The sequence below is a fragment of the Bacillus rossius genome, chromosome 7 (assembly GCF_032445375.1).
Source record: "Bacillus rossius redtenbacheri isolate Brsri chromosome 7, Brsri_v3, whole genome shotgun sequence".
Taxonomy (NCBI): Eukaryota; Metazoa; Arthropoda; class Insecta; order Phasmatodea; family Bacillidae; genus Bacillus; species Bacillus rossius.
Genome location: NC_086335.1, coordinates 30,184,542 through 30,472,899, shown reverse-complemented (window position 1 = coordinate 30,472,899; position 288,358 = coordinate 30,184,542). Strand labels below are relative to the sequence as shown.

Sequence of the window (288,358 nt, the reverse complement as noted above, 5' to 3'; positions counted from 1 at the left end):
CAAAAATTTGAAATGTATTATCTAACACCATTCAATTATTATAATTAGCATTACAATCAAGTGGTCCAAAACCAAGGTTTAGTATTTTTTCAAGTCTTCCATCAGAGCCGTGATGGTGGCAAGCAATTTTTACGATTCAGGCAGAGAATTATAGCGGCGGTCGCAGAAACTAAGTATGTTATTGGCATCTAGAAATTTTAAACTTAGAAGCGAATATTTTATTTGTCAGTGTATTCATCACGCTCGGCACTATTTTAAATCGTGTAGTTTTTTTAGGCTCGTGAGAGAAAAATGGAGAACTAGACTTGTGGACAAATAAGTCTCTTAGAAAAACCAAAATTTAGGCGCGGGAAAGAGATATCAGACCTATCTACGTCGAAGAATTGCATTAAAACGAAAGTACGAAGAAGAAGGTTCTTTAGTAAAAAAAAATACCTTTTGGCACAGTTTACACGCGTAGATAGATTTCTGAGTATCTATTTCTTCTGGAAACATTCCGGAAACTTCTATAAACTTCTGGAACAATTTAAGAACTAAAGTACTTGACTTCCCGTATGTCATCTAATATGCCAAAATTATTGATAAAACATTTTCTCGTATTCGATGCAGCGAACATGTTATCAATGTTTTTAACTTAATATATCCAGCATTAAATAGCTTAGAACGAATTTCATATTATGCCTACTAGTTATGTATTTTTTTTACCTTTAAACACTATTTTTTATCTTTGCACTAATATGCAGTCGTATGAATATGCTTTGGACTAAGGTTTAAATAATATTAAGATGGTTTAAACCATATTGAAACCAATTTTATAGTAAGGAATAATTTGTTTTTTTATTAGTTTAACATTTGTTTTTACTGTAATAGTTCGTTTGATCAAAAATTATTTCAGCAACATGTTTTGGATAATGTTTAGAATTTTACTGTATATTTTAACGGATTTGATAGTATACCCACTAAACTATTTATGATTTTATTTTTGTCTTTCAAAGAAGTTTTAAAATAAATAAGAACGGTATAGATAGTGTACACGGTACGGAAGTTTTATTAATTTTATTATTTCAGCCCTCGTTTATTCAACATCTTGTATAAATCATTTGTCGTATCAAAAATTGTATCATACCAAAGTTTTAAAATAATTATTGGAATATTCGCAATTAATAATTATATATATTTTAGAGGTTACTTAATAAGGGAGTTAGGTTTGCTTTTTACCTTTACACCTAATTATTTCACCCTTAGCAGCAATCGCTGCTTGTAAAAAATTTGTTTCGGACAAAATTTTAGATAATATTTATAAGTTTTGCAAACGTTCTGAAAGGATTTGATAGTGTACTTACTTACTAAGGACGCAATAATTTTTTTGTCTTTCAACACCGGTTTTTTTCCAACCCCTTGAAGCAATGGTTTGTCTTACTAAAAATTGTTTCTGACAAAATTTTTAGATAAAAATTATAAAATTTAAAAACAATCTAAATGGTTTCGATTGTGTCCGTTCTAAGGAAGTTATGATTTTTTTTGTCCTCCCACCGTTGTTTTTTTTCCACCCCTTGCAGTTATTGTTGGTCGTATCAAAAATAGTTTCAGACAAAATTTTGAGATAGTATATAAACGATTTGAAAACAATTTGAATGGATTTAATAGTGTTATTACTAAGGGAGTTATTATTTTTTTTTGTCTTTCAACCCCTGTTATTTTCCACCCTTTGCAGTAATAGTTAGGTAATATAAAAACAATTTCAGATGAAAGTTGTAGTTAATATGTTTAGGTTTTACAATAAAAATGAATAGATTTAATAATGTACAAGGTACGGGTTTCATGAATTTTTTCTACCCATTTTTTTCCACCTCTTGCATCAGATGTTCGTCTTATCAAAATTGTTTCAGACAAAAGTTTTAGATAAAAATTATAAGATTTACAAACAATCTGAATGGATTCGATTGTGTCCGTACTAAGCAAGTTATGACTGCAAAAGGTGAAAAAAACAAGGTTTGGGAACGAAACAAAGTGTTTATAAATCTTATAATTTTTATCTAAAACTTTTGTTTTGAACAATTTTTGATATACACACACATATATATACACACACCTATATATATGCCTATATAAATAAAACTTTTGAGGTGACGATGGTTTTTGAGTCTATTGACGATGAAACGATAAACTACATAAACATTTTTCGGAAGTAGCACCATCGTAACGTCTACAATAGGTAATATTTCTTCGAAATTTAACTAAAATATTTTACGTTTTCTGTTCCATTATCCTACGTTACTACGTAGTAACACACAAAAACCATTATCCATTAACCATTATAACCATTATCCTACGTTACTACGTTGTAACACACAAACAACATTGAAGACTAAATATTAATCTAGTTCAATGGATTCCCCCAACAATCTGAATAATCTGAACCATCTGCGATAAAATTAGCTTTGCTGAATATACCATATTGGCCCTACAACCTGTCGTGTGGTTAATTTGCAATGTCTATCAAACTTTTATTACAGAAACAAAATGTTATTTTGATGGTAATAACTGAAAACCTTATAAGGCCGTTATCAAAACTTCGATTGACCCTAAACATTCTTTTAAAGATTGTTGCAATAAAGGTAAATAAATGGTTGAAGCCGGGATATGCAGACTATACAGATTGACCCTGAATTTGATCGACCAACCGACTGCAGGCACACCATGACAAATAAGTTGAAAACATAATACGACGTATGGTTTAAAGTGTTTCCCAAGGCTGGTATGTGTCTACGGAGAATGAGCTGAACAAAATTTTTACTGTAAATAATAGAGAAAGTTTATAAAAAATTAACACTGAGCGTCTGACAAATAAGTTGAAAACATAATACGACGTATGGTTTAAAGTGTTTCCCAAGGCTGGTATGTGTCTACGGAGAATGAACTGAACAAAATTTTTACTGTAAATAATAGAGAAAGTTTATAAAAAATTAACACTGAGCGTCTGACAAATAAGTTGAAAACATAATACGACGTATGGTTTAAAGTGTTTCCCAAGGCTGGTATGTGTCTACGGAGAATGAACTGAACAAAATTTTTACTGTAAATAATAGAGAAAGTTTATAAAAAATTAACACTGAGCGTCTGACAAATAAGTTGAAAACATAATACGACGTATGGTTTAAAGTGTTTCCCAAGGCTGGTATGTGTCTACGGAGAATGAGCTGAACAAAATTTTTACTGTAAATAATAGAGAAAGTTTATAAAAAATTAACACTGAGCGTCTGGATTGTGTTTAATTGAATGAAATTTTTCCAGCAACCAATTTTTTTTTTTGCTGTAGCAAAGTTAAATCATTGAAGTTATCCAGGGTAGCAATGCGTCACTAAAGTGTGTGAAAAATTAAGGTGTTATTCCTAATTATTTCAATGAAATAATTTTGCGACGGAGACAAAATTCGTGGTTGTTGAAGAAATTAATTAATTTAACCATAACCTAGATGCTTAGTGGTCAATTTTAAATACATTTTTCTATTGTTAAAAATAACATTTTTCGTTTCGATCCAACTTTAAAAGCGTACCCCAGTCTTGAGAAGCTCCTTAGACCATAAGTTTACTTTGAACCTACAGTCAAAGTTTGTCAGCCGAATTAAGACTCAACCTATATATACTGTGTTTGCATATGTCGTTTGGGTTTTTTCGTCCTCATTTGTGTTCATATTGAGATTTTTACGCTTCTGTCTTCGTCTAGGTTCTCACCGTTGTGTCGTACATATCTGTTTGCTTGTAACTCGTAAATAAGTAGTTATTTAGTCCTTCTTAATTATTTCTAGTTTTTTTCTGTTTTGGACTGTCTTATGATTCATTGTTGTAAATTATTTGTGTTTTATTTTGACCTTTTTTTCTGTGTTCTGTATATATTTACCCTTTCTTACACCTAGTTTTTTTTTTGCGCCATATAAATGATCTGCAATGCAGTGTGTCCACAATTTCTCACCAAATGAATTCAAGTACAAAAAAAATAATAGATATTCAAAAAGAATAACATTTCTGACTAACATCGACACTCATTAATGAACTTGGATCATTATTTTTTTCAACTTCAAAGCAATAATGTGGACTTTCAGTTCTTTTGAGCGCAGGTTTTGGCTGGAGGATGAAATTTAAGACAACTCATACTTCGTTATTCTTAAAATTGTTAAGCATCTCTCGATTTCAACCCGAAGTCTCCTTCCTAATGAAGGTTCGAACGATCAGAAAACCCCAACGCTTGGATTGAATTTCAATCGCCTGGCTTTCCCCAAAAAAATTTCTTTGCTGTCGTCAGAAAAAGCAGTGTAAATAAGTTATGTACAGTAAACAGAATTTTATTAGATCCATGTCTTAGCTATTAAAACTGGTCTTGAAGTAAAATGGTATATAATTTGCTGTTGTTATTTGGTAGATAGTAGTTAAAATAGCTTTAACGATTAAATTAAAAAAATAAAGGTATTCCGTAGTATTTTTTTGCATTACTTGTGCCGCTGAAGATGCAATAAGGATGCTTTATCCAAGCAAGCAAATACAAACACCCATGTAAACCATTAGCATTCAGAAACTGGATACATTTTTGCTGTTTCTTAAAAGTATATCGATGCAGTTTTAACCAACTGATTACCTTGATTTCAAGGTTGCGTTGTTTGAGGAACTAACCGTGATAGGGTACTAGAAGTATTTCGAGACCAACACAACCTGATGGTGAATTAACAAAGATATTATTTTAATTTTCGGCGGTCATATTAGAGTTTAAATAATTTTTGGACTCAATTTTGGATTTTTGCATGTTTGAGTTAATAATTTAACAGAAATAGATCAACAGGGGTGTAAACAGCAGTTGACTGGCAAAGCATTTAACTATAGTTAGATTTTTACTGAAAGAGAACAGCAAAAACCTCTTGAAGGCCACAAGGATCATGGAGGATATGGTCTACGGAGTGGTGTCTATTCTGAAGTTGAAATCAACTGGTTAGAATTTGTATAGCAAAACAAATAGTAGCTGTATAAATACTGTTAAATTGCTATAAATTGGTTTGATAGCTTGAAAACAACACGCTAGAAAGAATCTTAAAGATGCCATCAAGTAGTGAATTTTGCTAAATAAACTTAATATTAATACATCTGCAAGATATTAGCGTTAAACTTCATTGGAACAAATAAGTTGTTTGCTACGCAGATAGGAAAGAGGGTGGGGGATGTACTCATTTTGATTTAAAGTAGTGGCATGACAAAGATTGTACACCAACTCCCTTACTTCTTATTTCTATAACAAGGATGCATATAAAAAGATGCGGGTGACTCGTCATTTTCACAAAAGGCTGCGTGGGCTATTCTGTATTGGCCCTGTCATACTGTCAAACATTCACTTCCAACACTTTACAGTATGTTGTGTCTAAGACAGTTGGAGGATTATGACGTCACCGATAACGTCACTAGCACAGCCACATTTGTTTGACAAGATGAATTGAGTTTCCGTCAAATATTTTGCATATAGGACGGACTATAAAATATGCTGATATTGGATGAAATCAGCCAATAATATTCATGCATATTGAAAACGAAAATGACTTTCGTTTCCATTACAATGAATCTTTAAAATGGCGAAAACCACGTGGGTTTTTAAAAAGGTTATTCAACTGAAATAAATAAAATAATGTTGATATGAATGTCGTCTGCATAATTATAAGTGTAAAAAGAAAATTATGTTACTATAACTTTAAAAATTACTTAACGTTCATTTTTATCATGTAACGATTATTATTTTGGGTCAAAAATTAAAAAATGTACAAATACTAGAACAAGTTGAAAAATTCCATTTAGTACTGTGAAGCATTATTTATTTAAAAATGAGATTAAAATTGAAAAGTTTGGGACACTCCAGAACAAAAATAAATTTGAGAGTGTGACATGATTTAAAACATATTTGAGGTTTTCTGACAACATTTATTTAATGGGGAATATTAGAAGCTATTTTCCGTTCAATACTAGTCCTCCAACTCTATTGTCAAATATATTGGAAAAAAATATTTGACAGTTTGACGGGGCATTAAGGAGATTCATGCAACTATTTGGAATACCAACAAATATGGCTGAAATTATTTGAGATGCACTTTTAAGGATCCCTTAAGCTTAAATGTAGGTACTTTACGGAAGTATTCGGAAACAGAAAAATTTCTTGATTGGAATACGTCTTATAAATCGAGATTACAGTTTGAAAAGTGAAATGTAACGAACATAGGATCTATTTGGAAACGTTATAAAATATAAAGTGTTTTTTATGTTCAAGCTGCGCATATATGTAGGTAGGGCCATTGTAAACAATTAAAAAATATATATATATTTACAGGTCACTTTGAGTTATAAGCGAATTTCTCTAACATTATATTCTGGTTGACTCATCTACTTTGAGAGAAAATATTGTACACATGCGGTACAAATGTAAATAAAATAAAATTCACTTTATGCATAAAATATTGAAATATTTAAACCAATTAATAAAAAAACATTAAAAAAATTTTTTACGATATGACTGTGAAACTAAATTACGAAGATTAGAGGCGAAAAAAATTGCAATGTCGAGGCATGTGACGTATTTATACATTCGGAATCGCAAGAAACGACGATTATAAGAAATAACAGCTCGTGAATATTCCAAAAAGGTGTCACCCACCGGTGTCGGATGGACTGGAATCTGCAGGGAGAAGAAGAAATACAAGATGGCGGACGTCACTCGGCCTAGTATACGAGTGCAGGCATCAGCGATAGAGTTCAGTGATATGAGTTCCAGTGACAGGCCCTTATATAAATAGTTTATTGTTACTACCGTCTTTAATTGGACGTTTCACGTTAAAAATTTGCGATCGTGTCCCGACACGGCCCAACTAGATGTTTTTTTTTTCTCAGCGGAAATATGGTAATAGTTTCATTGGTACTGGCTGGCCTTCATATTGTTCTACTTGCATAGTTACAAATGAAAGTATTGGACTAATTCTAACTTCCTAAACGAATATGTATAGGTATTTATAATTTTGTAAACCATGCACATTCCCTCCTGCCTCATGTATAGAAAAGTTTCGGGAAAAAAAACAAAGAAAGAGAGTGATATGACTGTGGCCCTGCAAGAAGCAGCGAACAGCCAACAGCCAACAGCGCTCTCTCCGTAACAAGTGAGAGCTTGCGGGCGCTGCCGCCAGAGAGCAGGCGAGACACACCACTCTCCGCGCGAGCGCCTGTGCACACTTAGTGGTAATGGCAGGCCTGCGCCCGGGACCGAAATGTTTTAATGCTGGATTTTAGATTGAAACATCCCGTAAGGGCACGACATGGAGCGGTCTTCCGGCCGGCGAGTGAGGGAGGGAGAAGGGGGGAAGGGGTCAGAGGTGGGCGGGGAAGAAAATGGATGAAAGATTGTGGTGCTGTGCTGCTGGAGGTCCTCGAAAAGAGCCCGCAACTTCCTCAAGTCTCAGTGCATTAAAAAAAATAAAAAAAAATAAAGTGGTGTAACAAGGGTAGGTTTCGAAGGGAAGGGGAAAGTTCAGCTCTTGGGAAGTTCCACATTTTCTAACCCTCCAGTTCGGCCGTGAGACAGCGTGTTGGCATCTGTTGGCAAATCTCTGGAAAACATCGGTGGCAAATCCAAAACACTCGCAAGTCCACTGACCTTCTGACCTTTTGAGGCAGTGACATTTTGTTCACAATCCGTTCATTTCAATTAGAGTTTTCTGTGTTTCAGTACGTGTTTCCTCCTTGGCTGAGCTACTTTCGCCCATAAGAGCCAGTAAGAAAAAACAAAATGTTGCCAAAGATGGACAAAGCGTTTTGAAGTACACCAGACAGCCAAACGTTCCCGCGGGTAAACCACCGTCTGTAACCACGCTGCAAACGTGTTAACATTTGAAAGCACTGACGGGCGAACAAGTCTCAAATGCCGAGTTGACGTTGGTTCGCGGGGGTCGCACGGACGGCGCAGGAAACAATGAAACAACGTAAGGATAGAGTCGCAATTCGCGGCAGCGAGCCAGGACCGCAGTGGGACGGAGCGAGCCTTTTGACCGCACGGATCGGCAAATGCCACGCGCCGCCCTTTTAGGGTCGCTGTTCACGATCCTCACTCGCGGCCTCTAACTGCCTGGGCGGTTCGTCGGGTGCGCGAACTGCTGTGAGTGTGGACCAGGTGTGTCCAGCGGCAAGTATATTTTACTGAGAAAAAAAATTTCTATTTATACTGTTTAAGACAGATTTCGAAGAAAGACTTCCTATTGTAGCCGTTACCATGATGCGACTTCCCGGAAAATCTTTACGTAGTTCTTCGTTTCATGGTCCATAGGCCCCAAAACCATCGTCATCTCAAAAGTTTACATATATATCACACTTTTATGGACACCATAACAGCCGTGATTTTTTACAAATTACTTCCAAACTGATAAATATAATATATATGTGGATAATCTCGGTCGAGTTAATTAATGCGCGATAACCGACCAACGGGATAGAAATGAGGAAGGTTTATTGAAACAAAGGAAAAATTAACTCTAACTCCCATAATGTCATGAATATCACATAAGTTTTAACTCGTGGGAGTAATACCAAACCATTTCGTCTAAACAAATTTTCGATACGACCAACCATAACTGCAAGGGTTGGAGAAAGCAAGGGGTTAAGAACAAAAAAAAATCATAACACACTTCGCAGACACACTATCATATCAGTCTAAAGTGTTTATTAATCTTTGAAATTCTATCTAAAACTTTTACAGAAACCATTTTTGGTAAGACGAACCTTTGCTGCTAGGGGTTGAAAAAAGAGAGTTATAATTAAACAAAAATTTATAACTTCTTTAGTAGGCATACTAGCAAATTCGTATCAAATTGTTTTTAAACAATTTAAATCCTACTAATATTATAAACGCGAAAGTTTGTAAGTATGGATGGATTGATGTTTGTTACTCTTTGACGTAAAAACTACTGAATGGATTTGAATGAAATTTGGCCTACAGCTAGTCTATAACCTGGATTAACACATAGACCCCATATTAATATGAAATTCCATCCCTAAGGGAGTGAAAAAGTGATAATTTCATTTTATAACAGAAAATATCATAGGTCATAGACATACAAATAGTGAGTGAGTGTCATTTTTCTATGTCTGACACACGATCATACACATAGTAAGGTCTGGAAAGTTAATATTTTTCTCCTTGGTGAGACCAGTCCGCTTAGTGGAACTCGCAGCGGCTAGCAAAATAAAGGCGCTAATAACAGTTTTGTTCTTAACTTCGTCAATAATAGATAGAGTTGCCTTGAATTTTAATAGCACCATCATTTGATGCGTTTGTCATGTCTTTAATTTTCGTTTGTTTGTGCCATATGCGTTCCTATACCATTCATCCGATTGCGATGAAATTTTGGTGATTTGTTATGCGCATGCCCATGAAGGTTACTGAGACGGTATAACAATGTTTCAATAGTTGGAGCACGAATCGTGTCAAAAAATGTGTTTATTTCATTTTATATAGCGGAACTTCGTCTGTTTTTTTGTATTAGTGCGCACGCATGACACAATTAATTTAAATATAAATGAGACAGAGATAGAGTGATATATATATATATATAGAGTGAGATAGAGACGGAGAGATAAGTTGAGACAGAGCGAAGTATAGAGAATGAAATGGGTTAGATAAATATATATACCTATAGATGTATAGAGCTATATAGAGACTTATATATAGAAGATATAGATATAGTGGGAAGTATATATGTAGTATAAAGAGATAAATAGAGATAGAGAGATACATAGATGTATATAGATGTAGATAGAGATAAATATATATAGAGAGATGGATAGATGATTTGTATATGTGTAACTACTTCAAACATATTACAAAACAAAACTGAATGAGGCATTGCAATACAGGCCGCATTAGCTAGATAATGGAATCTTTTCAATATTAGTAATCTCTGATTCCTCATTTTTTTTCTATATTGCTTTATAAAGTAGTCTAAATTACATATAAACCAGGTAAATAACTATAAACTGGCAGAACAACGTCTGTCGGGATCTGAAAGTGATATAAATTAATTTTCACACTTGACATTCAAATTAAGAAGACAATTACTAACTACACCCTGTGTTCAGCCCGGGCAACGCCGGATATTGCAGCTAGTGTTATATAAAACTTGTGTCTGCAGTGACGTGTTCTGATTCGGTGATAATCCGGCGTGTATTCCACGAAAACACATTCTTCATTGAGATATACATTTATTGTACTTTCAAACAGCGTACGCTCCATAGAAACGGAGTCATTTTTCAACTTCAAGTGTCAAATAGGCCTTCGCGCTTTACCAGGAATTAAACGCAATAACACGGAAAGCTATCTATAGTCACTGTACACAATGTAATAATTTTTGACAGAAATATTCATGTAAATTTACAGATATTTGTAAATTTGTACATTTAAATAAAACAAATATATCACTACAAATTATTCTTCGCAGTAATACTGGGTTCGGATTCTTACCTGGGCATTTATGATTTGTGTTGTCCCAGTACCACCATTAGTTAAAAGTTATTTGTAAACCGTTCACTGAATAGCTTTTCAGTAATAACTGCGCACATTTATGAACGTAATATAACAAAATAAAGTCCCATTATCGAATATTCGATTATATTTTCCATGGTTTAAATATTATGCCTGAATGAAACATCATTTAAAATATAAAATATTCTTAATAAATGCTCAGTTTTATCTCGAAAAACGTATTTCATTCATTCAAAAGTAGCCACGGCTATTTGTTGTACAAAGTTACAATATATATCTTGTAGTATTACAAACTTTCTTGGAAACTGGTTTCTTAAGGATTCTTTGGTAAAAGTAAAAAAATATATTTTTTCCTGCGTACAGCAATGAATATTTTTTTTTGTTTTTCCCACGCGTGGCACTTTTGCGTGTCCATTGTGGGTTTCGGGTCATTTATTTTCAAAAATGAGTGCGTAATAAGTTAGATCTGTGTTTCATAACATCACTTACAAGGGAGAACTTACGAGAGGCGTTTTTCGTGACGAAGAATACGCTCACCAAGTTCTGAAACGAACAACATACTTTTTTTTACCTGCATTGACAGCTGCAAGGTAGTCTAACTCGAGTTAAAAAAAAATTACTCCCAACCAATAAAAGAGATACCACTTAAAAATTCTTGTCGGTGAACTCAAATTTGGCCTTTCCAAGATCGTCTCCTCAGGTAGGCTGCAGGCGTCGAGATATACAAATGGCCGGTGGGAACGAAAAACTAGCGGATCAAATTGGTAATGGCTATCGTGTCACTCCCTAATCGTAAAGAGGGGATATCCTCACTTACCGTTTGACTGGAAATAATGTTTTGAGACTGTCACATCCATAAAAAAAATCACTTTTTTTTAGTTTGTTCTAAGTAGCGGAAGTGTGAGGTATTTCTTGAAGCACGAACTAAGAACTTTATTTTGCAGTAAATGGGCGAAACACAAATTGGTTTGTGCAAGTAAGTTTCGGTTTTCAATTGAAAAACCAAAATCCAAGGACGCTTTAATAAATAGTAATTTATGATTTCTAAGGAAACATAGGTACCTTCAGTTTAAATAATTTGAGGTACACAGTAAATAAAAATTGAACAACTATGTGTATATGTAAATATATACATCCGAAAGATCTGAGGCTAAATAGAATATTGTGCCATATACTCTTTACAAATGATTTCTTCAGTTTGACTTTATCGAAGCTCAGTAGGGGAGGACGGGGCAAGTTGGCGATGTTAAGAGTTCACCATTTTTTATAATTTTAATTTTGGAAATACGATTTCCTTCTTTCCAGACACTATTAGAATAGTCTTTTGTCGTGGTGTAACTACATGAAAAAAATCTATATTTCTATATTATCTCAAAAATTCTGCCCTTTTAAAAATATAATGCAAATGTGCCATCTTGCCCCGTTACCGGGGCAAGATGACTTTGACTACGGGGTAAGATGACATTTTTGACACAAGTTTAAACATATTTATTCTTAGAATGCAAACTACTGTAAACTAACTAATTTAACATTGTTACATGCGTTTTTACATATAAGGCATGTTATTAAAGGCTTGGTTTGTTGAAAATTACAATTAATAGTTAACTTACATAACTAATTCAGAGTTGGTGTTTTATAAACAATAATCGCACACAAATTTTCCTCCTTCAAAGTTCGAGCAGTCCTCGTGCCACCATGTGTGGCATTTGCAACACTCGATCCAGTCTTCTGATGGAGGATTGACATAAATCTCATCACACACTGGACACTGCACTTCGGATATTTGAGCTGAAGTCATGCCTTTCGAAAGTTGGAGCTTCTTGGATTTTTCTCGAGAATCGAGCTTCAGTTTCTTAGTAACAGTTCCTTTTTTGGCTTCTCTAGACTCTTGACTTTGTTGCTTCAAACGTTCTTGTTCTATCCTCTGAGCTCTCCTCTGAACCAGAATCGCTTTCATGGGTGAGCTTGTGATGACACTTGCATTTTGCTTATGAGATTATAAAGCTCAGAAAATCAAACAAAAGTTATAAAAGAGTTGTATGTGGATACCACAAAAACCGTATAAAGCACTTGGGGCAAGATGACGAGTCGTCATCTTGCCCCAGTCAACTTGCCCCGATCAGCAATGTTATTAGTATTGGATTTTTTCGCTAGGAAAAAGAATAAAAGGTTAACAATATATAGTGGTTAAGAAAAGTATATAGTCTAAGGTAATAATGTGTAGCATTGAGTATCCAAATATCTTACCTGTTTGTCCATGAGATATTACTTCGACGTTCTTGAAAATTACAATACGTCAGACCAAATGTACGAACATCATCTAACAAACAACTAAATGGTGGCAGCGGCTTCACTGTGCGATTCTTTAGTGCCCACCAGTGTGGAGCGCTAGTAGTGTCTGTTAAGTGGTGCTATCTAGTGCCATGACGTGGAAATAAGTCATTCGTCATCTTGCCCCGCTCGTCAACTTGCCCCGTCCTCCCCTACATCAGGTGGAAAATATTCACTGTGAACACACATCGATTTTTCACTATACCAAGTAGTCAGTATTTCACAGTAAATATACAACCATCTCTACGTATGGGTAGAGTCAGGAAATAATTCGTGGATTCATTTCACGGTAGGCTAGAATCCAAACTCGTCCATCTTCACGCTGCGTCAGTGATTGGACCACAGTTTACCAATGAGCAAGTGTAATTTGTCTAGGTACCTATATGATCGTACTTATACCTCTATCCTAGAGGTAATGGAAACCGCAAATTCTTCCAGTCCCTACGCATAGCGGCTTAAACTGAGGGAACATCCATCCCCCAAGGGGTCAACATTTTACAGGATTTATACCCCGCTGATATTTAGCAATGATGGATGCAAGTTTCGTTTCTTCATGGTTTCATCTTTGACATATATTTATTTCACAGGGGAAAAAAAGCAGCCTAAAACGGGGGTGTGTTCAAGGACGTTTTAAGGTAATGGCAAATTCTAAGCCTAGTACTGTTAAGTGGTAAAATAGATGTCCAGGGACCATTTAGCTTGAGTATTCCTGCAAAAAAAAATAGAGTCCCACAGAGGTGCGTTACCGAAGAGAAGACTGCACGCAAATCGGCGCCTGGCGCACAGAGGCGAAGAGCCGTGCGTTACGCGAGCCAGCGTCGACCTTACCGTCCCACGCGTTCTCAGAGCTCATGCGCCCGGCCAGGTATCGCTGGGAAACCGACTCAGATTACACGAGTCACGTACGGTAATTCTTGTTGCTGTGACGCGAGACATCCTGTTCGCCCTTCACGCGCGCAGGAACCTACTTCCTCGTCGCGCGACTGCAGCTGAAGACGCGAGATGCGTCGACGGGGGTGATGCGAGACGGGCATCACCACCTGGAATAGCGCGTGATGCGCCGGGAGATGACTGGGAGGAGGCGGAAGGTCTCGGCGAACCAGCAACATTGCGAACATGCTCGGAAGAGTAGGTACGTACCTCCGGCGCGGGCCGGCAGAGTCTGTGGTCGACCTTCGCTGTGCTGGACGTTCACTAACTCACACACGCTCTCACCTCCCGGATAATCCATTATCCATCATCCATCGTGGTGAATGGTTTTGACCCCCGCCCACCCGGGCACACAGACTGTGTCCAGAGCTTCAGGAAAAACAACGCGATTTGAAAAAAAAAGCTCAAGTTACCCGAATGGGCTCTGTTTACGAAAAAGCATTTAACAGTTCGCAGAGGGCCGATAAGTAGTTTGGTTTCCGGATTAAGTTTTTAAACTGTATTTTTATAATAAATAAAATGGCATGTTGCCAGAGTAATTTTTTTAGGCTTAAAACAACCGGTACAGATTCTTGAAAGCATTTACCGGACTTTCATTACAAATTTATCTTCATTTCTCCGCCATGTAATGTTACGGTCACCGCTCAGATTTCATAGTTGTCCTATGCACGACGAGAAGACTGCTAGCTAGTTCACAGCCTTGCTGTTAGAGGCGACACCACGCTAGAAGCACCTGCGAGCGTCGCATCATCCCGTCTCACTAACACACATACACCCTTGAAAACACGGGCTCCTTAAGAATACAACCTGCATCTCATTCACTTTAGATGTTAAACATTTAAAACTGCTCTCATAACATTTGAATTTGAATGAAAATGAAAGCACACATAAATGTGTACATTTTTACAGTTTGGTTCAGTGACTGATTTATCAGTGGCACCTGCAAATTATGCAAGAATTCATTTAACTTTATCAAAGATTCAAAGTGAACTACAAGAATTTGCTAACGCAAATAGAATTTTCTATCTTATCGCTGCAAATACGTTTTACTGCTTCATAGCTGAGTATTCCCATAGTTATTTATTAGATAACGGCTTTTGAAATAGGTGATTCGCTAGTTCTTACACATAAGCACACTTGCAGATTAACTACCACTTACTATTTATATTTTAAATAAATTAACAGAAGGAAGACGGAGAGTTGAGAATGAAATTGGTAATTTGCTAGAAATCAATTGTTTGGAATTTTATATGTTAAAAAATAATAGTTAGAGAGTATAAAATCAAACAAAAAATATCTTTTTTTACTACTCTAACATTTAGTATAGGCATACACATGCTGCAGTTAAATACATTTGGAGCAAAACAGCACATGTTTCTAAACTAAAAAAAAAGTACTTAACATCAATATCAGTCACGCACGGATTCGTGCAGTAGGCAAGCAAACCAGTGATCATTAGAGACCTGTAAAATTCGCGATTTCAAATCCCTAAAGGATAGACTCCGTGATCGTCTATTCACTCGTGCAAATTACATCTGCTGATTGGTTACCGACTCGTAACATCCGTTGACTGGAATGATCGTGATCCGCTAAATCTTCTGTTAAAGATTTTCATTGGCCCAGAGTCCTTCAGATAAACTGTGGCCCAATCACTGAAGAAAAATAATGTCAAAAGTATTTGGACTCTATCCTATCGCGAAATGAATCCACGAATTTTACAGGTCTCTAGTGATCATTAGAGTCCCGGAAATTTCGCGGATTCTTCTGGCCTCAGGATAGAATTCAAAGTTATAGGTGTGCTCGACCCATGTTTACTTTCCCATTGGTTAATTTCTTAGCGAGAACATTTTATCCTTGTTATTTGGCACTACCTGATTCGCTTACTTCTCTCCTAGCTGGGCGTCGTTGGCTCACGGTCGTATAGGGGCGTGTCCAAACAACTGCGGTCCAATCATGATCACAGTGCGAGAGTGTGAAGATTTGCTTTCTAGCTTGCGACTAAATGAATGCGCGAAAATTCCGTCACTCTAGTGATCATTCATCAAAGTTAAATGTTGAAGCGATGAATAACAGAGTGCTGAGTGTGTTTCGCGACCTCGTTCTAACACCCGGACATCCATGCACACGCCTCGCGCGCACAATCGCCCCGTCCAGCGTCGCGGGGAAACAGGCGCTCACCGGCTCCCACGAACCAGCCCCGTCACCCTGACTCAGGCACGTGAGTGTTGTTCCACGACTTGCCCCGTGGCTAGCGTCCGCCTTGTCTCGAGCTGCCAGTTCGGACCTGCTGGGCGGAGTCGAACACTCGGAACTGCCGCGTGTCAGTCGGAACCGATGGACGAATCGGACCACGGGCTCGAGAAATCTCAGTCAACAACCAACGGTTGTCACCCAAACACGATGAAAAAAATATTGAGGAATAAATGCTGTTCATTAATCGAATTTTTTAGATAGAAAATACCATCTAACCAGGAAAATTTCCATATACTGCATTCCAGCTGAAGTTGACAATTTTAATTAAGTCTCAATTTCTTCCAACATGTTGCATTTTTAATTTTTTAAATTTTCTATATATTAATGAAGAAATTTTGAAAATTATATTATATAGAAGTAATTTTTACGTTTCGTGACTTCTTTTCCATTTCAAATATTATTAAGACAGTAAATCACATATGTTCTGTATTTAATTTACATTAAAAATAACATACAATTTCGCAGTTTTTCAGTCTGTTTGATATTAAATGAGGCACTATCATAGGAGATAGCTCAAGTAAAGGTTAAACGGACACGCCACTTGGTATAACTCTTGGCTAAGTTTGCCTTGTCAGAGCAGTGTTGAATCTCAGTGTTCGATCCATCTGGGAATGCACTATGAACCGTATGATTCCAGATGTGCTTTGAATTCAAAATGGTTTTTGAAGTTTAACGTACATAAAACACAAATTGATACAATTATTTTAAAAGTCAATCAACCATCTAACCAGGAAAATTTCCATATACTGCATTCCAGCTGAAGTTGACAATTTTAATTAAGACTCAATTTCTTTCAACATGTTGCATTGTTTAATTTTCTATATTATTGAAGAAATTTTTAATATTATATTATATAGAAGTAATTTTTACGTTTCGTGACTTCTTTTGCATTTCAAATATTATTAAGACAGTAAATCACATATGTCTGTATTTAAGCTGAAAAAATATATAGCCAGGATTTTAAAGTGTGTTTAGATTACGATAGCTGGAATAACACTAATGCCCTTGTGCATGATTGTATACATTACTTCTAGTAAAGCTTAAGAGGAAAATGCAACGCCATGCAGTAATTTATGCTCAATGCTATATGCTCCACCCTCAGATCAAAGCTCTCTTCACCGTGCATGGTCGAAGAGGTGTGGTATAGTAGTGATTGACAAGTGACCCTCAACTCACCGTGTTTCCCAGCTGCGGAGATATCGGGTTCGAAAAGCAGACGTCACCTCGTCACGCGCTGTCTCACCTGCATGCATCAGCCGGAAAGACGTTTCGCGGGTTCGTGCAACGTGGCTTTCACGCAGCGAACGGCACGCGCTCCGGGGTTGCATGTCGATCGCGCTGCCTGTCCGAGTTCCTCATCCCGAGTGTACACTTTCACGCGCCTGTCACTGGAAGTGGCATCACATCGAAGTGGTGGGAGTTATTGTGTGCAGGTATGCCAGTGAACAAAATCTGTGTACTTCTCTTAGAGTTAAAGAAGCGTCGTCATGTTGAACACCGTTAATTTTGGGGTATACGACGAAACACTTTATGAATTAAAAAAAAAACTCGTAAAATATCTTTGAGCTTACATTCCGCTTGGAATTATATAGTAAATTAATGAAATCATTTTAAAAAGGTCAATAAAAAAAGGTTACAATAAATAAATAAACGTAACCAATCTTAACTTACAAAAATAAGGTAAAAATTTAAAATAATTTATTTTCAGATATATTTTTTGCTGAGATTGATTATGTTTAGTGTGAAAAAAAAATTAAGAATCTGTGTATCACCCTAATAGCATTTGTAGAAGTCTATGTTACATGACCAGGGCAGTTGGAGCACGCAGGGGTCGCAAGTATAAAGCTGCGCACTTAAATTCGGTTGCGGCCTACACACTGTTTGCTTACAGGCCTACTGCCGTCCATCAGGTGACTTGTTGCTGGCACAACGAGGCTCGCGGGCCGCAGAAGCAAGTGTGGACAGCGCGCTCTCTCGCCACGTGACGCAACGCAACGCCAAAGCCACATCACATGACTGGGCGAATCAGGAGGAAGAGACATGGCCGGGGTGATAGGAGGAGGAGGAGGGAAGAGGACTATACTCGCCTCGTGAGTAGTGGGAGTAAAGCGTTCCTGGGACACGGGAGAAGCCACGGGAGTGACCTTGCCGGGAGGCACGGGGCCGCAGCAATCACCCGATGCCCCTCTCCTCAACCACCCCTCACCACCATCACACATGACTGCTGCCCCCTCCCATCTCCCCGGCAGACCACGACACAATACCGGCCCTCTCAACACACACACACACATCATCCTTTTAACATCCCGTCCCGGATGCGTTGCTCGTGAGAGTCGTGACGTGGGGGCGAAAGGCAAACTGAAGACGTGGGCTGGGTGGAGGTGTCCCTTAAGGCGCCCGCCTGGTCAAGGGCGTATCTGCGTTTCAGAGGGGCGGGACGCTAAGTGCGACTCTCGCTGGTGCTTCCAGCCTCTCTGGACTGGTGCGCAGTCTAATGGTCGCGCACAGGCCGAGAGAAGGCAACTATATAACATTATGTGGCGGAGAAGTGAAGATAAAAGGCAGAATGCAAGTCCCTTAAAGTGCTTTCAACAATCTCTGCCAGGTATTTCGTGCCTACAATATTAGTTTTTTTTCGAATTGCTTATGTGAGCAGCTACCACTCGGATATCTTGAGTAGTTTTGTAATAGCGTGGTTTCTCCTGAAGCTCTGCGCACCGTGTGTGTGCCCGGGTGGGCGGGGTCCCGAAACATCTTTTCACAACCTACACGTGACGTTCTTACGTATGCATAATCAATCAGCGTCTTTGTAACTCGGCTCGGGTCTGACAGTTCTCGAAACTAGTACCACAGGCACTCGCAAAGCAAATACTTGTTTTACGAAACCTGACAACCACACGGAGTTTAGTTGTTTACGAACACTTTTGAAAAATAAAACAGGGGCAAAATGATACTTATAACAGTGGTTCTACTTTATGAGATCAGTCAAATTTGAGACAAGTTACTTGACACGGAATATTGGCTAGTAGCTAAACTCTCAACATTCTAGCGTGTAACATATGGCATGTACTTCATCTCTTCCAATGATTGAGCAAGAAAATTCAGAGTACATTTTTACACGAATCTTCAACCTTTTGCCCGATTTACAAATCTAAATCTGGAGTTTTTGATTGATATTCATTCTAGCTTCAGAATACTATTAGAGTTTTTTTTTAGAGAAGTCCCAGCTTTATTAATCAATTTTAAATTTACATTTTTGTAGATTTGAAAGTTATCGCTTAAGTATAATTTATAAGTTAAACCATATTTTATTATATGATGTTTTGGCAATATCTTAGTATCTTAAATTTCCATTGACGTGTAAAATATTTCCTGGTGTTTTAATTAAAATGATTTAACTAATTTAAAAAAACTATTTATTTTCCGAGCTTATTTTTAATATTGTTCAGGTTAAGTTACGCGTTTTCTTAAGGTTGTCCCAAAATAAATTTGCGTTCGCACGCGTAATGGAGGTTGTGAATCCACTGCGGCTGGCTCGACGACAAACCTTCGCTTGGTCCGGAGGGATAGGGGGGGGGGGGGGGCGATAATTTTATCCCCTTGGAAAGGGTACCTTTCATACTTTTGGTGGTGGTAGTTAGCTGGGTAGAAACTGGAAAGGTACCCTGTCCGATTTCTTAACATGTTTCGGTTTTAATGCAAATATGCACTGCAAAGGTATCCCCTTGTAAAGGGTACCTTTCAGGATTTTCTGTACAATGACACAGCAGAAAAAAATCTGGTTAGGTACCCTTTCAAAATTTTCTCTTTCATAGTCCAATCAAAGCCATAACTTAAAAATTAAGAAAGTGTTTTTTTTACATTTCATTTGAAGTAGTTTTGAAACATGTCGTAAGTAACGATTCACAGGTTAATATCATAAGCAATATAAAAAAAATACTTAAAAATATTGCGGATGGTTGGTTGGGTTAGTATAGCCACATTGAAAATACTATGAAATCATAAGATAACTTTCCAGTGCATATTTGCATTAAAACCGAAACATGTTAAGAAAGCGGAAAGGGTAGGTGTACCTTTCCAGTTTATACCCAGCTACACCACCGCCACCGAAAGTCTGAAAGGTACCCTTCCCGAGGGGATACAATTATTGTATCGTCCCGGCGAGGGCAGCGCACGGACCATAGTCGTGTCTCCCGGCGTGGGACAGGCCTTGGGTCAGGAGGCTTGTTGGAAGGGGGGGGGGACGCACGTGGCACTCCGTGAACAGGCGGGAACGCCACGGCGGGCGTGTCTTCGCGCGGATCTGGTCACGAAGTCCTGGGCTCGTCGGAGCGGCCGCGCTTTAAGGCCCGTCCTCAACCGCCGGGCCGCTGGGATCTGGCTCCATAGTGACCTCTATGACAACCCCCCCACGATCCCCCTGAGCATTCGGGAGACGAACTACCTGCACCCTGCTCGTCGGCTGCCGAGTCGCGACACCTTGTTGACTGGGTAGCTTTCTATCCGCGCGTTACTCTGGAGTTGATTCGGCTTCTGGGTTGTCGAAGGCGAAGACGTCACACCGAAGTTTCGGTCGACGATGCAGTCACCATCATCAGGGAGCAGTCACGTGATGGCGACCTACCTCGCGGCTACAACCCTGACATTGGCCAAGAAAGCCTGAGATCTCGATACTATATTTGCGAAAAGTTTTTCAAGTCCTTCAGATAATATTTGACCCAATCACAAAGCAGCAAAAAGGTTTTTTTTTTTTTATTCTAGTCCATCGCGAAATGAATCCTCAAAATTTTCCGGCCTCTAGATATAATTATTTATGAGTATAGTTAAAACATTTTTTTTGACACATTCCAAAGCTATTTTACACTATGTGTCAGAGAAAACCCGAAGCCGACGTCAAATGTTAAATGCAATCAGGGTGTGCACATTCTGGAAAGTCAGGGAATTTACTTTGAAACACGGAAAATTCATGGAAATTCCTCAGTGATAGTATTTTGAGGAAGAAATATGCCCTGGCAAACCATCACCCAGGATTTGAACCCATTTTATTTCCAAATTGTGTTTTAGTGCATTGTCATAAACACTGTCAAATAGGGTTAGCAAGGTTCTGTTTGAAGGTTGGATTGTCTTTATTTTATTTTTTTTAATTCGTCAGGGAAATATGTAGTTTTGGCCATGAAAAGTAATGGAATAGCCAGGGAAATGTTTCTTCAGCACAGAGAATAAGACAGAACTATGTCACAGCATACGGGCTCAGTGGGCTCACAACGACGAGATAGTTGTGACAAGAACAAAGAACAGTAAATACAGACAAGCATAAACCTTGGACGACACAGCCACAAACACAGGCACCCAAAATGGATTCCAAAATTTTAACATGGACAACATACCGACAAACAGTGACACTGATTAAGGCTTGATTTTTTTCCTGTGGTTTTGTATATTCATCTTTTGTTCGTCCGTTATCCAGTTTTTCTCTGTGACATACAGGGTATGTTCACATGGTGTATGTCAAAAATATTTTTTTTTATCAATCTTTCTAGTTGCGATAATCATTCAAAGAACGTTTTATTAGTAGCTGTTTAAAAATTTGAATATAGAAGCGATTTTATATATTAAGTTACTCTTCTTTTGTGCTCCAGAGAAATGAACTTCTTGTAATTGATCACGATGGAACTACAGTAGGGCAAAACCTTTAGTTAAGAATATTTTCCAGTTTTTTTTTTAAATATTTGTGGACAAATTTTTGCCACAAAACACGTAATCAAATTCCCATACAGAATATATAATTTCTTTATTTTAACAAACTCTCGAAATCAATTACATTTTAAAAGAAACAAAAAAAATTTTATTCTTTTCAAAAAAATCCTTCATTCAGTAGATATTTCAATTTTTCTCTCTCAGAATTTCCTCTACTTTATCTTTAAAAATACGCTGGTAGTTAAGAAATACATAGCTACTGACACTCTGTTCATAAAAATCTTGTTTTCAATTTGCAGAGTCACTTTAAACTGATGCTGGCCAAACAATGAACATGAGGATTTAAAATTAATTTAATTGGCTGGAAAACTAAAGCTCTTAAAAATTCTAGAATAGAGTTTGTGGAAGCTCAAGTACATATTAAATAATTAGTGTTTTTATACGGTAAGTTAGCGAATTTTACGGAGTTTGGTCATAAGGAAATGAGGGACTCTGTGTAGTATAACTTATGTAAAAATTATCCTGGATAAAAATAAAATCCAATTAGATCGGCCTACTAATAGTTGGTATTACCAAGGAAAAAAAACTTTGAAACTAAATATTTCAATATGAACTGCTCTAAGAAGGTAAAAAAAAAAAAAAACTCTAAAGTTATTAAACATTTGAATACTAAGGAAGTTACAGAAATTACTTTTTTTTTTTGTTTTTCAAAAATCTTCCCAACTTTTACCCCTCTATCCCGATTTCGTCCATTTACGAACTCGACTGCGATATTTTCTATTTAAATATTTATTTTATGTATCAGTCTGGAATTGAAATAAAATCACTTATATGTATATACCTTTAGTTTACGATAGTTTTGGGGTCTAGGAATCATGGAACGAAATACTTAGCATAAATTGACTGGCAATCAGACTACGGCAACGACTGCAGTAGGTAGACGTTTTTCGAAATGTACCTGATACATTTATTTAGTAAGCTTAATTCATGTGGCGAACCACAGCTTAAAAAAATACAAAACTGATTAAATAAACAAACCGATTACTAACAAGTAGCGAGTGTGAGATTAATATAAAATTTGTAATACTAGGCATTATATGACATTTATAAAAAATATACACTATTTGATGCGTAATAAAATGACTGAATCCAAGGGAACATCTAAACTAATATTATAAAGCTAAAGAGTTTGTTTGTTTGAACGCGCTAATCTCAGGAACCACTGGTCCGATTTAAAAAATTCTTTCAGTGTTGGATAGTACATTTATCGAGGAAGGCTATAGGCTATATTATATTATCAATAACATTAGGGATCCTTAATAAAAGTCCAATTTAGAATCAAATGCGTTGGAGGGGGTTCGATACAACATGCAGTACACGTACGAAGTGTATTTTGACAATGCCGCAGGCGCTAGAAGTTTATTAAGCGAAATACCACTCACTGACTCACTCATCACGAGATCTCTAAAACTATACACCCGATTGACTTAAAATTTAGCAAAGTTACTCATTTTGTGATGTAGACGCTCATTAAGAACACATTCTGCGGAAATCCGATCCCAAGGGGAGTTTCGGGGGCGTAATATATAAAAATTTCCAGTTTTTAGTAGGAAATCACCATGGCAACGGCTGTTGCTTTGTTGATGCTTCATTCGTCTCTATGGCAACGACTTTTTCATTGTTAGTGCAGTCCTCATCACCGTTGAAATTTTTCGGGTACTTTAAATTTCAAAAATTGCCCTTTTTTTCAAATATATATATTTTACAGACTTGAAACTTCACAGTAATGTTCCTTATGTTACGCAGGATGACATTTTCCGAAAATTAGATCCCATGGGTGGTTAAAACCAGGCAACAGTGGGTACTTTGTCTGCATGAGAACAGGATTTTGCATTGTTCATGCCTTCTGCGTCTCCATGGCAACGGGAATCGCGCGGCAGTGGCGTACCCACAAGGAGGGGCATGTATAATGAGCGGTGCAAGAGTGATCTGCCTGTAGACTGCCGTAGCGAAGTACGGGTACATCAGTTTTACGTTGCGTGCACGAGTCGGGAAACCATAGGTGCTATTCATTTTATCTCCGGTACATTATACAGCATTGTAATAAATTTTCACTGATTTTTTTTTATTTACCATTACTGTAAATGGGAGATGTGGCTTAATTTTTTTCCATTAGTATAGCCGTGCGAAGCCGGGTCGGGCAGCTAGTAATAATATAAAATAGACTTACACTGGGGAATGGTAAAAAATAAATAAGGATCTAGATACACATACCAGACACAAAATAAACTAATGTAAACTACACTAGGAAGTAAAAAAATCAAAACTAAAACTGCAATAATGAAAATTGTATATCTACAACAAACTCACACGCATACACACCCACAAAGAGTTGCCTGAAATTAGGATAACATCCAATACCAATTTTTATTAAATATATTTTTTTTTATGTTAAAATATTTTACAAAGTGATTTTTTTTTTTTTTTAAGTGAAGGCCTTACAAGCGCACTCCAAGCGCGCGTCGCAGCTGCAGGGAGAATGCGATACGCGCGGACGGCGGGTGGAGACGAGCCTTAACGCCTCGTATCGCCTCGACGTGATCGACTCGAAAGGCAGTGGCAGTCGAGTAGATACAATCGAGTAGGTGGCGGCGGCGATGTCGGGTTGTAGTTCGAACCGGCGAACAGGAACCCACCGAGCGTTTGTTCATTTTCGTGTGTCAGCTCGTCGCGAGAGATAAGTCAATCTGTTTCGGCTGTCGTTAGCGTGAGCTTTTGACCGTCCTGTCCCAGCATGCCTTTGCCCGGGGCGTGGTCTCAGGTACTAGAGCCATTTGTAGATTTTTTTTTCATCACCGGCAATATATCATGTTATGCAATTTTAAACCATGAACCACATACGATACAAATACTGACATTGTATGTTAGGTGTAAAAATCTGTTCCAAGTAGAGAGTGTGTTATCCAAACAAATATTAACATTTGGCATAAAAATATTTGAGAATATAACAGTTCATTTTCGGAAAAAAAAAATTAATTACCGCAATACATCTTAGTTTTTTTTTTTCTGAATCATATAAACTTCTCATTTGCATATGAAATAATGTTATTATATGTTAAGACAAAAACTTAAATATGCAATGAATTTAAATATGTCAAGTAGTTCATGTCTTTGCAGAACCTAAGCAAAAAAAAAATGTTTATAACTAATCTCTGATAAATAAAAGATATGTCTCTTTTTTTTTTAAGTTTGGTGGTAATCGAGCAGCTAAATTAATATAAAATTTCAAACAATAATCAATTTCTTCGCTGCCAAGGTATACTATGAATTAAAAACTAATGACCACATAAGAAAGTTCGAATTTTAGTTTTAAAAATGACGCAACATGCCCAAATAAAGATCAAAAATTAAATATGCAAGGAGAATATATTTTAACATGCATAACCATGAAAGAAAAAAGTCATTTTGACACATGTCCATCATGTTCAACAAACATAGTTTGCACATGAGAGACAACTTTGTGGAAACATTTGTACAAATGATCTGTTTTTTTTTGTTTTTTTTTTGGCATTTAATAATAATTTGAGTCAGTAGTTGGGCGTGCATTCGTTACTGCATGGATACTGCGAGAAGCCACTTTTTGTCCATCTGATCGTGTACGTCATGTTTGCGAAACATTTTAAAAAGTGACAATTTTGAACGACATTAATTATAATTCATACTTATTATCATCAGGCGTGGTCAAACATCTTTTTTTCTCAATGATTTAGGTGTTGTAATATGGTAATGGTGAAGTACAAAGTGACTTCAACTACGTCACCACATGGCATGGCATCTCTGACAAGTTCTAATTCCATGATTTAAGGTCTGGCTCATAAAAGGTACCAAAGTGTTCTATGCACAAAACGAGCACAAACATTATTGCTACTGTCACTCACATTGTTAACTATATTTAAAAAAACCAGCAAGTTGACACCTAAAGCTGAACGCCCAGTTCATTACGTTCTGGACTGTAACAATCGTGGAAATATCTTAGTAAGAGGCGAATCACGTGCTAACCTTGGTCAAGTGTTACTATTCAGATGGCCTGTGGTGGTGAAAGCCAATACGTCACTCTCGTAGAGATTTAGTTTTCTGGAAAAAGTAATTGTGGAAAAATTTCCTCCAGAACAGGAAACATTTTTAACGAGTTATACTTTCACAGAAAAATTTAACTTAATCAACCTTTTATGCAAACATAAACAAATAACAAAATAAGTGAACCATTATGTATTGACAATTCAAACGCAACATTGCACATGCAATTTTAGAATGTGTATGACTAGCACTAAAACAACATATGAAAGTAAAAAAAAAGTTTTCACAGTCTGAGTGATGGCAGATTCGAGTATGATATTTTACCCGTAAATTACTATCATTGGGGAGTTTCCTTGACATTTACAGAATTTCAAGTAATTTCCCTGACTATCCATGACCAATTATAACTTACAAGTTTTTGCCCTTACTTTTCCTGACTTTACAGAAAGTGGACATCCTGTAAATTCATCATACCAATAAATATAAGTTGATAACAATAAGTTTTTTTAAGATGATGCAAATGAAACATGAATTAACGTCCATACTAACTGTGTCTGCCTCGCACAATAATTGACAGTGTAAACATACTCGGTACTGAAATCACTCAAACGTTATTTTAAAAGTTAAAACTTCAATCTGAGAAACTTAAAAATTACAATTTTTTTAAAATAAAATACAATATTATAATCATGTGTGCCATAAACCGGCATTTTTAACATTTAAGATCGGTGACGATAAGTGTGCTCGCGAATGTGATAGCGACGCCATGTTACTGAACACTCTCCGTGAGTATAGAACCAGAGACACTGTAAGAAGACAATTCCTACCGAAGTATGTAAATTATTTTGTTTTCATATGCTGTGTCAAAGCTTTGTTTAATTTATAAGAGTCCCAGAAGTAAGATGTTTTGCTCTTTGTCGGGCTATTCAGAATTGTGTAACTACGGACAACAATTTAAGAGAGTGTTGGCTTTTTCCTGAGCTATGTTGTAAAAATAAGAAAGCTTAGAAGAAAATGTTTTTAATTTTAACATATTTCTGCATAGCAAGAGTACATATCTAGCTAGTAATTTGTTAGTAAAGAGTCTGGGAAAAGGCATCAGTTTCATCTGATGGTAATAAAGACGGGCCCTTTTTTTTAAATAAGATAAGAATCCACTATTTATTTTACGCATGAACTAAAACATTGGTTCACGAGGAATCTCATACAACTGATAACCTTGATGTTTAGACTGAGAATCATCAAATAATCTTGCCTGTGATATATGTTGGTGTAAATTTTACCAATACACATTTCATTGAAGGGATAATTAGATATACGTTTATCGAGAATCAGCAACAAACTATAAATAACCAGTGGTGAATATTTATGTTTCTGAAGACTGAGCAAAGCTAGGGGTCCAGCTATTTATTCGTGATATCGTCGGTGTCTATAGTGGAAGCATAATGTGCACCTGTATTGGGATTTTTGTTATGTAACTCATGCGTTGTTACCCGTAAATGGTAATACTGGTGCATGAAAATTATATGTAACCGTTATGTTCCAAAATCACAACAAGAATACATTATTAGTAACTTGTTACTTCTTATCATACTAACCTGATTTGATGTGTCAATATATCGAATGTGCTTATAGCAGTTTATGTAAATTATATTAACTAAACATACATGTTTCGTGAGGCTGAAATAATCTATGTATTTTAATCTACACTTAGCCATGATCATCGATTATTAAAAATAACAAAAGTACACTAATATAGGGTGGATACATAGAGTAATATATAATCTTACATATGTAAGATAGAAACAAATTTTGAAAATACGCTGGTTTGTTGACCAGAATAATCTTAGAGGCCACTCACCTGAAGCAGATGTGCTTAGCCGTAGTCTGTGATGACCGTACATGCATGTTTATAAAGAATCACATGCCGGAAAAACTCGATTTTAAAGCATAAGCCAATATTTTATATAACACTTTAAGCTATAGATTTAAATTATTATTTTAGTTTTTGCAAAGTCTACAAAGCATTGTCACTTTGTGGCTTACCGGATACACGAACTTGAGTGTGACTGGTATAAATATGTACTATGCCATTTTCATTATATTTTTCTAGGATTGGTAATTTGTGATGTTTTGACTTCAATTTAATCGTAGCAGGTGTATGCCAATATGCTTTTTAATTTATAATAATGTGTAAGTTATTTTCTGTTTGATTTCTGGAATTTTTATCACTATTTTTGGAAAATATCACCTTCTCACTTTCTTTTCCTGCACGTTAGGCTAAATATTTTTATCGACAACTATAACTTTGTTAGGTAAAATTTTTTATTTTATTTTCAAAAGCTAATGGAATGGTAGTTAATTCACAAATGTGGTTATGTGAAAGAGAAGGTGTATAGCCTTAACTAACCCACCTACAAAGATGTTTAACGTTCCACACGGTTGAACTTGTAGTTTTCTTGGGTGACCAAACTTCAAGAAAATGAAAACTAATATACAGTGTATACTTTTTTGAATGATTAGCAGTCAAAGATGAATTTTTTAACATTTTTGTGCATTGTGGATAAGGAAAACCAAAAGGAATAAATAAATGATTTTTTTTTTGTTTTAAGGCAATACTGGTGACTACTTCGAAGCAGGGTTTTAATTTCTTTTAGAAAATATTATTTATTTTATTTACCCTTATAATATCAATACATTTTAAAAGGCTGTATAAAATTAATTTTTTTCGTTATGCCATATTAAATAGAAACCAGTAAAATTGAATTTAAACATAAAAAAATCCAGTTTTATACTCCATTTCATTTTCCTTATGCATACTGCACCAAAACGTTAAAAATGCAACTTTACCAGCTAATTAAGGGAAACGTATGCGATATATTTTTATATTTTGTGAAGTTCAGCCACTCAAAAAGCCGGCAGTTCTAACCGTGCGGATCGTAGATTTAAAATAATGGCCTGGAACGGGACATACACCCTTAAGGCGACGGGAATTCTAAAGACTGTAGTGTGCTCCAAACTATTTTTACCGACTCAGTGCTCATCAAAGTAGGTCATGCTGTGGTGCAAGGATCGAACCTACGACCCTCGCCTCAGCGAAAACGGCCACCGACGACATTATGACTTGTGAGAAAATATAGAATACTTACCACATGCCGTTCAAAAAATAAATACTTCGTGTTTTATCAGTGCTGTTAAGAATTTGGAACACTTATGTATTTTAAGGAGTAAAATATTTTGTACAATTCGCCATGAGATACTAGGAAGGAAAGTAGGTTGGTATCAATGAACTACTAACTGCAGGAAATCAGCAGTACCAACCTATGATTTTTTTATGTTACGTTGAAATAAAGTTTAATATCTCGTGCTTGTGTTTCTCTTGCTTTATTTTTTTTTACTTCTGAGGGAAACTTCTTTTTGATCAAATATCTCACAGAAATGCAAAGTTATACTAACTTTGTACATATATATATCTCCTCCCCACTCCGCTTAATTTCCCCAAAACATACCATCGCGTCGCTTCAACACGCGAATGTACCTGGGATTTACGGACAGAAGTTTGAAAACTAACTCACGGTATTCTACATGTCACATCATGGCGAGCCATGCACGTCCTCCAGGGAATACAAATGAACGAATGCCGTCCTTAATGGAGGTCTTTGCGTGATTCAGGCTCAACTTTTAATTACGCATCTTGGATTCCACTTTGTTCAAGAACTGGTACGGTAGATTTTTATGTGGTCATTAATGTCGTTGTGGGGTAAATGTTAGGGCAAGTTTCAAATAGGATTCCAAAAGTAAATCTGAATGGTTTTATGAAGCTGTATAAACCTTAAAGTAGCTTACTCCATTATTGGCATGAACCAACCGAGAGAATTTATAGTATATGCCATAAACATGAAAAAAAAAATTGCATGAATTGCGCTGAGCAGATTTGTGTCTTCAAGGGAAAGCATCTATAAATTATTGTTGTGTACTCAAAACGCAATGATAAGAAACCAATTTTATTTACATTTCATATTCATCACTACGGCATTTAAAAACTCTTTAATTATACGGGACTGATTCATTAAAATTATTTATTCGTGATCATAATATTTTTAAAGGATTTTTCTACGCAGAAAAAAATTTGTAAGAAATTTTTTCTCACGAAGCCAGTAGTGAAAAAGCAGGCCTACCAAAATTTTGCAGAAAAAAATATACTTTCCAAATATTGTTGGTTTTCCGTGACAACGAATGGGACCGTACTTCAAAATCTGCCAGTAGGTCACTATGTATATCAGGGTTTTTGCACTTGGTACAACTGGATCTCAAACTGATACCAACAACGTCACAGCGACCTTTGTCAGCAAATGCTTGATATGCCTATCTCTTCGTGTTGCCGTCAGTACTTTAGCGTCGCTATAAATTAATGCGATCAATGTGGCACCAATAAAAGTTTTGTGATACCTCAGTACGAACATGCAATAAATAATATTCTACCAAATACACCAGAAACTAGTACCCGGCATCTTCATGATTTTTTATGCGAGTTATCTGCCGCAGATGTCACGACATTACAATGGAGGCAGAATATATGTGTGTGCTGTAATAACATTGTATTTGTTTTTAAAATTTACGATATCAAGTCTGCGAAGGTTAAAACAAGAATTTTCTGTTAGCAATATATTCTTTATCGTTTTATAAATTTATTGTAAAAAATAGTATCATCAGTGCTTCAAATTTCCTAATATGAGTGACTTAGCTGTGTTGTAATAAAAGTTATTCTTTAACATTTAACTAATAAAAAAAATATTTTAGTGTCACTCCATTCTACTAGGTTATTTGTCGTACGCTCGCTTGTGTTGATAGCATAGAGTTGTATGGTATTGATTTATAGGGTAGGTACCTACTTGGTTTAACTAGCCAACGCCCATACACGTATTTAAAATATCTACTATACGGGCATGAAAATAGTATTTCCTAGCTCGTAGCTGTAGGAACATGCTTTTTTTCCCCTGGTTTTTACATGCAACGGTGATTTAAAATTCAAACGACGGCGCACAAAATAAAATTATCCCGATTTTTTATTTTTCATTTGGTTATGCATACAATGGCTACGATATCTTCAAAAGGTAATTGTGTTCAAAACAACTCACGCCTATACAAAATTGTTACTTTATGGACGTAAGATTTTGAGTAATCCCTAATCATTCCGTGAATACAAGTTAGACACAAATGGATGTAGACTAGATATAATAAAGGATTTTGACTTTTCTGACCAAAACTGACTTTCGAGACTCAACATCAAAAAATAATATACCTTCCTTACACCCGGCTTGTTGTGTTATTGCAATTTAATGTTACTAGCGACCCAACCCGGCTTCACACGGATGCGTTCTGCTCATTTGGAGTCATTTAGATTTAAAAAGTAAGAACTTATAAGTATCATATGATATTGTATTAAGGTCAATGTTTATCTAAATTAAATGTCTACGGTAATAGCATAGATGAATGGATAAGGATTAATACTATAGCGGTCAAAATACCTCCGCAAATAACTCATAATTTTTCAACGAATTTTGAAAGATAAATTTGGACATCCCCATAAATAGGTATATTATATCGTGGACTTAGAGACCTTTTAAGAACATCAATACTGTAGTACATTAGTAAGATTTATTACACTGTAAAAAACGTGTTTGTGCTTTTACAAGGATAGAACTTGGAACTCAGTTGCCAACGACATCACTTGTATCATATCTAGGCAGAGATTTGTATCATTTTCAATTTTACAAAACTCTACTTTGCAGTTTTACAAGAAGAATCGCTGGCAACTGCGTTTCCATGGAATTTCCTTGTAAAAGTATAAAAACCATTTACAGTGTAGTCAGCATAAGCCACGTAAGTGCCCTAAAAACATCTTTTTTAATAAAAGAATTACAAAACTTCGAGATTTCACTAATATACTTAAATATAATATGAATGTAGTATACATATATATACAAATAAACCTTCTGGAATAAATTATCTATATGATGGTAAAAAAACGCATCGAAATCTATTGTGAAGATTAAAAGTAAGCGAACGAACTGACAGACACGGTTAGTGATTTTTTATGCTCTTTAAACATTTATCATCCAGGGCAATTTCTTCCGATGTTCCACTGTATGAGAATTGATTTTATTTCTATAAATGTATCACGTGATTTCTGATAGTTGTACAAATACAAGCGAATATCCGTAATCAATGTTCTGGCAGAACTTATTATCATCATCATCAACCTCATTAATTTGAAGTTATTCTTTTTGGGGTAGGGGGTGGGAGTGGGTGTTACTACTTAACGTATAAAAGATCCTCTTCTATGATGTCATGAAAAAAATTCTTTATAAAATTTTAACCAGAAATTTCTTTTATGGTTGGTGAAGCTGATTTATAATAGGACTTTGAAGTTGGCATCACTGCCCTGTGTCTCACGCGGGCACACAGGCTAGAACAAAAGAAAGCCATTTTTACCAAAAAAAAGTTTTCAAAATCTCTGTTGCAAAAAGGTACGCGGTAGAAAATGCTTAATCGAAAATGTACTGAAAATCCACAGAAACGTACTTACGTCAAAAATGTTTTTGAATTCTTTGATCCTAAAGTATAAAACATTATTATCTTTTCGTTACTTCGAGGGTCTATGATGAGTATTCCAAATTTTGCAATAAAACGTTCGTCCTGATGGTAAATTAAAAAATAAGTTTTCTCTATGGCACTTTTTAAGCCATTTGTTAAATTTACTAAAACATATAAAGAAGACCAACCAAATAAAATAGACGAAAATATTTCAAGTAGCTCGTTACACACACACACACACACCTACACACACATATATATATATATATATATTTATATATATATATACATTTATATATATATATAAGTTCATTCTCAAACGCCGACTAGGTCTATTTTTTATCTTATTTTGTTTCACATACAAGGTTTCTGAAAAGTTGTTTGCTTTCTTCCGTATATATACGAAATATTTTTTTTCTAATATTTTTTTTTATTTTCGTGATAATGCTGTAACATCCTTACTAATATTATAAATGCGAAAGTAACTCTGTCTGTCTGTCTGTCTGTTTGGCTGTTTGTTTGTTACATTTTCCCGACTGAACGGCTGGACGGATCGTAATGAAATTTGGCAAGGAGATAGATTATATCATGGGGATCATAGATATACAAACTGTTAGTGTCATTCCTCTATGTATGCCGAGCAATAGCTTTCAAGCCATTACGTTACGTTTTGCTATTGTAAGGAACTAAGTAGAGAGTAAGAAAAAAATAAAGATCTTGACAGTTTGTAGTGTCGCCATATTTGTTTCAATTTTCAATACCGTTTTTGTATATTACAATTTAAATTTCAGAAAAAAATCATGTTTCATAGACACATAAATAGTGAGTGTGTGTCATTTCTCTATGTCCACGAGGTCTCGCCGCATCAATTTTCTCCTTGGGGCGAACCCGTCCGCTTGATTAAATAAACAGCTTTTATCGTTGAATGATTTAATGATTTATTTCATGAAAATCTGCTCTCATAAAAAAGTTAGTTTTATAGACATTCAATAGGTATCTCTCTCTCTCTCTGAAGATCAATCTATGAATCTTTACAAATTTATTTCCTTTATTTTTTTTAGTTTGATTTGATACAATATGATTTCACTAAAAATCAATTTCTACCCCTTCCTATTTTCATTTCTACATTACGAAGTTTCACTTCTTCCACGTGGAGGGACTCCACGCAATATTTTTGCATGCAATTAAAAACTATTTTTTAATGATGCCAAAGAAGTATAACTTCTCATGCGCGTACCTAAGTACACGCACCCATTTTTTAAATTTAATTTCTTCTTATATATTTTCTCCCTACCTAGGGCACTCATAATTCTTTTAAATTTCAAGTGTCTGTTTTCAATGTCATTCGAGTTGTACAATTTTTTTTTTTTGTCAAATTGGTCACTATTTATACTTTGTTTCATTTTGGAAACATACGTATTTTAAGTATTATGACAAATAAAAAAAATTAGTTTCACTAACATTCTTAGGTTTTTATTGTGTGAATAGTTTCAAGTTTAATATTATGTAGGTACATAAGTTCTTAAACTTATGAATTTCTTCGAAATTTATTCATAGGTTGGTAGGGCCTACTAATATTTTCTATTTGTCAATATTAAATTTTTTTACAGTACCTACTTATTTGCAAGGAGTTTGGTTTAGTGTTTATAATTTATCTGCTGAGCGTCAAGAGTCTTAGGGCTGCCGAGACCGAAGACCAGAAATATTTATCAGTTATGTAATATATTGTTGAAAAATTTGAATTTTACTATTTCAGGAAAGTTGATTTTTTTTTATTAATTAGAATAGTTACGTGTAATTGCCATCTTTCATTATTTCATATTAAACATTATGTTTGGTTGAGTGTGAGATAATTTTATTTATGTATGTTTTAATTTCATTTAATTTCTTATATATATATTCTTACCTACCTACTTCTATTAAATTTCAGGCGGATGTTAACATTGTCATTCCAGTTGTATAATTTTTTTTTGTCAAATTAGTTGTTATTTATACTTTTTTTTTTCATTTTGGACTATGTTTTTTATACTTAATTCAAATATTTGTGGTGTGTACAGGGAGTGATATCTCTTTTAATTTCTATACTCCTTTGGATAAGCGGAATATTGCCCCCACAGTTTTACATACAAACAAATCCTACAAATGTTTTTAACATTATTACAAATAAAAAATAGCTTCAAAAACATTCTTAGTTTTTTTTGTAGTGTATAGTTTGAAGTTTAATATTATGTATGTACGTAAATTCGTAAACATACAGTTATTTATTAATTTATTTAGATAATTATTCATAGGTAGGTAATAAGCTTTCTATTTGTCAATATTGTTATTATGGTAGATAGGAGTACAGTAAAGGCCTAAATTCTTATATTCCTTTATATTTCTTTCGATTTGGAATGTTTCCGAGCCTTTCGGGGTCCTCAACATCACCCCCCCCCCCCCCCAGGTGGTTAAAGCCCCAAAATTTCGAAAGTTTAAAAAATTTTAAAAATCTTTCTCTTTCGATTTTAAGTGTTTTCGAGCCATTCAGGGTCCTCGAACCCCCCGCCCCCCTCTGGGAACAAAGCCCCAAAATTTCGACAATTTCAGGAATTTCAAATATCTATTCTTTCGAGATGGAGTGTTCTAAATCATTCGAGGTCCTGAACATCCACTTTTCGCAAAAGTGAAAGCCCCAAAATTTCGAAATATAAGAATATATATAATTGGATGTTGGCATGTATGACGTCGATAAACTCTTACACCGTTTGACCGATCGCCATGAAAGTTGGCACATCGAAGTGTTTTTATCATAGAGAAGGATTTTATGCTTAAAATTTTATTTTAACTCGCCGCTAGATGGCGCTGAAGCGCATCAAATTCTAAACCTTTCAACCGATCGCCATGGGTAAACAGAAAACCATAGGCCACAGATACACAAACAGTAATTACGTGTCATTACTTAATGTCCACCACACTGGACATATCGCTATCCATTTTGCTGTAACTCGCGGACAATATATCACCCGGTGTTCAGCCCGGGCAAAGCCGGGTACTGCAGCTATTAAATAATACTGAGCAAATGGCAGCGTCCTCATAGCAAAGCGGAAAATAAGATTTCTTTGAGACACAGCGTGATATTTTTTCTTAAAATTTAATGTTAATTAATTGTAAGTAGTTTCTGACCGCATAAGATTACCGTGTAGTTCTAAAATTAAAAAAAATATATATATATAGTTGATAAACATCAGGCTTTTAAAACATTTTAAAAGAAAGCTAAGAAAAAAATATATCACACAGGTTTGAAAGGTTTCTTAGAAGTGCTTTTTTTTTATCACGAGGAGTACTGAAATTATGCTGTTTCTTTCAAAAACTGAATTGTCTAAAAGACATAGACATAATTTTCTTAACATCCCACGTATTGCTTTGGATGTGAACAGAGTCTGAGGAGGGTTACGTCGTTTGTCATTAAAGCGTTTTTCATAAAGATTTGGTCCAAAAGTCATTTATCGTAAAAAAATTAGGACAAACGTTTTTAGAACATGCTTATTAAGGAGCAAGGTTTTGGTACGAACGACGTAAAGACTAACGTTTTTAGGGCAAACGTCATTAGCAACTCGTTGGCGATCTGTGCCTCCGCTGATTTTCGACAAGGCCTGGCCTTTAAACGTTTTCTCAAAATTTGGCGTTTTGCTTTAAACTGCGATGAATTTCTTCCGTTTAAATATTTTCCATTATAATCCTCAACCCAATCCAAATTCTCACATTGGTATAAATTTTTTCTTCTTCTCTTCAGTTACGTCGCATTGTAACGAAAGAGCAGACAGCCAAGTGGCCGATGGAACACGGGTTTCTCGCTGCGGCGGTGCCTTTAATGGACGGATGATCAGCTGGTAATTGAACTTGCGTATTTTCTGCACTCTGATTCCGAGAGGCGTGCCCAGTCGTGCGAGCAACGAGCCTGACTTCGCATCCCGGAGGTCACGGTTTGGATGTCGACCGGGCAGCTTTCACGGATAATTTTTTTTTTTCCCCTCCAAGATGCTTTCCCAGCCCTGTTCCAGTCGAATGACAGGGCAGCCAACTATCGCGCGCCGAATTACTTCCTCTTCCTTTGCCCAGATCCTGAACTACCAAAGACTCGTGATAACCATCAGTTGGCATTTGCAGACCAAATTATTTGCGCTAAGTTAGCTTTGTTGAGTTCGCGGTAATGCTGGTATCATAATGGCGCAGTGGACCAGACGCAAAAAAAAACTCTTCTAACCAATGACGTTTGACACATCTGTGACGTCAGTTACTTAACGTTAACTTACGTTACTTAACAGAGAGACAGTTTTGTTTTAGAACGACGGATTAACTGTTATAATTGATGTACGTATATTTAAAGGTTTTATTTTCTATATTTATCTGTTATAGCTTTGAATGTGCTCATGCTCATTCCCAGTTTTTTGTTTTCGAATAAATGTTAAATATGAATGAATTTTTTATATGTCAAACATATATATATATATATAAAATCCCAAAAAACGTGCTTTAAAGCATATAAAATGGTAGAAAAATTATATATGAGTAGTGTGTAATAGCCGGTCCGAGATCAGGATGCAGGATGTGGTGCCGGTGCCGGTGTCCGCCATCTTGGATTCTGACGTCACGGTGGCCATCTTGGATTGTGACGTCACGGCGGCCATCTTGGATAAGCGTAACGTGACACTTTTTCGTGCGTGCAGCCGCCGTAACGGGACAAAGCGTAACAGGACACATCGTAACGGGACACAGCGTAACGGGACATAACGTAACGGGACAAGTAGATCACGGCGTCCATCTTGAATCCGCCATTTTGTATGACGTCAATGTGTGTTCTCGAAAATTCCGGTGATGTGTTTTCCGCCATTTTGAATTATGACGTCACCGTTGCAATTTTCGTTACGGCCGCCATCTTTAAATTTATTATTCGATTTTAACGAATTTTTTTTTTTAAATTTATAAAAAAATTCACTTAATATAAATTTAATAAATTATTTATAAAAAAATTACATAAACGACACGGAGTTCGGAGTCCTCGGTTCGAACCCGACAGAGGCAAAAAAAAATAAAAATGGCGACCGATCCAACCCTCACAGTGGACGCAGGCAGACTGACCCCCACCACTTATGTCAATGCACATATACCATCAGGTAGTATGACATCATGTCCGCCATCTTAAAATTCGGACGCCATCTTGAAAATCTTTATTTATTATCCGATTTTAATGAAAAAAATTCCAAAATTCATCAAAAAATTAACGTATTTGAATTCTGTTTGATTATATCGATGCACGTCCTTGGTTCGATTCCCGACGAGAGTAAACAGTCGATCCTTCCTCCATGAAAGCTACCTAGACTGATCTACCACCACCAATACCAAAGTATATACCGTCAACTGGTATGACATCATGTCCGCCATCTTGTCTTCATCCGCTGGAGACCACCATCTTGTTTTCGTATGCTAGAGTGTGCCGATACCATGTAGTATAATTATCTGGTCACCACACCTTTGACCTTGACCTTGAAATTTGACCTTGACCTTGAACTTGAAATTTGACCTTGACCTTGAAATTTGACCTTGACCTTGAAATTTGACCTTGACCTTGAAATTAGACCTTGACCTTAAAATTTGACCTTGACCTTGAATTTTGACCTTGACCTTGAAATTTGACCTTGACTTTGAAATTTGACCTTGACCTTGAAATTTGACCTTGACTTTGAAATTTGACCTTGACCTTGAAATTTGACCTTCACCTTGAAATTTGACCTTGACCTTGAAATTTGACCTTCACCTTGAAATTTGACCTTGACCTTTAAATTTGACTTTGACCTTGAAATTTTACTTTGTCCTTGTCGACCATCATGGACCCGACATTTAATGTTCAGTACATGCTACCAGGAGCGACCAACTGCTGGAGTACGTCATATTGTGTGTGTACTCATATTATAGAGTACATTTACATCTGGTTAATTTTATTTTAACCTGCTACAGTGCAGTAATCATTTATTACCGAGGTGCCCCCCGCCATCTTGAAATTCGGACGCCATCTTGAAATCATGTAATAATGTAGCTAGAAAAGCGGGAAAAAATCCAAAATTCATCAAAAAAATCACTCATTAACTTACAAATCGAATCGATGGATCCCTGTTCACGGTTCGATTCTTGACCAGAGACAGTTGTAACTAATTATTAAATAAATGTTAGGTTCTGTTTTACATTACCTTTCGCGGAGTTTATTAATCATTCACTCTACGAAAATCAACTCAAGTCAATATACCGGACCAACGAATTAAATCAGTGCCGATTAGCCTATTATGAAAGTCTAATTTTTCAATAATCTGAATAACATATAAGCTGTTCATGTACAAAGCCACACATATAGATCAATTGCCTTCAGTCCATGAGACCGAGTCATGTCATTATCAGACGTATAGGCTAGTCATTTCAGGACCACATGACCTTCGTAATCCATCGTGACATTTTTATACATTCTAAAGGACCAAGTAACCTTGTAAAATATTTTAGTAACACCAAGAGGTGATAAACTAGTAAATATTCAATCACTACATTTTGTACTACGCGCAATCAACAAAAAAGGAAGCACCAACAACGAAAAGACAGCACCACCAACGAAAAGGCAGCACATTTGGAAGCACCGACAACGAAAAGGCAGCACATTTGGAAGCACCGTCATCGAAAAGGCAGCACATTTGGAAGCACTGACAACGTAAAGGCAGCACATTTGGAAGCACCGACAACGAAAAGGCAGCACATTTGGAAGCACCGACAACGAAAAGGCAGCACATTTGGAAGCACCGACAACGAAAAGGCAGCACATTTGGAAGCACCGACAACAAAAAGGCAGCACATTTGGAAGCACCGACAACGAAAAGGCAGCACATTTGGAAAGCACCGACAACGAAAAAGCAGCACATTTGGAAGCACCGACAACGAAAAGGCAGCACATTTGGAAGCACCGACAACGAAAAGGCAGCACATTTGGAAGCACCGACTACGAAAAGGCAGCACATTTGGAAGCACCGTCATCGAAAAGGCAGCACATTTGGAAGCACCGGCAACGAAAAGGCAGCACATTTGGAAGCACCGACAACGAAAAGGCAGCACATTTGGAAGCACCGTCATCGAAAAGGCAGCACATTTGGAAGCACCGACAACGAAAAGGCAGCACATTTGGAAGCACCGCCAACGAAAAGGCAGCACATTTGGAAGCACCGTCATCGAAAAGGCAGCACATTTGGAAGCACCGACAACGAAAAGGCAGCACATTTGGAAGCACCGACAACGAAAAGGCAGCACATTTGGAAGCACCGACAACGAAAAGGCAGCACATTTGGAAGCACCGACAACGAAAAGGCAGCACATTTGGAAGCACCGACAACGAAAAGGCAGCACATTTGGAAGCACCGACTACGAAAAGGCAGCACATTTGGAAGCACCGTCATCGAAAAGGCAGCACATTTGGAAGCACCGACAACGAAACGGCAGCACATTTGGAAGCACCGACAACGAAAAGACAGCACATTTGGAAGCACCGACAACGAAAAGGCAGCACATTTGGAAGCACCGAAAACGAAACGGCAGCACATTTGGAAGCACCGACAACGAAAAAATTCTGGCTTGTACTAGAACTCTATCTTTGCTCAGCAATGATAAGTTTACAAGCTAGCAGAATCTATTTATGTATTTTTTGTTTTTATTTTAAATTTTTTTATTAATTTTTTTTATTTCTAAATATTTTTTTTCTGTAATTTTATGATATCAAAGAAAACATGTGTCGTTTTTCTCCGTGTGCTCCTGTTTATTCTTGCCAATATTATGATGGTTTTCTCCGTGTGCTCCTGATAATTCTTATATATATTTTGATGGTTAATCTGTGTGCTTGCGATCATTCCTGCGGTTTCGGTCAAAGGTCAAAGTCACACCCATCTAAGATGGCAGCCGTGACGTCACAATCCAAGATGGCGGACCGTGAGAAATCTGAGAAGCACTAGCAGGAAGGACGAACTTCCTTCTCCTTGAAGACTATCGATGCCATTCTTCTTATGCGATCGATAGTGAACAACCCGCATCCCGCATAAAATAAATAAATATTATTTTACCTGCAAGCAAAACGTGACGTCATCTGATGTTGAAAAGTGGAACTGCTTGCAGCAAGTACCTTTGCATGAAATAAATTAACTCTCACCACTGAATAGTGCTATTGTAGTCAGTTAGAGACATAAAGTTTCGTAGCCATGCGGCCAATTAGTCATGCATTCTCGTAACCATGCGTTCTGGAAGCTTCGTAGTCCTATAGCCTCGCGATGACGTAACCTTGAAGACTTGCAATCGCATAGTCTCGTAACCTCATGGCTCGTAGTCTCGTAGTCATGATGTATTGGAGCCTCGTAGACTTGAAGCTACGTAAGCAAGTAGCTTTGTAATCTTATAAAATAATGCTGATGGTGTAGATGTAGCAAAAGAGAAAATTCCATCGAAGACAGATGTGTCAATTGGAGCCTTGTAGACGAGTAGCTTCGTAGTCAAGAACTCATGCAGACTTGTATTCCTGTATCCACGCAGTCACGTAAACTCGTTTTCTAGAGGCTTCGTAGCTCTGTAGCCTCGCAGTCTCGTAAACATGAAGATTCGTAGTCACGTAATCTCGTAACCTTATGGCTCGAAGTCGCGTAGTCCTGTATCCTCGCAGTCACGTAAACCTGTGTACTAGAGGCTTCGTAGCTCTGTAGCCTCGCAGTCTCGTAAACTTGAAGATTCGTAGTCACGTAGTCTCGTAACCTCATGGCTCGTAGTCGCGTAGCCTGGATGTCTTGGGACCTCGTAGAATTGTAGCCTCGCAGTCTCGTAACCATGCGTTCTAGAAGCTTCGTAGTCCTATAGCCTCGCGATCATGTAACCTAGAAGACTCGCAATCGCGTAGACTCGTAACCTCATTGATCGTAGTCTCGCAGTCATGATGCATTGGAGGCTTGTAGACTTGAAGCTACGTAAGCAAGAGGCCTTGTAATCTTATAACATAATGCTGATGGAGCAGTTGAGCAAAAGAGAAAATTCCGTCGAAGACAGATGCGGTAACTGGAGTCATGTAGACGAGTACCTTCGTAGTCAAGTACTCTTGCAGACTTGTAGTCCTGTATCCTCGCAGTCATGTAAACCTGTGTACTAGAAACTTCGTAGCTCTGTAGCCTCGCAAGCCATGTATAACTCGTAACCAGCTAGATCATTTTAGACTCGTAGCCATGTGGTCTCATAGTCTCTTAGACTCGTAGAATTCTAGCCAAATATATATATTTGGAGTTGGTGAGACAAAAGACAGTTGTTGGAGCCAATGACTGTAGGAGCCAATGACTGTAGGAGCCAATGACAGATGGAGTCACTAGACTGATGGAATCAATAGACTGATGGAATCAATGAATAATGGAGCCATCGAATATTGGAGCCAATGAATATTGGAGCCAATGACAAATGTGCGGCATTTTTGATGATGGTGCTGCCTTTTCGTTGTCGGTGCTTCCAAATGTGCTGTCTTTTCGTTGCCGGTGCTTCCAAATGTGCTGCCGTTTCGTTGTCGGTGCTTCCAAATGTGCTGCCTTTTCTTTGTCAGTGCTTCCAAATGTGCTGCCTTTTCGTTGTCGGTGCTTCCAAATGTGCTGCCTTTTCGTTGTCGGTGCTTCCAAATGTGCTGCCGTTTCGTTGTCGGTGCTTCCAAATGTGCTGCCGTTTCGTTGTCGGTGCTTCCAAATGTGCTGCCGTTTCGTTGTCGGTGCTTCCAAATGTGCTGCCGTTTCGTTGTCGGTGCTTCCAAATGTGCTGCCTTTTCGTTGTCGGTGCTTCCAAATGTGCTGCCTTTTCTTTGTCAGTGCTTCCAAATGTGCTGCCTTTTCGTTGTCGGTGCTTCCAAATGTGCTGCCTTTTCGTTGTCGGTGCTTCCAAATGTGCTGCCGTTTCGTTGTCGGTGCTTCCAAATGTGCTGCCGTTTCGTTGTCGGTGCTTCCAAATGTGCTGCCGTTTCGTTGTCGGTGCTTCCAAATGTGCTGCCGTTTCGTTGTCGGTGCTTCCAAATGTGCTGCCGTTTCGTTGTCGGTGCTTCCAAATGTGCTGCCGTTTCGTTTTCGGTGCTTCCAAATGTGCTGCATTTTCGTTGTCGGTGCTTCCAAATGTGCTGCCGTTTCGTTGTCGGTGCTTCCAAATGTGCTGCCTTTTCGTTGTCGGTGCTTCCAAATGTGCTGCCATTTCGTTGTCGGTGCTTTCAAATGTGCTGCCTTTTCGTTGTCGGTGCTTCCAAATGTGCTGCCTTTTCGTTGTCGGTGCTTCCAAATGTGCTGCCTTTTCGTTGTCGGTGCTTCCAAATGTGCTGCCGTTTCGTTTTCGGTGCTTCCAAATGTGCTGCCTTTTCGTTGTCGGTGCTTCCAAATGTGCTGTCTTTTCGTTGTCGGTGCTTCCAAATGTGCTGCCGTTTCGTTGTCGGTGCTTCCAAATGTGCTGCCTTTTCGATGACGGTGCTTCCAAATGTGCTGCCTTTTCGTAGTCGGTGCTTCCAAATGTGCTGCCTTTTCGTTGTCGGTGCTTCCAAATGTGCTGCCTTTTCGTTGTCGGTGCTTCCAAATGTGCTGCCTTTTCGTTGTCGGTGCTTCCAAATGTGCTGCCTTTTCGTTGTCGGTGCTTCCAAATGTGCTGCCTTTTCGTTGTCGGTGCTTCCAAATGTGCTGCCTTTTCGATGACGGTGCTTCCAAATGTGCTGCCTTTTCGTTGGCGGTGCTTCCAAATGTGCTGCCTTTTCGTTGTCGGTGCTTCCAAATGTGCTGCCTTTTCGATGACGGTGCTTCCAAATGTGCTGCCTTTTCGTTGTCGGTGCTTCCAAATGTGCTGCCTTTTCGTTGCCGGTGCTTCCAAATGTGCTGCCTTTTCGATGACGGTGCTTCCAAATGTGCTGCCTTTTCGTAGTCGGTGCTTCCAAATGTGCTGCCTTTTCGTTGTCGGTGCTTCCAAATGTGCTGCCTTTTCGTTGTCGGTGCTTCCAAATGTGCTGCTTTTTCGTTGTCGGTGCTTTCCAAATGTGCTGCCTTTTCGTTGTCAGTGCTTCCAAATGTGCTGCCTTTTTGTTGTCGGTGCTTCCAAATGTGCTGCCTTTTCGTTGTCGGTGCTTCCAAATGTGCTGCCTTTTCGTTGTCGGTGCTTCCAAATGTGCTGCCTTTTCGTTGTCGGTGCTTCCAAATGTGCTGCCTTTACGTTGTCAGTGCTTCCAAATGTGCTGCCTTTTCGATGACGGTGCTTCCAAATGTGCTGCCTTTTCGTTGTCGGTGCTTCCAAATGTGCTGCCTTTTCGTTGGTGGTGCTGTCTTTTCGTTGTTGGTGCTTCCTTTTTTGTTGATTGCGCGTAGTACAAAATGTAGTGATTGAATATTTACTAGTTTATCACCTCTTGGTGTTACTAAAATATTTTACAAGGTTACTTGGTCCTTTAGAATGTATAAAAATGTCACGATGGATTACGAAGGTCATGTGGTCCTGAAATGACTAGCCTATACGTCTGATAATGACATGACTCGGTCTCATGGACTGAAGGCAATTGATCTATATGTGTGGCTTTGTACATGAACGGCTTATATGTTATTCAGATTATTGAAAAATTAGACTTTCATAATAGGCTAATCGGCACTGATTTAATTCGTTGGTCCGGTATATTGACTTGAGTTGATTTTCGTAGAGTGAATGATTAATAAACTCCGCGAAAGGTAATGGAAAACAGAACCTAACATTTATTTAATAATTAGTTACAACTGTCTCTGGTCAAGAATCGAACCGTGAACAGGGATCCATCGATTCGATTTGTAAGTTAATGAGTAATTTTTTTGATGAATTTTGGATTTTTTCCCGCTTTTCTAGCTACATTATTACATGATTTCAAGATGGCGTCCGAATTTCAAGATGGCGGGGGGCACCTCGGTAATAAATGATTACTGCACTGTAGCAGGTTAAAATAAAATTAACCAGATGTAAATGTACTCTATAATATGAGTACACACACAAGATGACGTACTCCAGCAGTTGGTCGCTCCTGGTAGCATGTACTGAACATTAAATGTCGGGTCCATGATGGTCGACAAGGACAAAGTAAAATTTCAAGGTCAAAGTCAAATTTAAAGGTCAAGGTCAAATTTCAAGGTGAAGGTCAAATTTCAAGGTCAAGGTCAAATTTCAAGGTGAAGGTCAAATTTCAAGGTCAAGGTCAAATTTCAAAGTCAAGGTCAAATTTCAAGGTCAAGGTCAAATTTCAAGGTCAAGGTCAAATTTCAAGGTCAAGGTCAAATTTCAAGGTCAAGGTCAAATTTCAAGGTCAAGGTCAAATTTCAAGGTCAAGGTCAAATTTCAAGGTCAAGGTCAAATTTCAAGGTCAAGGTCAAATTTCAAGTTCAAGGTCAAGGTCAAATTTCAAGGTCAAGGTCAAAGGTGTGGTGACCAGATAATTATACTACATGGTATCGGCACACTCTAGCATACGAAAACAAGATGGTGGTCTCCAGCGGATGAAGACAAGATGGCGGACATGATGTCATACCAGTTGACGGTATATACTTTGGTATTGGTGGTGGTAGATCAGTCTAGGTAGCTTTCATGGAGGAAGGATCGACTGTTTACTCTCGTCGGGAATCGAACCAAGGACGTGCATCGATATAATCAAACAGAATTCAAATACGTTAATTTTTTGATGAATTTTGGAATTTTTTTCATTAAAATCGGATAATAAATAAAGATTTTCAAGATGGCGTCCGAATTTTAAGATGGCGGACATGATGTCATACTACCTGATGGTATATGTGCATTGACATAAGTGGTGGGGGTCAGTCTGCCTGCGTCCACTGTGAGGGTTGGATCGGTCGCCATTTTTATTTTTTTTGCCTCTGTCGGGTTCGAACCGAGGACTCCGAACTCCGTGTCGTTTATGTAATTTTTTTATAAATAATTTATTAAATTTATATTAAGTGAATTTTTTTATAAATTTAAAAAAAAAATTCGTTAAAATCGAATAATAAATTTAAAGATGGCGGCCGTAACGAAAATTGCAACGGTGACGTCATAATTCAAAATGGCGGAAAACACATCACCGGAATTTTCGAGAACACACATTGACGTCATACAAAATGGCGGATTCAAGATGGACGCCGTGATCTACTTGTCCCGTTACGTTATGTCCCGTTACGCTGTGTCCCGTTACGCTTTGTCCCGTTACGGCGGCTGCACGCACGAAAAAGTGTCACGTTACGCTTATCCAAGATGGCCGCCGTGACGTCACAATCCAAGATGGCCACCGTGACGTCAGAATCCAAGATGGCGGACACCGGCACCGGCACCACATCCTGCATCCTGATCTCGGACCGGCTATTACACACTACTTATATGTATTATTAATTTTTGTCTATAGTGCTGTTAAAACCTGCCAATTAAAAATAACGCGATGTTTTGTTATCGCAATGCATCATTTTTTTCGAACCCCTTATGCTATGTGTTTCCTGCAAAAAAAAATCTGGGCTATGTTCCTAAACATAAAATAAAAAATATTTACTCATACAATTTTATGGGAAATTTTGCAGACAAATGTGATACATTTCCTACTTTTCCATACCAAATTTAAGAGTGCTGCCATAGGCGTATGTATACATGGTAACTGTTCCATACAACTGTTTACTTTAACGATGTCCATTACACTTTTATAAACGTTACCGATTGTTTTACTTAAGATTTCTTTAACCTTATCTTGCTAACCGGATGTTCATAATTCGATGAAATTTCGTTGAAATTTTCAGGGTAAACATGTAATATGGCAACTGCCTTATCGTCGGAGCAGTGAAAGAAATTGACGAGCTTCTTTAGCCGATCGAAGAAATAATCAATAAATAATGTTGCAGCATGTATACGCCCTCCGGCATTCAAAGCGATAAATGACGTGTGGGTTTTCCTTATAATGTTCTCTGAGCATTTCTCATTGGACTTTGCATGTGTTTATCTTACATCATTATAAATTACAGTTAATAAACGGATTTATCGAAGAAATTTTTAAGCCTTACGCCATTTCTGTTTTGCTCTGCTTGTTAATGAAAAAAATATATTGTTGAATGAAAAATAAGAAATAAAAATGAAAAAATAAACCCACAGAGAACAAGCTTTAATCAGCTGATGTCGAACAGATGGACCCAACGTTCAAACTGAACAGATATTATGGACAATACAGCGATGAACACACAGTCGAACACATTCAAACTTAAAATATCAGACATCACAAGAATTCCGTGGAAGGAATTTAGTTATGAAAAAAATAACGGCAAAGACGAACACAGTGTGCTAGCAACGACGAGACAGTTTCAACAAGAACACTGAATGTAGACAGACCACAATCCCGGACAACGAATCAAACAAACACAGTGATGAAAATAACATGTTTGTAGACAACAAAACGACAACATAAATGACGACCACAGTAGCTATCCTACAACAAATTTTTTTTTGAATCATTTTGAAATAACTGTATTAAATCACAATTCCCCATTTCAGGAATCATGTAAAGAAATTTAAAAAAAAAATACTTAATTTTCAACGAAGAATCCACTTAAAATAAACAAAGAGTTCTTTGTGATTCTGGATATCTTGCTTGTCGTGGAAACTTCGCTGTATTCTGACCTCTGGAGATTTATGTGTTAAGTTGAAAAGAAAGTGAACACCTACAAGAATAAAGATTGCTATTGTTGTGGATTTAACATATTTTATTTTATTGTTCCTCACTCCAAGATGGTATTTGTCAGTTCGTCTTTAAAATAGGTAAAATTTGTCACCCGTAAATTTCCGAAGCTATCCGTATACTCACGAAGATTCCTGGACGTTCTTTGTAAATTTAAAGTGAACATTTTTAGAGACCGGAAAAATTAGCGTATTCGTTTTGCGATAAGCTGAAATTCAAATACGTATAACTTAAAGCAGCTTTTTCTATTGGATCACTGTTCGTGTGGATGACTCTGGGCCAGTAAGAAAATCTCAACCAAAGATTTATCGAATCATAGGCAAACCAGTTAGTTTGACGACTCACAAGTCAGCAGCCAATGAACTGGTTCTATTTGCCCAAGTATACAGTGGCCTGTTTATTCTATCCTGAAGGTCATCTAAACCGACAATGTTTCCAGCCCCAGTCAATAGTAAAAATAGCTTAGAAGTATACATATTTGAATTCGATCATATAGCAAAATGAATCGCGAATTTTCCCGATATCTACACTATATTTTTTTACAAATTGAACTGTTGTATCCATATAAACTTAAGATATTTGTAAAGGCCATAGCCGGCTCAGTAGGGGTGAGCGGCCCCCACGCGCATACGTTCCAAATTTTGGCCAAAAGTTTCGTCTGATGGGTTACAAACTCACCCCAAATTTAAACCTTGTAGCTGCACTAGTAACTAAGATAAAAATACCACTAGTTTTTTTGGTGAATTATTTTCTCAAGATATACCTACTGGACCGATTTTTATGAAAAAAATACATATATGTTGTAATTGTATTCAAGGAGATTCACAGAAAAAAAATCAAGAACCTAATCCCACAAACGTAACTACCGTAAAAAATTTATTTTAGTTTTCATGATATTTTTTTCGGTCACTCGCTCACGAGATACAATTACCAGTTTTTTCTATTACACAATCGGACCTTTTTTCTACATCATATAATTTTTCCAAGTCAATCGAAGAGATGGAACGAATGCGCGTGGGGCCCGCTCACCCCTACGTAGCCGGCTTTGGCCTTTGTACATTTACATGAAAACAACTGCAACAATAAAAAATACTGTTTTGCAGTAATACTGGGTTCATGTTCTTGCCCGGGAAATTATTCTTTCTGTTGTCCCAGTACCTAGAATAGTTAGAGTTTTTTGTAGACCGTTCCCTGAATACCATTCAATTAGAAACATCATAAATGTTAAGCATGATGCAAAAAAAAAGCATAATTCCTGAATATTTTAAAATCCTGTCTATGGATTACAAAAAAAATATGTTTGAATGTAACATCAATAAAAATATATAAAAAAACAATATTTGACAATATTCGTAAGACACTCTCAGTATTATCTCGAAAAACATATGCAAAAGTAACCAGAGCCATGTGTTGTGCAAAATTAAAATATCTTTCTTGTGGTTTTACAAACTGTTTCTTGTCAACTTTTTCCAAAGTTGTAAAAGTACAAAAAAATTTTTTTCTGTGCTTGGACTATGGCCGTTTTTTTTTTTACTTATTTTCATTCGGTGTTGAACGCGCCTGTTGGGTTCCGTCACATATATTGCAGAAACATGCCTGCAAGCTCTGGCGGCGCGTTCCTGCGGAGTCCTTCGTCCTTAGTCCTTCGTCCTTCATCCTTCGTCCATCCCCCGCCCGCACGAGACCTGACTGGACGAGCGCCGGGCGCGGAACGCGGACAACTGACAGTGACGCTGACAAATACTGCGCCCGTGGGAAGCAATACATTGTTTTAATTTAAAAACGTATTTTTTTTTGGACATACGCCATTGCTGGTTTACACCGTGTGTCGTAGAGAAACCTCAAGGACGGACGAAGAGATTAACACACAAAACACAACAGTAAAAACAAGTCAAAATAGGGCGCTGTCAAAAGTTAAAAGTTTACAAAAGATTCCTTTGGAAACCAGTTGCCAAGAAATAGTTTGTAACACTACCAGAAATATATTGTAACTTTGTACAACACATGGCTATGATTGTTTTTGCAACTGCTAAATACAATTTTTGCGATAATACTGACTATTTTGTACGAAAATTGACGCATAATTTTATATATTAATGTGTAATTCATGCATAATTATATATTTTCAAACAATTGAAAAGGTAAAAGAATATTCAATAATTATGCCTAATGTGTTTTAATTATGTTTATTTATGTGGGCAATTAATACTATAAATCTATTCAGAGAACTGTTTACAATTAATAAACTATTAGAGATATTGAGACTACACAAAGCTTAAATACCCGGGTAAAAATCTGAACCCAGTATTACCCCGAACAATATTTTTTAGTGAAACAGTTTTTTTAAATTTAAATCTACATATTTACAAATATCTATAATTTTACATCAATAATTCTCTTTAATTTACAAAAACAAAAAAAAGACCTTGCGTAGAGAATTCCGTGACAGTGAACAACACGGCGACAAACAAACGAACGCAACGATGATACTAAATAGATTTTCTGAACAACATAACGACAGCACAGATGACCCCAGCAGGCATCCTAAGACAAAACAGTTGCGATATTACGTTTTAAATCAATCTTCCTCATTGCAAGCATCATGGAAAAAATTTGGTTTTCTGTAAAGTCGGTCTACGGACGATAGTTTAACATGACGTCATAACAAAACATTGATGAAATGATTGCATACTTTTAAGAATAAAATTGAATCATTGTTATTGAATTATCACTATTTTGTATGGATACAAAGGAGTGAAATGAAATCTAAAATTTAATTGATAAATTTACTTTTATTTGTACTCATTAATTCAAATATGTTTATTACTTTAACGAAGAGATTATTTTAACTGTAAATTTTATACATGTTTGCTATTTAAATTCTTCCAATCTGTGTTATTCTGTTAAGGATAGGACGATGATAGGAAAAGTAGGAAACGAATGGGAGTGTTTCAAGTTTAAAGTGCCTCGAAAAAGTAAAATCGAGGGTTGTTCCAATCGAGTGGAAGAGAGATAGATGCGGCGTAAGTGTACAATGAGCTTAACGGGACACAGCGTAACGGGAAAATGTGCGTAATGGGATACTTTTTCGTGCGTGCAGCCGGCGTTTATTGATTTATTAGACGTCACGTCAAAAACTTTTATTAATTTGTACTGCGACTTGCGAATTCCAGCTTTGATACCCTTAAAAAAATAATCTCTTTCGGGACAGCCTACAGGCGTGGGTAGAATTCAAAGTACCTATTTATTCTGGAAATAATTGGGAAACTACTATAAATTTCTGGAACATTTTAAGAACTTACAATACGTACGTATTTATGTTCTCCAATATTACAAAATGATCGATTAAATATTTGCCCTTTTTCCATGCAGCAAAAATATTACGAATATGTTTACCTCGTATCCAGAATTGATTAGCTTAGAACAAATATATGCCAAATGAGGTAACTATTTATTTAGTAAAGATATTGAAAAAAATTAACTTTTTGTTATGAATTCAACTGAAATCCTGAGCAAAAAACCGAAATAACAGAAACAAAATAATTTCAGACAACACACCCTTAAGTTAGGGTTTCACACGCCATGATGAATTTTTTATTCATTTTATCTTCATTTCTATAGGTTATGGGCTATTTCTCTCAATTTAACAATACACCTCTCTCGCATATATTGTTCCGTCACAATTTTTTTTAAAGAAAGTAAGTATATTTATACCTTAATGTGTGGAAACATCCGTGCAAGTGTTTGCAGTTCTTATCAGTTAGAAGAATTCGCGGGTGCGCGGGAAAAAGGGGATATGTCAAAATTACTTAAATTAAGATATTAAACATTTAAAGTTCTTCCAAGTATGCAAGATCAGTAATTAATCATTCCAAACGTCCAGTGCCATAGAATAATAACACACAAGGGTGCTAGACTTAACCCATTTGGACCAATTCGTAGAGCTTGTTCTCCTTTATTCATACCGGTACCATAAAAAAAACATTTTTGCCAATATTTGACTTATCCCCTTATTCCCGCGCACCCGCGAATTTTTACAGCAGTTATATTCCACTTTGTAAATATCTCTTGGAAATATAGGTGACACAACAACAATTGCAAATTAGGTGGAGTGTTAAATTTGCAGAACCAGCCCTCAACAATAGTAGTGACGAGGGAAAAATAAATAAATAAAAAATAACATGGTATGTGACACCTCACCTTAACAAAAAATTCACACACATTTCAGAATGTATGGTTTGTGAATAGCATACGAGTTACGTTTAACAGTTCGATTTTTAACGCGATTTTTTTTATGGTCAGAGGGAAAGATAAAGACGGGAGTATTAAGGGACAACTTCAGTTATGAAAATTTCAGTATTCGATATTGTTAAGTGGAATAGGGACGCAGTGAGTATTTATCTCTATTACTTATACATATAATCATGAAGTCGCTGCTTAATGTCCCACTGAGGAGTGTTATCTACGTGAATGCCAGTTCAGTGCCTAGCGTGCAGAATCGGAGAGGCGTGTGATGCACAGGCTTCGTATGAAGAGATATTTCCAAGTTTTGACTACCAATATTTGGAAACCCCATATATGAACTTGTAGTGAGTGAACACGACTCGACCAGTCAAAATGTTCTGCACTTTTACAAAAGAATTCTCTGGAAACCAATTACCAAGAAATTGTTTGTAATACTACACGAAAAATATTGTAAATTTGTACAACACATGGAAATGGTTACTTGTGCATAACTATAGGAAATACTTTTATCGAGATAATACTGAGTAATTCTTACGAAAATTATAACATTTTATATTTTAGTTGTTGTTTTATCAAAGAATAATGATTTTAAAACATAAAAAATATTATCAAATAATCAATAATTGTAATTTATTTTGTTTTATTATGCTTAGTAATGTGCGCAGCTAATCCTGGAAAGCTATTCAGGGAAGAGTACACAAATAACTTTTAACATAAAGCATAAATTCCCGGGTTATAATCTGAACCCAGTATTATTGCGAACACTGCTTTTACAGTTGCTTTCATGTAAATGCAATAAATTTAGAATCATCTGTAATTTTGCATGAATATCCATTTACGAAAAAAGTACAGTGTACTTTTTACAAAATTGCACATGAAAATCAGCGTTTTCCTGGTGACAAAATTAGCTACCAAACAAAACACGTGATGCTTATGTAATAGAACTTCGGTTAAAATCTTTTTGTACTTATGTACGGGCATTATAAGTTATTATTACTTGGCGTGATAAAAAACCAACTTTAATTCTGAAAGCAAATAATTTATAGAAATAAAATAAATAAAATGACTGGAGTGATATTAAATTTACTGTTGGGAAAGTATAAATTCAATCAAATTATAAAATTTAAGTTAATGCTCATTATTTATATATTGATATAAACATGTGAAAAAAATCATTTAATTTAGTAAAATAGTCGAGATGAATTTAATTGATAATAAACATAAATAATTATGCTAAATGTATATTATAATTTTTTCATTTAAATTATTTATTAAATACTGTTATAATTTGTCATTTATTACGCTAATAAATTATATCTATGGAAACATAACCTCACTTATATAAACACACATTAAAATAAACTTTAAAAAGTTTATAGAGACAAGTTTCCTAACTAACACTATCAACAAATACATGTTTAAAATTACATGTACCAGTGCTCAAAATTGATCACTAAAGTATATGTTTTAAAAGCACATGTGTAATATTAATTTGTATGTAGTCTTCTTTCTTCTGCCAATTTTTGTTGCATGTGGCGCGCGCAACGTAAACATTCTTCTCACCATTTTTTCATAACGCGCTTATATAAATACACTTGAAAACGTTTATAAATACAATTTATAAACCTAAAATTCACAATAAATAAATGTTTTTCATGTTATGAACTAGTATCCAATATTAATCACTAAATTTTAAAATTTAAAAGCACATAAATAATTTTGATTTGTATGTAGCCTTTTTTATTCATCGTGTGAAAATTTCGTTTCATGGTAAAAATTGCCTTCGTAAAAATTACCTATTATCATCAAAAATGGCATGAAAATTCGATAATAAAAAAACAGGGAGGCGCAGCCTATCCTTTACAGCGTCTGTTGATGGATACAGCAAGGGTTACCGAAACGTCTGGCGCATCAATGTTTTCCGAGACGTGGCCTTCGCCCACGAGCCAGGAAGTAGTCAGTGTCTCTGCTTACGAAAGTCTACGATCTAAATCTAAAACAGTTTTAATCTCTGTGCCTTTTAAAGCAAGAACAGACAGATATGGTAATTTTTTTTTGTTTTTGTTTTCTGTGGTTGTATCGCTTGAGTCACGCGTCGAAACTTTTACCTCGACAGTGACAAGGTCCAGCGGAAACACATCGACCAGAGTCCCGACACCGACAATTATTTCCACAAGGTTAAAGAATGTGTCTTTTTCTTCCAGCCTCCATCGGTACCGAGTGACACTGCGTATTGATGGTTTTTGCACAATATTACATTACAAATACATTGCAATTGGCCATGTTCGCGATTAATTTCACGTATCAAACAATTATAACAATCTTCGCAACTGTGAGAAATTTTGACAAGAAATCTCATCAAACACGCGTGAAAGAAAATTGCGCATAGCCGATGAAAGTGCGTTATAACAGTTAAGCATGAAAAGCTTTAGTATTGAGGCAAAGAAGAAACTCAATAACTAATGTTCACATACCCAAAAGTTTTCTCTGTTAAATGACTCTCCACTCAGGCAAGGTGTTAATTTTACACCAATATTTCCCATTGAAAATAAATACAAGATGTATTTTTTATCAATACCACTGTTGTAATAAAAATGTTGAAATATGAGTGAAAAGTACTTTACTTACCTATGTCTCATTAAATCTAAGCAGGTATATGAATTCAGTTAAATGAATTATAAGTGATAGGCCTACTCGTTAGAGTGTGTTACATGTATTACAATTTTAGTCCAAATAAAGTTTAAAAAATGTATGTTTAGTTTTTATTAAGTCTATGATATAACTAAATCTTAAGAATCTGGAAATCTGGATGATGGAATAATCCACATTAAAAATAAATATGTGCGTAGTTTAGGTACTTTATATTTTTGAAATTCGATCCTTAACGAAGTAGGAAAAAAAAGAGTGTTATTTTATGATATTATATATATATATATATATATATATATATATATATACTCGAATAGGCTACACTTGAACGGGAAAAAATAAAGTGTCACACGTAGTTTAGTAACATAAAAACAATAACCTTTATATACATTACGTTTATCGAAATTCCAACCCAGAATGGTTTTGTAAAAATTTAAAATCTATAGTGTCTTGAAATGTTGCGTACGTTGCTTTGATAAAGGATATTTTGATGTTATCACATATTTTTCTTGCAATGTTGAATATTTGCGCGAGAAATTCTGCGGTTAGCAAGTTTGTTCTAAGACAAATAGCAAAAAAATAGTTCTTTATTAAACACTGCATAAATTTTAAATGTTTGGGTGTATACCATCAGGTACTTACATTATTTGAATTTCAAACTTATTTGGCAGCAAAATATTCTTATCTCATCACGAAATTGGTTAGCATCAGCAGGCAGTTAACAATGAAATGTTCTGAAGAAACGTCTGGTTACAAAGGGACGTTGATGAACACGGTAGTCCCGTTTTTGGTTGTAAAGAAAAATATTTTCTCTACTTTAGCAAAAGATGCCTTTGGAAACCAGTAACCAAAAAATAGTTTGTACAACTACAATAAACATGTTGTAATTTTGTAAAATCCATGGCTGTGGTTATTTTTACGTACATGAAAAACCTTTTTTCGAAATAATACTGAGTATTTCTTACGAAAATTGGCGCATAATTTTATATTTTAATTGATGTTTTATTCAAGCATAATTTTTGAACCATGGAAACATAATCGAATACTAAAAAAATTAATTTATTTTGTTTTCTTGCGCTTATTAATGTGCACAGTTAATACTGAAAAGCTATTTGGAGAACGATTTACAAATAATTTTAACTATTAAAGATTCTGTTATATCACAAAGCATAAATGCCGGGGTAATAATATGAGCTCAGTATGACTGGGATCATTATTTTATATTTATTCGGTTGATTTCATTTAAAAATGTACAAATTTACAATTATATCTAATTTTACATTAATATTTAAGCTAAATTTACAAAAAAAAATGTTACCACTGTAAAAAAAACTCCAGGCATTCTTAGCGTATTAGGTTCCGAACAGACGATGGATTGCTAAAGCATGGCCAACACCCGAAAGTCTAGACACAAGTGTTTCAAATAGGTTTTTATATAAATTCATTTTTTAAAGAAAGGTTTATGGAAATCCAATTAAATAAGTATTTTTACGGTAAGGAACTTGTGTTAGAAGGAAAATAATTTATTAAGATGCATATTTTTGCGTAGTTAGCATTCAACGTCACGTTTTTATTTCTCGATTTTCGGTGTGGTTAATAAAATAAAAGATAATTTTAAAAAATCTGAATTATGTAATTAAAAATGTAATGTTATTTGCTGTTTTCGTTTCTCTTGGCAATATTTTTAATTTTTCTATAGGTTTGGATCATATTTTTTTTTGAGAAAAATTAAATTCCACATATAGGGTTGGAGAGCGAAATATTTTATATTTTATATTAAAATTCATTGAGTTAACTCTCCATCATTGCCGTTTTTATACAGCTATAACTTTAGTTTGTTCCATTTTTGCGCCAAAATAAAAGGTAAACTGCAAATATTATTGGTGATCATAAATAAACTATTGAACACAAATTGTTTTAAGTAAACGAAGTTGCTGTACAAAATTAGAGAAACGTTTTATTGTAATATAAATAAGCCGGATGACATGTATATCGTTCAATGTTCTTTGTTCTTATATAATACTCAGAACTTGGAAACACACATGTAAAATTAGCCTTCGCGCAATGATGGTTTCTCCATTAACACAACCTTACAGCTTCCGGACACATGGCTTTGTTATGAATTCCATGTTTTATTGCGTGTTTCCAGACAATAAGGGGAAAGTGTTATACAGCCTGGAAACTCGAAATTTCTTCCAATATTATTCCCTCGAATAACAATTTTAAAATACCGCAATTAGGTACCTTGTTACAAACACACAGAATATGTGCGCATATTTTAAAATTATAATTACAATTTGACAATTCACACGCAACGCCTATTCATACAAACATCACATTTATTGTATATAATTGCTGTGGTATGGACATAAATTGCCTTTATAATTTATTGAGCAAGTTCAATGCTAAACGTGATGGTATAAATGCAACAAGATCTGAAATTTCTGAATACATACATGTTGACATTTCACTAGATAATATTGACAAAAAAAAGAAACTTTTGTAGAGACTAAAGGGGATTTTCGAAGGTTTTACTGCACGTTTATAAAAAAAAAATTCTTAAATGTATTTTCGTGTGAAGCAAAAATAATAGAAGTTTTGAAGTTGACATTTTAGGAACCTATTACAGTGTAGCCAAAAACATTATCTCTTGGAATTCAAACTGTAATTATTTATCGTAATACAAATAAAAGTAATTTTTCATTTGACGAAAAAATTAAATTGTGCCAAATATAAGCAATGCATGCCTTCCGAGTTGAGAGTTAAAAAATACTTCTATCAGTACATAACTACAATCTTAAAATTTTGTTTGAAAATAATTAAAATCTATAAAACCAAGACAGTTTTTTGAAAATAAATAATACATTTCTTAAAAAGTTATGAGCGTTATGCAAGCACAATTTAATGAAGGTTTTTGATTGTAATACACAAATCAATTAAATCAAGCGCTAATAATCCTGAATCGAATACTAATTTACCACTTTAAGTGTCAGAGTATGTGAGCCAGTATAGACGTTAATTACAATGCTGTGAGTATCAGATTTTTGAAACCGTTCCACTTAAACTAAATTACTAAGAACTATATAGGCCTTTAAATATTAACCATTGCTTTTTATATTAAGAAACTTAAATACATTTGATTATTAAAATTTCTTGCTAAACATTTTTCAGTTTTCCATTATCTTTATATATATATATAAAAGTAAACAATAATTTTCTGGTGATATACAATAGAAACAACTTGTTTTAGTAAAAAGAAATCACTCTCTGAAGCAAAATTATTCTTTTTAATGAGTGAAATTAGTTTTTTTTTGAGAACATTTTGGCCGTTTTTGTAAAATTTATCAATATATGTATTAAAACTTATGTTTTATAGAACAAAATAGTTTTTGGTTAATCCTGAAACTTGTTTTGAATAATATAAAGTCTCAACATAAAAATAGTTTGTGTTCTTCAGGTGCAACCAGGATTGAAACCAAGTAGGTATCTTAAGATTAAAATTTAAATTATTTATCTGGCTTGGCTTAAGTAGTAACAAGAAAATACCAAATATATTTAGACTTGTATACTGTAGTCATAAAAATGCGGCGTATTTTAACACATTCAAATCAGAAAAAAATTTGAAATCAATAATTTCAACGAACTTTTAACCTCATATCAAAACGATAAAACATTATGTATATAATTTTTTACTTCAAACATTTTTCTCGCAAACTTTATCATCTCAATAAACATAATTTTTGTTATATTTTGATGCGTTGAGCATGCTGTTGGCCATATTTTAAACTTATTTAAAAAACGCTGCGAAAACAATATTTATTAATATTTTTGCAAGATGAGTACGTAAATATATTATTTAACAAAAAAATATTTAATGGAAACAATATTGTGCAAATACAGAAAATAAACAAGAGGGCACACAATGCCTGCTTTGTGTTTCATAAATTTTAGCATCGCTCTCATTCATAGTATATGAAATGTAATAAAAAATTCTTATTTTTTAAATATTTTCTAGATGTGAGTTTATTTTTCATTTATTACGTGACTTACATAAATGTATATAAGCGAAGTGAAGGCAAACCGTTTTAGCGATTTTTCACTAGCAGTAAAACCTTTACCTAAATGATATTGTTTCAAATAAAAGTTAATGGACTGCTGAAAAACTTAAGAAAAGTAATCTATGATGAATAATATTACTTACACGCTAATAATAAGGTTAAAAATTGTCAGACTCCTAAAATAGGGATTCATTTCTCACTATTGGTATATAAAGTTCCTTTGAATCTCATGAATACAAACCATTTCGCTTGATTTCCCTTTCCTTAAAACGTATTTATGTGGCGATTTAAACAACTAATTACTACCTTTGTGTAAAAACATCCAAATTTATTTACATGTCATTTAATACATGTAAAATATGGCAAAAATTTCAGCAGAGTTAAAGATTTTTGCCACAACATTTTAAAATTAACTCTTCTTTTAAGAAGCGACATTAAAATGAAATAAAATGAAAAATTCGCCGGAGAAAATGTTTTCAACGCAAACGAGTTATTTGACATGGTCAGTTTTTACAGAATATTTTAATACTTACATGGTTCAAATGTTGACATATTAACGTAGCTTAAACACATAAACAATTAAAATTATTTCATAAAATTTAATTAAGTTAGTAATATTTCAGTTTACAACTCACGTTTTTCCAAAGAACTCCTGACTGCCAATTATAAGTTCAAACCAGCCCTCTACCATGTTTTCTTTCCATTTTAGGTACTTGCTGCTAAAACCATTTTACATGTTTAATGATGCTGAGAAAATATAAATTAAATTCCAAACCCAAACAAACTTATAAGTGTTCAAAACTTTGTATGTAAAAATAAGATACTTTCCTACGCCATGCATGCAGATATGTTCATTACTTAAATATTACTTATTTTCTCTTTCTTGCGTATAATATACCTCCTGAAATTTATATTTTATTACTTTTTACAAACACTTGTTCCAATAATTTCATGTTTTAACATACTTAAAAAATGATTTTTTTGTGAGTTCATTACATTCCGTAAATATTTAATTCATGTGAAAATTTTTATTTTGGTTAGTATTTCATGTACTACAAATATTGTACATTTCTGATACATTTCATTTATTTGAATTAAACTTTTATCAAAACTATCTGAATATCTCAAATAAACAAAAAAATATATACCTTCATGTTCCATTTAAGTATTGAAATAATTACAGGTTTTGAATCAATTCCTAATTGTACTACAACTTCCTCTTCCATTTAACATACCTACAAGTATAATATCAAATTATTTTCAAATGTGTAATATTCAAATTACAAGAAACGGAAGAAAGCTCTAAATTTCTATTGGAATATTGACCTTAATTATTTTGCAAACTTCATGCGCCCCCAATTGGAGCTAAATAAATAATTAAAATCCCTGAATAGAGTTCTTTACAGAATACAACTTCCTAGTTTTCTTATCTGATAGCTTGGAAGCTGAAAATTTCAAGGTATCTTCGGTATTTTTGAATATAATTAGATTTTTTTTTGAGTATTTGGCAATGAAAGTAATTTTCAGATATTTGAATAACAATAAACTTGTTAGTATTTTACTTACATGTCGGCTAATATAATTTTCTATTAAAAAGCTTTCTTCAGAAAATTTTAGTAATCCTCACTATAAGAACTAAAAAATAATTGTAAAATTCCTCACTATTTAAATTTTTTACTGTATGTTGATACAAAAAAAACTTTCGTTGCAGATTTGCGTGTTATCAATGCGGCTAGTTCAACTATCATTCATGTGTAAAATAAATATATATTATTCAAAGATAGTGTTGTAACATGGACTCTAAAGATTTTAACAAAAGCTATTTCAGTTTTAAAAATTCGCAAAAAATGATGGCTTGAAAATAAATATTTTTACCTTAGTTCTTTATAATTTTGCAGAAAATATAAAGTAATACTAAAATATAATTAAATTTATTGAGTATGTAATAAAATCAAACAAGCTTCTAAATAAGACTTTTGTAATAAATGATTTTTATATATGTTATTATTCACACAAATATTTATAGTATATGCCTACTATCTTGAAAATGAGTTATTATTTATCATAAAAGACAACAAAAATCAAATTTGTAATACTGGTTTTTCTAGTGGTGCTGTTTGTGTGAGATAAATAAAAAAAGGAATGTTCTTGGATTTTTGGAGAGGTTCAGAAGGCACATTAAATTACTCCATTAAACTAAAAGATTGGGTATTATTTGCTAGACAGTATCAACACAACCATAAGATTGAAATACTTGATTTTGTCGATAACAATGTGCTTTCTTTTCAGAAAATGAAAACTAAAATATCCTTGAACAGGAATTTAGTGAACATAGTTTGTGATTCAATGAATTGCTAGCTAAGAAAATCCATCCAAAATTAATTTTGAACAAATATTTATTAAAAATGAGTTTATATTTCAAATGTTCCTAGTTGCATTAATCATACTTACACCAGAATAGTGTTTATACATCATAACATAACTTTCTTGCATAACAAATCTGCATGGTTTACTGTGTTTACAAAATAAGACAATTTTTTACATCTATTTGTTTTAGACCTAGATCAAATTTTTAAGCATTAATGAGAATAAAGTACTCTTTATCATTATATGCCTTAAAAATTTAACAATTTTTGTTACCGGTTGAGGGTTTTAGAAAACAGAAGTTCATATATAATTACTGAATTATGTTGATTGTATCCCACTTACATTTCAAGGTCGCTTCATTTCAGCAATGCAATCTCGTTGCTTTGTGTATCTTCTCTATAATACCATCAAGACCTTCTGTAAAGTTTAGATAGCTGCAAATTGAACTTTACAGATATACACTACTTTGTCCGATAAAAACAAAGTAAAGAAGTTCCGTAATGGATCACAAATTTAATATAGCAAATTGTGACTGCGGAGAGAAGATTATTGTTTTTATGTCTTAAATAAGCGAAAGGGGAAATGTCCGTTATTTTAACTTCTCACGAGGAAAGAATTCCTGTAAAAGTAAATGGGCGTGGTCAGCCAAGAAAGGAGGCGAAAAAAAAAAATTTGTAGCGGTGAGTTATCTTGGAAAGTAAATAGTAAGAATAATTAGGGCAGAAGGCCTTTAGCTAAATTGCTTCTTAATGCTCCGCGGGCCTTTGATACGTGCAAAGTGAAAGAAACGGGACCAGTACGCATCGCTAATGTCGGTGCCTTATTTGAATCGCTCCGCCTTGTTTTCGTGTGTCTCAGGATTTTAAGGAAAAGGGGGGAAAAAAGAGGAGGGGGGGGGGGGTAGCGGGCGAGTTTTTATTTTGGCCACGCCCAGCTCCTCCCTAAATGAAGAAGCGCCGCATTCATTTCCTTATCACTCGTCGCTTTCTCGACGACGCCATGTTTGAAACTCGACAGCTGCTTGGTGAAGGGGGTGGGGAGGAGGGGTAGGCGAAGCCACGGGTGTTCACCACAAGTACAGAACATTTTATTGTTTTTTTTTCTTTTCCAATAGACATTCATTCCCCCACCCCCCCTTTCCCCACGATCGATGACCGGTGCTTACGAACGATGCTGCGTGTTATATAGATAGATCCATACTCAATCATTCAAACGAATTTTTCGAGAAACGTTCTCTTATTCTTAAATATTTCAAATACATGTAACTTGAAGACAGTAAAAAAATTAAATAATGCACAAAATAGTCCTACAACAAAACTTATGGTTTTATAATAGTAACAGTAAATGTGGACGAATGACCAAAAAATAATACCTTATAGGACATGAAAATTTAAATTGCAGTTAATTACGTTATAGAGACAAAATTTTGTCATATTTACCTCAAACAATATTCTATTTGCCAAAAAAGTCAACATTTCAATCTCTTTCCTAAGAACAATAGGTAAGTTTAAAAAAAATACTGATACATGAATATAATATTATAACTAAATAGTGTTTTTTTATTAACAATTATTATTTTTGAAATTTATTTAGTTTATTATATATTACGTGTTGAAAACTATTGTTAATATTTCTTTTATTTGTCAAATATTATATAATTCAGCCCTTAATATTTTCCTCCCTAATTTTCTATTAGCTAACCTTTTAACAAGTTTTCCATTGAAAACACCAGTTTTGTTTTAAATCGTACATGAAGTCGTTCAACGATTTGCCAAAAAATGATTTTTACTCTAAAAATACCGTTGACTTTTTTCTATTACCTACTGTCAAAACCATTAATTTTAAACTAAAATCTCGTTCTATATACCTATATCATATAAATATGATTTATATGGGACTCTTATGTAAGACACGGCGTAAAAAATTTTTTCAAAATATTTTTGATAACTGGTTTAAAAATTTTTTCTGCAGGAAGAGTTTGTTGCACTTACAAAATTTAATGCTATTAAAATTTTAAGTTTTCAAAGAGAATGTGCACAGCATAGTTAGTTATGTGCAAAAAAATCTTGATTTTTTTTTGGAAAATAAATACGAACGAGTTTTCCAACGGATTTTGCTTGGTCATCAAACATGTTTTATTAAATAAGTATGTTACTGCGTTTCTTAGATAGGGAATAGCTCATATTATACAATTCTCATCTCATTTCAATTATGTTGACTTCCAAAATTTTCTTTTTGTTTTGAAACTTCTTGCGGAATAGTAATTATTAGTATTAAATAACATAATCTGCAGTTTTTCGACCAAAATTTGTGTGATACATTTTTAGAGCTTTTAGAATACCTTACCAGAAACGCCTAAAGAGTTTGATTATTAGAATATTCTTTTAAAAAATATTTAAGACTGAAAATCTATGTTTAAGTTTTTCTTTCGTATAAATACAATTGTTTGGAGAAAGAAAACACTTATAAATAGGCCTAGTCAGCTAAAATAAAATTATTGCTTACTATGATACAAAAAATTATGATTTTAGGATTGTAGTATTTTCTATCGAATTTTGGTCAAAGGCTTTTAAAGTGGATTATAATGTTATGTGCTTAATCATTGGACACTAATTACATTCTCTTTACATATAATTTAATTACACAAGAATGACTGAGCCAAAAACTGAAAGATATTAACAGAAACATTGAGTTGAATATGCCAAAGAATACCTTTATTTGCAAGCTGAATATGAACGACATTATTGATTATATTTTCTTATAATTACAATAAAATTTCCTACTAAAAAAATTGCACTATTAGATAGGAAGAAATTTATTATGGATAATTACTACTAAAATTAAAAATGCGAAAGTGTGAGTGTCTGTTCTTCTTTCACGCAGCAACGGAGCAACGGATCGACATGATTTTTTGGCATAGAGATAGTTTATGGGCCGGAGAGTGACATATAAAACCTATTTATATGAAATTACATCCCTAAGGGAGTGGAAAAAGGGTAAATTCAGTTGTATAATAGAAAATCATAGGAGGTAGGTCAAAGACACACAATGACTGAGTTTGTGTCATTACTCATGTCCACTACACAGTCACATAGTAAGGTCTGGCAACTTCCTATCTTTATCCTTGAAGAAACCGATCCGCTTAGTGAAGCTCGCGGATAACCGTTTAGTTTGGAACTTCGTCAATAGATGGCGTTGCCTTGAATTTGTAAGGCACTATCGTTTTGTGCGTCCGTCACATCTTGCCTAAGGGTTACCTGCCTTCCCACAAAATGAAGCTCAAGATTGGCGTTCTGGTTTTGCTGATGCGTGGCCTTAATGTACCAATATTGTGCAATTAATGAAACTTTAAAATCTAAATTTCCGTGTTTTTTTTTAAGTGCATGTCCTACATTCTTGAAACTCGGTAGTGATGTTCCTATTATTATGATGTGTTTAGCCCGGAAAACGCAGGGTACTTCAGCTAGAAAACTTATAAACTAGCGCGAAGGTGGCAAATAATGAAAACTAAAAAAATACTTAGTCAAAAAACCAATAAAAATCATTGAAATATTGTATCAACATAAAAATGGAAATCCGTGTGGTTAAATTAATGCACTCAACGTCAAAACAGAACTTTTAAATTTTATTTATTTAATTATTAAAATCATACGGTAGCAGATATGTGAAAACCTAAAAAAATTAACTATGTGAAAATAAATAAGTTAAATTGGATAGTAATATTAATTACTATGTGACTTACTGTGTCATTTTTAGAAACTTAGAAAATTAGTTTTATTATTTAGATACAGGCTATATTGGACACCATTATATGTTTGAATTGCATATTCAAAGCATCCCAATAAAAAAGAAACCAAACACAAAATACAAAAATATTATGATCAAATAGGATATGCAAACTGTATAAACGCTAAAATGATGTAGTGGCCAATAAACGAAACACGACTTGTTTGCGTACAAGTATGTAGAGTCTAGCTTGACATCAGCATATTAAGTAAATTACATGTTATCAATTAAATTTTTATTGCTGATTAATTTAAGAAAATTGTCGGGGCTGTGGGTAAACAAATATAATAAATGGTATTTTTACAGTTATATAGGAGTTATATAGGAGGCCGGTAAACTGGCTATTAAACGTTATTGGCTTAGGTGGTATTTTAAATAAAAACAAAAAAAAAGAATACTTTTTTCAGTCTAATCGATTTTTTTTTGTGTTAGAAAATTCTCATACTCACTCGCAAATTTAGGATATAACAAATCCCTGGCTTAGGCAAAATAAGAAGTGGTGACATTTCTGCCCATTTTGTGCAAGTGCTATTACTTGCCAAGATCCAGTCAAATTGTTGAATTTTCGGATTCATTTCTTGATAGGATAAAATTAAAAAATATCGTATATACCGTTAAGCAGCTTCCCCTATCTGCTCACTGTTCACCTGGACGACTCTGGGCCAATGAGAAACCCTCGACCAAAGAAGAATCGAATCAGAGGGGTCCAAGTCGAGACGGCTCACAAGTCAGCAGCTTTTGAACTGTTGTTATTTTCCCGCGTGTACAGAGCACTGTGTAGTCTATCCTGAAGGTATTATCTAAATCGCGAATTTTTCCAGTCCCTGCCTCTAGGACGGACTCTTAGTCCTGTATGTACTCGGGAAAATGGCACCTGCTCATTGGCTTACGAGTCCTGGTGTCTGGGTTGCTTGTGATTCGATACCTACGTCTCACGTTGAGGGTTTTTCATTGGCTCAGATTCCTTATAACTAGCTGTGGTTCAATAACTGAAGCAGGAAAATGGTAAACCTTTTTGTCTTTTAGCCTAGTGACCAATGCATCCGCGATTTTATCCGTTCTCCACCTAGTGGCCAATGAAACCGCGAATTTTTTTTTCAGTACCTATAATTTACAGGAAGCTGAAAATAAAAAAAACCTCGCATGGCAACCACGGTTGACAGTTAATGGAAAAGTACTTAGTTTGGCACGGTGCAGATCTCACGAAGGTGTCTTTTGGAGAAGGGAAAACCCTTTCCAATGGCTTTTGCGGTTCGCCCTTGGACTTCGCAGCTCGAATGATTCACGCTTGCGTCCAAGTGAAAGCACGTCATGAACACACACTCTTATACAGAGGCATACCAACTCATGAACACTTTCTCACACACAGACGTACCAACACAAGAAAGCGTTTTATCTGACAACTCCTACGCCTTGCCTACCCCTCCACAAATAAAATCACAGATGCGAATGTAGCTTGTTTTACACATATAATTTATTTTTGTATTATTACAAAAGATTCCTTAGGAAACATAGAGCCAATAAATAGTTATAATACTACAAGAAAAGTATTGGAAAAATGTAGAACCCATTGCAGTGGTATTTTTTGAATACCTTTTGTAAAACAATACTGAATATTTCTTTTCTCGCTTACAAAATTTGGCACATAATTTTTAATTTTCATTAATAATCCTATAAGAATTATTATTTTAACAATAGAAATTGTATTCGGAAATTCAACAACTAGACTTTATTTATTTTTATTACGCTTATTAATGTGCGTAGTTAATACTGGAAATCTATTCGGGGAACGGTTTACAAATAACCTTAACTAATGTTAAGTACTCGGACAAAACAAAGCATGAATGTCCAAGCTAAAATCCAAACCCAATGTTACAGAATTTTTTTTTATTTCTCTTATTCAAATGTACAAATTAAAAGTATAATTAATATGACGAGATTTGTTCACTTCCATTTACAAAAAAAAATATTACAGCGCATACACTTAAATCAGCCAATGAGGAAACATATCCTGCAATAGAGAACGCATGTGGGTCACTCTGTAATAATTACGTCGTGTGAAAATAAATTACAGTGGATTGCGTATTATTTTGACGCAAATAATTTTTTTGCCGAAAACTATCAGATATAATTATAACCTGAAACGGCGATTCATGGCAAAAAATTTCTGCAAAATGACGCTCTTTAAAACTGTGTGACTCCTTACGATAATGTATAGTATAAATAATTTGTTAAAACAGGTGCACTTATTTCCGGGACAGTCGCGGATATTATATACTGCATCAGGGCCGGAAAAATTAGCGTTATTATTTGTCCAGAGGCTGGAATGCATGCTATTATGCAGTTTAACTTCGTTCTCATTGGACCACTGGTAGATTTTAACCTCTCCTCCCCCCTTCTCCAGAAGGAAAAGAAGCTAATAGCGATATAACAAATTTAAGAGAGCCAATAAAATGCAATACGACAAGAAGGTAATATGTGTTAGGAGCCAATGGGCAACAGACACCGAATTATTTGTGTACAGTTGTGTAGAGTTCATCCTGCACTGTAATTTGTTTTTGTAAATGGAACAGAAGTATTCATATAAAATAACAGCTATTTCTACATTTGAACATTTACCTAAATGAAAATTACTACATCACTACTATTCGCAGATATACTGGGTTCGGAATCTTACCTTGGAATTTATGCTGTGTGTTGTCCCAGTACCTTCAATAGTTAAAAGTTATTTGTAAAACATTTCCTGAATATCTTTCCGGTATAAACTACGCACATTAATAAGCATAATAAAACTAAAAAGTCTAATTATTGAATATTGGAGTGTCTTTTTCATAATTAAAAAAAAAACATATATATGCTTGAATAAATATCATTTAAAATATAAATTTTTATTTTAATATTCGTACCAAATACTAAGTTCTATTACGAAAAACGTACTTCATATGTACAAAAATAACCAATACATGTGTCGGAGAAAATACAATATTTTTCTTGAAGTATTACAAAAACTATTTCTTATATTTTTCTGTGTGGTAATGAAAATAACGAGAATTGTTCAGGTCTCTAGATAATACATTCTCTGAATTTCCGAATATCTAGCCCAATTCAAAACGAGCTTCTCTTTGAAAAGCATTAGAAAAATTCACATTTGACGCAAGTATTTTAATCTCTTATTACAGAAACAACAAGAGAATTTATTTTATTTTTTGATGTTTTGAGTTAAGCAGGAATTCAACTTCTGTACATGTAGGCGCACAGTTTGAAACTAAAGAAGCATCTGCCCGCCCATTATTTGGAGCTAGATAGTTATAAAGACCATCAGTTATTGCAAATACAACATAAGTAAAAAAGTAAAATGGTTTCTGCACAAAACAATTACTACAAAATTACCTGTTTCTACCATTACAACCGTCGAGATGGACAACCTATGAACACAAGAACTGAATGTTTTGGTGTTTCAATATGTTATGTTATTTTTGAGCCGGGAGTGTGATGATGTTGTTTACAATCGGTGTGATTTCGTTTATAGTATGTGTATAGACTGAAAGTGGATTCTGACACTGAAGTTATGCTTCGGCTTGATAATAAAAGAAAGTGAAGAAAGGAACAAAAAATTAATGTGTTTAAAACAAAAATGGCAATCATAAGAGTGGTATCACATTAGTGGTTTTAATATGTAATAAGTGTGTTTTATTATAGATGATCGTTAAAATTTGGATTTGACATTTGTAAAACAGACCAGAAATAGAGTAGTATAAAATACACTAAAGGAATTTTGAAATAGTGTAAACAAAATATATAATTTCAGTATTTATGCAACACACATAGCATTGAAGGTGAATGTCACGTGCGTTTAATTTAGGTAATTGTAAATAAATATGTTTGAAGTTTTTAGGGGAATCGTGTTTATTTCTGAAACAACACAGGTCAAAAAATGTATTAATTAATAAAGGCAACCTAAAATTGTGACTCTTTTCTGATAGAAGCAAAGTTAAATTTCAATTATGATCATGAATATTTACCAACTGTATAAAAATGTTCATGCAACAATTGCATAAGTACTCAAATTGTTTTGTACTTCTTTAAAAATTTGGGTTCAGTGACTTATGTTGTTTCTGAAATAATTTATTCATTTGAAGGAAAAGGCTGGATTTAAACTGATATAAGGGAAAAAAATAAGACCACAGAAAATTAACAGACAGGTTCTACTTGATAACGAACAAAGAAATAAAAACCTTGAATCAGAAAATAATGCGAATTCGGCCGGTCTCTGCCGATCAGTGCTAATATATGCTGGAGGCGCGAACAAAATATTTTTTAAGACTAACAAACAGTTAAATTACCATATGAGAAATCAGCTTTTTTTAATTAAACAAGATGGATAGGGATATTGTTTAGTCGTGAAAAAATTCATCTGGTGGATAAGCTTCAAAACGCTTTGTTTATGTTTGCAACATTTATAGTGCATGGCTCTTGGATAGGCCCATGAGAAAACAGTGATCACTTTACAGGATCCGTGATTCGTTGGACAGTAAATATGTCCTAACAAAATTATTTGTTTCAACGAAAACTGAACGATTAAGTCACAATGCTTTATAAACTATCTTGAAAAAAAATCGCGTCATATCATCCTTTCTAGTGACCGATAAAACCTGATAAGTTTCTTTTTTTCTGGTACCAGGCACATAATTATTTATGTGCCTCTTAGTTCGTTGGCTGCTGTAAAATTTTAGCTGTCGTCCAGAATACACCTTACTCAGTCATATGTATAGACAACCGAGTTCCGCTGAACAATTTGAACGTGTGATGGACTTCAAACATCTGTTACAATATTTGCAAAATGCATTTATTGATTGTTTGAGATCGATGACGAAAGCTCTGTTTGCTAGTGACTAGGCACTAGACCAATGGAAAAAATTACTTACGTTACTTTTGATGTCCGTGATAACTTTTCTATTAGCTAAATTTAGAGCATGATTTTTTGTGAAAATATTTCGAGACTAGCTGAGAGTTAAAACACTGAGTTTCGCAATTAGTCGAGTTTCTTACAATTAAATATCTACTGTCAGGACACGAATCACAGTCATTCAGTGTGGAAACAAACGCGTCCTGGTTTCGCAGACAATTAAACCAATAGCATCTCATACAGACGGCCGTCAATTACAAGGATGAAACCGTTAGCGCGGGCATACCATATTGCAGTGTAACGGTTGTTCAGATTTTTTTTCGTGAAAAATGCCTGACCCTAGCTATATTGTATTAAATATGTTGTCTACCAACCAAAAGAATGAAACGGAACAATTGTGTTTTGACAAATATTGTGATCTGTAACATTTTCGCGAAATACAGTCTCTAGTAGAGTTTTAACTGACTTGATTCTTGCAAGGCATGTAGAAAAAAAAACAATTTAGCCAATGTAAAGTTCAAGGAAATTCATAAACGTTTGTAGGATAGCCATTTCTCATTATGACGTGAATTTTGAAGGTTCCCATTGATCTAAATACCTACAGCCATTAAAATATAATGTAAAGTTTTACTTGGAAGTTTTATAACCAAAAATAATTATTGAAACAGGACCTACAAAATTACAGTGAGCTCTTGAAGACTTGGTTATCCGATTTAGTGCTCATAATTTATCCCGGAGTTTGGGAAGCGATTACAGCCAGGATCCAGAGGGGAGAGGGGAGGATATCGAGGGACTACAGCGCAGTTCTCCTGACCACCAACTTACATTTGATGAAACGAATTTATTTTCGGGGAAAAAGGGTTAAAATATTTTCTGAACCAAAGCCCTTCCTTCACGAATTCCTGTATCCGCAACTGGATGCGAAATCTTTTATTTTTTTCTTCCCGCATGAGCCTGACGTTTTCACGTAGTCTTTGAGAACCTCGACACTTTTTTTCTTCCTTTCTTTGCCATACGAGAATATTTATGCATCATATTTATTGTAAAAATAGGCGTGAATTAATACTTGGGTCCATTGTATCTTCATTATAGTTAATTAATGTTTAGCAAAAATATTTATACAAATACTACACATCACTATATCGTCTAATAAACTATCATACCCCGTAACTGTCTGAATGCAAATTTAACAGGCGAGAAAAAAAATTTTAAACTTCAGCCTTTACTACTAGTTGTAACGAATGGTCACTTTAAAATCTTTAGATTAACTTTTCACTCAGAATATTTACTATAATAATGTAAGATAAATCACTTAGGACTGCTTACTGTAATTAACCATTTATATATTTTAAGAGGTTTGTTAACATGGGAATTGTGTTTCACTGAAAAAAAATAAGTGAAATGGTTTTAATGCAAAATTTTAAAAATTGTACAATATTGAAGCTGAAAGTTTGTTAATTAATTCGACGATATATATATATATATATATATATATACTTTTGTAAAGTTGAGTAGTAACACACATCTACTACATTAAGGTTTATATTTAAGTTGCTTGCGCTTAAAAACTAAAACTAAACATAAAAACAGTAAAAACACTCTCATTTCACAGGTAATGATAATTTCTGTAATTCTTTACGAGTTTTATTTAGTTCCATGTTCGATCAAAATATTATAAAGTATTTCTTAAGGTGCATGGCATCATTGATTGTCAAATAATGTAATGAGGCTTTTGAAAAACTAAATAGTTTTTAAAATTTTTGTTGCTTAGTGCCTTCTAAACTATATAATGAAATATGGTTTTTAAATATAGAGCTTTTAAAACCACAAAATATCTTTACGTAAAAACACACAAATAAAATATTATTGTACATTGTTTCGTTGTTTAATTTAGTACTCGTCATGTATATCTATATATGATTGGTTAGTCATAAACATCAATGAAAAATTAGCTTATATTTAATAAATATCACAAAGTAAAAGTTTTTTAATTTTTTAAGCAAATCTCGTTTTGTAAGAATAGTATTTTCATCTATATATAAAAGACAATTTTAAAACCATCATAATTAGTTCGTATTTTATGCAAAGGAACGTAAATAGCTTTATATTATCAAGAAACGTAATTTTGCGATGAAAAATCGTGATAACATTTTTATATGGATTATTTAATTTACGTAAGTGGACTATTGACGTGTTTCGTGTTTTGGTTACTGTCAGTGCTTATAATCAAATAAAACAAAAATAATGAGATTTTTAGTAATAATTTGTTAGGCATAGTTTATTCATAAAAATTTATGATATTGCAGTATTACAAATATTAATTATACTGCCGTAAATTGACGACGAATTTTAATTGAGTTAAATAATTAAATATGCCTAATGGCTTTTTTCTAAATAATCAAAATAGTTTTTGCTCCGTGTATGTTAACAATTGTTGTCTACGTAGAAAAGAAGAAAAAAAAATGCATAAAACGACAAAATAAATTTAATGAAAACTATTCTTTAGGATTTTTTATGTTTACAAATCAAATAACGTTTAGAATTTTTCTAATCTGAAATAAGTTGAAATTTTTTTATTGGAATTATTTTTAATTTATACACGCAATAATACAATTTTAATCTTTTGTTTTTGGAAACAACAAATAAATTAAAGCAGAATAATTGCTCAAAGTTGAAGGAAACTCTAAATATTCTACGTTCTTATTAAGATATTTGTCTTGCATCTGGTCGTTGGTGACTAAGTTATTTGTGTCAAATTTTTGTATTTATTTGAAAGAATTATTTGTTAAAAGAGATGTAAATTGATAACAAATTCAATGCCATTTTAAATCTGAAAATTTTGTTGAAGAAAATTTAGTGGCCTCATTAAAAAAAAAAAAAAGGATTTTATTGTCAGTATTTACCAAAAATTAAGGAACCACAATCACTTGAATTAATACAATAATTCGCTGTACACCATTAATGTTTGTTACGGGTGTATATTTGATCTCTTAAATTAAAAAAAGTAGTAACAATATAATGGAAAATAATTCGAGGAGAGAAGTTTTCCGTACCCCTATAATTATTTATTAATATGTATATTTGTTTTTAGTATCTTAAGCTTTACGACATTTAAAAGAAAAACACCAAGTTACAAATTTCATTAGGGGATGAAACGATTTAAAGTGAAATATTTTACTTCCCCAACATCAATTAGTTTTTCTTTAAAATAAAATACGAAACATTTGTTTCATCTCAAGTATTTTCCAAAGTTTTAACAAAGAGCTAGGCACTTTAAAGTTTAATCAATCTAACGATTACAACTGATTAATATACATTTTTAATTTAATTCAAACTTTAATATGTAGGTATTAAAAAATTATATAAAATGGGAATGGAGAAAATGTGAGAAAATTATTTTTTACTGGTCCGACGCGACCCGAGGAACGAACGTGAACTAATATTCACCGACTAACGCAAAAAATTCGTAGAATGTGACTGCAAAAACGGAAAATGTAACAAAATAAAATTGCGCGTCTACCGACAGCTATTTTGCGCGTTTGACGCCGAAGCTCTAACAAAATTTTATTTTTACCTCAAATTTGTTTTGTTTTAATTTATTTAACAGGTAAACCTGGTTGATTTTGGTTACAAGTCAATCAAGATTTGTTGATTTTTTTGTAGATAATGAGCCTTATAACTAATGTCTATGTTTCTCGAGTATTCTCGATTAGATATTAGGTACCTACTGACACGGCCATTAGAATAATCATATATTCCGTTGGCTCATAATGAAATGAAATATATGAAAAGCAAGGCACTGTGAGGGATAGGCCCTACGCCGACGCACGCTCCAAGCATACCAACACGCCGACCAATCAACGGGCGCGCGGTCTTTTCGTCGCAATGCGTGCAACAGTAGGACTCGTTGAACACCGCGAAAACAAACCAAATTGTTTTTATCACGTATCGGTTGGAGTTTTTGGAGTCTCAATTGTTTTAATTTAAAAAAAAAAAACATTGAAAATATTTTTTAAGGCATCGAAACGTGCGCATAAATATTATTCTACCAATCATGCATACCGGAGTCTCAGATGTAGTTGTTCAATAACGGATTTTATGGTAGTTTTGCAGACACGTTCTTTGTAAAACATAAAACATAACGAACTTTTTAATTCCCAGAAGAGATTTTCCATTGATTTTTCAGTTAATTTCATTACGAAATGAATAAATTTTGCACATTCATTTTATTGAGCGTTCAAATAGTGGGAACTTGTGCGTTTAGTTGGTTTCTCCTTAAAAATTAAATTGCATTGCTTGAACATCTAACATCAAGATATAAGTATAAATTCCCCGGCAGACAGCCCTATTTCGAGACTAGGGCCGGGTTCTCGATAAAAAAAAATAAGCTAGTGCATAGCAGACCACGCCTATGACTGTGCACAGGACATGCGAACTCGGTTCACAATTGAAATCTTAATGTTGATTTCAGCCAATGAAATTTCGGGATGTATCCGACATCTGTGTGGAAGTGTCAGTAAGTAACTATATTTACTGCCAAATGATTATCACGTGACATCTGACCAGCAATTTCGTTAGCACAGTTTTTCGACATATATAAATAAATAAGGGAATTTTTTTTAGCAAACCATTCTAACCACGGACAATTTAAATTTTATTTGGGATATTTTTGCTAGTAACTTATAATTATTTGCATTGATAAATTTTTAAAAGAAGGAATTACACCTGATCGTTGTAATATCTCGACAGTGGTTTCCTACTCTAATCTCATCGGTTGTTGCGTCATGCGTCCGTAACAGAAAAAAAACGTATTCGTCTCCCTTCCATGCGCTTGACCGTCCTATGCGCTGTTTGTGAATCAGTGTGTTTGAAAAAAAAAAAAAAAAAAACATGGCGGTCTAAAACTTATGCTGCGCAGACCTACTGTTACTGTAATTGTTTGTTTTTAACTGTGCACCCAGCTTAAGGCGGGGCGAATTCACACGTGCGCGCTTCTGGCCGCGAGGGCTGGCGCAGGGATGTCCCACGGTTGCCATGGCGACGCGGCGGACGCGACTCGCACTCGTGGTCGCTCGCCGCCCCATCCCGCCCCCGGACCGAGGACTGGGGCCGACCCGCCCCCGGGAGGCGGCACGGCATGATGTCTCTTAGCCAGGCGGCGGTCCTTCTGCTTCTCCCAGCCGCCGGCCACGTGACCACCCTTCATGCTTTATTCACCCTCTCACCACCCCCCCCCCCTTCCTCTTTCTCGAAGGACTCGGGTAGTTCGCCAGGCGCAATCTGAATGCCATAATTTTTTTTTTTCAATCGTCACAAGAAGTTCTGAAGCCGCACACGGAATACGAATATTAAAAAAAAAAAAAAAAATCCGTTCATTCCATTGTCGCGTTTTAACACTCGACCTGGGATCACCCAAGTTACAACAGACAGCCAAGCGTCAGACAGAAGAGACGTCGCGTTAAGATAACCTCGGAGGATCGCCGGATTTTCGCCGTCTCCCTTCTGAATTCGCTCCTCCGTATTCCGGCCGCACACGTGGGTTTGTTTTGCTCGGCGCTCCGTGGCAGGAAGTAGTCCCTCTCACCCCCTTGCCCGGAGGACCTGTGTACATCCGCAGCTCTCGACGACGGGCGAGAAGGGGGTGGGAAAATGGGGGGTGTTCATCGAGAAGTACTCACCGGCTGGTGCGCCTCGCGCGGTGATCAGACGGCCGGCAGACCCTTGACCGCGGGAGAAGCTGCCTCCGCACTCGCAAGACGAGGCCGTGGGCGTGGCCTACGGGGAGCTACGAGACGTGGGACTCGTTGGCGCTCACTCCTGCCGGCTGGCTCGGGGACTGGTCGACTGGTGTCTTCCTCCGGCGCTGGGCCCCAAGACGCTCTTCCCGCCTCGATCACCGTTCCAATTGCTCCGCACTTGAAGGAGCCGCCGACCTCCCCCCACCGCCCGCCCCCCTCCACCGTCTTGGCGCGCCCCTCCCCTGCACCTGCCGGGCACCGCGGGGCCCTCCCCTCCACCGGCGCCACCCCTACTTCCCCTCTCCCGGCCGCGCGCGACAACAAACCTCTTTAGCTCACTTCTTCCCACCACCTTCCCGCCTTCTTCTTTTTTTTAATTTATGCTCGGGACTCCCTCCAACCTCCCGGCGAGGGGACAAATAATTACTGACGTTAAGAAAAATCCATAGCGATGGGGAGGTGGCGGCAAGGCAGGGCAGCGGGGAGAGATAAAAAGGTTCAGACAACGCATGCTCGTGTTGAGGTGGGTGGAAAAATGAAGTATAGCCCCTTCTCCTTAATTTACTTCAGAAATAAGATTACACAAGCTGAACATTCCTGCTTCTGCTCTCGCCTGCAATTTTTTTTTTTTTTCCCCGCTACGTGCAATCTTTTTGGTAGTTCTTGCGTGGAGTCGGAACGGCCGCGAGCCGAAGAAGTGAAGCGCACGGTCTTGCGATGCGCCGTTGTTTCTTTTTTTTTCTTTTCTTTCTTGACGACTCAGCCCCGGACGTTCACGGGGGTAAAGAACCTTACAGCTCTCGCTTCACCCTTTTTCTTCCTTCATTCCCCCCTTCTCCCTTAATTTAACAAATTACCTAACGGCACACGGAACAAGGGATATGTTTTTTTTTTCTTCCTCTCTATCTCTCTAAAAGTTTTTTTTCTATTCGCCCTTGCGTTCCCGAACCCACCCCGAAGGTGATCACGTGACTGCAAGTTTTTTCCCTTCTTTCTTTCTCTCCATATCTGCCTCTGAACCCTGCGGCGGAAGGGTGGTTGGTTTTAGTTGCGCGCTGGTGGATGGTATGAGAAGGGGCGGGGGTGGTGGGGTTCGTGCGTGTGTGTTGGAAGAGGGGATTTACACTGACTTGCACGCAAGAGCGCTGTCCTGGGGATAACACGTGTCTTGGCCGCACCCCCTTCGGCTCCCCGCCTTCGTCCGAAAACCACCCTCGGGTAAAAGGAGGAGAAGAAGGAAAGAAGAAGAAAAAAAAAACGCCTTCAGACCTTCAGCACTCTCGCTCTATCTTTCTCTTTCTCTCTCTGGGACGCACACGCACGAAAACCTTTAACCGCCGGGGCACGCAATTACAAAACGCGGAATGGATCTTCGGGGGAAGAGCTCGACCGTTCTTTCTTCTCCTCCACTCGAGCTGCCTTCTCTCTCTGGTCGCCTCGTCCGACGGCGACGCCGCGCGCTGTCCCGACCGACGCCCGCGGACGCCCGCCCAGAACTGGAGGCGGCCGGCGCCTGGATCCCGGCCGGCGGCGGCGGGAAGAAGAAAAAAAAAGTTGCTTCTTCAGGAGCCTCTCGCCACGCGAACGAAACTGCAGCAAAAAAAGAAAATTATTTTCATCCTTTTCTTTTCTTCCCAAAATCTTTTTCCAAGCAGTAAAAAAAAAATCTCCAGAACTGAAAGAATATTTTTTTTTTCGCAAGGATGAGGCGCGTGAAATAAAAAAAAAACATTGCAAACGATAATAATTTTTTTTTCACCAACCTCCCCACGAAAGAGAGAGAGAGAAGTTGATCCGATGATGGGGCAGGAGGGAGGTCGACGAGAATAAAGGAGGGCGTAAAAAAAAAAACCTGGCAAATTATGAACGAAAGCCAGCCCCGTCGTCCTTTTTAGCGCGCTCGCGGGCGAAAGTGATGGACTTCGAGACTCGCTTCTGCTTCCACGGCTTCGGCATTCCCGCGTTCCGTCCTTTCGCCTCCTCTGCTTGCCGAAATACATCCCCTACCTTTCCTGTATTTACACCCTCGCTTCCAGCAGCCGAGGTTCCGCCCAGTGTATTACGGCTGCATAAAAATGTCGGTGGGAGGCGTGTGAGAATAAGGGGGTGAAAAAGATGGGAGATTGAGAATAAAGAATATTTCAGAGGGGGTCGGGGTGCGGTAGGGGTGAAGCCGAAGGGAAGTTGGGGGGATGAACAGATTTTTCCTTTCGTCTTCGGCCGCCTTGTCATCGCCCGGGACATTTGTGTGACATTCACACCGCACACCCTTCTGCGAGTTCTGCCCCCTCCATTGGCGGGGTTCTTGACCGCACGAGCGGTCTTTCCCGGGATCAAGTAGTCGAACTGCTGCTCTGCGAAGGGTGCGCTGCCTTCACCTCCCCTATCCTGACCCCCCCTACACCCCCATAACTCGCTGGTACTCGGGCAAAAGTGACACCCGACGCTCCTCTTAGGCCCGTTCTGTAATTGCACTTTCCCTATCGCGACTGCTGCTTCCACAACGCACGGAAACGTAACAAACGGCAATCAATGAGACTAAATGTCCAGATTACGAAATATTAATTTACTTAAAAAGAAATACGTCAAGCTTCGAGATCATAGCTCGTGCAGAATTTACACGTAAAAAAAAAGACGATAAAGTAATAAAACACAACATTTTTTAACGTACTCAGAACAAAAAAAAAAAACATGGCTTCCACCGCAGCCAAGTTATCAGCTTCTGTTGGCCGCACGGAGCGACGTAAACGGAATAGCTCAGCATTGCATGGCTTATCCGTATACCGGTCCGTATCCGTCTGCGAGCTACTGTAGAAACTCTGTACCGTGAGATCTGTGTCGGTTTTACGTGATCCGTCACCGTTCACTTGTAATCGCAGAACGGGATTTAGGTCTGATTAATGAACTATCAAGAACGCGAGATGAAAAATGTCCAGCGACCACATTTTAGAGTACCCGTTTATTTAACTTTCAAGGCGCAGTAAACGCACGTATTGTTCGAATTCCAACTTTCTTGCGTCTTGGCTTGCGTTTACGACGGTCTTATTGGAAGAGAAGTGTTCCGAAAACTTTTAAAGACGCTGACGTTATATGCAATGTAGAGAACAATGTTCTTTTTACTATTTATATTTATTAAACTTCCATATAGTAAAACATATAACAAAAATTGATTTATTATTTTTTATTATATTACAATTTGGAGTTGTAGGTTACGTAATGGCTTGGACTTGCGTGCGTTGTAAATGACGGTGATTTTCTTGCGTTGGTTGCGCATTGCGTTTCTATCGTACTTGACAAACCCAGCTTTATTCCTCTTATCGCCCAAGACCTGTGCCAGCGCCTCCAAACGGCGTCGCCCGAAGTTGCCCGAAATTGCCCGAAGATGCTGTGCCTCTTCAGACATGGTTCGCTGCAAGGAAGAGCTCCAGTGACTATCCAAGAAATAACCTGTCCAAAGCTTAATTTTTGCACTTGGTAGTCCAACGTGCTATGTTTATAACATACCAAATTCTATTGCCGTAGAACTTGTGTGTCAGGCTGAAAACGTGTAGTTATAGTCCTAGATGATGTCGTCTTATGGTGACTATTAAAATTATTTCCATTAAAGTAACTGCAATAGCCAAACTGCAGTGTATTATTAGTTACGTACAATTGCTCACTGAAACTTTGCTTTTAATATTTATTTCAACTGCATAGAGACAAGGAACACGTTTCCAGATTACATAATTGTTAAACCTCTTTGGAACTTTGTATCTATTCATATTCCTTTAGTGTGATGTTTTGAATCTATTATCTTTGTGTTTCAACAGCTACCTATGTGTACATTGCTGCAAGTGAAATTTCAGTAATCTATATGTTTAATAGGTGATAATTTGCTAACTTTAATATTGAAAACATTTTAGCCTCCTGGTAAGATAAGCAATAGGAATGGTTGGAAATTAGTTTAGCGCAATGTTTAAATTGTATTTCAACTCTTGTAATTAGCGGGCATTATTTGAAAAATTATGTGATAGTGTACTGGGATGTAGGAATAATGATTAATGAATTGATTTTGTCTTGGCCAATTTTAAGACCTAAAGGGTATATTAGTCATACATTTAGTTTGAAGACTGATTTATTGTAAAGCCAAATTAGCCTTAAAGCAATACTGATAAGTTGGTGCGTCGAAATAAGTACTTGGAATTTATTTCCAGTGTAAAATCAGTGAGTGATTTTATATTAATGGTCATAGAAATGTTGCAGTTTTTCTTCTGGGTGATTTGAACATTTTCAACAACTGAAGCTGTAAAATTATTTTTGGCTGTACTGACATATCCCAATTTAATTATTGATTTTTATGGGATTGTTTCAAATTATCATTCCAGGGATTAAGATTTTGAGCTTGAACTTATGTCGACAACCAAGCCAACCATTATTAAAAAATAATCTGCATTAGTGAGATGCTAAAAACAATGGTTATATACTGGTATTAGGAAACCTCTGCTTTTGAGCCGACAGAGTATTAACTTTCGAAGACATTTTTTGGAACCCTGAGAAATGAAGTAATAAAATTAAGTGGCTGATTATAAATAATTTATAGTGAATGTGACTCGACACCACACTATACGCTAGATACAATACTGTTGGGCTATCCTATAACCCATATAACACACACTATAAGAAACACCTACTTACGTTTTATACCCATTTTCACGTTAAAACATATTACAAAATTTAATTTTAGAAATAAACCGATACATTAAAAAATATTTTGAAATTTTAGATTCAGGAATTATAAAAAGATTTATATTGTAATTATCCATAAACATTCATGTGCGAATATAAACAGAACTATGATAAATATATAACACATGCTGTGCGATATTATAGTAGGTAATGGTCATAAGTTTAAAACTCGAGTATTATTATCCTACCTTTTGGTAATGTAACGAAGACAATAGGCGAATGAGTGTAATGAATACTAATTAATATTATTAGTAATGGTAAAAAAACATACATAATACATTAGTATCAAAAGTTCCTCCAGACCATGGAGCATTGTAAAACGTAACTCTTTTAAACTAACGTGATATGATGGCACACTATTGCAAATGCCCATTAACTTATGCTTAATACATAGTATAGGGTTACAGTTCAATTTTGAATAAGATGTAAGAGAAAACAAACTTTATGATGCACGGTTAACATAATGGTATTGCAAAATGTATAAACTCCGAGCGACTAGTCTTGGTGTTAATGATGTAAGTAAAATAGTATTCAAATTTGTAGAACTCAATTAGCACATGATATTTTGAATAGTCTAAACAAATATGACAATCTATATATGCTATTTTATCATTTACTAAACTGTAACCTCAATATGAATAAATATATATTGTCCACGACTCTCATAGCAGAAATTATATCACCTTGAAGTTGATAAAATCTATGACCAGTTGAATTTTTTTTCCGTGTCTACGCAGAAATTCACTATCAAAACTTCCACTGGTTACAAATTAAATTCTGCCATCAAAAGAAATGCCAGAAAATTGCTGTCTCTACCAAGTTATCCACATATGGAATAAAATCTTTTTCCCTTGGGCATTATAAAACATATATTCTTTTAATATCACTTGATTCAACAACACACTATATCGTTTCAAACTTTATCATGCAAAATACCAAATCCTGCTATTTTTTTATATTCTCCATAAACAAAACTAAAACCAAATGGATAGCTGGAACCAGTTCATAGATACCTGGAATAATAACACCAATTTAACATGCAAACGCTCAAATACTTTGTCTCCTTACGGAACGCTGCTTCCAGCACAAATCAAAACATTAGTTCAATAATGTTTGTAATTGAGATGTTCAATAAGATGTCACCGAAACTTGGCAACCCCGTACTAGGCCACTCTGTGCTGGCATGTAACAGGACAGCGACACGCGTTGTCCTCCGCGAGACTCCACTTGTGGGACTCCGTATTGCTGCTCCGCGCTGGAACTCCACTCGCGAAGCACGCACAGACCCTGTCGTCGATGGGAGGCCTAGTACTCACTCATGTGTGCAGGAGACCATGTCTCTATGGGCGCCACCTTCCAGCCCATGTCCTGCCACGGACACATCCTCGACATGGCGGAGCGGACTACAAGTCCTTCCGGACAACCGATGCCTGGACTGGTGGGACGGCCGCTTCACTTTAGGCCTGCGTTCGACCTGCTCCAAGCTCTGGGCCTAACTGCTGGTGAAGGCCGGCCTGCTGTTACCTGCTGCTCACGCAGTAGATAACTCCGATGCGGGCAACTGAGACACTTCGCGTGTCTTATGTGATTATGTTTAATTATAATTTTAATGTAATTTTTTGAAGTAATGTTTTAATATTTATTTTTATATACGTCTTTACTAGTTTTAGTTAATATTTAATCAAGTACTGTGGTTTACCGTGCGGCCATTGACCCCCTGCTGAATGGACTTGTCCACCCATGAGAGAGGGGGAAATTAGCGGAGGGAGTTGGCTGACGTCACGGCAGTGTGACGTATGCGGCGAGCGAACTTTTTTGGACACTTGGCAGTCGGAGTCGAGAGAACCTTGCGGGCAGTTGTGAATATGGGTTGCCAGGGAGTGCACGGGAGTTGGGAACACTACCCATACTTAGTGATGATCGGTTAACCATGGACATGGCTACGCGGAGTTATCGTCGCCGCGGCCCGCATCAGATGCATAATATTTCTTATAATTTGGAATGTACGGGAACGTATTTCGCATCAACAATTTTAAACTTTTTCGCAAGTCGCGAGTGTCAATCCACCACGTCCCAAAGTGCGTCGACCGGGACCATTTGACCGTGCAACAGGTGTGATCTACGCCCAGTCTACAGCCCGGGTACCCGAGGCACGACAGCTTGGTAAATATGTACTGCACGGCGAGCACCAATGTAAGTAGAACTTTAATTTATTAATGGTGAAAGAAGAGGTTGTTTTTGGGACGGTAACCAAGATTTCGTGTGGACTCCCCCCCCCCCTCCCTCGCGCGGTGATGGACAGACTTACTTATGCGATGGCAAGGTTTTTGTGCCGCAGCTAACGTGATCGCTACGGCCGGGCGTCACTATAGCATTTGTAAATTTTATGTCTTTTTATACATATATTTTATTTCACTTGTTGGTACTTCATGTATTCTAATTTACCGGGAATAAATTTAAATGTTTGCATATAATATAATTGGTTTGAAAACTGCAATAACCTACTGCACACCCAATCAAATTGGTAATTTAGTTTTGCGTCTCTACTGCGTTTACGCAAGTAGCCTTGGCGAAGTCAAGGTCAGCGAGGTTGAAAAATAATGCTTGTAACTGGCGGTGCAGGTAGAGATGGACGTGGGCTGTTTGCCCCCGCACGGGGAAATTTTTTACACCCCACACAACACGATCCTCATAGTCCTCATCTTCCAAAGACGATACTAAAAATCACACACGAATGTCCATCCATCGTGCTATCTAACTGGGAAAATTCCATAATCATTTAAATGTCCTAGCGTAAATATACATATATGGATCCTCTTCTGTACTTGCGTCCCTAATCTATTATATTGATCTGGAGAAATTATTGGTAACATTGTTAACAATTACCCTAGTTCTCATATAGATATAGTATATTAATAACATATTCAATAAACATATAAATCACCTGGATACACCAAAGTGCATATGTCATTTGTTATTTATATAACAAATTTTTAATATTAATATTAATACCTACTGGGATCCATTGTATATACACCTCATTTACATTTACATATGAGGTGTAAGTGAAAATAAATCTTGCATGAAAAATCTAACACATGTGTTAATGTGGATTTCACTGTTGGGAATAAATACTCGTGAATATAATTATCCTTTTTACTTATTAATTCAAGTTATCCTTTCACAATCAACTAGGTAGATTATTCAGAGTGTATCTAGAAAGTGGTGGTTGACGAAAAGTACCACTAGTGTTTATCGTGGTTCGGTGAAACCACCATTTAGAGTAAAGAGTTACTACTGAGGATATAAAGAAGCTGAGAGGTAGAACATTTGTTTGGAAGAAACTGTAACTGATGCGTTACTATTGATAGGTAAACAATATCTTACACATAAGACTATTAGATACACCATAAATTAACTTATAAGTTATAAGATATTCAGGGTACATATGTTACATTAAGCTCTTGGGGATAAAGTGAATTTGTCGAAACATATGAAAACCATACATGTGTATACTTAAAATTTCTTCATGGTTGAAACCGACTAAGTGGGTGCTGTCTTTGTACACATAGTACAATAAAATTATCCGTATGTTCTATAGGCCATTTACCTAAAGACAAAAGTAAACGCTTTAATAATGACCCTGAAAAGTTTGGTAGCACACCTGGCTAGAAGCACAGAAAATGAGCTGAGTACACTATTACACATACAATAACACTTCTCAGCTGACAAACACTACATTTCTTCGGCAAGAAAATTACCTCAAACAGTGACAAAGAATACACATGCGTGTCTTAAATTGTCATAAGGGCACAAATGTATCTTGACACAACAATTGATCACAAATAACTACGTATATGTACCCTGATAATACCTTGTTTATAGTCAACATGTGGATTATAAGGCCTTAATTGGTTGATATTGTACTTGCCTACTGTCATTTTTTAGAGATGTCTTCTAAAGTGTAGCAATTATTTCTGTGGATTCCAACGATCTTAAAAGGACCACTGTATAGCAGAAATAACTTATTTGTTATATTATCCCATTTGTTAACTGTAGGTAACGTTCTTCTTAGAACTAGATGTCCGAGATCTAATTTACAGTTTTCTAAAGCCGGTTTTTGTTTGATCCTGTTCTTTGCTTCACCGGCTCTTCAATCTCTTGTTGAGTAGGTTTTTCCGTGTCACAATCAGTTGGGTCGACTTAGTTTGTCGATGCCTTGGCAGTGTCAGCCAAAACCGCTGGGTAGCTGGCTGACGATGCTTGCCGTTGTTGTGATACGGTGCAGTTGGGCGGTATCGGCTGCTGCCTGCTGCGTGGAATATGTGATTGGTGGGGGATAGTTGAATGCAGATAAATTCCCGGGGGTGTTGGTCACAGAAATGGTTTCTGCTGCATGGGAATACAACAATTACTGCAGTTGTAGTTCCAGAGGTGGTTGGTGGTCAGAATATTTCCTGAGCTGAGACTTCTGCCCGTCGCTCCTGTACTCTTCCTTGGGAAACCGTTCCTCTTGATCTGCCTGCTGCAGTGTCTGGCGACAAGGCGAACGTTCTCGGCAAACCTCCTCGTGGTCGCCATCAGCGCGTCATCCCTTTCCCCGCCAGTGGTGGTTGTTGTTGCTGCAGTTGTTGCGCTGGTTATTTCTGTGGCTCTCGTTCTGCCAACACTTCGACGACTTGAAGTTGCCCTGGTTACCTTTTGCCGACTGAAAACTGGTGAAGTTTATTCGAGCTCTGTTTGAATCAGCATTTTGCTGCCAAAGGGTGTACAAGGGGACTAACTACCTTCTGGTGCGCCGGCCTCTCAACTTGGTTGGTCGACGTCTTGGTCAGCCGCTCCAGCCTGTCGAAAGCGAGGGCCTGCTCCCTGAATTCAGTGATGCTAGAGGAACTTCTACCAGTGAGATTTATCTGGTACTTTATAGGTAGTTGCGCGGCAACGGTGGGTTTACGGTTTAAAATTAAGTAAGTGTTAATCGTGTACTTAAGGGAGACTAGGCCCCGCCACCTTAGGTTTATTTTTTTTTTGTAATAATTCTACTTTTGAACTATCTGTCCAAATTTTTGGCCTTCCAAAGCATAAATCATATCTTTCAATCCTTCAACACCTTGATGCAACCACTCTTGTACTAACAGGATCTAGTCTGTAAGCGCCTCAAGGAAATAACTTATTATTTTACGCGGACGACTACATTTATCATAATAACGACACCGCTTCACGAGTGTTCACTTCAATAAGTAGCCAAAGCGAAGTCCTTTACTATATCAAACACAACAAGTACGGATGCTTTATTGCAAGAAATATAAAAATATTTTAAATTGTTAGATGGCTAGGCCTAAACAATTTTAAGGTATGACTCTATGTATACTACTGGAATGGATTATATTGGACTTTTGATGGGCGTACGAATAAAATGTTGACTTAAGAATCAACAGAGAAGGTTATATTCTATGTTTTCCCTAAAAAATTATATGAAGCACCAATCAGAACACAGTAGAATGATATTTTGGCGGAAAATATGTATCTTTAGGCGAAAGAAGGTTATGATATAGTAAAAAAGGAGAAGAAAATGTAGAATTATTTATATCATGTCAATAAACGAGAGTATACTTAGAAGAAAATAGCACGAAATAAAAAAATGCTCTTATTGGAATCTTTATTTTGTTTTATGATTTCGGAAATTAATCATTTTTATGTGTTTCTGGGTTTACTATACGTGCCTATAAAATGTGTTTACAATACATGACTATATTTGTAAACGGCACAGTCATTTCATTGCGGCTTGGATTAGATTATATAATTATATTATATCATATAGTAGTTATATATTAAAGTTAAATATTTGTAAATATTATTTGTGTTCGATATTCTATGTTACGAGTTGAATTGTTGCAGTTTTTAGGTTCAATTGTAGCCATATGTCTCCTAAGGTACGTAACGATACCGGTGAACAAATTATCAGTCGACAACAATACCTAAACGAAATGCACTTAAAAATGCCTACATTAGTAACAAATACAACAATATAGCTAATATTGTGATATGGCTGCATTCACGACTGATTTCATTGGCTGGAATTAACCACCAGTAATTCAAACATAAACTGAATGTAACTTAACCATGTGCTCATCGACATACATGTTAAGTTTATAATTCTTAAGTTTTTAGATTTTAATTGTATTGTTTCTATTCTTTCGTGTTTTTCACATGATTTCAATTAAAATCGTTTAATAACCATGTTTAATTGTTTATAAAATATTTTCCACGTAATTAATCCTTATTTAATGTTTCCTATGAACTTAAAGACAATTTTTTATGTCAGTCCTAGAATTTACTGAAAGCTGTAACCATGAGGTATAAAATTTTCAATTAACCATTCATATGTAGTCTTCACCCTCGGACACTTTATTTTTAAAACATATTATTCATTAAAACAATTAAAATTAAATTTTCCCGACACCACGTAATTTTTTTTCGCGGTTATTTAAAAACCAAATTTTTATGGATTTATGAATGATAAATTAAAAAAAGTTTCAAGACGAAGGTTACATATGAACGGTTAATCCGAAACTGTATGCCAAACGATTTCATTATATCAGTACATGCCTTTAAATGCATACAAAAAATTTAATAGAACTTAATAAGTAGGAAAAACATGTGATAAACAATAAAATAAATATTTTTATTTTGAACTTATTTAAAATGAAGATCGCAGGCTTTATTTGAATTGATGTGCAAAAACATGAACTGTTAGAAGCCAAATGATTAAGGATTGTGTCGCCTTAAAGGGGCGCGCGGTCTGCTCAGCTGCCACGGAGGTGGAGTGGAAAGAGAGCCTCCCAGACGAGGCAGAAGGACACGTTCCCTTTAAAAACTGCCTCACTGACCAGTTCACTGGCCGGGGCGTAGTACTACGTCGACGTCCGTCGGTCGCGAAGGGCGTGGTGAAGGGAAGGGATTTGAGAGAGAGAGAGAGATACTGCGAAAGAGAGGCAAAGAGAGAAGAGAAAAAAAAATATAGTCTCTGGCAGCGATGTTTCAAGCGCCACGGGATCTCCACCCTGGGATGGGGAACAGAAGGACGAGGTAAAAGAGGAGGGGAACATTTTGTAAACAAGCCCCCCCCCCCCTTCAACACCCATCCTCCCTGAACCCTTACCAACGCCGAAATATCTATAAAGATGTGGAACCACATCTCCTTTCATCCTGCATTTAAATCGAAGTGATGCGACGGGCAATATGTCTCAAATACCAGACGTAAAATGAATGAATGAATTTAAGCCTATGGCTTGGTCTCACACGCTGTTTTAATTTTTCATTTAGTGTTTTTTTTTAAAATCACAACTTTTTTAAAGGGATATTTATAAAATACCTCCTTTTGCATTTGTTGTTCTACCACAAACATTTTCAACACACATTCAATAAGTGTAATATCATGGGTGTAAACAATAGCGGGAAAGGGGTGACAATTACGAAGAATTTCCCGCCTTTTCACACCCGTGATATTGCATTGAGTGGATATATGTTGAAATAATTCGTAGGAGAACAAAAAACCCAATGCAGGTACAGAGTTTAAATGTTATAAATAGCCCTCAAATGAAAGTAACGACGGGGGGGGATATGAAATCAACTCTGCGTGCGAGACAAGAATGTTAACGTCTCACCGACATCGGTGTCATTGGAGACGATCAGACGTGATGAGATAAGAAGGTAGCATCGGTGGAATGAATGGCGGTTTCTAACGGGAGTGCCCCGAGAAAACCAACTGGTAATGTCCGTCACGTGTTCCACTAGTGTAAATTTTTATTTTTTTTTTTTGCTCTCGCTGGGCATCGATCCTGGGGGTCCTTCGGAGTGAAACAAAAGATACTACCGCTCAACCACCATTGCTCCTATGCGCACTGTGGAAATTTCACCTACATTATTTATTGCCAGTGGAATGCGATGCAAAGTCATCATGAACGCGCTCTTCATAAAAACTACACATTTCAAATACTTATTACTTACCAAACTTCAACGCACAGCCTAAACCAGCTCATTCAGCCTGAGTAGTACATCGCCAATATCATACAACCAGTCGTCGCTTCTCGAATGCTAAATTTTTAAACTCTCGCGTTCTCGTACGATCTTAAATCAAACTTTGAGAAGTGTTTTCTCTCTTGGATTTTTACTTACTGTCACTCTTGTGTCCTTCAACTTAAGAGTCAAAATGATCATTTACAAGGGCTTAAAAGTAAATTTGTCAGAAAAACAATCTATTGCAATCGTTGCCATTGTGCAATTTCCAGAGAATGTCTATGCAGATTTCATTTTCATGGTTTCAAAACAAAAAACCAAAGTCAACTCAAAAGTTAATACATATTTATTTTAATATACATATCTTTATGTATTATTAATTTTTGGACTTGATAACAGCCGTCATGTGGCACAAATGTTTTCCACTCTGACACACGTAAAAAAAAACAGATATAAAATCATCATTAAGTTCGTTAATGAGCAAAATCGGATTAACGGAGTGAAGATGGGAAATATTATTAAAAAAAATAATTAATCACAAAAAAATCCATAAGTATGAAATCTATAACATCCCTTTGAAGTTATTTGATCTAACCTATTTAAAGTTGCCGTCTCCTGAATCTTTGAAATAGACACATATTCGTCAGCCATTTTAAGCAATGTAGCGTACTATTAGATATGGACAAAACACTAGAAAGAAAATTTAAAAAAGAAATGTTGCAGTACATGACAATAAAACAGCTACAACGTACCACAATAAGAATTGCTTTAATTGGAAATTCTCTAGTTTTATAACGTGAAAAATAAATTCTTGGGTTCATATATTTTGCAAATAACTTGACTGCGTGCGAATCACAGATTTGAAAATAACTTTATATTTATTGATGGATGGCGACAGTTTTTGAAGGTATTGACTAAATATTTAAATAGTTTTGAATTAAGTGAATATATAACTACTATATATATATATATATATATATATATATATATATATATATATATATATATATATAAATTGTTTGGAATGGGGATATTAATGAAAATATTAACTTACACACTCGACAGAATAATATGCAAAAGCTATGTTTGAAGTTGATGCCACACAGAAACTACAAACATACGAGCTTAAATTATGTTACTGAAGTCACTGCACTTTGTAATATATTTCCTATTGAAAAAAATTACTGGATCTTCTCATCGCTTGGTTTAGAGCGAACACTCTCGTTCCAGTGATCCTGCTAGAAAATGTGGTGTAATACGTTCCCGCTAATGGTCCAGATGACCCTGTGTCACTACTGTTCGGTAAAAAGTGCTTGAGAACAGCTTAATGTGACCGTCAATGTTTGTAAAAAAAAACACACATCATGTGTTGCATTACAGGCAGTTGCCGACCAATTTGCGAAATTCTTTTTTGGTGGGGGGAGAGAATGGGGGGATATGGCTGCAGAGTTTTGGGATTAATCTAATATCTCCCAGTCAAATGGAGGGTCGGCACATTTGAGAAATAGCAATTGTATTTTCTATCTTTCTTTTAACAATGTCTGAGTTAAGTTAAATTTTCACGTGAAAGAAGTTCACAGTACAGTACTAGTACCAAAAATGAATATAGGTGTGTGTATATATATATATATATATATATATATATATATATATATATATATATATAGAATTGGCGTCAAAGGTTAGGTATGGACTGAAGCGGACATTTTTTATTTCGATGTTTTTAATTTTTATTGGCTAATATCATGCAAGGTGGGAAAAGGGGGGGGGGGGGTTATAACACATCATCAGCCCTCCCATAGGACCATTAATGATTACATGTGACATTTACGAAACGGGTGTCTGCCACGGGTATTAATTTTGAGTACTGTCCAATTTGAAATAAATCACACGAGACAGAATTAAGGGAGTAGTTTCCTAAATTATTTCGCTTCTCATATTTTTACAAATATTTTTTTTAAACATTATTGAAGTGAAACTTCTTTGACTTGATGTAAGCTTTTGGACATACGCCATTGCTAAGCACTTTTTGCTTCTTTGCAGAAGCGGTTACAATTTTTGAGTGTTAGGAAAATTTCGATCGCATGAGGTGAATAGTTAGGTTTGTGGTGGGGGAACCGGTAGAGGAGGAGAGTGCATGCGCTAGCGATCGAATGGTAAGACGGCAAGGAGGGGGTGGAATACGTACGTAGTGTAGCATGCTATATGCTAGTTGTAACGGCCGGAAGGGGAGAGGTAGAAATGACGCAGCAGCGATGCCGTGGCATTGTGGTAATGCTGCTTGTGTTTGTCTACTGCTCAGTTTTTTTTATATATAATACCCGCATCCTTACTATTTTAGATTATAATCGATTTTTCAATAAAAATTAATAATTTATCTCTATCTATACCTAATGAGCAAGAAGTTACACTTCTGCCGCGAGGGAACTCCACGCACACGCCTATTAAAAAATACATTCTTAATACAGGCTCGGGCAAACAGTGTGTGTGTTGGTTTTAAAGCGCCATTAAAGAAAACGGAGCAATTTACAGAAGTGAGGATTTTTTTTTTTTTGGAATCAGTATACATCCTCTTTTTTTTTTATCAAGTTCAGAAGGTCACATCAGGAAGATGGTGGCCATCGACAGAGATGCGTTGTTGAAGGCGATTTCGGAACCCTTCGACCGTTTTCCGGCACATTTCACACACCTTTTTACCCCTTTTGACGGCGCTACGGCCCACACGACTCGAGTTCCAGCGTCGAGACTCGGACGGATGCTCCCTGCGCGCCTCGTGTGCCTGAGGTCACGTGGGGATCGGAGGGTTTCCGACTTCTTCCTGTGGGGCTGCCGCGAGGGAAAGGTTTCCAAGCATCGTTCCTCACACCTGGGAGGAACTGAACACGCGAACACGGGAGGAAATCACAGCTACGCCCCTCGGTGGGCCGAAAAGTGGTCAAAGAGTTCTGAAACCGCATTCATCAATGCATCGCTGCTGTTGGCCACCATCTTCCTGAAGTTATCTTCAGAACTTGATAAAACAAGTTGATATATATATGTATACTAGATAATGCCCGGCATGCGTTGCAATGCCTCAACAATTTTTTTTTGTAATTTTTTAAACGTATACTAAGCATCTCTCTTTATCTCTCTAATTCTCTATCTCTCTATGTATATCTCTATAACTCTCTCTATCTTTCTATTTATATCTCTATCTCTCTATATATCTTTTTAGCGGACCCGACAGACATTGTCCTGCCCAAATGTACTTTTTGTGAGATATGGATATGGCGGTAAGTATTTCTACGCTGGACATTTTGTATCTTCTCATTATACATACCCCTCCTCTTGGGCACGCCACTGCCGTTACCAAAAACCTTTCCCATGGTTACGCAGAAGGCAACAACAATGCAAAAGCCCGTTGCCATGGAGGCTAATTATCAACAATGCTTAGTTTTTTTGCTTTTAAAGCGTGTATTTTTAGTTTTTCTTAACTCAGAATCGAGATAAAATATCCAATTATGAATCTAAACCATCCTTGAATCCCCGTGAACTCGCACACAAAATTTCATCAAAATCGCGTACAAACAGATACAGAAAAAGTACTGTTTTATTATAGTAAGATAGATAGATTATTTTTAAATGTTCGCATCCATGCAGTATACCTATGAAAAATCAGCATGCATAGCCCCACACCTATAACTATACGTATCTGCTGCCCACAATTTTTTCCGCATGGAATTTTTTATTATCTTGCACCATTTAGAAATTTAAACATTATAACATAACAGTTGATACAGTTGTAGTAGTTTTATTATGTTCACAAATGATAATTTTTCTCACCTCTATTTCAGTCTTTGCAATAAAAATATGTTACTACCTAAATTTTGAGTAAATATGTTTCTACTTTCAAATGTAATGACGGGAAGACACTTCATAAAATATCTTTGTAAACCACATTTACTGTTTTTTCCGTCTCGAGCTAGAATGTAAAGATTGTCTGCATTACTGACCCGCGAGCAAGCTACATACATTTTATAGAGAGAGAGAGTGAGAGAAAGACACCTATTGAATGTCTATCTAACTAATTTTTTTATGAGAGAATATTTTCATTAAATAAATCATGAAATCATTCAACGATAAAAGCTGTTTATTTAATTAAGCGGACGGGTTCGCTCCAAGGAGAAAATTGACGCGGCGAGACCTCGTGGACATAGAGAAATGACACACACTCACTTTTTGTGTGGCTATGAAACATGATTTTTTTCTGCAATTTAAATTGTAATATACAAAAAGGGTATTGAAAATTGAAACAAATATGGCGACACTATAAGCTGTCAGGATCTTTATTTTTTTCTTACTCTCTACTTAGTTCCTTACAATAGCAAAACTTAATGGCTTCTAATAATGCGTTGCAATTTTTGCTTTTAAAGCGTGTTTTTTTTTAGTTTTTATTAACTCAGAATCGAGATAAAATATTCAATTGTGAATCTAAACCATCCTCACTATTTGTGTGGCTATGAAACATGTTTTCTTTTCTGCAATTTAAATTGTAATATACAAAAAGGGTATTGAAAATTGAAACAAATATGGCGACGCTATAAACTGTCAGGATCTTTATTTTTTTCTTACTCTCTACTTAGTTCCTTACAATAGCAAAACTTAATGGCTTCTAATAATGCGTTGCAATTTTTGCTTTTAAAGCGTGTTTTTTTTAGTTTTTCTTAACTCAGAATCGAGATAAAATATCCAATTGTGAATCTAAACCATCCTCGAATCCCCGTGAACTCACACACAAAATTTCATCAAAATCGGTCCAGCCGTCTAGGAGGAGTTCAGTGACATACACACGCACACAAGAAATATATATATAAAGATATATATCAATTTATTTCCATAATATAAACCTAATTTCTGTAGGTTACTCAGATTTTTTTAAAATAATCCTTTAAAACAGATACACAGTTTTACTCGGCCAGTGTATAACCATTTTTTATTGCATATAAAAGGTGATTTCTTGTAAATTTTTTTTATTGTTTTTGTGAACTTAAAGGCAAATATTTATGTAAGTCCTAGCATGCACTGAAAGCATGAAATTACACGTTATACAGTTCTGAGTTAACCATTCGTATGTAGCTTTCGTCTTGAAAAATACAATCCTTATTTTTAGTATATTTCTCATTTACTAAATTAAAATTAGGATTTCCCAAAACTTTTAAACTTGAGTTTTTCAATGTTTTAGGAAAAACTAATTGTTATTGATTTATGAATGGTATACTAGAAATAATGAGTTTCAAGACGAAGGCTACATAAGGACGATAAATCCAAAAATGAATACCAAACGATAAAATGCTTTCAAAACGATAAAATGCTTTAGGACCGCCCTAAACGTTTGCTTCTTATTTCATAAAAATAGTAAAATAATTACTTGTTAGGTTAAAAAAAAACCTGTTTTAAATAAATGAATATTTTTCTATTATGGGATTATATGAAACACGAAACATTAGAAGGAAAATAATTTAGCGGTAGTCCCATTTATGTTTTCTTTTAAGCACAAAACATTGTCATCCACGATGATTCTTTGTTTCCGTGCTCTACAGAAACGCCAGATATCTTTGGACAAGCGTGTGTTTCACGCGCGGTTTGGAAAATGTTTTTACGTATAAACCCCCCCCCCCCCTTCTATCTCTCTCTCTCTCTCTCTCTCTCTCTCTCTCTCTCGCTCACACACTCCCGACAAACACCTGCGACTCCTCGCCTTACCTGCTTGTCCTCAAACCCTGCTCCCCTCAAACAATACATGTATTTTTTTTCCCCCTTCTCGCTCCAAGGCAACGCACGCACGCCAGCATACAACCGCGGCCAACCTTGATGGCTTTTTCTTCCTGTCGAATTGTGCAGCAAATCATGTGTGACGGGCCGGCCTTGATTCCTCCCCCTTCCATCCACCCCCTTGCCGCGTCCCTCTCTAAAACCTCAATCTCCCCCCCCCCCCCTCAGCATTTACCCTCCTCTCTTCACTACGGCAAAGTTTCTGGGGGGGGGGGGGGGGATAAAAGTGGAGGTTACAAAAGCGTGGCAACCCCGCACGGCACACAGGTGGCAACGCTGTTCTTCAAAATGCGAACAGACTGCAGTTTTGGGGAAGCCTAAGATGTACATCAAGTTCTGTCCCTGCCCGAACACGCCCGAATATTCACCTTCGGCCAACCTCGGGTTTATTTATATATATTTATATTTCTCTGTTTATTTTAATGTAGCTATACTAACCTAACTAGCCGTTCATAGTGTTTTAAAGTGTTTTGATGTAGCTAACCTAACCGACCACCTTTAAAAATTTGAATTCATTTTTCCTGCGCAAAAATAAAACAAATCCCGAGGTTGGCCGTAGGTGAATATTCGGGCGTGTTCGGGCAGGGACAGAACTTGATGGACATCTTAGGCTTTTCGCAGTTTTGTGGCACGGAGTTAGGGAATTGTCAGGAGACTGCATGTTGTGACGTACATAGTTGACGTCACATTTTAACCTCGCCTTCGCGATGTTATTCCGCCAGAACCATTGTGGAAATATGGTGCTTGACAACGTGTGATGATGGTTGGTAAGTATGAATTAGGATCTTCGTCGTTAAAAACAGTCACTTTCACAAAAAATAAATCTGTATTCTTGGTGTCAACGCGGGACAGAAGAAAAACGTTTTGCTTATTAGGTATAAATAGAGGTAAATTTTCAATCACACTATTCATACAATAAACTTATAAACTTAATTGCACAAATCAATAATTATTTTAAATACGAATGAATAAATAAATAGTAGATACATTTTTCATTGGCCTGTAAGATAGATGGACTCCACTGTCCTAGGTAAACGTCATCAATCCGTTGGCTACTGACTTAACGAGACGTCTCATGTGGGTTGTCCATGATTCAGGTACTTCCTTGTTTGTGAGTTCCTCATTGACTCACATTTCTCCAGATGAAATGCATACCAAACGCGCGGCAGCGGTGCAAACGTGTAGTGGTTCGAATATTTCAGCCTGTCACGAAATGAATCCGCGGATTTTTTTTTCCAGTGATATAGGTAGAGACACGGAAATTTCGCGCATTCATTCAGTTGCATGTTAGAATGCAAACCTTCACACTCTCGCACTGTGTTCATGATTGGACCGCAGTTATTTGGACACGCCCCTCCGAGACCGTGAGCCAACGACGCCCAGCTAGGAGAGAAGTAGGCGAATCGGGTAGTGCCGATTAACAAGGATAAACATACCCTCGCTAAGAAATCAACCGATGGGAAAGCGAACATGTGTTGAGCACACGTATTACTTTACATTCTACTCTGAAGCCAGACGAGTCTGCGAAATTTCCGGGTCTCTAGATATATGATAGAGCTCGCGACGAGGCCATCTTGGCAACTTCCTACGTCTGCATCCGTGCTCCAGAGGCAGTGAGCTCACGGTTATAAAGACGTTCCCCCGGTAGCGCTCGATCTCCCGTCTCCCAGCAGCCACCTGTTGCTCCGTCACGGATGGAACGAAAAAAAAAAAATTCAGACTGGATCCCTCCCAAAAACAGCAGCGCATTTTTTCCCGGTGATACACGAAAAAAAAAAAAACTGTTACCACAGAAGAAATTAAATAGTTCATGCCAGGAAGCTATACACATACTACTTTCTCCTGCATTAACCACTGACAATAAAACTGAAATTGACCCTACCTTGTATCCCGATTCGGATGTTGATGCGACTCGGATGTTGACTTTGATGAAGATTTCAATTAGAAAAGTTTGTTTTTGTAAAAATATATATTTTATTCTATGTAATTAAGAATATTAATATAGATAGTTTAATATAACATTTGAAGTGACAAACTAAACCAAAGATCCAAAAAAAAAAGTATTCAGAGTGAGTTTGATTTCAACAGACAATATTTAGCTACAGGTTCGTTACGATGAAACACGTTAAAAACCTGCACTTGCGCCTATAGACCTGCTAATTTTGCAGCATTGTTTGACAGTGGCTGGACAGCAAACCATCGACAATTTTAACTACGCTCCCATTGGATCGTGGACCGTTTTAAATTGCCCACAAATTTTTGAAACGTTACTATGGACGGGAGGTATAACTTTTGGCCACTGACCAATTAACGTACAAGTGTTTTGAGTTCATCCTGGTGCTATAAAAATAACGTATATCTCTAATTATGGTCTAAAGTACTTCCTAAGAATGGTTTATGCCTTTGAATTTGGAGCTGGACAACTACTTGAATTTTTGTTGCAAATGATAGTGAAAACATTTAAGATGTTGATCGTTAAGCTTTTGAAAAATAATTAGATGAAGAGAATGAAATTGGCTGATCATTAAAAAAAAAAAAGAATACAATTATCTAATTTTTACAAAACTAGTGTTACACAAATAGTATGAGGTTTATAAAGGTTAATTAGTATTGCGTTAACAAATACAAGTTTTATAATGAATGAATGTTTTGTTTAAAATGCATTTATTGACCTCCCTCAATTACAGCCAGTGCCCCTAATTGTAGCAGCTCTAGCAAACTGAGAACCGTGTGTGTTGAACTCCTGCCAGAAACTGCAGTTTTTGACATGAATTTCGGACAGGCCTGTGAATGTATTTAATATTGGGTTGGGTGTAACTTCGGCTGCCTGATGATTCGACAGAGCTTAAAACTCGTCAACTATGAAAGCTACAGAGCTGAAGTAAATATATCTTAGTAGAGCAGACTTTGCTCGTCCAACAGTCCAGTAAAGGATTAAATAGTGACTAAAGAGTAAAAAAAAAATAGTTTTGTGCTAACCAAATATATTCAAATTTATAATATTATGACAGTTAATGTTAGGCTACAAAAAGGAGTCCCAATACACATATATAAGAAAATTATATTAATTTGACCTGCTTATGAATAAATAAATAAATTTTCTCTCTTAAATCTTATCTTATTTTATTTATTACATACTGAAAACTTATGAATAAGGCCTATGATAACTAAAGTAACATTCAAAAGGCATCAAATAAGGATCCAAGTGTCTGGTGAACGTAAATTATTGTTTATTTACCATTCATAACAATCATTTTAAGTGTACATTTATTGTTAGACGTCATAATGATCTATATATGCAGCTTTATTTGCGTACCATTTATATTTTTTTAAATTATAGTCTCTGCAAAGTACATGTTTTTGGTGTCGCAATTTTCAATCGAATTTACGTCAATAAATAAAGCAATATCAATTTTGCTACATTATTTTACTTATTTCTTACACAAAATTTCCGTTCAGGATTAAAATTAATAAACAAATCCATGTGGGCTGTTGTCTAAAATACAACATACCCAGTAGTTTTTCTATGCAACTATGAGCTAAAAAAAATGTGTATATTGCAATATTTTACAATATGCTGCTTTAGTTATTTCTGCAAATATTATATAAGTTTTGTTGTTGTGAATAATACGAACGTACAGACCGAAACGATTGGCGGATTTAGTTCATGATAGTCTTACATTCAAATAATTATAACTTTGTGCTGCTTATGCGATTGGTTCACTTTGAATCTGGAGAAATGTGGGACAATAAGAGACCTTCAATCTATACTAATATTATAAAGCTGAAGAGTTTGTTTGTTTGAACGCGCTAATCTCAGGAACCACTGGTCCGATTTGAAAACTTCTTTCAGTGTTGGATAGTACATTTATCGAGGATGGCTATAGGCTATATTATATTATCAATAACATTAGGGATCCTTACTAAAAGTCCAATTTTGAATCAAATGCGTTGGAGGGGGTTAGATACAACATGCAGTACACGTACGAAGTGTGTGATGACAATGCCGCAGGCGCTAGAAGTTTATTTCCTATTGCCTATTAACATTTTGCCAAGCACTAGATGCCTTATCATTCTTAATTTTCCCATACAAGTAAAAAACACCCGTGTGATATTAACAACGAAGCAATCAGTACCCTCATAAGAGTTCAATTAGTATTTAACACTTTTTATCACTTTAAATCGCAAACCTAAACTATTGTTTTTTTTCTCTCCGTGTTTAATTTGTTTTTTTCATTGCCCTTTTTTTCAAGTATATATATTTTACAGACTTGAAACTTCACAGTAATGTTCCTTATGTTACGCTGGATGACATTTTCCGAAAATTTGATCCCATGGGTGGTTAAAACCAGGCAACAGTGGGTACTTTGTCTGCATGAGAACAGGATTTTGTATTGTTCATGCCTTCTGCGTCTCCATAGCAACGGGCATCGCGCGGCAGTGGCGTACCCACAAGGAGGGGCATGTATAATAAGCGGCGCAAGAGTGATCTGCCTGTAGACTGCCGTAGCGAAGTACGGGTACATCAGTTGTACGTTGCGTGCACGAGTCGGGAAACCATCGGTGCTATTCATTTTCTCTCCGGTACATTATACAGCATTTGTAATACATTTTCACTGAATTTTTTTTTATTTACCTTTACTGTAAATGGGAGATGTGGTTTAATTTTTTTCCATTAGTATAGCCTTGCGAAGCCGGGTCGGGCAGCTAGTCATAGAATAATCCAGTCAATACGACTCACAAGTCAGCAGCCAATGAACAGGTGTCATTTTCCCGAGTAAGCAGAGTATTGTGGAAGCAAGCTATCCTAGAGTTCATTGAACCTGCCAATTTTTCTGTAATAAAACAGCATATTTCTTGTTGCGCTTACGAACTTCGGCGCACAAGTTTAAAATTTTGATTGATGTTTTATTAAAGCATATATGTTTTTAACTACGGAAAAGATAATAGAATATTCAACAACTGTACTTTATTATGTTTTATTATGCTTACTAATGTCCTCAGTTAGTACCGGGAAGTTTTTCATGAATTTAACTAGTGTAGGTACTGGGACAACACAACGCAGAAATGCCCGGGCAAGAATACAAACCCATTATAATCGCGTACAATTTTTTGTAGCGATATAACAAGTAATTTTACATTAATTTTTCAGTTCCATTTACACAAAAATATTTTGCAGTTTTTACAAAATTCACTTTCAATGAAGACAACCAAGTTTACAATGGAGGTTCACAGTGTAATAAATACGGCGCAGAATAAAATGCAAGATTCTTACGGTTATTTTGACTCTCTACTTAAAACGTTAATTTCTCACCCTCTTATTTATTTTCATTCACCGATCGCTCTACAAATGAGTTTTTTTTTTTTTTTTTTTTCGTTTTTCGTCAAAGCTGTGACGAGTCTGTGAAGCATGTTCTCAGCTAACTGGGGTAAGGATAACCCGAGTGATATTCGGACTGCGGGTCCGAATATCCCTGGTCGGGTTCGCGCAAAGCTGCGGGTGGAGGAATGTGCCGTCCGTCGGCGCGGACTTGCCGGTGCGTCCGGGCGGGGAGGGGGAGGGACACGACAGAACACGGCAGGTAGAGTGGTCGTGAACCCCTCTAACCACTCCCCTCAACCCTCAGACACCTTCTGCCGTCGCGATGAAAGGAACGCCCATGCGTGCCGCGGGTCGCACAACCTATCCACCTAGTGTGAAGGCCGCCGTGGAGTCTAGCTCCTACCAGAAGGGGGGAGGAATGGGTAGGATCAGGTACCTGGTGGCGCCTACACGGTACACTCCGTCCCCGTGGAAACTTGGACACCACGCAGTGCGAGCATGAATTTACCAACAGAGGGTTCCAGCGACTCTTGCGCCACTGGCATCATAAACACGGTCATGCATTTTTTCGCAAAAAAAAAAAAATACCAGCTATATATGTTAACATTCTTTACTATCATCCGTGTTTCGTGGTTGACTGGGTACACTAGGTGGCTGTGATTGGTGTGCTGACAGAAAAAAACGTACCACGAAACAAAAGCAATGCTGCTATAATGTCAAAACGCACATCTGGTCTGGAAATCTTTCCGCTAAAAGTACATTGCCGTACTCGCTGGTCGATAACAAGGCCACATCCTTTGGCGTATTTCACGTAACTGGGTACATCCACTCCGTCTCCTCATTCACAACCAGCCTAGGGTCGTGAAGGGCGCGTCAAGAACTCTGTAGTCCAATCATCAACGTGAAACAGATGTACATTGGCTTCAAGTCTTACTTTGCTAAGCAACTAATCCGTGACATAGTCGTATATAAACCGAAACGTCAAAGGGCAACTGTTAGCTACTTACAAGCAGCAGATTTATTTTAAAGTGGTAAATAAGACGTGTTTTCGCAAATTTTACACAAATGTTATTATCAGAGAACCGGAAATTTCGCGGATTCGTCTGGCCTCAGGGAAGAATTTAAAGTCATAGGTGTGCTCAACTCATGTTTGCTTTTTCATGGTTTGATTTCTTAGCGAAAACCATTTTATCCTTGTTTATTGGCAATGACTGATTTCTCTAAACACATAAATTAATTTTACACCTTACCAAAAATATAATGCACTCTCATTTGTTTGATTTTGAAATAAATCAGAATATTATAACAGTTTGTAACTAACTATTTAGATTTTCAGTTTTCTGTAAAATACGTAAATTTATTGATCATTATGATGATTTTTGTTCACTTACTTCTCTCATAGCTGGGCATATTTGGCTCACGGTCGCAGATGGGCGTGTCCAACTAACTGTGGTCCAATCATGAACACAGTGCGAGAGAGTGAAGGTTTGCATTATAACTTGTGACTTAATGAATGCGCGAAATAGTCATATCTCCAGTGATTATCATTCCATCAACGGCGTGTTTCAACGAGCTTTTTCACAAAGGTGAAGAATGTCGAACCTCACGGCGTGATCCGGTGAGGTCAAAGACTGAATACGTGGACAGGATAGAGTCTGGACTTACTGCACGTCTCGCAAAGACGTCCGTCACTTTTAACGTACTCTCATGTAATTGTTAAAGTGAAATTTGAGACGCAATTCAAGTCCTTACGTATTTTCGAGATGTATAAAACTTTTTCTTTAATGCTCGCTGTTCTAGACCTATTTTTTTTTTCCCGGCGATGAAAAGCGAATATAAATTAAAGGAGCCTGTTCCAAAACTAGTTTTAACGTTTCTTTTATGAGTGGCAATGGAAGATGTAATATAGTGTTCGAGTATTTTCTTTACCCTGGAAATGAAGAGACTGAAAAAGAATATATGTTAATAAGTGCACAAAATAAAAAATAAAAATAAAAATAAAACAATATATACGAATACATTTTAAATGTATCTCAGAAAGCCTCCTGCATTCGGTTGTGTTGTATTTGATGCGTTGTCGTTTGTGGGCATATCGATATTTTCCGAACCTGCATATTGAAAAAACTTTTAAAAAACGCATTGTTTAATTTTTTTTTAATTTTTCTTATCTACAATTACCCAACATTAATAAAAACAAGTTGTGTAAACTAGGTAAATTGCTATAGGTCTCAAATTTGCTGTCGGAATTCATCGCCACGTGTTCATGAGTTTGTTGAAGGGGGGGGGGGGGGCATTTTTGTTTTGCTTACACGTCGATGTACATCTTGGCGCAGCACACTGTAAAAAAAACGTGCGCTGTAGCCATATCAACTCTCTTCGGCTGAGGCTACACAATATTAAAAAATAAAATCGAAGGTGGTGGACGTGGCGAGCAGGATGGCGATGAAAGACGTCGGTGGAAACAGGCACGGGGAATGGGAATGCGTCGAGGAAATCGTCGACTTGGGCACGGGTAAAAACGATAGAAGGTTAAAAGTAGGAGGGAACGAGGGAGAGGGAAAAAGACTAGGGAAATAAAAATAACAACAATAATAAGACGCAACACGAACCGAGGAACACAATTGCAGTCGTGCGTTGCCTTTCACATACTCGGCATTCAGGCCACCGGGAAGGAGGAGATTTTTTTTTGGCTTTGCATGGGGGGGGGGGGAGAAGGGGGAGTACCTTCACCGTGCACTACCTTCGACATGCTCTCCTCAGGGTCATTAGCTGCGGGGAAGCCTCATGCTGCAGCCCATGCCCTCCACATCTCCTCCACCAAGCTCCTCCCACAAGATCCTCCTACAAGTTGTCCCCGGCGTCCCGACACCACGCGAGCCGACACTGTGTGCAGGCCAGCTCACCTGAACAGTTCGTGACTGAAACAATGTTACTGACCCAACATTTTCTGGGACCTTGCTTTATCTTACACGGCAATTAATAGCATCTTGCATTAATCTAACATTAAAGATATCAATATAATTTTTTTTAATGCAATGGTATATATAAAACTGCAAGTAAATATAAACTGCTAGCACTCACACACAAACCTGCTTTCTTGAGTGTTAGTTTCCTATAAAAAATGTAAATAAAGTGGGAGAAAAAGCTGACTTAAAAAGGTAAAAAAAATCGAGTGACTAGATTTGAACCACGTCCCATGAGGTAAACAAACGTGCTCTCTTCTGCTGTGATACTATGTCAATTGGGAATTGATTAGGCCAAAATGTACTATCGTCATTGTAGTGGTAGATTTCGTAAGTATTTTAAAACTTGTGATGATTTTTTACTATGACTATTTTAGTTTACCAAATATATTCCGGGGTAGTTTCACTATAATAAAGATACATTTGGCACACCAATACGTTTTGTGTGTCCCCTATTATTTATGAAAGTGACTATATACTGGTTAATGTTGCTACATGTTGTCCCGCCATCTTTGTGTCACATTTTTGTTCATTGACTTCCGTTCCATTTTTACGAAATTACTCCTACTAAATGCCCTATACCGAGAGCTAAATGTTCACACATCAAAAAGGTGCTTGTTCTGATACAAGCATGTTAAAGTTACACCAATTTCTCTTTCATGACAACAAAGTCTTATTTTTAACCAATTTTTTTTCTTTTCTATTATTGTATTAACTTTTATTTTGATATAAAATTACTAAAGTAATATTTTCATTAAATTTTAGTTAGTTGTGTGATAAAGTTTACTTGCATTTCCTTACAGCAAAACTCAGGAAATATTTTAATTATTTTTCTTTATTTCTCAACTTTTTTTAGTAAAAACTATACAAACTTTAATAATGGTCACCAAAATTTTAAATCGTATAAAGAAAGTAAGGGAAGTTTGCATAGGCGTATATGTTATAAATAGTTAACAATTTCTTTTCAATTTTACTTATTTTAAAATTCAATAAATAAAACTTCTTTTACTTTTATTTATTTTAGAAACTGTCAATATAAATTCATTACTTTGGATAACAGGACGAATTCAAATTTCCTCATTAGTTAAAAATAGAACAGAAATATCCCTGATATGCATTAATAATAATAATGTATTTTAAAACAATTACTTTCTTGTGTTGTCAAAGTTATAATATTCAATGACACTACTTTATGCAGAAGCTTGTTCCAAAAAGTAAAGTCACTATTACCCCACTTTGAGTCATGTCATGGCAATAGGCTGAAACCACAACTATTGCCTTAGTGAACATGGCCACCAAAGGCCCAAAGCTAAGTAAACTTACATATGTTTTTTTTCTACTGAGTACAGTACAAAAAATAGTGTAACTACCATGATAAAGAGATTATACAAGCTCATTTCATGCATCTACACTGGCTAAACCGACAAACGTAATTGAACTTAAATTTTGTCGTTACATTTAGCTGTAAGTGCCATCGTACTTCTTTGCAAAGACAATAATTCCTTTCAACCTGCAGCCAAATACTCACGTGCTTCTTAGAAGACAAATTTTTTAAATGTAAAATAAGGACATAAGACGCCCGCAACTTAATTTTGTAAGAGCATATTAGTTGTTTCAGAATAAATAATAAATTTTTGTGAAATCTATTCATAACTATATTCGTAAAAACTGTAGTTTAAAGATGACTGTAGTAATAAATGAATAAATAAAACTAATTTTATGGGGTTTAGAATTTTTTTTATGTTTATTACGTAGGTATAAATAGTCCTAAATTGTCACTTTCGCAAATTTATTAAAGGTTATTGAATACATTTTTATTTTCAAATTTACTGCTAAACACAAGCTAATGCTGCGCTAAATTCGTTCGTTTGTGTAACCTGCGTGCCTGCTCTTGTTTGGAATACGCTGGCTACCCGTATGTCATCTTAAGCTTGCAGAAAGCCTTTACCCGCAAGCCCAACACACAAATTAAGCCTGAATCAAGAGTCCCGCTCTGCAAGCCTACTACGATAAGCTTGAATCAATCTGGCAGAAGCTTGACTCAAGCCCCACACAAAACAAACATTTAGCTTCAATTAAGATTACCGTGGCAAGTTAACATGATCACCCTCATTAGATCTAATTGCAAGCTTGCGAATGCTAATCTTGCATAGAATTTAATATTGAAGATTGCTTAAAAGAAGCTCGAAATGACAGACTTGTTCAGGAAGTCATACTACTGCTAGTACTCTACGCTAGCTGAAAGCCAGAACACTGTATATGTCAGCATACACAGTTAGAAATTAAAGTAAATTTACTTACTTTTCAACGAAGAAAGCATCGCAAATACACAAAGTAATCTTCGTAATTTCATTGGTTATTGAATCTTCGTGAAAACTACGGCGGTTTCCGTATTCCGAGTTTTGTGTCGCGTTGTAAACAAGGTAAACACACACGTGGAATAAAAAGGAGTGTTCTTCTGTAGACTTTACCAGTTTAAAAATATTTTGTTAATATAGGTCTAACAATTTTTATTCTAAAAGAATTATATTCAAAGAAAGTGTCTAGTAGTAAATTTACGAAGATCCATGGATAATCTTTCACCAGCGTTTTTTTTTGGTAAATATTAGGTGAAAATTTTTAACAGTGACCCCGGGAATATCAGGGTGTGCATAGGTCAACACATTGTTATCTGGCGTGTGGCACTTATCTACTCTCCCGTAGAGAGGCTGCGCAGTGCCAAAATTTCCGCGAACAAAATCTAATGCGTAGGGACCGGACAAATTCGCGGGTTCAATGACCTGTAGGATGAACTCCATAGTTCTACGCACACTCGGTCAAATGTGACCCACTCTTTGGCTGCTGTCTTGTGAGACGTCCCAACGTAGCAGCCTGTGATTCGATACAGCTTTAGCTGGGTGTTTCTCATTTGGCCCATAGTCATCTAGGTGAGTTGTGAGCCAATAACAGAGGCTGCATTGAGGTATAACTATTTGGGTTTTAGCCTATCGCGAAATGAACTCGCGAATTATTCCGGTCTCTGCTAATGCGTAAACACTTTAGTATCGTTTTTTTTTTATCTGTCGAGTTTTCCTTCATGCACATGTCTCCTGTCGCCACACGACTCACAGATGTTCTGCGGGGGAAGGTAACTGTCGTGAATGGCCCCCGGCCAAAAAAAAAACGGCAACGCCTTCTCTTGCAGACGGTCGCCAATCACAAGGAACGAACCGCTGGCGCGGAAATGTAGGCCTACCTTCTTGCAGTCTAATGGCTTTTCAAATCTTTTCTGGGAGGACAGACACATGCCGCTACTTGTGAGCATCAAGGATTCGTGCCGAAAATTAACGCGAGAAGCGGATTTTGTTTCTTTTTTTCGAAATTATTAAAGGGTTTGCATCTGAGTTCTGGCCACAGAACCACAATCGCCAGGAATCCAACCACGCCGATGTTCGTGGTTACGAGTGAGTTACGAGTTAAAAGAAAGGAAACCCACACTGAAATAGAACTAATATAATCATGTGAAATTACATATGTTCACAAATTCGTACATTTGCATGAAAGAAAATATGTATCACTACAAAAAAAAGTCTGAATTAATACGAGGTTCGGATTCCTGTGCGGGCATTAATGGTAAATGTTGTCCCAATAGTTAAAGCTTTTTGTAAACCGTTCCAAGAATAGCTTTCCAATATCAACTCCGCACGTTAAAAAGCAATACAAAACAAAATAAGGGCAAATTGTTTTAGTGTTAAATTATATTTTCAATTGCTAAAATATTTAAAATCGTATTAAACAATAATTTTAAATAAATTTAAAATTTTTAAATAATTTTAAATCAATGAACCAAATTTCGTAAGTTTTCTAAAAATATTTTTTAGCATCTATTGTTACCAAAAATCATATTTGATATATGAAAAAAATAAACTTAGGAATGTGTTGTACAAATAAACAATTTTTTTGTCATGAAAAAAAAAGGGGGAGGGGGATTAAAGTCTGTGCGATTACCTACATGGTGATCGGGTGAAGCTGTTTTTTTCCCCCCCTGTCAGATAATGGTCAGCTCCATGTTGGGTGCACGCCAAAAACATTGGCTGGAGTGTAGCGTTTTAAATGTATTTTTATTAAAATGAAAGATACTGTTTTTAACGACTTTTAATGACTTCGTCGGACGTGGTCAAACGCCATTTCCGCAATGTTTTTTTGGTGGAACAAAATGGCGACGGCGGCGGTTAAAAAGTGACTTCAACTACGTCACAAGCATGCTGTGCCCGACAATTTCTAACCCCAATAATTTTTCGTGTAGTTGTGGCAACTGGTTTCCAAAGGAATCTTCTTTTGCGAACCTACAAAAAAAATTTTTTTTTAGACTTGACAACGTGTAATAAATCGATGAACACCGGCTGCACGCACTAAAAAGTGTCCCGTTACGCGCATTGTCCGCTTGCACCGCATCTATCTCTCTTCCACTCGATTGGAACAACCATCGATTTGACTTTTTCGAGGCACATTAAACTTGAAACACTCCCATTCGTTTCCTACTTTTCCTGTCATCGTCTTATCCTTAACAGGATAACACAGATTGGAAGATGTTAAATAGCAAACATGTATACTTAAAAGTTATAGTTAAATTAATCTGTTCATTAAAGTAATAAACATATTTGAATTAATGAGTGCAAATAAAAGTAAATTTATCAATTAAATTGTATATTAAATTTCACTCCTTATTTGTATCCATACAAAATGGTGATAATTCAATAAAAATTATTCAATTTTATTCATAAAAGTATGCAATCATTTCATCAAAGTTTTGTTATGACGTTGTCACGTTAAACTATCGTCCGTAAACCGACTTTACAGACAACCAATTCTTTTTGTTTTGTTTTCCTCACACTGCGCAGTGTCGGAGTCGCGCACGAGAGCAGAGGTTGACTCGCGCGGCAGTCGCTGTCGGCCCCGGGCCTCTTGTGACGTCACTTCACGTGGCAGACCCGGGGCACGGGCGAAGGCGATCAAGGCGCACACGTGACTCGTCCGATGGCTGGCCGTCTAGGAGCAGGGGGGGGGGGGGCAGGGGGTTCCGAACAGAGTCCCAATCGCTTTCCGGACATCACCTTGAAAGAGGCGAAGACAAGAGAGACGGAGAGACGGAATTGAACCTTGGGGGAGGGGGTGGTGGGAGAGAGAGATTAATAGAGAGACACGTGGACATGGAAGGGAAAAATGATTGTCTCGCAGTCAAGGTAAAGTTTGCCGACAGGACAATGCAGCGACGATCGCTTTCGTCGACGACTGTGCCAACAGCTATATATATATATTTTTTGACATCACTGTTTGCTGAAACCTGCCAATACACAAAATTAAGATACCAGATACGCATTCACAACAAAAAAAAAATGGTGCCATTGTATGCAGGATTGACTTGTGGAAGGCGCACCGGAAAACTAAATACTCTTTCCTACAATTAAAACGGGGGAACGAGATTTAATATTTAGATATTAATAACTGAGAGCAGATTTTAGATCTAGTCTAAGTTATTTATAGCACCCGTCTATGATAATACCCCTAAAATTACTTCAGAAGTTTTTTATCCATTCCCGTGCTTTAGAAGTGAAACTTCTCAAATTAAGAGATACCATATTTATAAGGTGTATAAATAGTTGAAACACTTGTACAAGTCTTCAAATACACAATAGTATAGGCCAGCGTACAGGTATTGGAATTTATAGTAATATGTGCAAGTATCCGAACGAGTAAGTAGGCGATCCAAGAAGAATGCGAGTATGCGTACATGCAAGGCGCAAATATGCAAGTATTCTATAATAAAAAAAATTCCATCGCGTTCACCAATGCTGCCACCTGTTTTCGGCCAGTTATTTGCTAGCTATTAAAGTAAACAATATTGGTTTGTATTAAAGGTTAAAAATTGTAACGAACGGGGTGATAAACACCCACAAGGATTCTTAACAGTCATCCGACTCTACTATATTCGCTCTAAGCGTTACCTTTTTTTTGTTTCAATTTTTCGTTGCGCTCTGATGACGTCATTATATAAATTTTCCCTACCATGGGTAAAGTATGTTTCACTTAAAAATTAATTTTCCAGGTTTCATAAGGATACGTGTACAGTATATCTGAAAAACGTATAATGCTTAACAGGATAAAAAGACTGAGAGAAGCAAAAAAAAAAAAAAAGATCAAGAGAATTTTTTTATAGGAATGGAAATAGAATTCCTCGATCAATTAGGTTCTTAGTGATTTTTAAGTTTCGTTTTGTGTGCGTGTAGATAATTTATTCAACACGTATTATATAAAATGTTAACCATTTTACATTGTCTTCACCTTACGGTTTTATTTTACTGTAACTTACAGAATCAGACTTATTTAACTTACCCCATATTTTTATTTCCTGTATTTACTTTGGTATGCAAGTTTGTTTAATTTATAAATAAGTTTAAAATTATTTAAAGCACAAGAAAATATGTATAGGACCAGTGCTTAAACAATACCTAATGGTTTAATTTTTATTTTACATGCAAACACCGTCTGTGTTACGTTCTCATATCTTAATAAATTTTACCCCCAAATTAATGTTTCGTAACATTTTTATTTTATATTAAGTAGATTTTGAAGTAAAACTACATATTGTAACCGTTACCGTGTGTGCGTGTGTGTATGTGTATATATATATATATATATATATATATATATATATATATATATATATATATATAGGTATATATAACATTTTTATGGTCACGATTGGTGCCGAAATTTTTTTAACAAATCAATTCCGAACTGATTCAGAAAATTGGTAATGGAAAATTTCGGTCAAGTTTGTCAATGGGAATAATCCCACCAAAGCGGTACAAATGGGGAGGATTTTGAAAAACAGAAAAATCGCTATAACTTTCATAATATGAAAAATATCACATTCGTTTGAGTGTAGGCCTACTCGTAGAAGTAATAGCAAAAACTTTCGACTAAATGATTTTTGATACAACCAACCATAACAACAAAAGGTGGAAAAAAAAAATCTGAAGGACAAAAACAATTTAAACTACTTTAGTAGGTACAATATTAAATCCCTTTAAAGTGTTGTAAACCTTATAAGTATTATTTAAAACTTTTGTATGAAACAGTTGTTGATACAACCTACCATTGCTGCAAAGGGTGGAACAGGAGGTAAAGGACAAAAAATTCATAACTCCCTAACCAGGCACGCTATTGAATCCGTTCAAACTGTATGTAAATCTTACAATTTTTATCTAAAACTTGTGTGAAAAAGTTTTGATAAAATGAACCATTCTTGCCAGGGGTTGAAAAAAAAGTATATGGTCAAATAAAAAATATTCATAATTTCACTACAGTTTACGCTATTAAAACCGTTCTTATTTATTATGAAATTTAAATATATTATATACAACGTTTGTCCGAAATAAAGTTTTATACGACGAACCATTACTACAAGGGAATGAAAATAACAACCAGGGTTTCAATGACAAAAATTTTATAATTTACTTATCAAATCCATTAAAATTGTTTATAAATCTAATAAATATTATCTAAAAGTATTGTCAGAAACAATTTTTGAAACAAACAACCTTTGCTGCTAAGGGTGAATTAAACAGGGATTAGAAACAACAATATCATAACTCTTTTATAAGGTAAATTATAAAATCTATAACAATAATTGTAAATCTTCTAAAAATTATCTAATATTTTTGTCTGAAACAATTTTTATGAGAAGCCATTACTAAAAGGGGTTAAAAAAAAAACCAGCGGCTGGAATAAAAAAAAATAAAAATACGTACATAGACACTATCGAATCCGTTCTTATTTATATCGAACTTTATAAATATTGTTTAAAAATTAATTCTTAAGTAATAATATTATTTTTACTAACCTTTACCGTTGGGGGTAAAACAACACGGGTTAAAAGACAAAAAAATAATCATAACTTGTGTCGTAGATATACTATCGAATCCGTTATAATTTATTGCAAAAATTTTAAAACATTATCTAAAATCTTGGCTGAAAAAATTTATGATGAGTCTTACTGTTACCGTAAAAACAGGGTGTTGAAGTAAAAAAAAAAAATATTAATCCCTCCTTACTATCAAATACGTTCGAATTTATTATAAACCAACTCATTATAATCTTAACCCTTGGTCCAAAACAAATTTTATACTACCACATATAAGTTCAAGGGTTTGTAACCATTTAGAATGTTTAATTGTTGTTTATTATGGTTATTTGGCAGATATTTGTATTTAAATATAAATTTTAATTATTTTAGAGTTTCATTATAAATTTATCCTATTGTTATTGCGAGCTACCCTTCATTAAGTGTGTTGGCTAAACATTATTTGCCATTTAATTTCTCCTAGTTTGTTAATATATTTATTTTTACGATTGGATCATTCCTTTTTGTGCTGAGTCTGCACCAGGCACACATTCTTCTTGAATTAACACCTGAACACACGTCACCAGGTAGGAATTATGTCATGCAATATTTCTCAAAGAACATTCTATTTGGTGCCTCACTCAGTTTGAATCGGAAGTTTGTAGTAATAATGCAGTTTTAGGAAGCGTAGACAAGAGTCGCTTTCAAGCAGGACATCGGGCAAGACGTCTCGTGTGTGTGTGTGGGGGGGGGGGGGGGGTGGTCCTGATTCCCACGGGACCCGCACAGGAGGCGAGAAGACCTCGCTACGACCTCGGATCAATTAGTAATCTTCTATAGAGGTTATATTTCAGAATGTTTGCCATTTAAATTGTAAACATTTAATGTAGGGGAATTGAGTTCCTAAGGTATACTCCATTTAATTTCTATTACAGTTATATTAATTACTAATATTTACATTACATATGAATAATTTTACTTAAATATGTCTGATCACCAATAGCTTGCACTTAAAAATGTATTCACCAGTCACTCGATGCCTGTCAAGTTCCACAGTTCGCACTCCTCACTGGAGCTAGGATCGACAGTGGTTCGCCCCTTACCTCACACCTGTCCACACACAGTCCCGCGCCTCTCAGTCGCACTGTCGCGGTACCCGTCACCACGCGTCGCTCCGCTCTCTAGGGGGTCTCTCACCCTCTTCGCCGATGTCGCACTTCCCTTCACTCGCGTAACTCTCCGAAATCTCGGAACTCGCTCGGAACTCCCGCGAAGGCCGACATCGCTGCTTAAATACTTGTGGCGTCCTTCTCGAAACGACGAGAGCGGCGGTGACGAGTCTGGTCAAACCGGGCCGAACCGACGACCGAAACATCGAGAATGGCGACGCTTATTCTCGCCACTCCACGCGGCGAACTCTGTAAGTCCAGAATTTCCAGGCCGATAAAGAGGATGATAATAGCCCGTGGTGGGACGGTGCGCGGGGAGCGGAGGGGATGGGTAGCGAGGACCCTTGTAATCCGGGCAGGTACACGTGGCATGCCTGGCGCGTGACGTCAGCGGTCGTGCGTGGCCGCCAGCCCGCTCCGAACCTGGCCAACACCACCGAGACTTAAGGCCTTACAACCTGTCCGTGACGTCACAGGTAGGAGGCGGTAGGCTCGTGGTGCGCGGACTTTGCTTTCTTCACGTGAACGCGTTTCCGCCGGCCTTGCGTTCCGCCGCTACTCTTATATTACTTTTAACGAAATATTATTAAGCACGACTGTTATGATAGTTGCTAACGAAATGTAACTACATTCACTTAAATCAGCAGAGGATATTATAGATTATTATACACATTGCAGTAGTTGTCAAGGTATATTCCGTACAAAGTTGTATTTATAAACATTTAAATTTTTTTATATCAATAATTAAATAGTTTTCTTGACACACACACCGGAGCAAAAAATTTAGTGCTTTATTTTTTGATAAAAGCCACATCTGTAAACACTAAACCGATACAAATAATATACATGTATCAAGGGAAGTGAGAACAAACAAATTAAAAGTAACTTAAATGCTTCTCAAAGCACATGTTTAATTTATATGCTGGGTGTATAGTATACTTTTGACAGTTCCTAAAATTATAACGATTTCAGGGAGTGTAGTTTAACTTGAAATTAATTATAGAACACGTGTATAAAATAGCAAATTATGTAGCTTATATTAAGATACAATCATGAATTTGGCATGGCAAAATGTATTTGTGCAGCCTGTGTAAGGATTCTGCTGTCTTATATAAAATATCTATGCTAATATCTGACTCAGAAATATTTTATGCATTTGGGCAATATTGTTGTTGTCAATAGAGAGCTTTTTCATTAGAACAAAAACATAACCACTATAAGAATACCTACGAATTCAGAGTTAAATGCTTGGTACTTTTAAGGCAGTGATCGTATTGGTTAATTGTTGTATAGAAATTTTATTTAGTGTAATTAAACTCGCCCATCGTCATTAAACATTTCTATACCTACATCTACAAATATACGTTAATGAACAAAGTTTATAAATGCTTCAAAATGAACTTGATGCTGAAGGTTATATTTTACCTTCAAGAGAATTTTTTTAATTGAGTGAAAATGAGGTGGACTTGTAACAATATTTGAATAGTGATCGGTGGTTGTACGCAAGAGCAATATTGGTGCCAAAAAATTTATATCGTTAATAAAATCTACACTTATATTTTAAGAGGTGCAAAGGGAAATAGAGTATTTGTCAATAGATACAATCATGGATACAGAACAAATCACTTCATATCCTTCGGAGTTTTTAAATTCACTTGAACTTTCTAGTGTACCCTCATATAAACTTCAAATGAAACTAAATGTAGGCCTACAATTTGAAATCTAGATGCTCCTCGACTATGTAATGGAACGAGGCTTCGGATCACACAATTGGGGCAGAATATTAATTAATTGATTTTTTTTTATTCTACGTTAATACTTTGAACTTTTTAAAATACTAGGATTAAATATTTTTTTTGTAATAGTGAAACATATTTCAATAAAGCATGTTTTCAGTTTTTTCAGCTAAATCGGATGTTAGAATTTTTAAATACTGATGATTCCAGTCACGCAATAAAAAAAACAATTACCATATTATTTTATTTTCTTTGCAATGATCTTTGATACCTACTTAAGGACATAACGCGAGCGAAGCCGCGGGTAAAAGCTAGTGTAATAATAAACCCTAAAATGCGTCTTCAAATAATTTTATTGAAAATTGAATCACATGACGGTTCATACAAAATTTGCAGTTTCGGACATGGCGTAATATTATTTATTATTACTTATTAAGTGCGTTTTAATGGATAATTTTACTATGCGGAAGATAACGGTACAAAATCAAGCTTATTGCTGAATACTATTTTAATGTAATTCCATTTGTCTACGCATTTTGTATGTTTTATAGATTTAAAACCAGATAGATTAAAACACGGATCAACAAACGGCAAAATCCCTTACTGAATATTAGCACTATTGGCAAACAAATACTGTAAAGAGTTAATGCACAACTTACCCTGGAATATTTTGTGGGTATGAAGTGTTCCCGTGGAATTGCGTTCAACAACGCATTTTTACTATTTTCACTGTCGGGAAATTTGAAGACGTGAACTGTCGGACCACAGTCATAATTTCCAGGAAATTGTGGAACACAACACTTGTACACCATGACACATTTATTACGCTCACTCGCGACGAAATTATTTAAAAGTAACGTACAACGCGCCGCGGAAACACCCTTGCTACGGTCAAGGCAAGTGGCTGCACTGACCATTACACATTCCTGAGCCTGCCCAAACAACCCTCCCATGGCCTCTTAGCCGTGACGTCACAGTCTCCGGGCGACAGGGTGGGAAGGCCTTGAGTCTCGGTGGTGTTGACCTGGCGCGCCTCGCGGACTGTCTCTCGCGTTCTTTGTAATATCGACGGACGTAGGGTGTAACGCCGGAGCCGTAGTGATCTTCCGTGCCGGGCGTTTACGAGACTACAGTCTGGAAGGTTCGGCCGAGTAACCGATAACGTGCTACACCCTGATCCGAGAGATCGTCTTTGGTGCGACTGCTTCGAATTCCTGGCAGTTTCCAGCAACTTGGAGTAGTTGCTGAAGCCGCGTTCCTGACGTCTACAGTTGTAGTTTTAGCTCATTCTAAATCGCTCTAGCTGACGTCCCCGGAGGCTGTGCTGCCCACCTGGAGGTCCTGTCGACAACGATCTCACCGCGCTACCGAACCTTGAGTATTCTGCAGCAAATTAGCGTGGTGAAAGTGATTTCGTGTTTGATTCATACAACCCAGAAATTCACACTTAAATCTTGAAGTATTACCAAGCATTCAAGGGTAGCTCACTTGAGTTCTATATTTTGCATGAAAAATAATCTTCAGTTATTTGCATAAAATGATATAAACATATTGCTTTTTTAAATGAAAAAAATTAATATTGTAATAAACTATATATTTGTGTCCTCTTTGAACTTTCAAAGTAAATGTTTTGTTTCAACTGAAATAATAATAATAGTTACTATTCTTCACATGTATTTCATTTATTACTATATTCGTAATATTTTTTTTTTTAATTTCTTGGGTTTGTATGTGTTTAGTATGTGTTATTGTAATTAACTCTATATACACAATATTCAACACACCACACAACTTTCATTATTTTATTATAAAAAAAATACATTCTATGGCCTGGTAAGATAATTCGCATTAGCCATGCCGCCAGCCGTGAATAAGATGAAAATTAGTGTTTCAAGGTAAAAAAAAATGCATTGATACCTTACTAGGCATAATATGAAAATACTCTAAGTTATTTAATGCTGGATACGAGTTAAATCATTCGAAACTTTTTCGTTGCATGGAATATGAGAAAAAGTTTAATCGGTCTTTTGGAATATTGGAGAACATACATAATTTTTTGTACATCAATTTCATAAAACCAGATCGTTATGGATGTTGTCAAAAATTTCTAGAAGAAATATGTACTTCGTAATATCCTACCTGTAAAGTATGTTGCAAAAGGATTTTTTTTAACAGCTCCAGTAACTATACTTGGTCACAACACTTTTGCGTTGTTGTGGATATTATTTAAGGGTTTTCTCCGTTTATATGCAGGTATGACCTGGGCCCACGTTAACATAGCTATAGATTAAAGACAGGGTAGTTAGTCGTGGCTTCAATTACTGCCATGTCTGGTCAATGCCCGATCACAGAACACGATGCATGCGACCCTCTCGCTGCACGGATAATCCCAGCATGACCAGGCGCATAGGCTTCGGCCTGAGACGCACCTAGGTCCCTACCTAGCCCTACAAATACACTAACACAGGTTTTAGTTTGCTGGAAGGGGGATGAGTCGACACAATCTGCTCGGGAGACATCCTCTGTCAAGAAGGCCAACAACGCTCCCTACCTTCGAAGTCACCCCCTTTGGGTCCCTCCCGCGCCCAGAGAGGCCCTTTTGGTCGCGCTCTGCCATGACTGGTCGCTCTGTCGCGATGCTCCCGCGCACTTGGACACATCTGCAGGCCACACCACAGTCAAACGAACGGACACATGACTCGACGAACAGTGGCAAATGGGCAGCACGAGCTGAAACTTCTTCCACGGGGGGTCTGACCCCAACTTGCCGAGTCTCATTCACAGAGACCGGAATAATCCGCGAGTTCATTTCGCGATAGGCTTAAAATACAAATAGTTATACCTCAATGCAGCCTCTGTTATTGGCTCAAAACTCACCTAGATGACTCTGGGCCAAATGAGAAACACCCAAACCAAAGCTGTATCGAATCAGAGGCTGCTACGTTGGGACGTCTCACGAGACAGCGGCCAATGAGTGGGTCACATTTGACCGAGTGTGCGTAGAACTATGGAGTTCATCCTGCAGGTCATTGAACCCGCGAATTTTTCCGGTCCCTACTCATTCAGTTAACTTCCCGCCCCGCTTCCGACAAGTCTTGGCCGTGCACATCTTCGCAACAAGCAAGGCGCGGTCGCAGCTCTCGCAGTACTTCTCGCCAGCATTCTTATTCATCCCTCCTCTGACACCTCCAAGGCATCATGCGACCGTAAAATTCCAGAATTGCGTAAAATTAACCCTTATACCTATAAAAAAAATTGACGGTTGAAGAGTAATATCTGTAATTTTTTTTCGACCACTGTAATTCCGCGTTGTAGCTTTTCTTGTACAACTGCAAAATTTTGAACATTATGTTTTTAGTTGTGTAATCTCTATTTGCTCCGAGCAACAAGATTACACTAAGCCACACAACAATGATTACGATAAATGTACACTTACAGCTTTATTTCTATGCAGCATTGATAAAAAAATATGGATACACACACACACACACACACACACACACACACATATATATATATATATGTGTGTGTGTGTGTGTGTAAAAATATAACATTGGGTATAAAAATTAAAGATAAATTCCACGAAAAGAGCGAACGAGAGAATACCAAAACATGATTTATTTAGAATTTTTATTTTTCGTGGGGGGAAGGAGGGGGAGAAATGAAAGAAAATTCTTTTTATTATCTTGCATGTACATTAATAAGCCTGCGAAAAAAAAGGAGGTATGCTTGTTGCTATAAGCTTGAAAGAAATTTCCACCGCTCAGCGAGAAACAGATGCTCGGTCGGCCAAATTGCTTGGGAAAATGTTGGCGGGGGGGGGGGGGGGGGAGAGGGAGAAGTCCTTCGCAACGAAATTTCACCGCTCGTAAACAGCGTCGGAGGACTCGCGGCAAATATAATAAACACGTAGCTCACGTGGACATATAACCCTTGGCGGCGACACGGGGTGGCCCTGCAGTTCGCAGTTACCTGTCCACCTTCCCCCTCCTTTTCCTCGGACAACATTTTTTTTTTTTTACTTCACCCTGCACCTGAACACGCGCACCGGGGCGCCGCCGAACGAGCTCCAGAAGGGCGGCGGTCGAACCGGACTCCCCAGTTTAGGGTCGCCCGTTTAAACTGCGCTGCGGGCCGCCGTCGTCGCGGCGTTACGACCCCTGGGCCACTTTGGACCGGCTTCTTATCCCCGCCTGCACCTCCGCGGCCTCCTCTTCTTTTACGGTGGCACGATCGCGTCAGGGCGCGCCGCGCGACGGACGTGACGTCAGGTAAAAGGGGTTGACCATCGTCCCGCCTCCCCTGCCCCGGTCAATGTAAGAACTCTCTCTCTCTCTCTCTCTGCATAGTTTCTCGCTCTCCAGTCGGCGGACAAGGATGGCGCAACAAAACCTTTTAATAACGGTTATAATTAGAGACCCGAAAGAAAAAAAGATATTCGCTATATTATCCGGAGAGAGACTGGTCTGCACACCATTAAACACTTGAACTGCGTCCTCATTGGAGGTAGATTTTAAACCACCACCCCCCTCCATCACAAGAGGCCAATAGAAGAATGACACAATCAAAATGACCCAATCACATGCAATCCGACAGGAAGGTTAAAATGTGGGTTTAGCCAATGGACAACAGACACTCATTTTTTGTACACATGCGAAAATATCACCCCGGAGCCAGAAAAAAACCTGCAAACTTTTTTACGTCTCTAATTATAATTAGGGGCATGTATCTTTCGTGAAAACATTTCGCGACTAGCTGAGAGTTAAAAACCTGTATTAAAGGGCCAGTGTTTTGTGATTTGATTTGTTGGTACACGAATCAAAACAATTCAGTGATGAAGAAAACGCGTCTTCAATGGCCTGTTCAAATAAGGCAATTGCTTCTCTTGCAGACGGTCACCAATTACAAGGAAAAAACCTCTAGCTTGAGCATCATTTATTGCAATATAATAAGCGTTTGGAATTTTTTGGCGGAAAATACACGGCCCTAATTTTAATTTGGCCAATGCTAATTTCGTGTTGCTATTGGGCGATAATCTCGATGGATTTGTGAGTGGTCTCAACTTGTCTGCCTGTGATTCGATACTTCTTTGGTTCAGGGTTTCTCATTGGTCCAGAGTCATCCAAATTGATGGCGAGCCAATAGAAAAAGGCAGCTTAAAAGTATAAGTATTTGAATTTTAGCCTATCGCTAAGTGAATCCACGAATCATTCCGATACCTACTTATATCCTTGTGACGCTGCTGCTATTGGTTCAAAGGAATGCTGGAGGAATCTGCGTTAGTGAGAGGCGCTCAACAAAGAAGTTCGGGATAACAGGCAACCTGGTTGCAAATATCTCGCAAGTGATCAGCCTGTGATTATGTGAAACCTGTCCGAGTATACAGCGAACTGCAGAGTTTGCCCCAGAGGTCACTGAGCCAAGTCCGACGCCGGCGTTACACAACGGTGGGATGACGTATCACTGATAGCCGGCGATAAAAAAAAAGCGTTACTATCAATCTTCTTGCGAAAATCTTTATCAGCGGGAGAAAAAATTATGATTCGTTCGACTATCAGTAGAGGCACGTATATAGACGGAAAAATTCGCGGATTCATTTCGCGATAGACTGGAATCCAAACACACTAATATTTTTGCTGCTTAAGTTATTTTCCCACAGATTATTTATCTTAAGGTCTCTAAACCTATTAAATACTTTTCACAAAAGTAATATCGAATCTAAACCACCCTATTTAATTAACAGTTGCCACGATTCAGTAGCCAATGAGCAGGTGTTATATGTCCGAGTGCATAGGGGATACTGGGGTCTATCACAGAGGTAATTGGAACAGCGAATTTTTTTTCCAGTCCCTAGGCAATTATTTATTTTTTTAAAACAATATGAACACTCGTAAGACTGAAACAAAGTATGTCCACGCCAAACCGTTTCTTTTTTACAGTCTTCTGCAAGAGAAGTCATTGCCACCTTTGACCAGGCCAATCAGTACGGGTTTCAACACGAGCAAAAATTGCTATTACTCGTATGTCTATATTTACTAGAGAGAAGCTCAAACAATCACGAACCACAGACAACGCTAAAATGTTTTAACACACAGCTAGTTTCGAATCATGTTCGGTAAAATTAGATGCCCCCAACTATCAGTATACCAACAACTTTTTTATATTTTTAATTACATGCACATCCTAGTCCCGCGTCTGGTGATTTACTTTTATCTTCTGCTTCCTGTGCCAATATCTCGTCAGCTCGGTGCCTAGATTCCAGGTCCTTGCTGAGGGAATAGGCCCTATCGTGCTGCTTGAACTTTTCGTCGAGAGAATTAATGCCCACGTCACCGCGAGCAAGTCGTTTGGATAGTTTCCTTCTGTGGCCTGGAATGTGTAGCTTGAAAGGCAGATTATTCCTACGCCGATGTGTTTTTTTTTCTTACCTCTTCGAGTCATTACACACAACGGAGCCAAAAGATTAAATGTGATTGCTTTTATCCAATATCTTTAGTACCATGCAAGTCGTCAAGAAAGATGTGTGTTTGCCCGTGCGCATCACGCAAGACGACAAAGCGCATGAATCACGGCATGGTTTGTCATTGCCATCTACTGTACGATGCATTATGGTGGGGCCGTCCAACTGTGTTTTCTATTGAGTCGGCTGGAGGAACCAAACTTATTAGGTTAGAAAACGTGTACCTATATTCCAAGACTTTGCAACAGTCAAAGTACCAGCATCCAGCTACGATTCTACGATCGGCGGAAGGCCTGGTTGGGCGATAATGCAGATTTGCTGCCTCCTAGTAAAGCACGAGCCAATTCAGTGATGATCTTCGACGATGTCGTGGGCGAGAAACAAGGCTTGATTTAAGAGTACTTTTATACTTTTACATGGGTGGACACGCAAAAGTAGACTGTATTTACTTGTGTCAAACACACAGCCGAATTCCAAAACGTTTTCTACGAGTCATTGCAAAAGTCATACTACTTTAACGCTTGGACGAACTTATTTTGCGCCATGCGTATGACGATGACGTTAACACCGATATGATTTTCCAGGAATTCAAAGACTAGTGTTCGTTGTGCTGAAAAAACGATCATGGATTTCTAGTTATAATCAAAGGCTGGTCCCTATATACAGGCAGTTACAGACAAGGTTTAAATCAGTTTATAATTAAACATGAGTCATAGCATTTCGAAATTTGGGCGTAGCATTCGTACTACCGAACCTCATACCATTATTGAGTCTCACGACGCCGATATCCAGAAATACATTTATCTACTGGCGCAAAAAGTAGAAAGTACGAAAATCGAATTATTAGAGTACTTGTAGCTATCGACCAGCAAATGGAGGCCTGAGATTCTCGAATTAAAGACATGATTTAAGTATCGAATTCGTAAATATGTGACAATTTGAGGCTTTTCCAAAGTAGTCTGAATGCAGCACTAACTCACTTGTGAACGAAAAAATATTTTCTAACAACAGGGAAATGTTTCTGGGGACGAATAAAAAAAGTATAAAATGAAATTATGCAATCTGTTTTCAACCAATAAATGTCAGACTTGGCCAGTGACCTTCATTGTGCTTTACAGTCAGTTCGTGAAAAATATATACTTGCTAGAAGAGCACGACTTGTAAGTGAAATGGAAAATGAAGAGAAATTTAAACATATCACTAGGAAGAATCAACCATCAGTGTGAAGACAGAAGTTGATGACGATATGCCTACTGCAAAGAAGAGGAAATATGAACCGTCTCCCGAATAAGAGGGCTTTACAAGTACAGAGTCTATGCACAAGAAAAAATTACGGAAATGCGGACACCAAGTTAATGCAAAGGTCCGACCATACTTGAGAACTTTTACGAGTCGGAATAATGACATAATAGGTGATTCCTCGGTGCTAAAGAAATATACTTTTTACCAGGAAATCTCGTATATGTAGACGAGTACAAAACACACAGACTCCAGGTTTGTACGAATTGTTGATTCGCAGGGAACCTAAAGGCTATTCCCACCAAGATTTTCAAGAGGACAAGAAACTTCTAGAACTAACTCATGGGCATTTTCGCGATAGCGATCCAGAAAGTGGCATGTATAAAGACGAATACCATGAAAAAAAAATCTACATTTCACCAATCTCTTCAGTTAGCTAGCAATACATGGTGAAGGTTTTGACTATATGGAAAGGGACGACCCAAACGAATTGATCGAGAAGTTAAGACTTTTACTTGCTTCGCTTAGTGCAGGAAACTATTCGTACATCAACGAAAAAAGTCTCCATACTCGAAGAACTGAGTCGAAAATACACGAGTCGAACCGAAATTTCTCGCTAACATCACGCTCCTGCAAGACGAAAATACCTATGGCACAAAGTCGTAGTGCATGAACTTGATGATTTAATCCAGGTGGGCCTTTTTGAAATGATATATTACCGAATGTATAAAGGTTTCAAAAACATGTTGATGGTCATCGATGTGTATAGCAAATTTGATATACACAAGTTCCAAATCTGTGAAATCGAAGATTGCAATCGATGTAACCAAGGCAATGGCCAATATTTTGCTTGATGAACGTGTACTGTTGCACTTGCAAACGGATTTCGACCAAGAATTCTACAATGAGACTTTCAAAGCTTTGATGAATAAGTTTGGCATCAAACACTACTCTACATTTATTAATGTCAAAGCGTCTGTTGTCGAAAGGTTTAACGGAATTTGCGCACCAAATTGTGGTGACAGTTTACAGCTAATGGAAATTACAAGTGGCTGGATATATTGCCAAAAATAGTCGGAGATACCCAGTCTATACGTCGGACATTGAACATGAGCTCTTTAAAATTTTAGCTGATCATCATCGCAAAATACATGATGAGAACCAATTGAATCAATAATTATTTTAAACGCCTATGTTTGATGTTTCTTTAGAAAAATTTTACGATTTTCTAGCTTAACAAATACAGAATTTTAACATGGCGGCTAAGTTAGTCACCATTATGGTGGGCGCCCTGGCAATAAATGATTCCTGCACTCTAGCAGGTATAAATTAATCTAATAGGGTGGGAGCGCCCTCTAGCAGACGAAAACGAAAAAAAAAAATATGTTGGATCCAAGATGGCGGCATCTAGCAGACGAAAACAAGATGGCCGCCATGATGTCATTACTGAATGAACGTAATATCTGCCTTGGCATTAGTGGTGAGAGGTCAGTATGCTGATGGCTTCCGTGGAGGAAGGATACATCGTCATTTTTTAATCAAATGACCTCTCCGGGGTTGAACTGAGGAGTCCATGACGTAACTGACTTTTTAATTAAAATTTTATTAATTAAATTTTTTATAAATTTGAAAATTTTCCTTGTTAAAATCAGGTAATAATTACTGATTTTCAAGATAACAGTAGTAACGAAAACAGCAACGGAGAACGTCATAATTAATGTTGGCGGAAGTTTTTATTACACTTTGTTAGTTAAAATTTTTGATTAATTTTAAAAATTGTCTCGAATTTATAGCATAAAAATTACGGATTTTCAAAATGGCGGTCGTAACGAGAATTTGGGCATGTGTCGTTTTGCCTAAATGTGTTTTGCCTAATTTTAGGCAAAATGCCGTTTAGGCAAAATGCCGTTAGGCAAAACGCCGTTAGACAAAACGCCGTTAGGCAAAACACCGTTAGGCAAATCGCCATTAGGCAAAACACCGTTAGGCAAAACGCCGTTGGCCAAATAGGAGGTAGGCAAAACGCCGTTAGGCAAAACGCAGTTAGGCAAATCGCCGTTAGGCAAATTGCCGTTAGGCAAAACGCCTTTAGGTTAGGTAAGGTTAGGTTAGGTTAGGTTAGCTTAGGTTAGCTTAGGTTAGCTTAGGTTAGGTTAGCTTAGGTTAGGTTAGCTTAGGTTAGGTTAGGTTAGGTTAGGTTAGCTTAGGTTAGGTTAGGTTCAGTTAGATTAGGTTAGGTTAGGTTAGGTTAGGTTAGGCAAAACGCTGTAGGCAAATCGCCATTAGCAAAATGGCGTTAGGCAATTCGCTGTTAGGCAAAACGAGGTTTTGTCATCATAGTAACATTTTAGGCAAAACGCCGTTAGGTAAATCGCCGTTAGGCAAAACGCCGTTAGGCAAATTGGAGTTAGGCAAAACGCCGTTAGGCATAACGCCGTTAGGCAAATCGCCGTCAGGCAGAACTCCGTTAGGGAAATCGCCGTTAGGCAAATCGCCGTTAGGCAAAACGCCGTCAGGCAAATCGCCATTAGGCAAAACGCCTTTAGGCGAAATTACTTTAGACAAATCGCCGTAACGAATTCATGTTTAGGCAAACCGCCGTTAGGCAAATCGCCTGTTACTCGAAAATTTAAACGTTTATTGGGGAGTTCAATTCCAAGATGGCTGAATGTTCTAGAATTATACATGGCGGGAAACAAAATGGCAGATCCAAAATGTCGGAAAAACATAATGGCGGATCCAAGATGGTCGCCGGAGTCAAGGTCACGGGTCAAGATCAAGGTAATCCAGAATGGCCGCCGTGATGTCAGGGCGGTCGGTCATTGAACCACACTCACACCTCACAACGCCTCCATTGGCAGGAGGAACCAATAGGATACTACTTATGTACATTAAACGTTCATATTGAATTGAAAGATTGTCAATAAATCCCGATGTTTTGTAGTTAAGTCGTAAAAAGACGCTTTTAGGGCGCTTATGTGGCTTACGTTGATTTATACGTGACCGATACGTCAAAATATTGTTCAACAGGTACGTATTAAAAAGGCCAATGTTAATTTTCCAAGGATGGCCCCGAGTAAACAGAAAAATATTTGAGCTTTAAGTGCTTTTCTATCGACAGCTAAACATAGCCCTTACGTGTGTGACTTCTAAACAAAATATGTTTGTGTTGTTTCATGAGAAAAAGCTGTCAACATTTATTTAGTTATGGTCAGTACGTTTAAGTAAGATTACAATTTTTGAAAGCACTAAACACTTACGAGAACTTTATACTTATAAATACGATTTTATTAAATCTAAATGACGTCACATCAATGGATCACATCCGTGCGAAACCGGGGCGGGTCACTAGTCTATTAATATAGAAATAAGATATTAATATCACTCTGTTACTTACCTGCGAACTAATCTTGTTCCGCACTTACCTAACTCAGTAAATGAAGAACCATACTACCATAAAGTAAGTTCAGGATTTATTCTAAAATAACTGCTTCTCGTAAAAATATTTATTTCATTTGTAAGAGATATAAAAAGCTAAGTTTTAATGCAGAATATATTTACGTAATACATTTTCACCATAAATCATGTCTCTACATAGCGCAATTGCGCTTATCTGGAAACTTTTGAAAATTACCAATAAAATCTAATTGTTATTGTACTGTACGTACGATGGTAAAATGTTTAAAACATTGGTTTTGAGGTGAAAATATCCCAATGACCCGTAACTTTTACCGTAGGCCAACCAACTTTAAGGATATTTTCAAATAGAAAAGTAATCGTACGTTGAAGTCACGCGTACTTTGAGCGGTTCCTCCAATGAGGTAAATAAATGTAAGAAGTTTCTTGAAACCAATCTTAATGCACATATAGTCTTTGCTACGTACCTTGTCTTAAATTTGACAGCAGTCAAAAGAAGTAGGTATGCGTATCCTTCTGCGACAATAGTTCTGTCAATAGCATTCGTAAACGCCTTAATGTGATTGAGTTCGTGTGTTAATAAACATAATGTCTTACTTTGCAAGTGACATTTAGGGAATGGGTATAACTGCTACTACTTCTGAGGACTGTCAAATTTTAGTCGTCACACTACATAGAAATTAGTGATTTTTTTTTTTTTTTTGCGATGAGATCGTCAGCAAGGCATCATTAATTTTGTTTGCCATCTAGGTAACATCATTGCAACGAGTCATAAATGCCCCGAGCTGGACTCGAAGTATGGATGGCACTTTCAATAGACCGTGTCCGTCGGGAGTTGAAAATGGTTGTTTATAAAGACCTACAAACCACGTACAATATATTTAAAACAAATAGACGATGCGCGTAGCTTCCGAGATCGATAAAGTTAATGCTGAAAAACTAGCCATTGGTGTTCTACAAGAAAAGTAACTACGTCGGTCCTATCAGCACTAAGCAAAATGTTTTCCATGTGTGGGAGACAGTAGCGAACGTGGAGGAAATGTATAGCAATGGAGGGGAATAAGAAACTGGTTGCGACAAAAATAGCCTCCTGGACCTACCACAGTAACTCTACAACGCGTTTAGATAAAAAAAGCTTGCTTCCGAATATTTCAAACTTTTTTATTTACATGGACCTTAATTTCCAGTCGACAGTGAGGCCAATAGAGATGGAGCAACAAAACAAATGCAATCCAGGTAAGTTAAGTTAGAGAGCGGCCAAATCATCTGGCAAGGAAGTTACCATTCCTCCTGTTATTCCCCCCCCCCCCCCCCAAATCAAAAAAGAGGACAGTACTTTTGTTAATATACGATTTTGTTTTGTTCTGACCTAATTCATAAACTATTTCCAAAGTCTCGAAAATTACTAATTTCGCGTTTTCAAAGAGTTAAGTAGGTATACGTGTGTAATTATGTAACATTAAATGAAAAAAAAAATCGCGCGTGTGTAATGTGTGGTTTTTTGCGCGCCTCATTTGACACAGAGAAACGATTGCTATACAGCTATAAATCTTCACCATATATACTATTCATACTAATAAATTATAAACCATGTAAAACAATATACTAGCCCTTATATTTCAACCACGCCTCTTCCTAATCTGCTTTAAGGTGGGTTTTAAAGTGTGCAGCCTCGTAATCAACATAATTTACACCACACGATTATTTTATTTATCTTACCCAATTTTGGAATTATTTACTGAGGGGTGAAAAAGGGGGGGGGGATTCAGGCTGCTACCCCTCCGTTTTATTTTAACACTATATATATTCACTGTAACTATTTTACACTAATGTTTCATATGTGCAATCGATAGATTTTGACGATAGCTGACGATTGAAACCTAAACGAACGTCGTAGCTTCTCCAAGTCAAAAGTTATACTAAATGGAAATCTCGAAACGCAGAAAAATGACCTCAAATTGGCGGCGCTTCCCCCTTCACCGCGCGCGATGCGTCACAGTCCTCACTTAGCGTAACGAATTCTTTGATTCTTAAGCTATCAAGTGGTGTAATTAAATTTTAGTTGGATATGAGATATATGTAGCTGCAACACCAAAATATATATTTTCCGATTTTGTTATCATTCGTTTTTTTTTTTAATTGACTCCCATTATGGAAGCAATTATAAAGACGTTTTCACGTCAAAAAATTACTCAAAGCCGTCGTCATCATAGAACATCGTGGCATTCGAACAATGCCCGGACCGTTGACCTCAGGAGCGATGTGTTTAGACCTGATAGTAGCGGCCAGCGGCGGCACGGGCGACCTTGGGGTCCCACTGCCGCCAACTTGGCCGGGTCGCGGGTTGCCTGCGGCGCAGTTGGGCGCGCGGCGCGAATCTCTCCCGTCGGCTTGGCAGGCCTGGCGGCCGGACCATGGCGGGGGGAGGGAGGGGAAGTCCCGACGTGTGTGTGCGAGCATCGAGCGCCGCCATGACATCACGCATCCGGCGGGCTCGCCGCCAGCTGCCAGCTGCCTGTCTCCTCTCGCGCCATGTCGTCGCAGTCGTCGGCGTCGGCCAGCGCGTCGGCGGCCCAAAGCAGCAAGCGCGGCGCGGACCTGTGCAAGGAGTACGACTGCTTCGAGCGGGAGGCCGAGCTGTACCTGTTCACGCGCCCCGTCGACCAGAGGCTGCCCGACTCCGTCCAGTACCACCACTGGGCGCTGGTGTTCCACTTCGACGGCAACGACGTCAGGACCGTCGAAGGTACGGCTGATGCGCGCCAACAACGACGGAGGTCAACTTTGTTAGTTTAGCAGTTGGATATCTGTGTAAACACTAATGCCAGAAGGAACTCGTTGGGAGGAATTGCGAAAACGCCATCATAAAGTGAGCAGGGGCGAAAATCTGTAGGAAATTCCTCCCGGGTAGAGAGAGAGAGATTTTGTTTGTGTGTGTGTGAGTGTGTGACGGCCCGAGAGTTTTGCGCGTGTGGGTTTTAACCGACAAAAGTTACCTCTGGATAGGGTAGGTACTTGTTGGCCCATATGCATGCAATAAGAAGAAAATTTTTAAAATAGACCGAAAGTTTTCCATAAAACATATTTTTTTAACGTTTACGTTTAAGAACCCTGTTTCGCAGTCAAGATTTTTCAAGCGCAAGCAGGCTCCGTCAGCGAGGGGCTTCTTAATTCCAGGAATCTCCCTGACCTCCCCCCTTCCTTTGGATCTACGCCCATTTAAGTGAGTTTAGTTTAACAAAGGTGTTAACATGTAACAACTCATTTACAAGGAAGTATGCTATTCAGCTGGGAAAGGGTAATGGGGATCTTGCTCATTTCGACTTGAATTAAGTGCTAACATGGCAAAAATTACACACACCAACTCCCTTTACATATTTTCTCTATTGTAGAAACGAAATACTTCCATCTTTCCACACAGCACCACAGACTAAAAATAAGTAGCTTTCTTTGTTTTTTTCATGCATGTGAACTAAAGTAATAACATGAATTTGATAAGTTAGAAATTAAAAATAACCGGAAATTTGATTGTTAAACGTGTTAAGACATTTTTGTTTGTTCGCGAGGCACTTAAAATTCGCTTAGATTCACAGAGAATTACAGGGTGCTGCTTTCTCTGGGGAGTAACTCCCTTCCTCCTTCTGAAGTCCTGCGCACACCTGTTTGAAGGGCACACAATGATTCCAAAACTTTTCATAAACCTAACATTACCTCACCAAAATATTTTAAGTGTGTCTGAAATGTAGTGCTATATGTTTTAAGGGGCCCGCCTAGTCAGAGTTGTATCTGGGTTAGTGAGCCGGAATGATAAGTGCGACACTCGATGTTGGTTCTAGCGCGGTATCGCCTCTAAGCGCAAGGCTCCGAACTGGCGCGCAGTCTTCTCGTCATGCATAGGACAACTAGGAGATTTTAGCAGTAACCGTAACATCATATGGCGGAGAAATGAAGATAAATGTCTAATACAAGGCCCTTGGGTACTTTCTAGAATCTTTACTTTGCGTTTCATGTTTAAATATTATTCTGAAAACACGCGTTTTTAGCCCTTCTCACCCTCCTATTAAATGCCATTTTAAAAACGAAATACTGAAACTGAATCACCCAACTGCCCTCAGTATCCTAAAATGCTTTTCGTAAACAGACATCACCAAACATCTTGAGCAGTTTTCAAATCTCGAGGTTTATAATGAAGCTCTGCACACCGTATGCGTGCCCTTAAAGAGTGTTTCTATTGTCCCATATGGAGTAAGAATCAAACCTATACTCTTTTTATTTCAATTATATGCTTGCTATAGTTTGTGAATATTATGACCAAATTCTCTTTTTGCTGAAAACTACATCTACTATTATTTAAACTACAGATGATTTTCTATTATAATGAACTTGGTAGGTATATATTTGGTAATGACATAAACTACCAAATTTGGCGCGATTTTCAGTTAACTGGAAAATAACTAGGATATTTTAAAGTAAAACCGTAGCAGGTTATGTCGTAGCTTTCTAAATATATATATATATATATATATATATATATATATATATATATATATATATATATATATATATATATATATAACAAAACGTACGAGGCCGAAGTATTGAATTTAGTTCAGTTTACAGAAAACTATTAATTAATTTTTAACTAGCCAAGCTTTAATTAGTACCTACCCTTCGGGTAGAAACCCCCTTGACTTTTAACTCTCTGAAACACTCTTTATTGAAAAGTTAAATTCTAAAGTTTTACTTTGGAAATGTTCGTTTTTATAAGTTCTTTTACAACAACACTATTTTACAGAATGCCTTAACTGGTCTCTCCTTTAACAAAGACGAAATAAAAAAAATATATATATGATAAATTAGTTTGTCTTTAAACTGTTTGATTAAAATTCATTTAATGTTAGTCACCCTTCCTTTTTACTAAAGCACGTGTCTTAATACAATGGGAGTTTTTGGTTAGTCTCAGATACCAGATTACATCCTAATTGATGTCAAAGACTCTATTCATACCATCTGCTGTATGCATTTTGTGTGAAAGAAACCTATCAAACCATGCTTCACTCACAGCTTCTACAATGTTGATCAATATCCCTGGGTTAATTAATTTATTTTAACTCTTTTTTTAATTACATTAAAATGAATATTTTGACTATTATAATTTTCACAAAAGGACGTATTTTATGCAGAACCATATTTAAGCATTTAAACACACTGATAATTTTGACGACAAAATGTTCTGTTGTAGAGGAGCGCATAGCAAAACAATAATTTGCTCTGCTAAAACATCCCTTAAAATTTTCGCACATCCAGAAATCAAAACTTCAATGAAAACGGTCAGCTGTCTAAGTTCTGGGTTCACAATTTGTATTGGCGTGTTACAGTTAAGTCTTCCGGGATCATATAAAGTCTGAATCCTATAAGTTGTCTCAAATTTGACAGTACCAAGTGTCTAGATATCCTTCCGTCACTGTTGTGTCAACAGTGTTTGTAAACAACTTCAATTTGCTGTCTATGTTCGTAAAGAAGCCTCATGTGATGCTTTTCAAGTGATGGTTGTGAAAAATGGGTACCGCTGGTACAATGTTTGAAAAGTTTTAAATTTTAGAAATGTTATGTGGGACATACTATAGGAGTTTATTGGTTGCTTGAGATTAGTTTACTACCGAGTATGAAAAATACTGCATACGTGCCAGGCGTTGGGACTTTGCATTGAACACTGAAAGAGTATTTCCAAAAAAAAAAAAAAAAGTTAGGGAAAAAAAGACGGATATTTGGATCCTATGGTTATTATTACTCGTTACATAGCAATTAATTTCCATTAAAATAGTATGCACAAAAATGTAAGCGATTAAATTGTTTCACACCTATTTTTTTTAATAAAGTGAAGGGGTATGCTATTAAAAGTAAATATTTCAATGAACCACGTATCATAAAACAGTACCCATGAAATTGTGGTTTGGTTTCTAATATTTCTAGTAATTAGGCACATATAGTTTTCTAATCTGATATTCAAGGACAAATATCACCCTTCGGAACTGATATTGACTATAAGTGGCTTAAATATATTCTGCCTCAATTTTACACTATTCATATCTTTTAGAGTATTTCGGTAAGTTATTTTTGCGTTCATTTTATATATGTATATATACAAAACACATGAGCGTCAAATAGACAAAACCAGTTCACGAAGTCTCTCAAATAGAAAATTCCATTGTTATAAGTAATAGCAAAATTAAGGCTGCTAGGTTTACCATGCTTAACCGCAGAGTGCTATGTATATTTCGGCAGTGAAAAGTCGGTGTACATGTGTATACATTAAAGCAGCGGTTATATTAAAAATATAATAAAAACTTTTTTTCATTACAATTAAAAACCATACGATATACTTTTTTCTCCTAATGTCAATTAATGGTTTCTATCTTAAAGTCTTTTTTCTTTGCGACACTGAACGTGCATGACAAACATGTGTTCTCAGGTTATACTGCGCATACCCGTGAGATCTCAGGGTGGCTAAAGGTTACGGAGGTAATGAAAGTCACGAAAAAATAACAAGAACTAAAGAACAGGTCTCACAAAAGTAAAAAAAAAAAGCCAAAACATAAACTGTAATGGCAATCGAAGTCACGGAACTCTGATCTCCAGCTGCCTTTTGATAACCAGCATTTTGTTTCTTGACCCCTCTTTTCATTTTACAGTCCCACATTTATTGCTTATAATTGGAGACCGTGCGCTAATATGATGTGAAAATTATCTCTGAAAATATTTGTTTGTCTTATGGGTTGTAGCCACGCCCACGGCGAAGTTTTCACCGACGTTTCGGTCGACCTTACAGTCACCATCTTCTGGGTAGCAGCTACCTACTGATATTCTTGGAAATCATCCTGCCTTTTAATACTCTCGCCTGAAAGGAGAGTGTTTCCTGATTAGTTGCAGCTGTGCGGTAATCAGACAGAGCCTTCCTTTCTTCTGGCTGGCTGGTTAGTTTGGTCAATAGAAACTGGTCTTCTATGATTGGCTGAGGCTGCTGGCGAATCAGTGGCTTCTGCATCTGTGGTTGGCTGAGCTGTCTGGCCAATAAGAGCCGAACTGTCTCTTTTTATTCAGAATTTTTTAAGAGTGGTTCCCGTATTCGGCTTATTTTGTATCAGTAATCTCTACTTATGTTTGACGGGTGTTTAAATACTTATACTGTTTCTCGTACTTATATGTTCGAGTATTGGGGGATGTTGGCTATAGTGTTAAATTGCTAGAAAAAATGCAGATCGTAGGTTTTAATGTTTATAGTCGCTGATTTGTTATTTAACCATAGTGATGAATCTCCTGCCAATAATTTCCAAGAACCTCAGTAGGTTACTGCTACTCTGATGATGGCGACTGTAAGTTTTACCGAAACGTAGGTGACATCTTCGTCTTTGACGCAAATTCCTCCCAGAATACAAGCAACTTCAAAAAATGGCCGCGAAAGCCTCCGAAAATTATTATCTCTGAAAAGGTTTAAACTTACTAGCATATAAAAACAGCATATGTAGTTAATCAAGCTCGTATAAAGTTAAATGTTAATAATCTTAATGAAAGTGAAATTCGTAAAACTGATTCACCAGGTAACTGATAGTGATGTAACGACTTTAAATGTTTAGGTATTCACGAATGACATTTTACAAGTAAATATAATTAGTAGTGTCATAAAAATTTAAACGAAGAACAAAGTTTTTTTTAAATTTCAAATAAAGTTTTTTTACTTTATTAAAAAGTTAATAATTTAAAACACTAAAATTCAAAATTTAATGTGTTTAAGTAAATACTGATACAAGTTTAGAAGACTCTGTTTTTTTTGTTTAAATTATATATATTTTTGGTTTTATAATAATATTAAGTCTAATGTTTTACTATGTATGACCTAATGTTAAAGTAAAGACTGATAAAATATATAATTGTAAGGTTATCTAAGTAAAATAACCTAAATTTATTAAAAAAAACAGCAATAAAAAATTTTCTAATAAAAATCCTAAGAGACTCATAATTTTTGTCTTTTTTATTTCCACAATTTAAAAATTATGCATACAATGTTTTTTTTTCTGATATTCGTATTCGCGAAATATCCGCGTGAATTTTGTAAACGTCAATAAATACGCGAATATTAGTTACCTACATGACTAGTGCTGCCTACTTGACTCACTGTCCCGATGCCAGAAGCGGCCCGGTGCCACGTGGCGCAGTGGCGTGACGCTGTATTCGCATTCCGGGCGACCAAGGGTTCGAGTCCCGGTTCAAACCCCAGGGCCACTGGTTTCCCGCGGATTACTGACATCACACTCAAGCCAAAACGTTTACTTGCTAATGCATAACCAATGTACTTCTTAACAACCTGCTGGTCACGTGGTTGCACATCTTCAAACATAGTTCACACTCCAATTATTTTACAAGACGCAAATCATCTATTTGTACATTACAAACGTGTTAATAATAAATTTTGCACCATTGTTAAATTTATTAAAATTTCCGTCAATCAGGATAAAATAGACACGTTTAAAGGTATTATATTATATTATATTATTTTTTTAATTTTTGAAATTCCAGCATGTAAGTCGGGTGTAGAGTTTCATTTCTAAATTTAAGGTATACTTTTCCGATTTATATTAAGGGAAATACGGCAATTCTACTTGCGATTGCCGTCCTACAATGAGGGTAACTCAGGCAAAAAAAAAAAAAAAAAAAATCTCGTAACTCAACGTTAGTCGAGTCTCGTTTAAACCATTAACGGTTTCCATCCACCAAACCGCTTCTTCTCTGTCATTGCGTGTTGCAGTCCCCGTTGACTTTCTATAAATGAGAAGTCAAACCCCAAATGAAAACAATAAAATAAACGCCCTTACTACACTGTGAGGAATAACATTTAGGTAGCAGTCGGTTTGGAAGCACCATTTACAGACCGCTCGAGAGTTATTACAAGTGTCTGATCACGAATAGCATTTAAGAGCCATTGCACGTTTCTATACAAGTTTAGTTCAATGGTTACTTTCATAACGTGTAATTTTTGGACAGTGAAAATGACCAAAATTTGTGTTTTCACGGACATTTTCAGGGTATGAAAAATTCAACACACAGTTATTGTTAGTGGTATAGGGAAGAGCAGGGAGACGTTATCGTTAATATTCCAGCTTTAAATGACAGGGTCACAGTTACAAGACTCATAGAGGCGCGTTACAGACGAGAAGACTGCACGTCTGGCACGTAGAGGCGAAGAGGCGTGTAATGCGCGTGCAAGTGTCGCCCTTAAGAGAGCTCATGCGATCGACCAGGCGGCCACCTTAAATTGACGGACTTCTCAACGAAGAAACAACATCAGATAAGCGAATAGGCTGTAGACATACACTTTTTGATGTGACAACGTCTAATAAATCGATGAACGCTGGCTGCACGCACGAAAAAGTGTCCCGTTACGCACATTGTCCCGTTGCGCTGTGTACCGTTACGCTCATTTTACGCTTGCGCCGCATCTATCTCTCTTCCACTCGATTGGAACAACCATCGATTTGACTTTTTCGAGGCACATTAAACTTGAAACACTCCCATTCGTTTCCTACTTTTCCTATCATCGCCCTATCCTTAACAGAATAACACAGATTGAAAGAAGTTAAATAGCAAACATGTATAGTTAAAATAATCTCTTCGTTAAAGTAGTTAGCATATTAGAATTAATGAGTGCAAATTAATGTAAATTTGTCAATTAAATTGTACATTTCATTTCACTCCTTTGTATCCATACAAAATAGTGATAATTCAATAAAAATTATTCAGCTTTATTCATAAAAGTATGCAATCATTTCATCAATGTTTTGTTATGACGTTGTCACGTTAAACTATCGTCCGTAAACCGACTTTACAGACAACCAATTTTTTTTTAATGTTTTGATAGTACAAGAAGATTATTATATTGTTAATTCATGTTCAGAAGTAAATGAACTCAACATCCGTAAACTAAAGAAGATGACCGTAGATTTACGAAGATCCCTGAATAATTTGTGACCAGCGTTATTCGTAAACTTAAGGTGAAAATGTTTAACAGGGTAGAACCTATCTTATGTTGTTTAGTGCTGAAATAAAACCGACTACCTTGACTTCTTTGTTGTACATCTGCTTAGCAATAACTAAATTAAATATACAATCATAAACCTAGTTTTGTAGTTTCAATCCAGCCGATATCCTGAATCCTTTAGAGACTAATATTCTTATAACTATATGTTTGTGTTTCTTTTAATTTAGTTTTCACGTAACCGATTTCAATAAAATACCATGTTTAAAGTATTATCATATTATTTATTTGACGTTTATGTGATTGGTAAAGGTTTTTTTTCAAAACAGCACATTGATAATAACTTGATTCCAAGGAAAGTGAACTTTGATTAAATACTAAATCAAAAACACATACATTTACAATACATTTAAAAACATGGACTGTAAAATTAATTGAAGTTGTATGTGGCGTGAAATTTCTTTAGCTAGCTGTACCGTTTATATACATAATTTATGTTGTAATCAATGTTATAAGTAACCTGTATCATTTACAAGCATCTTATTTAATATGCAAAGGATTAGCATCAAAATTTTAAATATTACGTATTTAATTTAATTGTTGCAGAAGTAAAAACAAACAAACAAATATTAACATCCAGTATAAATGTGAAGGCCTTAGTTGTAACTTTTATATATAAAAATAACTAAAATAAACTATCTTGCAGTCTCACTTTATTAAATTGAATAGGCCAATGGAATGTAACTTCATTACCAAAAAACATTTGCACTCACACTATGGATATCATATCAAGCAACATATCAAAAGTTGATTAATTTTTATGATCATTCTAATAAGTCATAAATGTATACATGACATTCTTATGACGATTCAAAATGTCTCATAGTCCAGACTTGATCATCCTAGCATTTCATTTTCACACGAAGTACCAAACTATGGCGACAATTTAGCATGGATATTATCAATTTTCTGAAAATTATAGACATAAATATTAAAATCTTAACCAGGAGTTAATATGTCAAGCAAATTTCATATGTGTTTACACCTATATATGTAAAATTCTTTAACTAATAAAATTAAATTTACAATGTTACACAATTAATAAGTCATCTCTCTAATCATCCAAATCGTCAGCAGGGTCAGTTGGTACGAACTGTGTCCACGGATTGCAACAAGTTTCTTCGCCATAGCAATGGCAAAATTGTGTACATGTTAATTTATAAAAAACACAGCTGCATCTACCATTAGAACAAGGGTTTTCTTTTGCGCAACCACAGCGTACCATATGAAGTATCTCGGGTGGAGCCAGAATAACTCCACTTGGTACAGTTACAGGAATCAGGCTTTTGATGACATCTTCTACCCAGCCCTATTCTGTTGCCAGTTGTTGTGGTGGATTTTCCTCAAGTGCAGATTTCCAAATACACACTTGGAAATGAGTCCGCTTCACATGTTCGGCAAAGGCTTCGGTAGTAGGTGGCAAGGTACACAGTTTCACAGCCTTGTTGGTCTTGTCAGTTCCCATTTTTTTAAGCCACATTTTGTATCTCATATATGACATAGACCAAATTTCGGCTATAGAATACCCATAGCATGATGCTATAAATGCAGTAGATTCATATATTACATCATTAATGTTGGCTCCTATTTTCCCTAAAAGCGATAGCTTTAAGCCCTTTTGGAATTCTCTCACAACAGTTGCCTTTCCTATACCATAAATATGGGATACAGTATCACAACCTGATAAACCATGGGCCGCCAAAAGATACGTAATTATATCGCGATGCTTATGAGCTGACATTCCAATATCAATAACTTGACGCTGGGATGCAGTTCCTTCCATTAAAACAGTACAATTGAGTCCACAATGTCTGTAATAGTGAAGAAGCAGAACAAAGACATCTGTATCATCACTTCTAATTGTTATAAGTTTATAACCTTCATTAACACAGGACACCATTTGATGTGGAATAATAACATCCGCTTCTTCATGCGTTGTTCGTAGGTCTAATCTGAATATTGTAACCCCTTCGTATATTTGAACTGGTATTGAGTCCAACCCGCTAATGATGAGTTTGTGTTCATATGTTGCAGCATTTTTGCCACCGTCTGTTATGAACGTTTCACAAATGATTTTGATTAGTTGATTCTTGTTGAATGTAACAGTTAATAAAATTTTCTGAGATGGAAGAGGTGTGTTGAGAGTCAATTTATGTTTAAGGCTATCTTGTTTACCAGCTCTAGATGTCCTTGTCACACTTTTAATACTGTCGTCTTGGTATCGGTCGAATATTAAATGTACATCAGCCTTTCTTAATTCATTCAAAACACAAGTTACGAAGCCATTCACAAAGTCACTCACAGTGCCTGATGAAGGATAAAACACTGTCCACAGTGCAGCACAACCATCAATTAGGATAACTGCTGCTAACTCGCTTGATGAATGAGTTCTCGTTGAATGTTGCACTTGAAGCATGTTTTTCAGAGTTGATATATTTTTTGAAACCCTCATGTTACCATTGTTATCAAACATTGAAGTAGGCACAGGAGAGAGTTCATGACGAAATACTTCTTCTGTATTAGGTCCACGTGAACCTACTAGAACCATGAATCGGGGAAATATAATTTCTGTATCCCAAACATATTTTGTTCCCAATACCATTTTTTTCTTGTCTGGTGCACAACGTTTGATTGAATGCTGCAGGCCAACTTTCTTCAAATTGAATCATGCTTGTTAACCCAATTGCAACCGATGCATCAACATTGACTAGATTATTACACACTAAACCAGTTACCACTACAAATATTGCAGTTCACATCACCTGAAACATAAATTAAAAAAAATTGTATATCTGCAGTGGTTGTCCCATTTTTCTGCATAATACATATGTTAAAGCTTTAAAATCAATTTAATCACCAAAATAAATAGTTGTTAGTATTGCCAGACACTAAAATCATTATATTAGACACCAAAATGATTATCAAGTGTGTTCTATATGCAAATTTATGGCCGATAAAATACATTTTGAGCCATCTAAGGCACCATCATGAATATCTTAAATTGCTCAAGGGTGTCAAAGTGGCACCCTATAGAATATCATTAAGTATCCCTTAAATAATCAGAAAATGCCATAAAACATTGGGCGGACCACACTTCCGGGTTTTTTTGATCTGCCACCGGACTAATAGTAGGGTTATTCAGAATTGCTTTAGCAAAATTAGAATTTTATAGTACTAAAATTTGTAACTACAGTATATAATAAATTGGCGCAAATGACGCATATAAAACCTAAAAAAAAGCTTACAATTTGAAAACTGCTACACTTTTTTTTTAAATTTAAAAACAGTTATTAAGTAGTCTATAAACTGTGTTCGGCTCAATGTTGAATTCTGGGACATTCTGTAGGGAGAGAACGAAGTATTTTCAATCATGTACTGTCTTGTGCGGCTAACGGAAAAGCAGATGGCTTACAGATGACTTAGGCACAACACATTTCAAAATTTCTTTTACTTGCACACCTGAAGTTCATGACCATAACGGTAATACAAACATTTGTATGTTTAGTGATGAAATTATTAATTTAATTTTTATTATTATTTTAGGTTTTGGAGACGAAGATGACAATATTTTGTTTGCACACTACACGAAGGAGAAGCCGAAAGATGAAGGAAAGTACTTTGCTCTCGGCAAGGTACTAAGTTCACCTACCAAAGTCTTGGAGATGGCCAAGTCGAACGATTACAACTACAAGTCATACACGGCCACCTGGCAGAACTGTCAGACGTGGGTGAAATGGATTGCCGAACAGCTGGGAGAAGAAGTTGTCAAAAAAATTAACGACTTCAAAACTCTGAAACAGGCCAACCCCTTCGTAGCTATAGCTGGAAAAAAGATATCTGTAGGAAGCAGGCAATTGAGTAGCGCTTCTAAAAGCGTAAGTAAATCTTCATGAATGCAAAGAGACAATGCAAGTTTGTGTCTTAGAGCTGTGGTATTTTTAGTTCTTATGATGAAATTCAATTTTATTATGTTAATGCCAGAAATGAATGCTTTATTATTTTGTGCCATGCCAACATTTTTAGCTTTGAACTTTCGTTCACTCCGGAAATGTAATTTTTGACCTTAATCGTAATTATATAAAACTGTATGGTGTTACACATCTTCCTTAATTAATAAAGATCCTACATGAATTTAGAAAGCTGGAATTCTAGAGGTCTGGGTTATTTCCATCCAAAACCTGTATACGATACTAATATGCAATTTTGTACAGTTATATGTTTTAAGGTCTCAATTTTTAGAACAGAACTAATTTGAAAATAAAAAATCTTTGGCAAAAATTTAAAAATGCTACACTTTATGTTAGGACTACACTAAACATTTTGGGAATATCAAAATAAGCATAAATTTTATTTGCGCTGATTAATGTGGACTTAAAAGTAATGTAAACATTTCTGCAAATACTGATTAATAAGAAAGTTAGGTTTTTAGCTTTAAAAAATATAATATACAGCTCACTTACACACACACCCCTGATTATGCATCTATTTTCTTTGCAGCTGCAGAAGATCATTCGCAGGGGATTTTCAGGTGCTGGTATCATTTTATTTATGGTGGTATGAAAAGACACACTTACCACCAAAATAATTGTGTTTTTCTGATGACCTAGTCACTTCTGGATGTTCAGATATCATCAAGTATAAATTCTTTTGGCAGGTAGAATTTGTAGAAGGCAGTGTTGGCGATTCAATTAAAGTAGTGTTAATTTATTTGCAACGATCATTCTATTGGCTTAGACCTGAGGTTAATTATGATAATATAATAAGTTTGGTTTTCCGTTGCACATGTCAGTGACAAAATCACTAAAATACTAACAGTTTTTTCATGTACCTTTCCGCCATTTACAGAGATGACATTCCATGCAGATTCGTTTTCTGGATGCAGCTCATACAGTACCTGGCTCAGAGAAAACAAATTATTTACTAATGCTCAATGCAAATCTTCAAGAGGATGACTACTTATTCGCTCCACTTGAATAGGTAGAGTTACTCCACCTATTTATTCAGTAGTCACCAATCTCTCTATCTCTATCCTTTAACTGAGTCACATTTGATTCTTACAATGATCCTAACAACTCCTATGGATAACAAAAAAATATATATGTTGGTTGTGACACTCTAGTGGGTAGTATTACTGCTTCAGTCATTAAATACATTTTTTACAGAGCGTGACGATCATTCTAACTGCAATAATTTCGATGCTGCACGTGCTTTTAGGTAATGCTTGTTGTAATTTTTTTTTATCTCATCAATTGCATGAATGTTTATGTGAGCGATGAAGAATGTTAACCAAATCAATGATCTGTACAATGTCTTTTCAACAGGTTGTAATTTTTATTTTACATTGTCTTGTAGGATACCCAGGAGAATGGTTACTATTATAAATTGTGAAATATACGTGCTTGAAAATGGGTAAGAGGTTGATTTCGAGGTGCGGAGACTTCTGTGACTTCACGCATGACGGGCGTCTATCCCGCAGTGATAATGAAAAATAAACTCACTTTACGACATTCTTAGAAATTGCATTCAGTTCACGAACTTTTCAACGAGAAATCAACATCAAATGAACGAAGAAACCTTCTTTGTTTCCAATAACCGGATGTTTGCAAAAAACTACTTCGAGTTCTGACTTGCGGGTTATACTTATGTGTTTCGTTGTAAACAAGGTAAAACACTAGCGCAAAAGAAAGATAAGTGTTTTTTCTGTGGACTTTAAGTTTTTTTAATGTTTCGTTAGTATGAAAACACCCATAAACTGATGAAGATAACCGCAAATCTACGAAGATCCCTGATGATTTCTAACAAGCGTTCGTCGTAAATTCAAGGTGATAATTTTTTTACGGTGTGGCACCTATCTCACGCTGATTCGTGCTTAAATGAAATCGACCACCGCTCGCGAGGAACGCATCAAGAGTAGGCAGCCATCTTCCCCGCTGATGTGGCAGCGCCACGGCGCGGAGTTGGGAAACTGCACCCTTGGCAAGAAGACAAAATGGCGGAGGAACGCAGGACACACCTTTCCCGGTTCTCTCATGAGCACAAGCCCTTGGAACAGGCCGGGTGTTTAAGAGAAAAAAAATAGCAGTTGTTCACACTGGAATTGTTTTAGGTGAGGAAGGGAGGGGTGGGGAAAAATTTGACAATATAAAGCAAGTTAAATAAATAAATTTTGAACACTTGTATGAAAATTAATCCATGCCACCACTAAAATAGCACAGATAAGAAGTGAGTGAGTGAGAGATGTGTAACATGTAACCTCCATAACGAGCAAATTCACGTGTTATCATTTGCAAATACACATAGGCTATAACACGAAACTTGGGAACGAAATTTAACGCAGATTTCTTTAAAATAGTGTCAAGCGTGATAAATATATGCGATATGTGTTTTAAACTATTTCTGGACTTGAATCACACGCAGTTTCTACACCCGCCACTAGAATTCGCTGCCGGAGCAGCTACGTCGACTATCGAAGCATTTCATCTGCATACAGCAATTTTAAACTATACAGGCTGTATCAAAATTCATGTTACAACGCTTGAGGGTAGATAGCTCTTATTATTTGCAACCATTTTTGCCAATAAACATGTTGCCGGAAACGCGTAGTTAAGCCCCTGTAGCCCCAGAAAGAGTCAGCATAGGCAACCCGTCGGGCTTTGTGCGAGACAGGCGATGCTGTTTACGCCGCCGGGCAGCGCTCGAGAGGACTGTACGATGTCGAATGCTGACCCCCGCCCCTTTTTACTTCCGTTTGTGGCACCCTCACCTCTTTTCTTCCGTTCGTGCCATGCCATAGCACTGCACAGCGTGACATCGCAGTGTCGCAGTGTGTTTTTATATCACTGGTGGTCTGTCGTTGACTGTTCTGTCGTACAAGCAATCTCGTGGTGTCATTTATTTCACAGTGGTTCTGAAAAGGGCGACGTTTTAGTGGAGCTCAATGGAGTACACGTTTAGTGAGTACACGGACATGCTGCTTGTTTACGGGGAAGCTAGACAAAATGGATGAGCCGTCCGTAGTCTGTACGAAGAACGATATCCGGGTCGTAGGATTCCAGTTACCATGTTTGCAAGACTTACTCAGCGAATGCGTTATACTGGTACATGTGCCGTCACAAGACCAAATGCTGGTGCTCCACGCAGGGTTCGTACTCCCAGTTTTGAAGCAGATGTACTTCAAAGATTTGAGGAGAGTCCGGATACAAGCACAAGGGCAGAAGGTTCCGATATGGACGCTGACAAAATGGCTGTTTGGCGAGTTCTTCATGGGCAACTCTTGTACCCGTACCACCTTCAAAAATTGCAACACATGGGTTCGGCGGACTATCCCCTTCGCATGACCTTTTCTTGTTGGTACATTCGAAGAGTATTGAGGAACCCCGAGTTAGCGGTTTTATTCAGCGATGAAGCCAAGTTCACTCAAGACGCTATTCTAAATTTGCACAACAGTCATGTTTGGAACTATGTCAATCCGCATGCAACGTGTGTTACAGCTCGCCAGGAACGTTTTTCAGTTAATGTGTGGGCCGGTATTGTTGACGGCGTACTCATCGGGCCTTTTTTTCTTCCGCCACGACTTACCGGCGCCAGATACCTCCACTTCCTTCAGAACGAACTACCAGGTCTTCTTGAAGAGGTTCCATTGCTTGTCCGACGTGTGATGTGGTACCAACATGACGGGGCACCACCTAATTTTTCCCTGCAAGTGCGAGAGTATTTAAACCAAACATTTCCAAACCGATGGATTGGACGAGTGGGCCCTTTCGCATGGCCGCCAAGGTCACCGGACCTAACCCCGTTAGATTTCTTTCTCTAAGGTTACGTAAAAGGGCTTATATACGCTACGCCAGTAGAAACGGTAGAAGAGCTTACATAGCGAATCATTGAAGCGTTCGAAATCATAAGGTCAACTCCACACATGCTCCAGCGTATCCGTGAAAACATGATTCGCCGTTGCCACCTCTGTGTCGCTCAAGGTAGGCGTGTTTTTGAGCCGTTGCTTTAGGCTGTCACGTTGTTAAAACGTATGCAACAATTTCAATGTTGTGAAATAAAGCCGAAGATGTGATTGATTTCAGAGTGACATTAAAATCTGTGCCACGATTAAAAAGGTTATTTCTCTACTCGAACGCCCGTACATCCACAACATAACACTCTACAACGGGTTGCCTACGCTGACTTTCTGGGGCTACAGGGGCTTAACTACGCGTTTCCGGCAACATGTTTATTGGCAAAAATGGTTGCAAATAATAAGAGCTTTCTACCCTCAAGCGTTGTAACATGAATTTTTATACATTCTGTATAATGAAACAGCGCCGAAAAAAGCGAAAAAGACTTGAAAAATACTCCGTATTGGGGTCTTAATTTTGAGAAGTAATTTTATCAAAAAATAGCCATCTTTTTAAAATTTACTGAACAGATAACACTATAAAGGTTCTCTTTGGCTGTGTGAACTTAGGTGTGCAGTCGTGAATCACTTGTAGTTTCTGCACCCGCTGCTCGAATTTTTTTCTGGAGCTATGTCGACTATTTAATCGTTTGAGTAGCAGACCGAAATGTCAAACTATATAGTGAAACGACTCCAATAAATGCGAAAAATATGTGAAAAATAATAAACTCCGGCTTTGCACTTAATTTTCTGCAAGGAATTTTATTAAAATACTTTCCATCTTGTTAAAATTTTCTTAACAGTTGAAACTAAAATAATTCTCTTTGGCTTTGTGAACTTTGGTTAGCTCCATTCGCCACAGATGGTAGCACCGTGGTTGTTATAAGTTGCCGTTTCTTGACTTCATTCGCATTCACAAAATTATTCCCACCAACAATAGTGTTTGCACCCCATCGACCTAACGTTGCCATTTACATACTATTCACCTGAAACTGAAGAAGAGAAACCTGGGGCCTGGTTTCTACCTCTCTCTTTACAACAGTACCAACAGACCTGCAGTTAGTTTTAAAAAAATGTATCTGAAATCTAGCTGTGTTAAGAGGCTTGAAAGGAATCTATGTGATGTGCAATGGACGTATCCGCAGACACAAGGCCTCGCCACACCTAACTGCTCGGTGTAAATGGGACAAACATGGCGCCAAGTAGCAATACAGTTCCATATCTCTCTCACGGATCATTATAATATTTATAACACCCTGAGCGATAATTTTTTAGCTTCGCCTTTCTTTGTTTTGCTTTGATCAAGTCATCGTCTAGAATTACCATAGCACCCAAAAACAAGTTTAACTTCAAAAACCAAATATCTAACAACCTTCCACGCTTCTTCATACGTTTTAAATTTCTCACAAAGCGTTTTCAATAATATTTTCGATTCGCACGTCAATTTAAGAAAAAAACTGATAATAATTGTATGTATTTTTTAATTTGTTTAACGACATGCCATAGCCATCTAGATTTGTATTTTAACATGCGACGGCACGGAGTTCGTAGTTTAAAAAGGACACTCAATTCCAAGCCGGAAGTTCTAATTGATTATTCCGTGGTTTACGGAAAAAGACTTCATGCTACTATTGTTAGCATGGTCCCTTATAATAGTTATTTTACATAGGTTTTTTCCAATAGGTACACTCACTTTGAAGGAAACCACTTGAATGAAGAGTTATCCTTTTAAATAATTTTAAAAAATCATATTTGAAAATTAATGTTTACTCTCTGGTTCAAGATCCTTGTTCCGAACTTATTTAGGATGTTTACTGATATTTACCAGTGATATTATGGACAGAAAAAATATTTATCTTTTAAATCCCATAATATATAAATATTATTGCGAGCATTACATTACACACATTTTAAAGCATCTTTAAGAATAATCTCACCTAATGAGTTACGTTTTAGATTATTTTTTTAATAATATCTGGGAAGGGTAAACTACACAAAAACCGGAAATTATTTTTTTGATAAGAACAACGCGAAGCTAACATAAAAACATGAAGATAGTTAGCAACTCGAGCACAATGACGGTGGTTAAGAAAGCAAAAAATAAAAAAAAATAAAAAAAATCCCTTTTGAGAGATCTCGGGGTTAATTTCTTCCCTCCCACGTTTTATGCTAGAATAAAGTTTTGAGATATGGTGAAAAGTGTATGTGTATATATATAATGCTGCTAGCCAGTCTAAGGACACACACAGTCGTGCACGGTAAGACAAGAGAGTGAGAGAGGAGTGAGAGGGGTAGGTTGCCTTTATTTTTAGACCGCCTCGGTAGCTTCCCACTTCTCTCGACGCCTGCCCCCTTTCTCCACCATTCTCCTCCATCCTCAAACCCAACATCCTACATCCTCTCGAAATTTTTCTTTGTCCTTGCGCACAGGAAAAATATTTCAGGGAGGACATGTGAGGCGTTTTTATTTCTAAAAAAAAGAGCAGCGTTAAGGCAGGGTACGTGGAGGGGTGGGGGAAGGGTCAGGAAAGCGGAAAGGGTTGTGTGTAAAGGAGAAAGGCGAGGGGGTAGGCGGCCGGGAGGGCGGAAAGAAAGGGGGAAGGGAGGCGAGTGAAAGCACGGAAGGGAAAGATGCAGCGCCAGTGTTCAAAGAGGAGAGTTCTGGGGCTCGCTACGGCGGTCAAGCGCCGGGCCGGAGGTCCTAGCAGGTCCTGTATTGCTCACAATTACTTTTGTTATTTTTTTTTTTAACTCTTTGCCCTTTTTTCTCTCCTCTCATTATTTTTATTATTGTTATTGCGTTTCGCGAAGTCTCCGCGGTGGAGGAGGTCGTACACGTTTTCAGGGATAAAGTTGTGAAAAGGGAGGGGGGGGGGGGAAGGGTAAAGGTCTCTCCACAACCATGCTCGAGTGCGTCTCTTCCAGACGAGAATCGTTTGCCGTTTGCTTGAACTGTAACAAAGGCCCTGTACGAAGAAGATAGGGGAAGGGGAAAAAATAAATAGGAGGGGGAAGGGGCAAGGGTTGGTCTACGTCGTATCACATAGACACCCGGAAGTTTCACGAATGTGTTTGGCATCATGCTAAAATTCAAAACCTTGTGTTTTCTCTACCATCGTTTGCTTTTAAATTGGCTGAAACTTTTTGTTCTCATAAATAGGCACGAACTGGAAAAATTCGCGTGTTCAGTCACCTCCAGGATAACTTGTGATTCGATGCTATTTCGGCTGAGGGTCCCTAATTGACCCCAAATTCTCCAGATTAACGGTGGCCCAATAGCTGAAGCAGAAGCATCACTTAGGTATACGCAACTGAAATTTAGCGTATCACGAAATGAATCCGCGATTTTTTCCGGTCTCTATTAATAGTCACTACGTGTTCCTCTTACTTATCTCGTAGCTGGGCAGCGCTGGTTCACGGGCGCAGAAGGGCACTTTGCAACAGTATGGAGGTTTGCAGTCTAGCTTACGACTAAATGAATCAGCGAAAATTCCATACGTCTATATATTACTCGCACTTTTTTTTTTTTTTTTAACGAATGTGTGACTGCTCCTGCGTTCTTTGGAGTTCACTGTGATATGGCTTTGATCCGGAATTCTATAGTTAGACCGGAAAAATTCGTGGGTTCAATGACCTTCAGGATAGACTCCAATATCCACTACGCTTTCGGGCAAATGCCAACTGTTCATTGGCTGCTGACTTGTGAGTCGTCTCGACTGGGTGGCCTGTGATATGACACTTCTATGAGTGAGGGTCTCTAATTGGCCCTCAGTCCTCCAGATTAACAGTGATCCAATGGCAGAAGCAGCTCTAAGGTATAATTATTTGAATTTTAGCATAACACGAAATGACCGCGAATTTTTCAGGTCTCTATCTATAGTTGAGCGAATTCTGTAATCCGGCGTCAGTTGAGCCCACTCGTGATCAGATTTATTTTCAGTGTGGATTCCGGCTGTTGACATTAGCCGCTGCCGGGTTTTTAGTTAGAGTTCATCGTTATCGTCGGTTTCAATTTCAGTACATTTCACGGATTCATTTTCGTAATGATTTAAATAAGTAAGACCAATGATGGTCAAACGTACACTTTGAAAAAATATATTTTTTTAATGGAAAAGAAATATTCGTGTAAATTTACTGATATTTGTAAACATGTGCATTAACATTAAAAAAATTGTATCATTACAAAATAGTGTTTGCAGTAATACTAGGTTCAAATTCTTACCCGGGAAATTATGATAGGTCTATGTGTTGTCTCAGTACCGCCAATAGTTAAAGTAATTTTTAAACCGTTCCCAGAATAGCTTTCTGGTATTATCTGCGCACATAATAAGTATAAAACAACAAAATAAATTCAAATTGTTGAAGTTTGATTATCTTTTTCATAGTTACAAAAAAATTGTGCTGAGAAAATCTGTTAAAATATATATATATTTACAAATCTTCGTAAGAAATACTCAGTATTATCTCGGAATAGTATTTCATATATGCAAAAATAACCTTTGCCATGTGTTGTACAAAGTTACAATATCATTCGTGTAGTTTTACAAACTATTTCTTTGCAACTGTTAAATTCATATCATAGTGGTAAAAACTAAGCAAATTTAAGATTTGTGAATTTATTTTTAATTTTAACAGAGTAATAATGCAAGACATAGGCAGAAGGCCACTCACAATTCATATCACTATTGTGGCTCATATAGCCAAGTGTTACATTTGTAAATGAAATGTAATAGTTATTCACCTAATTACTTTTTTTTTTTTTGGGGGGGGGGGGAGACGAATTATGAAAACAGCACTACCCAGAGAGCTGCTGGCCTACAGCGCAGTCTCCATTTAACCCTAACTGGAAGAAAAAAATTCTGCTTTGCTCTACCAGAAATCGAACACAGATCACCTTGGTATCTTCATCTTTGCGACGCTGATTATTGCTATGTAAATATTATAATATGTCTTAGCAATTTATTTTGAGTTAACATTCAGATAGCAAATATTGGAGTTGAAAATTTTGTTATAATTTTAAAATAGCCATGACTAAATGGATTAAATTTTAGGGCGAACAGGAAGGCATTTGCATTACAAATTATTTTTCAGCATTTAAAAAGACCAGCACAGAGTAGATTTTAGTGAAGAAGATTGAAGCAGAGAATACGATTTTATTTATATTACATTGTCAGAAAAAAACTTGAGGTAAGTGGGTTTCGGTTCGTTAAGCTGCGCTATTCCAACAAACACTAACCTATCCAATGAACGACATATTTGTTGAATGGTAAGTATGCCCACCTTACAAATGATTAGAAAGTTCATGGATTCTAATCCTGGTCCATTTACTTGTTTTACTTATATCAGAGTGAATCTTAGTAGGAATGTAACAAGACTTAAAGTTTATATCTTTTTTCTTTTCATTTTTGCTTCTCTGCCATGGCTAAAAATATTTTGCAAATGTTTATAAACGAGCCAGGTTTGAGGTTGGAACACTATCATTAAAATAGGATGCTCATTATATAGACAAAGGGATTTTTATGGCTGATTTGAAAGTGGTCACTCCAGTCTCTGACGATTATTTACCTCAAAGTAACCACGATAAACCTGTGGTCAGCTCTTAAAATATAAAAACTAGAAAAAAAACCCTCCCATATCATCTCCAATTCACGTGTTTAGTCACAGAAACCACTATTTTTGCTAACTTTTTATTATTAATGGTGTGTACTCTAAATCTGAGTCAGTCAAATGCAGGCCCCTTAGTTTTTAAATTAGCATTAGCCAGATATACATTTAGGTATGTGGATTATATTTGTCAATTCACTGATAAATCCGGGCAAAACCATTGGAAATCATTGATAAACTAATAAACCTGCGTTACAGAAATGAACTGTAGGATCTCACTGCTTCAGATGGCGAAACTTTGAATTATTTGCCATCTTATTTGTATGATTTGAGGAAATCCCACAATTATCGATGGATGAGTAGAGCAACAATTATCTCGCGGTTTCATTTCATTCTCTAGGCTACATTAAAGTTGCCTATTCACAATCAATCCTTTTTAGAGTTCTCACTGGTTGATAGCAAGGACATATCCGTGGGTTGGTGACAGCATCTTACCAGTATTTATAACTGGCCATTGGTTGTCAAAGGCGTATCCAAAGAACTTAAGTCTTATCAGTAACTTGAAGTATTTTGGTGAATGGGGAAGGGTATTAGTTCCTGGCTTTGCCTAAAAAGAATATCCAGAGCTATAAAATAACCCATTTTTTCAGCATATTCTCTCCTGAGACTGATGTACTCGTTACATCGTTGTTGCGACTTTTATAGCCCATTTAAATAAAACTTCTTTGATTGGCCCCGCAACCAGCACTCAGCAGTCTCTTTGATATCATGAATGTCCTCAAAACGATGATCCTTCGGGAGTTTCTTAAAGTTCGGACGCAGACAATAGTTCGGAAGGGTTAGGTCTGGTGAGAAGGGAGAATGGTTGACCAGTTGGAAGCCCAAGGTCTTAAATTTGGCAGCCACAATGCTGGACGTGTGTGCAGGCGCATTGTCAGGCAGCAAAAGAATCCTATTGGTCAACATCCATCGGCGTATATTCTTAACTGCCTCTTTCAACTGGTCCAAACGTTTAGCATACTACTGTCCAGTTATATTTTATCCCCAAATTAGGCAGTCCATCAACATAATATCACTTTTGTCTCAGAAAATTGACACCATTAACTTTTCTTGCCGATTTCTGGGAGTGTAACTTCTTCGACCTCGGATACCAGCCGTGATTCCATTCATTTGACTGTTCTTTGGTTTCAGGATCATTAATGTGAAGCCATGTTTCATCACCAGTCGCTAATTTAACCAAAAACTCCTGTGCACATTTAAAAATGGGCCAAAATTTCTTTGGATGTTTCCATTTAACTCGTTCCTTCCGCTAATAACCTATTGAAACATTTTCGTTTGAGCTTCGCTGAAAGCTTGTGCATGGCTAGGATCATTGTAGTAATACTATACCCAATCGTTTACCCGATATCGTATACCCTTCAAGCTCCAAGGAGATGTCCAATGTCTGGGCTATCTTTTCGGCGGATATTCGCCGGTCCTCAAGAATCAGATTACGGACAGCATCGCATGTTGCAGTATTTTTTGCGGTTTGAGGGCGCACACTGCGAAATATCCAAGTTTTCACAGTTATGTGGGAAGGACACTTCTCTCCCAGTGTTGGTGACATCTCAGTGTGAATGAAATTTGTTAATTTTCTCTGGAGAAAAAAAAACTTCACGAAGGCTTGCAACTTTAAAGATGTGAAACTTGCTTAAGACGCTGCCATCTCAGGTTTTACTTCCAACAAAAAAAAAAGGTTGTATAAGTTATAACCACTTGATATTTGTATAGTTACATACTAAGATTTCCAACTTTCAAATGAGCCCAAAATGTTTTTTGTTCTATTTCAACTAGAAGGAATCAAAGCCAGGAACTTATCAGTACCCGCTGTTAGATGTATGTGTGCTTCAAGTCTACTTTGCTACCCAATGAATGAAATAAATAGTCGTGGCTATAATGATGAGGAACAGAGAAGTGATGCCTGTGAACCTTACTGGAATCACAGAGGAATCTATTGTTAGCGGTTGGTGGAATGGGGAAAGGAATTAATTACTTCCACTCCTGATCAGTTTTGCCAAATCACCTCAAAACGGCCGCGACCGCCGCGGGGCTGGCCCCTCTTCACTGAACATGGGGTGATTGGTCACGTCTCGGTCCAACACTCTCCACCCATCCGCTCTTCCTGTTTCGCTTCCTTCGTCGCCTCCTCGCTCCACATCCTGTCGATGCGCTCTCCTCTTCCTCCTCCTCAGGTCCGGTGTCCCGCGCTTCAGGTCGCGGTTAATGCCAAACAATGGCACGGACGAAAACTACACCGTCATCCAGAGGAGCAGAGAACTAACAAAAAAAATGTACGGAGGCATGGTGCTGCGTGCTTTGGCGAAGGAATGAATTGTTCATACAGTACAGTTTCACTCTTGTTAGGGCATCTGCCTTCTTGTGAGTAGGTAGATGGCGTTACTTAAAGCCATAAAGCAACGAAAAAATTGCGTGCGTTATCAGATGCCCCTGTCCACGAAGAACTCGCCTGCACACAAGTTATACGAAAATATCGTACGGTTACTGGGGAAACTGTTGGAAATTAACATAATTATATAAGTATAGGTATTTTGCTGTCAACATCGAAACAAAATAATGCTTGGCGAAAATGTTATTGTTTGAAACAGCCTTCTCGTTTATAAATAGTTTTCTTCTACTTAGATATGATAATACCTACACCAGATACAATAAAATGTACTTTTCAAAGTTTTCCAATAACCCGACGATATAGGCCTATGCCTAAAAGATCATTTGATTATTATGTCGCCAGAACACATTTCAAATAATTACAAAGAAATAAAATAAAAATTTTGGTCCTACTTACATGCTTCTACTAACTGTAGTCCTAATCCGAAAATAAAAATTTTATTAGAGCGATTCATGAGTAAAAACCAATCCAAAAAATGACAAGTCTCTTTTTAATAATAGTCAAAAAACAAACTTTGAACTAGCACATACCAACTAATCTGAAAAGCTTATAATTTTTGCTAAGTGTTTTCTTTGACAATGTGGACAATTCATCACCATGAGTTCATCCTGGACAACGCCGGGTACTGCAACTATGAAAACTGGTATATTGTGATTTTCACTGTCGATAATCCTCAATAACAACAAATAGTGATTGTGACTCTGATTAGTATTTGGTGAGCGAGTTTAAAATGGAATACCATCTCAAACGCTTTATAGATTCTACATTACAAACAAACCATACATTTGAGATATATAGAGGTAAATAAATAAACCTTGGCAGGACGTCTTCCGGGACCTGAAGTTATTTCAAGCGTAAATTTTAACTTAATTGCAGATGAAATAATTTGACTTTATTTTGTTGTATCATGTTTATTATGTGCGCAGTTAATAGTGGAAAGCTATTTAGGGATCGGCTTACAAATAACTTTTAACTAATGAAGCTACTGGTACAACACAAATCATAAATGCCCGGATAGGAATCCAAACTCAGTATTACAGTTATTTTCATGTAAATTTACAAACGCCTGCAAGTTTACGTGTTTATATCGCCTTAATGTTAAACAAAAATAATTACAGCCCACTGTATTTAATACGGACGTGAGAAGCTACAGTCCGTGCGATGCCTGACGGCGCACTGTATTAAAAACGGACGTGTGAAGCTACAGTCCGTGCGATGCCCGACGGTGCGCTGTATTAAACACGGACGTGTGAAGCTACAGTCCGTGCGATGCCCAACGGTGCGCTGTATTAAACACGGACGTGTGAAGCTACAGTTCCTGCGATGCCCGACGGTGCGCTGTATTAAACACGGACGTGTGAAGCCACAGTCCGTGCGATGCCCGACGGTGCGCTGTATTTAACACGGAAGTGTGAATTTACAGTCCGTGCGATGCCTGACGGCGCACTGTATTAAACACGGACTTGTGAAGCTACAGTTCGTGCGATGCCCGACGGTGCGCTGTATTAAACACGCACGTGTGAAGCCACAGTCCGTGCGATGCCCGACGGTGCGCTGTATTAAACACGCACGTGTGAAGCCACAGTCCGTGCGATGCCCGACGGCGCGCTGTATTAAACACGGACGTGTGAAGCTACAGTCCGTACGATGCCCGACGGCGCACTGTATTAAACACCGACGTGTGAAGCCACAGTCCGTGCGATGCCCGACGGTGCGCTGTATTAAACACGGAAGTGTGAAGCTACAGTCCGTGCGATGGCCGACGGTGTGCTGTATTAAACACGCACGTGTGAAGCCACAGTCCGTGCGATGCCCGACGGCGCGCTGTATTAAACACGGACGTGTGAAGCTACAGTCCGTACGATGCCCGACGGCGCACTGTATTAAACACCGACGTGTGAAGCCACAGTCCGTGGGACGCCCGACGGCGCACTGTATTAAACACCGACGTGTGAAGCCACAGTCTGTGCGATGCCCGACGGCACACATTAAACACGGACGTGTGAAGCTACAGTCCGTACGATGCCCGACGGCGCACTGTATTAAACACCGACGTGTGAAGCCACAGTCCGTGGGATGCCCGACGGCGCACTGTATTAAACACCGACGTGTGAAGCCACAGTCTGTGCGATGCCCGACGGCACACATTAAACACGCACGTGTGAAGCTACAGTCCGTGCGATGCCCGACGACGCACAGTATTAAACATGCACGTATGAAGCCACAGTCCGTGAAATGCCTGACGGCGCACTGTATTAAACACGCACGTGAGAAGCTACAGTCTGTGCGATCCCCGACGGCACACTGTATTAAAACCGGACGTGTGAAGCTACAGTCTGTGCGATCCCCGACGACACACTGTATTAAAAACGGACGTGTGAAGCTACAGTCTGTGCGATGCCCGACGGCGCACTGTATTAAACCAGGACGTGTGAAGCTACAGTCTGTGCGATGCCCGACGGCACACTGTATTAAACACGGACGTGTGAAGCAATAGTCTGTGCGATGCCCGACGGCGCACTGTATTAAACACGCACGTGTGAAGTTACAGTCTGTGCTATGCCCGACGGCGCATTACCGGGATCGCACGCGCGGAACGTGCGGTGTGCAAACAAAAGAAGACGCGAGCTGCGCTCGTGGGAACGGCGGTGGGAACGGGTGTGATGCATCTGCCCGGTGACCCCCGGCGACTGCGGGGCTATCCCGGGTCGTGTTGCCGCGTCGGGATTGCCCCGCCCCGCGCCGCACGCATGACTTCACTCCCCTAGCGCCACGACCTGCCCGCGTGACCGCATCTCCCGATGACGGCGTGCCCGAGATAACTCCCGCCACCATCGCCGGCTCGGGCGAGACGTGCATTGTTCGCCCGGGCGATCCGCTCTGTTACAACTCTCAGTCACTCCACGCACTCGCCGACCAAGACTTAACCTGGAATGAACCGAGTGCCCTTTCAAATCTCGTGGAAACCATGTCTTATTCCGTCTACGAGTTCAGTGTTCTGTTGCAAACCGGGCAGACACAAGCTTCTCTGCTCTTATTTCACTGAGAGAAGCTGAACCTTGTACAATTGCAATCTCAAAAGAAGAAGAATTTATTCATCGTTCCATGAGCACATCACATTGAAATTCCTATGAAATAATTGAGCTACATGCATCTCGTACTGTCAAAAGACAACTTTGAAACACGTGGAAGACTAATTACATAGATAGAGTAACATTCCCGAAAATCACTACAATTTTTTTGTCTGTGTCCTATTCTTCGCGCTATTTCTCTGATTTAAAATTGTTCTATATTCCAGATAAAGAAAAATCGTATCGTGTCTTGACTTACGAAGAAATTTAAAGACCCATATTGATAAAAAATTTAAAAAAAAGAAGAGTTTTGCTGTATATATTCGACAAGATTTTGAATGTTTTGTTAATATAATAACATTATTGTTGTTAATTCATGTTCAAAATTAGCTCAGTACCGTCGGTTTGCGAAGAAACCCCATCAATTTACGAGGATGCCTGGATAATTTGTAACCAGCATTTTTCGTAAATTTAAGGTGAACGTTTTTAACAGCACAGTTCGTGCGCTTCCCGCGTCACCTCTCTGTTTGCTTAGGCTTCATTTGGCGCCTAAATCTTTATTTCTGGCACATGTTGTGCAGAAAACCCGAAAAACGGACAAAGGAAGATTAACACACCAACACAGAAAATCAGCCGATGTGCAATTAAAAATGTATAGACAGCACAGGGAATACCGTGGAAAGCATAACTCAGAGTAATATCACAGATCAGACGAGTACAGCACTTCCCAAGCCAAATACTGAGCTCGTATTTGCTGTCGTCGTTGTGTTGTCAGGTAACCTGTTTCATTTCATTTCATCGCTGGGTATGTATGCATGTGCGTCGCTGTATTTTTTTGGTATTTTGTCCATATTATCTGTTTAGTATCACTGTGGTGTTCCTCTGTCTGTTGCTGCGTTGTCCAAAGTTGTTGTTTTGTCTTTTTTTTTTGTTTTTGTTTCAAATACCTAATCGTTATCAAACCACTATGTTCGTATGTGCTGTGATATTATTATTTTTTTAACCAATGCATAGCTTGATTAAAATCTGAAACAGTAAAAAAATCTTTACAAACAGTACAAAAATTTGTACAAAGAAACTAAACAAAATTTAGGCACATTCTCACATGAGTGTTACCAACGATTACACTCACTCAGATCACACAAATTCATCCTCCAGTATTACCTAATTACATTTGAGATACGTTTCCAAAAAAAAAATCTTATTACTTGAATTGAATCAAAATTGTACAATATAGGCATCACCACGTATGGCCGCTGGAGACCCATCTAGGCTTGCCTTCACCTGAGGCAGAAATTGTTATTAGCACCGTTATATGTCTCTTCCCCTTCCCCACACAATGCAATTATCGTGCCAGGCAAATTTTTTTTCATGCATTCGTGTACATGATATATCACGTTTTAAGTTAAATGAACTCACTAGAAACTGAATATAAATCTCCATTGAAAACATTGTCATTGACAATTGTTGGGGGGGGGGGGGGGAAATACATTAAAGTAGGTATTGTATGATTATATTTACTTTTATTTCACATTTTTTGTAGTTTACAAAAACAAATATTTTGGCCTATATTATGCTCACTCCAACTACTTAGGACAGTCCCTGAATTAGCCACGGACAAAATGGACAGTAGCTGGCCATGCGTGACTGCGAAGCCATTTGCTTCCTTTCGGGACGGACCTGGTTTAGAGACTAGGTCCATCGGTCCTGATTTCATTTTATTTACCAATTACCGAAAATAATTTAATTGTTTACAAGTTACGTCCAATTCTTTCTCCCAGATTTTTGACTCAATATTGTTTCCAATTTCTAGATTGCGTAAAATTGTATCGTGTCTTTACTTACAACGAATTTTCAATCCCATAATGATAAAATACTTAAAAAATTAAAAAATTGTAATTTTTTATTTTTAAGCACGTTTAAATCGCAGAGTAACTCAGAAAAAAATAAGTATTTAAAGTTTATTAATATGTGCTAAGTTAACATTTTCGCGAATGTGTGTAAAAAACTGACTTCCTTTTAAAACCGGCCAAAAACTTGCGAACTAATTTTTCAGTACATTTCCTGAAGTGTACAGGATATGAACCGAGATCAATCTAAAGAAATACCAGTCGATTCCAGCATTATTATTCTTCTAACTTCTAAATCACATCGTAAATGCACTGAACTGCAAATTGTATTGAAATTTTCTGGCCACCCTAAGGAATTTAAAAAGAAATTACTGAATCAGCCTATATATAAAAAAGCAGTTCTCAAACATACCTAAGATACGCACATTTCTCTTGCACGTTATGCATGGACTGGGAAAAATAATTGGGTAAATTTTAAATTTTGTTTTAACATTCTGATATCTCGATATGTGTGAAAACTATCGTGATATCAATTCTTCACTGTTAGAAATTACAGTAAACTTACATATTTTTCAAATGAAGAATTAACCTGAAATAATCAAAGTGTATTTTCGTTATCTCAGATAATTGGATCTTCATAGAAACTTCCCGTGATCTCGACTTCGAGTTGTGTGTTTCGTTGTAAACAGGGTAAACACAAGTTAGGGGAAAAAAAGGTTATTTGATGTATATTCAACAAGATTCTCAATGTTTTATTAATATAATAATATTAAAATTAATGTTGATTCATGCTGACCATTCGATGAAATCTGGTTATAAACCGAATAAAATATTTTTGTTATGTGGAATTGCGCGAGATTCACACTGATTCATTTACTTGCGTGCCTGAATTATTCCTTCTTTTGTTTGGAGAGCACTCGTTTTGCCACTTCCGTGGACGAGTCATATAGTACATTTTCAGTCGGATTTGTATATGGCCTTAGAGTACGCAAGTAAGAGTTTGTGCAGCGTTAATTTATTGACGTGACAACGTCTAATAAATCAATGAACGCCGGCTGCACGCACGAAAAAGGATGACTCATTGTCCCGTTGCGCTTTGTCCCGTTACGCTCATTGTACGCTTGCGCTGCATCTATCTCTCTTCCACTCGATTGAAACAACCATCGATTTAACTTTTTCGAGGCACATTAAACTTGAAACACTCCCATTCGTTTCCTACTTTTCCTATTATCGTCCTATCCTTAAAAGAATAACACAGATTGGAAGAAGTTAAATAACTAACATGTATAAAAGTTATAGTTAAAATAATCTGTTCGTTAAAGTAATAAACTTATTTTGAATTAATAAGTGCAAATAAAAGTAAATTTATCAATTAAATTGTAGATTTCATTTCACTCCTTCTTTGTATCCATACAAAATAGTGATAATTCAATAAAAATTATTCCATTTGTATTCATAAAAGTATGCAATAATTTCATCAATGTTTTGTTATGACGTTGTCACGTTAAACTATCGTCCGTAAACCGACTTTACAGACAACCAATTTTTTTCTGGGTCTTAGCTCATGCTTCTGTGCTGACGATTCGCCCCTGGAAAACACCAGTTACACTTCACGTGTCACGCTTCACGCGGTGACCTACTAAATGTTGGCTGGTAATGGTGACAAAAAAAAAAAGGAATCACGGAAAAAGTTAAAAAAAAAAAATTTTAAGCAGAGGGACAGTTTCTTTTCTACTTAGCACACATTGAGACCGTGAAACCGCCAATCCATCGCTGGAATGAATTTAAGACTCCTTTCGGCGTTTTGTGTAGGTATTACAATTTCGAGTATCAGTTTTACCACACACTTTTCATTTATTGCAAAATGTTTTCCTTTGTTATTTAACAAGTAGCTAAACCTTAGAGAACTACAGCCACAAGATTTGTAACTCTGAAAGCCTTGCAGGAAGGTTAGTTAAAAAGGTTTTTAATAAATATAATAATCTCTAGTCAACAAAATGTTTTTCAATAAAACTAGTTAAAATTAAGTTAAAAAATACGAATTGCATGGCAACCAAAATGCTATTAGTTTGGTGTACCGTTACGGCAATAGAGATTGACTGAACACAATAACATATTATTAAATAATCATAAAATATCTATTTCCTTTATTGTCGTTGGTGAGAAACACAAAACTTTGAATTCGCTCTGTATTCTTACTGGAGATAGCAGTTGTAGTTTTTGCAGAAGAGCACCAAGAGCTGAAATAACCAGAAGTGAACGAGTGATGGAATGTACGAGTAAAACACGGTGTAATGTGTTGTCATTACAGATTAGCCAAGGTTAGGCTTTTCATCAGAAGCCAACAATGTTGACGAGGGCACTGAAGGCAGCGATTTCAACGGTTTTTAAGCGTTCCAACAGTTTTTTTTTTGCTGAAGGCGTCTATACATGAGAAAAAAAAATTATGATCACGTGAACAATCCTTGCTTCGAGCAGCGATGAATTGGTTCACTTATCATTCGAATTCGGTATGCATATTGAAACACACAATGATTATTTTATGCAATTAAGTATATATAATGCCTTGGATGGCATACGTGTGTGGACATAAAATCAGAAGCATCTCATAAGCTTTGCTGGCGTGTTGGCGTCATGGGTAGCCTACCGGGCGTGGCATTTCCACGTGGATCGTGTGAAAGACACATGTGAACAGTCGACTATTCGCAACCTGTTTTGACACGAAAAGAAAACCGCAGATTTAGAATACTTTCAAAGCGTTGCCCCCTTATTTTAATAAAATATAAATTCGTACATTTTGCACGTTATTTTTTATTATTAAAAAAATATGCACTTGTTTATTAATGCTTCGATCAATTTAATAAGTTTATTTAATGGTTTTTATAAATATAATATATGGACGTATATATGTCAATCCTAGCATTAATATAGCGTATACAGGATTTCGGGAAAACTTAATTTTTTTTATTTGCAAACAGTATCTTTAAAAATTTTAAAGCAAAGACTGCACATAAACTACAATAAATAAATATTCCTCGATCAACGAATGCTAGGACTGAAATATGCAATTGTGGTTCCAATTCTCAGGACATTAAAAAAAACTTACAAAAACGATAAAACCAATAAAACAAATATCAACTATACGTCTAGTATTCATTCAATTTAAATAAATAAAAAAAACACTACACCCTTTAATATTTACTTTCAAGAAATTTTGTAGGCGGCGAACATTCCTTCGATGCCATTCAACTTAACGTATGTTGCCGAATCGAGCATTCTCACGTCTATCCATCCCAACTTCTTCCTGTGGAATGTCTACGAAAGCATACAAAACTTGAACCACTCGTTTGCAAAGAGGAAGGGAGGAGGGGAGAGGGTCGACGGAACGCACAAATGACCTGGGACTCGTTGTCTCGGCAACAACTACTGGATCATCAGCCACTGCGAGGCATGATGTTGAGGTGAACGGGGGAAGGGGGAAGCGGAATACCCACGAGAAAACCCAATACACCACCACCCGGGTATCGAACACGTGACGCCCGGGTGTGGCGCATGCCTTATCGGAGCGCCAGCAGCGCCAGTTGGGTGGTGGGGGTGGGGGGGGGGAGTGGAGGGGCACGTGGCATCAGCTCGTGAGGGCTGTGCCGGCCCCATGCAAATTAGCTGAATGGGTCCAATGGGGCGTGTTCCCGGGTGGGGTCACGTGCAGGATGTCTCTGGGCGGGGGCGTCCTCGCAAGACGCTCGCTCACCGCCAGGGTCCGCCTGCCGCTGAAGAGGTGCTCCCCTTCCTTCTCTCTCTCTCTCTCTCTCTCTCTCTCTCTCTGTCCGAGCGGGGCAAGGGCCCGTTGCGAACAGTGACCGAGGGGGAGAGGGCAACCACCCCCTCAAAGCGAAGAAGAGAAGGCGGTTAAGGAGAAAGGGATGTTGCCGGACCTGGTCTTCTGAGACGCTTGCTACACGAGACAACACGAAGAGGAGGCTTTTCTTGCGCGCGGGGGTCGCGGGCGAAGAAAGGGGTGAACAATCCCCCCACCACCTCTATTCCTTTACACCACCACCACCACCCCCTTTTCCTCTCGTGTGCGTAGAGGTCGCGAACATAACCAACCCCCTCCCCCTTCACCCCGTCCCACTCTCCCTGTCCCACGTCTGTAGCCCGTCTGCGTATGACAGCTCATTTCCAGCGCACACAGCCGCTAATGAATAGCCGGCGCAGCCTCTTGGAGAGATATTTCTGCGACCGTCTCTCTCTCTCTCTCTCTCTCGCTCGGTAACCGCCCGGGTCCACCACTCCCTCCGGAGATAAAGAAGATAACGGTGAAGGCCCAGGGAGCTGTCGCTTGTAAATACCCGCCGCCTTCCACCCGCGGGTTTCTTAAACAGCTTTCCTCCCCGGCAGACATGTAAGTGACAAGTTACCGATTTGGAGAAGAGTGGGGGTTGCTTCCTTGTAAACCAACCCCCCACCCCCTCTCCAGGCAAAATCCTTAGTCTCACAACTCGGTGCGGGTCGTAATGTTCCTACACTGTAATTTTTTTTTGTTGTGTAAATGGTACTTATTTTACTATGTTCAATCACAGTTATTTGTGAATTTGTACATTTATATGAAAAAAAAAAAACAAATGTTCACATCACTACTGGGTTCGGATTATTACCCGGGATTTTACGCTTTGTGTGCTCACAGTATCTCTAACAGTTGAAGTTATTTGCAAACCGTTCCCTGAATAGCGTTCCATTATCAACTGCGCACATTTATAAGCATGATAAAAAAATAAAGCCGGATTGTTGTATATACAATCACAATACCATGGTATAAAAATGAATGTATTATTCATCAATCAATATTTAACAATTTTCGAGAGCGCAACTATATATCCTTATCCTTACTAATCCTTACTAATATTAAAAATGCGAAAGTAACTCTGTCTGTCTGTCTGTTTGTTACCTTTTCCCGACTGAACGGCTGAACGGATCGTAATGAAATTTGGTAAGGAGATAGATTATATCCTGGGGATGGACATAGGCTATATTTTGTCTAAAAATATAAATTTTAAAAGGGTTAAAAAAATTATATCTTAATTTTATGTAATGTGTGTCATAGATATACAAACTGTTAGTGTCATTCCTCTATGTCTGCCAAGCAATAGCTTTCAAGCCATTGCGTTACGTTTTGCTTTTGTAAGGAACTAAGTAGAGAGTAAGAAAAAAATAAAGATCTTGACAGTTTGTAGTGTCGCCATATTTGTTTAAATTTTCAATACCGTTTTTGTATATTACAATTTAAATTGCAGAAAAAAATAATGTTTCATAGACACATAAATAGTGAGTGTGTGTGATTTCTCTATGTCCACGAGGTCTCGCCGCGTCAATTTTCTCCTTGGGGCGAACCCGTCCGCTTACTTAAATAAACAGCTTTTATCGTTGAATGGTTTCATGATTTATTTCCTGAAAATCTGTTCTCATAAAAAAGTTAGCTTTACAGACATTCAATAGGTGTCTCGCTCTCTCTGAAGATCAATCTATGAATCGTTACAAATTTATTTCCTTTATTTTTTTAGTTTGATTTGATACAATATGATTTCACTAAAAATCAATTTCTACCCATTCCTATTTTCATTTCCACATTACGAAGTTTTACTTCTTCCACGCGGAGGGACTCCACGCAATATTATTGCATGCAATTAAAAACTATTTTTAATGATGCCAAAAGTGTATAACTTCTCATGCACGTACCTACCTAAGTACACGCACCCATTTTTTTATTTAATTTATTCTATATTTTTTTCCCCCTACCTAGGGCACTCATAATTCTTTTAAATTTCACGTGTATGTTTTCAATGTCATTCGAGTACAATTTTTTTTGTCAAATTGGTCATTACTTATACTTTGTTTCATTTCGGAAACATACGTATTTTAGGTATTATGACAAATAAATAAAATTAGTTTCACTAACATTCTTAGGTTTTTGTTGTGCTGATAGTTTCAAGTTTAATATTATGTAGGTACATAAATTCTTTAACTTTTAAATTTCTTCGAAATTTATTCATTATATTTGTCAATATTGTTATTTTTTTTACAGTACCTACTTATTTGCAAGGAGTTTGGTTTAGTGTTTATAATTTATCTGCTGAGCGTCAAGAGTCTTAAAGCTGCTGAGACCGAAGACCAGAAATATTTATCAATTATGTAATATATTGTTGAATAATTTGAATTTTACTATTTCAGTTAGGTTGATTTTTTTTTATTAATTAGAATAGTTGTTTGTAATTGTCATCTTCCTTTATTTCATATTAAACATTATGTTTGGTTGAGTGTGAGATAATTTTATTTATGTATGTTTTAATTTCATTTATTTTCTTTATATATATATATTCTTACCTACCTACTTCTATTAAATTTCAGGCGGATGTTAACATTGTCATTCCAGTTGTATACATTTTTTTGTCAAATTAGTTGTTATTTATAGCCTACTTTTTGTTTCATTTTGGACAGTTTTTTTTTACTTAATTAAAAGATTTGTGGTGTGTACAGGGAGTGATATCTCTACTAATTTCTATACTCCTTTGGATAAGCGGAATATTGCCACCACAGTTTTACATATAAACAAATCCTACAAATGTTTTAAACATTATGACAAATAAAAAATAGTTTCACAAACATCCTTAGATTTTTTTTGGTGTGTATAGTTTGAAGTTTAATATTATGTATGTACGTAAATTCTTAAAGATACAGTTATTTATTTATTTATTTAGATAATTATTCATAGGTAGGTAATAAGCTTTCAATTTGTCAATATTGTTATTATAGTAGATTCTTATATTCCTTTATATCTCTTTCGATTTGGAGTGTTTCCGAGCCATTCGGGGTCCTCAACATCACCCCCCCCCCCCCCCAGGTGGTTAAAGCCCCAAAATTTCGAAAGTTTAAAAAATTTGAAAAATCTATCTCTTTCGATTTTAAGTGTTTTCGAGCCATTCAGGGTCCTCGAACCCCCCGCCCCCCTCTGGGAACAAAGCCCCAAAATTTAGACAATTTCAGGAATTTCAAATATCTATTCTTTCGAGATGGAGTGTTCCAAACCATTCGAGGTCCTGAACATCCACTTTCCGCAATAGTGAAAGCCCCAAAATTTCGATATATAAGAATATATATAATTGGATGTTGGCATGTATGACGTCGATAAACTCTTACACCGTTTGACTGATCGCCGTGAATGTTGGCACATCGAAGTGTTTTTATCATGGAGAAGATTTTTATACTAACCATTTTTTTGTAACTCGCCGCTAGATGGCGCTGTAGCGCATCAACTTATAAACACTAAATGCCTACATTCTTATATTCCTTTATATCTCTTTCGATTTGGAGTGTTTCCGAGCCATTCGGGGTCCTCAACATCACCCCCCCCCCCAGGTGGTTAAAGCCCCAAAATTTCGAAAGTTTAAAAAATTTGAAAAATCTATCTCTTTCGATTTTAAGTGTTTTCGAGCCATTCAGGGTCCTCGAACCCCCCGCCCCCCTCTGGGAACAAAGCCCCAAAATTTAGACAATTTCAGGAATTTCAAATATCTATTCTTTCGAGATGGAGTGTTCCAAACCATTCGAGGTCCTGAACATCCACTTTCCGCAATAGTGAAAGCCCCAAAATTTCGATATATAAGAATATATATAATTGGATGTTGGCATGTATGACGTCGATAAACTCTTACACCGTTTGACTGATCGCCGTGAATGTTGGCACATCGAAGTGTTTTTATCATGGAGAAGATTTTTATACTAACCATTTTTTTGTAACTCGCCGCTAGATGGCGCTGTAGCGCATCAACTTATAAACGTTTCAACCGATTGCCATGGGTAAACAGAAAACCATAGGTCACAGATACACAAACAGTAATTATGTGTCATTTCTTAATGTCCACCACACTGGACATATCGCTGTCCATTTTGCTGTAACTCGCGGACAATATATCACCCGGTGTTCAGCCCGGGCAAAGCCGGGTACTGCAGCTAGTATATATATAGTTGCGCTCTCGAAAATTATTAAATATTGATTGACGAATAATACAATCATTTCATATACATGTATATACTAGCTGCAGAAATTATTGATGATGGGGTATGAATCATGAAACTTGAAAATTATATTAATATTGAAAACAGATTTTTTTTTTGTTCAGTTAGTGGTCGGATGAATTCGTGCGTCATGATACCCGTGCAAAAGTTAATTTTGACTTGTTTTATGGTAGTATGTGCTGATGAAAAGAAGATACTGAGCCGAAACGTCTAATGGTAATCAACCACCAAATAAGCCAATGAAAGGCCGCGTTTCAATTCGGTCCTCTCGGTTGTTTACACTCCCGTCCAAACAATAAGAAAGAGATAGAGAGAGAGAGGGGGGAGAGAAAAACTTTCTGCAAACTTAGATTCGGCGTCGAGGAAAGTTTGTCGGTCAAGGACTCGTGTATAGTTCGCTGGACTATCGGATAAGGTCACATGTCCCTCCCCCAACATCCCAAAACAAAAACAAAAACAAAAACCAGGAAAACTTGTGAAATCGCCTACTTCCGATCTCTTCGATCGACTGCAGATATCAATTGGAACATTGGCTCATCATAAACCCTGGGTGACTTTGGAAATAAATCCTGTCCGCTAAAAGCCACCTGCATTCCTCAAAGACAAAAACGACCCTGCCTCCAATCTTTTTTTTTATTTGATAGGCTTATAAGTGGCACAGTTATGCACAGATACTTGTGGCCATGGTACCTCAAGGATTACATATTATTCGAATCTAGTAGACATTTCTTGAATTGTCACCTCCTATAACTGATCCCTGATGCGGGTGTACTATGGGTTTTTAAATTGCCAGTTATTTATTAGTTCTGCATTTATTAACTATACTTTATTTTTAATCTGCGGGGTTTTCGTTTCGGTGCCACACAGGAGTGATTCTTACGAATAAGTTCCATGATATTAGCTTGATCCTTTGGCATGAATGTTTTCATCACACTTGTTCTTTATTCCTTCTAAATATATTTTCTCCATTCTTTTTTTTTCCTTGTCTCTAACCTTTCTTTTATTTGCTCAGACATCATAAAATAATTTTTCATCCTGTATTTCCAGATCTCGTTCCAACCTGTTCTCAGACTGATTCCTTGCTTAAGATGCCATCTAGCTCAAGAATTGCAGTGAGCTCCGAATCACCTGGGTAACGATTCTTCGCTGATGAATGTGAATCGTGCCAGTAAATTGGCATCGAAGTAACGACTCTCGCCTCATGTGCGTGAGGCGTTCTTCAACACGACCAACGAAAGACCGAACAGGCTTGTACATCAGACACAATGATAATGTATTACACAAGGATAGAGCTGCCATGGGTTCCACCGTCCGCATCCCGCCCTAAGCTCTGGCTTGACGGACTGTGGTTGTGGACGGATGCAGCCGGTCCTAGCATGGTATAAGGGCTAGTATAGCAGGTTGGATGTAGGGTTTAAAGGCTTAGTACAGATGTTTGGTTTAGGGTGTAAGGGCTAGTACAGCTGTTTGGTTTAGCGTGTAAGGGCTAGTTCAGCTGGTCGGTATAGGTGTAAGGGTTCGTTCACCTTGTGGGTATAGGGTGTAGGGTCTAGTTCAGCTTGTTGATATAGTGTGTAAGGGCTAGTACAGCTAGTCGGTATAGGGTGTAAGGGTTAGTACATATGATCGGTGTAGGGTTTAAGGGCTAGTACAGCTAGTACGTGAAGGGTGTAAGGGCTAGTACAGCTGGTACGTGAAGGGTGTAAGGGCTAGTACAGCTGGTCGGTGTGAGCTGGAGGTTGGGGTTCCGAAGATTCGCTCTTTCTCACATATAAATTCCCCAGCGGTAGAACTCTTTTTACGTAAGGGAGAATGCCTCCTGCGTCTGCCATCAGTCCTGGTCCTTCTCTTTAATAGTATCTAGACTGTTAGAATCACTTTGGCCACCCAGATTCTACATTTAAAGAGCGCACATCGTGGGACCTAGTCTGGATCAATTATGCAGCCCTGATTACATGCCAAACGAAAGTAATTAAAATAAAAAGTACTTAAAAGAACACCATTTTCTTGCGAATATGGCCCATGGCGCTGTGCACAACAATAAACTTAAACCCTGTTGTGTTGCCCTCTGCCCAAACACTCCCTTACTAGATGCCAGCAAGTCGGATGGCGTCAGGCTCAGGCGGGTCCCTACCGCCGCGACCCACCTGTCCCTGAAGCATAGCGGGGTTAAACCAGAGCCGCACGCCACCATATAGGCCTATAGCCCCGCGGCCCGCCAAGTTGTCTGCACCGTCCGCAACCATTAGCGTCAGGAATCGTTACACAAAATGGTAATTAGTTAGGTTAGAAAAAAAAAAGTTTCACGAAAACGTTGCATAAAAATTCGGCCTTAAATTTTACTCCCATCGCGCCCAAATACGTTTCACTTGAAAAGAGCAAGTGTAACTCAGTATATACTTGATAAAAATGAAACTTCTTTGGCAATTCAGACCGCGAATATATATCTCTTTGGCCAAGTAGGTACCTATTCTCTGTTCTTTCTGCGTCAGAAACGTTAAAAAAAAACAATGTTTCACGAAAACTTTGCATTAAAACTCGGCCTTGAAATTTAGCTCTGATCGCGTCCAAAGAATATTCACTTTAAAAAAAAAACAGAGTGGTTCCCCGCCAGGAATCGAACCGAGGTCGCATTTGGCGAGTTGGTCGGACCACATTCGAAAACGGCTGAGCCCCTACCGCCAGAGAGGTATGCATTTACCGGAGCAGAAGCCGGCCGCCGCAACGTCGCTCCATAAATTATAATATCTCGGTGTATAGCAGACAATCCACAAGCACTTACCACGGTCCCCCACCCCCCTCTCCATTCCCGCCGGCGCCCGCGCGATGCACACACATATTATCTTGGATTGGGTGCGCTTCCTTGCCCGGACGGTGGGAAAAAGGAGAGGGTCTGCCTAACGCATGGGGAAGGGAGGGGGGAGGGAAGGAGAGTGCACAGGAAGATGAGCTATTGATTATTAGAACAGAAGACGAAGTGCTAGTTCCACTCATTTGGACGGGGTGGGAGCGGGGGGGGGGGGGTGCGTGGTATCCGGAATTACACTCCACGTATATACATCGCAGCAGAAGGGTGGAAACACGGTAAGGGGGTGGTTTCTGTTATTTTCCTCTTAATGCGTCGGCATACGCGCACACGTAGAAACACGCGTGGTGCCCCCAAGGAGGAGTTTTCGGTGGGGGTAAGTCTTGTGTGGAGAGGGGGTTTGCTACATGAAACTAGGGGGTTGGGAAAAAGGGGTTGTTCCTAAAGGGGTGAGGCTTGCAGGTAGGCGGAGAGAGTGGAGGGGGCCTTGATTGATGGTCAGATGTAGCAGAGGTGGCTCCAGCTCACCTGCTATCTGATATCGCGCGTAACTCAAGGCTTGTGGGGTGAAATATAAAGGCTGTTTACTGTAATTTTTATCCTATCTCGTTATTTCCATGATTGTCGTGTTTTACGCCCCCAATATTATGCGCATCAAGCGACATCATTATCACTGAAGAGTATACTTTAATTAGATAGTACGTCTCATACAAGTCAAATCTTAGGGAGCGCATAACTGCAAACTTGGACATGTTCATGTCAAAATTATAACGTTGGCATTCCTCTGGAGATCAACGTGTTGTAGTTTTAATGAAGTTTAGCTGTTTGCGGAGTGATTTGGTTTTCAAAGTCTATTTATCAACACTCACTAAAACAATGACATTTTTACAATTCTTCCTAGCGAGTTTCTTCAAAGGTAATAAGGTAATAAAACATATTCTTGTACAATCCCTTGTGCATCTACAGCTTGTTTTGCAAACCCAGAATGACTTCACTATCAATATCCGACACCTGCTCAATGGAAATATACCTCAAAAGTTACGATAACGTACTGCGGTACTTACTAGGTACCTACTCGGTGTGAACAGAAATAACAAATAACTTTTACAAAATATTCCTTTGAAAACAATTTGCCAAGAAATAATTTGTTATACTACAAGAAAACTATTGTAAATTTTTACAAAGCATTGCTATAGTGAATTTTTTGCATTTATGAAATACATTCTTCGACAACATTGTCGAAGAATGTATTTCATAAATGCAAAAAATTCACTATGGCAATGCTTTGTAAAAATATACAGTAAATCCTTACTAATATTATAAATGCGAAAGTAACTCTGTCTGTCTGTCTGTCTGTTTGTTACCTTTTCCCGACTGAACGGCTGAACGGATCGTAATGAAATTTGGTAAGGAGATAGACATATGCTATATTTTGACTAAAATAAAAACGAATGATAACAAAATCGACAGTTTGGTGTTGCAGCTAAATATCTATCATCTCCATCCAAAATTTAATTACATCACTGGATAGCTAAAGGATCAAATAATTCGTTACGCCAAGTGAGGACTGTGACGCATCGCGCACGGGAAGCGCCACCATTTTCAGGTAATTTTGCTGCGTTTCGAGATTTCCATTTAGTATAACTTTTGACTCGGAGAAGCTACGACGTTCGTTTGAGTTTAAATCGTCAGCTCTCGTCAAAATCTATCGATTGCATATATAAAACATTATTTTAAAATAGTTTCAGTGAATATATTGTGTTTAAGTAAAAAAACAGCGTATTTTATATTTTTTATAGAAAATATTACCTTTTACGTACACGTATTCACGTAAAAAACACGGCCGTGTCTATGACACAACCAAACCCCATTTTTCACCCAAATGTCATCCTTTTTTATTTAATTACGCGGTGTTTATTGAATGGCAACGATATTAACTCTTTCAGCATTACTACAAACATGACACATTTATGAAAAATATAATATAAACCTACTTTATTATATTAAAACTGTCGTATTTATTTTGCAACTGGTAGTGTATAATTTTTTTTTACTAATGACGAATACATTTTTTTACCTCCTGCAAATAGTAAATTTTAAGAACATGCCTATCTAAAACCAGTAGTTCAATATAAATGTAATGCAATAGGGAAAACATTTATTTATCGGGAATTACAAATATCAATAAAGATCACAGGCTATCGATGACATTGACTGGATTTGTTTGGTTTCTGTGTTGTATCCGCGTCGCAGATATCACCGACGCCGACGTTTCGGTCAAAGTTTCAGTTGCCATCAGTAGGTAGCTGCTCCCTGATGATGGCGTCTGCAAAGTCCGCCGAAACGTCGGTGATATTTTGCCATCGACGCGATTACAACCCAGAAGCCAAGCAACTCCAATACAAACATCGTTGATAGAGTACCTCTTAACCAAGCTATATATGGGTTTTATTTTTTTCACCATTTTAATACTCTATAGCCATATGTCAGAATTACATCATAAGGAGAATAAATTAACCAAGAGTAACTTAAGTATAGTTATGCATCGGTCTTGTAAATTCTATAAAATTTTAAAACACAAAACATTCTAATAAAATATGAAACTTGTATACTGCAGGTGACCACTTGAGATTTTTTTTTCCTTATGGCTTTTTATAACAAACTATTTAACAAATAATTTTGACATTACCACAAAATACGATGGAAAGTAAAATTGTAACGTTGTATAGGAGCTAGATATGACAAAACAAAAAGTTATTAATAATATTACCATTTCGATGCTAGGGTTATCCCTCTAATATTTGTGCCAAACATTTTAATTATTCTTGCGGCGAAACTATTTAATTAGTAATTAAAAACACATTTTCTTAGCCCAAATTAAAATAAAGGGGTTGTGTCTAGTCAAAAGTCGGCAGCGTGGTTGAAGAAATAGTTCCTTGAGTAAACCACTTATTGTAAGAATAATGTTGTTAGCCACTATCACTGAAAAAAAAAGTTTAATTTAAAAGAGAACTGGGATATAAAATATGGTTATATATCCTCACACCGAAACGAGTCGATAAAGCTACGAGAGTGTTTGTATGTGACTGCAGTTTTAAGGCCCAAAGTGACTTGTTTAAAGTATCCCCAAATGTATTAATTTAAATGCAAACATTTTGTATCGCCTTTCTCGGTAGCCACAAATCACATATTTTATTTATATGAACATAGGGTATGAAACTGCATTGATTCAGTTGGTGGTGACGTTATATGATGATGATGATGATGATGATGATGATGATGATGATGAATCGTGTTCAAGCGCGGCTCCAGAGGAAGGGCGCATGGGGTATAGTCCCTTACGAGCCAAAATTTTACTTCTTATTTCTTTGTAGGGAATATTAATATTAACTTTAATACTTTCGTTAGTGTGCTAAACTCTTCTTTCAATCAAAATTTGTACAAAATTACTAAATTTCAGTATTTGAGACCATATGTTTTGTGAATATCCCAAGGGCAATGTCATTATTATTAACTGCACATCCTCCTGCGTGTGAGAGCCCTGCACGAGAGGTCTTCCTGGAGCTGCCACTGGTCGTGTTACCAATGACCGGTTGTCGCGAGCAAAGACAGCCCCACGCGACGACAGCCGCGTCGTCCCTATGCTTGGCGAGGCAGGACGACTCAGCGGTGATCATTGCTCTCCGAGGGCTGTGTGGCTAGAGGCAAGGGAGACATCACAAACACTCAGACCTGGAAAAATCTCCCCAGCCGGGAATCGAACACGGGCCTCTTGGCTCACTACCCAGACACGCTAGCCACTTATTGTTTAGTTTGGATTTTTTTTTTTAAAAGATGGGTGACTGTCAAAACTTGCCAGTGAGCCAATCATATCCCCCCCCCCCTTAATTTTGTATTTTTTTTATGTCACCCCGAGTCATTGTGAAATAACAGTTGTGGTTGCTGGTGTATTAAGACAACACGAATTACATCCGTGTCTTACCCGGTATTCGAACCCAGAGCCCCCGCGCCGTAGCCCGGTGTCTTGTCTCGACTGCGCTACGGAGGCCGACTCCACTAGGCCACGTGAACATACTTGTTTGCATTATACCGGTTGACAGTAGGTATGCGTATTTTTTTTTATTTAGTTTGCTCATAATGCACGGAACCGAGAGCGTGGTTGCACGGGGCTTATCCAAGCCGATGGTGGGCGGAATGAGGCGAGCGAGTCCTTATCTGGACCTGCGGCCGGCAGCGAGGCCCTTCCACCCGGTGAAATCTTTAATGAGCGAGTGTGTAGCGTCGTGCTTGGCCGAAGTTAAGGAATGAGGCACGGGGGCCTATTGATTGGAAGAAGAGGACTGCCTAGGCCCGGTGTGAGGAGAGCGCTTGGGGTTGCCGTGCAGGAGGAAGGGGGTGGCTGGAAGAAGGACGATGAAGAAGGAGGGACGGTGTGTGTGTGTGTGGAGCACTGGAGAATTAGGAAGAAGGGGTAGCAGCAGCAGCTTCGAGCGGCGTGGCAAGGAGAAAGGGGTGTTCCTGAAGGAAGGAGGGAACGAAGAAAGGGGAAAGGGGTGGCCCAGGGGCCTGACCTCATAACGCTGACTTATCACAAACGAAAACAAAGAGGCCATCATGGACGGCCACTGGAGTGCGCGAGAAAAAAAACACCTGATCGCGGAAGGGCCTAGTCGGAGGACGTCAGGGGAATGCACATGTCGAAACAGGCAAAGTGTGGTCATTCATGAATTGACAGTGAAACCGATTTTCGTCCATTGCCTGCACCATGTTTTGCAGGACTTCCAAATCGTGGCTTGAAGTACAGTGTTTGCATTGTGGAAACAGTTTTGAAGGACTTCGTTTTATGAAAGTGACTTGAGTCCAACGACGGAAGTTCTAATTAATACTCATTACCACCATTAGGCGTGGTGAAGCACTATTTTGCAATTTTTGCAATATTGTGATGGTGAGGTGAAAAGTAACTTCAACCACGTTCATCTCCTGACATCTCCTGACAATAATTTCTCACGCCATGGGAACAGACAACTTGAAAGTACCTTGAAAAAGAATGATAATTTGACATCTATTTTCAAAGAATGTTTTATAGAATATGAAACCCACTTACAAGGACGAATAAACAATTATGTACGTTCCTCAAGAATAATTTGAAAGAAGCAACAAATGTGAACGGTTCTTTTCAATGAAAATTTGGTAGTTAAAAACAATTAATTTTCAGAGACAGATAACACTTAAAGTATGTGCCTTAATTTTTGGTAAAGTAATAAATAATTACAATCTTCTTCCCAGTGAAAAAGTTTTTTGGAAATATAAGAAAATAAATTTTCATTTTGCATTTATAAGAGGACAAAAAATGCACAGACACTAAAAATTATACTTGAAAATATATAAAAAACTTATATTTATACTACCTAAATATACTAAAAGACAACATTTTTTAAGCTTCGAATTTCTTTTTTAAAAGTTATAGAACCCTCCTCTCTCTTTCTTAAAAAGTATGGAAGATAGAGTAAAAACTGAATTGGTGGCTCCCCACTATTGTCGCAAATGGAATGAGTCGAGTGAGTTTACTCTATTTTCAATAACAGTCAACTCTGAAAGTTTTCCGAAACCATCTTACTGTACAGCCCATTTAATAGCTCGTGTTAAAGCATGGATCACTAAGGCATCACTCTCTGGTCATGAGGATCGTGTGTTACACCCTAACTCATACATATGAGCACCGAGTCAGTTGCAAAAGTACAATCTTGTAGTTGCCTTCACCTTAAACAAAGTAAATAGGTGTCTTAGCTCTGAAGTCACCTCTACCAAGAAGTGTTGCCAGACGCGTATAAAGGTGGGATTTATTGACAGACTTTATCCTCTGGTGCTAATGACCTTAGATGGGAGAATGTCCATAATGTTTTCTGGTCATGTGATGCAATAATGGTTTAGTCACCAGATTATTTTTGTATTTATTTTTTAGTTCGAAGGAGATATGGACAGAAATTCACCATGTTGGTTCAAAAGGTTTCATCCGATTGCCATATTTTCATTATAAATTTCAAAAATGTACCCTGGTTGTGACAGATATCATAAAATACACTATTCCCAAAGACTATTTTTATTAACAGTATTATTACAGTTGTAGTCTTTCCGAAAAATAATAATCAAATGCTAAACGCTAATGAATTCTGAGGGGAAACTATTCATAACAAGTTAGTACACATTTTAGGCATTAAAATAAATTTTATACTTTTCTTCAAAGAACTCAAATTATGAAAACTAAATACAATAGAATAGTTATGGTCTAAAAACTGTTGAAACCATTATGACTTATTTGGATTTCCGATTTCTTCTTTTCAATAAGCGAGATCATTAGATACATGTTATTTTTACATATGTTTGCGTATTTAATATAAGAATATGCCTAGAATATATAAACGTTTTATGCCTATGCATATTTGTAACATATATATAGAGGTCTGGCCACTTCCTCTCCTTTGCCTTGGCGTTTCTCCTCCGTGAGTGAAGCTCGCTGCGAACTAACGGCGCTAGTAGTAGTGGAACCCAACATTAACATTGTGTTAAATGGGAGTTTCGAATAAAAGAGAGCATAATTTTTAAGACTCTGTACAGTTTTGAACGTCGGTTACAGTTTAGGAGTTTTAATTTATTTGGGAGCTTTGTAAGGGTTAAATTTATGGCAATAACTTGTAAATTTGCCGCAAGTGTCAGTTAAATGTTGGAGGGTTGAGAATGTGGATCCAAAAAAAAAAAGTTATTATTGATTTATTTTAATGTACGTAAGATTTCAAATCTATTTTACCTGGTATTGCAGGTTGCCATTTTTCCTTTTAACGTGTCCTTAGGCACGTAGAGAAACTAAAATAACTTGATGGTTTTGAGCCGTAACCAAAACCAGGCGCAATAATCAAGCGAGGCATTCTCTCTCACCACTTTAATTTACCTAAATGAAGCGGGAAAATCTCAACGCATTGGTACAGATTGGGCATTTACCAAGCACCCAAACGAATGAAAAAGTTATAGTAATCTGGGGGGAGAAAAATTTCAAAAAATAAAAAATAATTAGGAATAATATCATATCATATATTTAACTCCAATTTAACACAATGTTAATGATGGGTTCAACTACTACTAGCGCCGTTAGTTCGCAGGCCATAGCGAGCTTCACTAAGCCGACGAGACACGCCAAGGCCAAGGATAGAAAGCTGCCAGACCTATCTATGTGACCGTGGCCGGGAGCCATGTCTGGAGCATGTGTAGGAGCGAATCACGACTGTCAACCAACCACGTGGTTTTTAATTACCGCCACGACGTTAGGGGATTGGGACGGCGGAGAGCCTTCGCTAGTTCTGTACCCGCGCAATATTTGGAAGTGGATTCTGTTTGTGTGTGTGTGTGGGGGGGGGGGGGGGGGGTGGGAGGAGGGGAAGTAAAAGGAGGAGAAAGTCACTTAGCGCTGGATTCAGAAGCACAAACCAACACATTGTAGCCGGTAATTGAAACACCACATTCTTATCGCAGCCAGCAGAGGAATCGGGAAGCGCGAACAATGCGAATAGCTGGGGGGAGGGGGGTGGGGAAAGGACGTATATAGCGTGTATTCCTCTGTAAGAGCCAACGAGTATGCAGGCAGCACAAGAAGAATAAGAAGAAGAAGACGAAGAAGCTAGCAGTTCCTTGCTTCCCCTTCCCGCTTCGACCGGCAGAGCTACCAACCCCCTCCCCCCCCCCCCCCAAAACCCGGCACAGAAATATTCAAATTCCATATAAAAACACGGCTGAAAATTAAACCCGCGACTCCCGGTTTGTTTCTTGATAAGAAAGTTTCCTCCCGGTCGAGCGCGGCGTGTTTTTGTAGCGGAGCGATTTCGCCCGTTCGCGCGCCTTGGTCGCTCGGGTGACTAAGGGTGTGGGGGGGGGGGGGGGAGTAGGAACCCCGCCGCCGCAGAAGTCTCGCGAAGAACGGTGGGAAGGGGGGGGGGTGGCCCCGAGTCGAGACGAGGAAGGGAGCGAGGCTGTAAGATGGACCTAGCTCTTCGTCGCCACGGGCAGCTGGAACGGTAACCGCTAGATAGAACTGAAAAATGCTTCTCCTAGGGCGGGGGAGAAGAAATAACGTTGTTTGAAAAAAAAAAATATTTTTGGCTATCTAAATTTTTATAATAATTCCATGTGAAATATTTGTGAGTTCGAAAAGTCTATTACCTCTTTACAGTGATAGTCGATCTTTCTATCGCTAATAACTGCGGGACTAATGATGCGTCAACAATGGTTTGGGCCCGCAACGGATGGCTCAATTCTGCACGTGTCCGTCGGGCAGTATTGGTTTTGCCTGGGACGTCATCGTACCAGCGTGAGCGCATGCACGCGTTGATTGTTGCGAATCAGCTTTGTGAAAATGTAAACTGGTGTGGCGTGCAAACGCGTTCAGCCAGGACATTGATTCGGGTGTTATAGTGAAGAGCTTGCTGAGCACTACTAAGGTTTCAAAGTGAGACAGTAAATATATTCGGGGCAATATAAGTGAAAACAGCTTTATTAATTTGTAAATTACAAAATAATTAAAGATGTCCTCTCGTATGACTCGTAAATATGTTCAGAATTATTGAGGGAAAAAAAAGGTTAGATTTTTCACGAAAAATCTACGGCGCAGGCCCAAAGTGCGCATTTTGTTTGTGTTAAATTTTTAACTCTGATTAGGCATAGTACTTAACTTATCCGGCTCCTCATTATGAATTATCAATCGGTTTGGCTCCATTTATAAATATTGAGTTATTTGGTGCTGCAGTTTACAAAACACATGTGTGACGACACCAAATGCAATGGGGGTCAATTATTCGTTATCTGACACCACCAGTGTTTCCTGTGGAAGGTAATGGATAGGGTGGGAGTGGGGTTCGGGACTGTACTGGGCTGGGAGTTGGTGATTCTCGCCCTCGAGTGTTTAAGCAGTGCGGTCCATCCGCTCGCCGCTGCTCCGAACGCCGTACGTGGATGGATCCTGCTCCAGCAGAGACTCGTGGACCTCGGTCTGAGGACTAGAGGACCTCGGTCTGAGGACTAGAGGACCTCGGTCTGAGGACTAGAGGACCTCGGTCTGAGGACTAGAGGACCTCGGTCTGAGGACTAGAGGACCTCGGTCTGAGGACTAGAGGACCTCGGTCTGAGGACTAGAGGACCTCGGTCTGAGGACTAGAGGACCTCGGTCTGAGGACTAGAGGACCTCGGTCTGAGGACTAGAGGACCTCGGTCTGAGGACTAGAGGACCTCGGTCTGAGGACTAGAGGACCTCGGTCTGAGGACTAGAGGACCTCGGTCTGAGGACTCGGGGACCCGTCGTGAGGCTCGTGGCTGGCTGACTCCACTGCCGCTGGTCTCTAGGCGACAACACTTCATCTCCGCTTGGCTACCAATTACTGGCCCGACCTCGCCCGAGAACAACTATCCCTGGAGCTTGCTGACCACTGCACTGTGAACTACTGAACCCGCGGCGCCACAACCACTCGACAGCGGCGCGAGACGGCGGTCCTCACTGGAGCAAAAAGAGGGAGGGATGGGGGTAGGACAGCGACATGCGTGCTGCGTCGAACACTGCACACACACTTTAACGGCCACCACAGACCTACATATTGCCAAATAAATCCTCTTATCTTAAGTTATCTGTCACAACACAAATAAAACACGTAACACATACAATAACATATAACAAGGCGTACACTATTAATGACACATGTATGCACATGGATAACCCATGTCATACAACTAAAGAAAGTATTACTTTTTTGTTTCTTGCGCTATAAATCAAAACATGGTACCACCAGAGCTAAACATTTAATTTTTAACAGGCTTAGAAAAGGTATTTCCAACGTGCTGACACAGTAACTCATAAAACATAATAAATCAGACACGTATAAGATGCTTCACATCGATGGTTCCAAGCCTTTAATAAACGCGTATTTTTAATTGACACACTTTTTTCAGAAGGAATTAGGTGCAGCATTTAGTCTTAAACAATAAACCTAAATGATATCATACAAATTTAATGAAACCATTGTTAACAACATTGCCGCCGTTTTAAAGCCATACCTTAGAAAAAACAATTTTTTTCCGGCCAGAATTAATATAATTTATTATTTCAATTCGAGCTTAATTACATATTGATACATAAACGTACTTTTTACAGTTGCAGATAAATTTATTCTCACAATAGAAAACTTAAAATGGTAACAATTTAAATTTCCTTAAGCGCAAACATGGGTATTAAAATTTTATTATAGCCTTCGTAGGTTTAAGAATTATTTTTAAGTAAAATTTTTTTTTAAAGAATATTTTTTATTGATTTCATATTTATATTTCTAAGATTATGGTGGTTGTATATAGAAGACATTTCTCTGTCCACAAAGATCTTTACCCGTAAGTGATTACCTAACATTTTCATATTTGAAGTGCAGTTATATAGCTGCTCTGTTGTAAATTTTTCATTCATGCTGGCTTTGTGTCTCGTCAAAAACAAAGTTTGTATTTAGAGGCAGATAAATCACGTAAAACCAAATGAAATTACAGAAGGAAACAGCTACAAACATTATAAAGGCATAAATCTCAGCTTTTTCCTGGAGTGAGTTCCGAGAAGAAAAAGGAAATCCAAAATTTACAACAGAGGGACTGAGATTTGTGTTCGAGACCTTTAGCATTTATTTTAAGTGTTATTCTTACATTCTGAAAGCTTAAATAATATCACCATGACAGTAATAAGATATAAGTGTTAATTGTAAAAAAATATAACTTATATTCTCTACGGAAACAACTACGTAGACTAGTTTTGTAAACGCGATAGCTAAACTTACACAATAAGGAACTTTTCCTACTACCAGCACGAATTATTTAAACAAATATTTGATTTAGCCTATATGAAGTCAACCTTTTATTTTTGAAGAAGTTAGAACATTTATAACATAGAACATAAACATAGAAACAGGCATTAAAGCCATGAAAGATTTAATCAAAACTTTGAATACCAGGTGGTCCAAGCAAATTGAGAAACCCTATAAGCCTTAGTAGTACTCTTAGAAACAGAGAGAGAAAGAGATAGCTTAGGTTCAATTCCACGATAGAGTAGAGTGTTTCTAGAACGTGCATTCCGACTAATCAGGTCAATAAAATAAGGTGCCTCTTATTTAGTGCAACTAGCACTAAAGTTGGGCACGTTAGCAAGCTTCCCACATAAAAAAAAGTAATTGACAGAAAATGTCGCCTAGTGGATGGTGAGAAGACAGAACTGACATGTAGACATTCTGTCCTGCGCTTGGGCAAAGACTGTGGTACTTTGTGTGGCAGCTAGCTGCGTAAAAAAAAAAAAAAAGTATTAATAAAATGCGATTTTCTGCTGTGTTTTAATGTTGGGCACACACCATTTTCACATAAAGTAAGGTGGTCAAGTGACTACACATTTTACTCGAATTACATCCTATCAAAAATATTTGCCTCAAATTTATGAAGAAACAACTAACTATCCAGTGATTTTGGTAATTTATTATTTATCTACGGGTTAGTATGAATCTACAATAATAATCTTTGTATAGAAGAGAAAAATAAATAAATATAACTCGTTAGGAATCATGCAAAAACACGGTTATTTTACGTGTTCGTTCACACTTTTCGTACCGTAAAAAATAATTCAGAAGTTTAAAGACGGCGTAGTTTCTGCAAATCTGCAGTTATCTGAAATTACAAATATCTCTTACAAATATCCCTTTGCCTCCTTTCGTCATCTGTCCGTCAGTATCTACATAACAGTATGTTATTAATATCAGTAAGATCACACTATAAAAATGCAAGGATGTTAAAACAACTCTGCATTTAAAACTATTGACCGCACAAATAATGGACTTTGTTTTAAAGTTATTCCTCAGAATTTAATGTTATATGTGGAAATCAAAAGTCACGGATACAAGAATGGAGGAAGAACTGCCATACTAAATTAGAAACATTCTGCACCACTATGGCCTGTTAAGGCTGGTAGTTGCGGGTGGAGAGTAGAACCCACCCCTCTTCCAGCAAACATTTTTATAATTAAAATGATTAATAATATTAATGACTAGCTGATATACCCGCCCTTCGCTTCGGCACTCTATGGGCAGAATACTGTCGCACTTTATACAGGCCCCTCTTCGAGGGCACACCACTGCCACACCTCTAACCGACTAAAAGAATTTCGAAAATAAATGTATCACAAAAAAATTGTTAGAACCAATATAACCACGAAGAAAAAAAAATCCGATTTCATCTTGGATTAAGCCGTTTTTAAGGGGCTGTTTAACCACCATTACCGTGTCAGGATGATGGTAAAGATGATTGCAGGAAGACTGCATTAAGATCCGAAAGTGAATGATGCGTCATCAATCTAACGACCGTTGTCATTTATACGCATCGTCAACAATGCTATAGACGTTGCCATAGGGATATTCGGGAATACGTGGTTGAAAAGCGCTAAAAAATTAACTAAGACGAATTAAAAAATATCTCTTCTAGGCGCAGACGGATTTCCCCGAAGGATCAACGAACCAAATTTCACGGCTCCAAGAGACACAGTTTTTGCACTACTCGAACTACAGACACACAGTATCTATCCTTTATTAATATAGATGATAGGAGTAATCAAATCTTATTGTTATGTATACGAGTGAATGCTTATCATGAAATTGGCCGCATCTACAACGTATCCAATACGCGAACTATTAAATTAATACACTTACTTCATAATATCTGTGATTATTTTAGGTATGGCACTAACTTAGCATTCCGAATTTTTTTTTTTAGAATTTCAGGGTGAGTTAAGAATGTTTTTGGATTAGCATTGGTCGGGAATAAAGATACCTGGCCTGTTTACTACCTGAAAAAAGAAAATCATTTGAAAACGATCAAAACTTTACTTTGTATACAAGTTTGCTTATACACGGTGATTCTGAATATGACCGAAAAGTTCGGCCGTAGGTTCATCCAGTCAAAACAAGTTGAAAACATCTATACGAATTATGGTCTAAAGTACTTATCAAGGCTGGTATACTTCTTTGAAATTGGGACAGAACAATAAATTTTACTGTAAATAATATAGAAAGTGCATAAAATGGAACACTGAGTATCTGCATTATGTTTAATTGAATTAAGTTTTCAAACCAACACGAATTTTGTAACTGTAGCAAATTTATTTCATTGAAATAGTTTGGGGTAACATCTTTATTTTTCACATACATTTTGTGACTGGTTACTATACCTAATTATTTAATGGAATAGTTTTGCAACAACGGAAAACAAATTTGTGGTGATTTTAGAACATAATCTAGTCGCTCAGTGTTCTATCATAAAAAATATATTTATTAGTTACAATAAAAATGTTGTTCAACCGTAACTTCGAAGATGTATACTAGCGTTGGGAGAATAAGTCGTATAGAAGTTACCAACTTATTTTGTCGTAATAAACATGCAGACAAAGTTTATCGATCGAACTCAGACTCATTATTTATAACATTAATACATTAAGCTGAGAAGCGAAAAAGTAAATAAAGCCTCGTAGATAAAACGGATCCATTGTTATTGATAGCACCCATTAGCCACCCAAAACCAGGTCTTACAAAAAAACAGGGTTCCCACAATCTTACACTAGCCCCAGATACCTGAGTTTTTACTCTACCATCGGTCCATTTGGCAAAATACAAAACATTAAATAATAAATTTTTATCAAACCCCATATAAACAAATGTACAAAACATGTTGAATTGACTGCTAAATATTTTCCTGCACACTATACAGTCGACAGTTTATCATTTCTATAAAAATTGCGTTACTTACTCTGCCAGCCTGTAAAATAAAGTAAATACGTTAAAGCGATAAATATTTCAATAAAACATCAATTGTAAGTTTTTTTATGCCTTTGCAATTCCTTTCGATTCCTCATTTCCCTGATTTCCCCGTCTGCAGTAAGTCTGCAAGAACTCTCATTAGTTCGGTCCTGGAGCGATATCTGAACAGTAAGTATATCAGGCACAACATAAAAACGGACTGTAAAAATACACTTTTTCGTTGTCTTCTGTCCTGTGTATGCGCGTTTAAATTGCATCTATCTGTTGGCTACTGACTTATAAGACGTCGCAACTGGGTTGTCCATGAATCGGTCCTTCCTTGGTAGAGGGTTTCTCATTGGCTCAAAGTTATCCGGATACAATGGACGCCAATCGCGGCAACAGTATAGTTATTTGAATACTAGCTTAATCAGGGAACGAATCCGCGAATTTTTACGCTCTGTAATACCTGAAAAATACCAAGTGTTTTTTTTTTATCATAGTTGAGGAGAAGAAGACAAATTGGACATGGCGATCTGAGAACGTGCACGTGGAAGAAGTCATGAGCTGCCTCGATCCTTGGGCTGGAGCGACTGTAGACGGCGCTAGCCAGCCAACTATACCACCGCTCGGCCGCTAGGAGGAAACGCGGAAACCCGGAGGAAGCGATAGCGGACCCAGCCCAAGAGTCCGCGGGAAATCCGCTGCGTCTTCCTCCCCCCCCCCCCCCCCCCCCTTTGCGTACAGTACTTCACCGGGGCTCAACTCCCTTGCCTAGCGAGTGTGAAGTTTTCGGCAACACAACTAATGAAAAGCAAACATTAAGAAACATCCCGCTTGCTCAGCCGTTCTCGTCTTGGGAGGAGCGAATTGTTTCGCGCCGGGTGGAACTTTTTCCCCTGGACGAGGGTGGTTGTGCCAGGCCGCTGCCGTGCCGAACGAGAGAAGAAGGGACGGGCGAAGATAGATAAGGGAAGTGAAGGAGGAGGAGACAAAAAAGGGGAATGTGTGGAGGAAGCAGAAAGGGTTGCGTCTATGATAATCGGAGCCAGGAAAGGGGGGATATTAAAAAAAATCGTGGAATGGGAAGTCCGCGCGAACAGAAACGGAGGTTGCACGATTTTGGAAAAAGAATAAAGGGGTTTGGGTGGTGGGGGAGACGTAGGAAATGAAGGAATTATGAAATGAGTCTTTGTGAGGGTCGACAAGATGGCAGATAATTGGCGCTGTAAACATCGCGACCTCCTCCCTCTAGTTAACCACCCCCCCCCCCCCCCCTTTACCATCCAAATTCACCCGCGCGCATCGTCAAACATCCTTCAAGACAACGACAAAAGATTCTCCTGTGTTCTCCGGGGAAAAAGGGGGGTGAGGGAGTGAGTTTAAGTTTATCGCGCCGACATACCTCAGCGCTGTCTTGCACCTAACGAACCGTTAAATACCAGCCGGATAGGGGACGCTTCTGCTTCTGACGATGCCTGCTGCCGGGTCTCGAAGGAATGGCGTCCCGGGAACTTCTGACCGCGACTTGAGATGAACGCGTCGAGCAAGGGAACCCACGGAATAAATGGCACCGATTGTGCAAGTGGTCAAAACGACTTAGAAAACGCCACGTCCTTTGCGGAACAAGTAACGGGTCTTAGGCAAATATCCCAAATAACAAAAATAAGGTTTTAGGCGTTGAATTACTTCTCCCAAACAATTAGATGGATCACTGCCAATCCCTTAAACTAAGGGAACAAATTTCGGTGTCTTAACCGTGATTGATTTTTGCCCGAATCACTGCGCATGCGAAGAGCTCGCTCTTTCGGTGATTTCTTCTTCGACCAAATGGCGGACCCGCGTGTGGTGAAACAAGATGATCATATTTGCTTTCGGGAACATCAGGGGACGTACCAAGCGTATCGGTAAGTAAATTGAAACTTCATGACAGCGAAAGTATCTTGGAATACTATTAGAACACTTTAATGAACACAGCAAAAAAATATTCGCAAATTTAATTCTGTACCTTTGAGTCATTAGACACGATATCAACTTGTGGGCAAAATGCACTTTTAACGATAGACTTGACAATAGTTTGAAGTTTGAAGTTATTTATAGTGGCAAAAAGATCTGCGATCTGTCAAAAATTAACACTATTTGAGTAAATAAGTGAGGCACTTTTTAAAATTTTTTAAACCGCTCTCATGAATAATATGGTTTTTGTGACATTGTGTCGTATGCCTCCGAAGTACAGAAAAACACTTGTGAGATTTAGCTTTAAGGTCTTGGGATCACACACTTTCTACGCCAGATATCTGTCACCGAAGCAGAGTTGTAAAGTGTGTAGTATTCCCAGGGACAAAAGCACATTACCGGGAGTTATTCAAACTTTTTACTAACACCTATTATTGCAATATGAACATTATATTTCATGTAAAACATATTATTAGTTATTATTTGTTTGAGTAATTGCTATATTATTCTTCAGTACATAGTTCAGTCCGTGTTTTGGTTTATTTTATAAAAGGTAGACCCATGCTCCTAAATTTTTTACTTATTATACAATATCATATAAACATAATCAAAGTGATAGTATGTAAATATAAATAACTAACTTTATATACGCTATGCCGTGAAAGATTTTTCGGTGACCGAAAATTGCTGTACCGAATTTTGATAATTCTCGTTTTAACATATTGTAAGTATTAATTTTAGTATTTAACCAAATAAAATAACTTTTAACACGCGTAAATAACACAAAATAATAATTTATGGATATTTTTGATACTTTAGTACTTTTGTTTTCGCTAACATGTTAATTATAGTCAACCATCAGCGCTAAATAGTGACTTTTCATAAGGTGTAAACCAGACACGCTGATATTTTACTTACATAATTTTCATGCAAAAGTTAACAGACAGTTGTTGTGTAGAGGCACGCCAAGTTTGCTTGCTCATTCCGCAATTTGCATTTGATTCTAGCCTCGCGCAAGGTACCATTTATTAAATGACTGTTGATCTCTCACGTTATTGGGGATCGGTTTGGACACATTCTGGTTTACTGCCCATGAGATACGGCTGTAGGCCCACATGGCAGTGCCTGCCTTCTTCGCTACATTACCCAAACGTCTAGGAATACCGTCCTTAGCGATGTTATGCGGTATCACACACACAGATGGTTATTTTATCTCTTGTAATTACTATAAATTGAGGCATTTTCCGGTAGTTTTATTTAGACGTATATCTTGCATTTCATATTGAATCACAAATTTTCTCACCAGATATTTAATAATCATTGTTTTTGAACCATGAAAGGTCACAGAAATGATCATAATTATTAAAACTTTCGTATTTTTTTGTACCGTTATTAGATAGTAATTATGAAATATCTGTTGAAATATTTTTAGACGAAACATAAAATGCACAAGAGCTTTCGTGATCATTTTACAGAAAAAGCCCTCAAATAATAGTCATTTCTTTTAATTTAAGAATTTACCAGTAAATTCATTTCCGATATCTCTCTTGCATTTTGTTCTTCATCTTGAATTTTCTCCACACACACACATACGCATATATAAAATTTTACTTAAAGCTGTAAGCAGATAAGAAAATGTTGATAATTATGATTACTGGCGTGACCTTTCACAGAACGGAAAGAAATATCTGATGAGAAAATTTGGGACCGAATAACAATTAACTTTAATAAACACAAACGTTAAGGAAATAAAATAACCAACACGGCGGGAGATGTGGAACATTTAAGACCCTACCCTCGGCCCCTGGTTGAGTGCCAGGCCGCTAGGGCGTGCAGCGGTCGCAGGGCTGGAGCGTGAAAGGAAACGGAAGGAGGGGGTTGGCCAAAGGGGACGGAGCTGTGAAGGGAGGGGGAAGCTAGCGGCAAGAAGGGGGCAGGCGAGCCTCTGCGAACAGGAGGGGGGGGGGAAGGGGGGCACGTTCGGAAACGTGACGTCTCGTGCGCCCACCAAGATTATTGCTTCTCAGGGCGTCGGGACGTCATTGTGCAGGGCTAGGGAGGGGGGATAGAGGGGGGAGGGAGGGGGGTTTGGAGACGGCGCTAAGAGGACGCCAGGAAATTAATGGAGAAATACACCAGCGCCCTCTCTGCTCTCTCTCTCCGCGCCCGATGTCCGCCACCAATGGACGTGGGCGCCGCGTTTCCATCCTTGTGTGCAAATTTGTTGCAGGAAATTACTCGCTTCCACGCGAGTCTTCGAAAGATATTCCGGAGACTGGACGTATTTTTCAATCGTCAACCAATTTTAAACTTTCAATTACTGGATCATATATTTACACAATTTTCGATAGAACTAGCTAAATGTTTTTTTTTTAACTATTAATAAATATAAAAATGTAAATACTTTTCTTAGCTATGTAATAAAAATATTACCTGTAATAATAAAAGATTAAAGCACTTTGAGTTATTGGTGATCATTTTTACTTGTTTTGAAAATCACATTACTAAACATTTAGGCGATTTGCTTGACAAGAATTAATCTTTACTGAAGTTGATACAAGTATTACATTGTAAAAGAATGCTCAAAGCAGTTATCTGATGTCAAGAAAGTTATAAATTTAAGAAATATATTTAATGCATAAATTTCTATAAAATACATAAATCATTCTAAAATACAGTTTAGGGGAGTTTTTTTTGAAACACCAATCAAGATAATTTGAGAAACCCGTCTCTTATTTAAATTTAAGTACTTCATAAAAGTATTACATTTATATTAGCCTAATAATGTATTAGGATTGTTTTGTTTTAATTAAATTTGTGCAAGTTGCAATCGTGACCCAGTCTTTTAAGTATACATTTAGTCTACAAGCATAAAAATATAGACGTATATCAGTTACCAATTATAAGCATTTAATTTATTTGGCGGTAAGAGCTTATGAAAATGGTATATAAAAGTATTTTTATTCAAATGACATATTTTTCAACATTAAAATATGTTTATTTTAACTAACACTAAAATTGATATATTATTATTTTATTCAAAATTTAGGTATTGTATATTAAAGTGTAGTTGTACAGTTAAAAATTTATGCATATTTATTAATGTACATACTGACTGATGCATATTATTTATTTTATACAAAACATGTATCAACTTTTTAAATTTGTTTAAAAAAATATGTTATTTACAAGTTTTTGTTCGAATGGGCTCCTCTGTATGTCTATATTGAAACGTAAGCTAGATTATGGTGAAAATGTTTTAATTTGCATCTGTACATATTTAATTCGTTGCGCTATAGTTAACATGAAATACAGACTTACATATATATATATTAAATATATATATATATATATATATATTTAAAAAAAGTTTCTCTACGGTTAGGACCTAGGAAGATCCAGTTTTCGTCCCTGAAAGCAAGTATTCTGTAAAACCAAAATCTTAAGAACAGTCTCGGAGGAAGCGCATATACTTATGTAATATACAGATATAATTTAAGACTGCGTACGATAGCGAAGAGAAAGAATGTAGTTGGCAGAATTTACTAATTATATAGTTTTAAATTTACTGTATGCCAGTATTTCGCAGCTCATACAATTCCTTAGTAAATTGAAGTCATGTTGATTATAGAGAAGTATGAATTTGCTAGTAATACAAATGTTTTAAATTTACCTAAATGCTTGCTCTTGTATACGGCACTAAAATATAATTATTTTGTCGCCTATGAGGTTTAATGTTAACATTTCATACGACGTTCAACAGTGTGTGTATTTAACAGCTGTGTGTTTTTTTAATCGAGAAAATCTATATCAAGCTTAGATTAAGTTAAAAATATAATTTGTTTAAGTTTATTTTAAAATTGTTAGGATATTTTTTTTTGTAATTGGGCACCAGTGCATTTAAAAATAGTCGGTCTAAATACGACTTATTGTACAATCATAGCTTGAGTAAAAAAATTAACATCACGTTTTAATGATGTAGAGGTCTGAACTTACGTTACACGGGTATCCTCAGAGGATAAAAACAATGCGATCTTTACGATTACAGAGGAATACAAGCAAACCAGCGCTCAACCAGGTACTCTTAAGAGGCCGTGTCACAAATTTGCGCTCCTATCTATATCAATGTTATTTTAAAAGGCAGTTTTTTTCAAAGTCTATAAGAGGTAGGGGCCGGAAATTTTGCCTACTGAAAGTATACAATACATTTAACATAACCGCTTTTTTCAAATTTATTTATCATATCATATATTATTTCTGTGATGAAAATAATATTATCAATATTTTGATTTGTCCAGATACATTGAAATTTTGCTTATATTTATAATTATTTAGCAAAAACTGAAAACGCCATTGAAATGTATTGCACATTACCTTCCGATCAGTGTCTTCATGATCATGATGGGTTTATAAACCTGGGTGTAATCAAGTCTTTAACTATTACATGACAACATTTATACTTAATAATTTGGAGATATGCCTTTTCTATCCTCAGCCCCTGAGCTTTTACTATCTGGTCTGGCGACCGACCTGACACTCTTCAACCACCCCAGGGGTCTCCGATTACACATCTTATCAAAAAAAAAAAAGCTGTTCGTTCATTTGTTTTTGTGTTCGAGCGAAGGTTTACTTCTCCATTAGTGCCACAGAATTCACACATTTATGCCAAGGGAATATTCCGCTGATGTGACGCCATACGAATGTATTATTCGCGACCATACAACTTTTTTGTTTGTCATCGGGAAAAAGACGCCGCAGTTTGATTTTTTGTGGTGATATAAAATAAATTTTCTTGGAATGTTCATTTTAAATTGAGCATTTTTAAATGTCAGCGTAGAATATGCTTATCTGCCCATTTTGTTTCTTTCCATAATAATGAGTAAAGTTAACATTGTCATAGACATTTTATTATATTCGTTTGCCGTCCAAGTACAAATGTCACACTATATCGCACGTAATTATATTTTTTTACTAATTTGTTAGTTGTCATTTTATTTAAGTTATAAATAACATTAATAAAAATTATTACTTAATAGTCCAGAATAGAGATTGAGTTATTATTCATTTAATAGGGGTTTAAAATATGGTACTACATACATATTTATATTATCTTCTTGTCTTCTTTGTAACTTTACTGGAAGAATGGCATTTGGTATGTATGTTAACTCACAATGAAAATACTTCAGAAGTACTCAATTAACAGTGAACAACCTAGGGCCTATACTAATTTCATTATGTTCATGAAATATAATTGATATTACTAATAATGAACTGTATGTGTTTTGCGTAGAGATATCGTACGTACTGTATGTGGTACAGACCAACATTAGCTAAGACTCTGTAAATAAGTAATTTCAGTTAATGTGTAGAGAATATTAAAAGTTAGAAATAATGATATATATAAAACAATGCAGAGTTATCAGCATAAAAATAGAAGTTGTTTTTACGTAGCGCCTACTGGAATGTATATTTTGTGTTGAATTATGTGGTATGATTAGTATTCTCTTATTGTAAGTGTGTTTTGTTAAAATCTTATAAAACATCACTTACTGTTGAAGGATTTTCATTTTTTTTGTGATGATCTTACTTAAACAAGTTTTAATTATATTACACATGTATATTTTAAAAGCATTTTAATGTATACTTATAGAATTGTAATAGGCTTTATACGGACTCTCACGATGCATGTGAGCATCTATAATTAATAGAGACCGGAAAAATTCGCGGATTCATTCGGCGATAGGCTAGAAGTCAAATACATATACCTTTTAGATGATTTTGCTATTGGCTTACTGTTCATCTGGACGAATCTCAACCAATTATAAAACACCAACCAAAGAAGGATCGAATCACAGACAAACAAGCTGAGACGACTAACAAGTCAGCAGCAAATGAACTGCCGTTATTTGCCCGAGTGTACAGGGGAATGTGCAGTCTATCCTGAAGGCCGTCGAAACCGCGAATTTTTCCGGTCCCTAATCTACATCAATATTATGGCCGTTTCACAAGATCAAATATTTATTGAATTCAATCTGTTGCATTCATTGTACATGATTTTCGATATGTACATTGAATTCAATACAAATTGAAGATGTTACTCAACTAAGCTTATTCTTATTAACTTATAAGTATTTTGTTTGTTCAGTACATAAAAGTAAAAGATTCGTTATTATTTAAATAATGAGCATCTTTAAGCAATAACGTTTTCAAAATATTTACATAAACATAATGGAATATATTTTTTAAATACTTTATATCTACGATCACATCAACGGCAGTATTATGTAATCAATGAGGTAATGAAATATCTTGAAAGGATATTTTCTTCTCTGTAAAGTAAATTTGTAATGCAGCCCTCTTAATGTTAGTCTTGTGAGTTATTTCGTCTTCTAATATGCTACAGCAATGTATAAAATTAAGTTTTGTTAGTGTTTTAGTCTTGTGTAATGTTAAAGTGTAATGTGATAAATTCAATAATTTTTTTGTAAGTTCGTATTCATAAAGGTAGGCTACATATCGTATTAAGATAAATAGTAATATTTGTAAATTTAAATTCTTTGAAACAACGTCGATAAGAGGTTCACCTACCTCTGTTAAACTGTATGATGGTGCATTGTAAAAAATTAGGTAGTCTGACTTAAGTGAGATTGTATTTAGATTGTGTGTGATGCATATGCAATATCTAAGCATATGCATTTATGTTATTATCCTTTTAAAACGTTACATGATGAATTTCGTATACTTTTTAATGTCAACTAACATTATTTTTCACGGACTATTACATCCAGATAAAGAATAATTACCACATGTTTGAAGATTAATTGTATTCCGATAAGTTTAAAGTATTAAAAATTTTAGTTTTAGTTTTAGATACGACTCATACTACATTTGTTAAAGTGAGGTTTCTTGATTCTGAATCCCTGCATCCGCAATTTCCTAGTGAGCCGCCGCGCCGGTCAGATTGTCATCCTCTCAGATTGTCGAGGAACCAGATACATTTTTCGTCGAGTAAACTCGAGCTGTCAACCTTCCCACTAATCCTGTGATAAGGGTATAGTAGCTTTATCACGCGCTGCGGCTACAGTTCCTTCGGTTGAAAAAGCCACTAAATCTCACTGTTAAAAGAGAGAACTTCTAGAGCAGAATATTGGAAATAAACATTTACTGACACGGCCTCTTAAATTGAGTTATGCAGAGGTTGGTATTGGAAAATCGCCCCTTACCAACTGATCATAGCATCTCAGAGATCACGGCCACCAACCGGGGTCTTAAAAAACACTTGGAACAAAAAAATAAACTACACTAAAGTACTAGAGATGATCCGTTATTGCACGGTGAGCTATGTGAAGAGCTTCTCGTATCTTGATTCACTCCTCACTGGTTAGCGCCTGGCTTCGCCACCACCCGCACGGCAGGCCAGCCAATTGGGTAGCTGTACCGTCGTGGGACAGGCTGAAACAACGAACCGAAAAAAAAAAAAAAAAAAAAAAAGTATTTTAAGGAAGAAGAGAATGCGAACGAAGAATACCTGAGGGAAAGTCACAGCATTTTTTTTTTTTTGCAGTGCACGGTTTGGATGTGTTGCTAGGAATGGTATTCCAGGAAAAGGAGGAAGGGGGAAAAAAAGAAAGAAAACATGCATTTCTGCGTAGTCGCCAGGGCTATTAAAGTTGGAAGCAGTTCGTATCAAGTAGCGTATCGCTTACATGTGCTCAAAAGAAGAATTTGTAGTGTAAAAGAAAAAAAAAATAATTTAATAAGTTTAACCCCGCAAATAAACAGTCAGTAACATATTCTCAAAGTCTGTAGTTTTGCCGAATTTACCTTGTCTTTAGCTCATAGTAATCTAATGATCTAATACCAGCACATAATTTTATACTTAAATAATTAAAAAAATCGATATACAAATTTTAAAAAAATATGTTGATTACGTTGCATATAAATTATGCAATTATTTTTGCTTCTATTGTGATTTTCAAAACTATAAGTTATTAAACCATGATTAAATTTTTCACTCATTGCGTACAAACGAAAACAAACATTAAAATTCATAGTTACGTGATTATTAGTAACATAGTTAGCACTTCCAAATCATATATACATATATGTATGAAATGCGTTCACAAGGGCGTTGAAAGTAAAGGTTTCATACCGTATTTTAATGTGTTTTACTGCATCGATTAAATATTGTCCGAAGCTAAGATTCAACTTGAGGTGCAACTTACAGTACAAAATTACAAATTGTATTGTTGACACGTATGTGCCAAATTCATGTGTATTAATATAAACAGCTTTATTTATAAATAGGTGCAATTGAAGTCGATTCGTGGTTTCAGCTATATTCAATAAATTAAACACCAGTTTTGTTGTAAAATACGACTGATTATTAAAGAAACATTTAAATTTTTTTTTCACAGAAAAACAGTTGATATTTGACACATTAAATACCATACATATACATCACTATTACATACATTTGAGAACCCGTCATCGCTACCACAGAACAGAATTCGCCAACATGGTGGACCCACGTTTTGTTACATAAACCTTCAAATATATACATACACCCATTCGTGAACAATGGTATGCCAAATGAAAATCTATAGTAGCAAAAATATCCTGGAATTAATATTGTAAATTTAAAAAGTCATAGAAAGGAATCAAAAACTAAAAAAAAAAAATACGTTAATAATCTGGCATTATTATATTTATTGAACACAATATCACGAAAACTTACATTCTGATCCTACAGCGCAGTGACAAAACGTCCGTATACTGGAACAAACTTTTTATTTTTTTGTATAAATGAATACTTCAGAACATAAATTGTGCTTAAAAATGTTTTAAGTATTTAATTGCTTTAATACATTTTAATACGTGGCTCAGTCTGTTGGTATGGATATTTCTTACTTCGTAGACTTTACTTTTTACTTATATTAAAAAAATAATATAAGCACAATGACCTTGATTAAAAAAATAACTCTATAATTGAAGACGACTAAGTTTCTTAGTAAATAAGTTTCCATAATATATATTTTATCTCTCTCTCTCTCTATATATATATATATATATATATATATATATATTAAAATGTATTAAAGCAATTAAATACTTAAAACATTTTTAAGCACAATTTATGTTCTGAAGTATTCATTTATACAAAAAAATAAAAAGTTTGTTCCAGTATACGGACGTTTTGTCACTGCGCTGTAGGATCAGAATGTAAGTTTTCGTGATATTGTGTTCAATAAATATAATAATGCCAGATTATTAACGTATTTTTTTTTTTTAGTTTTTGATTCCTTTCTATGACTTTTTAAATTTACAATATTAATTCCAGGATATTTTTGCTACTATAGATTTTCATTTGGCATACCATTGTTCACGAATGGGTGTATGTATATATTTGAAGGTTTATGTAACAAAACGTGGGTCCACCATGTTGGCGAATTCTGTTCTGTGGTAGCGATGACGGGTTCTCAAATTTATGTAATAGTGATGTATATGTATGGTATTTAATGTGTCAAATATCAACTGTTTTTCTGTGAAAAAAAAATTTAAATGTTTCTTTAATAATCAGTCGTATTTTACAACAAAACTGGTGTTTAATTTATTGAATATAGCTGAAACCACGAATCGACTTCAATTGCACCTATTTATAAATAAAGCTGTTTATATTAATACACATGAATTTGGCACATACGTGTCAACAATACAATTTGTAATTTTGTACTGTAAGTAAGCGAAATACCACTCACTGACTCACTCACTCATCACGAGATCTCCGAAACTTTACACCCGATTGACTTGAAATTTAGCATAGTTACTCATTTTGTGATGTAGACGCTCACTAAGAACGGATTCTACGGAAATCCGATCCCAAGGGGAGTTTCGGGGGACGTTAAAGATCATAATTTCAGTTTTTTTTTTGTAGAAAATCACCATGACAACGGATATTGCATTGTTAATGCCTTTTGCATGCCAAGAGCTAAGACGTGACACATAATAATAAAAAAAAGAAGCGATACGCGAGTGTTCACGCCGCAGGGCCACAGAAGTGCTGGAACGTCTCTGAGGTGACGCCAACAGCAACCCCCGGGGCGAACCACCCCTTCCCCGGCCCGCAGCCAGCGCGAGGGCGCAAGAAAACGGCCTCCACGTGTTCCGTCGACGGGAATGGGATGACGGTCACGCGCGCCGGCTGGCTGTCCTCGTCGGGTGGTCTGGACGTCCCTCAAGGGAAGTGTACCTGCTTGATTAAAGCGCCGGAGACAAGAAACTGAACCTTAAGAGTGCGGGACTGTCGAGGCGTCGAGGCGAATTGATTATTTACAAGGGGACGGGAAATGTCACGGTTGGAGGAAGTTACCTGTGGAGACGGGAAGAGGCTAAAAAAGACGCGGCGCGACATTTTCAGGCTAGCCACTACACGGTTCGCTAAAAACGCGGAATAATTGCAATTTTTGACGTGACAACGTCTAATAAATCGATGAACGCCGGCTGCACGCACGAAAAAGTGTCCCGTTACGCACATTGTTCAGTTACACTGTGCACCGTTACACGCATTCTCCCGTTACGCTGTGTCCCATTACGCACATTTTTCCGTTACACTGTGTCCCGTTACGCTCATTTTTCCGTTACGCTGTGTTCCGTTACGCTGTCGGCGAGTGAAGTAATAATAGGTTATGTTACAATTAACTAAAATATTATGGTGATTCATATAATTGATGATAGATATTTGATTACAATTTTATTAATTTGAAAACTTGTTTATAATTTTATTTAAACTTTATAGCTAAACGCCAGTTTTTAAAATTAATTACAAGTCATCTACACGTGAACTGTTTCGTCGACTGTTTATAAAGTGAAGTGAAAAGTTAAAGTGGTTTTCATTGCTTATTACAACAACAATTACGGCAATAAAGTTTAATTATTCTTGCATTTTAAAAATCTGATTACTAGTATAACTTCAATTAATTATTATTTTATCGTTAAAATAAAAATGATTCACTTTTATTCATAAACATATACAATCATTTCATCAGTGTTTTGTTATGACGTTGTCACGTTAAACTATCGTCCGTAAACCGACTATACAGACAAAAAAAATTTTTACGACAGATTTTTAACCAATAGACCAATTTTGTTGCAGAAAAAGTCAGAAATTATGTCTCTCAGGGGAAAATACGAATGTTGCTTTATCCTTCGCCGTAGGGGAACTTTAGAGACTCGGTGAATAGCTCGCATGCTTATTATCACGGCTTTTCAGCTCAATTACCGAGTCGAATACACTTATGAAATGACATTGTACGTGAGTACGTGTTGGAGTGTAAATGGAAGGTTTGTAGGCATGTCATCAATACACGTATTCTACAAAAAAAAAAGTAATATTGTCAAGTTATTATGAAAATAACTCAAAACATTTTGATTTCGAAGTACTTACATAACTAAATTTCCTGCAATAATTTAACCTAATAATATTTGCGACATTGAATAGATCTACGTCTAAAGCAAAGTTCGGTTTTTAATAGTATGTCATCACAATATTATTATTTAAGAATAATTTAAGTTTATAGTTATAATACAAGAGTTAAAGGTCAAGTTCATAATATACTTACACATATTACGATTTATTAATCTTCTTGAAATAGTATAAAATAAATTACTATCCGCGTTTGTCTGATTGTTCGCTTTCTTCTTCTAAACAAAACACAGGATTTGAATGCGGTTTCACCATTATTAAGGAATTTTTACAGAAGTTTTATGTGTATAAATCATTCATATTAAATTTGAAGATAGTAGAGAGAGCTCGATTTTTGGCAATCAAGTCGTGGAATGACATTTTTAGCGCGCTTACATGGTTTTCACTGACTTATACGTGACTGACAGTCTACATAAAATCATTGTACTACAGAAATGTAGGCCTTTTAAAGCCGGCGGTAAGCATATGTCTATCTTGTATGGATGACTCACCGTAACCATTTGTTATCATTACATTTTTTAAAGAAATTATTAGTGAATTACAAATCTTTTTCAACCGATGAATATTATTCATGGTCTAGTTAAGCATATAAGTTAACTTAGGCATTTAATTTAGTTAACAAATATATTTTTTATATCATTTCATATGCTACTTATAAGTACCTACTTACTAATTAAATATAAATGAAGCCACATTAGTAGATAGTATCCATGAAAAGCCGGGGTGGGTCGCTTAAGTAGTTTAAAATAAATCACAGATAGACAGATGAAATTAGGAAAATCTATTTTAGATAGTGAGTATTTTGAAATAGCAAAATAAATTTTTCTCAAGAGAAATGAAATATTTTATGACATTTGCAGAATTTTCCTGTTATGTTGAATAAATTAAGACATTTTTAAGGTTACGTTAGCAAGATTAAAGAAGGTGGACTTAGCAAGAACCAAACCATGATAATTAAGTGACCTACTGAGCTCATAAATAAAGGCATACGTGGAGGCATTACTATATAAATTTTAAGTATTAATGTATGGCCTACAGACCATCCAAAATAGCGTCTATTTAGAATATTTAAACTTGATATTAGCACTACATATTAGATAACGTAGACGTCTCTGCAAATAAGATATTTAAAACATATGAAGCAACTTTGTAAGTTTGGAGGAAATAGAAGAAATTTATTGTAATACAAAAAAATTGGTGTATCTACAAAATAATTAGGTAAATATGCTCAAAAGCGAGAAATACAATCGAATCGAAGCAATGCATGTCTCACATAAAATTATCAAAGTAAACAATAATTAACATTTAAAAAATCTTTATATGGTTAGTCCAACCAACGGAACAGTGAACTAAAATCTAATTTATCAAACTAATTTAACTAAATATTTCGATAGTTTTAAGTAGAATTGAATACACTTCGCAATCTAGTTAACTTTTAAAAATACAATCAAATGTACATTTTTTTACTATTTTTTTGTGGGGGAAAAACTGAGTTCGTAACGGACAGCCCAATTAATAAGTACATTTTTATTTAATACTAATGTCTTCACCATAAATTTAAATACTGCACTCAAGATTTCTGCTACAACAATTAGTATTACACTGATCATTGAACACTAACACTTTCCACTGGAGCTTGGCTCGACAGTGGCTCGCTCTTCTGTCCGCCTCTGCCCGCTTCCTTCGCACACTCACCCACACATGCACCGCAGCACAGTCCCCAACTATCGCTCGTCGCACTCGACTGGCTCGCCAGGCCTTCTCGCATGTATCTCCTCCCGATAGGTCCGGTTCGCTCAGCAAGGGTCACTTGCCCTCTTCACCTCTCTCTGATCGCACGGGTATCGCCAGCATCACTCCCCGAGGGGGGAGACTCTCTCCGCTACTTTCAGAACACCCCAAACCCTCGGAACTCTCGCGGAGGCCGGCGTCGTCGCTTATATACCCGTGGTGCCCTTCTCGAAGGGACGAGAGTGGCTGTGACGTATAGCGTCATCCCGGGCGGACCCGACGCCCGAAACACCCAGAACAGCGACGCTTATTCACGCCAATGCTTGCCGTGGGTTTTGTAAGCTCGGAATTTCCAGGCCGCTAAAAGGTGATAATAGCTCGAGTTTAGTCGTTTCGCGGGGGGCGCTGGTGAAGGGGTGGGTAGCGAGAACCCTTGTAATCCGGGCAGGCACGCGTGGCATGCCTTACGTCAGTGGACGGCGCGTGACGTCAGTGGCCGTGCGGGGCCGCCAACCAGCTCCGAACCTGCCGCTCATCACGTTGTTGTCTCTCGCGTTCGTAACGATATTTATAATTTACGGAAAAACCAAAAATAAATGTTTTATTGATTTTCGTTCGCTTTATGGTTGTTGATTATAGTATTCAAGAAACATGTGAAGGAAACATATTAGATTGTTGTATAACATACGCTAATTCTCTCGGAAATAATTGAACTCAGATCTTCTTTCTGGCATGCTGGCAAATGCTACCTACCTTCTATATTCTCACTATAAGAGGGAGAACTAAAATAATATAATATTTATTATTTATTTATACACAAATTTTAAATTCTGAGGTTAATATTGCATATCAGTAAAAATATAGAATGAACATACCCAGAAAATATGTTACAGTATTCAAATTAATTACTAACAAAATATAATTAAAAAATAACGTGTGCGTTCTAGCGTCTTGAATGGTTAACGCGGCGTGTATGTAGTATTTAAAGACATTCTTAGTAGGACACGTAAAAAATTAATAAATATTAAAGGCTACGCAGAAGGGAGATAAGGATTTATCCAACTTCTCCACCACCACAAATTCTAAAAAAAAAAAAAAAAAAATCTATATTTCTACCAGCAAAAGGAAATAATTCGGAAGCAAACAGCGGGAAAAGTGGTTCTATCCCCTCCCCCCACCCTCATGCTGAACTTCTGCGTACGCGCTTGGTTATAGAGAGTTTTGAAACTCTCAAGGCTGTCAGCGAGGAATCTTACACAGTTGCAAAACGAGCTGCGCTGGAGCGGGGAAACCACCCTTCCCCGCGTGGAAAAGACCCGAGCGCATAATTATTTCATCGTCCTTGTTGGTTTCTTCCGCCCGATACGTATTCACACGCCTCGTCGAAAATGAGCGCTTCAATATTTGTGTCGCGTGAGTCGCCGCGGGTCTCCGGAGGGTAAATTATGAAAATCCAGGAAGGCCGGCGCCGTCTCACTTGTCGTCGCGAAACAGAAAAGGGGCCAGTTGGTGGAGGAGGGTGAAGGGGGGGGGGGGAGGGGAGTTTGAAAAAAAAAACTTAAACAAAAAATTTTTGAGAGGTCGGGGAAGAGTTGACTGGAAAGAAAGACACTTCAGGAGGTTTTCCTTGTGGTCGCTCAGAGCGGAGGGAGGGGAATGGGGACGGAACGTTTTCAATATTTAAAATACGGCGAGGAAATGAATTAGTATTTAATGGCAGGTGGGGGGGATGGATAGGGGGTTGAAGGCGTCTCCTCGCAGACCTGACGCGGGGCGGGCAAGACGGCCGGCGTCGCGCGGCCGAAAGGAGGGGTGGGGAGGCGAAGACGGCAGCCGGAGCGCCGGAGGGGCGGTAGGTCACGCCGGTAGGGGTAGGGGTGGTCGGCCGGGAAGGGGTGGGGGGTAGTGAAAGGGTTGGGCCACTGCTCGTTAGCCGTCACTACTGCCCCCTGACTTACAAGAACAAGACTAATGGATCGATAATTCTCGGCGGCTCCCGGTGTATTCCTTAGCACGAACCGCGCGCGCACACACACACACACACACACACATACACACAACCCTCTCTCCCTGCTTCCTCCTTCCTCTCGCCCTTAGACACATAACCCTCTTCTACCACTCCTACACTCTCTCACACACACACATACTTCTCCCCTAACCCTCATACACACACACACGCGCGGCCCCTTTCTCCCAGCCTCTCAACCACGCTCACACTCGTGCACACACCGGCCAGCCGGGTACACCACCTGCGACAAGGTTTGATCACATTGCCCTTACGTTCTCGGTGGTGAGATTACTTTGGTGGCTGCAGGAATAAAGATGAATAACGATGGTTAAGTCAGATGGCCATGCACGGCGAGACAGCGGAGGAAGGAAAGTCCGAAACCAGTTTTGACAAGGAATCAGCTTCGTTTAAAGGGCGCACATGCCCGCCAAAACGTGGTGAAGCATGTAAGAAATAATTCCATTTTTTGTTTTAAATTATTTTAAATTTTCACGGCTCTCGCGCTTTTAGGAAACGGCCTAATACCAGGTCAGGCATACATCGTTCAAAATATCAGTGTCATCCTCCAATAAAATAATCCAATATTTTTCACGAGCTTACATCCCGTTCTCGTTCATGGCACCGCAGTGATCAGTTAGGCTGTATATGAGAAGAGAAGCTGAGAACCAGTGTGAGAGAAGGATCTCAGAGAAGCCTCGTTGGTGTAGGAGTTAAAATTCATTTTCGGTTAAAAATATATTAATCAAGCGATCATTTCCTTCGGATTTTATCTCTAAAGAAGATCTTAATATTAACATAATGTTACTTTAAAGAGCAGCCTCCCAAGAAATAAAAAAATTAATGTGGTTTAGTAAAACAATTTTTCTGTCTCAATTGATTATAGCACTGCTTTGAACTAAGTATATGTGATATAAAGCCTGGTAAAATTAATAAACCATATAAATTAGAGCTACTGTATAATGATAGGTGGAACACTGAACGCAGTATATTTACTGCTATGTTAATTCTCATTAAAATAATATAAAATATTGACGCAGCTCATTCAAAACATTTTCCACGACATTTTGAACGAATAGGAGGTGGGATAGAGAAATATTCACAGTCGGAGGAACGCCCCTACTTCTACGACTACACGCATGACATCAAAGATAAGCGGGCATGCATAGGTTGTAATTATTTGTGAAGGAATTTTTCGCTTTCAGAGGCTACTAAACATGGGATATTTATTATGTTAAACAAAATATATGGCTCAGGAATCACTAGTTCGCTAAATTGTTTAATGTAGATGGGATGCTGAGCCCACTATTTAATCTGTTGTATTGCGCAGATGATAAGTTTTTTACAAGCACAACCAATGAGTAAATGGGTTTTCATATGATACTTGTTTCGATTTTTGGGTACTTGGCCCTCAGAACCTCTGACCCCTTAAATTTCCACACATTAGAAGTTCCCAAACTCCCACTCGTTAGGGATATTGCCCCCAAATATTTAATCATTAAAAGCCCCTAATTTCCCACTCAGTGGGGAATTTGCCCCTACACTTCTTCTTGTTGGGGGCTTCAGCTGCTGTTGAAGGCTTTGTCTGAAACTCAAACATAGAACATTTAAATAAAAATGTACTTAAATAAATGTAATATTTTACACTTTTATAGGGCAGTTTGGCACATCCCACTGCCATAGCTTGCCAAATTTAAATACTTTAACGGTCCAATAAGTTTCGAAATTTTTTTTTTATTTATGAACATAATTTTATCAGGGGACGTTATTTTGGGATCGGCTTACGATATTCATATCCGTGCATGATCTTGTGTTCATTCTCCAAACCCCTGGCACTACAGTTGACTTCAGCTGCGCCATAGAAGTGAAGTGGCAGGTGGCAGTGCTAACACTGAGAAGCACTTAGCTACATAAAAGACGCGTGTCATGCATTTCAAGCGTCACTTTAGCTACAAGACCGTGTTTGCTGTTCATAAAAACTAAATACATACATAGAAACCACACAACATACTTACTAAATAAAGGTGCCTCCTGTTCGGGCGCATCTTACGCGCCTTGACAGTGGTATTTCACATCGGATGAACTAGAATTAAGAGAATGGGGCCCAAATCGTGTCCAATAAGAGGTGTGTGCCTTTTTGTATACTATAAAATGTATAAAAATACTTAAATAATTCGGTGGGATCTGTTTTAATAGAACTTAAAATTTTTATACGTGTGTTCAAAAATTTCAGATATTCCGATGTATGTTCAAGCTGTTATATTTAAAGTGTGATTCATGCAGTGACATTTTTGAAATTCGTTTAAATAATAAACGCATTGACGCCTTTAAAAGGATGATTTTGAATGTTTGATATTTTTACATTATCTTCTGTTTCAGTATAACATTATTATTAAAAATTACATGTTAAATGAATAATTTTCAAAAACACATGTATTATTTCTTACAGTTTTGTGAGTGATTTCTTGCAGGTGGTTATCGAGCAGAACAGGACAAGGCAGCTTACTGGCTGTTCAAGCTGAAAACATCTGAATGAAGAGCCGCACACTGCACTAACTGCAGTCGCTGCACCAGAAGCTGCAGTTGGAGCAGCTGTGGCGGCTGCAGATGCTGAAGAGAAGCGCCCTGCCAGTGAGGGACGAGATGAAGAACTTCAAGCAGTAAGACATCTTAAGGGCATGCATCAGGCTCCTGAGAGAAGATGTTAATGTACATTTAAACTAGTTTCCTTAATGGTATCTCAGCAATGTCATATTGTTTTTTAAATTCCGAACATGACTACATGGGCACACGGGAGAAACTAACCCTGAATAAAGGAAACAAGTGAGCAAGATTTTCAGTAATCGTCAGTGATGTGTAACATCTAACCTCGATAACGAACAATCTCATGTTTTCTCACGTGGTAAATACACTTATAATACGAAACTAGGAAAAGAAATTTAACGTATAATTCTTTGAAATAATGCTTAGCGTGATCATTAAAAAAATTGGGTCCGTGGCCAACTTGCGCGTTATAAATGAAACTTCACAGATTGAGGTGAAGGATATTTGTAGGGCCACAAATATTTGAAACAGGAACGCACTGGGTGCAAGTGTCCCATTGCGGAAGTATGCGTATGATCAAGTATGCTAGTGTCCAAATACAAGTGTGCCATAACGCAAAAAGGCCAACGAACGCCGGCCGCTGCTTCCATCTCTGTTCTCGGCAAGTAATTTCATAACTAATAAAGTACACAACTAAGTTTCACAACTGTAACAAACATAGCACCGAAGAACCTGCAATAAAACTAGCTGTCTAAACCATCTAATTCATTCTCTCATTTCGTTGCTCTCTGATGACGTCATTTCCTTAATTTACCCTACGTGCTGTAAAAAAAAACTCCAATTATAAAAGTGAAAATAACTTTATTACTTGGCAAAAACATTTCGATTAATTATATGACAGTCACGATACCCTTTGCCCCGATGGAGCTCAATTTTAACAACTAAAATTTTTAATTAGTTATAAAGAAATTTATGTACATGAAAATACAATATAAAGGGCCTACGACTCGCTTGATATCAAAAAAGTCACATTTGAAAAGGAAAAGTTACAAAGAGGCCAAAACAACAATTTTTTTAACAATTCCTCATGTATGTTAGTCACATAACCAAAATTAAATAAAATAAATATGATAGCGTCAATCGTGAGCCATGAAGAAAGCTGAGGAGTAGACAAACACAAGCAGCGTTACGAGAACTTCGTAGCATAACTGCTGTGTCATTTATACCTGTACGTCTCCACTTCCGGCTGTTACAACTAGCATACAGCATGATACGCTACGTATATATCCCCCCTCCCAATGGTACACCCAATCGACCGCTAGATCATGCGTGGGAGTTCCGTCGCCTTCTCTACAGGTTCCCCCACCACGTACCTAACTATTCATCTCAAGCGATCGGAAATTGTCTTAATCTCAAAAAATTGTAGCCCCCTCAGCAAAGCAGTTTCACTTAAAAATAGTAGCTTTTCAAATTACAAAATTCCTGGATGTGAATCATACATATACTATCTGCTCCCACCGCTAGAATTCGCTGCCAGAATCGTAAACAATGCTTGCGACCATCAAACGTAGATATCAACTAGCAGCACGAACAATTTATTAGAAACATCTCCGATAAAACTCCGACTTAGAACCTGATTTTCAACAAATAAATTTATTCAAGCAATGCCCATCTTCTTTAAATTCACTGCACCGTTAATACTATAAAGTTTCCGTACACGTTAAAAGTTAAACTTATATGGCATTTCTAAAATATTAATCCGAAAAATTAGAAAACACATTGTAACACTAAGTATATGTTTCATATTTGTTTTTGCTTGAATTACCTCTAAAGACTTTCCACAAATAAAATTTTAGATTATTGAGCTAATTCAACTATAAAATATTAAAATTTTATAATATTATTAAACAGTAAATACATTTCCAGTAACGAGATATGAACTACAACCCTTGACATTAACTAATGCTAATGACAAATTATTAGGCATTTAAAAGCTTTTAATTACTTTTTGATATGGCTATTTTCATTTACCAAAAATTTTTCAGGATAGTTTCACTATAATAAAGTTTCATTTGGTACACCAATACGTTTGGCATGTCTCCTAATGTTTACGAAAATGACTATAAATTGCTATACGTGGGTTCGCCAACTTTGTGAAACATTTCCTTCATCGACCTCTGTTCCATTTTCACGAAATAACTCCTACCAAGTGCCGTGTACCGATAGCTAAGATGTTTTCTCATCAGAAATTGTAAACGTATTCCACACTGTACCTCATGAGGACTTTCCCTATGGCGATGGGAAATCCAGTGACATATGCGAGATGTACAGAAGATGGAAGAAGGACTGGCTGCATTATTAGTATCTACGTATATATACAATTCGACACCACATATCAAGAAAAGGTGGCGGTAGCTGTTAGTTTCAACACCGAACATAGGTTGCCTACTTGCAATAGAGTTTGCATTTCGGGAGGCGAAAACTGTTATAAAGCCAGTAACGAGGCAACCTCTATATATTATCAGGCAACTCTCAAGATCCTAACTGAAAATACTACATTTTCAGAGGAGGTTTTATGCGAGGTAAATTACCTAGCAAACAAAAGACTCTGAGTGTGCCATTATTAATTTATATGTGTCGACAAGTCATGACACGCACTGGGAAGCATACATAAAGTCTGGAAAAAAAGGCTGATTACAACAAAAGTTACGGTTATTTGAGACCTCCACCAGAACTTAAAGGTACCTGGACCGGACTACATTGTGCTACAATTACGAAACCGAACAGTGGCCTAACCAAATAAACTGCGATCACTTGTGCCTTCAAATTTCAAATTTAAAAAAATTATTTTTTTAAAAATTAAAATACTGTACACTTACGAAAATAAGTCAGTCATGTCGATAGCATGTTGACAGGTCGCACTTCGGAACTGCGGGCAGTCCATTTCCCGCCTCTGGATTTAGATTGTGAATGGTGTATTATTGGACTCGCAGATTGTCAAATGTATGATGCCGTACCGAATATCGATGATGATAACGGCAAGATATGTTTCCTAATAAGTGACGGAACTGCTCAATATGTACAGTTTACCTCTTGGCTCTTACAAAACTTCAAGTAAAATTTACCACCCGATGTAGACTTTCAAATGCGTGGAAATCCAAACACCCAAAAAAAAATTCTAACATGCATTGAAAATGTCGACTTTACGAAAACTGTGACCACAGGTACGATGCTAAGATTCGAACCAAAGGTGTACGATGCAATAAAAACATACGAATCTATGCGTGACGTGGACGTATTGCCTGTGAAAGTCATACGAATAAACTGTAATTTGGCAAGTGGAACGTACCTCAACAGGACTCTAAACAACATGCTACAAGAGTTCTTGCCAATGGTCCCGCCAGGATATAAATTGGTTGAAGCGCCGAAAAGTATCACTTACCTTCCAGTCGTGGTTAAGGGCGCAAACGAAGCGTTTTCAAAATCCTTGACCAGCGAGGACGCTTGGTGTTTGAAAAAAAAAAATTTGATAAGACAAACCATTGCTGTAGGGGGTTGAAAAAATAAACGGGTATAAATAAAAAGTAATAATAATTTAAGTACCACGTACACTTTTAAACCCGTTCTGTTTTATTGTAAAACCTTAAATTGCTACCTTGAACTTTTGTCTTAAATATATTTTTATACGACCAACCGTTACTGCCAGGGGAAGAATAAACAAGAGTTAGAGGACAAAAAAATAAATCATAACTCCCTTCGTTGGCAAACCATCGAATTCATTTGGATATTTAGTAAATCTTATAATATTTATCTAAAACTTTTCTCTAAAACAATTTTTGATCAGATGAACCATTGATGCAAAGGTTTGGAAAAATGATAAGAATTAAAAGAAAATCGTAACTCCCGTAGTAGGTACACTATCAAATCTGTTCTGTTTTTTGTAAATCTTATAATTTTAATCCAAAAATTTTATCTAAAACAATTTTTGATAATACCAACCATTACTGCAAGATGTAGAAGTAACATGGGTAGAAAGACAAAATGGCATTACTTTTTTAATAGATGTACTATGTTACTGCCCTTGTGTGGTTAAAGAAAACTTTATAAAACACTACAAGAGTTTCTCTGCAAAGATTTTTTTTTTACTTAAAAGAAGATAAGGAAAAATATTTATATTGATCTCATTCTTAATTTTGAACCCATATAAATTATTAAAACTAATATTAACTTTATAATTATGTTATAAATGCTTGTTCATGCCTTTATTATGTAGAACACACTTTACACATATATTAAAAAAAAGTGTATTGTATTTTTCAAAGGTACACCTAATATGTCCTAAAATTTTATTTATGTTAATACTTTTTTATTTATATGTGGTGAATTATTGATTTATTTTATATCTATAATTAATTAAAAAACATACAACATTTTATTATGGACCGCGCAGACAAAGCTGTGGAGGAGAAAATCTCGTTGCGCTTTGAATGTACGAGTTCCAATACAGTTAATGTTTGTTGTTCCATTTCTAATGTATTATAAATGTGTGTCAAATTAATTCTTAAATTTTAAAAATTCCAATGAAACATATTTCTACTGGCGAATCATAAGTAATAAAAAAACACATGGCTTTGTTGACATCGTGTGAATTTAACAATTCTTACTCAAATCGTAAGCCAATAATGACCTGTTGCACAGAACACAATAATTCGGTTAAAGTTTTAGACTGTCTCTCGTGCATGGCGTAAAATTTGGCAGTTCTCAAAGGTATTACTAGTAAACCCATTTAACACATGTCGCTTCCGCAACACAATATGATTTTTTTTTACAAACACTGACGATCACGGGGGGTTGTCTGCAGTTTTGCGTCAGATTTGAGACAAGTTACATATCACAGACTTTACATATTAAGTCTATGCGCGGGACTATAATAATCTGTTTCTATGATTACGTGCTATTGGTCATGATTTTAAGTAAATTTAATGTATGACCATATTGAATTGTCAATAAAAGGTCCTATAAACCAAACAAGTATTTATTTAACGGTTTATATGAATATAAAATGCAATGTGTCAGCCGTGGCATGCATTGCAAGCATTAAAATTATGTGATTTTCAGTTGTGAACTAACCGTTCGTATATAACTTGCGGAGAAAACTCTTCAGTTTCCTATCATTTTGAAAAAAAAATAAATTGACTTTCGACTGATTTACTAAAAAACATAATGAGATTACAACACAGGTTACATGCGAACGATTTCATGCTCTGAAATACGTGCCAGAATTGACATAATAATTACTTTATGTTCCTAAAAAAATGTTAAACAAGGACTTGTTAGGTTGATGAATCCTTTTATAGGCAATTAATATATCGTTATGTTTGGAATTTATTTAAAATCATGAAATTCATGAGTCATATAAGCAAAGCTGATTTTGTACAGCACCCCCTCAAACAGCCGTCTGGGGCCTGTCTCACCGCACCCGCTCCCTCTTTGACGGCGCTCGGCTCCGCTGACCGCCGCTGAGATCTTACTCAGGGGGCGGTGACGTCACAATGCCTGCTTCCACCCCCTCCCCCACCCATCCTTCCCCCGCTGACCTATCGGCTGCACGTCGTCGGCCGCGCCAGGTGAACCGCTTTCCGGAGCGGCGAGGGATGTTGAGGGTGGGGTGGGGAGGGGGGAACCTCGCCGTATTTGTACACGGCGTGATCTGCGATTGTGGCCGCGTCACTGGCCGCCTCCCCTCCTCCCCCCCCCCTGCCGCGGTCCCCCCGGTTTAATTAGCGACTGTCCGAGCCGGGGACCCACCCCCTCGGGGTCTGCGGCTCGCGGCGGGTACAAGGAGTGGAGGGGGGGGGGGAGGAAGGGCATTCCCGGGGATAAGACATCGCGACGTGACATTCTTGCGATACGCCGCCAAAGCACCAACCCCCTCCCCACGGGGCGTCGAAACCGCTCAACTCGCGTTCACGCTCCGTGCGTGTACGCGCGTTAGAAGTTGATACTTACTTGGCGTGGTAAAAACACACCCACATTAATTTTGCAGGCAAATAATTATTAGAAATAAAATAATAAAATAGACTGGACTGAAAAAAAAACCGTAGGTAAAGTATAAATTCAATAAAATAAAATAAAAAAATTAAATAAATACTCTGCATTCGAAACTAATATAGGTAAACATGTGCATAAAATAATTTTTAAACTAGTTAAATAATAAAGATAAATTTTAATTAAGAACGAAAATAATAAATATGCTGAAAGTTTATTCTAATTTATTAATTTTAATTATTTATTAAAAAATAATATATGAATTTATATATAATAATGCTAGTAAAAATCACATATGGAAACATAAAGAAATAATAAAAATACACTTTAAAAAATTTACAAACACAATTGTTATCACTAACACTCACAAAAAAATTAATGTTTTTATTTATATGGACCAGTATTAAATATCAATCACTAAAACATAATATTTATAAGACGTATCATTTTTATTTGTATGTAGTCTTTCTTTGTATGTAGCCCTTTTTTTCATCCTGCAAAAATTTCGTTATTTGTGGCGCGCGCATCGTAAAAATTTACTCTCATCATTTTTTCATAACACCCATAAATAAGTAGAAATTCAAAAACAAAATGCTTCAAAATATTTTGTTTGTTTATTTCTAGTGATATGCATAAAGGCCTATTGATTAACATAAATATATATATGTTAAAGTCAAAGAACAAGACTTCTCTAGCCAAACAAAACTGATTTATAATTAAAACGTATATTTTAAATGTATGTCTTATTTGTAGAATACTCCCTGTAAGAAATTCCTAGATAACATAAATTAAGATGTTTATAAAAAATTTAAAAAAATACTAAAAAAATATGATAAAAAGAAAGTTCTAAAGTTCAAACATGGCGCAAGTGAGGCACAGTGACTTAAGTATTTTTTTTTACAGTATTTAATACCCTGTCAACTAGCCGCGCTGTAAAAAACATAAAAAGGTTTAAGCTTGTTTCAATTAAATTATTACCATACTAATTATATACGTTTTAATTCTTAATAGTACATTTTAATATGATTCTTAGAATCGAAAGACCATTACATATAAATGATATTCGTCAAAACTGATGTGTCCGACAACATTACGTAGTTCAACATTCAACTAAACAGCAACATCTACGGAAGATAAATGCTTAATTTAACACATCCCAAGATTTCTTTAATGTCCGGATTGTAAATCGGGTAACAAAAAAAAGTTAAGAAAAATCGAATTATAAAAGAAAAACTGTCGGTAACAGCTAACAAATGTTTTTTGACAAAAAATAGTAATCTATGATTTAATTTACTTCAAATAAATTATTCTCCAATTACATTTACCTTGCTTCCCAGAACATTTGTTTCCAACAGGTTTCATTTTGCACAGAGCGGCCATTACGATACGAAATTACAAAAATGAGCAGATAGACGACAAAACAATTCTGTTATAGGTGGGAAGATAGACGTAAGAAATCTTACGCACCATAAATATAATTATCTGTATACAGAGCATCCTGGACTATTTTTTTTACTGTAGTTGCAATTGTTGCAGGAACAGTCGCGTAGTACCTCGCTCAAACACACATGATGGTTGTCACTATAATTAATTTAACTCAGGCGACTTACATGTACACACAAGAATGTGGAAGTTCCAAGTGGAAACTAATGTTTCTTAAAAAATGGTGGCTAGCAAGAGATATTTATAACTGGCCCACATAAGTAATTCACATATATAACTCAGGTACATTTTAATATTCTTGGAGGATAGTTAGTACAAAGTTCAGGTTCCTTCAATAACATTTATTTTCTCAAGAAGGCGGATTGAAACTCGTCAGTTTAAGATCCAGGTCTTTAGCCTGTAACGTGGCTGAAGATGCTACTAGTCGGATGGTTTTCTCGGAGTGCTTAGATAGGCAAGTTTCCCCATGCCCATTCTTTACACAGATTACACATAAAGTAAATGGGCTTCTACACAGCAAGTATCATGTAGAGTAATATTAATACATGAATTAGATAATTAAATTTCTGTTAAATCTCCGAAAGTGAGTAGAGCTACAAACCCTATAGCTCATATACATAATGGACTGAATATTAATTTGGATCCGTATATTGTTGCTAATCAACTAAATACTTTGATTTCTGTTGGTACAGCAATAACTATAGTTTCTGAAGTGAAGTATCTATTCCTACTGTAAATCTATGATGAGCTCAAACTACAAAACCTAATAAACCAATAGATGCTATTGCAAAAATTGTACCTATGTTAACAAATTTTTCTTTTTCGCCTCATTCATGTGAAATAATATGTGAAATTATACCAAATCCGGGTAAAATTAAAATATATACGTCTGGATGACTGAAGAATCAGAACAGATGTTGGTATGAAATACGATCTCCAACTCTCACGTTAGATATCAGCTCCACATTTATCATCACCTCCAAGAACCACGAGCACTATTTCAGAAGTGAGGGGACTCTAGTTCATCTCTCGATCCATACAGCCTGATTTGCTTCATGGTTGCCTTACAACCACTCCAGGAAAATGATGGGCAGGTTACTTTCTACCATGAAATATTCCTTTCCTAATGCCCATGGTTGTTAATTCTGTATGGCCCAGTCTCATATGATCGCGTTTTCGACGAAATGCTAGTTCAGAAAAATTTTTGAAATAAAAGATATTTTGGGCGTGGCTACACCTGCCCTTAGATGTAAAAATCTTCATATGAGTATTATTAATTTCTTGCAATAATGAGAGTGACGCCAGAGGTGTCTCCCTTGTGATAAAAAAAAACAGGGATTGGGTATGTGCAAAGTTTCTTACTTTCCATAACACTAAGGTATTGTTAATATCATTTCACAGTGAAATTTTAAAGATTCTTCCCTGCGTGTTACTTTTAAGTTATTAAAGTCAGTTAAAATATTATCCTTTATACATCTTCGGTTTTTTCCACAAAAATTGCTAACCAGAACGACTCCAACATAAATCACCAAATTCATAGACTATACTATATGAGAGATGTTCCGTGCAAACACAAGCGAAATAAACACTGCCAATATATGTTGTGAAGTCCAGTTTTTAACTACGTTCAGTTCGGGAAACAGCGGGCCAGTACGTTGTAAACCAATATTTTCAAACAGTTTAGAGAGTATCGAGATATATCAACATCGAAGCTATATTTTGACTTTCCTATCTAAATTTTACACTTTAATTTTCAATTTTAATGTCTACCTTAAATCCTTGCTTCAGTTCATTCATTAAGTCTTAAGGCAAGCAGTTTTAAGATAATATTAACAAACTTTAGTTATTTTTCTTTATTCTTTTAGCTATTATGACAATTATTTTCTTATTTTAATACAGTGAGAACTAAATCAATTGTTTTATTATATTTACTTTAAATTATTTTGTTACTATTATGTATTGAATTTGTTTTGTCATTTTTTTTTAAATAACTTTGCATTTTCAAAATTCAATGCTTATCCAATAAGCCTTCAATTAACTTCAGTGCTTGCAAATATGCTTCAAAACTTTGTAGTACTGAAAGCATATAAATCTAAGAATTTATAGACATACCGAAAAAAATAAAGAAAACTTATATTTAAAAACTAAAACTCTAGATTGTGGGAGGGTTACGTGTCACATATATCCGTTTCAGGAATTGTAACTTTGTAGGATTGGCTATTGTACCTTTTTCTTGCTTGGAAGCCAATTGAAAACGAAACGATCAAATTATACGAGATGGTACGTTAAAATTTAAAAAAAATAAATAATTACTAAAAATGTCTGGGGAGTAAATGTTAATGTTATTTTGTGTAAGCTACGAAACGTAACATGTGAGAAATCAAGGACTCTTTTAACGTGATCAGCATATAACAATAGACACCGAGAACTTCATGAACTTGGAATGAAATGATCGGCGCTGATGAGATGCGTTTGGGAATGTTGTGAGTTGCGGCGGTTGGGTGGTTGTTCCGCCAGCGCAGGAACCGCAGCTCGCCGCTGTCCGTCCACGAAGCCACCCCGCCACCCCCCTCCTCCATAAACCCACTGATCTTCCATCCCCTCTGGCTGTTGCAAGAGGAGTAGGGGCGGGAGGGCACAATGACAGAGTAATCCCCGAACTGCTATAGAAAGTTTAGACAAGCCATATTAGTGTGTTGTCTTATACCGCGCGTCTCTCTCTATCTTCCAGCACGACCGCCAGCCCGGACGACGTGGCTTGTGTTGGGTGGTGGAGAGGGGGTGATAAGGGGGTGGACAGACCCCCTCCCCCCACCCGCCACTTCGTGGTTCAACCCTCTCCCCCACCCCGCGCTGACAGCGGGCGCGCCGAGTCTGCATGATGGATGAAGGAGCCCCCAAGTTGCCCTCTGCCGCCTTCCTTGGACGGCGAGATAACGTCCTGAGGAGACTTAGCCAGTGTGTTGTGGCGAAAGGGGGAGAGGGAGGAATTGCAGCCCTTCCTGCTTCTCGGGGCCCGCGACGAAATTCTGATCCGTCGCACCCTCGTGTGGCAGTTCGCGGCGGCGGACACCGGGACGGAGGCCCGAAAACCTCCGGACGTATCCGAAGTTCGCAAGTTCACTCAGGCGACTTCGTGGTCGGAATGAAAAAAAAAAAAAAAAAAAACAATATTGTTAGAATTCATAGATGTATATTATGATATTATAGTATTATAAATGTTGTTGACCTAAACTAACCCACCTCTCATTTTAGTTACGATCACCTAGACGTGCGAAAAAACCTGCCATACCAAAAAAATTGGTTGTCTGTAAAGTCAGTTTACGGACGATAATTTAACGTGACAACGTCATAACAAAACATTAATGAAATGATTGCATACTTTATGAATAAAATTGAATCATTTTTATTTTAATAATAAAAGAATAAATACTTTAAATTATACTAGTAATCAGATTTTTAAAATGCAAGAATAATTAACCTTTATAGCCGAAATTGTTGTTGTAATAAGCAATGAAAACCACATTAACTTCTCACTTCACTTTATAAACAGTCGAGTGGAAGAGAGATAGATGCGGCGCAAATGTACCTACAATGAACGTAACGGGACACAGCGTAACGGAACAATGTGCGCAACGGGACACTTTTTCGTGCGTGCAGCCGGCGTTCATCAATTTATTAGACGTTGTCACGTCAAAAAATAAAGAATGTTTTTTTCTGAGACTTGTTTGTTTAGCACGTCAGTTATAACCCATCTTTTACTCTTAACTAGGAGGGGGGGAAAATCAAAAGATTTACTAATGCTGGTTATTCGGGTGACTGATTCGGAGTGAATGAATCTTAGGTTTTTACTAGTGATGGACGTAATTATCCAATAGTTAGATGGGAGTGAAATAGTTAAACTCTCTCTCAATCAAAGAAGTTTATTTTTTTTTTACTTTTGATTCGTGGAGAAGCTGGTTCATACTTATCTATAATGCGAAAACTCTTTCTGCCAATTATAGGGGAATTAGTATGATTGAATGACAATAAGGTGGGTAAAGTCACAATTAAGGCGTGACGGCACCTTTTATGTTACATGAAGGACACGTAATGTCTTTTAAAGTACCTGCAAGTTATTATTGCTTTTAGTTATTATAACTTCGGTTTTTATTGCGCGTAAAAATAAATACTAATTATTACAGAGAGCCCATGCGTGGGAGGCAGTGATTGGGAGTGAAGTCATTCCTTCTAGCGTCTTCAAGCAATGACTCTATCATTTCATCGTTGGAACTTGTGTAACAGCTCTCAACACCATACGGTAGTAAAGTAACAATTCAATTGGATGGTTCTAAGCTACAGAAGTGTGAAATACCCTTTCCAGGTAATCGTTTCGTATCACGTATCCAAGTTTATCCCTTAATCCTGATGGCATGATCCTACGTACACTGATCCTGCGGTAATTGATTCTTGCTGTTTTAATTTAGGACGTCGAAAGATCTTGGCCACACAGAAACTGGAATATCGCAATAAAAACAAAATATGTCAGGTCATGTGGATATTTTTCTCATTTGTATTCAAAATACGATCAGCATCAACTTGTTATATTACAAGATTCTGTCAGGACCTTTCTATGTACCAAATTAACACATAAAGCATACTGTACCACAGTATCAATGTATATAGGATCATGCCATCAGGATCAAGGTATCAACTTGGATGCGTGATACAGAGCTTTTGCCGAAATGGATTGAGCTTGATTTGACATCGACCACAGGATCATTAAATACGTCGCTAATGGATCATGAACTGAGTGGATTTGTTGCGGGAAACGGGAATAACTCGATTACCAGCTCACGGCAACGACTGCTACGTTTCTTACTTGCCAAAAAAAACTCGTGTTCGACCTCGTCGGTAATCGAATCAGAATCGCCTTTGCTTGAAACAATCGATTTGACCCTTTTTTAAATAAAAAAATATTTAATTTTGATGAAGCTTACATTACGATCTATATTCTACGTTTATTGACTCTTTGACAGGGTTGCACTAATTTAAAACAAAACTAATTTACAACCGTGACTTGAACCCAGTACTCTCGCATCAAGCCCGCGTGCATCCAACTGCGCTACGTAGTTCAGCGCTCAACCATTGTGGCCATCGCGTATACGTTCAGCAGCCTCTTGTAAAATTATGAATTCAATTTCGCGTCACTTCTGGATTTCGTTGCCTTGGAATCGAACACATGACATTTTCAGTGGAAGCTCGGATTAACACATTCCACTGATTACATACACTTGGCTTTAATTTCTGATGGCGCATCTTCCGGAAATCGGGAAATACGCACACTAGAAGTGATTTTCCTGAAATTTGTTTGGATTGATTATTTTCCCCTTCTAAATTAACAATTTAGGAACATTGAACTTCTTAGTGATCCTGTACGTAAGGCGAAAAGATTTCTTAAAAAAAAAAAACGATATATTGATAAATGTTATTAAATAATAATAATAATAATAATAATAATAATAATGCGCAAAGGAAAATTCTGAAAACTTACCAATACCTTAAAAATACATTTTGTTCCTTTCTACCCCAGAAATTTTAGTGATGGTCTGTGTTTGCGTGCGTGTACATACTCAATAAAGCCATTCACAGGATCTCATCAATTCTGCAATCATGAACTAACAAGCTATCAGAAACTTAACGATCGAATTTCATTGCGTGACTTCCAGTCTAGGGCCTTTGAGCTTACATGAGAGATATGAAAAGGTGGTAGGTTGATTATACAGTTTCCTAGAAACTGGAGCGCGATCACTGTTGTTGCTCAGTTGTATGTAACAAGATGCTTTATTGTCACCAAAAATGGCGCATACTGCTCGGTAAAAGGGGTAGGGAGAAGTTTGGAGGGAGGGTGTTGCAAGGAGGAACCCTTTTCAAAACGGAAAGGAAGAGAACAATTAAATAAAAAAAACATTTCTGAAAGTTTTACTAATATGCCATAACATGTTATTAATTAAAACACTTTAAAAAACATGTTTTCTTAAAAATTGTTAAATTAATAAAACGTGCTACACCTTTTATTTAAATTTTGTATTGAAACATGATTAAGAACCATTATGGGTGAAAAGTGGTTAAATGCGATTAGGCACTATAAGCATTCAACGTCAAAGGGTTTTCGGAAAATTATGGTGAAGAGGTGTAGTTAAATAAATTTACTAATTGTTCTAGTTAATTGGTTTATCACTAAGGGGTAAAAACAGCAATACCTGATTTCAATTTAAAAGATTTTTTATCTTGTAAAAATTTTAATCATTTGTTATTAAAAACAATAGTTTCTTTTAGCAAACTGCACACATTATAATATTTTTAGAGGATAAAAATAGTAAATATTAACAGTATTTTTACTTTTAATCCATAACAAAAATTAACTCGACTGAACACTGCCCAACATGCTGGTAATTTAAGAGTTGACTAACGAAAGGATTCTCCTGCAAAAATTGGTCTGACCTGCACAATAACTGACTCTTATAAAACGACAAAGATTTAACCAGCGCTTATATTTTGCATTTAGTTAAAGGGGTATTATCTTAATTATATACTTATATTTTTTTCGGCACATGGTTATAAATAAATTCGTAGTTCAAGCATATTTAATTTTTAGTAAAAAGGCTTTTTTTCCTTAAGAAACAGTTATTTGTTTTTATGAACTTATATGCAAATTTTTATGTCAGTCATGGCATATGTAGATTTAAATTAACCATTAGTATATAGCCTTTATCTTCAAAATCTCTAGTTTTATTACATAGATTGTAAATATATATAAAAAAAAGCTTTCCAAAACCATAGTAAGCTGATTTAATGAATGATGTACCAAAAAATAAATAAACTCAAAACGAAGATTCCTTACGATCGATTAATCCAATACAGTATATCCCATGGTTTCATGCTTTTAGTACATGGTAGGACTGACGTTAAGTTCATAAAAATCATTAAATGACTTGTTTGGTAGAAAAAAAAGCCTTTAATAAACAATATAAATATGTATTTTTTTTCACGAATCTAAAACTAAAGCGCAGAAACACGTAATTACAGAAACAACATAATTTAGAATAGTACCCCTTTGAAATACTCATACGGCTGTCTGCATTCAGAACTCACTCACACTGCGCTATGTATGTGCCCATACTCGTGGGTGCACCATTGTCTTGGCAGAGGTCACCTTACATTGGTTGAACTTGGTTGTGAACAAATGTGGTTTTATTGTTATATCTCCGGCTCACGTCATCACACATCGTAGCGAAATAAAATATATACTAGTTTTTAAGTCTAATCATAAGCGTTTAAACACAAAAAAATAATTGGTTGTCTGTAAAGTCGGTTTATGGACGATAGTTTAACGTGACAATGTCATAACAAAACATTGATGAAATGATTTCATACTTTTACGAATAAATTGAATCATTTTTATTGAATTATCACTATTTTGTATGGATACAAAGATTGAGTGAAATTAAATCTACAATTTATTTGATGAATTTACTTTTCTTTGCACTCACTAATTCAAATATGTTCATTACTTTAACGAAGAGATTATTTTAACTGTAACTTTTATACACGTTTGCTATTTAACTTCATCCATTCTGTGTTATTCTGTTAAGGATAGGACGATGATAGGAAAAGTAGGAAACGAATGGGAGTGTTTCAAGTTTAATGTGCCTCGAAAAAGTCAAATCGACGGTTGTTCCAATCGAGTGGAAGAGAGATAGATGCGGCGCAAGCATAAAATAAGCGTAACGGGACACAGTGTAACGGGATAATGTGCGCAACGGGACACTTTTTCGTGCGTGCAGCCGGCGTTCATCGATTTATTAGACGTTGTCACGTCAAAAGGTTTCATCTAAATAGGTCCAGTAGTTTCTTTTTGCACACGAGGTTAAAATTTTGTAACGACTTAAAGATATGTTTGATCCAAGATGGCGTCTTCCTCCCTTACGCCACATTCGGCACGCACGCACCGCGGCCACAGAAAGTGCGGAGCCAACGAGAGAGACGAGGACAGAGCGAAGGATTGAGACGACGTGTTAGGGACCGAGTTATAATGAATGTCTTCCCTACACTCGACCGTCTCCCTCGCTCCTCATGAACGGCGAAAGGAAAAAAAAAAATTTTTTTTCACCTCCTCTTTCTCCTTCCTCATCTTCTCTTTTACGTGGAAGGAAATGGGAAAAAAAAATGACGCTTCAACCTTTCCTTGTCCCACGCGCATCTCGAGTGCTACTTCTTTCTCTCTCCGTCTCTTTCGCGCTGGTTCATCCGTGCATTTTGGCAGGTGTTTCCGTCCTCGTCTAAATCCCCCCCCCCCCCCCGGCCAAAGTACGCCACCTTCCCCTAGTCGGAGCCGGCGTTGCGGAGACAATACGTGTTACATACAGGATGCTCGCTGAAGAATGTTCTTTCCCCCCTCGTCAAGGCGTGCGGGGTTGCTGAGTGCGTGCGTGTGTGTGTGTGTGGAGGGGCTCGCAAGAATAGGAGTGCGAGGCTGTGTGCGTGCGTGTCGTGGGAGGGGGGAGGAAAGTTTTGGTGGAAACAGATAGACGGAACACGCGCGCATGTGTGTCTCTGAAGCATGTTGGTAAAACGAGAGAGAGCGAGAGAGAGGGAGGGAAGCGGAATAGAAATGGTTTTCGGGTGAGGGGGGAAGGGGAGAAAAGGGGATGTTACACACCCTTTCGCCTTGCAACCCTCCCAACCCCCCCCCCCCCCCCTCCACGCTTCCTCCGTCGTGGAAAACGAGGAGCCCTGGCGTATGGATTAATACGCAACACCACGACGGGCATGCAGACGTAATCTAAAGAACAGCCGAGCCCAGCACACACGCAGGGGAAGGAAGGCTTCTGGGTGCGATTCCCACCCCCAACCCCCTGCGTGTCCTTTTCCAACACACCCTTGGCGCTTCGAACAAATCCCCTCCCCGCTACGTGCGGCAGCTCCTCCGACAGACAATCTCAGTGAGCGCAGCAACGGGACAAAACACGCGATCCGAGGAGTCTTCAGGAGCGTCGAGTGGGGTCAGACTGTGACGTCACTCTGTCGGTCTCACCCACCATGCTGAACTTTTTTTTATCATTCCTTTCATTGTGGGGTCATTTCTATAATTTATTGTATCTTCATTTCTTCCAACTGTTCGTTTTCCTGCCACACACACTTTCAACATATATTCACTTAGTTTAATATCGTGGGTGTTAAAAGGCAAGGAAATAAAATAAATCATTGATTGGAAAAACGAAAAAAAAAAATCAAAATGGCGTTTAAGACCGGTTCTTAACGTACAACTTATAAAAAAAAACCTAGACATAAAAAAAATCTATAAGCTGGAAACGTAAAATGTAAACTGTAAACGGTAACTGCGCGTATCGCATTCATATGTAAGGTTACTATATTCAGGGTAAGCTCACGCAATTATTATTAAGTAAAATCTCTAAATTCAACTTTTCTTCCTGGCCCCACCTAGTTATTCTGACTCTGCGAAGGTTAGGGAAACATGCCCTCCTCACTTTTTTTTTCCAACTCGGCGCCCGGGCTGGTTGTAGTGACGCGCCCGTGAGTCGCCTGGGTTCGAGTCCCGACCCGACACCCGCTCCAGATAAGCCAATCATGTTTCGGATCTCGCCGTAGTCTCGAATGCCGAGTGAGGCAGGGGGATAAGGTGTGATGACTATGCTGGGTTGTCCTAGTCTGGTCAAGCCGAGGCTCTTACACCTTCCAGATCAGGGGGGGGGGGGAGTAATCCCTTGACAGCTCTGTCGTGATACTTGCTCTGAAATGGATGTGTAAGCCGACTCGCAATCTACCCCTAAAGGGCGCATACTTGGGAGGAGTGGTTGAGGATGCAGACCAAAAGGTTGGAACATAGCTGTACTAGTCTCGAAGATCCTCAGCCTCTCGTCATGGCCGAGGCTCCAGCGGCTTAGCCGACTGCGACTGGAAGGAGTGCATCCATCACCTTCTGGATCTGGATCATGCACCCACCATACATTCTGTTCTGGAGGACCTGGGGGTGAGATGGGTTGGCGCTGGCTGAAGGCGTGGTCAGCCGAAGGCCCGGCGCCCTTCCCACGGCGGGGGGTGGGGGGTGGGGGGTGGCAATCATGACGTAAAGGAAAAGGATGTCCCCAGTGCCTGGCCGGTGACGCCAGGACCTGGTTTCTCAAAAAATAACTGGATATTAGTATCGACTGTTGTGTTCCACTTACACCTAAGCGGTGCACATACTGGGGTCCAATTCCGGTGGTCTTTTTGGCGGCCAGAGATAGCCCTGTAGCACGTACTCCCGATTGTGCACTCGCTTCACAAATGCTCGTACCCACGTGCCACGTGAAAGCTTTTATAGTTGATATCTGATACTGAAATTTGTGACGAAATAGGAATAATTTTGACAGAAATTCAGGCCTAAGTGAAAATTAAACTGTTAGGATAAATTATTTAGGCGTAGATCCCCTTTGGGATTGGGGAGGGGGGGGGAGAAGGGGTGGCAAAAAGGCCTGGCAACCCCGCAGAATGAAGAAGCCCCTCACTGAGGGGCCCCGCCTGCTTTTGCAAAATCGTGATTGTGAAGGGGTTGATAAACGTAAATTTAAAACTATGTTTTATGGACTTATTTCTGTACAATTTCAAGTTTTCTGCGTATTGCGTGCATATAAGCCATATGGTCAGTATGCAAAATACAAGATCTCCATCCAGAGAAGACTTGTGTCGGTTAACCCCCAAAAGCAAAACTCTACCCCTCCTCCACAACTATTCCCCCTGAATATCCGTTGACACACTTGAGAATCCTACAGATTTGCACCCTTGGAAGGTTTAATTTAAGTTTTTTTTTGTGTGAGTAGACAGGAAGACAGCAATCCGTGGTGGTAGTGCCATCGAATCCACTCGCGAGACATGATTCACCTTCCAGTCTTTCCGTCAGTGTGATCCAGTGGTCCGCGTATTCAGAGGTGTCTGTGATAGTGAAGAGGGGTGATAAGTGCGACGCTCGCTGGTGCTTATAGCGCGGTATCGCCTTTAAGCGTAAGGCTGTGTACTGTGTAATGAAGATAAACGTGTAATGCAAGTCCCTTGAGTGCATTCAAGAATCGGTCACGACACGCGTTAAATTCATTATCATTCTTCTCAAAAAACAACACAGAAACGGAACTACTTATCCTCCTTCGGATTATTCTTAAATGCTTGTCGTAAACAGACCCCACTCACATAGTTTGTATTGTTTTCAAATCGATTTTTGTTTTTCTTGAAGCTCCGTGCACCGCATGTGTGCCCAGGCAGACGGCGCCCTTAAGAGTGCTGTATACGGTTCATGGTCAAGGTTATTGGATGACCTTGACCTTGAACTTTGACCTTCAAAATTAGCCAAAAATAGCCAAAGTTACCATATTTTATTTAGAAAAAATACCGCCAAAAATTCTTTAAAAATTCCACAATTCAAAAATTAGTATTTCGAAAACCTCAAATTTGTTTTTGGTCTTAGATAGAACCCAATTTCCTAAAAACGGCTTAAGCATCCATGTCTAAAGCCTCCGATAAGCCATTTATAGGAATTACGATATCATGACCACCATTTTGAATTATGACATCATCGTCGCAATTTCCGTTACGGTCGCCATCTAGAAAATCCGTAAGTTTTATGTTAGAAAATCGGGAAAAAATTTAAAATTTATAAAAAAAATAAACGAATTAAATAAGGTAGGTGTACCAAAGGTGGCCATAGTTAAGCTTTGATAATTTTTTAAAAATGTCTTGTGCAACATAGAATATCGTCATTTTATGTTTTAAAACATTGAACCATATGCAACTACAAGCGAACACTATGAATTGAAAAAATTTATATTTAAATATTTTGTTTTAATTTTTGGAAAATATTGCGCTTGGGCCACCTTTGGAACAGCGAGAACCTAAGGTGGCCCACCGATTGTACCTAAGGTGGCCCATATGCATAATTTTACAATTTTCAAAAATATATGGAAAAAATGGCATGTTATTTTGAAATACACTAATAAAACATACCTAATAAGTGTGAATAAACAAGGTAAGTCGTCAAAAACTATACAAAAATTGAAAAAAATCACAGTACAAAATGAGAGGAAAATACATAAGAATAAGGCATTCCAACATGTAAGAAAAAACTTGCTGGAAAATTGACAACTTGTCCTCTGAATAATTATTTATAAGGTGTGTTAAGTTGAAAAAAACATCGACAAAAGTCCTTGAATCATTGTTTAAAAAATTAATCAGAACCTTGGCAAAATGAGCACATGAAGTTTGGCACTTTGTGTTTGCTTGTTATGCATTCACAGTCCTCATGAACATATCTCATGCATCGGTTACATAGGCGCATGTCACCGATTCTATCCACTTTACATAAATGACAATACCAACTGTCTTTGACTTGTTTTGTTGCCTGTAACCCACTGGTACCTGGACGAACTTCAAATGGCACTGATTCCTGTTTTTTCTGTCCCACGTTATTTTTTATTTTTTTCCTTTCTTGTTTTTTTGGGGTGATTTCCTGCTGTAGACTTTTGACGTTTCAGTGTAATGTTTCGTTTGAACCTTGAGTCTTCTGTACTCCCGATTTGCGTTTTGGGTTGAAACAGACTTAACACAGCCTTCTGAGCACGATAGTTGATAGCTTGTTTTCTTGGTTTCACACTTTTCTTCTTAGGAGCTTCAGGCGTATGGAGGATATCAGACAGTGTGGGCGATGTTGCACTTGGAATAACATCTGTTTCAGAATCAGTGCTAACTAAATCATCTGAGGTTGAGTCATGAATAGAAAAAGCATTGCCAATTGAACTGTCACTATCTGAAAGTTCTTGTTTCTCTTTCCGGGGTTTCTTTGATGTTGGTTTTGATGAATTTTGTTTCAGCTCAACATTTTCTGAATGCTTGCGGGTGACTTTATCCTGATTTGGGCCATCCGTTTGTTTTTGCAGTTCATGGGTGACTTCCACCATGTTATCTTCAGGTCTGTGAGTAAGTTGGCTAGGCGCAAAAGCTTCATCTGGAATCACTGAAGGGTCGAACGGGTAGATACCAGTTTCCTTAAAACCTGCGTAGACATTAGCTGGTGTCGCAGACTTGGCCCATGCTCGTGAAAAAAGATTTCCAAATTGACTTCTTCCTGTCCTCCGGTCAGCACTAGCTTGTTCAACGTTTTTAGATGAACTACATGCATGCTGTGTCCACAGCAACATGACTTCATTATCCCAATGAACTTCATAGGATTTGTAAACACTTTTATCCATTGGTTGAAGTTCATGCGTTGTATTACTGGGCAAACAAAATAATTAATGTCATAAGAATTTGCCGCATGCACAATATTTGCATCCAAATGTGAAGAGGCGCCATCAAAAATCAAAAGAGCGCGTCCAGGGGTTTTGTATTCTGCAAAGTGAGACAGCCACTTAACAAAGGTCTGTACGTTCATAGAACCTTTCGGGGTCATAAAAACTTTGCTACCATGTGGTAAGTCGTTACACCATTCTGGTCTCAAGCGATCACCTTTGTAGAGGATTACGGGGGGATAACATGTCCCAAAGCATTACCACATGATACTATGGTAACATTTTCACCGTGTTCTGGTGCAATGTTATGTACGCGTCTTGACCCTTTTCGAGCCAATACTACCTGAGATTTGTGTAAACAAAGTCTATTTCCCTTTCCGTCAATATTGTAAATGCATTGAGGCTTCTGCATTAAATCTAATTCGATCATGACATTCTTCAATTTTTCAAAGTGATCGTTAACTATGGATCTGTTTAGTTTCTGTGCCCTTGCTGGATTCAAATACTGAGATTTTCTTCTGGCGATGTCAGGGTGCCTGCTTAGGAACAACATGAGCCATTTCCGACCAGCTGAGCTCGCTAGTTTGTTGAAGGGATGTTCTATGTTGTTCAAGGAACAAAAATTGTACACTGTTCGCTTAAGCACTTTGGGTGTTAAAGGCATTCCAACATCTGCAAGTCTATGAATTCTCGAACAAAGCTCTAGCTCTTGATCTACTGACAGAACTGTTGGCCTACCTGTATTCTTGTTAGGATTACCAGATGCTAGATGGTTCCTGAGGGTCCTTCTGGTACACCAAAACATTCAGCTGACCTCCTTACAGCCATTTTGTCTTTCAAAACAGCTTCCATAGCTTGAGTTAGCTGTTTTTGAGTCCATTTGCGTAATTTTTTGGTCATATTGATCTAAAACATAAACATAAATGTAATACTTAATACTCATTTAAAGCCATCATAAATATTAAACAATATTATAACATTAATTAGAAGTAAACATGGGCGTAATTCAGCAATTACAAGGAAAACTTGTTTCAGTGAGTGAAGATATTTGTGCGGCCCTAACAGCTAAGGTTTTGAGAGCCGATGAGGAGTGACATGGAGTGGCGCCGGAAACGAAGGGCGGGAGAAACGAGAGAAACAGACAACTTATGGCATCGTCCCAGCATGGTTCCCACATGCGACAATCTGTTGACCTCGGTGGGGATCAAACCCGAATCGTCTTGGTGGGAAGCTATCATCTTGACCACTAAACCACTACAGCATACAACATTTGTTTAAAATTAATGTTATTCGTGTACACTCTCCAAGCTTTGTGTTGAATGCGGAACTTCGATATATTTATTGGTACATGTAATCTTAATAATATTATTAGTTAGCACCAGACATATTGTATTGTTTCCATATCTCAGTAATTTTTTGTGGGACTTGGGCCTGTTTTATCTCATATTTCAGTGTTTTATATAATACTTTTAATGTTTAGTTGGTGGTTCTGAATGATTTTTATACCTACAAACAGTTACCACATATGAAGCAAAAGTAATATATATTTTATTTTAGTAAATTTAATTTATAATAAATGTTTATTCAAGAATCTTGAAAATATTTAAAAAGTTACATGTTACTAAAAAATTAATTTGCTAAAGCATAATGCATGTAACTGCATTAAATAACTTATTTGCATTGTTACAGGAATAATGATGTTCCCAAGGTGGCCCACTAGGTAATCAAGGTGGCCCGCGGGTCACTTTAGGAACCTAGCAGAAAACCACACTTTGTCAAACAATTTTCACTCTTACGAAAATTATTTACAAAATTTCTAAACATACTCTATACTGTCAATAGCCCACGTGTCAGACTTTCCGAAAATACATAGGTATATTTATTTTCTTTGAAGGTTTACTTACTGTTTTTGCTTTCTTCTATGCGATCATAAATAATAACATACTGACTTCGCACTTCACGTCTAAACTAATGGCGTCGTAGCTCGGCTGAATCTCGTCTCGCGCGTTTCGTTTCTTGAAGTCTACGCTAGATCGGGACACCTTATAAGAAGCCAGAGACATCTAGAGGTTTTTCTTACAATTACTATAAACATCTCACAGAGGGCCACCTTGGGGACACGGGCTACCATTGGAACACCTACCTTAATACAAATTTAATAAAAAAATATTTAAAAAATTTAAATGTACACTTACGTCATGGAGCTCGGAGTCCTCAGTTCGAACACACGAGGTCAAAAAAAAAAATGACATTAGGTCCTTCCTCCACGCAAGCCACCGGCAGACTGACCTCCCACCACTTATGTCAAGATATATATCGTCATATAGTATGACGTCATGTCCGTCATCTTGAAAATCCGTAGGTAATTCTTATGTTAGAAAACCAGGAAAAAATTTAAAAATTATAAAAAAAATATTAATTAAATTTAATACTATATTAATTAAAAATCACCGTTGCACATATCGTTACGGACGCCATATTGGATTATATAAAAGTTGCATGTTTCGTTACGCCCACAATCGTGGTTGAGTACGACTCCATCGTTACACTTTTCGTTAAGGTGGCCATATTTTGAAAAAAATGTAGTTATGTATTTATGATATTGATAAACTCCGACACCGTTTGTCCTATCGCCATGAAAGTTGGCACATCGAATTATTTTTTTAATGGAGAAGGTTTTTAGGTCATCCAATGTTTTTGTAAGTCGCCGCTTCATAGCACTGCAGCGCATCAACTTCTAAACCGTTCAACCAATCGCCATGGGTAAACAAAAAATCATAGGTCATAGACATAAAAACAATAGTTGTGTGTCATTTATGTTCACTGTCTCATAGCGTATTCATTTCGCCATAAGTGGCGGACAATATACCACCCTGTGTTCGACCCGGGCTACGCCAGTTACTGCAGCTAGTTTAAATATAATACTGGCCATCTTTTAAAATTTTACTAAACTTTAATACTTTAATGTTACCCTTTGCCTTTGGGAACTTTGGTTTACGCACTCAATCCGTCATAGATAGCAGCACCAACTGTTACACATTTCCGTTCCTTGACTTCCGTTGAAGTCACGAAAGCACTCCAACCAAGTGCCGTTTACCGAGAGCTAAGATGTTACACATCAATAATAAATCAAGTGTAGCTGTTAATGTACATAACACATTTCAGCCCTCCCGGTAACCCTACAAAGGAGTAAGTCAAAACTGCTTAGTGGCCTTCGGTGGCCTACATCGCTAACGTATCACGCTCATGAAGTGAGGGTTACGAGTCGATTCCAACAACCTGGAATGTCTCGGGTGACTAAGGGGATCCGGACTCACTTTTAAAGATCAAACCAGAAGTTTAAGATCATTAGTAAATCAGGATTATTTATGTTTCGTTTATAAATTTGTGGTAAAATAAGTAAATGATATATACAAAATAAGTTAGAGGTCTAAAAAAATATTTACTATAGCAATATGTTTGCCCTTACAAAGATTTTCGAAATAATAAGAGTTTAAATGTTATAAATAGTTATATCTAGACTGACATGAAATAAAAATTACCTTGTTTAAGGATACAATGTTTAAATAGTTTTTGGTAATTAAAACTCTAGTTATATACAAAAATCAGTCCATGACATATATTTATCCCGTATTTGATTTTTTTGAAAATGGCTTAGTCGAAGAATTATTAAATGTTCGAATTCGTAGATTTTTTAATGCCTATTGTTGTATTAAGTGAGCTACAGACTTCAAAGTGGTTTCAAACTGTGTAATTATTATTAAATCATAAAACTTCTAAGAAGTAATTTCTAAAAAAGTTTCAAAAATCGTAACCATCTTAAATATACTAATGGTCTATAAACTGTTTTGAAAATAGTGTCACAGAAAAACTGCTCATCAAAAACCATGACACACAAAAACTGATTCGTAAAAAATACTGTCTTAAATGAAAACTAATTCGCAAAAAAACTGTCGTATACAAACTGCCACATAAACTTCACATAAAAACTTCTTCGTAAAAATCCAGGTCACAAAAACTGCCTCGTAAAAAAACATTAAAGGTTCTAACCACATACGTGCCGAAATATGCCACAGATTTCACACGACAAAAAATTTAATATAGTCGACGCCTACAGTTCCCAGAGAGTTAAAGCCGGTGTCCCACTATGAGGTTGCCATTTTCCACTCTAGATCAATTGTTTTTACTTTTGATTTTCATTATATTTACACAGTGCATTGTGCACTTCTTTTAGAAAAGGGGTGGAAATATAATTAACAAAAAAAATCTTTTAGCCGCAGCAGCAGAATCGTTTATTGTGGCGCCAGCATAAACATTTTCACAAACACAATTTATAAAATTTTTTGTCCATATAATTTCAATTATTATTTGAAATATAGTTCGTTTTATTTTTATCATAGCAATGCTTAAGGGCGTCGCACAGTCCTGACTTGAAACAAAATAAAGTAATTTCTTCATTTGATTAACCTGCATAATTTTTCTTAGATTATTCTTACCTGACTCGGCAAGCGGCCCTTAGTGTTGTTTTAAAAGTTAATCACACACAAATTTACTCCAGACTTTCACGTAACTGAAAAAAAAAAATTGAATGTAAAACCCGTAGCAAATGAGACCATAGTTATCACTGCATCGGATTTAGATCAGTTTCAATAAAGCGGTTGGTTAAGTTTCCTGTACGCGATATTTTCCGGGACTATAAGTAGTATAGTTTGGTTCCTTCGGGGCCTGGCGATGGCGCGAGGAGCAAGTGGTCGGCGGCCATCTTGGATTTCTGACGTCACGGCGGCCATATCGGATGACCTTGACATTTAAACTTCAAAATTTGCCAAAATTAGCAAACATTTTGCTAAAAATCACCAAAATTAGCCAAAAATCGCCAAAATTAGCAGAAATTTCCATTTGTTTTGGAAAAAATACCGCCAAAAATTCTCAAAAATTTCCACAATTCAAAAATTAGGATTTCGAAAACCTCAAATAATTGTTTGCCTTATAAAGAAACCAAATTTCTAATAACGGCTTAAACATCCATGTCTAAAGCCTCCGATAAGCCATTTATAGAAATTACGATATCACGACCGCCATTTTTCATTATGACATCATCGTTGCAATTTCCGTTACGGCCGCCATCTTGAAAAACCGTAATTTTTATGTTAGAAAATCAGGAACTATTTGAAAATTCATAAAAAAATTAAATAATCCAGTTTAATAATACAAATTTATTAAAAAAAATATTTTAAACAATTTAAATGTATACTTACGTCATGGCTCGGAGTCCTCTGTTCGAACCCGAGGTAAAAAAAAATTACATTAGGTCCTTCCTCCACGCAAGCCACCGGCAGACTGTTCTCCCACCACTTATGTCAAGATATATATCATCTAGTATGACGTCATGTCCGCCATATTGAAAATCCGTTATTCCTTTGTTAGAAAACCAGGAAAAATTTTAAAAGTTATAAAAATATATATTAATACAATTTAATACTATATTACTTAAAAATCACTGTTGAATATATCGTTACGGTCGCCATATTGGATTATATAAATGTTGCATGTTTCGTTACTCCCACCATTATTACCATCACACCGTAGAATCAAAATGTCGTGAGACACCAAATTCTAGCCAATAACCACAATGGCAACTTCATTTAACGTCGGTGCATTGAAGCATCTTTCATGTTCATAGCTGGTCTTTTATTTGCTTTGAGATCTATTTTTTGATTATCTGAAGGCATAATTTCTACTGAAGTCTTGAAAAATTTGACCAAATGATTGTGTTCATGCAAGAGTTGAAGCAGTTGCACAATAATCTCTCGATTTAGGGCATGACTTATGGCACAACGCTGATTGATTTCATTATCAGAATTTCCAAGGAAATAAGTCTTAAGACATTTTCATCATCATTCAATGATGGCAACAATGCTCCTGCACGATGGTGAATTTGTCCTTGAATCTGTAAAATAGAAAACAAATACTTGATTTATGAGCCTCGGTGAAACGTTGTGTGAAAATATATGATAAACACATATTAAAAATTAAATATTTAATGCGAAATTTGTTTTTATGAAAACCTGTGACAGCAGAACTATTAAACTGAACGAATTTTTCAGAATGTTCCGGTGGATTTTACAACAATTTTCCTTTATTCAAACCTTGCCTTGATAATTACGGGGAAAAAAGAAACACTAGATCGGTTGAGCAATTCTCAAGTGATGAACTTTCGCACATGCGGCAATTGATTCATTCTCGGTAATTATGTCTAATGCCGGGGTTTAGTATGTTATTAAGTCTTTTTTGTTTTTATCGGATGGCGTGTCATTATATAGTTTATAATTTCGGTCTCCTAATGGTGGGTACAGAAAATACTTATGATTCGCATCAATATATGTTGAAGAAAACACAATTTGCGTATATTTATCAGGCTCGTATTATTTTTAAGAATTCTACTTTAACTTAAGTGTCCGAGTTTCATATTATAAGTGTATTGGTAACATGAGAACACAAGAATTTGACCGTTACCGAAGTTGTAATTTTAACATCACTTGTGAGTACTGAAGGACTCGCTTAGTTTTTAAATTTCTTTAAACACGAAAAAAATATTTATCATTATAAATAAACTACTTTCAACGGAGCGAATTGGCAAGGTGGTTAAGACCCTGGACACCAAAATACAGAGGACCCACGTGGAATAGTTGGAATAAGTATTAGACAAAAAAGGTTCCAAAATTTTTAATGGCTTGCTTTTTAAGCTTTGATGCTCTGTTCATCATCACAATTCAAGAAAAAAACTCGTTTTATGTACCCAAAATTTAAACATCAATGAAGATGTGGAGTAACCTGCCTGGAGAGCTAACAAAAAATTTCACGCCTGTCTTTCAGGAAAAAAATATATTAGTCCTTCCTAATGCAAAAACTGTTTAAATAAAGGCAGTATTTCACTTGTGTTCTGCAATTATTTTTGTATATTGTTTTTGTTGATATTTTTTTAATTGTATAATAAGTAATTGACGCCATAATACTTGACAATTAAGGGTTTACTTTGATAAAGAGGTGTATTAATAGCGCAAATATTTTGTCATGTCTGAATGGTAAATTTGGTTGTGACTAAATCAATAAATAAATATAAAAATGAATACTCATCACCAACCTGACTGAAGTAACCTTGTTAGAAAGCATGTGTACTGGGTTACAAACATAAAACGAGGTGAGTCGTCCTTATATTGTTTTATTGCACCAGAATAATAAACAATCAACAGCAACAAGGTGCGTCACATTCTCGGCTACCACAATTTACTCAAGGACTCCGAGTACTCACTGTAACAGAATATAAGCAGTCGTTGACACTACTTTTTAGTCTTATCAAGACATATTTCTGACAAAAAAAAATCTTTTAAAAACAATTGCATTAAAATAATTGCTTTTAAAAATCGTGAACATTAATAAGTATATATAGATAATTTAAGCAAGTAATATTATAATTATTGATTACTGGAAATACAAATATTAGAAAAATTGAAGGCAACTAACTACAAAAAGAAAGTAAATTTAACAATCGTTATAAAATAAATAAATCTTTATTACATTACAATATGAAACTTCCAAATTAACACAACAAATGGAAAATAACTCTAAAAATCTCAACTGTGTTGACGTGCTGGGTCTTTTTTCACTTAAAATAATATTATCATTAATGAATGGCAAAGAGTATTCAAACCTACATAAACGAACGTTGTATACGTACTTCGCAGCCAAACTTTATTAATGTAAACCTGAAGAGACGAATATTTCGGCACTTTGTTACAACGAGGTTTGCATTAAAAAAAATATTGGAAAGGTTTAAAGTAAAAAGAAAATTATATAATTTTCAAAGCAAATTAAAAACAGTAAATATAAATTTAATCTGCCACTAAATGTATAAATTTTCTAAAAATAATATAATGTGATGTAAGAAAACTTGCTCAATTTTTACAATTGCAAATATAATATTTTTTATTTTTTTAATAATCGATGGACAAAGCAATGTTTTAGGGAGGGTAGGTATAAAACAGTTCTAGTGTGTGTACACCCGCGGTTAATAAAAAATATATATAATGTTATTCCTAACAGGCATTTACAAATAACAAAATGCTCCAAAGTTTCAGAAATTACTTACAATGAACCAGGCCATAATTTGGGTAAATATTTATGTCCTCTGTTAGCTGTTTCCCCCATCCTATCCTTAAAAAATTTAAACAATAAATAACATTTCAGGTGAAACTTCACATTGTTTTGTTTTTTAAATGAGAAAAATGTTTACCCATGGGACACAAACTACTTTGTATCACATAAATTTTTTTTGTTGTATTAACAGGGGTTTTATTAACGCGGTTTGACATGATTAATATTTTTGAGATAGCAAATTGATGATTTCCTGAGTACATACAACAACAACAACAACAAAAACAATAACAACAGCAACAATAACAGTTTGTTCAGCACCGACTCACTTCCGCTTACGGAAAGTGAACACCAGATTAGCGACCACTGAGCGGATTTCATAGGCGCCGTTGAAATCTATGGATCGCCGCATAACATTCATCGAGACTTTGACAGTGCAGTCACGCAAAGTTGGAATTTACAACACTAAGAGTCGCTTTGACGATTCGCATTCCTTTCGACTCGAGGAAGCACGATCTAATTTTATTATCTTTTAATGTCCACAGAAAAGCGGGAATAACAGCCTAACGTGCACTTAGTGCGAGTTAAGATACACAGCAAATAATTTATAACTAAAACAAAAATTATCGAGGAGAGATGGAAATTTATTATTGTAATCTTATCCCAACTTCAGTCGTTAAAAAATGGGGGTGATTATCGAACAGTATTTAAAGTTTAGCAGTAAAATTATTATTAAAACATATTTTAAAAAATATTCTTTTAAATATTTGAGATAGTTTAATAGAATGTAGTGACTCTCATTGGATTAATTAATTTATATAATTCCAGCCAAAAATTGCGAGTGAACAAACCAATTATGTTAAAATTGTTTATTTCACATATGCAAAGTGACGTCAAAAAGTGACTTCCCCAATCCTCAATCTTACTATTCTACATTTGGCCGTATTTTTCAAGATCAATTTGAGTCAAAAGCTGTAAAAGAATTATTTTTCTTTGTAAAATAATTTCTTTAAATATTGTAAATTTTTTTGGTTGTAATTTCAACAAAAGTTATAAATTAAACATAATTTATTGTTGCTCAGTCCTTAAATATATCTTGCACAGTCAAGACCACATAATTTAAAAAAAAAATGTTAGAATTATATATTTAAATATACATTCCACAATGTTTGCAGTTGAAGTGTTGAAATTTGAAATTAGTTTTTTTTTAGCGGTAATTGATCGAACAAATTCATATTAAGTATTTGAAATGTGACTAAAACTACTTTTGCACGACATCGAAACAAATTCTCGAGAAAGTGGCACAGAAGGGTGTGGGCAGGGATGAAGGAAAAATTCTAAGCTTTTGGCAAACAAGTATAAAATGCACATGAACTTTTTTCCTCCCAAAATAGTATAAAAAAAAGCGTTCCTGGGGAGAAGAAAAGTATAATGTGGAAAGGCGGAAATGCGAGATATGCAGATAAAAACACATTTTAAAAACGTACAATAATGTAGATGGCATGTTGAATACACCTAGATAAGGCTAAGGGTCGAGGGGGGAAAGGTGGTAGGTGGAGGGCACAGGGGTTGGTAAGATGGCCCGCGGGTAGGAAAGAGTGGAATAAGCGAAGGGGTTGGTTTAGGGAGGGTTTTAGGAGTTTTGAAAGGGGTGGGGGGAAACAGGCGGGAAGTCCATCCCGTAAACCTTGAAAAGGAGAGAGGGGTATGGGGGAAAGGTTAGAGTTTTGCAGGGGGGAAAAAAAGTCACAGCTATGGAAAGGACTTTGGAAAGGGGGTGTCTGTGTGTGTTAATGCGTCTTCACATTCCGCTGGATGTATTGTGAGAGTTTGGACGCGCATGACAAATATATACCTCCGCAGAGATCAAGACTGCCTCCGGGCAAAACTTACTATCAAGTGGTGACCCGGCAAAGAAGAAATATTACAGACGAAACTCCTCTTTCGTTCCTCCACGTAAATCCGGCAAACGTGATCTAAGACACATCAGTTCCGCGCTACACTAAATGAAAATAAGCCTTGTTGCAAGTTTGTGCACGCATTCACTTTAAATATCCTAACAATATGAAACACAGAAGAAAAAAAAACCACTAAACTTCGCACTGAACAACAAATTGTTATCCATTCCGTAAACTCTATTTTTCTAAAGTTGGAAGGCCTGCATCACATCACTCACCACCCAACCTGTTTCATGCATTCCACAAGTTAAAAGAGATTCAAAAAGCGTATTTTTTTGTACTAGACTTAAAAAAAATATATATTTCAGTTTGACACTGTATGCTAGTTAAAATAATTTTATTTTAATTACATATTATATTAGTAATATTTATATAAACATTACATTTTTTATTTAGGCCAGAGTATTAACTCTCAAAATTGATCACAGAAAGAATGTTGTTACGAGTATGCTAGAGGCGATCTTCTAGAAAGTCCAGCTGGCCCGTTGCCCACGTGACGGGTGGTCCATGAGCGCCACACGTCTAATAGGATTAGCAACGGCGCCTCGATACACCACTTCTCCGCTTCACCTTTACACAGCGCTTTGTCACGGAGCTCTTTTGCGGCTCTGGAAGGTTCGACACGTCTTGAGGTAGCGTAACTAGGACGCCATTGTTCTGGGAAGTTCGGGTGTCAGGTCAACCCTGACGACGCGATACTTGAATGATACGCGAGACCATTCCAGAAGGGGGATTGAGGGGGTGTGTAAACGGCGACGCCAGTCTCCGAGGCAGTGAAAAGAGGGCGGCGAGTGATGACCCCTTGGCGAGCGATAGCGGACAAGGAGCGACGGGCTTTCGTGTGCGGAGACTGGAGCATCGGTACCGTGTTGTGTGTGACGCACAAGCGAGTAGTGCAGGGCAGTGTGTTAAGACATGGGTGCGCGGTAAGAGACGAGCAGAAGGAGAGCCTCTGTCGAGAATAAACTGTGGACTAAACGAAAAAGTGATTGATTTGTGGATATACTTTTTAAGTGTGGTAATCAGTTAGCACCTGTGTATTTACGAAGCTATCCGTGAACGTAAGGAGATTCCTGGATGATTGTTCATCAGCGTTCTTCTTAAATTAAGGTATGACTTTTTTTTTTCCACTGCTACAGAGGAAATGGTTTGTAAGTCTGTAACCGGAGAAGGCACTGTCCTCCAAGTCGCTGTGGATGGCGTGTCCTCCGCTGGACCCTAAGAGCCTGAGAGTGTCAGTCACCACGTGCTTCGAGATAGCGATATAGCGATACATGGGAGTTGCGAGTGACCTGCGTGACCGAGCTCAAAGTGACTGTGAAGTGCTGTACCCAGCATGGGCGTACCCTATTGCACTTTGGCTGATAGGAGTGGAAAGCGATTTTGGTTCATACACACGTCTCTTTCCCTGCCGTGGCACCCCATGGTTAATGGGTTCTATTTACCTTGACAAAAATAAACTAATAAACTCAGCTCTGTATAATAGTGTTTGATTATTAAAATAACTGATATTTGCAGTGTTACCACCACATATCATTTTAAATAAATTAAAAAAATAAAACTAATTAATTATACGAATAAAATATTTGCTGAAACTTAAATACAGGCAGGAGACTAACAATAATTGCTATCGTTAAATTGGCCCACTGCACTGAACGTTATTACGACATAAAAACTTGAGTTCATTTATCTGTGGCGTTTTAATAAATGTTATACAATAAAACAGTATAATTGAGTATATTTTCCCTGTTTTAGCTACAAACGGAAACAGTTAAAAAATAAAACATAGCCTATTTAAGGTATGAGACGTACCTGGTGTACACCCCATTGCAATTATATGTGCACTGTTTGTCATGGAAAAAATCCATAAATGCATTATCTAATATATAAAATTCTCGTGTCACAGTTTTCGTTGCCATACTCCTCCGAAACGGCTTGACCGATTTTGATGAAATTTTTTGTGCTTATCCGGTATCTATGAGAATCGGCCAAAATCTATTTTTCATCCCCCTTAATGTTAGGGGTAGTCCACCCCTAATTTTTTTTTATTTCCAGTTTTTGGTAGGAAATCACCATGACAACGGCTGTTGCTTTGTTGATGCTTCATTCGTCTCTATGGCAACGGCTATTTCATTGTTAGTGCAGTCCTCATCACCGTTGAAATTTTGCAAGTACTTTAAATATCAAAAATTGCCCTTTTTTTTCAAGTATATATATTTTACAGACTTGAAACTTCACAGTAATGTTCCTTATGTTACGCAGGATGACATTTTCCGAAAATTAGATCCCATAGCATAGGTGGTTAAAACCAGGCAACAGTGGGTACTTTGTCTGCATGAGAACAGTATTTTGCATTGTTCATGCCTTCTGCGTCTCCATGGCAACAGGCATCGCGCGGCAGTGGCGTACCCACAACGAGGGGCATGTATTATGAGCGGCGCAAGAGTGATCTGCCTGTAGACTGCCGTAGCGAAGTACGGGTACATCAGTTTTATGTTGCGTGCACGAGTCGGGAAACCATCGGTATAGCCGTGCGAAGCCGGGTCGGGCAGCTAGTAAGAAATAAAAATATGTTTTGTCATAGGAAACGTATTTAATGTGTTCGTCGTTGTTGTCGTCATTGTGTTGTCCATAATATTTGTTTATCTTCATCATTGTGTTTGTATTTTTGGTACGTTGTCCACGTTTTGTTGTCTGTCTGCATTTATTGTTATTGTAGTAACATTCTCGTCGTTGTAAGTCCACTGTATCATCGGTGATGTTATTATTTTTTCATGACTGAATTCATTCCACGGAATTCTTGTGCTGTCTGATAAGTCAGTTTGAATGTGTTCGTGTGTGCTGTCTTTGCTGTGTTGTCAATAATACCTATTTGAGTTCATGGCTGGGTTCATCTGTTTGACACCGGATGATTTAAGTTTATATTTTTCACCTTTATTTATATTATTTCTTATTTTGCATTTATGATTTTTTTCTCTCCCAATGACAGACAGTGCAAAACTGCAAAGGCTGCATTTCCAAGAAATTGCATTTAATCAAAATATCCCATTGCATGAATCATTGAAAGGAACCCATCAAACTTGCAAAAATTTTCTTGTACATTTGTGAACCAGAGCCCTGGGGGAAGACCATCTCGTTTGCTCGGCGGGAGGTCTCGGCGTGGTCGAAGACGCACACGACACTCTCCGGGTTTCGTGAGAGCTGACGGGGCAGATGACCTTTGCCCCCGAGACCCGCGAACACACCTCCAAGGTCACACGTGGCACTGCACTCGCCGTGCTGGTGTTTTCACTCCTCTGCACGTAGCGAGCCGACGACTGGATCTGGGTTGGAGCTATGTTCGCGATGTTCGCCATGTTCGCTGTGTTCGCTGCGCCAGGCGGCCGGACAGGTTAGTCTAGCTCGCGATGTCGGAGAGACGCATGCCGTGTTATTCGAGTGATGATTCCGACGATGATAATATTATGCTGGCTCTCACAGTATGTGAACGTAAAAAAAAAAACGAGTTCTTGAAGTTAATCTAAAAACAAAAGAATCTGAACTATTTCATCATTTGACGAAGCAGTTGCTTGTGAGGACGAAACCAAATTCATGGAACATTTAAAAATAAATGCAACTTTGTTTGATACTATTGCTTAGAAATAACATCCCAGGCACAGCCCTGCATACCCCGCCTTGTATATTCTTCCATAGATTTATTCCATAAACATATTTTCGTAAAACTTCAATGAACTTTGGTTTGCAAGGGGTTGAAAAAACAAGGGAAAGAGGACAAAAAATACGTAACTCCTTTCGTATACACAACATCGAATTCGTATAAATTTTGTATTAAGCTTATAATTTTTTTATTCTTATAATTTTTATCAAAAACTTTTGTCTGAAACAATTTTTCAATAGACGAACTATTGCTACAAGGGGTTGAAAAAATAAAGGGTAGAATTAAAAACAAATCATAACTCCCTTATCAGGTACACTATCAAATCCGTTAAAATTGTTTGTAAATCATGTATTTTTTACCTACAACTTTTTTCTGAAACAGTTTCTGATAATAAATATCATTAATGGAAGAGGTGAAAATAACAAGGGTAGAAAACATAATTTCATTACTTTTTTTGATAGATATATTATAATTTAATGTAAAACGCCTAAAATTTATTTAAAACATTTGGCAGAAACAATTTTTTGAAACGAATTATTACCGTAAAACAGGGGTTGAAATTGAAAAAAAAAATAATTAAAAATTTCTTAGTATAAAATTCGTTGGAATTTATTAATAACCATCTTTATGTTAACTTTGTCAAAAAATTATACTATCAAGTATTAGTGCAAGGGATGAAAAATATTCTTTGAAGATAAAAATAATTACATAACTACCTTAGTAGTCATAATATGAAATTCGTTAAGACAATGCTGTATGCTTTAAGAATTGAACATTCAAAATATTTTCATTAAATAGAATATTAGAAAATGTTAAATTAATCCCTTTTGAATATTGGTGAATATATAGAATGTTATGCAAGCTAAATAAAGTTTTTTAAAATGTTATAGTAATTTATAGAAGTTTCCAAAATGTTTCTAGAAGAAATAAGTACTTCGAAATCTACCTATGCCTGTAGGCTGTGCCAAAAGGTATTTTTTATTTTTATTTGCTGTGTGAGTTCTACCAATCAAACAGACCGAAAGACGCAATAAATATAAGGCATCTCATCGATTAAACCACGAGGGGTTTAGTGCTTTCGAAATGATGATTGTGACATCCTGGGAAAAATGCCAACTGGACACAAAGTGTGGAAAAGTTTCACAATACAAATGAGAGCAACTATTTCTTTTTACAAGGATGTCGCTGCCGGTAAACTAAAAAAAAAAAATGAATCCAGGGATTTATTATTTATACTATTCGTCCATATAATTCAATATATAAACGTTTCGCCAAATAAAATGTGGCAAACAAAGTGTCTTGAGTCACCAGAAAGATCATCATTGCATCAGTCTAGATTTGGGCTTAGAGGTTTCAATTACATATCACGGTAAGTGCTTGCATATGACAATTAAAACCCATTATTTGTAATGTATACTTAAATTAATTTTATAGAATATATTGTTAAATAAACATTTTTTTTTTTCGCGGCCCATACCCTATCTCCCTGCTAGGGGATTCCGGGGAACTCGAGCACTCATACAGGAAAGAAAACGCTTCCCATATATCCCGAGAGCGTGTCCGGGTCGTGTTGGGTTACCGCGACGAACACTCTCGCGAAGGGCCGATTTGGAACGGTTCCACTACCGGGCGGAAGTGGAGTTATCTATTTGGGCTGCTTTTGTACTGTATGCAAGTATATTCCCTTAGAAAATGTGTTGTTACAATGGATGGAAAGTGCTAAATGATAATATCTATATTTTACTTTATCTATCCACTCGAAGCAAGTTACCTGTTATAGTAATTAATGTATTTAAAAATTACATTAATCGTAAAATCTTATCAATTAAAAAAATTCAAAGTTAAGTCCATACTGTTTAAGGTGATAAGTTATTTAGAAAGTATTCCAAGATGTTAGAGTAAATTAACGTATAAGTGGGGTCTTATTGGGACACAAATGTAACCTATCACGCAGGCCGTATTCCAGAACGTTTCCAAACCAAATCCCAGTAAAGGAACCGAGAAGCAGCTCTTTTAATAAATATTGCCCTGCGCGAGGCTAGAAACTGGTTCTAACGCGATCTAGCGTACATTTGGCAACTACCGATACACTTGTTATGGCTAAAATCCTGGAGATAGCATCTCCGTCGCACGTATTAGATTGTTATTCTAATTGCGATTATTTTTTTAAGACCATTAAAATTTATAAATGGTATTACATAATACATTTGGCACACCAATACATTTGTAACATCCACTGATATTTACTAAATTAAATATATACGAGTTAATGGTGCCAGATGCGGGTCCGCCATCTAGAAGAAACAATAGAAAAAGTAAGCTCTGCGCATACGCGGGATTCAGGAAACATATGGGCAATAGATAGCACACCAAAATACGTGCCCTAAAAATAAGGAACTGGGCATGTCCTATAGTGAACTTGGAATATTATAAGGATGCAGGTGTGTCTTATTCAACACTTATGTGCTCATTTTTGTTTCTTGGAATACGGGCCTTTTTGCCGTGAACAATAGATGTTTCCCTATCGACCGCACAGCGCGGACGTGTCGCGACGACGTTGCCACAAGACAAGCTCGTCGCTCAGAGAGATAGTGAATCACACGAGCAAACACGCCAGAGGGGTTTCTCCCGTCCTTTCGCATGAAGCGGGTCGAGCCACTGCCGTGTCGATACTTCTGCACTCACCAACAGCAGGTGTGCGGCGTCCTCTGGGTGCTGTTTCACCAGAGAAGCGTGTTGCTGGAGGATCTCCCATCAGCTCCGCGGCGCCGTGCGGTGAACTGTAGACACAGAACCTTGCAGGTATTTACGTGGAAAGGTATTGGTAAAATAGCTGGAACAATATAAGTTAAAAAGATTTAGTCATGTTAATAATTGAAGCCAATATGAGAAAGACCTCTTCAAGCTATATAAAGGTTAATTTTTTCTGGTGCATGCATTGCTTTTATCTTTGTTTTGAGGTTGAATCTTACACTACATTTTTTATTTCTTTTGTTACTCATACATCCTCATTTCTTTTTTAAGGTCTATTATTAAAATTATTTCTCCATACTTTCCTTGCATTTGTTGCCCTGCCACAAATTTTTTCATCAATAATTTACCTAGTGTATCATTATGTGTTTAAAAGTCGTGCAAGTAAATATAATTATGGTTTCTTGTGCGCTTTTTACACCCATTATATTACACTAGGTGAACATCTGTTGAAAATATTTGTTGAAGAGTAACAAATAACAGGGTGGTATCGAGTTAGAAATTTAGAACTAGCCCCTGAAAAAAAATAAGGAGGTGCGTGAGTATAAGATTTAACAAAACCTTCCTTATGATGCTAATTTTAAGACTATTTTTAACGAGTTTCTTAGAAGCATTTAACCAAACTTCTTATTATCACTAGCACATATACTTACAGCTAAGATTTCCTTTGCTAACTAATGGTCCACCAGAGTGATTTCATCTTTAGAAAAATAAAACTTTACATAAACTTACATACGGATGATATTAATGTAAGTTTTTAAAATAATTCTCTAAGTTAATAACATATCACTATTTGTTGTCGTTTGAACTGTGCATGTGGCATTGTGTTGTTGCAATACAATCATAGATTTTGCTTCAATACATAGGTTAGTGATTATAGCGCTGATTAGTGTTCAACCAGCTGAAAACAAAAGGTCAAAATACAGTTCTATAATTTTGAAAAATGTGTATATTTGTTAAATTTAACTGTTTTTTAAACGCTAACTCAAATAATACAAGTCGTTTCCTAATAGGCTTAGAATCTTTGCATGGTGCATGCTGTAGAGTCCTGTTTTATATATAACAAAAGAAGAAATACAGATGACCTACAAACAAAATGTTCGAGCTTGAATGCAATTAAATTATATTATTTGGACTAAAGGTTCATGTTTCATATCTAAACAAAACTCTTGAATATATTTTGTTTTAATAATTACTGTCTTAATTATCTTATGAGCTTTGGAAGTTCTTAGAATTAATACAAACGAGGGTTACAAGATATTCATTATATATTATAGAAAGCCGGGATCTAGTTACCAAATATATGCATTTATATCTATAAAAACTTGAAAATAATTAAGATCACATGCATAATCACATTTATAGGGCGAATAATCTCTTTAGTTACAGTCAATCTTGTAGCTTTAACTAAACAAACACATCATAAAAAAATACAAATAATTTACTACATGTTTATTTTGCTCCTTTTCTTTCTTTTATTTTGCACATGATTTTAAAAATAATTAAATATATGACTATATTATATTGTACATATTTTTTTATGACTGATATGAAATTAAAAGCAAATTTTTATATCAGTTCTAACGTGTGCCAAAAGCAATATATCATTTGGTATAGAGCTCTATATATATACCGTTCGTACGTAGCCCTTATCTTAAAAACTATTTTCATAAGTATATTATTCATTAAAGAAATAATATACTTAAAAGAAAGAATTTAAAAAAGCATGTATACAAAGGTTAATCCAAAATTGTACTCTACATCATTACATTATTTCAGTACATGGTAGGGCTGACATAATTTAAAAATTTACATCAAGCACCACTTCTTATTGTGTATTTATAGTTGCAAAATAATTTATTACTTTTTTGTCACTAAATGATAGATCATACTGTAGAGGTGGATTGTTTTGTGGCATTTAAGTCGATTTAAATTATACATCATCATATGCTTCAACATTTAATATTCTAACGTTCTGGTCGCTTCACTTAACTAAAGTCATTGGGTGTTACAGATTTGGTAGTTTCTTGCCATATTAAACGTGAAAATATGTGAAAAATGCATTAAAATATTTAGCTGTATGATATTTTACTATGTATGAAGAAAGCCATATTAGAAAGTCATTGAACATTTACATAATATATGAAACGTGGAAACAAAAGACCACAAATTTTATTATATTTCTTGGGCGGATCACAACCACTTTGATTTACTGCTCAATGGATTAATTTCTTTGCTTCTAGTTACGGCTTCGTGCTAACTTAGGAAGCGTTTGCTTGGTAATTATGCATTCTTATTAAGTTTACTTTTGTTTTTTGTTGCTAATGGTAAAATTGTATGTACCTACTCCAGCATAAATTAATTTAAATGCAACATTTTACAAAGTAGGAACTTTATAGGTTTGCCATTTCAAAAAAATAATTTTACTTTAAAATAAAGCTTTTTATTTACAAAAGTCTAATTTTATGTGCTGAAAAAGTATGCATTTTAATTTGAAATTATATACAGGTAGAAATTCATTAAGAGAGGACTTTTTGGATAAACAAATAATTATATCGTTCAGTATTGTTTGATCTATAAGTATTTATTAGCTGCATCATGACCCCATGAAATTCAAGTACATTTTTAGAAAATAAAATTGACAATATATTTTCAAACATATGTAAAAAAACAGAAAACTCCTAGTAGTTTTATTTCACCATATCTACATACACACAAGAGATAATTTTTTACCCTTATTATAGCTTTAATACTGTATGCAGCAAACGAAGATATATTTTAGATTATTTATTTTTGAAATAAGGTATTTTTTACTGTCCAATATAATCCAAGAAAATTAAAAGTTTTAGTTTTAAGTGTTTAATTTTTGTGTGAATTTTTTAGTGAAACTAAAAGTTACTTCATAAAGTAAAACGTGGAACAATTTTTTTTTAACTGCACTACTGCCTTACTTCTATGATTACTTCTCCTTGCTAGAGAAAACCTTATCATGTCAGGGAAGAGAGTCTAAATATAGAAATATTGTAAGAAGTGGTTAGGAGATATTCCTACATTTGTCACACATCTGCATACTGGAATACTTTCACCCTTGCAAACTTGCATTCTTGCCCACTTTCATCCTTGCACACTTGCATAATTTACACTTGCACACTTGTGCAATAGCTTAACTTGGCGATCGCAAACTTGCATTTTTTTATTTACGACCTCAGCCCTAGAGAATCATATGTCCTACTTCTGTCGTGCGTGGTTCCATGCACACTTCTTTTTTAAGAACTTGAATTGCTGAGAAGTATATTTTCCTTTCAGGTATTGATGGAGCCTTGTGTCGGAGATATGACTCCTATTATCCTGCGTGCCATCTGCTGGGCGCTCGGGCTTGAGACGTTCACTGTCTCAGTGTCTGGAAGAAGCCCGAACGCTGTCGAAGTGCACTTCAAGCGATCTGCACCAGCTTCAGTTTACAGCGGGCTCGTCATCGCTTCCCAAACTGTGTTCTGGGCCCACAGATTGGCATACTACGTAGGTCAAAACTGGACCGACGTAGAATTCACCTGGTCGTCTTCGTCGTTGGTTACAGCATTGTACGTGGCCACCTTGACTAGTTTGGTGGGCATGAATATCAACTACGGCCACAGGCGGCAGATAGTGCAAACTCTCTGCCATGTTGACCAGGGATTAGGTCCAAACCTTCGTAATTACGGCGGGAGCAGAAATTTAACAAAGATGACCACAATCTTTCTTTCTTATTTCACAATTCAAGGTTTTATGGAACTATGGGTGCTGTGGCTGCAATCATATTTGTTTACACTCATTAACGTCGCATGCTTTATCATATATCACCTGATCTTTGTGACTGTTTCGCTGAACTACACGTGTTGGGTTCTTCTTGTGAAGCAGCGTCTCGTAATCTTGAACAGGGAACTGGGGAACGTAAGTAGCAATTTTTCATTACACAATTTTTTGCGGGAGTTTGAACCAACAACGCGCATCACAAGGATAAATGTTTTACACAATGTGTCCTTAGGAACTCACAACTTACATTCTGCAGCTCGAATCTTAAGTATAAGAGTTACTTATGAAAAACTCTGCAAAATTATAGACCTGATAAACGTTGCGTATGGAATTCAAGTTCTTTCTCTTATACTGGCCGTTCTTGTGGTAATCACAAATGGAATTCATCTCGGAGTATACATAAAATTTAATTACCCAAACACATCGTTTTCAATGTTTTATGTCTTCATCTCCCGGTCTATGTTGTATTTGTCTGCAATGGTTCGCGTCATCTCGAGCTGTCACGGCGCCAACTTGGAGGTTTCGCGCACAGTGGATATCATCCAGGATTTTCTTTCTGGAGGTACACTCGACGAAGATATCACAGAGCAACTGAAGAGTTTCCACCATCAGATCTCAAGTAGAGACGTTTCTCTCAGCGCTGGCAACTTCTTCAAAATTGACTACATTTTATTTGGTTCCATGGTAATTTCTGGTTTAAATTACTTAATTATTCTTTTTCAAATGACTTTTTCAAAAGTAAATAAAAAACCTTAGAAGAAAAATTATTCCTTATGCACATAACGAAATTTTATATGAGTTGAAGTTTACATGTATTAAAAGTTAATAGCACACATGATTATCACATGCAAGAGAAACGCCGTAAAGCCACTCAAGTATAATTTAATAGAGGTGTACTTTTAGAAAAGTTAATTTTTTGGACGAAAAATTATTTGCCTTTTACAAATGTCCATTAATTTTGTTTTGAGATAAAAAATTAACACCAAACATCAAAATATAAATGAGACCTAGCAATATAATATGAAAAACAAACGTTTAATTTTTTATATCTTAAAAATTCATATAATTAATACACTTTGATCTACAACAAAAATAGCATTCTTCACCAACTACAACTATGTAGAGCTACCCAAATCACTATACAAGTAAATTCATATGGACAATCATGAATCTTCATTTTGATATAATAAAGAAGAATCAGTTGTTTGAATTTATTTATTTATTATTTGGAATCTGTATCGGTTTACATTTTATTGGGTGTGAAAAATATATAATATGTAATTTTGCATGATTTTTTAATTATATATTTTTCAAAAATCGGTAATTCAAATTCTTATAGTAATTTAACGTTTTAACCTTTGAATAAAGTATAGTATTATTTTAAAGCTTGTCGATGTTTTAGTTAGATGTAATCTTTTGACTACGCAATCTTAGTGATACGAATGGGTGATACCAACATGAAAGAAACAGAACTATTAAGTATTATAATACAGCACTGTGGGTCTGTAACTAATTTAATAATAATAATAATTGTAGTTAGTTCTAAAATATAATTTTGTGTAACGCTTGTAAAATTCGTTATACCTTTAATTATAATTGTCTTTTAAAATGTTTTAAATACTTTTATGCAATCATATTTTCTTCTGTTTTTAGGTTTTCATGGCTAATCATATTTTCTTCTGTTTTTAGGTTTTCATGGCTTTCATGTCTTTTCAGGTAAAAAAAAATATATTTTTTTAATAATTCGTTTTAGCATTATTGTCTTAAAAATCCAGGCGTGGTACGTATGTGATGACAACATGAAATAAAAAGAAATGTTTAAGTGTTTAATATAATTCTTGTAAGTTTTTTTAATATTACATTTAATTGGTTCAAAAATTGTTTTGGTGTTAAGTTTATTTTTTAATGTCCAAGAACATTTTACCCCCTCTTTAGAATATTATTGTATATTCATGGCTTGCAACAGAGAAAAAACATTTGTGACATGTATTGCTGAACAATGATTTAAACTTGTATTCTAAATGTAATAAAAATGTTAGCTTTATACTCATTCAAATGGTTTGTTATATACCTAATGTAAATTCGGTACTAGACTAAACGGTAAGCGTGCCGGTGCTTCATTTTCGGACTCAAGCTGTTATTTAAGAGTACAATCAAGTGTTTCCCCTGACTGCATGTGTGCGTGGTAAGAGATCTTCGTTCGTGCGTAGCTTTCTGCTGTGGAAGTGTTCATCGTAAGTTGCAAACGATTGAACATAATCATTTGACATTTTACTATGGAACATGAAACAAGTAAACAAAACCAATTATTCTAAAAAAAAATTCAAACATGAGATCCGAGAAGTCGTTAGTTAATTAAACTGCACACGACCTTAGAGAAGCTACAGCATTAGAACCTTAGAACAGAAACAGATGCGCGTGCTGGAGTGAAGGGCGAGATCTAACAGAATGAGTAAGCGACAAGGTGTGCTAGCGTATGGTGTGGTTATAACAGCGTGGTGGTTTTATAGACGATAACTGTTTTTTTTAATTATTATTTCTTCTGCATTGTCGATCTATTTTGTGGACTCGATTTGCAGTAATTGAAGTAATTGTAGTTTACTTATTTAAAAGCGGTCTTAATATAAGATAATAAATTAAATATATGTTTTAAGTTATATGCACCTGTATTCAATACAAATCAATAAAGTATATGATTTAAAAGCAAATATTTAATTTTTTTGTATGTAGTCTGTATATCACACAGTTGCTTAGGCCTACCTACATTTATTTTGCACGGTGCGCGTGCCACTTTTTCATAACGTGCCCAAAGAAGTATAACATAAATAAATTTATATACGCAATTCTTTAAAACTCAAATTGATATTACTCACAAACATTAAGCGATATAACAAAATAAATATTTCCTTAAAGTTAGTTTCAATTCGTAGAAACTATTAACGGATTCCACAGTTGTAAAAATATTAAAGTTATTATTTATAATATTTTTACACTTTACACATACTTTGAAGTTTACGGCTGAGGCAGCTCCGTCATCACATACAAAACCTGATTAGTAAACTCTAGATCATTACAATATTAATACAGGTATGGCGGACGTAGTTATCAATGTTTAAAACTTGCCGTGACAGGGTGTGCTGGCCGTAACAGGACTTACTTCCTCTGCTGACAGCCAGATTTCTGCAACATTAAATGATGGTAAACACGGCCATCGGGGCATTGTAGCTTAGTTACCTAACAATGAAAGACACGTCCACCAAGGAGATACAGCAATTCTTTTTTCAGATTTCTCTTTACCTCCACGGCCAAGTTCCATCAAATTCCACAGACAGCGCTCATTTCCAATTCTTTTTGACTGTAGCAATGCTTCAAGGGCCAAGAAGCAATTGTTTAAGATTTCTCTTTACTTTCATGGCCAAGTATTATCAAATTTCATAGACAGCACTCATTTACCTGTTGTTATGGACCGTAAAAATGCAATACACGCTCTAAGGGGTAAATATGTTTCAACATTTTTCTCTACTTCAATGGCACAGTTTTATAAATTCAATTAAGAATGTTTAGATCCAATTATATGGTATTCTCCTATAAAAATCTATATCTCTTTGTAATCCATTTTTGTTGTGTTTATTTCTGAGTCAGAAAGGGAACGTTTCTCAAAGTGTTAACAAGGGCTGTATGACCCATAAAATATATATTATGTCACTGTCTCTTTTCATATATTGATTGAAATCAGAACTTTATTCGCAACTAATTACCACGAAATAAACTGGCGGAATTCAGTTTTCTCGTCTGTTTGCCTGCGAGTGGCACTTTTTTTGACAACTATATAACTTTCCCGAAATCAGGGCCCAGACGTATTTCATCCGGTTTATGTTTGGGTGACCATTCGGGTAGTTCACAAAATAAGTCTGGCAATTTGCACTATTTCGATGAGTGCCATTGATTGGTATGAAAAGGTCCCATGTTTCCTTGAGTGTTTGACACCAGAAAATCAGTGACGAAGGGCATAACAGACCAACTACACGTGATGCTCTCAAACAGGTAAGTGAAGAAACTATGAAAGTAGTGGTATTTCACCGGCGACAGCAGAACCTGTCCCCCTCTTATGTTACACCACTCATATCCCCTTACATTTCCAGATTAGAGTCAAGTTCAACAGGGTCTTCTTTCCCGGCTGAGATTTCCAAGCCTGTTCTTTTGGAAGTGGTTCCACTAGATAGTAGATAGGGGCAGTAGGAATCTCGTTAATCTATTCATTCGCACCAATAATTAGACGACGAGGCATTTGGCTAAAATACTATTTATTTGTACCGTTATACAATACTACATAGCCTACATACAAGGCACACATTTTAAACATGGATGTTGCCACAAATGCAAAGCATTTACACATATCAATCAAATCGTTTACATCTTCTTACATCTTGTCATAACTACTCCCACCGTTTACGTGTGCTTGCTCCAAATTTATTCACGTTGACATTCAGGGCAAGTCAACACCATGATGAGGCCATTTTGTTGCTTTTGTTTTTAATTATACAGTCGAATATCCCAGGTCTGTGCCAGTTCTGAGTCGACCGTACAGTGGCGGCCAAAAGGGGAATCACTCGGCCTAAAGCCGCGGCGGGACCAGCTCGCAGCCAGGAAGTTCCGCGGGCGGCAAAGGCGCGGAACCGAGCTTGGATCCTGAAGAGTTCGTCCCGCACTGCAGGACTTCGCCAGCTATCACCTCTCACCCAGGCCCGGCAAGTTAGCACGTACAAAATTCCCATTCAGTCCCAAATCATCCCTGCTCTCAAAAAACAATCCTTATCCCGAAAACACAGATGCAATTTGGCGACTTCTCTTACCTACATTAGTCTTACCGGCTAGGGGCCCTTGACCTTGGAGAGCTGCTATGGGTATGGGTACTAACCGGCGCGAATGTTTGACGTGGCCTTCTCCCGAGATCCGTGGGGAAGATCAGGACACCGCCGCAACTGCGGTGCTCTTCGCGGCCCAACCCTATCTCCCTGCTAGGGGATTCCGGGGAACTCGAGCACTCAAACAGATAAAGAAAACGCTCCCCAGATATCCCGAGAGCGTGTCCGGGTCGTGTTGGGTTACCGCGACGAACACTCTCGCGAGGGCCGATTTGGAACGGATCCGCAGCCGGGCGGATGTGGAGTAATCTATTTGGCCTGCTTTTGTACTGTATGTAAGTATATTCCCTTAGTAAATATGTTGTTTTAATGGATGGAAATGCTAAATGATAATATCTTTATTTTACTTTATCTATCCGTTCGAAGCAACTTAGGTACCGGTTATAGTAAATAATATTTATAAAAATTACATTAATCGTAAAATCTTATTTATTAAAACATTTCAAAGCTAAGACTTTATTGTTTAAGGTGATATGTTATTTAGAAAGTATTCCAAGATGTTGGGGTAAATTAACGTATAAGCACTGCCTTGCTGAAATACAACTGTAATCTATCTCGCAGGCCATAATCCAGAACGTTTACAAACCAAATCCCAGTAAAGAAACCGAGAAGCAGCTCTTTTAATAAATATTGCCCTACGCGAGGCTAGAAACTGGTTCTAACGTGATCTAGCGGACATTTGGAAACCACCGATACACTTGTTATGGCTAAAATCCTGGAAGTAGCATCTCCCTAGCACGTATTAAATTATGTTATACTAATTTTCTTAAGTATATTTTCAGTTGCGATTATTTTTTTAAGACCATTGAAAAATTTAAATGGTATTACATAATAGATTCACTACAACAAAGTGTCATTTAGCACACCAATACATTTGTTACATCCCCTGACATTTACTAAATTAAATATATACGAGTTAAGGGTGCCAGATGCCGGTCCGCCATTTGGAAGAAACAATAGAAAAAGTGAGCCTTGCGCATGCGCGGGATTCAGGAAACACATGTGCAATAGATAGCACACCAAAATACGTGCCCTAAAAATAAGTAACTGGGCATGTACTATAGTGAACTTGGAATATTATTATGGTGCAGGTGTAGCTTATTCAACACTTGTGTGCTCATTTCTGTTTCTTGGAATAGTCTACGGGCCTTTTTGCCGTGAACAATCGATGTTTCCCTATCGACCGCGCAAGGTGGGCGTGTCGCGACGACGTTGCCACAAGTAAAGCTCGTCGCTCCGAGAGATAGTGAATCACACGAGAAAACATGCCAGAGGAGTTTCTCTCGTCATTTCGCATGAAGCGGGTCGAGCCACTGCCGTGTCGATACTTCTGCACTCACCAACAGCAGCGTGCGGCGTCCTCTGGGTGCTGTTCACCAAAGAAGCGTGTTGCTGAAGCATCTCCCATCAGCTCTGCGGCGCCGTGCGGTGAACTGTAGAAACATAACCTTGCAGTTATTTACGTGGAAATATATTGGTAAAATAACTGTATCAAGATATATATATGTATATATCATTTAGGTATAAGTTAAAAATATGGTTAGTAAAATATTAGTCTTTTAATAATTGAAGCAAATATGAGAAAGAACTCTCCAGGTAATATCAAGATTAATCCTTTCTGGTGAATTGCTTGCATCTTTGTTTAATGTTAGTCTTACACACCATTTGTATGCAGTTATTTGCACTTATTACTTTTTTAAGGGCTATTTATAAAATGATTTTTCCACATCATCCTTGAATTTGTTACCCTGTCACAAATATTTACATCAATAATTTACCTAGTGTAACATCATGGGTTAAAAAGTCGTGCAAGTGATAACAATTATGATTCATTGTGCGCCGTTCTACACCCATGATATTATACTAGGTGAACATCTGTTGAAAAAATTTGTGGCAGAGCAAGAAATAACAGGGTGGTATCGAGTTAGAAATTTAGAACTATCCCCTTAAAAAAAGAGGTGCGTGAGTATGAGATTTAACAAAACCTGCCTTATGATGCTAATTTTACGACTATTTTTAACGAGTTCCTTAGAAGCATTTAACCAAACTTCTTATTATCACTAGCACATATACCTACAGCTAAGGTTTCCTTTGCTGACTAATGGTCCACCAGAACAATAGAACTCTACATAAACTTACGTACATATGATATTGATGCAATTTTTTTTAAAAAGTTCTCTAAGTTAATAACGTATCACTATTTTTTTGTCGTTTGAGCTGTGTATGTGGTATTGTGTTGGCTGATTAGAATTCAACCAGCTGAAAACAAAAGGTCTAAAAACAGTTCTATCATTAAAAAAATTTAAGTATATTTTTAAATTTTAACTGTTTTTTAAACGCTAACTAAAATAAGACCATTCGTTTCCAAATAGGCTTAGAATCTGTGCATGGTGCATTATGTATAGTCTTGTTTTATATAATATATAATAAAAGAAGAAATACAGATGACCTACAAACAAAATGTTGGAGCTTGAATGCAATCAAATTATATTAGTTGGAGTAAAGGTTCATGTTACATATCTAAACAAACCTCTTAAATATATTGTGATTAATTAATTACTGTCTTAATTATCTTATGAGCTTAGGAAGTTCTATGAATTAATACAAACAAGAGTTACAAGATATTCATGCTAGGTATATTATAGAAAGTCGGGCTCTAGTTACCAAAAATATGCATTTATAAGGCTGTATAAAAACTTGAAAATAATTAAGATCACATGCATAATCCCATTTACAGGGCGAATAATCTCTCTAGTTACAGTCAATCTTGTAGCTTTAATTAAACAAACACATCATAAAAATATGACAATTAATTTACTACACTGTTAATTTTGCTCCTTTTCTTGCTTTTATTTTGCACATGATTTTAAAAATAATAAAATATGTGACTATATTTATAGTACATAATTTTTTTTAATTTAACAAGTTTTTTCTTATAGTTTTTATGAAATTAAAAGCAAATTTTTATATCAGTTCTAACATGTGCCGAAAGCAATATATCATTTGGTATAGAGCTCTATATATACCGTTCGTACGTAGCCTTCATCATAAAAACCTATTTTGTTAAGTATATTATTCATAAAAATAATGACTTACAATAAAGAATTAAAAAAGCATGTATACAAAGGTTAAAACAAAATTGTAATCTACATGATTACATGATTTCAGTACATGGTAGGGCTGACATAATAATTTAAAAATTTACTTCAAGCACCACTTCTTATTGTGTATTTATAGTTGCAAAATAATTAATTACTTTTTTTGTCACTAAATGATAGATCTTACTGTAGAAGTTGATTGTTTTGTGGCTATTTAAGTCGATTTAAATAAATACATCATCATATGCATCAACATATGTATTATTAAATTGTTCTGGTCGCTACACTTAACTAAAGTCATTGGGTGATACAGATTTGGTAGTTTCTTGCCATATTAAACGTGAAAATATGTGAAAAATGCATTAAAATATTTAGCTGTATGATATTTTACTATGAATGAAGAAAACCATATTAGAAAGTCATTGAACATTTACATAATATCTGATACGTGGAAACATAAGACCACAAATTTTATTATATTTCTTGGGCGGATCACAACCTCTTTGATTTGCTGCTAACTGAATTAATTTATTTGCTTTTAGTTACAGCTTCGTGCTAACTTAAGGTACGATTCCTAAGGCGCGACTCACGCGATTCTAGCCGCGCGGCAGAGCGTCACGAGCATCTGCGCATGCGCAGCATGATGTAGCTTGGCCGCGCGCGGCTGCGCAGCGCGACGCGACCCGACTGGTGGCGGGACCAGTCCAGTCGCTTCAGCCGCGCGCCGCGGACCGAGCTGCTCATCATACAAATTGAATTTTCAAGTACAGAAGACGTAGTGCTTGCTGAGTTAGTTGGCCAGCATCCATGCTTGCATGATTTAAAGCATCCACAGTATAAGGATCAAAATGTACGGGAAAATGTGTGGGCTGATCTAATGAACGAAAGGAGATCCTGAAAGCTCTTAATCGAAGTAAAATAACGGAACGTGAAAATGATGCAACTGATGTGTTCTTCAGAAGTATGTCGCTAACAGTGAAACAGCTACCACCCTCTCTACGTGCACAAGCTAAGATGCGCATCTGCAGTGTTGTGTCAGAATTAGAAATAAGAGCACTTGAGATGGCACAGCACACAAACCTGTCTCCTTTAGGAGCTCCTGTACGATCTTCATCCACTTTGTCGGACACTTCATGTCCTAGTCATTCGGCGAGTGATTACTATGATGATGTTACAAATAGTGGCAAAACACACCAATCGCAGTCATTGTTACAAGGTTCCTTCCAATACAACAATCCTATTATCAGTGAAACAAACGAAACGTATATGTTAAATATGTCATAACATACAAAACTTATCAATTCGTGTCATCTCCACAGTTGTATTGACCACGTGCTTTGTCTTTATATTTCTCTCATTACTACTTTATGCAAGATAATTGTACTTTAAGCAATTTTATTCGCTCTACTTAATATGGCAATTGAAAGTTACAATTCCTGATACTAATATTTATTTTAGAAATTAAATTTTATAACTAAAATTAATATTGACATGAGTGCTTTTGTTATATTTAATTTATAATTAAGTTCAACAGTTTACCTTAATGTTATGGCCCGTTTCTCTGCAGGTGTTATTGGTTTTCTTACTTTGTTGCACGACTTACATTTGACATCATCTTCCACTAGTCCCAAAATATAATTGAACTGCCTTACATTTAAACGGAAAAACTCCCTCGTCGTCTTTCATTAAGTGTCTGTTAATAAGGATTGTGTAGAATCCCTCTTCTCGTCTTGCTTTAAACATCACATGCGCATCAATGTTTTTGATGTTGTGACTCAGTAACAACGTCATCAGTTGATCTTCTTCTTCGTCCAGCAGTAACCATTTATCAACGTTACGTTAATCCATTGCTACAAACAACTGGAACTGCACTGTGGTCGCGCCGCATGAAGTATAGTTTTCAGCCGCTTCTTAGGAATGGGGCAACCTCACGAGCCGCGCGACTCTAGCCGCGCGACGATAACCGCGCGGCTAGAGTCGCGCCTTAGGAATCGTACCTTTAGGAAGCGTTTTCTTGGTAATTATGCATTCTTATTAAGTTTACTTTTGTTTTTGTTGCTAATGGTAAAATTGTACGTAGCTACTTCAGCACAAATGAATTTAAATGCAACATTTTACAAAGTAGGTGCTTATAGTTTTGCCATTTCAAACAAGTAACTGTACTTTAAAATAAAGCTTTTTAATTACAAAAGTCTCAATTTTATGTGCTGAAAAAGTATGCATTTTAATTTGAAATCATACACAGGCAGAAATTCATAAAGAAAGGATTTTTTTTGATAACCTAATAATTATATCGTTCAGTATTGTTTTATCTATAAGTATTCATTAGCTGCATCATGACCCCATGAACCTCAAGTACAATTTTAGAAAAAAATATTGACAATTTGTTAAACATAGGCCTATGTAAAAAACAGAAAACGCCTAGTAGTTTTCATTTAACCATATCTACCTACACACAAGAGATAATTTGTTGACTCTTATTATAGCATTAATACTGTATGCAGCAAACGAAGATATATTTAAGTTTATTTATTTATTTTTGAAATAATATATTTGTTACTGTTCAATATATTCCAAGAAAATAAATAGTTTTAGTTTTAAGTGTTTAATGTTTGTATGAATTTTTATAGTGAAACTTAAAGTTACTTCATCAAGTAAAACGTGGAACAATGTTTTTTACTTAAGGGTTCATGAGGTCTTTATACTACTAAGAAATTCTCATATGACAAGCAATAAATACTAAATTAAACTTTTTTGTCTAAAAAATGTGTAATGGATTTCTGCCTGTCATAATTTCCTTTTAAAAGTATGCATATACTTTTAAAAGGAAATTAAAATCAGTCATTGTACAAAGCAATGTGACATCGAGTAAAAAAATGTTATAAATAACATCAAATATTTTCTTAAAAACGTAAAAAATAATAGTAAATGTTGGATCAAAAACACAAAAACATTTTCGCTATATGTTCCGAGAATAACTGTGGACGTTTGTTAGTGACAACTTAAATTTCAGATAGCTTATATCTTTTCGTTGTGAAACGCCATTGATGCATACAATATGCAAAGTTTGCTATGTGCTGTATTTTAGCTATCGAGATTAAAACTATCGTATATGTTAGTCAGGCTTGTTATATATATATATATATATATATATATATATATATATATATATACAAAAATTTATTTTGATTACACTGCATAAATTAAGTTTTATTAACAACCTATATATGTTTCCCGTTTTTTATGAATATAATTATTCTGCGATCAAACTGAAAAAATTGATAATACTTAGCACGAAGGCGATTAAGTGTGTTTTTGAGTGAATCATGACATTCGTTTATTATACTTAATGCAATGCATGATTGCAGCTTTTAATATATACCTAAGTTATTAATAACCTTACGTTACATCAATATTTCATTTTTCAGGTGACAATGGACATGTTGCCGCCTCAAAATCTGCGAATCTTCTGCAAGCTATTAGGAATGGACACATTCGATTTATCGGTTTTACCAACATTGCACAGGAATCACATACCAACGTCCAAGCGATCGGTTTTATTTTCAGTTTATCGAGCGATGTTTGCTATATTGCAACCAATAATTGGTATATATATAATTTATAAATCTTGCACTGAAATGTGGTGGGACAAAACAAATAATTGGGCAGCCATAGCAGCGGCGACATCATTGTTCATTAGTTCTTCTAATTGCTTGCTGAGCACGTTCTTAAACCACAACTGCAGACAAGAGATACTGCGGAATTTATTAAAAATCGATCAAAAAATATTTCAAACATATCAAAAAACAAACAACAAGGTCACAAAGGTTTTTCCACTTATTTCTGCATTATTACTCTCTCTGCAATTATGTCTAGTTCTTGGTGAGTTGTTTGTAATGTGGCCATTCAATCGATTTAGATTAGACATCACCATATGCTTCAACATTTATCATTTAATCGTTCTGACCGCTTCACTTAACTACAGTCATTGGGTGTTACAGATGTGGCAGCGTCTTGTCATATTAAACGTGAAAATACGGGAGGAATATAATTCACAGTTTTTAGCCTGTACAGCCGTTATTTCCGGTTCGGAAAATAGCTTTTCGTTCACTTCTGATCCTGGGCAGATCATGGCACTGAGGGAACGACGTAGATACCTCGTAACACAAAGTTTTGCAAAGAAAATAATCGATCAACGAGTAATTTACGAGAAGTTGTACAAGTGTATTGTTTTGATGAATACTGCTTACGGTTTTCAGATGTTGTTCGTGTTTCTCAACAACCTGGTCATCATTTATACCCATATGCACATCAGCCTGATGTCTAAGCATTTAACCACTTACTTGCCAAGTTGGCGTTTCGTTATTTACCTTGTACGCACGCTGTTGTATCTACTCGCCACCGCAATGATAGCATCAAGTTGTAGGAGAGTCAACATGGAAGTCAAGAACACGCTGATCATCTTGCAAGACCTGCTCATCGAAGCAGCTCTCAACGGAGGCCTGGTGACACAATTGGAGATGTTCCACCACCAGATATCCAGCAGGGAGTCTGTCCTGAGCGCGGCCGGGGTTTTCACTATAGATTCGTGGTTGTTTGGTTCCATAGTAGTGATGGCACTGTCGGTCCTCATTGTTTTGATACAAACGTCCAAGTATAGTCTGAATACTAAACCATAGAAATTATTTTCAAAATGTTCTAATGTGCAAATATCAAAATACGATATTTAAACGGTAAGGGAATTTCAGCACGTTGTTTTGTATACAGCAACTTATGTAAAATTAATATGATAATGTTTGTGCGTATGTTTTTATAGAATAAAGCATTTTTTCACCGTACACTTAGTATTTGTACACTTACACCATCTATTTTTTATTGTTGTTCAAGGTATTTGTAAAATAATTGGCTGTTTATAAGCCCTTAGATGGGGTATCTTTTGCACTATTAACCAAAATTAACCTAGCACCAAAAAGTAGACATAGTTATTAACGCAGCAGGACTGCACATTGTTCGCAGGGAAAATTTTGAAAGACGTAGAGCATGCATAAAATTACTTGTGACATATAAAGGAATGTATTCAATTGCGGATTAATATATTCAATTTGTTTATTTAATTTAAATAAATAATACAGTGTACAAAACGTTCATAGATTTACAAATTTGTAAGAAAATATAATGTTTTAAACACAACTGGTTTTTTGTAAGTAATGTGGTAATTGTTGTTGTACACTATAGCAATGTACTTCAAGTTATGTACTGTCCATTATATCAGTATTTCCACCCTACTTCCATCTCAAGTAAGCAAGCTGGTAGAACAAATGGTTTAAAGTACAGGAACAAATAACTGATAGCAGCACTTGGACATATATTTTTTTGTTCAAACACAATATATTAGTTTCAATAGATCAAAGTATAAGGGCAAAGGATAGATGTGACAGATATGATGTTCTTTAAAAAAATTATTGATAGAACAAGAGGACGGCATAAGTAGTAATTTGAAAGCATGCGAAACTTGCTATTGCATCACTGGAGTCGAGTTGTGTGAGCCAGAAGATAATCTGAGGATCGATTCAATTATGGACTTCAAACTAATGTTAGATTTAATTTTATACTTCTTTATTTTACCATTGAATCATGTGTTTTATGTTTTGGTGAACCACACTGTGACACTTGGCCAGCCAAGGTGAAAAGCTTTATGATAGAAAACTGTGAGTAAACAGTTTATAATAATATATACGTAGAACTTATCAAAATTATTTCTACCCGTACAATGAGAGCAACAAACTCAAAAACAAATAAGGTAATTTACTGACATAAGTTTCCTCACCTTTTTAATTAAAAATAGGTAATTGCTTAATGTATTGTATTCACAAGTAACGACTTTACACAAAACGAAAAACATAAAGAAGTACAGTATTTTTCATCTTGAAAATGCATGTTATATTTCAGAAAGTAAACTAAGGAATTCTTGGATTAAAATTAAACTCTTGACCAGTAATTTCAGATTACTGGAAAATAGAAACATAAATGTGGAGCAAAGTTTTTAAGCTTTTAAGAGATCCATCATTAAATATTTGAAGGGAAATATTTAGATCAATATAATACTTAATACTTAAGCGAAAATATAACGAGTTTTTCCAAGAAAACACTCTCAAAAGTATTTTTTTTTACTGGCCATAACATATAAAGAGTAGTTTTCAGTTGGCTCAAACATGGTTATATACAGTTTTTAACATATTAATGAAGTTCGATTGTCGGAATAATTAAATGGTAAATTTTTACTACTCTACCAACAAAAAATAGTTTTACTTTTTAATAATTTTCACAAAAGAAGCAATATGCAATAATGTGATGAATTATGTTCCACATATAGATAATAACAATAAGTTCATATCTAATTCAGATACAACAGTTGAAGAATTTCACTCTTTGTAAACATAATAAACTAGCCGTAAATCTTTAGTGCTAATTGCTGCATCGTGACTCACCCTAAATTTACAGCATGCATTTTAATGACCGTTTAATATGGTTATATTGCCCAATTTCTGCCATTTTCTCTTTCTTTGTATCAGTGTATTTTTTGCAAGATTTTAGCCATAAAGTATAAAAGTTTGGAGAAACCGGTATAACTTTTAAAGATTTAAAAAAACATGTAAATAAGTTTATTTGTTAAAAAGTATATTTAGAATTTTAAATTTGTAAACATTTTCTTTTCATAAAAATCATTATTTGATAAATTTAATTTTTATTTCTAAAAAAACGTAACTGAAAACACCATCATGGTTTCAACATTTTTTAAACAAACTTTTAAATAATTTAATATAAAATTATTGTTCTTGTTTGAGCATATTTGAGTCGACCATTTCCAAAAACCACTTTGTCCAAAAAGTGAAAAAATTGAGATAATGCCACAAGAATATTCTCTGTAGTCATATATATGGGAATCCGCAAAAAAGAATTGCCAAACTCGACATTGTCCCTTAGAAAATGGATGTGTAAAACTGTAAACATTTCCAGAACCCACTATGTCCAGTTCTGTTTTATTTTCACATTACACTTTGTCCATGTCTGTTTTGCATTCCAGAACACACTTTGTCCAGACATTGTGTAATGGCTGCCATTTAGGGGTACAGAATAATATTCCAAAACCAGCTTTGTCTAGTTCCTCCAAATGAATGTATTTCATGTTTAGACTATAAAAGTCTTGTTTGTTATTTTGTTTGGCCTCGTTTTCACTGTGTTTTGTGTTTTCTATGATGGCTTATAGCGACAGCTGTTGTGTTTTATGTTTTGTATTCTATTATCAAGTGATGAGGGCACCTGTTTGCTTTTAGCAGAAGAAAAACCGGGTGAACTGACACTTTCGTTCGATTGTCAGAAAAATCTGATCCTGCCAAAACTTCCTGATCAAGCTATCTACTTTAGTCGTCAATTAAATATTTATAATTTCACAGTATGCCAAGGAACATCGAAATCCCCACAAAATCAAAGAAACACATTCATTTATTCATGGTCTGAAAATGAATTCCCAAACTCTTCCAACGAGATCGCCTCTGCTGTGTTAAATAGATTAACAAATACAGATATTACGGGTATTACTACAGTTCGCCTTTTCGCTGATGGCTGTAGTGGTCAAAATAAAAACTGAACCCTTATTGGAATGACAAGTAAATGGCTCAGTCAAGCTCCACAACACGTTAAGCTAGTTCTGTTGTTTTTCCCGTCACAGGTCACTCCTACATTCCACCTGATAGAATATTTGGCAGAATAGAGAGAGAATTGAACAAACTTGACTCAATTGCGCTTCCTGATGAATATTACACAATTTTTAGTAATCATGGTACTTTGCTTCGTCCAACAGAACATTTTCAATTTTTTGACTGGAAGGAAGCTGTAACTCGTGTAATAAAACCAACACAGTCATGGCATTTTAGATTTTCCCAGTGTAAGAGATTTATCTTAACGAGATCGTGCAAGAACTCAGCATTGATTCTCGTTCGAGCGGAGTGTTTTTATAGAACAGACCTAGGACAAGGGCGAAGTGTTTTGAAGCGTGGTGTTACACTCTCAGATTTAACACCCGAGGTTCTGGAATCTAATGTTCAGATTTAAGGCAGTAAACTGAAGGACATTAACAATCTTTTGTGTAAACACTTTGGGAGCAAGTGGAAAGAATCTGAAAACCACCTGAACTTCTACTTGCAATTATATCAGTCAGTATGTGTTGACAGTGTTCATACAATCATTGAACATGAAAGTGATGCAGAAGACGAACCAATGGAAGAATCTGAAGAACTGCATGTGTAGCATTCAGTTAAACATTGTTGATTTGGTGAAATTGATTATTTGCATACACTGTCATTAATATTCATTGTAATTCTTGTTTCTTGAATAGGGGCTAAGGTTTAAATGTTTTCTTTTAATTTAATTACGAATGTATTGTTTTAATGTTGTTGTTTTACGACCTTGTCATAATAGCTTCAAATATATTGCGTTAAGATTTTTCAACATTTCTTTTTAATTTACAACTGTTACTTTGTTTTTCATTGTTTGTGTGTCTAAAAGTGTGCAATAAAATATCATTACTATATCGAGAAGAAAATACGTGTTTCCATTAGCCACTTTCTCCAACATGTACTGTTCCAAATACCACTTTGTCTCTCTGATATTTCCAAACTCCACTTTGTCCAACATTTAAATCGAAATTTCTCAAAAACTAGCTGTTTAATTTTTATTTCCTTTATGGGTACATGCCACCTATTAAATCTAAACAGCTAAGTAAACATTCCATTAGTCGTAACATCTCCAGAGAACAAATACAGGTTTTTCCTATTTTCTGGGAAATCACTTATGAAGGACAAAGTGGTGATTGGAATTGGTGGACTCATTTAAAAGGTATAAAAAATCGCTAATCGTGTCTGTCTACATGTTTGCTTACTTATTCTAAACAACACACTGGATTTTGATGCAGTTGTCAACATCATTCAGAAAATTTCTTCTAGAAGTTTTATGTGCATATACCTACATACATATTTAATTTAAAGATAGTAAAAAATCTCAATATTATGTGATTAAGTTGTAAAAATATACTTTTAGGCCCTTACAAGTCTAAAATTGACTTTATGCCTATCTTTTAAGGAAGACTCTCAGTTACCAGTTTTACCTTTCAAAATTGTTCGAAAATAATGAGTAATTTGCGAAACTCTTTTGATCGACGGATTATTAATTTTATCCCAATTGAAAATGTTAGTTATTTTGGATCAAAATTGATCTTCACACCATATCATTTGCTACATATAAATACTTACTTATTAAATCTTAATGACGCTACATTAGTAGATAATATCCAAGGGAAGCCGGGTGTGTTGCTATTAGCATATAATTTAATTAAATGCCTTGTTATTAATTGTCACCCTATGATACATATATTTTTAAATTTTAAATCAAAATTAGCAGTTAGCATATAATTTTTTTTTAACTTACAATATCAGAAGCCATTATATTACATGTATAAATTATACGAATCAAAGGGAAAATGGGTTTCAGTTTTAACAGATCGCAGCATTGCAACTGCTCTACCAAATATAAGTCCCCACCGCGGAACGTAAGTCGTCTGTAGATGATTCGAGTTACTACACCAAAACCTCATACCCATCGTTGACTACCGGAAACAAAGGGACAATATGCCAGATGAATTCTCTTGCGGCTCACAAGGGCTTAGTGAGCGGCCGCAACACACACGGAAAAACTTAGCATAGTCATGATTAGCCTTCTGGCTCGGGAACTCTTAATTATCGTTTCCTCTCAGAGGAGATACTGCCTTAGAGAGGTTAATGCGTATGAGCAGGGATACTTTGGGCAACGACACCATTCTCAGTACGATAAAACTAACCTTTCTCACGAAAGTCTAATCGCAACTCATGTTCGCTGTTGGTGGGTGAACAATCCAACGCATCAATTCTGCTACGCAATGATAGGAATAGCTGACATCGAAGGATCAAAAAGTGACATCGCTATGACGCTTGGCCGTCAGAAGTCAAATATCCCTGTGGTAACTTTTCCGGCACATCTTGCTAAAACCTCTTCAAGCCAAAAGGTTCGATAGACCATGGTTTCACAGTCCCTACAATCACTGAGTGTCGAGATTGAGCCCAATTTTTCCCTTTTGCACAACGCGAGGTTTCTGTCCTCGCTAAGCTGGCCTTAGGACACCTGCGTTATCATTTGACAGATTAACCAACCCAGTGAAACTCCCCCAGTTGGCATTTTCATTGATCGGATCACGCAAACGTATATGCGACACGGAAGCACGCCCAGATGCCACAAAGACATCGGCGGCTCCAGTTTCTCTTGAGTGTTTGGCACCAGAACAACTGTGACGAAGGGCATAAGAGTCCAACTACAAGTGCTCCGCTCAACCAAGTAAATAAAGAAACTATGAAAGTAGTGGTATTTCACCGGCAACAAGAGAACCTGTCTCCCTTTTAAGTTACACCTTTCCTGTCTCATTACAGTGCCAGACTAGAGTTAAGATCAACAGGGTCTTCTTTCTAGGCTGAAATTTTCATGCCCGTTCCCTTGGCAGTGGTTTCGCTGAATAGTAGATAGGGACAGTGGGAATCTCATTAATCCATTCATGCGGATCACTTATTAGTTGACGAGGTAATGGGCTAGAATCTCTGTCTATTTGTACCAATTTACGACATTATAAACATAAAATATACATATTTTAAAAATGAAAATTGAAACAAATGACAGCATATATACTATTAACCAATTAGTTTAAATCTTGTCATAATTACTCCCACCTTTTACCCGTGCTTGCTTGAATTTTCTGCAAGTTTACTTTCAGGGCACTAGGCAGAAATAACGTCAAGTCATCACCATGTTGAACCATCTCAATGCTTTTTTTTAATTAGACAGTCGGATATCCCAGTTGTGTGCCAGCTCCGAGACGACAGTATAGTGGCGGCCGAAGAGGGGAACCACTGGGCCCGAAAGCCGCGGCATGAAAACCTTGCAGCCAGGAAGATCCGCGGGCGGCCAAGGCGCGGAACCGAGCTCGGATCCTGAAGAGTTCGTCCCGCACAAGACAGGACTACACCTGCTATCACCTCTCACCCAGGCCCGGCACGTTAGCACCAACAAAATTCCCAACCAAGCCCAAAACGTCCCGGTCCTCAGAGACAATCCTTATTCGAAAGTTACGGATCGAATTTGGACATTTTGCTTACCTACATTAGTCTGTCGGCTAGAGGCTCTTGATCTTGGAGACCTGCTGCGGATATGGGTACCAACCGGCGCAAATGCTCCGTGTGGCTCTCTCCTGGATTTTTCAAGGTCCGTGGGGATGATCTGGACACCGCCACAACTGCGGTGCTCTTCGCGGCCCAACCCTATCTCCCTGCTAGGGGATTCCGGGGAACTCGAGCACTCATACAGAAAAGAAAACGCTCCCCAGATATCCCGAGAGCGTCTCCGGGTCGTGTTGGGTTACCGCGACGAACACTCTCGCGAGGGCCGATTTGGAACGGTTCCACTGCCGGGCCGAAGTGGAGTTATCTATTTGGGCTGCTTTTGTACTGTATGTAAGTATATTCCATTAGAAAATATGTTGTTATAATGGATGGAAAGTGCTAAAATAATATCTACATTTTACTTTGTCCATCCGCTCGAAGAAAGTTACCGGTTATAGTATATAATATTTATAAAAATTAAATTAATCGTAAAATCTTATCAATTAAAAAAATTCAAAGATAAGTCCTTATTGTTTAAGGTGATATGTTATTTAGAAAGTATTCCAAAGAAGTTGGGGTAAATTAACGTATAAGCACTGCCTTGTTGGGATACAACTGTAACCTATCTCGCAGGCCGTGTTCCAGAACATTTCCAAACCGAATCCAAGTAAGGAAACCGAAATGAATCTGTTTTAATAAACGGTGCCCTGCATGAGGCTAGAAACTAGTTCCAACACATTCTAGCGGACATTTGGCAACCACCGATACACTTTTTACGGCAAAAATTCTGGCGATAGCAGTACCGTCGCACGTATTAAAAAATTTTATTCTAATTTTCTCAAGTACATTTTAAGTTGCAAATATTTTTGTTAAGACCATTTAAATGTACAAATTGTATTACAGAATAGCTTCACTCCCATAAAGTTTCATTTGGCACACCATTGCATTTCTTACACCCACGACATTTACGAAATTAAATATATACGAGTTAATGGCGCCAGATGCGTGTCCGCCATCTGGAAGAAACAATAGTAAAGGTAAGCTCTGCGCATGCGCGGAATTCGGGAAACACATGGGCAATAGATAGCACACCAAAATACGTGCCCTAAAAATATGGAACTGGGCATGTCGTATAGTGAACTTGGAATACTTAGCCCTTTTTGCCGTGAACAATCGATGTTTCCCTATCGACCGCGCAGGGCGGAAGTGTCGCGACGACTTGCCACAAGACAAGCTCGTCGCTCCGAGAGATAGTGAATCACATGAGCAAACACGCCAAAGGAGGTTCTCCCGTCATTTTGAATGAAGAGGGTCGAGCCGCTGCCGTGTCGATACTTCTGCACTCACCAACAGCAGGTGGAGGACGACACATGACGCGTCCTCTGGGTGCTGTTTCACCAAAAAAGCGTGTTGCTGAAGCATCTCCCATCAGCTCCGCGGAGCCGTGCGGTGAACTGTAGACACAGAACCTTGCAGGTAATTACGTGGAAATATATTGGTAAAATAACTGGAACAATATAAGTTAAAACTATTTAGTCATGTTAATAATTGAAGCCAATATGGGAAAGACCTCTTTAAGCTTTATCAAGGTTAATCTTTTCTGGTGCATGCCTTACATCTTTGTTTAAAACTGAGTCTTAGGGCGGTATTCCAAGAAATTTGAGTAAGGTAGCGAATATGCACTGCCTTGTTGGGCAACTACCGTACCCTAACTCTCGGGTCATATTCCAAAATGTGTACTAACTGAACCCCTGTAAGGCAGCCGTTTTAATAAACGAGGACTTGTGCGAGGCTATAAACAGTTGTATTTCGTGGAATCCATCGTAATTTTAGCTTATTTTTTAAAACTATGGAATTATAATGTGAAATAAAATATTTAATTTTGGTTGTACAAGAATGAACGATGAATTTTTGGCCGTATTTATGTTTGCTGTTTTTTATGACACTAGGGGGGGAAATTGTAATCGTAAAAGTTCCGTTAAAGTTCATTAAAAATGAATATATATATATATACAGTTATGTATCAAATCGGCAACAGATAGGACACCAATAATCAGTGCCCTAAAAATAAGGGACTGGCCGTGTCCTATCGTGCACTTGGAATATGGTTAGGGTACAGGTATTGCATATTCAACACCTAAACCCTTATTTTTGTGTCTTGGAATACGGCCCTTATACGCCAATTTTTTTATATTTATTTTGCTACTCCCACTTCCTCATTCATTTTAAGTTTTTTTTTTTAAATATAACTTCATAATTTCCTTGCATTTGTTGCCCTGCCACAAATATTTTGATCTGTAATTTACCTAGAGTAACATCATGGGTTTAAAAGTCGCACAATTGATAATAATTATGATTCATTGTGCTCCTTTTTTACATATATGATATTACACTAGGTGAACATCTGTTTAAAATATATATCTCTAGAGTAAAAAATGAAAGGGTAGTATCGAGGTAGAAATTTAGAACTTGTCCTTGAAAAAAGTAATGAAAAACGAAATAATAATCACCAATGTGCGTGAGTCCGATATTAAAAAATACTTTCTTTATTATTCCAATTTTATAATTATTTTTAACTAGTTCCTTGCAAACATTTAAACGAACTTCATTTTAATACTATCCCATTTACAGCTAATGTTTATTTTGCTAATTGTTTGACAGAGTGATTTCACCGTTAGAACAATTAAACACTTCGTTAACTTATATACACATGATATTGATGAAAGTTTTTTTTTAGAAAACTCTTTATGTCAACAAATTGTCTCTATTTATTTTCGTTTGAGCTTGCTTGTGGTATTGTCTTGTTGCAATACAATCACAGATTTTGCTTTAATACACAGATTAGTGATTATAGTGCTGATTAGAATTTAACCAGCTGAACACAAAAAGTCAAAATACAGTTCTATAATTTAATATATATATATATATATATATTAAAAATTTAACTGTTTTTTGTTTAACTATAAGCAAAAAAAAGTCGTTTCAAAATAGGCTTATTATCTGCGCATGGCGCATGATGTGTAATCCTGTTTTTTATATATATAAAAGAATAAATACAAATGACCTACAAACAAAATGTCCGAGCTTGAATGCAATTAAATTATATTAGTCGGACTTAAAGTTCATGTTAACGCATCTAAACAAAACTCTTGAATATATTGTGTTTTAATAATTAGTGTCTTAACTATCATATGAGGTAAGAAGTTCTTAGTTTTAAAACAAACGAGAGTTACAAGATATTCAGGATTTATTATAGAATGCTGGGCTCTGGTTACCAAAAATATGCTTTAATAAGGCTCTAAAAAGCTAGAAAGTAATTAAGACCACACGCACAATCACATTTACAGGACGAAAAGAGTGCTCTTGTTACGGTCAATCTTGTAGCTATAATTAAATACAATATAAAATAAAAAATGACAAATAGTTTACTACACTGCTTATTTTGCTCATTTTATTTTTTCCATGATTAAAAAAAAATATTACCATTTTTAATATTTCATACCAGTTTATTCTATTTAACAAGTTCTTATTTTATGGTTCTTAAAATTAAAGACAAATTTTTATGTCAGTCTTAGCGTGTGCTAAAAGCATGATAACATGTGGTATTTAGCTCTAAACGTACCGTTCTAGTAACCTTCATCTTAAAAACTCTCTATATTAAGTATATTTTTTAAAAGTTAATAATATACTTAAAATAAAGAGTTTCAAAAGGAAGGGTGTATTCAAAGGTTAATCCGAAATTGTACTCTACATAATTACATGATTTCAGTACATGGTAGGACTGACATAATAATTTAAAATATTACAAGTACCTACTTCTTATTTAATTTATATAGTTGAAAAATTATTTGTACTTTTTTGTCACTAAATGATAGTTCATACTGTAGTGGTTGTTTGTAATGTAGCAATTAATTTGATTTAATTTAATCATTTGCTTCAACATTTATTATTCAATCGTTCTTGTCACTACTAAATTCATTAACTACATTCATTGTATGTTATCTGTGTTAACATATTAATAAAATACATGAAAATACGAGAATAATGTAATTATTTTTTTTTAGCTGCATGATTTTTAGTATATATGAAAGTCATTTAACATTTACATTATATTTTAAACGTGGAAACTAAAGACCACATCTATTATTATAATTCTTGGGTAGATCATCACCCTTTTGAATTTCTGCTTACTGGATCAATTTCTTTGCTTCTAGATACGGCTTCCTGCTAACGTAGGAAGCGTTTGCTTGGTAATTATGCATTCCCGAGAGTTATTAAGTTAACATTTTTTTGCTATTGGAAAAATTGTACGTACCTACTCCAGCACAAATGAATTTAAACGCGGAATTTTACCACGTTGTTATAGGAACTTTATAGTTGTGCCTCTTCAAAGAATTTTTTTTTTTTTTTCAAAATTTTTTTATTTAAAATTTTTCGTTTTTATTTGCTGTGTAAAGTATGCATTTAAATTTGAAATTAGACACAGGCAGAAATTCGTAACAAAACAAATTTTTGGACAAACGATATGTTATAGATATCAGTATTGTTTGTTATAATAATATTTATTATCTGCATCATGACCCCATGAGCCACAAGTACAATTTTAGAAAAAAAAATTGACAATATATATTCAAACATATGAAAAAAACAGAGAACTCCTAGGAGTTTTCATTTAACCATATCTACCTACGCCCAAAAGATTATTTGTTGACCCGTATTATATTATAGTTGTAATGTTATATGCAGTAAAAAAAAGACAGTATAGTTTATTTATTTATTTTTGAAATACTATATTTTTTTCATCCAAGAAAATCGCAGAAAGTAAATGGTTTTAGTTTTAAAGTTTATTTTTATTTTTATTTTTTAGTTAAACTAAATGTCAATTCATCAAGTAAAACATGGAACAAAAACTTAATTCATTTTAAATTGCACTTGAGTTTCATAGGGTTCTGATGCTACTAAGAAATTCGTATAAAACAAGCAATACTGAACATAATTTTTTTTCCTCTAAAATAAGGGTTTTTGGATTAATGCCTTATTCATATTTTCAATTTAAAAGTATGTATATATTTTTATTAACACTAAAATCAAGCCTTTTACAAATTTTCGAGACATCCAGTAAAAAACTGTCATAAATATAAAAGATTTCCTTGAAAACACAAAATGTAATAGCAAACGTTATCAAAATTACAAAAAAAAAAAGTGTTGCTGTGGAAGTTTGTCATTGACAGCTTGAATTTCAAATGACTTATTGCTTTTTGTCGTGAGAGACCATTGAAGCGTATAATATGCTAAGTTTGCTGTAAGCTATATCTTAGCTACCGAGTTTTAAAAGATCGTATATTTTAGTCAGGTTTATTTATATACATGTATCATACTTTCTTTCTATTACACAGCAGAAATTAAGTTTGATTAACGACCAATATGTGTCCCCTATTTTATGAATGTAAGGAACCTGCGATGAGACTGAAAAATTGGATAATACTTAGCACGAAGGCGTTAAAGTGTGTTTTTGAGTGAATCATGACACTCATTTTTCAGGCTTAATGCCATGCATGATTGCAGCTATTAATTATAAGTTTTTAATAACCTCACGCTGCCACAAACATCAATGTTCCATTTTGCAGGTGACAATGGACACGTTGCCGCATCAACATCTGCGAATAATCTGCAAGCTATTAGGCATGGACACATTCGATTTATCGCTTTTACCAACATTGTACAGGAATCACGTACCAACGTCCAAGCGATCGGTTTTATTTTCAGTTTACCGATGGATGTTTGCTATATTGCAACCAATAATTGGTATATATTTAATTTATAAATCTAGCACTGAATTGTGGTTGGACAAATCAAATAATTGGGCAGCCATAGCAGCGGCGACATCATTGTTCATTAGTTCTTCTAATTGCTTGCTGAGCACGTTCTTAAACCACAACTGCAGACTGGAGATATTGCGGACTTTATTAAAAATCGATCAAAAAATATTTCAAACATATCAAAAAACAAACAACAAGGTCACAAAGGTTTTTCCAATTATCTCCGCAATATTACTCTCTATGCAATTAATTCTGGTTCTTGGTGAGTTGGTTGTAATGTGGCAATTCAATCGATTTAGATTAGATATAATCATATGCTTCAACATATACCATTCAATCGTTCTGGCCGCTTCACTTAACTACAGTCATTGGGTGTTACAGATATGGCAGCGTCTTGTCATATTAAACGTGAAAATACGCGAAGAATGCAAGTCAAAGTATTTAGGCTGTACAGCAGTTATTAACGGTTCGGAAAATAACTTTTCGTTCATTTCTGATCCTGACCATATCATGGCACTGAGGGAACGACGTAGATACCTCGTAACACAATGTTATGCAAAGAAAATACTCGATCAACGAGCAATTTACGAGAAGTTGTACAAGTGTATTGTTTTGATGAATACTGCTTACGGTTTTCAGATGTTGCTGGTTTTTCTCAACAACCTGGTCAATATTTCTACCCATATGCACATGGGCTTAATGTCAAAGCATTTAAGCACTGACATGCCAAGTTGGCCTTTCGTTATTTACCTTGTACGCACGCTGTTGTATCTACTCGCCACCGCAATGATAGCATCAAGTTGTAGGAGAGTCAACATGGAAGTCAAGAACACGCTGATCATCTTGCAAGACCTGCTCATCGAAGCAGCTCTCAACGGAGGCCTGGTGACACAATTGGAGATGTTCCACCACCAGATATCCAGCAGGGAGTCTGTCCTGAGCGCGGCCGGGGTTTTCACTATAGATTCGTGGTTGTTTGGTTCCATAGTGGTGATGGCACTGTCATTCCTCATTGTTTTGATACAAATGTCCAAGTATAGTCTGAACACTAAACCGTAAACTAAATTTTCAAAATGTTCTAGAGCGCAAACATCAAAATGCTATAGTTAACTGGCAAGGGAATTTCAGAACATTGTTTTGTGTTCTGCAACTCATGTTAAATACCTATGAAAATGTATGTGCGATCTTGTTTAGAATAAATAAGTTATTTGTCACTGTATGCTGAATATTTGTTCACTTGTATCACCCTTATCTGATTGTTGTTCAATATTTTTGTTAAATAATTGGTTTGTTTATAAGAATTTTTACCAAATTAGGGGGGGGGGGGGGTTAATGTGGCTATCTTTTGCTCGATTAACAAAATTTACTATACCACGAAAAGTTGATTCAGTTATTGACGCAGTAGGACTGAACATTGTTCGCAGGGAAAATACTGATAGGCCTAGAACATGCATAAAGTTACATGTGATGTACAAAGGCATGTTTTCATTTGCGGATTTATAATTTATATTGATTTATTTAAATGTAAAAATAAAACCGTGTTCAAAACGTTTATATGTATATAAAGTTTAAAATAAATTACAATTTTTAGGACTTAAATGGATATTTTATATCTATGTAGGTAATTACTGTAGCACATTAAAGCAATTTTCTTCAAGTTATGTACAGTTGTACGTTTATCAGTATTTTCACCCTACTTCCATCTATAAAAAGCAAGCTGGTAGCACAAAATGCTCATAGTACAGAAATAAATAACTAATAGCATTATTATTTGTTCGAACACAATATTTTCGGTTCAATAAACCAAGGTAAGAGGGCAGAAGAGAGATGTGACGAATGGGATGTTCTTTTAATAAAACATATCAACTTAACAAGAGGACGTAATAAGTAGTATTTATAAACATGCTAAAATGGCCATTAAATCATTGGAGTCGTTTTGTGTGAGTCAGAAGAGCATTTGAGGATCGATGCAATTATGGACTGTGACAAATGGCCAGCCAAGAAATACTGACAGGTTTGGTAGAAAACTGTGGGTATACAGTTTATATTTGTATTTACGTAGAACACATCGAAATTATTTCTACGCGTACAATGAGAGCAACCAACTCAAAAACAAAAAAACAAATAAAGATGCTGACATAAGTCTTCTTCGCCATTTTTAAAGAATAAATGAGAGCTTAATATAATTTAATCACTTGTAACTGTTTCGCACAAAATTTAAAACACGAAGCAGTACTGTATCTATTCATCTTCAAAATGCATGTTAGATTACAGAAAGTAAACTAAGGAATTCCTGGATAAAAATTGAATTCTTGTGACCAGTAATTTGAAATTACTGGTAAAAATAAACATATACTGGAGAATAGTATGTTCCAAACTCTTTCAAAAGATTTCAAGTGATGCTTCATTAAATATTTGGTTATTTTTATTTAGATTAGTATAATATTTTGGACATCAGTGAACATTTAAAGAGGTTTAGTAAGACAACAATCTCATTGTTTTTGGATTAGCCATAAAATATAAATAGTAGTTTTCACTTGGCTCAAACATGGTTATATATAGTTTTTAACATTATAATGAAGTTCTATTGACTGAATAATTAAATGGTAAATTTTTACTACACTACCAACCAAAAATAGTTTTATGTTTCACTCATTTCCACAAAATAATCAATATGCAATGATGTGATGAATAATGTTCCACATTACGGTAATAATAATTAGTTAATGTCTAATTCAGAACTAACCGTTGAAGAATTTCACTCTTTGTAAACATAATAAACTAACCATAAATATTTCGTGATAATTGCTACATCGTGTCTCATCCTAAATTTACGGCGTACATTTGAATGGGCATAACAAAGTGTTAACATTGCACGATTTCTTCCATTTTCTCATTCTTTGTTTCAGTTGCCATATTTTAGCCACAGAGTACTTAAGTTTATACAAACCTATATAACGTATGAAGATTTTTTAAAAATATCTAAATAAGGTTATTTGTTAAATGTATATTTAGAATGTTAAATATGGAATCATATATTCATTTTTTTCCCATTAAAAGCATTATTTGCTAATATTTAAAATTTATTTCTAAGGAGACGTAACTGAAAACACCATCTTGGTTAAAAAAAATTTTAAGCAAGTTTTGAAATAATTTAATATTAAAATGTTGTTCTTATTTGAGCATATTTCAATAGTATAAAAAGTTTGCTATCCGTGTCTGTTTACAAGTTCGCTTAGTTATTCTAAACAACACAATGGATTTTGATGCAGTTTTAAACTAATTTACAGAATTACTTCTAGAAGTTTTATGTGTATAATTCATTCAGGTTTAATTTAAAGATAGTAGAAAATTTCGAGGTTTTGTATTCAAGTAGTAAAAAGTCGCTATAAGGGCGCTTACATGACTTACTCTGACTTTATGCCTATATATTGAGGATGACTCACAGTAGCGATTTTCTTTCCTTTAAAAATTATATTTATTTTGTTCTACGGAGTAATAATTTTGGCCCAATTAAGTATGTTAGTTCATTTGGATCAAAATTTAGCTTCAAACCATATCATATGCTACATATAAATACCTACTTATTAAATCAAAATGATCCCACATTAGTAGATCATAAACATGCGAAGCCAGGTGTGTCGCTAGTAGCATATAATTTAATTAAATTCCTTATTATTAATTGTGTACCTAATGCTACATATTGTTATTCACTAAAAAAATTGCATTCAGCCTTAATTTATGCATTACTTTCTTTCAGAACCAATACAACTATAATAATACTGTCAAAAGGCACAATGTTTTTGACTTAGTCAACAAATAGGCAAATAAAATATCAGTAAAACTTATTACAATGAACGGTTTTAAACAAAATAGTATTTTTAATCTTACGACCGAGTTATTATATAAGTGACAATAGTACGTGCAGTTCCTTCTTTACTTCAATCTAAGTTGAGACACATACTATAATAACCAATTTAAGTGTTGTGATGTTAAAAAAATCACTTTGCTCCATCATGTTTGTAAAAAAAATATAATGTATAATATTTAATATCTACTCAAAAGTGTTTTATAAAGTTCAAAATAAATAACAAAAATCTCTATCTATATCTATACTAATAATAAAACTGTTCCAGGTAAAAAGTCTGTTCATTGGATGAATGTTTGAGAAAAAAATTTAAATAGCCTTTTAAATTATTTGTAACTAAAAATATCATTTTTTAAATTTTTTACCTGTTCGTCTATTTGTTATAGCATAAATTGAAAATTATTTGACGGATTTATATGAAATTGTTATCTTTATTATTAGTCTATGACTAACTTAAAAACAAAGCCTTATATAATTGCAGCTTTCTGGCCCTGCCCCTAACGGGGTGAAAAAGGTTTTAATATAGTTATAAAATAATTCATTATATCACCGAATCTAATAATAAAATATATTGGGTACCAAATAATAAACATATGAATACTACCAACCAAATATTTTGCGAAATCCAAACCATAAATCCTAGAATGGGGGTAAAGTAAATATTGTTTGAAAATAAATAATAATAATTCCGAATGTAACCAAGCACAGTAAAATGTATTTGGTACCAATAATAAATATAAGATAATAAACAACCACAGTAGTACCATTTTCGAAAATAAAACCATAGGAGGGTTAAAGGGATAAGAATTGTTTTCAAACAAAAAATTAATACTTACGATTCTATTAGAACTATAGAGGTTAGAAACTTAGAAAGCACATCTTGTATTTGGAGTTGCGTATTGTATTTAATTTATTAATCAAAATTATTATTTTAAGAAGGTTAAAAACGTATGGTTTTATTTTATTTTTAAAAAATATATTTCCGAAACAAATTAAGTAGACATAAATTATATATTTTCTAAGAATAATAAAAACTAAACACTACATGAATTTACTATGTGGCGGATTCCGGCTCTAAAAGATGTAACAGGAGTAAGTTAGTTTTAAGAAAAAATACATTCTTCCAAATCTACTACATTTTAAGTTAAGAAATTAAGAATTAACAACAGGCATAATTTATAGAGTTCCAAAGGGCATTTTTTTAATTTTCCGGAATCTACATTTAAGATGGCGAAAATAAAGGAAGTTAGGGTTTATTATAAAAAAATCACATCTCCATAGAAAATAAAGCTAAATGTAAAGAACAAGTAATTAATTACGTGGGGTGCTTTTATCTTTTGTTATAAATTGGACCCCAAATGCATTGAAAAGGATGTACGTTGGTATTTATAGGTAGTTATAAATTATTATTCATCTTAATAAAGCAGGAGGTAATATACTTAGCAATAATTCATATAGTTTTATTTTATAACATACTTTTTACCTTTAATTTTTTTACATTTTGCAGCAAAAAATGGTAAAAGGCGGGCAGTTTTGTTTCATTATAAAAATTATATCTCTGAAGCTAATCAAGATGAATGTAAGTTATACGGTATGCTAAATATACATACAAAATATACCAAATGAATTTTACTTCTGTCTGAAATTATACTTCGTAAGGGGTGAAATATTATAAATATGGTTTCAAAATTGATAAATAATATCTTGTGAATAATTCAAAATTAATAAAAAAAATTTGCAATTATTATTTAACATACTTCAAACTACATTCTCTTAGTCAACGTTCTCCGAAATACCACCATTTCATTTTTAAATGGGCCATAGGTTATTCAAAAGAAGTTTTGTAATCCAATAAATTTGTTTTGCAAGATAAATTTAAATTCAATATAAATATAAATTTATTGTATATATATTTTGGATTTCTCATCTGTGGTAGAAAAACCGGAATGAGATTGGTTTTATTTGGTTAACGGATCTTGTCATTTTACTATATTTGTAGTTATGAAATTTTATTTAGGGATACATGTGGGGAAAAGAGGAAAAAGGTAAAAAATTTAGAATTTTAAATAAAGTAAAAATTAGCATAACTAAAAATTAAATAATATGCTGGATAAGAAATTTAATTACAGTTTTAATATCAGTTTACAAATTTAATCACACAAAGATGCAATTCTTTCAAAAATCTTAAATTAATGTATTTGTAATAATTTCAAATTATTTAAAAATTATAAACCTAGTCATAACCAAAATTAATGAAATTGTAAATTAAGGCATAATCTTAAATTAAATTAAATAGGTGCGTGTTTCAAATTTTTTTTATTGTCCAATTCATAAAATGGAAAGAAGGTAAGTGTGATTTCATCAAAGTAAAATATCAACTCGAACACGCTAAAATAGGAATTATAAAATCGTGTTATAAGGTCGTGTACGATGTCAGCAATGTAGATCAGACGTCTCAGAACGACGAGTCCAGGTCGTTTAAGATTTTAGGAATGTAGAACAGACGTCTCCGAACCACGAGGCTAGGTCGTGTACGATTTTAGGAATGTAGACCAGACGTCTTCGAACCACGAGGCTAGGTCGTGTACGATTTCAGGCATGTAGAACAGACGTCTCCGAACCACGAGGCTAGGTCGTGTATGATTTTAGGCATGTAGAACAGACGTCTCCGAACCACGAGGCTAGGTCGTGTACGATTTCAGGCATGTAGAACAGACGTCTCCGAACCACGAGGCTAGGTCGTGTACGATTTCAGGCATGTAGAACGGACGTCTCCGAACCACGAGGCTAGGTCGTGTACGATTTCAGGCATGTAGAACAGACGTCTCCGAACCACGAGGCTAGGTCGTGTACGATTTCAGGCATGTAGAACAGACGTCTCCGAACCACGAGGCTAGGTCGTGTACGATTTCAGGCATGTAGAACAGACGTCTCCGAACCACGAGGCTAGGTCGTGTACGATTTCAGGCATGTAGAACAGACGTCTCCGAACCACGAGGCTAGGTCGTGTACGATTTCAGGCATGTAGAACAGACGTCTCCGAACCACGAGGCTAGGTCGTGTACGATTTCAGGCATGTAGAACAGACGTCTCCGAACCACGAGGCTAGGTCGTGTACGATTTCAGGCATGTAGAACAGACGTCTCCGAACCACGAGGCTAGGTCGTGTACGATTTCAGGCATGTAGAACAGACGTCTCCGAACCACGAGGCTAGGTCGTGTACGATTTCAGGCATGTAGAACAGACGTCTTCGAACCACGAGGCTAGGTCGTGTACGATTTCAGGCATGTAGAACAGACGTCTCCGAACCACGAGGCTAGGTCGTGTATGATTTTAGGCATGTAGAACAGACGTCTCCGAACCACGAGGCTAGGTCGTGTATGATTTCAGGCATGTAGAACAGACGTCTCCGAACCACGAGGCTAGGTCGTGTACGATTTCAGGCATGTAGAACAGACGTCTCCGAACCACGAGGCTAGGTCGTGTACGATTTTAGGCATGTAGAACAGACGTCTCCGAACCACGAGGCTAGGTCGTGTACGATTTCAGGCATGTAGAACAGACGTCTTCGAACCACGAGGCTAGGTCGTGTACGATTTCAGGCATGTAGAACAGACGTCTCCGAACCACGAGGCTAGGTCGTGTATGATTTTAGGCATGTAGAACAGACGTCTCCGAACCACGAGGCTAGGTCGTGTATGATTTCAGGCATGTAGATCAGACGTCTCCGAACCACGAGGCTAGGTCGTGTACGATTTCAGGCATGTAGAACAGACGTCTCCGAACCACGAGGCTAGGTCGTGTACGATTTCAGGCATGTAGATCAGACGTCTCCGAACCACGAGGCTAGGTCGTGTACGATTTCAGGCATGTAGATCAGACGTCTCCGAACCACGAGGCCAGGTCGTGTACGATTTCAGGCATGTAGACCAAGTGTATCCGAACCACGAGGCTTCTTCGTCGATACTTGGCATTCCTTTCCAACATATATTACCTCTTTCAAGCAGACAAGACATGAGTCTCCTAACGGCCGAACCCACATTATGGATATTATTTATTACAAGAAAATAGACCGACTATCTAAGCATTATTTACGCTTACCATAGGAACAAGATATCCCGAAAAAATGTTATATGTATATTACAAGACCAAGAGGTTTTGAAACACTTAATATTAAATCCCCACTACAGACTTTAATACGCACATTTAACTAAAAGTACAATCATTTAGCAAAAAGGACAAACATTTGGAAACATTCGTCAAAGAAGAAAAGCACTGGAAACACTTTTGACAAAAATGGTACAGTAAAAGGACATGCCTTGGAGACACAATCGACAAAAAGGTTACTAATTAGGAAACGCATTCGAAATAAAATGGAACATAGACACTCATTCGACATCGAAGATAAGCATTAGGTTTAAGTAGGCTATGTCACGGAAAAAAAAGTAGAATATAGATTTATTATTTTTTTCACCTCTAAAATATAGAAAAACATAAAAAATAGATTAAAATATTTTTATGTTCTTAATCTCTTCTCTCACGACTTGAATTATGGGGAATATCACACCAGCTGTTTCGAATTTTAACCAAATTCGTTCAATATTAGAAACGTGATTGAGGTACTTTCAAACTTTCACATTAGTATGAGTTACTACTAGCTTGCTTGAAATTCTATGTTGGTGTCACTAGTTCACTGATTTTCGGTTTAATTGCTGCACATCAACTGGATATATATGCTGCACTTCTAATAGTTATTGCAATGGTGGACCTCAAAAACCTCCTTGTGCATTATTCAAACTGTAATTTGTATTACAAAATAGTTAAATTGTTTTATTAAGTTTTTCCTGCGTCGTAACTTCACTCCATCTTCTTGGTTTTTTTAGCGCTTATTAAGAACTTCCTTCACACTAACCAATACTGGGTGAATCGTCGGATGTAAAACGTAAAAAAAAAAAAATCGTTTACATAATTTGCTACGTTTTTTCCTAAATTGTTGCTAGCATAGATCCTCAATAGATTTTTAGCAGTAAGACCCGTGAGTACTAAAAGTCTACGCATGACTCACCTCGTTAGGACCAAGTTGTTTTATTATGGTTCGTTGTATTTACGACATTCCACTTCGCCGCGTTTATTTATGCAAATTCAAAAAATCGATCGCACGGCTGTCAAACCATTCACGGGCTAAAACGCAGTCCCGTGTTATTTCTGATTGTGCACGCCCATTGCTTCCGTTTTTATTTTCGTTCCCCTTTTTTTCCTTCTCAGTTCCTTCATTTCGTCGCTTAATTGTTTTTTTTTTCTCTGCCTCCCCTGAATCCTTACCCCCCTCGTGCGGTTTTTGCCTCGTCGTCTTCTTTCCTCCGCGTCGACATTGCCTCGTGGAAGAGATGCCCCCCTCCGCCCTCCTCCTGTCAGAGTTTCCCCTCACATCATCACCTTTCCGCTTCACGCTTAATCGTGCGTGCGCGGTTACTCTCGCGCGAAGCGAGGCAGTTCTGCGAGAAACTGACTCTTTGTTCAAACATTCGCGTGAAGTCACTGGGCGCCCGTCTATCCCCGCCGGGAAACTCTATGCCCCGGAGTTGCAGAGAGAGAGAGAGAGAGAGAGAGAATCGCTGCATCAGCCACGGCGAGTGTAAATGTTGCACTTTTTTCTGTTCCTTCATGCTCTTAGTTTCTCCGGTCGACCCACTTGCTGCTTCTTGCATTCGCAAGCTATTTTTTTTTTCTTCTCAACTTTCGGAACGCTTTATGAAGCTAGATGGCATCATTGGATGCAAATAATATACTCTTTTTTTGTATGGAATTTAACTTCGTTCACTTCAAACATGTTGTTTTGGGATGAGGATGGTTAAACCTCACCTCTAGTGCTTCAAGAAAACGTTTGCTTTAAACGTGCTTAATGAAAATTAGGAATAAATTACGCGATTCAATTTTGTAAAAAAACAAACACCATATTTGGCTGAAAAATACCCGTGATAGTGAGTGATCTGCTTCAGTGAACGCGTGCTAAAGCGCAACCAATCATATGATGTTTCTAAATGTCACCGAGATCATTGAATTCTACAGGAATTATGTTTTGTTTTATTGATAAAAAAGGCGAATAGTTTTCGTAGTCAACGGACCTTAGGAACCCTTAAGTGTGGTGGACAAATTAGAGCTATAAATATCATGAACTACAAAAAAAAATCTTTTACAAGGTACACATTCTTAACATTTTGCGTTCAATCTCCCCTTCCCTGTATATTTAACCATGTAAATAATAAATAAACCAATGTAAAATTTATTAAAATACAGTGCTATCGCAAGATTGTTTTTTTTTTTACTCAAGGTATTTTTCTAAGAAAATATTTACAAAACATAATTATATGAGGACTTTCAGGAATTTATTGTTTTAGTAAACACATATACTTAATACCAGTTTGCATATTTGGTTATATAGGGTTCAAAGTCGCATGCATTAGCTGAGAGGCTTAAGACGACGGTACACCGAAGGTATCACAGTGGATACGACCCACTGGTATTCTGACTGCGCTCGCGAAGTTGGGTGACACCGCTCTGTTTTAAAAAAAAAAGGGGGGGGGGGCACGATCCTCTCTTGACCACGACGAGTCAGGAGTCACGGCTGACGTCATTCTGCGAGCAGAGTCGCAGTCCACCGTGACCTCGAAGGTGTACCGTCGCCTTAAGCGCGTTATGTACCGTTCCAGTACATTATTTTATATTTACGATGCACACGGTTAAACGTGTCGACTTATCCAGTTGCTGAAATTTCACAAAATGAAAAAAAAAAAAAATAAAACATCGCCTACGTTTTGCGTAGTTAGCGAACAAAGATTTTCGAAGTTAAACTTCTTTAGGCGCGTTATAAAAAAATTATAAGAGTAAATTTTCACGATGCGCGTGCACCATGCAACGAAATTTTCACAGTACGAGAGAAGGTTACATACAAATAAATATTATATATGTGCCCTTATTTTTTCTAATTTAGTGGTTGATATTGACTACTAGGCCGCTGATAAGGAGTGTCTGTGGAAGGTTAAGTACACTCCTGACCGTTTTCATGGGAGTGTTTAAGAGGTTATGTTCCCGTATTCAAATTTTTTTATTATAATTGTTTATTTAGTGTTTAATAAAAATAACAAATTATAATGTACAGTAAACAATTAAAATATTAATTGATTTTCATTATTAATTAAATTTAACTCGATTATTTCACTAAATTAAGTAATACTTTTATACACGTATTTAATTATTATTGAATACTTACAATTTATTTAAACTTATATTTATATCACTTATTTGCTTTCAAAATTAAAGTAAGTTTATTATTATGCTAAGTAATTATAACATCTAACGTGCGTACATAAGTACACGCACCCACCTTTTCTATATTACATTTTTGTAGTATGGATAAGTAGATTAAAATGTAATTTAAAATTGCAGCTTTTTAGGATTTAAATCAATTTTACATGTTGCAGTGTGATATGTAAATGTGTAAAGTGACAGGCATTTTATTTATTACTTTGTGACATCACCTTACGACGCAAACGTCTATCCGATTTAAATGTTAGAATCACAAGAACTCTCATTCTTTTCTGTAAGCCGCAAATTTAATGTCTCAATGTTTTATTTTTAGTAACATCTCCAACCTATAAACAGATATATATATATATATATATATATATATATATATATATGTGTGTGTGTGTATATATATATACATATATATGTATATATGTTTGTTTTCTTTCTTGTTATATATATGTATATATATAACAAGAAAGAAAACAAACATATTCTCTTTGGTTTTTTGAAGATATTTTCATATATTTTTTCGCAACAGGTATGTTTGTAAACCCTTGCATCAGTCATAATTTATTTTCTTCATAAATTATATCATCCTTTTAGTAAGTCAGTAAATATATATTCAACGTACCTAAGTGGGGAATCCCGCATTGTTTCAAATTCATTCTTGACATATGAAAACTAATTTTAGTAAGTTGAAAAATAATGTATATTTATGTATATTTTTTAACCGCTGGTTTAATGGAACAGCTCCAATTTATTTCAGTTTCCAGGCATTAATTTTTACGTATATATCTGATCCCTCATTAGACGGCAATTAGGTATGACTGCACTAGCGAGTATTCAATAGTAATTGGCAGCCGTCTGAAAGAGAATCATTACCTTATTTGACCAGGGCCATTCAGGACAAGTTTTGCTTTTACACTGGATAGCTATAATTGTTGTGTTGACATTATACAGGTATCTGAAAGAAACCCAGTCGACCACGAAACAGACAATGCTACAGAGTTTTAACACATAGTAGGTCTGAAAATATTTTACAAAAAATACATCTTGAAATAGAGCATTAGAATTATTTTCAAAACATGTGATTAGTGTTGAATAGTTTAATGCAATATTTACGACCTATGGTTATATTCAATTTCTAGTAAAATACTTCAAAATAAAAATCTTTTATATATAACATGCCAATTAAAATTAATTTTAACACAGATGTTAAGTAAGATTTTGTTAAAAAAATGACATTTTTAATCCGTGGTTATTTATTTTTAAAGCACAAATGAACAATATGAATTTTGGATTTAATTTTGGTTGTGAAATCAACGTCATATCAGCACCATTGCCTTTCAAGAACTAAAAAGCAATGCACGCGCGCGCGCGCGCGCACACACACACACACACACACACACACAGGTTGGCTATAGATTAAAATACAGGAATGTCCATAAAAGAATGTCCCACTTGCATTGGTATATTAAAACAGTTTAATTTGGACTATTTACAACAAATCATACATCAAATTGAAGGTAAACTAACCTAGTTTTTCTTACAAATGTTCAATATGTGCACCTTTAGTTATGCGGCACATATCCAAACTAAAGTCCATCTTTTCCCACACTTTGGTTAACAAGTCCGGTGTAATGGAAGCAATAGCCTCTTGAATTCTGTGTCTCAACTCTGGCAAATCATTAGGTAGCGACGAAACGTAGACACGGTCTTTTATAAAGCTCCAAAGGAAAAAAATCGCATAACGTAAAGTCAGATGGACTTGGAGGCCAGCGAAAAAGAGCTCTGTCGTCTCGACCATTACTACCAATCCCTCGGTCAGGGACTTCGACGTTCAACCACTCTCGTACAAAGAGATTCCAATGGGGAGGAGCTCCATCCTGTTGCCAAATAAAATTTACAGGTTCACCCTATACTAATTTAGAAAAAGAGTCATTCTTTAGCGCTGCAAGCGAGAAAACAACAACGCAGTATTCGCGAATGCGCTTATCTGAAACTGTCTGAGTTACTCTTTAATTGTGACCTTGATCCAACAAACTACAAAGATAGTAGTGGATACAATTAAATTTTATAACTGGTACTCTCTTATGGGCATGCTGTATTTTGTTAGTTCACCTTGTGACGTTTTAAAATGGTTGGCTTTTTGCGTCAATGAAGCGTGATTATTGTTAGCATAGGGAAATTCTCTTGATAGAATTTTTTCATAAGTTTTAATGATGTAGAAAACAGGCAAGTAGCTCAGTAGCTACTTGTGTCTTTCTGTTGCGCTACGTGGGAATTAAAAGAACGAGGTTTATCGTGCCAATGGTTAACCAACCGAGACTCGGTGAAATTACAAGAAGAAAAGTTACGTTTTAATTTCACCTAACTCACCCCTCCTCCTCCAATTTCCTTTTTTTTTTTTTCCTTTTGGACCTTTCATCACAGGTGTTAATGCTCAGTCACTTGAAAAAACTTTCTTTACCAAACATCTGATACCTACTTCTCGATGAGTGAATGGAACACAATGTTAGTGACCAGTTTATTACCCACCTGTTTAGCAATAAATTTAAGTGTAAATAGGCGGAAGATATATTTATGGCCATGGTAAGCAAATATTAATAATTTGTGAACTACTTTATAGCACTTAGTTTGAAACATTTAATAAGGTATGAACTAGGGTACAAAATAAGAATAACTCTCAAATGTGTACTTTTAATTTGACCATAATTCATCAAGTCACAGATGAATACATACAAAATTATATTTTTAAATTATATAATTATTGAAATGAAAGATTATTTTTATTTACTTTCATATTAGTTAATTCTTAAAATTTTTTAAATCATTAAGACATCAAAATCAGAAAAACAGTAGTTATTGAACACATATTACGTGTTCCCTAAGACCTATTGGCCTAATAAATTTCGGTAAATGTAAAACTTATGCACATATTAATAAACCTAGACCAAAATATTTTTTCTCTTTGTTTATTTATTGACATCAGCGAGGTATGAACACACAGAAACGCACACAGAAAAATTCATAGAGATCTCAAAATAGTATAAAACAAAGTTGCTATCCGTGTCTGTATGATCGCTTACTTTTTCTAAACTACACAGTGTATTATGATGTGGTTTTCACTATCATTTAGATAGTTTATTCCGAAAGGTTAAGGTGTCAAAAAGGTTCAAATTAATTTTTTAAATAGTAGAGAAATCTCAATGTTTTGTAATCAAGTCGTCAAATGAAGCTTTTTGGGCGTATACTTGGCTTACGCTGACTTACACATGAAATAATGTAATACAGAAACTAGGCCTAAAAAAATACTGCGACGAAATAATCAAAAACCTCCTTAATTTATTGCGCAATTCTGACTAGATGTGGAACTGAGGAAGTCGTTTTGATCCCACGGATTCTATGTAGGTATACTGAATGATCAAATGTTTCAGTTTAAACAACTTCAATTCCCAGTAAAATATGTCTTTTTCGATTATGATGAATATAACGCAGGATCAAACATTCAATATTGCAGGAATAGATTTGAGACTGAAGTGCTTTTCAAATAGAAAGCTATGTATAGCCCTTTTTTGAGTGAGTTCTAAACAAAATATGATTGTGATGTCTCGATGGGAGAGATAAAACTGTCAACATTGTTTACAAATAAATTCTCTGGTTATGGGCAGTAACTGTTACTATGTAAATAATTTTTGATAACACCGGATACTAACGAGAACTTAATACTGATAAATACTTACTTATTAAATCTAAATTATGCCGCATCACTATGTAGATCGCATACGTACGAAGCCGTTTTTCTGCCAAAGTGGAGCAAACGAACTTTCCAAATGCCTCAACATTAGTTTTAATATGCAATATCTACTCTGTGGATATTCGTCCCATAATTTTGGAAGTCACTCTGTGATGGAATGAAGTAAGCCTGAAGGACGCGATGCGATTTCTAAATATCGAGTTATTTTGAAAATGATGTTTTAAAACCAAGCACAAAACAAAATCAACATTTATATAAATAGAAACAGTTTTTTTGTTATTACATAGCCTACGCACCCCTCATATAACATTCATCGTATTTACAAGTTTTTATTAATCGACATGTTTTACAAATATTAGTTTTTTTTCTAGATTTCACTTTGATACACACACATATATACAGGATGTATCAAAATTGATGTTACAACGCTTGAGGGTAGAAAGCTCTTATTATTTGCAACCATTTTAGCCAATAAACATGTTGCCGGAAACGCGTAGTTAAGCCCCTGTAGCCCCAGAAAGAGTCAGCGTATGCAACCCGTTGTAGAGTGTTATGTTGTGGATGTGCGGGCGTTCGAGTAAAGAAATAACCTTTTTAATCGTGGCACAGATTTTAATTTCACTATAAAATCAATCGCAGCTTCGGCTTTATTTCACAACATTGAAATTGTTGCATACGTTTTAACAACGTGACAGCCTAAAGCAACGGCTCAAAAACACGCCCACCTTGAGCGACACAGAGGTGGCAACGGCGAATCATGTTTTCATGGATACGCTGGAGCGTGTGTGGAGTCGACCTTATGATTTCGAACGCTTCAATGATTCGATGTGTAAGCTCTTCTACCGTTTCTACTGGCGTAGCGTATATAAGCCCTTTTACGTAACCCCACAGAAAGAAATTAACGGGGTTACGTCCGGTGACCTTGGCGGCCATGCAACAGGGTCCGCTCGTCCAATCCATCTGTTTAGAAATGTTTGGTTTGAATACTCTCGCACTTGCAGGGAAAAATGAGGTGGTGCCCGTCATATTGGTACCACATCACACGTCGGACATGCAATGGAACATCTTCAAGAAGACCTGGTAGTTCGTTCTGAAGGAAGTGGAGGTATCCGGCGCCGGTAAGTCGTGGCGGAAGAAAAAAAAGTCCCGATGAGTACGCCGTCAACAATACTGGTCCACACATTAACTGAAAAACGTTCCTGGCGAGCTATAACACACGTTGCATGCGAATTGACATCATTCCAAACATGACTGTTGTGCGAATTGAGAATAGCGTCTTGAGTAAACTTTACTTCATCGCTGAATAAAACCGCTAACTCGGGGTTCCTCAATACTCTTCGAATGTACCAACGAGAAAAGGTCATGCGAAGAGGATAGTCCGCCGGACCCATGTGTTGCACTTTTTGAAGGTGGTACGGGTACAAGAGTTGCTCATGAAGAACTCGCCAAACAGCCATTTTGTTAGAGTCCATATCGGAACCTTCTGCCCTTATTCTTGTATCCGGACTCTCCTCAAATCTCTGAAGTACATCTTCTTCAAAACTGGGAGTACGAACCCTGCGTGGAGCACCAGCATTTGGTTTTGTGACGGCACATGTACCAGTATCACGCATTCGCTGAGTAAGTCTTGCAAACATGGTGTGAGCTGGAATCCTACGACCCGGATATCATTCTTCGTACAGACGAAGGGCGGCTCGTCCATTTTGTCTAGCTTCCCCGTAAACAAGCAGCATGTCCGTGTACTCACTAAACGTGTACTCCATTGAGCTCCACTAAAACGTCGCCCTTTTCAGAACCACAGCGAAAGAAATGACACCACGAGTTTGCCTGTACGACAGAACAGTCAACGACAGACCACCAGTGATATCAAAACACACTGCGACACTGCGATGTCACGCTGCGCAGTGCTGTGGCACGGCACGAACGGAAGAAAAGAGGTGAGGGCGCCACCAACGGAAGTAAAAAGGGGCGGGGGTCAGCATTCGACATCGTACAGTCATCTCGAGCGCTGCTCGGCGTCGTAAACACGTAATTCACCACAGCATCGTCTGTCTCGCACAAAGCCCAACGGGTTGCCTACGCTGACTCTTTCTGGGGATACAGGGGCTTAACTACGCGTTTCCGGCAACATGTTTATTGGCAAAAATGGTTGCAAATAATAAGAGCTTTCTACCCTCAAGCGTTGTAACATGAATTTTGATACACCCTATATCCCCTTTTGCGGTTAATATTTTTTAAAGAAAATTAGTTTTGATTTGAATAACTACAATTATATTTATTCTTGTAGTAATGAATATTAATTCAATAGGTTATTAAATTAGCACAGAGTTATATAGAACAACTTAAACGATTTTATTGATATTCGGTCATCTGTTACATAAATGTCTGCAATAATTAATTTTTTCATTTCCGCATTTTTTATTTTGGGTCCGAAATCAAATCCGTTCTCCTTTTGTACTTCACCTGTTGGAGTGTGCTGAGAGCGTGGGAGCATAGGGGTGACGTATATGGACTTCATGACAAGAGAAGGGTTATTGACAGATGAATAAGTGTACAGCTGGAGGTAACGTTTTAACTATAGGGCGATTTTTTGTGCAGTAATTAATAATTTGAACACGTGTATTCGTAACTATTGACACTAACTCGCTGACATACGGGCATACAGTAGTGGCCGTAATAAACGCGGCTTCTTACACAGTTCAAGTTTGAAGTTGTTGTGACATCTGACCTTGCACCACCGAAAAGGGGCAAACTGCATTCACGGATATTCTGCCAGTTCTTTTTTGTCCGTCCCTGCATTCGCCACTGTACCTTTTAAACCTGTTATAGAACTATTCTGTTTAATTTCCTCTGCTAATGTTTTTTACATGTGCCCATTGTGGTAAACGGGCGTTAGAATAGCTTTAGACAGTTTTTTTTTTCAATTCTAAACCTTAAAAAAAAACTGGTTAAGGATTATATTCTTTGAATCTTTTCAAACCGTGATTAAAGCACTGGGTTAAATAACGAATGACGGGCGTACTTGACTCTAGCAAATCCCTACAATCTGCATGCTTTCTAAAGCCTTGCGTGGGTTATCTGGCCGCCGGAAGACAGCGTTTAGCCACGTGAGTTGGCAGGTCCGAATTCACGAGAAGGCCGCTAGATCTCGGCACGAGGGGCAAAGGAGGAGGGAGGAAATGTTCAGCCATCTGGCGGACAAGAAAAAGAGTCTTGTGAATGAACGGCAAAGCTAATCACCGGTCATTTTTATTCACCCCCTTCCCTGTTCCGAGTTTCTGCCCCTTATTTTTTTTCCCCCGTCCTCTTCCGCTTAACGGATCGGGTCTTGGTTCCACCCAGGCTAGGGTTCCGTTTCTACGCTCGCGCACGCCGTGCGCGACAAAGGGAGTTCCGTAACTCAAGCAAGCGCACGAACGTGCTGATGTCATGAGGCGCCAACTATGTCATTTCTATGGTAGCGAGTTAAAAATAGGCCAAAATTTTTATTGCAGGAATAAACACTGCGCGAGAGACGTGAAGTGAATAAAATAATGTTTTTCACTTTTAAAGTTTGACATATTTATTGACATCAGTATGGCTGCATTCACGGACGTTTATATTAGAAATTATTTCAATCGCGTCGCGGGCGCAACGTAACTGTAATGTGAGTCAAATCTTTGGTTTTAGAATTATGGATTAACTGGTGCATTGGTATTATTATTACTAAAGTATATTTATAGCAGTATTTACTCAATACATATATGTGTATATTCTTTTAATTATTTAAATTTTAGTTAAAATGATTGTTCTACCATGTAAAATACTTCACGTCATTACAAAGTATTTCAATGAAGTATTCCGTATTTTGTAGTAATCTGCAGAATATCATGTACGTAGGGAAAGCAGTTTAAGTTTTAACTTATGGCATCACAAACTTCCAGAACAATTTTATATATACCAAGACTGGCTTGAACAGGAATAATATACTGCAGACTTTTAAAGAGACACAGCTTACTTATAATCCTACTGTCAGTCTCCGCGTGGAAAAATTTTACTTAATGAGTCATGCAATTTTATTCAGAATTACATTTTATTAGCGAATTTAGGTTAATAAATTAGCACATACAATAATTTTATCAGGTGGAATTCAAACTAAAAAGTCATTACTTAGTCAAATAATGGGCCTGAAGTTGGCTGAGAATCACTATTATGCAAGAGGAACTTCCTTCTCCTTGATGTCTAGCGAAGACCTCCTCTTGCGATCATGAGTAGCATCCCGCATCCCACATTAAAGAGCGGCTGCCAATACAACCCAGTATGTGGTGCCAACTGTTGAAAGAATCAGGAATACTTGCAACAAGTTATTTGCAAAAGATAAATTAACTTTCGCTGCTGAATGGAGCTATTGTAGTCAGTTGCAGATTTGTAGAATCGTATACTCGTAGCCATGCACGTAGCCTTGCAGCATTGTAGTCTCACAGACTTGTATCTTTGTATTCAAGAAGCCTGTAACCCTGTAGCCTTGAAGTCTGTTGCTATGTTGTCTCATAGTCTCGTAGCAACGTAGCTCGTAGTCTTTGGAGTCTCGTAGACTCGTAGTCTGATAGTCATATTGCCTCGTAGTCTTGTAGTCCTGTAACTTCGTAGTCTAGTAGCCTCGTAGACTTAAAGATTTGTACCGTCGTAGCAAAGTCGCATTGTAGCCAAATGTTTTTAGAGCAGTTAGGCCTAAGACAGCTGGAGCCGATGAATTTTCGAGCCGATGATTTTTGCAGTCAAAGATTGTCTGAGCCAAAGACTTTTGGAGCCAAAGATCGTTGAGCTGAAGACTTTTGGAGCCAAAGATCGTTGTAGAAAAAGACTTTTGGAGCCAAATGCTGTGGCAGCCAAAGTCTTTTGGAGCCGATTACTTTTGGAGCCAAAGACTGTTGGAGTCAAATACAGGCGGTGGCATTGTAGCCTAATGTAAATTGACGATCGCATCTTACTGAGTTGAATGTTCGTGAATATGTACATTATTTTCGTTAAATGTACATAGTCAAGCATGTATTAACGTATTCTGCTGATGAGATCGTATCCCTGTATATAGCTTAATTAATTCTGTCTAATCCTGTGTCAGATTTAATGTTGACTTTGATTTTTAGGGTCTGTGGATCATAGGTTGAGATTTTCTGGACATCCCACCATGGGTGTTCTGCAACAGTCGCGTTCTTTAAATAATTTAGACAATACATTGAGGAATTTTGATTTAATACAAATTTTTGGACATACGCCATTGCAGTTTTTCACTGTTTGTCATGGAAAAAAAATTCAAGAATGCGAAATAAGAAAAGCAAATAAAAAAATAGGAAACCTACAGTTTTCGTCTGTGTTGTCTTCGTGGTGCTGACCTGTATTAACCTGTTCATTTCCACCATTGTGTTCCTATGTTTCCTGCGTTGTCGAGGTGTGTTTCCGTCTGCATTTACTGTTCTGGTTGAAACTGTCTCATCGTTAGTCTGTGCTATTATATTTCATGACTAAATTCCTTTCACGGAATTCTTGTGCTGCCTGATATTTTAAGTTTGAATGTGTTCGTCTTCGCTGTCGTCGTGCTGTCCGTAATACCTGTTTTGTTTCATCGTTGGGTCCATCTGTTCGCCATAAGCTGTTTATTTTGACGTGACAACGTCTAATAAATCGATGAACGCCGGCTGCACGCACGAAAAAGTGTCCCGTTACGCACATTGTCCAGTTTCGATGTGTCCCGTTACGCTCATTGTACGCTTGCGCCGCATCTATCTCTCTTCCACTCGATTGGAACAACAATCGATTTGAATTTTTTCGAGGCACATTAAACTTGAAACACTCCCATTCGTTTCCTACTTTTCCTATCATCGTCCTATCCTTAACAGAATAACACAGATTGGAAGAAGTTAAATAGCAAACATGAATAAAAGTAATAGTTAAAATAATCTCTTCGTTAAAGCAATAAACATATTTGATTTAATGAGTGCAAATAAAAGTAAATTTATCAATTAAATTGTAGATTTCATTTCACTCTTTCTTTGTATCCATACAAAATAGTGATAATTAAAAAAAAGATTCAATTTTATTCATAAAAGTATGCAATCATTTCATCAATGTTTTGTTATGACGTGACGTTAAACTATCGTCCGTAAACCGACTTTACAGACAGCCAATTTTTTTGATATTTATTTTCTACTTTTCATTTTTGAATTTCTTTTCCGTGACAAACAGTGCAAAACTGTAATCACGTGTGTCCAAAAAATTTCATTAAAGGAAATAGTTGTGCATCAGCTCAGTATGTATGGAATGGCGCTCTGATTGCGTGGATGGTGCTGACGTTGTCTGGCGGCAGCGCCCTTGTCATGGTGCTTGATGCGGGCTTCCTTGCAGACGTGACAGTCATGGTGATAGAGGTTCGCACACTCATTCAAAAATTGGGACCATGCGCCGGGCGCGCCGCTTCGCGCCAGAGCGCTTAAAAAAAAAAAAAAAAAAAAAAAAAAAAAATGCGTTCGCACCTCCGAGTCAAACGTTTGAGTGATCCGCCTAGCTAAGGGTGTGCCCGTGTCAGTGATTCGTGATAGGATCGACGCTCGCAGGTGCTTCTAGCACGGTATCGCCTCTAAACGCAAGGCTCCGAACTGGCGCGCAGTCTTCTCGCGTGGTTAAGGGCAAATTATGAAATTCGAGCGGTAAACTTAGTATTATTTGGCTAAGAAATGAAGATAAAGGTGTAGTGAAAGGCTCTTGAGTGCTTTCAAAAAATCTGTACCGGGCGTTTCATGCCTGAAAATAATCCTGCAAACACGCGTTTTAGACATTTTAACTTTCCTAAAACTACAGTTTAAAAACTTAATTTACGGAAACGGGACAATTCATCTGCCTTCAGCGCATTCCTAAATGCTTTCCGTAATACGACATCACTTATAGGTACATCTTGAGAAGTTATGAAATGGCGTGGTTTCATCTGAAGCTCTGCTCGAGTAGACAGGGCTCTTAGGAAGTGTTATATAACGGGTGAAAATAGCTGCTCAAATGTTTGTAATTATCGTCACTTACGCGAATTTTTACAGTAATCACATGACACTTATTAAGTTAAATAACTCTTGATAATATTAGCGACCGAACAACAAATGCAATAGAAGTAAAATTGATAATTTTACAGAAACAGCCCTCAACTAATGGCAATGACGAGAAAATCAAAGAAATTTACATGGTGTGTGAGACCCTACCTTTGAAAAGACATAGACGTCTTCATTATCGTCAGCGTATTGGATGTTTCTGACCGATTTTAATGACTTTTCACGTCAAAAGTTCACTTCATGTCACGGAGGAGGATTTATTTTTTTTCTCTATGCGAGCAGAGTGGAAGATGTGCCGTGCGAGACGATTCCCAGAACGAAGAAGCAGTCCAATTCTCCGCTGTCGCTGGAAGCGAGGAAACGTCTAGTCCTGGATCGTTCCGCCCGTTTGCGTCGTAAACTATTGTGTTTTTATTTTATTTTACATTTGACTTCACAGGCGTGTCTCCCGCCTCCCCTTCCCTTTCACACCGACATCTGTTACCTTTCAGCGTTGCGGTTTTCCTGCCGCTGAATGCGAGCGGGTAAACGCTGCCATTGACCCTTGATCAGTTCCGAACATACCCGAAGCTAGCCGCTGGCTTCTGAAACTTCGTGGTTGGAATTTAAAAATTTATTTTGTTGCAAAAGTGCATATATTTTCACGATTGTAGAACATTTTTAATGTCGCTAATCTAACATCCCCAACTATATTTTTTTTTACAATAACCTGGAGACATACCCTGCAGGAAAAATAAAAAAAAGATAATTTTTCGAGAATTTGATTAATGTAAAAGAAGCTTAACTGATTCTTACTTTTATAACAGAAAAAAATTTTTTAACATTTTTTTATTTAATGATCTTACTTATTGTATTTGGAAAGTAATTTTTCACTGAAACATTTCGTTTGACAAACATAAAAAAAGCGCAGGGTACATAATACAAAAGAAAGCCAAATTAAGTGTTTTTTTTTATCTTGGACGCCATGTTTGTTGCAGTATAATTTCCTTGGGTTATAAAGGTCTTTAATTTATTTGTATTACTTTTGAATTTTTTAAAATGCATATAAGGTTTTCTTACAATCATAAAGATTAATTTGGTACAC

General features: G+C 36.7%; 2 protein-coding genes across 3 annotated transcripts; one reads left to right on the top strand and one right to left on the bottom strand.

Annotated features, from left to right (window-relative positions):
* Window positions 1-75,559: 75,559 nt before the first annotated feature.
* Window positions 75,560-260,902, bottom strand: LOC134533780 (uncharacterized). Its single transcript, XM_063371431.1, has 4 exons — window positions 260,796-260,902; window positions 246,454-246,546; window positions 236,331-236,425; window positions 75,560-76,530 (listed from the first exon to the last, which is right to left on the bottom strand). Exons 2-4 carry the CDS (start codon window positions 246,519-246,521, stop codon window positions 76,271-76,273), a joined length of 423 nt encoding a protein of 140 aa, XP_063227501.1. The 5' UTR covers window positions 246,522-246,546; window positions 260,796-260,902; the 3' UTR covers window positions 75,560-76,270.
* Window positions 126,019-241,101, top strand: LOC134533779 (uncharacterized). 2 transcript variants are annotated; one of them, XM_063371429.1, is made up of 4 exons: window positions 126,019-126,433; window positions 137,321-138,754; window positions 198,996-199,184; window positions 239,703-241,101. In XM_063371429.1, the coding sequence occupies exon 4, from the start codon at window positions 239,709-239,711 to the stop codon at window positions 240,942-240,944; it is 1,236 nt and encodes a 411-aa protein (XP_063227499.1). In that variant the 5' UTR covers window positions 126,019-126,433; window positions 137,321-138,754; window positions 198,996-199,184; window positions 239,703-239,708; the 3' UTR covers window positions 240,945-241,101. The 2 variants fall into 2 exon arrangements, with proteins under 2 accessions (XP_063227499.1, XP_063227500.1); XM_063371430.1 differs by lacking the exons at window positions 198,996-199,184; window positions 239,703-241,101 and having other exon boundaries at window positions 137,321-137,923.
* Window positions 260,903-288,358: the final 27,456 nt, after the last annotated feature.

Excerpts from the sequence above, each read along its gene's own strand:
- LOC134533779 (XM_063371429.1), top strand. The coding sequence starts at position 239,709 with ATGGAGCCTTGTGTCGGAGATATGACTCCTATTATCCTGCGTGCCATC.
- LOC134533780 (XM_063371431.1), bottom strand. The coding sequence starts at position 246,521 with ATGGGAGATGCTTCAGCAACACGCTTCTTTGGTGAACAGCACCCAGAG. Across the intron at positions 236,426-246,453 it reads GACGCCGCACGCTGCTGTTG|TTCACCGCACGGCGCCGCGG; the intron begins GTGAGTGCAGAA and ends CTGTGTCTACAG. Across the intron at positions 76,531-236,330 it reads ACGCCGCACACCTGCTGTTG|TTTCGTTCGCGTGGCGAGAG; the intron begins GTGAGTGCAGAA and ends TTTTTGCTGCAG.